The sequence below is a fragment of the Protopterus annectens genome, chromosome 2.part1, assembly GCF_019279795.1.
Source record: "Protopterus annectens isolate FY-2018-M chromosome 2.part1, PAN1.0, whole genome shotgun sequence".
NCBI lineage: Eukaryota > Metazoa > Chordata > Ceratodontiformes > Protopteridae > Protopterus > Protopterus annectens.
The window spans coordinates 695,946,533-696,234,890 of NC_056729.1; the positions used below are offsets into that span (position 1 = coordinate 695,946,533).

The following is a 288,358-nucleotide window of genomic DNA, read 5'->3' on the forward strand; positions in this document are numbered from 1 at the left end:
AGGCAGATGCAGGTCCTCTCACCTGATCTTTTTCAGTTGTCTGGGCAGCATTAGCAGCCATTAGAGGGATTCTGGCTTTAAAAATGAGTACACTGTATGCAGTAGTCAGTTGTTTCACATCTCCTAAAGGGAACTGTTTTTTAGTTCGTATCCATCAGTTTATTTTTTGTTCTATTCTTAGTTAAGTCCTTATTTTATGTTGTCTAGAAATACATTGTTATTTCTGCTGTTTCTAGTGATGTCCTAAGAAGAAAATTAACTAGTGTTACTATTCATATGAAATTACTGTGAGAGACCTTTACCCCTGTTTGTTCCCCAGGGAGAGAATCATGTCACTTAATAGTTTAGAGGCATTTTGCTATTTTTTTAAGAATACCTTAGCCTGTAAAGCTAGAAATGTAAGTAGCAAGTACTTGTAGCCCAGTAACTGAGTGATACAAGCCCAGAATTAATATAAATCCACAGTAAAACACTTGGCTCAGGAATCACATGTTAAAAAACTTTATTATAACAAAAGTTGTTAAAAAACATTCAACATCTTGTTTTAATAGATTTGTTTGTCGTGTAATTCTTGAGCTGTATGTTTTGCTGTAAAGCTAGAAATTTACAAGCATTTTCAGAACATAGGAAGTTAATGTCTATTATGCAATGATAGCTTGTTAGTGTTCAGAACCATGCATGATGATTTGGTCAGCCCAACCAGCGTGCCTATTGTAAATCAAGCATATACCAGTAGAAAAAAGTCTGGCTGCTAACGTACCATTCATCGGCCAGACTTTTCTGTTGGAATATGCTTTGGAGGGACAGAGCAAAAAAAAAAAAAAACAAAAAGAAGAAAAATCAGTACTTTCTGAAAAATAAAAGGATAGAAACGTACCCGATATTCATTCTTTTTTGCCGTGTCCCTCTGTAAATCTCAGCAGATTTTTGTATCTTTCAACTCTCCAAATCTTCGCAGAACGTCCACATTTTTATCACATAGTAGCAATAAAAATTCTCTTTCTCTGTTCCTAATCTTGATTAAAAAAAAAATAAATAAAAAAAAAAAAGCAACTGTTAGAGATTCTCTTTTCTGTATTACTTTATGATGTACTATGCAAGCATGGGAAAGTAACTCCTTTACCATATGGAGTACATCAAAAAATCCCAGCAGTATGGCAAACAACTCAGAAGAACAGCGGCTGCATTATACAAAGACATTATTTGAGCAAGGTAAACAATTTCTTTCTTAAATAATGTCATTGTATAATAGCAATAACCCCCACAACTGGGTGTGGGTATATCTGGATTTACCCGCGGTTGGTGTGGTTTGATCACGAGTTGTGGGTTATTGCTTTATTATTCCTATTGCTTTTTCTTATGGATAGATCTTAGTATAAAAAAGTGACAAGTATTTATCTAAATGGTCTTCTAACGACAAAAAGAAGCTCAGGGAGTTCATTTCCGGAGCAAACTGTCAAAAGTTAATCTAAAAGAGCCTTCATCAGAAATTCTGCAGGGCATATGTTGATGACTTTAAGAATAAAATATTTTGTATTGGCCAAGTCTTCTTCTTTTGTTGCTGTAAATAATCATTTTTTTACTCACGTCAGGAGAAGTCTGTATACCTTCATTTTGTTCTCCTTATTATCTTATTGCTACAGCAGATGGTTCCAGAAAACGATGATGAATTTAAAGAGCAGACTGTTTCATTGCCAGTAATTCGAGTCAAAATGATGCCGATGGTAATGCTTCCATAGTTCAAAAATAAATAATTTGCTTACCTTAGACACTCAGTTTAATAAACCTCCCATGTTAGATATTGGTTCACATGCTTGTGGTGCTGGACTTGATTCAGGATCAGGCTATGATTTTCTCTTCAGAGACTCCCTGGGTTTCTGACAATTCCTACTTCAGTAGTTCATATAACCAAGGATAAGACACTGATGAGGTAGATTCTCATATCCAACCAACAATTCTACTTTGGTAACATAAGCTTAATACCATCCACCTAATGAGCTTACATGATCCGGTCCATCCCATTCAGCAACAGGACTGTCATCAGACACTACTTGCTCAGCATCTAATAGGCTTTCTCTGGCTCAGACTCCTCCCACTGTACCTATAATGCAATGCACTCTCCTTTTCTTTCTTTTGTTACATATATCTCTAGTATTGACAGGCATTCACAGTTTCTTAATTTTTATATTTAGAGCATGAATTTATGGTGCATCAGACCAAGATCAACATACATAAGGTCGGAGCTTTCTGTATCTGAAGTAGTTTACTTCATTTGTTCTTCAACCTGTGGGATCCCGGATCCGTATCGGACCCGAGCCAGCAATCTTACTAGCATCTGCTCTGAGCTCCAAGCTCCTTCCCTTACCTATAATACACCTCCACTACCTTCCAACCCCCAGATCGCATTTGCCGTGGCTAGCTGAAGCATCGTGTTCTCCAGAGTGCCGAGTAGTAAGTGGGTATTAAAGCTTTTAGAAAGCCTTTTTTTTCTACTAACTTCAGGATAGTGATTAGTGTAGGTTCCCCTTTCCTCCCCTCGCTTGGTACATCGTGTGTTTGATCTTTAGTCTTGTTTAGCGTAATTTAGCATAGTTAGTGAGTGTACTTGCTCCCCTCCCCCCCTCAGTGTGTTCTGTGTGTGAGTGTGATGAGTAGTTTTCAGTGGGAAAATAGTATCTTTTTTTTCTATATACTTGTTTTCCCTCTTGCATAATGGCTGATAAGCCGTAGTTTAAAAGGTGCACTGAGTGTGGCCATAAGCTGTCCTCGGCAGATGGCCACACTCTTTGTGTAATGTGCTTGGGCGTGACCCATCTCAGTACAGACTGCTCCATATGCGCGGGTTTTAACCCGCACGCAATCAAGGACAGGAAGACTGTTGGCCCTGAAAGGCCTTCTTCCCCCTTCTGAGGTGGTTGCCTCATCCTCAGCTTCAGTCACAGTGGCTGCTGTGGCCACCTCTCCTTCTTCTGTTGCCCTTGCTTCTCCTCCCACCCAGTCTGGGGCTCAACCTCCAGCTTCAAAGCCTGTGGAAGCGGAGCAGAAAAGGGGCAGAGAGAAGGAGAGAGAGCCTAAATCTAGGACGGAGAAAAGTAAGAGGTCCCCGGACCTCCCTTCACCTGTTAGGACTCACAGTATCCTTGACTCCCCTCGGCTCTAATCTCCGAGGTTTTCCCCAGGGCCAGAGGAGACACGCTCTACATCTAGGGCCTCAGTGTCCCGACTGGAGGTCCATGCAGTTCTTATCGGAAGTCGACATGGATAAAACGATGAGGAGGTTCATTTGTATTCAGATCCAGATGGGGGTCTTGCCAGCCCCCTCTCCCTCAGGAGGGGGTAGCTCACTTCCTTTTTTTTACACTGATTTCTCCTTCTCTGATCCATCCACCAGGTTTGGAGTACTCGGATCCCAGGATGGATTTAGTCAGGGGGACGGCGCCGACAATACCTGCTTCCTCGATGCTGACAGCTGCCTGGAGCATGTTGGATCCGACCAGCTTGGATCTGAGCCACTATTAGAGCTGGAGCTTGTGTGTCAGATCTGAGGGAGTGGAACTTTTTTCATCGGCTCTGCCTTTGTCAGGCTAAGTTCCTTCCCTTGGAGTTCCGTCCAGTTCGGGCATGGGTCCGATTTTCTCATCGGACCCGGGAGACCAGCTTCCTTATTGGTTCCACAGGAGGTTCGTTCTCCCTCGGCATTCGACGTAGTAGAAAGGGTTCTCTCCGCTGGATTGAGACCCCTGACTATCCCCTCGGACTCCACCCTGACCCCCTCAGCTCCGATTATCTCGTCTGACCCGGGAGACCAGCTTCCTTATTGGTTCCACAGGAGGTTCGTTCTCCCTTGGCGTTCGACGTAGTAGAAAGGGTTCTCTCCGCTAGATCGAGACCCCTGACAATCCCCTTGGACTTTGCCCCGACCTCCTCAGCTCTTTCTGCGAATCCCATCATTTTATCAAAGGAACAGTCCGTGCTCGAGGAGCCCCAGACAGTTCCCCCTGAGGAACAAGTGGCTTGCGAGGTTCCCACCGAAGATGTGCCTCGCAAGCATACATGTAAGAGGAGGCACTTGGACTCCCCCGAGTCCCTCACCGAGGATACGGATTTGGATGATGGGGAAGGTTCCCCCAGGTCACCTCCCGAGGATGTCTCCTTTGGAGACATGATGGAAATCCTTCACCAACGGAGAGGTTGGTCTGCCCCCAAACCTTCTTCTGACGAGTCCATCTTCCTGGAGGCTTTCGGCATGAGCCCATCTACTTCCTGGGTGTCCCCTCCAGCAGATCTCCTGGTGGACCTGGTCACCTCATGGGCCTGGAAGGAGCCGGACACTGTGGAACTAATTCCCAAAAGGCCTGACAAGGTTTTGATTCCACCTTCGGATAGGCCAGCATGGAACAAGGGCTCCCCCATAGATGCTATGGTGGTAGCAGCAACCACAAAGAAGGAGCTAGCCCAGGAGGGTTCCTCGGTTAATGCTCCTGACCAAGATTTGTGGATGATGGACCGCTTAGGGAAGCGGGTTTACACTTCAGCTACCTTTTCTATTAGAGCGTTGAACTATCTGACCCACGTCACGAGACTCCAACGCGACCTGGTCAAGGAGCTGGCAGAGCCTCCCCCTATGTCCATGTTGTAGGAGGACGTTCTCCATGAGGGTTGCCACTTTGAAAGCAGTCTCCAACACATCCATGTGACTCCTTTCACATGCTACTGAAGGATCGGCTAAGGCAGCTGGGTCTGGCGTGTCCATGAGGTGCAACGCCTGGCTCAGACTTTGTCAATTGTCGGAACCTTTGAAGGTGTCCTTTGTCAATGCCCCTTATGACGGCTCTACTATCTTTGATAAGACCATCAAAGAATCTTTAGTCCAGAGCGAAAAGGACGGGAAGACACTGTCTTCTGTCAGAATCTGCTTCTCTAACCCTCAAAGGTTCTTTTCCTGGAATCAGAGAGGGCAAAAGAAGATGTGGTTCCAGAAATCTTAGTATTCCAGGACACTCAGGACTCTTCTTCTTCCCCCAGAGGCAGAGGGGGACAGAATGGACACCGTCCTAGAGGCAGAGGAGGTCTGAGGCATTTTGAGTCTCGAGAACCTTTCTCGGACAGGCCTGTACAGCAACCCTGAGGGATGGCCTGACAGCTCTACTCTGGAGGCAGTCAGGGGATGATTGTCCTTGCACCTGGTGGCAAGGGAGTCCATAAAATCAGACCACTGGGTGCTTTAGATCATATCCAGAGAATACTCTACCCCTTTGTGGGTCCTCACAAATCTCCCAAACACCTCCCGGACGTACCACCCATGCAAAGGGAGGCAGCAGCACAGAAAATTTCCAAGCTGCTAGGAAAATGAGCCATCAAAACCATCCCCCCATATTAGTCCAGATCAGGCTTCTACTCCAGGTTCTTTTTGGCGCCAAAGAAAACGGGGGACTTAAGGCCCATTCTGCACCTATCTACCCTGAACCTGTCAGTTGCCAAAGAAAAATTCTGGATGGTCACACTACAGTCCATTATGCCATACCTGCAAGAAAGCGACTGAATGTGCTCGTTAGACCTCCAGGGTGCTTACTGTCACATAAAGATGCCCAGAAGCTCCAGGAGGTTCCTCTGCTTCCGGCTAGGAGTCAATCATCACTAATTTTGATCCCTACCCTTTGGTCTCACCACAGCCCCCTGGGTGTTCACCAAAGTGATGGCGGTGGTAGCGGCTCATCTGAGGCGTCAGAAGATTCAGGTCCAGCTGTACCTGGACGATTGGCTCCTCACTCCTCCCACTAGGCGTCTCCTCTCTCAAACCAGCAATTATTTCTTAATTCTTGTCCTGCATTTGGGGATCACAATCAACGCATCCAAATCACTCCTAAATCCTGTCCAGGTGATAGACTAGATTGGGGCAAGGATAGATACATTACAGTGCAAAATCTTCCTGACCTCAGAGAGAGTACAAAACCTGAGGATGCATGTCTCTCTAATTTACCATTCTCATCTTCCAGCGGCAGAATCAGTGTTGAGGGCCTTGGGTTTAATGGCAGCGACCATTATGCTTCTCCCCTGTGCCCGGTTACATATGAGAATTCTACACTGGACACTAGCTGTACAATGATCCCTGTTGGAACTTCCATTGTCGTATCCAATACAACTCAGTCGAGTCTGTTGGTCGTCCCTCATATGGTGGATGTGTTCTCCAGACATTTTGGAGGGATGACCCTTTATTCCAGCCCCTGCCCAAGCCACAGTGATCACGGGCACCTCCCAACTCTGATGGGGGGGGCATTGTTCAAGCGGGACAGTCCCAGGAATGTGGTCCCCTGTAAAGACCAGCTTGCACATAAATGTTCTAGAGATGAGGGAGGTCCTTTTAGCGTTGCAGGCCCTTCATGCCTTTCTTCCTCTGGGGGAACCAATGCAATTCAGTCAGACAACATGTCAGTGGTCTGGTATAGCAACAAAAAGGGAGGGACCAGGTCTTACACCCTTTGTTGTGAGGCCATGAGAGTGTGGGAATGGGTGATCTCCACCGGTCATTTTCTCATCGCACCGCACATTCCGGAACGGTCCAACATTCTAGCGGACAGGTTAAGTTGGGCTATTCTGATGCCTTACGAATGGTCCCTGAATCTTTCAGTAGCGGAGCAGATCTTCCTGGAGTGGGGTCAGCCTTGCTGAGATCTCTTCGCATCTCCTTCCAACGTGAAGTGCAGTGAGTTTTTCACTCTGAACCCCCTGCTGGGGGAGCCCCCCAGAGATGCTCTAGTCCATGCTTGGCCTCCTGGTCTTCTGTATGCTTACCATCCAGTACCTCTTATTCCGAGGTTTCTACAGAAAGCTCGTCGACTGGGGAGCAAAGTGATCCTCATTGCCCTGTTTTGGCCTCGCCAGGTATGGTTTCCCTTCCTTTGGTCTCACCTTCTGACTCCGCCCTGGATCTTGGATCCCATTCATGATCTAATTTCACTCCCATCGGGGGTTCCTCATCCGAACCTGGACAGTTTGAAGCTCACAGCTTGGCTGCTCCACTTCCTATGATCACTAGGACTCCGGGATTATCCTCTTCAGTTAGGTCTATTTTGGTGGCTGCTCATAAGTCTTCTACCAGGAAGGTTTATCACAGTAAATGGAAATGACCCCTTCATGCCTCCTATTTCTGCCATTCTTGATTTTCTAGCTGGTATTTTTCAGCACTGAGCTAGTTCTTGCACTGTCAAGGTTCAATTGGCTGCCATTTCTCATTTTCATGTGGGTGAGAATTCGGCCTTTGTAGCCTCCTCCAGACTGTGTAAAGCCTTTATCAAAGGGACTTTTCTGTTACGCCCTCCTGTCAAGGATCCTGTTCCCTCATGGGTCCTTACTATGGTTCTTCAAGCTCTGGTTGCTTCGCCTTTTGAACCCACTGCAACCATAGATCTAAAATTCTTTATCTTGGAAAACAGCATTTCTGGTGGCTGTTACCTCTGCAAAAAGGATTTCAGAACTGCAGGCCTTGTCCGTCAAAGTTCCTTATATGATTTTCCACAAAGATAGGGTTTCCCTTCGGACCAATCCATCCTTTCTTTCCTAGGTGGCATCACCAGTTAATATTAATCAAACCATCAATTTACCAGTTTTCTTTCCTAATTTTGCTAACAAGATGGAATACAAACTTCACTTGCTGGATGTTCATAGACAGTTACGATTCCATTTACACAGGACAAAAAATTTCCGTAAATCTGATCAACTGTTTGTATCCTTCTCTGAACCCTTTTTGGGTAAACCTATCTCCAAGGTCACTATTGCTAGGTGGATTTCTTCATGCATCCTTCAGGTCTATAAGGACAGAGGCATGTCTCCTTCGGGTCAGGTGAAAGCTCATTCCACTAGGTCCATGACTACGTCTGCAGCCTTTTGGTCTAGAGTCTCTTTGGATGATATTTGTTCTCATCTCATACGTTTATTTTTTATTACATATTGGATTTGACTTCCAGAAGGAGAGCATCCTTTGGTTCCGCGCTGCTCCAGAATATCCTTCCATGAGGGCCACCCAGGAGTTTAGTCGCTGGGGACTCTGTCCCACAGGTTGAAGACCAAATGAAGTAAACTACTTCAGATAAAGATGTTATGTACTCACCATAACATTCCATCTGAGTAGTTCTACTTCATTTGTCTTCAACCGTCCCTCCCTCCTTCCCCCGGACCTTATCATGTGAACAGCCTGCAGGCTGCAGTTACAGGTCATAAGTATTTTTTCAGGTCGGGTTATCGGTGTAAGGATCAGCAAACTCGATCTGGGGGTTAGAAGATAGTGGAGGTGTGTTATGGGTAAGGGGAGGCGCTTGGAGCTCGGAGCAGATGCTAGTAAGATTGTCGGCTCAGATCCGATATGGATCTGGGATCCCACAGGTTAATGACAAATGAAGTACAACTACTCAGATGGAATGTCATGGTGAGCACATAACTTCTTTTTTGTCAACTTTGTAGCAGTTGGAGTTTTTAGACATCTGTCTTCCCATGTTTTCTGTCTGGTATGCCATTGATTTTGGTACTTTGTTATTAGTGCTGTTGATGTTTAGCTTTGTTGGTTTTGCTGAATGTGTGCTTCTCTTTGGTGGAACTTGTCAGTGCTGCAGCTTCTGTTGACATTTTGCTGTTTGTTTTGCTGCATGTAGAGTTTATCATTGCTCTTGACATGGATAATGACTGAACGTCAGGCTTTAAGAAATGTATAAGTGCAAACAGAAACTTCCACCAAGGCAAACATACCTTATGTGTGGTTTAGCTGGAGGTGGAATATTTAAATTCAATGTGAAATATGCAAGAAGATTAAGATCCTACAAGACAGGAGAAATAAATTGTTAATGTTTTACTGCCTGCTGAATCATGTGCTAATCCCAAAGCCCAGAAAATGGAAAAAGAAGAAGCAAGAAAAGTGTGGGGCCATGGGAGATGCCTTCTGATCCTCCCCCCAATTTTGCTAAGGTGTAGGTATTCCCCTGTGTCCTGACTGGTATCCCACTGGGTCCAGGGCAGATGCTGTTATGGGTTTCATATTTGTAAGTTCTGCTAATGTTGGACCTTCTAGCAAGAAAGAACTCTTAGTAGTTTCTCACAGTAAAAGATGTTATCAAGCTATTTAGCTTGTAGACCTTCTTCCTGTATATCATTGTTTTCTTCCAGGTCTCTCTGTTGTTTACTTGTTACTATTAATCAGGACTGGGAGAAAAGTATGAAGTCTCTTGTTAAGGTTTGGATTGAAATTCGTATCCTCTCTTCCCAGTTTATCTCCAGGGCAATAAGAGAAGGTCCCAGACATTCCAGCATCCATGTGGCTTGCTCACTGACCCTGTCTCAGCACTGGTCATTTCTGAGCTAATCATTCTCTCCCAGCTCCTGTCTTTGGTGACAGTATGTTTCTTTTTGACACTGACACCATCTGTTTCTTTTTGACACTGACACCATCTGTGTGCCTGTGGCCTCAGTGCTAATGTGCCTTTATTCTAAAGGTCTATAGACCAGGTTCTTAAACCCATGCCTTCGGGACCATTTTTAATATTGTATTGGCATTTGAGACACAGATATCCACAGGGCCTTTCTCTGTGTTGAATGCCTTGACATTTAAGTGGTCAGGACTGAAGTTATCCTGTGTGTTCATGTCGCTGTCAGCATCATGGATTAAAGCTCCAATACCAAAATGATTGTTGCCAATTCCTTCCTGAATCACTGGCTGTTTCATTGCCAGAACCCTCGGCATCAGTTCTGAGCAGTTGGCAGTGGCTCCGAAACAGCCCCTTTTGTCAGTTGATATTCCCCAGGAATGTGCATTTTGTTAGCTCCTTCTCAAAAGACCCTAATTTCTGAGACTTTGCTGTACTCATTTTCTCCCATTGGAGGCATAGGAGCAAAATACTACTGTAGGGGTAGGCATATCTGAAGCATACTCCTCTCCTACTCACTTGGGCTAGTTCTCTTTGCTTGTTATTAGGAAGAGACCATGCAAGAGGACACATCTATCTCCTAACGATTCCCCCAGCCCTGTTAATAATTTGGATAAAAGGGAAAGGTCCCCAGTTTCCTCTCTTGAGGACCTCCATTTCAGGCCAGTTGTCCATTTTCCCATTGAAGAAGATACTCCTGTAGGTTTTCTCTTGCACCCGTCTATTTTTTTGTGGTCTCTCCAGTTAGCAGGATTGTCTGTCTTGCCATGCAGAGGGCTTGTCCGGTAGTAGCTGTGGTAATGCTATGACAGGGAGACCGGACAGCATCCCTCCGCCTTCCAGTGAATGTTTCTCCCTTAGCCAGCTGTATTCAGAAGAAAACCAAGTAATTCACTCACTTAACCAGGAGACTTGAGAAGTGGACCAATTTTAGGAGTGCATTTATGTGTCAGGTACTTTTTCCATTTGACCCTGAATTACGTTATGCACATGATTCGTGTATAGTGGGGCCTAGATGACTAATCATGTAACATGCTGGATAAAATGCAACACAGAGAGCTTCAGAGATGACAGGAGTCACTTTTAGCAATAATATCTGTGCTGTCTAAGCTGTCCATGCTACTCTTACATATTGCATTCAGAGCTACTTACACTGAAGGAGTGGGCTTTGGCACATGGCATGCCAGGTTCAAGCACTACGATTTTGTGGGAAACTTTAAAATGTTTTTTGATGAAGTTAATTGTCTTGCCTTCATGCAACTACATTATGATAAAACTGGATTTTTGTAACCAATTACCCCAAAAACTATATTCATCTTAATGACATATTTCTTTTTGTACATCATGAAATAGTTTGGCTATACTCCTGATTATTGACACTGTATAACATTGTATTGCTACTTAATGCCTTGTAATAATCTTGTAACATTGCTGTTTAATGCTAATTTATAATGAAAATTGTATAATATGTTGGAGCTTTTCTCCCCGGGCCTCCTCTTCTCCTATTCTCTACCAATGGCATGAAGTTTTCCACTTCTCAGAAGCCATATCCTACATCCAGATGAGTGCCTGGGCTCTGTGGTTAAAGAAAAAGGCCAACAACTATCATTTGAGAAGCATTCTGGCAGAAAATAATGCTACCATAATGGTTTTCCAAACAGCATAGGTGATCCACAACATTGCCGACATTTCATTAGTTAATTCCAGAACATGTGACAGCCATTCTGTCCAACAGTATGGCAGTGATTTGGTATATGAACAAGCAGAGTTCTGTCTAGTTGTGACACCTTCTTTTAAGAGAGTTTAAGCACTGAATATATGCATTCTTGGGTCCTATCTGTGAGCCAGATATCTATCCAGTGGGTGACATAGGGGTGTATATATAATTTTGTGAGATTGGTAATGCTCGAGTGGGGTATTGATTGGATTGAAAGCTTTGGCCAGGTCAGGATAGGCAGCATGCTCTATTTTTTCCTTGCCCATTGCTTTGGTGACTTTGAAGAAGTGCAGCACATTGAGTAGGCATGACCTTCCCTTTACAAGACTAGATTGGACTGAATAGGTAGCTGAAAATTCCCTTTCTCATTGTTTATTATTTCCATGATGATTCTCTCCACGGCCTTACATATGAGACTAGTCAGACCTATGGATCTGTAGTTACCCGGGTTTTGTAAATGGCCTGCCCTTGTGCAAAGGAATAACAGTTGCAGTCCTGCATTCACTTGGCACAAAGTCTGTCTGGAGGCTACAGTTATATATTGGTAATAGTAGTCCTCATAGATCATGTTTTGTGCTATTAAGGAGGCATCCTGTGATATTATCAGGGCCCATTGATGCAGTTCTTGGCCTTGGAGAGTGCGAGGACTTGTTCTCTAATGATAGTTGGGGGAGTTATGGTTGAGGGTATTTCCTGAAGGGTGTCTCGTGGAAGTAGGGTAAAATTGGAGCTAAATTTGTTGTCCAGTAGATTTTCTGTATCCTTCATCTCAATATACGTGACCTCATTTACAAATGGTTCATCACATTTCTGTACATTGCTCTTGAGGTTACAGACATAGCTGAAAAAATCCTTGTGATTGTCCCATGGCCTGGGATGCAAGTTTTATCTCAAACTTAGCTTTGGTAAACTTGATTAACCTCCTAAGTTGCTTGTTTAGATTAATGGTGGAGTTTTTACCTTGCTGCGCATTGAACTTCATCATTTTTGCCATGATTTTCTTTCTTTTGTTGTATATCCTATTGATGTTGGGATTCCACCAGTGTCTCTTTTTTGTGTGTGTATGTGTGATTGTCATGTGCTGTTTCTGGGTAGGTACAGTTGCCTCAGTGCAGCTATTAACATGATCATACAGGGTTTTCTGTGAATAATTCCATATAGGCAGCTGCAGTCTCAGGGTTCGGGGGGGCTTGGTAGTTTGCCATGGTGTCACTTAATAGAAAGCTTGCCTTAGAATAATTCCAGAAAATACCATTGTTTGCTAGGTAACATATTTTATTTTTATTTCAAAGGATACAGCCTCATGGTCAGACTATAAAAGTAACAACATTACACGGAGGGGGGGGGGGGTGCAACATTATGCCATGTTTGTGAGGACCAGGTCAAGGATGCTTTTTGCCACTAGTGGACATACAGACTAGCTGGTCCTGTGCGCTTTTGTTAACAAAATCCAGGAGTCTCTGGACTAGCAGTTTTGTGGCTGTGCATAATTCCCAGGTGATAATGGGGTAGCTAAAATCACCCATGAATATGGTGTTGGGTTGAATGAGGAATGTCTCCTGCACATTTGAGTAAGAGATATGGGTATCCTGAGTCATTGGAGGGGGGGGCATGTAGCTTGCAAGGATATTGTATGGGACTTTTCTCTATGTTGGACCTGGGTAGCTATAAATCCATTAGTCTCACTAGCCCCATATGTAAAGCTATGGAGTGCATTATCTCAGACTTCATTAATCAGGGCATTTAAAATCTCTCAACCTTGGACTCTATAAGAGGAAGGCCCTACCTCTTTAGCTCCATTAATTTCTTTGAAAAAGTAACTGAAGCAGTGGATAGTGGTTATGCATTACATACAGCACGATTTTTGACACTATTCCCTATGCAAATATGATTGACAGACTTGTAAATCTGAATATAAATACTTCTATTGTGTGATGGATAACTAACTGGTTGTCTGTCGTGGTTAGAGTAGCAGGTGACACTTCTGAAAGCAAAACAGTTACCAGTGGTGTACCACAGGACTCAGTTTTAGTCCCTCTGTTAATATGCATATGTTTCTCAGACCTTCAGGGTAGTACTTCTGGCCTAAGGTTAGCTAAGATTGCAAATGACTTTAAATTGGGTGTTGTTTTTCAGTCTTCAACTGGCTCACAATTGATGCAACATAGCTTAGACCATATTAACAATTGGTGCAAGGACAATGGTCTCAAATTAAATGTGAAAAATGTAGCATAGTTCATTTTGGTTAACCAGACAGTTTCACTTGCCGTATAGGAGCTGTACCCCTCCAGTCAGACACTGTTGTAAGGGATCTGAGTACTCTTGTTGGTAATTCGTTATCATTTGACCATCATGTCTCCAAAGTATTTCAGAAAGCCTTTTATCTGGCCCCTCTAACTTCCAAAGGCATCTCCACTAGATGCAAATAAATCTTAATTCTGGCTCCTTATTGAAATGTCAACACTCGAAATACCAAGTATCAACAAAAATGGAAAAAAAAAAAGAACAAAAACACAGTAGAAGAGTGAATTTCAACCCACCCCCCCAAATGTATATATACCAATTTCAAGATCCCCATACCTCGGAGAAAAAAATGGAAGCTTCCAAGAAATGGTATCTTGGACTTGGTATGTGTAAGCCCAATCTTTCCGCCATTCAGTTTCCATAGTTCGGGACTCGCTGTAGTGGGTCCCAACATTTCAAACAGATACCTTTAATTCCCTTTTACTCATATCGTATCAGACCCATTGTTGAGTATAACGCACCTTTTGGCATGTATTTATATAAGTGTGTCACACAGGTTGAGAGACCTCAGAGCTTCATCAGTGGCCTCAAAAATCTTAGTTATCAGGAGAGACTGGGAGCCCTTTCTCTGTACTGAGTCTCTTACAGACTCCTCCATTGTGATCTGTGTCTAGCCTTTCTTGCTGTGAAAGATCCAACCCTGTTTGATCTCCTTTTGCTTTTCAGAACTAATGGTACACCAAATACTCAGTTAAAGTAAACCTTCATCAGCAGATAAACGTGTGATCAGTTCATATACCAATGCACCCAATGGGAGGGTGGCCTAATGGTTAAGGTGTTTGCCTTACAAACACAAGGTGCAGGGTTTGAGTCTCACAAGGGATAATTGACTAGGCTTAAAATGGCTCACAAGAGCAGTTAGCTTAGTACTAATCTATGAATCTATGAATCTTCTCTGAAACAAACATCTCCTACAAAGAGTGGCAGCTTTGTTACCTTCGAGGTAAACCTGGTTTGTATGGACAGCCGTATATTCTGTCCTGGTCTTTCTTGTTTTGCCCTGCTTGAGGCTAAAGGGAAATTTTAAATAGGGGCTTTGGGCTAGGCTTGAAATGGTGTGCAGATACATTGCCTAGTACTTACCTATCAATCTCTGAGCCTATGGAGGAGCTCAAGTATGTCATACTGTGTGACAAGTCTTGAAGTGTATTTGTTTTTGATGAAAATTGAGACATCTCTACCTTTTGTCCTTTCCTAGGCAGTAACTAGTTAAAATGTTTGGAAGGCATTGTAGTCTGCACTGCCAGGGTGCTCTCCATGGTTCTAAACCACATCTCAGTTACTGCACAGATGCTTACATTTTCCAGGGTGAGAAGATCCTGAAGGGAGTATAGTTTCTTATTTAGACTCCTGGCATTGCACAGTAACATGTACATATTGTCTTGGGCTGGTTTTCCTATGTCAGAAGGTTTAACAGGTATTGGGGTGGACAAGGTTTTAGCCAATATTCAAAAGCCCATGGGGGATAGATGCACACTGTCCCTGGCAAAGCAGTGCCAAACATATCCTCCCAGGATGACATATATTGTACCCCCTTCAAATGATTCCAAATTGTAGACCAATTATTAAAGTCAGTTATTTTCTATTTATCTTGTGGTATCATCCTTGGAGTCGGTAGAATGCTCCTCAATGGTAGGTTTATATCTGGCTGAGATATGTAGTCTGAGCTACATTATATCTCTCCTCATAGATTCCAGGGAGGTCCATCTCCCTTGTCCCAAAATTTCAGCATATTTAGAGCCCCATGCATTTGTTATTTCATGCTGTATCCTTTTTATAAGGTCTGTAGGGTGCCCACAATCTAAAAACATATCACATAGGTTTTTGCTTTCATTGAGGAAGGTTCCGTAATCAGAAATCATATTAGCAAGTCTAACATGCTGTCCTTTCACAAAACTTCTTTTTTTGAAAACATGAGAGGTTATAGCTAACTTCATCATGAGAAATATGGTTTGTGAATGACAAGGAAGGAGAAACAGATTAAATATACCTTAGAATTCATTTAGTGTGTCCATAGTGCCAGAACACAATGTATAATGTCATCCAACAATCTGGAATAGCTAAGCTAGGGATCTGAAAATGGAGTTTTAAAAAATGTGGTTCTTCCAAGTCCATATCACCATGTTGGCATAAAATGGGAGCACACACCAACCCCTGAATTTGTTTGTAAAATTCTACTTGGAAAAGTAGAAAATTGTTGCGCAACACTATTTTCATAAATTGTGTATCAGCCTAATATTGATTAAGAAGATGCAGTAAAGAAAAGCTTCCTTGAGTAGGTTCATGCCTTCATTATGTGGTATTGCTGAGAATAAGTCTACCACTTATGTGGTTAAGAAATTTAAGTCTTCCCTATACCAGTCTTAGTTAATACCTCTTAAAAAATCTCAGGACTCTGTTAGCAAATAAGTATGTTTAGTAGTGAAAGATTTCAACTTTCTGTCAGTCAGTACAGCCAAGGGATAGGTTTTTGAACTTTCTACAGCCACTACTGGCCTCAGACGAGGGGCTAGAATGGACTTTGTGTGTTTTTGGTATATATACCAAATATGAAAAGGACTGCAGGTTTGTTGACCTGTAAAAAATCATATAGTTATTTAGTAATAATAATTTAAGAAAAACAGGATCCAGGAGAAAAGGGTCTTTCTCTATTTTGCCTTTCTTTCTTTTTTTTTTTTTTTTTGATCAGTTCACACTTATTGTCAATATGAAAAAAAAACTCATGGTATTTGTTTATATTTGTAAAAAAAAAAATTAAAAGTAAGTCATTTATAATAGTTACTAGCCTTTTAGTTTCCTCAAAATAAATCTCAACTTGTCATTAATTATTTTGTATAATAAACCCCATCAAATCTGTTCCAAAATTGTCATACAAATTAGTAAGCTATGAATGGAATTCAGAACCTTCAGTAACATTAGTAGAGTATTTACACACCTGTAACCCCCAGGAACCCTTTTGTCATCGATAGTCTAAGACGTCATCAGTCTGTAATGAATGATAAGTAGAACTTTTTCTGACTTACCTACTTGCACTGCAAAGGCATCTCCTGTAGCTGTAAAAGCTCACGAAAAAGTATTTTTTTTTCATTCAAACAGTTGTTTATTGTCTTCTGGGGTTTCCATTAGTTCTTGACCATTGAGGAAATTTTGTGGAATAAGACATAGTCATTTGTAAAGCATTAGTATTTAACTCTGCTGTTGGGTGTGGAGATGAAGGTTGACCACTTTTGTTTCGTGTGAAAGGGGCTATCTATTGTTCCCTGAAAAAGGCCCTTGCTAAGTACAGTAGTTGTGGATTGTATATTGCCTTCAACATTATTTTGTCTTCTTAGAATTTGTGAGGCCACTGTTTGAGTAAGTAGTTGACTAGTCTCATTTAGTCTCCTGTTAATGTTCTCAAGTGAGTGGGTTACACATGGTTGTCTTTACAATTTGTGGACGAGTCCAGAGATGACATAGCAACCACCACAAGATAAACCAAGAGCAAAAAAACAAAGCTGAGAGCTCAGCAAGAAAACCAGTAACCAGAGAAATAATGTGTTGAAGTGAACCTGAACACACAGTTGAATTATTTTGTCATTAAAATGTTCAGGACTGCATCAGAACTGTCAACAAACTCATAATCAACCATTAATTACTATTACAATTGGTCATGTATGAAAAGTCACATTAAAAGTTATTGGTGCCTGTATGTATCTAAAACAGTTACAAAAAATGAATAATAAGGTAAACATTATAAAATATATTTTCTCACTTAATTTTTAAACACATCAGCATCTCATAACAATGGAGACATGGGTCACGGAGGTAACATTATCAGGCTATTTGATAGAATTATTTGCAACGCTGGTTAAAGAGCCTGTTCCATCCATGCTTAGATTTCAGAAATTCTTTCACAGCATGAAATTATGGGAAAGAGTAGTACAAGCTAAGTTAAGAAGGGTGATGATTATTGATCAGCAGTATGGTTTCATGCCAGGAAAGAGCACTACAGATGCAGTGTTTGCTCTGAGAGTGTTGATGGAGAAGTACAGAGATAGTCAGAAGGAGTTGCATTGTGTCTTTGTGGATGTAGAGAAAGCATATGACAGGGTGCCTAGAGGAGTTGTGGTACTGAATGAGGAAGTCTGGAGTGGCAGAGAAGTATGTAAGAGTGGTACAGGATATGTACAAGGGTGGTGTGATAGCAGTGAGATCTGTGGTGGGAGTGACAGATGTGTTTAAGGTGGAGGTGGGATTGCATCAAGGATCAGCTCTGAGCCCTTTCTTATTTGCAGTGATGATGGACAGGTTGAGAGACTAGATCAGACAGGAGTCCCCGTGGACTATGATGTTTGCAGATGACATTGTGATATGTAGTGAGTGTAGGGAACAGGTGGAGGAGACCCTTGAGAGGTGGAGATATGCTCTAGAGAGAAGAGGAATGAAGGTCAACAAGACTAAGACAGAATATATGTGTGTGAATGAGAGGGAGGATAGAATGGTGAGGATGCAGGGAGTAGAGTTGGCAAAGGTGGATGAGTTTAAATACTTGGGATCAACAGTTCAGAGTAATGGCAAGTGTGAAAGAAAGGTGAAGAAGAGAGTACAGGCTAGGTGGGGTGCATGGAGAAGAGTGTCAGGAGTGATTTGTGACAGACGAGTACCTGTAAGAGTGAAAGGGGAAGGTCTACAAGAGGGTAGTGAGACCAGCTATGTTATACGGGTTGGAGACAGTGGCATTGACAAAAAGGCAGGAGTCAGAGCTTGATGTGGCAGAGTTAAAGATGTTAAGATTTGCACTGGGTGTGAAGAGGGTAGACAGGATTAGGAATAAGTATATTAGAGGGTCAGCCCAAGTTGGACGGTTTGGAGACAAAGCCAGAGAGGTGAGATTGCGTTGCTTTGGATGTGCTGAGGAGAGATGCTGGGTATATTGGGAGAAGGATGCTAAGGAAGCTGCCAGGTAAGTGGAAGGCCTAAGGTAAGGTTTATGGATGTGGTGAGAGAGGACATGCAGGTGGTTGGTGTGACAGAGCAAGATGCAGAGGACAGGAAGAAATGGAAACAGATGATCCACTGTGGCAACCCCTAATGGGAACAGCCGAAAGAAAAAGAAAGATCTCAGGTTTATCATCTGCCTAACAACTCCTCTATTCTACTGCTACCTGTAGCAGAACAAGGCACTGGGCTATGTTCGGTTGTTCCCAGTTGCAATAAAAGATCAATAGAGGTGCACACTAGGTCTCAGACTTGAACAAATCTATCAAAACAAAAAAAGTGCAAAATGTTGCAACTACAGATTTTACTGCCTTTCTTATATAGTGGGTTTGGCATAATAAGTACAAGATGAAGGGTTTGAATCTGACCTCAGGGTTATTTTCTAGGCTTAAAATGGCCCATCAGGGCAGTTAGCAATTCCCCTATGAACCTATGGGGCTTCCTATCAGAAGTACAAGACCAGCCATGTGAGTCCTGACACTTTTAAAAGGAAATAGCAACTTGAAAAAAAAGCAGTGGCTTATATAACTTGCTGTTATATTTACCAATTTATATATACCAAATCCAAGACTACTGTGTGAAGTAATGAGAATAAGACGAGATACTGCAACCTCAGGCTTAATGCATATTCACCCACATTTGCACTTAGTTTCATTGTTCTGAGGATCACATTACAGTATTTGGATACATATTCACAAATCCCTGACCACAATACTCACTGACAGTTTTTCAGGTTTCATATCTCTGTGTGTGGCGGGGTGGGAGTGCTCCCTTCACAAATGCACCTCTGTCTCCGTGCTGTTAGTTTTTTCTAATGCACCCAGGGTTTTCAGTCGGTGCTTAGTTCCAGTAATTGCTTACTGAAACTGACATTACTCAGTGACCAATTCCCAAAATCTAATTGAAGTGCATAAACCTGCCCGTCCACCAAGCAAACATCTAATCTCCTTCTCTCTAGCACGCCATTAGAATTCCCTCCCACCTCTCATCCGCACTTCCAGCAGCCTCTCTTCATTTAAAACCTTACTTTACACACACCTAACTTCACTATGAGAATGCTCTTGCTCCCACCCCACATAATCTCCGTACACTATAGGTACTCCCTCTAAGCTATAATTCACAATATCCTCCCACTGTTTTATATCCCTAATAAACTCTAGGAATTAGCATAACTCCTAGAATGGTACAATTCAGTAGTCTAGAAATTAACTGCATGAATTAGCATAACTGTTACAAAATTTCAAATGTTTCTGTTATTGCATTGTGCTAATATGTTAAACTGTTAAAAACTTTGACTGTAAATATTACTCTTATTGCATTGTACTAATATGTGCACTCTACTAATGTGTTTTTCTATTTGTTTAATTTTGCTTCATTTGTGCACATTACATTTCTCTAATAACTTACTCTTATGTTATGTCTGTAATTTGTAGTTTTCTGGAGCTTTTCTCCCCAGGACTCCATTGAAAACGGGCTCCTCGTGGCCCAATGGATTATCCTGGCAAACAAACTGTAAATAAATGAAGATATTTCCAAAGTCTGTTGTCTACATGCTTTTTTATGTATATCTGCTTTCTAATGTCAGATTACACTTGAGGATAGGGGATTCTTACCTAAGGAATCTCTGGACTCAGATTACCCGCCATTTGGAATATGCTTTCTCATTCCAGGGATGATGCAGACAGCAGGTGTCATCTACTGATTAATGATTTTATCTGTGTTTCCAGACCACAAGTTCACCACAGTTTCCTCAGATTAAAGTCGGAGAGTACATCTTTAAAGTCTGTAGATGTTTGGCCAATATTTTCCATCCAGCGAGAACAATACCTCAGTCTCTAAGTGGGGTGCAGGTCTTTTTCTACTTTTGACAGTATTCAGGTCAGCCCTGAAAATGGGACCCTTCAGGTATTAAAGACAACATGACTGATTTGGTTTATCAGTTAACATGGAGGGGTTTTATCCCCTTTACAGATAGCTGTGGTAATTTGGAGTGAGGTAGTACAGGTTAACTTAACTCTTCATACTTTGCTGTTATTTAAAGTAAGGAAGATACTCTAGTAAACATACTACGCAGAAAAAATTTTTTTCTTATGAGTGAAATCTGGGCAAGAAAATTTTTTTTTCATGGTAACATAAAAAAAGGACATCCAGAACTAGCATTGTTTGCCTCTCATCTAATTCACCAGCTTCCTCTGTTTTATGCCAGGCTTACTCGCAAGTTGGCTTGAATGACCAAAACCTTTTCCTTAAGCTGGAGTCAGGATTTAATGCATATTTATTTTTATTTTATTTAACATTTGTTAACTGGGAAAGCCCAACTTGGAACATAGCCAATTTTCAGCGGAGGCCTGGGGATAAATGCTCCAGACGTATGTTTTTGAACGTGGGAGGAAACCGAAGCACTCAAAGAAAACCCACAGAAATGCAGGGAGGACATGCAGACTCTGCACAGGAGGCACTCCAGCTGAGAATCAAACTAGAGAACCTCTTGCTGTGAGGCAACAATGCTACAGCTGCACCACTGTGCCATCCAGTATATATTTCTTCAGAAGCCTCTAATCCTAAAGCTGTTTCTAAAGTTAAAAATCTAATTCACTTTTCATAGTTCCCTAATGACCAAGACAACTACTGTTTACTTTTATAACACAGATATTAGTAGCTTTTCACAAGTTGTTAACACAAGCAGAGTTCTCCATCTGAACTTCAATAATCTCAGCCTGACAGCTTCAAAGATCTTATTCTGGTGCCAGAAAACCTTCTTGTTATCTGTTTTATAAGAAGCTAGAAGACGGATTGTCATAAAAATCCTTACCTGCAAAGTCAACCAGATTGAAAGCAGTAGACCCTGCTGTATATTTTTACATCATGTAATGCTGGCTTGACCTACCTTTTCATTAAGGTACATTTGTCTGGTAAATCTTTTTGTATCCCTTTATCTCTACCTGTTATTTCTCAGATTGTTCTGAAAAAGTTCTTGAATGAGATCCTTCGTATGTGGCCTCCAAGGTGCATTCTAGTCTTTGCTTGAAACCTGAACTTCGTAATGGAAAACAGGTTTACTATCTTTTGAGCCTAAATCCCCAGCAGGCTTCTGAAATCTTTCTTAGAAAGTAGATTGTTAGTTGCATGCACTTGAACTAGAAAGGTTACTAAACTGACCACTTTTTATTTATAGAGAGACATATGCTGGTTTTCCCAACAAAACTGTGTCTTTATCAGTAGTGTAGCAAGGGTGGGGTGAAGGGGCAGCAGTGTTAGGAAGTGTGATGAAGATTTCCTGCAATTTTTTTTCATTAGCAGTACCTGAAATACCATAAATACCAATACAAAAAGGCACTTTAGTGCAATGTCTTTTTTTTTGCTCACTTAAAGAAATGAGAGGAATGTGGATCTGGTTGCTGTAGGAAGCTACTGCTACAGTATACTACAGCTCTGGTCTTTAAGAACAAGTTTCTCCTTTATGCTTAATGTGGTCCCTGAAGTGTCTTTGACTCTGTCTAGCCAACTATCTGTCTTCTTTTATAAATGAAAAAAAGGATAAGCTAATTTGGATGTGCACCAACACATCACATGATGCTATATTAATAAGCATAGCTGTCAACCTTTCATAATCAAAATGTGGAGCATTACCTCTCATAATGAGTAACAGGTGGGTAAAATGTTATTATCTACAAATAGGAAACTCACAGCATAGTTAATGTGTATTATCTTAAATTGTATAATGTTCTTTTGATTAATTAATATGATTCAGTACTATTTACCATGGGTATTAGTTTAAAAAAATCATAATAACGAATGTGTGAAAGACCTTTACAATGTGAAACATGGACTTTTTAAGACTAAAATGAGGAATGTTAATAAGGATATACAGGATGTTCTTCTTGTTTCACTGTTGCAGTCATCACATTTGGGTTATCCCTGCCAGGGTAGCCCTCGGCCGTCCCGAATACCAGAGGCTTAGTATTTCTGCATTGGTTGCTGTCGCTTGAGGACTGATGTCAGGTCGTCAGTAGTATAAAGTAAGGCAGCCAACACCATTACATCAGTCTTTCTTGCCTTGGAGCCTGAAGCAGAAGCAGTTCACACCAGTGCTGGTTGGCCGCTACCTGAGTTTTCGATCTCCGAATTGAAGTTGAAGTCTTCTAAAGCTAAGTACCCCATTGGGAATCCTTTTTTCTTGCACTAACCAATGTCAGAAAAAGTTAACAATTGTCCTGCCTGTGGAAAGCAAATACCACACCCAGACTTCCACTCTTACTGTGTCACTTGTTTAGGCCCAGACCACGATGTCCCCCGTCGTCATTTCTGTGCTTTGTTCAACGCCATAAGTATCAGTCATCGGGCCCTTATTGTAGCCAGATATTTTTGTTTACAGTCTTCAAATTGCAATATGGCTTTAGTAAGCCATCCGACAGCAGATCTTCCAAAAAAACATAAAGATAAAGACAGACACAGAGAGTACAGGTCCAAACCTACCGACAACACTTCCATTAAGCTAGTCATCAGTCCTCTTGTAGTCAGTGAGGCACTTTCACAGCCCCTGATGCCTGCTTCAGTTGATTCGCAGGCTGCTACTGAGACCCTTTCGGAGTCCAGTATGCCGCAAATCTCTTCTTCAACTAAGGATCCTACGGTCTTCTCTACCTTGGATCGGTTCAGAGCCACTGAGCAGGCACTGGCTTCCGAGGAACTCCTTTGCACTACCGAATCTCGACACAAAGCGATGTCTGCTTTTGCAAGTGCCATTCTTTCAAAAACGACTGAGTTTCTTAGGCCCAGGGTTCGAACCAGAAGCCGACGACCCACTCTCAGATGCCTGCTACCTTGCCTCAGTCTCAAATGCTTAAAATGGCGAAAGATCTTATCATGCTGATCAAAGGAAGCCAAGCTACCCCCTCAAAAAGGAAAAGAGATATGTCACCTGTAGTTTTGTCTGAACAAGAGTCAGATGAATCTGATGCATCTGACTATGAAGACATGCAACCCCTCTCCACTTATGAGGATTCTGATGCAGAGGACTCCATTCCTTCAGCCTCTCCCCCAGAAGATGTTTCCTTTGGGGAAACCCTGCATACTTTAAGGGAGCATTTCCAATAGGAGAGTCAGGACTACTCTCAGTCTAAAAAGAGACTCCGGGAATTCCTAGATCTTCCGCAACAAAGACCCTTGGCCATGCCCCCAGTCCTGGATGTTGTGGATGATGTTTTCCTTGAATCCAGCTTGACTCCTGACACCCTACCTCCTGCTCCCAGAAAACTAGACAGGTACTATAGAGTCCCTGACTCAGACAAATATCTATTTAAAAATCCAGCAGCTGACCCTGAGGTCATTTCTCAAGGGCCAAAAGGGATTAAAGCAACCTCTGCTAAGAATCCCACACCCTCATACAGGGATTCCCATGCATTGGACAGAGAGGGTAAAAAAGTATACACCTCAGCTACTCTTGCTGTCAGGGCACTAAATTGTCAGTTCCATATGTTGAATTTTCAGCAACATACCTTGGAACTCCTTAAACAAAAAATGTCTCCTGCTTGGGCAGAATCTAAAGATTTACAAGACTTAATGCATTCTGCAAGCCAAGTAACTAAACACACTGCACTGTGGTTTTGACACCCTAGAAACTTCTTTCAGGGCAGCAGTCACTGGATCTGTCATTAGAAGACATGCATGGCTTAAGGAACAACCCCTGCCAGACCATGTCAAATCTAAATTGTTGGATGCCCCCTTGCACAAAGATAACTTGTTTGGCACTAAGGCAAAAGAGGTCTTAAAAAAGATGGATGAAAAAAGCAAAATCTATGCAAACAGTTCTCATTTCGCCCAAGCACCTGGGCCCCCAAAACCAAGGACCAATTGGTTCTGAACATTGTGCCTCAGGGATACAAATTTTCCATCCATACTCTTCCAACCCCAAAAGTGTTCCCAGATCTACCACCAAATCAGTGGGCAGAGGCTCAAAAGCAAATCTTTTCCCTGCTCTCTGTGAGAGCAGTAGAGCACATTCCTGTAGAACAGATAGGCCAAGGCTTCTACTCCAGACCTTTTCTGGTGCCCAGAAAAGAGGGCTTCTGCCTCCCCATCCTCGATCTATCCATTCTAAACACCATCCTGGTGATCCCAAAATTCAAATGCTCACCCTCCAGCTGCTGCTGTTACCCATGCCCTCTAAGGACGCTTAGCTAGCCACCTTAGATCTCAAAGAGGCCTACCTCCACATCCCTATCAAGGAATCATGCAGGAAATACCTCCGCTTCAGGACAGGATCTCAACACTTTCAGATCTCTGCACTTCCCTTTGGCTTATCTACTGCTCCCAGAGTTTTCACAAAATGTCTGACTGTGGCCATTGCCTTTTGCAGACAAAGAAGTATTCACATTTACCCATACCTAGACGACTGCCTTATTCAGGCGACATCCAGGAAAAGCTGCTCAAGCACCTGGCCTTTGTAAAGGCCCTACTAGCCTCCCTAGGGTACACAGTCAATGAAAAGAAATCCAAACAGGTGCCCACCCAAAGGATAATCATCCTGGGAGCAAGTCTGGACACAGCATCCTAGATGGCATTCCTTACACCAGAGAAACAAATTTTCCTGACAGGCTACGTCTCTCAACTAGCCACCAGGCCCTAGCTATCTGCAAGGAAGATCCTCTGAGGTTCATGGCATCTTGCATACCACTTATTCCATGTGCCAAACTGCATATGAGGAAACTTCAGTGGTTCCTAAAGAGACTTTGGTGTCAACACTCTCAAGATCTGGAAACTCTTCTACCTATAATTCCTTGCCTCAGAAAGGAATTTCTTTGGTGGGCAACAGCTTGCTCCCACAACAAGGGACTGCCCTTCTCCCCACCCCCACCACCCAGACCCTCACCACAGATACATCAGACTATGCTTGGGGTGCACACCTGGATGGCAGGTACAGGGCCATTGGAGCCCTTAGGAAATCCATCTACACATCAATCAAAAAGAGATGATGGCTGTGCAGCATGCCTTGATAGCTTTCAAACCCCTTCTCTCTCCCAGGGTTATCCTTATCAAAACAGACAACACCACTGTGATGTGGTACATCAACAAGCAGGGAGGGACGGACTCCTACCCTCTATGCAGGCTGGCCATGACCCTTTGGCTCACAGCCTCTTTCTTGCAGCTACAACTGTTAGCACAATTCCTGCCAGGCTCTCGCAACTCTCTGGCAGACCAATTAAGCAGAAACCTTCTGGACCCACGTGAGTGGAAACTCAACAGAAGTACCTTCATCCTAATAACTCAGAAATGGGGAACCCCAAAGGTCGACCTCTTTCCCTCCCACACTAACCATCAACTCAGCAAGTTCTGCAGCAGGGAGCATCACTGCATGGCTTGGGAAGTGCATGCCCTGTCCTTCCCGTGGGTCAATCTATTGGTCTATGCCTTTCCTATACTACCTTTCATCCCCAGGGTACTGCTCAAAATAAGGGATGAAAAACCAAGGACCATTCTTATAGCTCCAGACAATGCTGGTACCTCTTGCTGTGCATCCTGTCCCCGCTGCCTCCATGGCATCTTCCTCAGATTCCAAACCTCCTGACCTAGAGGGAAGGGGAATTCATGCATCCCAAATTGCAGACACTCAATTTGGCAGCTTGGCTTATTTCCTAACCCTGAACCAATCTGCCATCCTCAATAAACAGGTTCTGGATGTTATCCGTGAGGTCAGACGTCCCAGCACCAGAAAGTCTTATGCACAGCCCTCCATACCTCTCAACCTGGATTACTTAGCTGACCTACTACACAGTGGTCTCTCTTTTTCCTCTATAAAAATTCATGCCTCTGCTATTTCTGCTCATTTTCCCACTGAGCAGCCCCTTTTCTCACACCCTTTGATCATACAGTTCCTCAGAGGGGCTAGCAGCTTAAGGCCCCCCAGTAGGGCACCAACACCAGCTTGGGACCATAACTTTGTCTTGGAAAAGCTCACCCTGCCCCCTTTTGAACCAGCTTCTTCTGCAGAGCTAAAATTTCTCTCCTCGAAGGCAGCTTTCCTTCTAGCCATCACTTAAGTCAGAAGAGTCTCTGAGCTGCAAGCACTCATGGCTATGGAACCCTTCATCATCTTCTATCCAGATAGAGTATCCCTTAGAACTAACCCGTCCTTCATGCCCAAAGTGCTGTCCAGTGTAGCTGTCAACCAATCCATTCATTTGCCCACCTTCTTTCCTAATCCCCAGAACAAGGGGGAAAGTATTCTTCACTCTCTAGATGTGCACAGACAGCTCAGATTCTGTCTGGACAGGACTAAATCCTTTAGAGAGTCTGATCAATTGCTGATTAGCTTTGCTACAGGGACAGAAGGCAACGCCATCTCCAGGCAAACCATTTCCAAATGGATAGCACACGGCATCCATTTCTGCTACAAACAGAATGGAAAGCCTCCCCCCCCTCAAGGGTGTCAGGACACACTCCACCAGAGCAGCCTCCCACCTCTGCAGCTTTCCTCTGAGGAGTCCCCAGCAGGGACGTCCTGGAGGCAGCCACCTGGACATCTGTTCACACTTTTACCAAGCATTACCACCTGTCTCTCTTCTCCAAATCCAGGACAGGGTTTACCTCTGCAGTCTTGCAGGGCATCCTAGCCAGCCCCTAATTTCCTTGATTGCCTCCACCCATTTCCTCAGCTTTGGGAATCAACCCAAATGTGATGACTGCAACAGTGAAACATGCAGAACATAGTACAGTTGTGTACACTTACCATAAATGTAGATGTTCGAGTGTATTCACTGTTGCAGTCCTGGTTTCCCTCCCTCCACCCCCTTTTATTCTCTTTCTTTTCTTACAGGGGAGATATTGGTATTTATTTTCCACTGGTGGGGTTCTTCCACCAGAACCTGGCCTCTTACTTTGGGGGCACCTGACAGGTTAGGGAAAAAAAACTGATGTAATGGCGTTGGCTGCCATACTTTATACTACTGATGAACTGACGTCAGTCCTCAAGTGACAGCAACTGACGGAGAAATACTAAGCCTCTGGTATTCGGGCCGGCCGAGGGCTACCCTGGCAAGGATAACCCAAATGTGATGACTGAAACAGTGAATACACTCGAACAACTACATTTATGGTACGTGTACACAATTGTACTTTTTTTCTAACAACAAACACTCCCTTTTCAGTTGTTCTTTTTTTTATTAATCATGGTGCTTATATCCTAAGCACTTTACGTAAACCAATACAATGCCAGTAATAAACAGCACTTAAAACAGAAAAACTAATATAAAAGACAACTAGAACTTGAATTAATCAGCATACATTAAAAAAGGCTGCATAATAATAGATGTACTAAAATTTCTTCAATAATTTGAATAAACTTTCCAAAAAGAATCCTATAAATGAAGCCTATGTGTTATGTGATTGCATTAGGAGAGGTAGTGAGTTCCATAGAAATACTTCTATGTAGAAAAACGTAGATCTGCATGTTGTCTCCAAGCATGTTCTAGGATCACTCTTACTTAATGATTAGGTGGGGGATTCAGAGTATAGGTTAGCAGTAGATCCTTCAAAAATGGTGGAACTTTTGTCACATAGCATTCAGAATGTTAATACAAGAGTCTTGAAAAATGGAATTTGTCACCACTGCCAGTGAGCAAGGTTGCCTTCAGACGACCCATGTAGAGAATATTATAGTAGCTGGGGCAGGATGAACTAGTACATGCATAACATTACTTGATCTGAAGATCATATTAAGTTTTAATCCTGGTGATATTTCTTAGATGGAAATAAAAGAACTAAACAGCTGTTACATGATCCTTTATTGTATGTTGTCAAGGATTACCACCCCCCCCCCCCCCCGCCAAAAAAAAAAAAAAAGATTTCTTGTCCTCATAAAAAAGTTGATTTAATTCTTACCATAAAAAAAACTCAAGACAGACAGATATGAAGCATGTGACATGCAGACTGTAAATAATCTCAGCATCTGGTCTTCATAGGATTGAGTTTAAGATAACTATTAGTCATTCAGTTCTGGGTAGAATCCAAGCAAGCAAGCAAGTACTTACACTATGCATCAGCTCCCGTGAAAAGAATTACAGCTGGGTCTTACCTGTATACCAGTGAAATCAAACAACTCTACGTTACATGATCTTCCGTGGAGGTGGCATGTATACAGTAAATAATGAAGGAGCCAGTATACAACCCAGAGACATTCTACACAACAGGGGTAGTTGCCAAGAATTAACTCCAGAGATGACCAGCTTAAAACATCTCCACAGGTGAGAGGTGCATCTTAATAACTGTGGATGAAGGACCCCAATGTATACAGAGACAGTCCCTCAGGATCCTATACTTTTCTGTGGTCTATGCTATAAACATCTGCTGAGAGATCATATGTCCATTCCCATTAGACTTTTCAAAGTCTGTAAATGACAATTGCAGAGGTGGACAGTCCTGGATAATCTCATCAGCAGGACCCTCTTCCAGCTACCTGCTCCACAAGTACTGTTCACTATGAATGGTTCTGCCTTGGTTGATCAGAGTACTAAAAATGGCAGATGGTGCAAGGTGTTTGGATGTGCCAATTTAAGTCTAAATATCAACACCATGGAGTTACAAGCAGTCTTTCTCAACTTGTATCCCTTTCATGATTAATTTCCACATTTCCACATGGTGTGATTGCTATTCAGTCTGACAGCATGCTGGCAGTGTGATATATCAACAAGTTAAGAGACTAGCAAATTCTGGTAGTCTCAACACTTCCTGATGGCCAGTAACATTTCAGGGCAAGCTGTAACTTTTGTGAACAAACTGAGGTACTGTCTGTTGATGCTAAACCAATGGTCTTTCATCCATTTGGTGAAGAGCAAATTATTCATTTTATGGGCCAGGCTTTATATCTCCCAGCAGCTCCTATTGCAATATTAACTCCTTATTGATTTCTCATCTGTGATGCTATTATATGAATGTATTCTACTGGTTTACCCTGGACTGCATCATGCTTTCCCATATTTGCACTGATGATGAGGTTCATCCTGAATTCCAGAAACTGCAAGGCAAAAACCCTCCCCATAGTTCCTTATGGCTGGGACAGATGTGGTTCCCCCTTTTATCCTTATCTTCTTTATATTCAAGAGAAGCCCTTATAATGGGACCTCGCCAAAACTCTTCTAATGCATCTCTCTGACAAATTTTACCTAACGCTTTGCTCCCTCAAATTCACAGCTTGGCTTCTTCAGTTCCACTAATTGCCAGTTAGCCATGTTTGCTTAGATGACTCATACAAATCCTGTCTTCTCCACAGTGGCCATCCACCTATAAATATGTAAGAATAAATGGACTGTATTATTGAGAGTAACAAGGCCTCCTGACCTTCTGTAGTACGAGTGATTGGGTAATAGCAGGGGGGATGAGTAATAATCTGATCTTCCAACTCCTCCATTCTTACTGCTGTATAAACCCTGTGTCTTATAAAGGTTCTGCTTGTATTTGTCAGGCTCTGGATTGCATTGCATAAGTGGAAATTCCTTAAGATTCCAAGAGCAGGCTAAGTTATTTCTTACACTTATTTCACTGAACTGCACTTCTGAAACGCTTATAATTGTGCTATACAGTTGATCTACATTTTGCACTCTTATAAAGCTTTTTTTTATTGTTTCACTGCATTTATGTACTGTTTTATACTGTTTTAACATTACTTAACTGTAAACTGCTTTTTCATACAGAGAGTTGTATTTTCTGTTTGTGAGTGCTCTATCCAAGCTTTTCTGTGCATTTTTGTCTGTTTACAGTTAAAAGCATTCTCGAGTCTGCTCCTTGATCTGTTTAAAACTTTCATTTAGTGGCAACAGCTAGGAACTGTAATCCCCCCTCACCCTCCCTAGTGTTGTGTGTTCCTATATTTGGTGGCTTTGCAGTTGCCCGCCCATACTGTATATTTGATCGGTGACACTCCTCCCAGTCTAGTGGCATTAGTTCATTCAATCTAATAGAGAACATTTGTAAAGGCCAACCCACTCAGATTCTTAACGTTGAATTAACTTCTGTTCCAGCTTTCTCCATTTCCACTTTACTGGAAAAAAAATTCTAAGCTTGCTTCCCCCCTTTCCTGTGGCAGGTCAGATATGGATTTGCTGTGTCCAAGACTGTTTGTGAGCTTCTAAGCCCTCCCCCCACTTAACTGGGGTGTTAAACTATTCATGGCGCCATAAAGATTGTTCTTCAACTAGCCAGCTCTTTAGTTTTAGCACTTATCTGTTTCTTTGATCTCAGCACTTGTTCAGAACTCATTGTAAGCACTAAATAAGTTACAAATTACTACAGCACTCAACTTTCCTCACTTGTCTAGAGGAAAACAGTTTTTAGTACTTAATAAATAAGCACCTATTCAGGCATGTCTAAAGGTCAGCTCCCGGTGTTTTCTCCTGTCTACCTGATGAATCTGGGCATCTTGGGACAATGCAGCAATTGCCTCACGTACACAGACAACCCTGTCCTCCTAACACCCAACACTACGACCTGTGAGAGATGCACTTATATAGCCAAACTGGAAGCAAAGCTCTCTTCACCAAAGACTGGCCTAGACAGTCAAGAGGAGAAGGTAAACACTTACACCGCACCACACTCATCACATAGTCCCTCAAAACCTACACCACAAAAACACACACAGAACCACAAAACACACACCTACATTCACAGAGGCTCTCAATACAAATCTGCCCAAACAACAGAGACCTCCAAAGCAGAAATGCAAGCAACCTCCACCCCCCAACACAACCCAAATGACACATAGCCCACATACTCAGTGTGCCACTCAACTACAGCCCATAAGGCATAACATACCGAACACTCTAGTCATAGGTGACTCTATAGTCAGGCACACTGATGTTCCACTCACCAGGCTAAACAAGGAAAAAGTTACTGTCAGTTGCCTGTCAGGTGCCAGGATCCGCCACATAACGCACGCACTCAGGTCACTCCACAACAAGTACAAATATGACTCTGTCATTGTCCATGTTGGTGTGAATGACCTGAGACGTACCTCCCTGGACTACATGAAAAAAGACATGGAGGAGCTCTCCGATCTTGTAGCCCAGGCCGGTATGACCCTAGCCCTGAGTAGCATCCTGCCATCACCCAGAATGACACCACAGTACAAGGACAAAATAATTGACTTTAACAATTGGCTAAGCTTCTGGTGTCATTCTAAGGGAATCCAGTATCTGTCTGCCTGGGTTGACATGATCGACAGACCACGCTGCTTTGCCAGAAATGGCCTGCACCTGTCACCCCTTGGGATTCTGGATACTGGCAAAGGCTCTTGCCACCCCTATAGTGCATTTTTTAGGCAAGGTTCAAATGACAAATTCACCACCGTAACAGGTACAAGCAAGCAAAATCTGAGGGTAATGCTACTCAGTGCTAGAAGTCTAAACCTCAAAATGCACTCACTCGAGGCACTCCTTAAAATGGAGAACATTGACATCTGTGCAGTGACAGAGACCTGGTTCAAAGCTCCAGAGAGCACCCCTGCATTACCAGGCTATAATTCATACCACACCTTTCGGCCACCAAACCCGAACTGAAATACTAAAGGTGGAGGCGTGTCCATATTCATTAAGGATATCCACACCTCCAAGCTAGTTGCTCAGCATAATGCATCCGAGATTATCCAAGTTCAACTAACTCTGGGCAAAACCGCAATCCAGATTGTAGCTTGCTACAGACCCCCCACCATGCCCCAGGATTCCCACTCCTATATTCTTGATACACTGGAAAATATTAAGGTACAACCCAACACTCTAATAATGGGTGATTTCAACTACCCTACCATTAACTGGGAAAACTACTCATGTGCCAACTCTTTTGCTCAATGTTTTCTGGAAATCATCAATTCCAATGCCTTGGATCAACTTATCCACACCCCCACCAGAGGCAGCAGTATCCTAGACCTGGTCATCACCAACATGGGTGACCGGTGTTCCACACCAGAGGTCAGATCCGACCACAAGCTAATCACCCTAGACATCCACATCCCGCTCCCACCCCCCATTAGGAAAACAACCGTAAAAAAATTCTCCAAAGCCAACTTCACGGTTCTTAATACAGAAGTGGCAAACTTCACGACACCCATGCAGATGGACAATAGAGGTACGACTGCCGAATCCTACACAAATGCACTTTATAAGCACTTACACAAGTGCATGGATTGTGCTATCCCTAACAGAACCAAGATGCTATCCTCCAAAAAAAGGAAGCCAATCTGGTGGTCTTCTGCCATAAACAAACTCTAAAACAGAAGAAAGAAACTGTTGCAAAAAAGAGTAAAATCCCACAATTGGAGGAACTCCCTGGTCAGCCTCAGTAAGAAGCTGAGATCCCTCATAAAATCCTCCAAAGCTAATTATGTAAACAAAATTGCCACTGATTCTAAAGACAACCACAAAGCATTCTATAGCTATGTCAAAAATCTCAATGGCAACACTCAGATCTGCTCTGAGTTACAGCACAATGACACTAAATATGCAGAACCAACTGATATTGCCAACATCCTGGCAGATAGGTTCAGTGCTAACTTTACCCCTCTCTCACCCCCTAAAGGGCCCATCTTTATACCGGAAGAATGCAAAGTTCCTGTAATCACGGCTGCACAGGTAAAAACTTCACTCTCCAAAGCCAAGAACACAGCATCCATGAGACCTGACAACATCCCAGGCTGCCTTCTACATTAACTACAGAATGAACTGGCACCCCACATAAGTACCATGTTCAATCATAGCCTCACCTCAGGCTTTGTGCCCATTGAATGGTGCACCATGACAGTTATCTCACTACACAAAGGGGGGGGGCACAACAGACCCCAGGAACTACCGCCCCATTAGCCTGACGAGCCTCATCTGCAAGGCCATGGAACGTATCATCATGGAATTCATAAACAAAGACATTGGAGATCTCCAAACTCTGGACCCCACACAGTTTGGGTTTGTAAAAGGCAGATCATGTCTCCTAAACCTGATAGACTTCTTTGAAGTAGTCACCAAAGCCATAGATGAGGGTATGGTGGTTCACATAGCCTATCTAGATCTCTCCAAGGCGTTCAACACCATCTCCCACTCTGGAATTATAGATAAACTCACTAAACTAGTATAAATCCCTATGTCACAAGATGGGTTGCCAACTGGCTTACTGACAGAACCCACACCGTGAAAGTAGCAGACTCCAAATCAGACTTCAGACCAGTGATAAGTGGAGTACCACAGGGTTCAGTCCTGGGCCCTCTCCTGTTTGGTATCTGCTTCTCTGAAGTACAGGCTAACACAGAAGGTCTTTGGCTAACTAAATTCACAGATGACTGCAAACTAGGAGCCGTAATTGAAACTCCTAACGATGTGGACATTCTACAAAAGGGCCTCACTGAGACAGATGCCTGGTGTCAAAGACATGGTCTCAAGCTCAATGCCAAAAAGTGCATTGTCTTCCCCTTTGGTAAAAACTCTGTACCCATGAACTACCACATAGGCGGTAGTCTACTTAACACCGAAAGTGTGATAAGAGACCTTGGGACACAGGTGGACAGTGGTCTCTCCTTTGATAATCACATCGCCACAGTGGTCAGGAAATCCTTCTACGTGGCACACCTCATCACAAAAGGTTTCTCATCCAGAAAAAAAGAGGTCATTGTTCCCCTCTACTCATCAATCATTAGACCCATTATAGAGTACAACGCCCCTTTTGGTATGTACCTCACAAGACATGTACAACAACTGGAAAGGCCGCAAAAATACCTCACAAAGAGGATTACTGGCCTCAAACAGATGCCTTATGCAGACCGTCTCAAAAAACTCCAGCTTTACTCCGTCGCATATCGCCTACTCAGAGGCGATCTCTGCCTAACATACAAGGCTATGTCAAACCCAGAGCTGTTGGAAATGCTCCACTTAAAGAAATCCCAATCCCTCCGAGCTACAAGCTCTAGGGACCTAAACCTTGTCACCACAATAAACAGAACATGCTGGAGGGATAGATTCCTGTCCCAGAGACTTCCCATACTCTGGAACAGACTACCTATCTTTGTCAAACAGAGCTCCTCATTAACACTATTCAAGAAAAATTTTGATGTTTGGATGGGTAATAGGAAATTCACCCCGGGGATCACTTCTGTGGTTCTGCTTGACAGGGGCACAGGAAAATAATTTTCTTGGGTGCCGAAAGCCAAGGTACCTTTTTGGCTAGGCTTGTATAGGCCCTAGGGCCAATAGCCTAGTACCTACCTATGAACTTCCGACTTGTGACAAGTGGAGTACCAGAGGGTTCAGTTCTGGGTCCTCTCCTGTTTGGTATCTACTTCTCTGAAGTACAGGCTAACACAGAAGGTCTTTAGCTAACTAAATTCGCAGATGACTGCAAACTAGGAGCCATAACTGAAACTCCTAACGATGTGGACATCCTACAAAAGGGCCTCACTGAGACAGATGCCTGGTGTCAAAGCTATGGTCTCAAGCTCAATGCCAAAAAGTGCATTGTCATCACCTTTGGTAAAAACTCTGTACCCATGAACTACCACATAGGTGGTAGTCTACTTAACACCAAAAGTGTGATAAGAGACCTTGGGACACAGGTGAACAGTAATCTCTCCTTTGATAATCACATCACCACAGGGGTCAAGAAATCCTTTTACGTGGCAGACCTCATCACAAATGGTTTCTCATCCAGAAAAAAAGAGGTCATTGTTCCCCTCTACTCATCACTCATTAGACCCATTATAGAGTACAACCCCCCTTTTGGCATGTACCTCACAAGACATCTACAGCAACTGGAAAGGCCGCAGAAATACCTCACAAAGACTGGCCTCAAACAGATGCCCTATGCAGACCGACTCAAAAACTCCAACTTTACTCCGTCGCATATTGCCTACTCAGAGGCGATCTCTGCCTAACATACAAAGCTATGTCAAACCCAGAGCTGTTGGACATGCTTCACTTAAAGAAATCCCACTCCCTCTGAGCTACACGTTCTCGGGACCTAAACCTTGTCACCACAATAAACAGAAAATGCTGGAGGGATAGATTCCTGTCCCAGAGACTTCCCATACTCTGAAACAGACTACCTATCTTTGTCAAACAGAGCTCCTTATTAGCACTCTTCAAGAAAAATCTTGATGACTGGATGGGTAATAGGAAATTCACCCCAGGGATCACTTCTGTGGTTCTGCTTAACAGGGGCACAGGAAAATAATTTTCTTGGGTGGTGAAAGACAGGGTTCCTTTTTGGCTAGGCTTGTATAGGCCCTAGGGCCAATAGCCTAGTACCTACCTATGAACCTATGAACAGGTAGAAGCTTATCCATTTTCAACTTTGTTGCTTTCCATTTTAGACTGTCCTTAGCGATTTGTTTCTGGGCTTGGTTAGCATCTTACAAACATTTTCAGTAAGTGCTCAAAGCCTTTTTGACAGGAGTATTTATCCTTTGACCTCCTCTTCAATATAATCCTGGGATTTTTATTTCATGCTGGAGAACAATAAGTTATGTTCAGTCAATTCAGTTTCTTTAGCAGACTTAAAGTGCCTGTCCTGGAAAATGTTCTTTGCAATAGCAGTTAGAATAATCTCTGAATGGTTCTTCATTTAAAATGCCATATCTTGTCTTTCAGAGAGTTACAGTTACTTGCAGAGTTAATCTCTCATTCATGTTTAATTTGGCCATGAGGAAACAATCTAAGCCAGTCCATCAGGCTACCTTTATTTTTTCGTTTATTCTAACCAGGGTGAATATCTGCTCCATTGCAGGGATGCTCTTAAAGTTTGCATTGATAAAATTTAAGTATACAATAAGATAAACAAGCTCTTTGTTTTTTTTTTTTTACTGAAACAAGACAAGGCCAGGAAGCACCCAAAACGTACATTGTGTAGCTGCTTATAATTTTGCCATATTAAGTGTGGTTGTCCTCTTATGCTAAAGTGTATACATTCCACTAAAGTAGTAGCAATCTCATCAGCTTTTGGATGGCATCTCTGCAGCAGCTGTCTGCTCTTCTCTCAACATTGTTGCAAGAAAGTATAAGCTGGATGTGTTCAGATGAAGGCCTTCCTTTGGAGCTGCTGTAAGCTGGGTTATGCCCCTTAGTATTTCACTCTAAGATTTGCTAGGGACTGTATCCTGATTGTTACATAAGAGAGGCTTGTTTCTTATTCAGTACATTTCCAGACATACCATAATGGTAGAGCTACTGTACGAGGTAGGTCGATCCTCCATAATATATCCCTCCTCCATCTCCTGGTTTTGGTGTAACTGGTCTAGAGCTTCCCTTCCTTCTGTCTAGTTGCTAATTGTTTCATAGCTCTCAGCACTTTTAAAGAAGAAATGGAGTGACAGCAAACCTGCTGTGCATAAAGGGAAAGGGCAGGGTTTCCAGCAAACTAAAAAAAAGAAAAGATGAATCAGGGAGGTGATCATCATTAAAACTTCCATCGAGTAGTTTTTTTTAGCCAACTTTTATTGGTCTAATCTGGATGAAGTTGAAGTAGTTAAGGCATATGTTCACCATCTGCCGTCCTCTTCCCCTTAGATTGGGAAAGTATCTGCTGAAAATAGGGTGAGACTTTATCATGGTAGCTGACCCTATTATAGACAAGATACCAGCAGACAGAATACAGTCTCCAAGGTAACCACATACATTCAAGGCCTTCCTCAGGACCTTTTCTTGCAGGATGCAGATGATCTAACTTTCCACCATCCGCCGTCCTCTTCCCCTTAGATTGGGAAAGTATCTGCTGAAAATAGGGTGAGACTTTATCATGGTAGCTGACCCTATTATAGACAAGATACCAGCAGACAGAATACAGTCTCCAAGGTAACCACATACATTCAAGGCCTTCCTCAGGACCTTTTCTTGCAGGATGCAGATGATCTAACTTTCATTGCGGTGTGGTTGTGCATACTTTGCTCAAGGGGGTGGTATTGTTAATAGACTAGACTACCAGCTTCTCAAGAAAAAGGTAGTGGCTACAGTCCTGGAGACCGAATTCAACCCAGACTCACTTTTGGCCCATAACATGCACACACTAGTATTAAAAGGTGTTGTATATAGGGTACCTAGGCCCCTTCAGCATCCTGATTCAGTGCTATTTAAATGCGAAGCATAACAAGCACTTTCAGGGGTGTAATAAAAAAGATTTTGGGCCTCTGTCAGCCTGGTGGAATTTTCTATAAAAACACCTTGGGAAGTGTTCAAGGCATGTAAGGAATGCTAGTTACAATTTTTGCTACTCAAAGAAATTGGAAAGGGACCTATAAAAAACAGAATTCAAAAAAAAAAAAAAAGTAAAGTCAAAGTAAAGATTTAGGGTGGCAGCTCAGATCCCTTAAATAATAACCAGATGTAATTAGATGTAGTGAGCTTTTCAGGAAATGAGTGAAGAGACAGCTTTTTTCTTTGGCCATGGGTATGTTATCAGCCAAGCTCTTAGCCTCATACCTCATTGAAAGGAAAATTGAGTATTATGCTATGTAATTGCCAGATATTTCCAGCAAGAGTACACCATGATCCTCAAGACTGATCTGATGAAGAAGGGCTACTGTTTCATACAGTACCAGTCATCTTACTCTTCCTCAGGAGAACAAGACTGGCTTTCTGCAGACAATAGTACTTCCTCACATCTCCCAGGATTTCTTGGTTAATCTTAATTGCCCTTCCTTACCTTTTCTGAATAGGTGACTCAGTGTTTGTGTGCAGGGAAGCACCTTGGCCCTAATGAGTTGTTTTTTGATTTTTAAAAGAGCAAAAGGTCTACTCCTGCTGTATCAGGCGGTGATAAATTAAAGGGTATGCTTCTATTTCAGTTTGCTCAGTAGCACTTTTAAAAATACATTTTAGCAGTGTCAGAATCAAATGCCTTTTGTAATGATGATTTTATTTATTTATGTTTACTGTTTTTTGTTCGAAACTGTCATTTAGTTTGAGTGATAGTGCAACTTAATTGTTCGCGTGACAGTGACAACTTAATTGTTCGCTGTGTTTCTGGTGTTTGTGATGTATATGTGTAAATATCTTATCTCTGTGTTTTATTCTATTTTTTATCATAAATACTATCAGTGGAGCAAAGTAAGTAGAACAGAGATTTGACAAAAGAGAAATGTGCCCTTTCTCTTCAACTGTGAAACTGCAGAGTTGGTATATTTAATTAAAGTGAGTGTGGTGGTGCAAGGTCCTTTGACTCCCCTTGAACAAAATAATGTCCTGCATGTGTTTTGTGGAGAAGTTTCATTAAATTGTATTTTCCATTGAATATTGCACTTTCAGTGGCTTTGTTCTATATTTACTGCATTCATTGGTTTGAGATTCAGTAGTATGTCGGAATTCCATCTTGTGTTATTAGTATCACCTTGTTTTTGATGGAAAGCAAGCATACTTACATTATGAAGGTTAGCTTGCTGTTTCAGTCCTCCACTTGAACACCAAGATTTTGGCCAAGGTATAGGCTGTGAGGCCGGAGAAATATTTCTCTACCTTGACGCATCCCAGCTTATTGGGCTTTATTAGAAGACAGAAGGCCCTCCCTTGATAAGGTTGTGGTTAAACATTTTTCAGCTAACCCAAAGAGACAGTCACACAGTGGTTGTTTTCTTCCTTGAATTTTGCAGGCCTTTGACTTTGTAGAGCAGGCATCAGTGTGGGAGACTGTGGAGAAATAAGGGATTAGACATTATTTTGTAAAATGGATATTGCATAAGCCCTTGTTGCACAGTTCCTGGAGGTGCACTTTTATGAAGAATTGTTAGCTTTTGTTACTACTTTTTCCTTTTTGCTTTGGTCAGTTTTATCACTTTATAAGCCTATATGGCACAGTTACCTGGAATTTTATATTTTATCTTTTTCTTTTCCAATTGCTTTATTTTCTTTTTTGATTTAAGTTCTTATGGGGATAGTTGGGTAAAATAGTCTAAAAAACTAAAATAACATAACAGTGTCTCATTGTCATTTTGAGTCTGATTTTTAGCAGTGTGACAGATGTTAATTCATATTCTTTTAAAACTGTGTGTAGTTTATGAAAGACGGTCATAGTTTTATTTTTTGCTTGGAATGCATACCCTACAGCTGTCTTGCTATACAGCAGTGTAGATAGATTACACAGAAGTAACCAGTCTGAAGCTTTACCTACTAATGGTAAAACTGCATTACTGCTATGAATAATAAACAGTTGCAACCTCTAGAAAAGGCTCTCAAATTTGCTGCAGTTACAAGAAGGTGCTGAAGAAGAGTGCAGTTGTGATGCTTTTTTTTTTAAGAAAATGTCTTTTAAAGAAATATGTAACAGGAAAATCTGCTGCTCTTCTGCCTCATATTTGTCATCACAGGCAAAACAAACTACCTGATGGAGGATTTAATAGTACCATACAAACAGTAATGATCACTTATTCAGGCGGTCAGTATCTTATTCAGATAGATGTCCCTGTGTTCTGTAATAATAAACTCATAATTTCCACAGAGTGTAGTTCAGTTCGAGTTAGTTCCATGTGTGCTAAAGTGATAGCCTCATATTTTCCACATAAGAGGTGTATTTATTTAATTGTGTAGCTGCAGTTAAAAGGACATTTATGTTTGAAGATGTCAGTCCTTTCTGTTGATATAAAAATGTAATGTAAGCAAATACTTTTCAAGCAAGTAGATCTGAAACTATTTTTGTCTTGTGAATAACATTTTTATTTGGTCTATGGTGGCACTTTACCAAGATCTGATTAGTGGCGGCTCGTGATATCAGACTGCAGCCCCCCCAGCTGTGAACCACAATGGTACAGTCCTACAAATCCTCCATACAAAGTGAATCCAGACTGCTGCCTTAACAGTCAGGAAAAAGGACGCAGACTGCTGATTCCCCCGAAGTCTGTGCGGTGCTAACCGCATAGACTGGAAGGGGATTGGACTGCAGAGTCAGCAGTGGAAGTGTGCATTCCAGCATGAATGCAGGATTACCATTTGCAGGAGAAAGCTGAAGCTGTGGGTTTACTGCAGGAGAAGGGATGAAGGAGAAAGCTATGGATTGCAGGTACAGGAGACTCAGCTGTGGGTTTACTGCAGGAAAAAGTTGAAGCTGTTATTGACAGATTGCAGGTACGGGAGACTTGGGATGAAGAAGGTGTGTGTGTGTGTGTGAAATACCCCAGTTGGTTTATACTGGTGGCTAGAGAGATTGCTGGTGGTGGTTAGAGAATACCTCAGGCTTGAACCCTGTACCTTGGGTGCAGGTAACAAGAACCTGAATTCCCTACCCACCACCATTTATGAAATTTTTGCAGATTTTTGCCTCATATTTTGTTCTGTTCTGTTCCTCGTAAACTCTGTGATTTTTGAGTTTTTAATTCATTCCTTAAATAGTTGATGGTGTAGTGGTAGCATTGTTGTCTCCCATCTAGAGGTTTTCTGGTTTGATTCTTGGCTGGGGTGCCTTCTGTGTGAAGTCTGCATGTCCTTCCTGTGTTTGTGCGGGTTTGCTCTGGTGTCCTCCCATGTTACAAAGATGTGTCTGCAATATTTCTCCCTGAGCCTCTGCTGAAAATTGGCTTTTGTTCCAAATCAGAATTTTCTGGTTAACAAATGTTAAATAAATAAAATTGACAGGCATTTGAATTTAAGACTTCATATTCTTCAGAAAGTACATAGTAACACAAAACCTTTTATTCTAGCAATTTTCTAAGTTTATAAGATGAATATTTGAAATTTGTCCCTATTTTTGGGACTGTATTCCACCATTATTTGCTTCGTCCAGGTTTTTTTGTGCTAAGGTTGAGAGCTATGGTGAGAACTAAATTCACTGAATATGTTTGAGGGCTATATTCCCCCATTACTGGCTTTGTCCAGGTGTTTTGTGCTAAGAGGTTGACAGCTATGTTGAGAACTGAATTCACTAAATGGTAGCCATTTAAGTTTCACTCTTCCTGTCTTTCATGAAACAGCAGATTTGTCATAGTGGTATGTTGCTCTGACTGTTTTGCACAGGGTCCTGGGTTCAAGTTTTGTCAGTGAAATGCATGGTGGTAACACAGCATTTTATTCTAGCAACTTTCCAAGATTATACAAACAATGTTTAAAATGTGTCCCTGGCTTTTGTCCCTCCCCAATACATTTTGGCTTTTTCCAGATTTCATGTGCTGCAAAGTTGAGAGATACAGCTGAGTGTCAAGTAGATTTTGCAAGGAGCTGAGAGGTGCAGGAGAAGAGAAGTTTAGTGCTGCTTATGCTGAAACTACTTGCATTGTTAATAGCACAACAGGTAGTGTACTTGCTTTTGATGCCGAAGGCTGTGGGTTCTACTCCCACAGTATGTAGATGCAGTGCTGATATTGCACTGTGTTGTAAACGGGGTGGATGCTGCCTTCTTGAGAATGTCCTCTTTGGCGAAGATACCTAGTAACTATGAAGCCGTCCGTTATTTGCCATCCATTCCCTATTGCAATATTACTAGCTTATAATTTTTTTAATGTACTATAGGCAATTTATTCCTCGAGCAACAGGCACTTTATTTGTAGATGAAACAATGACATATAAAGTTGTTTGCTAGCAGCAACCTCTTCATTAGTTTACAGATAATTTTAATGTGGAATTATTTAGTTGACTTTTACTTCTGCAGAGATTGTGCATATTTACTGATCCTGGTGGATTGTGGAAGTTTGACTAGACTTTTATGATGGAAATGTTCTCATTTGGGCAGTATTGTCATTAATGGTGCATGCATTTTGTTTCATTGTTTACTGGAAAAATGTTCAAAACAATAAATGTAAAATACCTTCTAACAACTGTACTGTATTATACAAGGAATATAATTTAATGCAATCAGGAAGGTGCATCACAGAACACATGTATGTTTTGTGTGCAAGGGGCCTATCATTTGAAAATAGTCCAAAGTTAATCTTTATCTGCCACTAGCCAAATGTATTTTTTGAATGTGGGTTTCAATGCTGTTTCAATGAATGTGAGTTTCAAGGGCAGAGAAGTTTTAATGCTAAGTCTGTTTTCATTGTGAGACTGCATTGCTTTGTTTAGCAGATGTCTTAGTGTTTGTGCTGTAAAATGCAAAATAAAACTTTCAAATGAAGTCCAAATTATCATAGAAGTAAAACAGTATGCACATTAGTGTTTATGGCAAATGGAGTGAAATAGCCAAGTAATGGTTCATTGGAATGGCTGCAGGGGGGAGGCTCCATTCGACCATGATTTTGTGAGGGGGAAGGGCGGCAAACTCAAAGACAGCCTTGGCTGAGCTATACCTCTCAACTGTCCAGATTTTCACAAAATTAATAGATTTTTGCTTCTTATTTTTGGTTTGTTCCTTATAAAATTTGTGGTTTTCTGGCTAATCATTTTGGAATTAAGTCACTAAATGACCGACACTGAGTTTCAGACTTCATAACCTACAGAAAAATGCATGCTAAAGCAAGACCTGTTATTCTCTCAACTGTCTCAGTTTATACAAGAGCAATTTTTAGTACTGTTTATATGTTCCCCCAATATATTTGTCCTTGTCCAGATTTTGTGCATTAACAGGTTGAGAGGTATGTGCAAATAAATTGTTTTATAGAATTAGGCATATCCTAACCTCTCAACTGTCCCCGATTTTAGCTCAAAATGTTGCTCTTCCCCTAATAATCCCTCAGCAAAATGGCAATTTTGGAAGAAATCTTGGAGGGGTTGCAATTAATAAATAACTGTAATAATCAGAGTTAGAGATTACTTTTATTTCAGAAATGCATGTAGATTCTTTTATTTTGTCAGCTGCTCAACTTAGCAGTACTAATATTAAAAAAGTGTCCCTTCTTTGACAGGTTCCCAGCTGTATTGTGTGGCTGTTTTATATTTTTGCATCACATTTTTGGTTCAGTTTTCATAAAATTGTGTTTTTTGGCAAATTAGTAGCAAATCGTTAAAGACTGAAGTTAGAAAATAATGGCAGACATTTGAGTTTCAGATTTTATACCCTTCAGAAAATTCATACTAATGCAAGACCTACTATTCTATTATCTTTCTAAGTTTATAAGAGCAATATTTAAAAAATGTCCGTATTTTTGGGCCTTTGTCCCACTTTTATGTATGACTTTGTCCAGATTTCTTGCTCTGAGGTTGAGAGGTATGACACATGTGTCAGGACCATCAGAGTCAGCCAGAGACATTTCAAATTGTGACATACTTGTTGCACCCCACTCCCCCATGTAGTGACTCTGGATGTGTTCAAGCAAGGCAAGGAACAGTAATGCAGTGTAAATGTACAGAGTATCCCCCCATCCAAGGTAGACACAAGTACTACAATAGCATTTCATCTGTCCTTGATTTTGCAGAATGTTTTGGTTTCTGTCATATTTTTATACTGTTGATTTATGCTTATTATTATTCAGAAAGTGCCTGTTGCTCTGTGTTTAAGTAGCAATGCTTTAATGACCATCAGGTAAGCTTGTCTGAGATTGTAAGATGCAAGTAAGCTTTAATAAGCATACTGTTAAAGAACTGCCAACATTGAAAGTCTTTCTGTTGTTGCCATGAAGAGAATGCTTGCATAACTAGATAACGTATAAACCTTGGGTATTGAAATGCATATGACAGTATTTGTAATAAAGGACAGGATTACATTATTTTAAAAAGTTCATAACATTTGTTGGAGACTTGCAGTCATCTTTGCAGGCTTTACCTGTAAACTAAACAGAATGCCAATCTATCACATGTGGTCCATAACCTGTGCAGTAATCCTTTAAGCAGTATATCTTGAGTTTGTTTGCGTTTCATTATTTACTTTGATCTTGTTTTCCCCATGAAACAAGTAGATAGTTGTCAGGCAGCAGGTCTTTTTTGGATAAGAAACATTTTTACAAGTGGGGGTATCACAGAGATTGCTACTTTCAGCATGTTAGTTGGTACTTTAATAAAGCTGAATATAAATTATAATTAAAATTGCAGTGCAAGGAGAAGTGGTTTGAGTTGAGTGCTGCTTGTTTTTCGTATACTTGATTTTGACTGGCATTCCAGTAATGCATTTTAAAAAGTAATTTATTTTTTCATGCCTGACAACCTTTTTGTTTCCATCCAGATATTAAGTAAGCTGTCATGCAGCCAATGCATTGATATATTTTTTCTTCTACACTTCATTTTGTCTTGACTGGACTCTCATAATGGTTTGGCACCCAGGGCAGCGTATTTAATTAAAGTTACAGTTTTTGTGGTTTTGAGCATAGCTCCTCCCCTTTCTAGTTGGCTACACCCCTTCCCATTGACCCCACCCATTCAGCTGTCTCCTGCAGCCCCCCTTTGATTTGACGTCACCAGCTGCCACTGGATCTGATTATACAGATCTGACCGTTATGCCAAGTGGGCACTGGAATTTTCCGAAAATAGGCAGGAACTAATATAAAGGTAGAATTGTCACTTCCCGGGCTGCAAATTCAGTATGTGACACTTTTACTGGCTGTATTTTGGAGGTTTGTGACTTTAGAATGGTAGTCAGTCATTGCATGTTAATATTTTTCCTCAGATAGGTTGCATGCCTTCTAACCTTCAAGTCAAGTATTTCACAAGTAGGGTTACCACCTGTCCCACTTTGCGAGGGACAGTCCCTTTTTTGGGCAGTTATATTCTGCAAAAAACCTGTAAAAATAGCAAATGTTGTGAGATATTAGGGCAAAATTATTTCCTATATTTTATGTAATAGTTGCATAAAACAGTTGTTCTGTATCTGAAACACCTAAATGCTATAAGAAACAGAATAAGCAACTAAAATGCTACAAGAATAAGCTTTTATGTAGGCAAAGACGTGAGGTTATGTCCTTTGTACTGGCCGTGGGTATGCTTCGGCCTGCCAAATCTGACGTTTGTACCAAAAATGTCCCACTTTGGCCATTTGAAAAGTTGGCAACCGTATTTCACAAGGCTTCAATGACTCTTTCTATTGTAATTATTACAATAATCAGACTCGGCTGCATTGTAAATCTGGTTTGTCTTACCTTGTATGTGCAAGGTATCCCCTTGTTGTTAGTTCGCTGTTCTTATTCGAACAGTTCCTTCAGCAAATTGTTATTCGATTTAGGCTGAAAGAAACTTTTTCAACAAGCTGATTTGCAGAAGGTAGTAAGTATACGTGTAGTTTCACCCTAATCATAATGTTAGAATGGTGTCTCCCAGTTCTTAATTACCGTGGTATACAACTCTCTAGGTATTTGGATATGTCCAAAGAAGCATTTATTAGTGAAATAGAATGGTGCCCTTTTTATGGAAACAACCAGGCAGAAACTTCATACATGAAAAACCTTAAAACTCCTTTTCTTAACAAAAATCAAAGCAGTAAACATGATGATTATTCCATCCTTCATCTTCTTGATCAGTAGCTTCATCCATGTGGAAGAAACAATTAACAAGTTACAAAAATGGGTCATATATTTTAATTGAGACTCTTAATGGCTCACTTGTCTGAGAGAAAACTGATAATCCCAGTCTCAAAAATAGGACTGTGTCTTCCAGAATTTATTCTGTATTGTTCCGCCTCTTTCCTAAGTACGTTACTTTATGCTCAACATCCCTACAGGCTAATCTATGTAGAGGCTGTGTTCCTCTGATTGGTATCTTACACCACCTAGTGACACATGAAAAAGAAAAATGTGCTTGATCCAGGTGGAAAAGAGATGAAAAGTTTGGAAGAGTCTCAAGAAGATGCTAAGGGACACGGGAAGGGCTGGGTTTACTCACACTAGGATGTGGTACTTTTCCTCAGTACTACTGGATTCCTGTAGTATTAGATGGGCAGACTGGTTGAGAAAAATGATGTGTAATGTTGTCTACAAAGTACGTGAAGACTTGCAAGGAGAGGGCTGTAGAATGTAGGGGAAGTGGCACTTCTTGCAGTTAAGGTCTATCTTTTTTTCTTTGTGAGACTGAACATATCCTTCTTAAAACAAAGAGCAAAGTAATAGATATATACCCTGTACATTTTGCATGTGGTATATGAGAGTAGCATTAGGTACTGTTTAAGAGGTATTGATGGACAGACAAGCTGCTTCCCTACAAGATACAAGACATGGACAAGACTTTGACATTATTTTTCTTCTCAGATTCCGATAGAATTATTCATTATTTCATTAATTAAGATTTTTCTCCACACCATCTCTTGCATATCTGACCTTCAAAACCTTTCATAAATGGCAAAGGTGTCCAGCAGTTCTCAAAAGATTTTTTTGGTGGGATGTTTGTTGGGGGAGTAAAATAGAAGATACAGGCTACATTATTGTGTTGTGGGACTTCTAGCAGTGTTTAGGTACTGACAAAAGTTATGAGAAGCTACAGTCTGAGCCTTGGAGTCTCTCCTTTCTCCCTGATAGACAGAGCTATGTTTAGACCAGTTGTCTTATTCCCAGCTCCATTGTAGTTTTGTAATGACCAGTCTGTCTTTGTATTTACATACCTAGAAAAACAAGCTCAGTAAAGTATTAACCTGAGTACACTATTGCATATCGTTTATTGATAGAGTAGCATGCATTACAGATACACTATAAAAAAGGGTCTATATCACATAATAGAAAGCTGATAACTCCGAAGCATAAAACCATGAACTGTAAACCTCGAAAACTGACAACATTGATTCCACCAAAAAAAACCCTAATTACCTAAAACAAACAAAAAACGCTCTATGCAGGGGGGCAAGCCCCCCACACCCCCACTACTTAAATATAACAACTCAGAGATCGCACTACAGTGCAGTAAAGGGAAATCTTCCCTTCCCACACTCTATGGCAATCTCCGTTCTACGGTTCGACATTTTTGAACTTCGAGGTTTGAAGTTCAGAGTTTTGTGCTTCGGAGTTATCAATGTTTGAGCTTATGATATAAACCCTATACAAATTACTTATAAGGTAAACATTGCCAGTTAACCTTTCCTTTACACATGCTGTATATATTAATTTCCTATAAATCTATCTTAATATGTGTAAACGTATTTCTGTATACGATGCGTCTATTGCTACTGTATATCATATGTATGGAACTATATTACTGCTTGTTAACTGTATGAATGAATGTTCAGCATGTGACTGTACATAATTTTTTGGGATAGTCTCTTGGTCCTGGTTATGATTGGACCAGTTCACTGCACCAGTTAACCAAACTAACTAGTAAAAGCCGCTTTTCTTATGTCTGATCACTGCAAATGGATGACCTTATTTTGTATTTCTGGAGTAATGTGATTTAAATGTTTGCATATTAATTTTCTCCCTCGTTCTCTGTCACTCTCTGTTGTTATTGCTGTAATTCACAGTGATGTGCACTTATTATGAGCATCTGTGACATAATTTGGGTGCATTGTTTACTGTTTTACACTTGTTCTTAACAATGTGGTTTCCATTTATACATAGAAATTTAAAGCCTTAATCAAGGACCAGACAACCAGAGTTCAATAATTTGCTTGATGCTTGATAGAGATAGCAAGGGAGGAAGGGTAAGCCCATCCTGGGAGAAGGGGAGGACAGAGCAGTGCATATAAAGCCACAATCCCTTTAAGAAAGGGTGCTGGTGTAGTAGCCATCCTAGGGGTGGGCTTATGGCTCAACAAGCCTTGGCCTGGTGGTAGCTCTCCTTAATGATTGCACAGGAGGATGGCATTGTGATACAGGTAAATCGATTCCCCCACCCCACGAGGGGGTGTGGGTCAGGGCCAATACACAGAAATGCTGTCATAGATGGGTTGCCATCCAGAACACATTCTCTGCTGTCTCTAACACATTATCAATCCAGATGGCTGTTACCCTTAAAAAGATTTGAGGAATTCCCACATTAGGGTACAAATGAGCTCAAGTCCCTTAGAGCAAGGGGGAAGAAAGACAGGTAAAATGTATTTCCTTTTATGTACATCATTGATTAGTGTTGAAGTTCTTATTGATGGTATACCATCCATTAAAGCAAGGCTTCTGATTTCATTTTCAGGCAAATTTAGGAAGTTCTGTGGATGTATTTAGTAAGTGGGAGTGATTCAAATTGACAGAGGCGTGACTTTTACTCCCGTGACAAGATATCCCATTTATAGACACCCAGGAGCCTGTATTTCAAATCATTCTAAAGCCTGTAGGAGCTTTTCCCCTATAAGATGTACTGACAGATTTTACTTTAGTTAGAAGTGCAAGGCACAAACAGCAGTGGAAATTCTTATGATAGCATGCTTATCAGTATGTATTAACCCTTCAGTTTAGCACTGCAGGATTTTTTTAAATATATTTCATGTTAGAACTGGAAGTGCTTAAATTACTAAGATCAACAGAGGTGACGAAAGTACAAATTCAGTAAACATGTTGTATTAAGATGATGTTGCATCGTTTAATTTTATTTGTGCATTTTTGTGTATTGATAGATATTTAGGTTCATAGCCAGAGGCTCTGATTTTCCGTTTTTCTCAAAAAAAAAAAAATACCAGTAAATTTCAAATGTGAACTGTCTGTTTGTTAGAAAAACACTGGGTTTTCATGGAATTTGTCATGTAGGCCAGAGTACACATTCACTACAACTTGTGTTTCATGTCATATTTTTTCATAATACTGTCAGTTTGTTTTACTGCATGTTATGTACCTAAAGTCTGTTTTAATTTTGCATATATATGTATATATATATATATATATATATATATATATATATATATATATATATATATATATACATATGTATCTACATATATATATATATATATATATATATATATATATATATATATATATATATATATTGTGTGTGTGTATACGTATTAAGTTTTTGCAGTGCACTGATCTTTTGCTATCATCTTTTAGCAACTGTTTGACTTTTTTACCTGCTTCCATACAGGTATGAACTTCCTGGAATTCATGGATTAAACTTTGTTCTGAGAAAGTCTCTTGGAGGTGGAGGCATTGCATCTCTAAGGAGTGATCCACAAGTAATGATTTATTTATTTATGTTTTTGTGTTTGCCTGTTTGTTTGCCCATGTCTTTTTGTTAATTAAGAGTATGAACTGTAATGCAGTGTCTAGTAACCTTGCATTTTCCATCTGTCTGTCCAATAGAGACAGCTATTCAGAATTGTCAAAAGATGAGTGGCAGAAATTTGGGCAAATTGCACCAGCAACTAATTTAGATGTTACACAGCTTATTATTCTATGTAGTAAAAGCCAAATCTTAGATACAGATTTTTCTTTGTGTGTCAGTGTATACCCTTCTTTACTAACTCTTAACATTCTAATGCAGCCTCTCTCTTATTCCAACAGTGTAATCTTTTTCTTAGGGCAGACTTGTTTAATTGTTGATCGCATAGTATTGATTACTTAGTATTCCAACGTGTCTTCAACTTTTTTGTATTGTATATTATCCTTGCCTTACATTTTTCAGTTTAGATAAAATAAAAGCTGGATAGCTGTGAATTAACTTTTAATCAAGAGCCAGTCCACCCATAAACTATGATGGTCTGAATTCAGAAAGAGGACAAATTTGTTAAGCACATTTCAGCTCTGTTAAACTGTAGCCTAGTGCGTAATCCATAGACAGCAGCAACCACAGAATGGTGGTAAGAAGCTCAAGCAGCTTTATAAACATCCTCTTCTGGCTTTTGACGCCATCTCCTTGACCACTTGCATCTGTCTCGCCTCTTATTAGCACCATAACCAGACAGGAGGAGACCTGTTCCCTCACCAAAGACATATCAGTTTTCCTTAGCAGTGTAGCTTTATGATCAAGAGTATGTAAGCGCAACTGGTGCTCACAGTATTGTAAATCACATTTCTGTTTTCATGCTTGCACCCTTTCAGCATAACGTGTTTCTTAAACAATTTACTCTTCATTGCTTTTCCTTTCTATTGTAAGAGCCCCATAATAATTTGAGTTCGTACCTATATTTACTTTCCAAATGAAAACTGTTTCATATAAGCCAAATCTGCTATCTATTTAACCCACCTTGCTGTCATGCTGTACTACCAACTTTCACTTTTATAGTCATAAAAGAATATTACAAGATATCGGAGCTGTAACCAGTCCAAATTAGTATCACCAGACCACTTACAGAAAGTCCTTTTAAATAGAAATAGTAATTGTCCATGTGATTATTAAGCACTTGCCATGTAAAACGCATAAGTGAGCTCCTTTTCTTAAAAAAATAAAAAAAGCAGCTGCTTAGTTTTCTCATTAATTTTATAGTGAGCTTCATCAATTTCATAGGTTCAAACTAGGCTAACGACCACCAGGGTCTTTGCAGGTCTAGCTGTGAAACCCAACCCAGTTTTGTTCCCAAGTTCTTTGGATGTCTATATGGTAGGGTATGTTAGTAAAGAGGAAGTTGCAGATTCATTTACTTACTTTCACCATCTGTCCATCAGAGACTTGGGGGCCAGACCAGGGGCAAATTTGCAATTTCTCACCCAATGATTAAGATTTCTTTTGAATAGAGTTGGGGATGAACTCTGCTTCACATAGATGGGGAGCTTATTCCATAGCACAGGGATCCTTTTCAACACATATTGGTTCCTCTAGCATCATTTTACTCAGTTATATGTGTGATAAGGGCTGAGTAGAGTGGTGATATAACTTCCTTTGACATGGATTCCATACCCTTGCGTATAAGTTGGGTGACAGAATGATTTTCTTACTACCTTAGCTGTGTGTCAGTCGAACACCAGATTACTGCCTACGTATGTTTTCAGATTTCTAACTATCAGGTCAGCTCTGCGGTGGTGTTTTATTGATAAAGTGATTAGCTTGGATGGATGATTCCCAAAGGATATTGTAATGAATTTTTTGCATTGAGTTTTAATCTGTGGATTTTGCACAAGTCATTTTTTTGTGTTAGACCATCTTGTAGGATGTTAGTGTAATGGGGGAATCTGTGATAGTTCCCAGTTTACAGTCTTCTGCAAACTTGATGAATCAGAGGCCTTTGACATTAGTGTTGAGTTCCCAAGAAGTAGATGCCAAGCAGGAGTGGGCCCAAGATGGAGCCCTGGGGTACTCCGCTGGTGACTGGTCTCTCTTTGGAGGTGGTCTAACTGATCCTGACTTTTTGGGTCCTATCTGTGAGTCAGCTGGCAATCTAGTGAGTTATGTAGGGATTTATGCCTAGTTCTAAGAGTTGTCAGCATTTCCAGAATGGAGTTTATATTGAACACCTTGGCCAGGTCAAGGTATGTAGTATGCACAATTTTCCTCCAATGTAGCCATGGTGACCCTCTCAAAGTCTACTAGGTTAAGTAGGCAAAACCCAAAGCCAAACTTGGATGGGTCCATTGTCTATAGGATGCCAATGTCCTTCTTCATCATTTCCATAATAATTCATTCCATCAGTTTACATATTAGACTTGTTAGGTTGATGGGTCTGCAGTTCCTGGGGGTCATTTGATCGTCTACCCATGTGAAGAGGAATGACTGTTGTGGCCCTCCATTGACCTGGCACATAACCTGTTTTAAGGCTGTTGGGGAAGAGTGCCTCAAATGGCCCTGTAAGGTCATGTTTTAGGCTATTTAGGAGGCAACCGCGAATTTTGCTGGGGCCCAATAAAGCAGTCTTTTTGGCCTTAATGAGCACCTCCAGGAACTGCTTTCCATTGATAGCTGGGGAGATATTCTAGAAGGGATTTCACAGGGAGTATTGATGGATTGGATTTAGTTCTAACTGAAGTTACAACCAAATTTATCAGCCAGTGAATTTGCTCTGTCACCCTGGTCAGTGAAAGTTGTGCTATTTACCACCAGATGTTCATCGTGTTTCACTGTTGCAATCATTACAATTGGGTTATCGTGCTGGCAGGCTACCCGCAGTCGGCCCGAGTTCCAAAGTCTAGGTCCAGCGTCGCTTGTTGTTGCCTCCTCCCTGAAGTCAGTGCGCCAGGGGTATAAAAGATGCAGCCGACGCCATTTTCTTCTGTCTTTCTTGCCGCGCGGTGCACAAAGCAAAAGCAGTTCGGAAGTGCTGGTTGGCCGACTCCTGAGTTTTTCAAATTCGAATTTCAGATCCAAAGTCTTCATTAAAGCTAAGTACCCCATTGGGGAAAGTTTTTTCTTGCTCCAGACCAATGTCAGAAAAAGTTTATAACTGTATTTCTTGTGGGAAGCAAATACCTCATAAGGATTTTCATTCTTACTGTATTCCTTGCCTAGGCCCTGACCATAACGTTGCTAGTTGTCGGTTTTGTGCTAGATTTAACCAACGCACTATTAAGCGTCGGTACGATTTTGCATTCCATTACTTTGGCAGAAGATAAAATTATATAATGCCATCGGATCAGCCGACTACCGGAGTTTACAAAAAACGAAAATAAAAAGAAAAGGACAGGCATCCGAGATCCAAAACCGACGACGAGGCTTCTTCTAGGCCTGTCGCCGGTTCTCAGTGAGGCGCTTTCGCAGCCCCTGACGCCTGCTGCCTCAGAGCCACAGGCCGCTTCTGACTCCCACGTGGAGCTGACTAGGCCTCTGGAAACTCAAGGTATTGGACACTCGGAAACTATTCCCTCAGATGGGTTCAGAGCCGCTGAGCAGGCATCGGCTTCTGAGGGTGTTTTCAGGCCTACACAGTTATATGTGAAACCTACTTCAGCTACAAAGACTAAAGCAGCTCTAAAGACAAAGAAACAAGTACAGCATTCACCTGGACAGGCCTCCATGCCTAAAAAACAGATGCTTAAAATGGCCGAAGATCTTATTACTTTGATCAGGGGTTCCCAACCTCCTCCTGATAAGAGGCCTAGGCAAGAGTTAGAATATGAATCTTCAGGCCAGGTTTCCATTTCCTCTGATTCCTCCTCTGAACAGGATTACTCTATTCCCTATGAGGATTCTGATGCTGAAGAATCTAGCCCTTCAGCCTGTCCTCCTGAGGATTATTCTTTTGGGGAGACACTACATACTATGAGGGAGCATTTCCACTGGGAGAGCCAAGATTACTCAGAATCCAAGAAAAGGCTCAGAGACTTCCTTTTATTGCCCCAGCACAGGCCCCTTGCTATCCTGCCTGTTTTAGACATTGTAGATGATGTGTTTTCAGAGTCCAGTCTTTCTCCAGACTCTTTACCACCAGCCCCTGTTAAGCCAGACAGATACTATAGGGTTCCTGATTCACACAAATATCTCTATAAGAACCCTGCAGCTGACCTAGAAACCATCTCTCAGGGTCCCAAAGGGGGTCAAGGCTTCTACTGCAAAAAACCCTATCCCCTCTGATAGGGATTCTAGGGCCCTAGACAGATGGGGAAAAAAGATTTATACATCTGCTACCTTGGCTGCAAGAGCATTAAATTGCCAATTTCATATGCTTAAGTATCAGCAATATCTTATGTCTTTGCTTAAACAGAAAATGTCAGCAAATACAGAATGTGCAGACAATAAAGAAATGCAGGATTTGTTGCATGCAGCTAAACAAGTTGGAAAGCATACTTTGCAATGTGGTTTTGATTCTCTTGAGGCCTCCTGCAGGGCCACTGTTACAGGTTCTGTCATTAGGAGGCATGCTTGGTTAAAAGAACAAAATCTGCCTGACCATGTTAAAGCAAAACTATTAGACACTCCTTTACAGCATGATACTTTGTTTGGTGTTAAAGCAGAAGAGGTGTTGAAGAAAATGAAGGACAAAGCTAAATCTATGCAGACAGTCAAGGATTTCTTGCAGGTACAGCCTCCCAGATTTAGCAGGAACTGGCCTACAAAGAATTGGTCATTTCCAATGTCAGATAGACCACAAAGGGGCAGATACAGAGGCCCCAGAGGCAGATCACAGCCCCAAGGCTCATACAGGCCTAAACAATGGGGTGCTTCTACCTCCAAGAGTGGAGAGGTAAAATCACAGCCATACAGGAAATAGTCTCAATGACTTTCCACTTCCAGCACCAAGCACTTATCTTTTGGCAGCCCCTTTGGGGGGAAAACTAGCACTTTTTTCACAAAATTGACACATGATCACCCAGGACAAATGGGTTCTAAATATAGTTTCACAAGGCTACAGGTTCCACTTTCACACCCTGCCAAGGCTAAACAGTATGCCAGACCTGCCATGCAATCAATGGGCAGAGGCACAAAAACAAGTTTCATCCCTCATGGACATGAGGGCCATTCAACAAGTACCAGAGCAAGAGCATGGGCAAGGATTCTATTCGAGACTGTTCTTGCTACCCAGAAAGGACAAAGCCTGGAGACCAATACTGGACCTATCCCTTCTTAACACATATCTGGATATTCCAAAATTCAAAATGTTGACTCTACAGCAGCTTCTGCCCATGTTGGGCAAGAAGGCTTGGCTTGTGACTTTAGATATAAAAGAGGCATACCTGCATGTCCCAACCAGACAAACATGCAGAAGATACCTCAGATTCAAAGCGGGCTCAATGCACTACCAATTCTCTGCACTGCCCTTTGGCTTATCTACTGCACCCAGGGTCTTCACAAAGTGCCTGGCACCAGTAATTACATTTTGCAGACAAAGAGGAATACAGATATATCCTTACTTGAACGACTGCCTTATTCAAGCGGAGAACAAGGACATTCTACTACAGCATCTGACATTTGTAAAAAGATTACTAACAAGTCTAGGGTACACAGTAAACGAGAAGAAATCAAAACTCGTACCCTCTCAAGAGATAATATTCCTGGGTGGAAGCTTAAATACAACTGCCCAGATGGCTTATCTCATGCCAGACAAACACAGACAACTGACTACTTATTTCAAAATGTTGGCAACAAAGACCCAGTTATCTGCAAGAAAAATTCTGCAGGCCTTGGGTTGTATGGCATCCTGCATTCTGCTAATTCCATATGCAAGACTGCATATGAGGAAACTTTAGTGGTATCTAAAAAGTGATTGGACTCAACATTGCCACAGCCTGGAAACAATAATTACCCTCATTCCCTGCCTGCAACAGGAGTTTTGATGGTGGGCAACAGCCTGTCACCACAACACGGGACAACTATTCACCTTACCCACAGCCAGGCAGACATTGACAACAGATGCATCAGATTACACCTGGGGGGCCCATATGGCAGGAAGATGTATTCAGGGCACATGGTCCACAAGTCAAATGCATCTACATATCAATCAAAAAGAGATGCTAGCTGTTCAGAATGCCCTGACAGCCTTCAAGGATCTACTTCATCCAGGACAACTACTAATAAAGACAGACAATACTACAGTCATGTGGTACATAAACAAGCAGGGAGGCACACATTCCTACCCCCTCTGCAGGCTAGCCATGAACTTGTGGGACACAGCATTGACTTACCAAGTACATCTGCAAGCACAATTCCTGCCAGGAAGGACAAATACTCTGTAGATGAACTAAGCAGAAACCTAATGGATCCCCATGAGTGGAAATTGGATCCACAAGTCTTCAGCATGATAACAAGGACCTGGGGATGCCCGGACATAGACCTATTTGCTTCCCCTCACAACTACCAACTACAGAGATTCTGCACAAGGACTTATCACAAGCAAGCATGGAAAGTGGATGCTCTATCTTTCAGGTGGAAAATTCTAACAGTATATGCCTTTCCTCCTCTGCCTCTCCTTCCCAAGGTACTCCTCAAGGTCAGACAAGAGAAATCAAAAATGATACTGATTGCCCCAGACTGGCCCCGCCAGCACTGGTATCCAATCCTAAAGAGCTTGTCTCAATGCCCAGCTTGGACATTACCTCAAATTCCTCACTTATTGACCCAACAAGACAGTCAGATACTGCACAGCCAACTCAAGACCTTAAACCTGGCAGCATGGCAAATAATGTAGCCTCTCAAGACACACCTCTCTCTAAAGCAGTGATGGATGTTATTTTGGAGGCCAGGAGGCCTAGCACCAGAAAATCTTATGCAGAAAAATGGAAGAGATTCTGTGCTTGGAACCAGGCACAAGGTATTGACACGATTGTTCCAAATATTCCTCAGATTTTGCAATACTTAACTGAGATGCTGGATAAAGGCCTTTCCTTTTCATCAATTAAAATTCATGCCTCTGCCATTTCAGTTCATTACAATACAGAACCACCTATTTTTTCTCATCCGTTACTAAGGCAGTACCTTAGAGGGGCCAAAAACATAAGACCTCCAAGGAGAGCACCAATACCTGCATGGGACCTCAACTATGTCTTGGAAAAACTCACACTGCCTCCATTTGAGCCAACTTCTACAGCTGATATGAAATTCTTATCCTGGAAAACAGCTCTGCTCCAAGCAATAACCTCCACTAGACAAGTCTCAGAGTTACAGGCACTCATGGCAGTGGAACTTTTTATCATTTTCCATCCTGACAGGGTTTCTCTGTGGACAAACCCTACATTTATGCCTAAGGTAGTGTCCAGTGTGGCCCTTAACCAAGTAATTAATTTGCCTACCTTTTATCCAAACCCACAGAATAAGGGTGAGAGAATTCTGCATTCTTTGGACATTCACAGACAGCTATGCTTCTACTTGGACAGAACCAAAGCTTTCAGAAACACTGAACAACTTCTAGTGGCATATGCTGCAGCATCACAAGGCAAGCCTATCTCAAAACGGACTATTTCAAAGCGGATAGGCCACTGCATTCGTTTCTGCTATTCACAGCATGGCAAATCAGTGCCTAAGGGCATTAGACCACATTCAACCAGAGCAGCAGTCACTTCAGCAGCCTTCCTCAGAGGAGTACCAACCAAAGACATCTTAGAGGCTGCAACTTAGAGTTCAGTGCATACTTTTACAAAGCACTATCACTTACCTCTCTACTCTAAATCCAGGGCAGGCTTTGCCACAGCAGTTTTGCAGGGCCTGATAGCCTCACCTAATCCTATTTAGCACCAGCCTCCCAACCTTAGCTTTGGGATTCAACCCAATTGTAATGACTGCAACAGTGAAACATGATGAACATAGTACAGTTGTGTACCTACCATAAATGTAGATGTTCGAGTGTATTCACTGTTGTAGTCCAGGTTACCCTCCCACCATCCCCCTTTTGTCTTTGCTGGGACTTATCTGTACTTCTCTATTCTATACAACCTATGTGGTGTATTTGCTTGTAGATAAAGGAAAAGTTGTTTTTTGTGCATGCATGTTTATTGGCATAATTTAGCCTACCATTTTAGGGGTACCTGACATCTGGGGCAAGAAAAACTGAAGAAAATGCTGCCGGCTACATCTTTTATACCCCTGGCACACTGATGTCAGGGAGGAGGTGACAGCAACCGACGCCGGACCTAGACTTTGGAACTCGGGCCGACTGCGGGTAGCCTGCCAGCAGGATAACCCAGTTGTAATGACTGCAACAGTGAATACATTCGAACATCTACTTTTATGGTAGGTACACAACTGTACTTTCTGCACACAGCCGAGTATTACCTTTAAGGTTCCTGACATAGCTGAAGAAGGCCTAGTGATTGTCCTTACCCTGAGAGCCTATCCTGACATCATAATTGGCTTTTTTGAACTTTTATTAGACCTCTTAGCTTCTTGTTTACTTGAATCAGAGAGCTCTTCTATGAGAGTTGCTCTTTCTAATTTTGGCTATTGCTTTGCTCCTTTGTTGTATATCCTGTTTAGGTAAGGATTTCACAAGTGTGGTTTGTTTTTGGTGTTTGATCTTGGTTTACTTCTAGCAGGTATGGCAGCCTCAGTATAGCCATGTACATATTTGTACAGGGTTTCTGTAGTAAATTTACATAAATATCTATCTTCTCAGGGTTTGGGAGAGCTGTGAATTCTGAAAAGCAGTTGCTTAATGGGATGTAGATTGATTTAGAATAGTTCCTAACCATTTGTTACAGGTTTAGTTGGGTTTTCTAGGTTGATCTTTATTTAGAGGGTGACCTACTGTAGTCCTGACTTCACAAATGAGGATATGACAGGGGGGGGTGCAGCACTCTCTGATGTTTGTGAGTAAAAAGTCCAATATTTTTGATCTTCTAGTTGGAGAGAGCACTTATCTGATCCAGGGTGTTTGTGTTGATGAAGTGCATTAAACGGTGTACCCTTTGAGTTACATGCAGTGTACATTTCCCTGTCTGTAGAGGGGTAGTTAGTTTCCAATAAATAGAGCCTTTGGTTGGATGGTGAGCACCTGTAGTAGGTCTAGTAAGATCTGGTAACTTAATGGGTGCAAGACGGAAACCTGTAGCTGGCCAGGACATGGTAAAGAAACTTGTCTATGGAGACTTGAAAGTGGATGAACACCTGGGCATTATCCTGTTCAGCCAGCCTAGAGTTGTATTTGCTGTTATCATAGATTAAGACACTTTCACCTTTAGTCCCTGTCTGTGGTGTTGTTGGTTTAAATGCACTATAGTATATCATTGATATTATTTTATATACAATTTTTTTTATTTGCATCTTTAGTCATTAGTTGGTAGAAACTTGAAAACCTACAGTAGTATATTGTGCAGATGCTATGAAATCAATAAATCAAAAACATTAATAGAAGTGGTAATTGTAAACATACTGCTTTATATATTCTTTTGTTTCACCAGAATCTCAGTTATTTAATAATGCTTCTTAAATTCAGTTACCCTGTAGTCCCAACATCTAATAAAACAAGGAAGATAAGAAATTTAACATACATTCCAACTTCAAATGAAATGTCAGACCTTTACACTCAAACATTTTGATAAAAATTAAATTTGTATCATAACTAATGGTTCAGTCTTCAATAAGTATTTACGTATTGCTCCAGCTTTTTAAAAGTGTTTCTCCTACATTCCACTTTTTAATATATTCACATACTCATTCCAACCTGCCCAGCCATCTTGTTCATGAACAGGTGTACGGGATCAATGATGTCTTTTCCACAGAATACATTTTTCCTCCACGTCATCCTCAGTCTCTAATGATATAGCCTTGCATTTCCATGGTATTCTTATCTTTCTGTTCCACACATATCTTGGTTAAGCATGTTGGCCATTTCTTAATTTGCTGGAGAACCTTCCTTTGGTTATCAGAAGTCATATTTTACCATTCAGATATACAATTTAAAATTCCCATTTCTCTTTTTACACTGTCAAATGCAGCCTTAGAAGTGTATGTTATATTGTGGTGTCACTTCCATACACTCGTGGTCTGCAAACAAAAGTTAATGTGTAGCAAAAGGAGTATATGCAGAAAGTCAAACCCTCTAAATGTCAACACCCCAAATATCAATGCCAGAAGGCTGAGCCCCATATCAAAAAAAAAAATATATATATATATATATATATATATATATATATATATATATTTTTTTTTTTTTTACCATATGTAGCAAGCAACTCAAGAAGGCAACCTTCTTCCAGAAGCAAGCGTGTTTTGATGCCATATCCTCAAGGTACACTTAAAAATTAGTGGTTAACTGCTAGTATGTCTTTACTGGTGAATTTTCTAAAATTATTTGTAAATTGATGCCACAGCCATTTAAAAAGAAAACTTGACAAAAATATAATCACCACATATGTGAATGCAAAATCTGATTTTTGTAAGACTACATTAGTCATACATTTTAATGGTTACTATAGGAAAATTAAGTACATGAAGAACTGGTTATGTTGCTGATATTTTAAAAAAACAGTTGTATAAAGGTGCCTTACAGGTAAGTTACATTTATAATTGGTGAACGGCTATCTTATAGAAATTAGATCTGGCAAAAAAAAAAAAGATTACTGACAAATCCAATGAAAATATATTCAGATAAACAACACCCTGTTCCCTAACTTAATAGAATGTCCTGTGAGGTCATACCACATAGGTAAAGTGTACAATGGTATGGTCTTGATACCCAGAAGATTTTGCAAAACAGCTTTGGAAAATTCTGCCCAGTCAAATCTGATACTGAGCAATCTTTGTGATCACTCTAAATGCTGTTCTTGCATGCTGTGAAAGCAAGAATGAGGTTACTGTTGACATTCCTTCTTGTGGTTCAGCAGTTGTCAGTTGGTTGATTTATTTGGTCATATATATAGCTATTTGAAGATAGCTGGTCAACCTGTATTGTTTGTGATCTGAACTTCCTCCTTAAGTTAATCACCCATTTGCCAGAATATTTTCCAATACATTTGCTTTGTTACTTAAGACTTTCTTTTATGAGAGCCCTGGTAAATCTGCAAAATTGTATTTATATAGCCATCATTTGTTGACTCAGTTAATCCTTCTAGGCTGTTTGCCTTTTTTCAGGGGGAAACCCAAAGTGGTATTTATACTACTAGGGAAAATTTGTCCAGGGCATCAGGGAACTTCCCCTACTCTTTCACATATGGGGACTCTCTTCATTGTGGCACTTCCTGTCTCCCATTTCAGACACGAAGGCAGCCCAGAAAAGCAGGAAACTACCATTAGCAAAAATGTAGAGTGTAGAGCTGAACTAGAAAGTAAATCTTGATTGTGGTGCTGTTATTCGAACAGCAGAATTTTTTATTTTGTCCGGGAAGGAGTCAGTAGCCAAGAATAGTTGTAGAGAGGAGTATGGTTTGTCAGAGATGGAGAAAAAGGCAGTTGAGCTTTTTTCAAAGTAGTAGGAAGGCAGTAGATGCAGTAGAGATAGATTCAGAAGAGGTTTTCCAGCAGAAGCATTTTGAATTTGAGGATGTAACACAGGACTGTATAATTACAGATGATATATTGTTGGAGGTGGTGGAGAAAAGTGAACTGGAAGATGGAAATGATTTATTTTAGGGAGAAATGATGGAGAGAATACAGAAGGAAGAAGGGCATCAGAGTGAGGAGATGCAAATAGAGAATAAATCGTATGCTGAGATGGTGAGAGAAGGAATACATGGTAGAAGAAATAAAAGTTAGAAGAAAAAGACTGCTTAAGGTTAGAGTTGAAATGAAGGAAGATGTCCCAGTGGATAGATAGAAGGTATGGGACAACGTTGTTAATGCACTCGAGATTAAAACAAATGAGGCAAGAGAGGTTATACATATTAATAAACAGTATTTTTGTGACATTGTTTTCAAGACTGGGTAGATAATGGAAAAGTTTATAGAGGAATATGATAAAAGGAAAAACTGATCACCATGGAACTTACATGTACTTAAGCCCTCTTTTAGCAAAACTAAGAAAAAAATTAATATTCAATTCCAAGCTGAGGTTGAGAGACTTTAAAAAAGCATTTATTAAATCTATGCAATGATATGTTGAATTTATCAAAAGTATATGATAATAGAGGTTTATGGACTGGGACATGGGATTGCAATGTGATACTGAAACTGAAAAATGATTGTATTTTACATATTCCAAGTGTTATTAATATTGAAGGAGATAATGGTTTGGTGAGATATTGGGGACAGTCAAAGACGCACCATTTCTGTGGAAAAATTGATCATTTAATTAAATGTGAAAAAAGAAAATGTTTTATATGTGGGAGTTTAGGACATGTTGCAAAGTATTGTGAACCTAAATGTTATAAATGTAAAAAATTGGGACATTGGGGGGAGGGATGTGAAAAAAAAAAGAAAATGAAGTAGTATCAGATATAACAGAGAATGTAATGGAATTAGGTAGTAAGGCTAAAGCTATGGAAAAAGATGTAGAAGAGAAAAAATGGAGGAAAAAAGGTAGTAGTAGTAGTAGTACTGAGATGGAAAAAGTAACTCAAAAAAATAAAGTGAAAGATGATTTAAATGCAGTAAATGTTGAAGAAGAGGAGTCAAGTTTAAGTGAGAATGATGATGCTGAATGGAATATAGTTAGACAAAAAAAGAAATTCAGTTGGAAACAAGAGTGAGAGAAAGAAAAGGAAAAATATAGAAAATCAAAAAAAAAAAAGGAAAGAATGAATATGATTAAAGCAGAGTTGTGTGTAAAGTTTTGTCAGTGAATGTGAATAGTTTTAAAAAGTTGGAAAGAAGGATAGGGATTTTGTAGTGTAAAAAGTTAGATAGCGATGTTATCATACTAGAAGAGATTAGATTTTTGTCAAAATCAGAAGTGTGATGGGGAAAAAACTCAATATGGAATTTTGGGAAATAGACCTGTTCAGGAATAAAGATACAATTAAAGTGTTAGATGTTACACTTGCTGTTACAACTGGTAGAATTACTGTTATTGATATAAATGGAGTGAACATATTATAAGAATTATTGCATTATATGCTTATGTTATACAAAAGGAGAGGGAAGGAATTTTTAGAAAGGTAGTACAATATGTAGCAGTTAATATGGAGATAATTGTAGTAGGGGACTTTAATTGTAATTTAAGACAGCCTAACAAAAAGGCTTATGATGTTGAAGTAGTAAAGGGCATTATAAAATATGGACAGTTAAAAATTTGGAATTTAGAGACTTGGACGTACAGAAGAAGGGAGAAAAGAACATAAATTGATTATTTCTCATTATCAGAAAGTGTAGTAGCATTTGAACAAGGAGTATTACTGACAGGGTTTTCAGATCATAGGACAATATGTATTATGGTAAAATGAAAGATGTTTATATAAAAATAGGGAAAGGCATAAAAAAATTAATGAAGTAAAATGAGGTGGTAAAGGAAGAAAAGATGCCAGGAGATTATGGCAAGATCATGTAGAAATGAGAAAATTTTACCAAAATTTGTCAGAATGGTGATTAAATTTTAAACTAAAATATAAAAAATATTTTATGACCTGGGGAAAAGAGGAATTATAAGAACTTCAGTAATGACATGATTTAGTGTACAGAGAAGAATGATGATAATTTATTTAGTAAAGAACAGAAAATATATTGAATGAATAAAAAAACAATAAGAGCATTCATTGTATAAAAAATGATACTTTTGAAAGGAGGAAAAGATGAAATTGCACCTTATTTAAGTAAAATAATCAAAGAGAATAGCATAATGAGGGAAATGAAAAGAGGAGACTGTGAATATAGTAAAATAATATATTAGGATATTATTTAAAGAACAGAGATGTAAGGCATGGAAGAAATGAAAGGTATGCACTTTTTCAGATATGGAGAATAAGGATTTAGAAAAAGTGGTAAAAATAGAAGAATTAGAACAGGTAATAAAAGGAATGAATTTAGATTTTGCAGCAGGAGCAGATGGAACAGAAGATGTATAAAATCTGACTTTGGAGCAAAAGAAAATGGTTCATAAAAGTATTAAGTGAATGGTTGGAGAAAGCTTTTGTGTAAAGAGTTGTGTAAGGGTATCATCAGATTTGCATTGAAAAAAGGAGAGAAAGAAGAAATTCAAAATTGGAGACCTATTGTATTGAATAATATGGATTATAAGATTTTTATGAAAATATTACACAAAAGGATGGAAGGAAAAGCAGGTAAGGCTGTAAATGATTACGTGTTTGGTATAAAAAGTAAAAAGTTCAAGACATATTAATAATTAGGGTATTAGATGATATAGTAGTTAGAAATGCTCATGCAAAAGTGATAGTAGGAGACTAAAGCATTTGATTTGAGCCATCTAGTATTATGGGATATATTTGATATGTAGAATACAAGTCAGAAGATTAAAAATGTGTGTATGTCAGTATACAAATATAGTATAGTAAATATGATAAATAGATGGTTGAGTGATGCTATAAAGTTAGAGAACGGTATCAGGCAGGAATGCCCATTGAGTACTACATGATTCACACTAGTAATGAATGTAACATCTGTGTACATGAATAAGGAGATGGATGCTAATAGTTATATTTTTAAGGAAGGGATAAAAATGTGTATATTGTTGAATTATGCAGATGACAGTATTATTGCAACTAAAAATGAAATTAGCCTGAATGTAGTAATAAAGCAGTTACAAGAAAATATTAAGATGTTTGGGCTAGTATTAAATAAAGATAAAAGTCAAGGCATAGATTTTGAAGGAAAGATTGGTGGAGTTGAATTTAATAAAGAAAAAAATTAAGATCCTTGGAATAAACTTTGGGAAGCAAGAAATTATAAATTCTGTATGGAAAGAGAAAACAGAGGAATTTAAAAAAGTGTGTGTTTTGGAAGTCCTTTAGGCTTTCCTTTAAAAAAAGGTATATTTAATAAATTCAGTTCTATTAACAAAGATTACTTATTTAACTAGTGGATTCAGGGTTCCTTTAAATTTAAGGAATGATGTATACACTGTAATAATTGCCTTTGTGTGGGGATCAAGGTTAAACCTTGTAAAAAGAGGGGTGTTATATATACATAAAGAAAAAGGAGGTTTAGGGTTAATAAAACCTATATTGTACGTCATCCTTAAATTGATACATAGCAATGAAGCATTTAAAAGATAATGAGGATACGTTAATAACAAAAATATTAAGTGTAAAGTATAAAATGGAATGTTTGACTTTTTTAGTTCTTAAAAAAGGAAGAGAGAGTTGTTGTAATAAAGAAATGAAAAAGTACCAATATAAGATTATCCTGTGGAAAATTAATGTGAAAGAAATTGAAAATGATAGAAAAAATGGTATGAAAAGATTATGGAGAAGTATTATGGGATGTATCCTTTGAAGGAATTAAACAATGAGAGAAGGAATGCTATTGCTGCAAGGATGAAGAGATGTAAAACACATATAGAAGGTTAAGATTTTCTATGGAGCTTGTCTATACAAAAGCTACCAGTGAAGGCGAATATTTATTTATTTTATTTATTTTATTTTACATTTGTTGACCGGGAATATCCGTCTGGATACATGTCCATTTTCAGCGGAGGCCCGGGGAGAAAAGCTCCACATAGACAGTAATTTACATTCATATAAACAGAGTATATAATACTTCATTTGATAATTAATACATAAGGTACAGAGACACGCGATTGTTTACTATTAAGATTTAGAAGGAAAAAATGTCAGAGTAATGCTAGATGCAGAGAAGAGCCTTGAGGAATTCCTATGGAGAAGTAGAGGTTGCGGAGGGTAATGGGTTTAGTCTGGTTTGGAACATTGACAGAGCCACTGGTTTTTAAAGTGAAGGGATAGATTTTTCTTGAATTTGGATAGAGAGGTGATAGTGGTGAGTTGAGGCGGAAGGGAATTCCATATTTTACCAATGGAATTTGCAAACAGCGAGTCACCTCCAAAATTACAGGATTTGACTGTTTGAGCAAGTAGCCTATTTGCTGAGCGCAGACTAGTTAGGTTTAAGTATGGGGTGATTAAATTACACAGCGCAGGAATGGAGTCAGGTTGAGTGAGAATTTTAAAAGCTACTGTTAGTTGGGTCTGTTGGAGTAGGTTTGGTAGTTCAACCCAGCCAAGGTTATGCAGGTTGATACAGTGATGGGTTTTGTAAGGCATGCCAGTAACAAATCTAGCAATGTGATTATAGCAACCTGAGAGCTTATTTAGGTCTGATTTGTACAGGTTGGTGAGTATGGGGGAGGCATAAAGGAGGGAGGAGAGGAGATGAGACCGGGCTGTGGCCTCTCTTGCCTTGGGAGTTAGAAAGGATCTTATTCTATAAAGAGACCCCAGTTTTTTATTAACTGTTTTAATAGTTTGGTTAATGTGAAGGTCGAATCTGAGTTTGTTGTCTATGGTAACACCTAGTAATTTGGAGTTTGAGTCTGGGGATATAGTAGTGCCATTTTTGGATTGAACAGAAAAGAGTATAGGGGAAGGTTTACGGGTAGGATGGAAGAGTAATAGTTTGTTTTTTTTAGGGTTAAGGACCAAATGGCGACCTAACAACCAGTCTTCAACTGCAGTCAGACAGTCTTGGGTTTTGGATAGTAGCTTAGCTGGTGACCTGTCCGAGTTTATTAGTGTTGAGTCGTCCGCGTATTGAATGCAGGAGGTCTTGGGGATGACTGTGTGGAGGTCATTAATAAAAATAGAAAAGAGTAGAGGTCCCAGGATGGAGCCTTGGGGAACCCCTGTGGAGTTAGGTAATAGGGGCGAGAGCTTGTTTTGCCAGAGTACGGCTTGATTTCTATCGGAGAGATAGGCATGAAACCAATTAAGTGTTGTGTTGTCTAGATCGAAGGTTTTTAGAGTGTTGTGAAGTAGTTGATGGTTGACCATATCAAAGGCCTTTGATAGGTCCAGAAAGAGAGCGGATGACATGTTTTTGTTGTTCTTGTTATGGTTTATAGTGTCGGTGAAAGACAGGAGGGCAGTAGTAGTGCTGTGTTTGGGCCTGAAACCATGTTGTGAGGTAGTTAGAAGCTTGCTCTGGGTTAGGTAGTGTACAAGTTGTTTGTGTATACATTTTTCCATGATTTTAGCAAGTGGTGACAATATGGCTATTGGCCTGTAGTTGGATAGATCAGTAGATGTCCCGCCTTTGTGGAGAGGGATGACGTGGGAGATTTTCCAAATTGAGGGGATAGTAGATTCCGTTATGGTGCGGTTGATTAGGATGGAGATGGGGTAGGCTATGACCTCTGCAGCTTTTTGTAGATAATCAGCTGGTAGAAGGTCGGCAGCAATGGTAGTAGGTTTTAGTTTCTTCAGTAGGGATCTAATGAAGGAAGTGGAAACAGGTTGTAGGTGGAAGGAGGGCTCTGACTTCAGGGTCAAACTTGTGGTAGAGGGGCTGGTGGGAGGTTGTTGTGCAGCTAAGGATTTGATAACATTGATAAAGAAAGAGTTAAAGGTATTGGCCACTTCTTCAGGACTTTTATCATTTAGGTCAGCTGGAGTTGGAGTAGTGGTCTTGCCTGGATGGAGAAGGTTGTTAATACCTTCCCAAAACTTTTGGGGATTATGTTGGTGTTTATCTTGCAGTTGATGGTAATAGTTCTTTTTGTCTAGTAAAATAGATTTTTTTGTCACGTTTCTAAGTTGTTGGAAGTAAATTCGGTCTAGGGGAGCTTTGGAGGCACGCCATTTGTCCCAGGCTTTGTTTCTAAGTTTGATTTTGGATTTAGAGTCTTTTGTTAGCCATGGAGCAGTCTGGTTTTTGACCTTGGTTGAACGTATGGGGGCATGGGAATTGAGTATGTTTGTAAAGGTGGAGTTAAAGGTTGTTACAGCTTCATTGAGAGGGAGGTATTTAAGATTAGACCAGTTACAAGACTGTAGCTCTAGTTGGAATTTAGAGAGGTCAAATTGTTTAGTTTTCCTGATCGATTTATACACTGGTAGTTTGCATCTCCCTACCTTTTTTTTCTCTATGTAGGTTATGAGATGATCACTGAGTTATGCCATATAAAAGTATAAAAGTCAGAGATCGTCTACATCGTGGTGAATTTAAATTTGTGAACATGTTTTTATACAATGTAAAAGTGTAAACATGTTATGGGAAAAGATTATAGAGAGAAAGTGTGTGAATGATTTTAAAGATGTAAGCAATTTAAATACGGTCATGATTGAATTTGTCTGCTGTAGATATAAAAGTAAAACAAAGGTAGAAAATTTCAGTAAAAATGTTTGCCATATTATGGTTAATCTGGAAACAGGGTTAAGGAAATCATGTTCATTAAAAATGGGACTTGGCAATGATGTTGAAAAAAGTTTTGGTTGTAGAAATTGTAGTGGGGGTCAAAAAAGTACTAAGTATTATACATGATAAGGTAAAATGACAAAGGGAGATGTGATTTGTAAAAAAAAAATATATATATATATATATATATATATATATGTGTGTGTGTGTGTGTGTGTGTGTACACATACATGCATACACATATACATACATACACTTATTTACATTCTTTATGCATATTTTCAACTATATATATATATATATATATATATATATATATATATATATAGTTGAAAATATGCATATAGAATGTAAATAAGTACTAATGTAAATAATTTATGTGATTGTGTAAAATACTTGTGGATTATGTAAATAAAGAACCCTTGTTCTTTTCGATAGGTGCTGTGGAATTTTTTACATCAACCTGAGTTGCCACTTGGGAACTTAGTTTAATGTCTTATCTGCCGGACAACACATTCAGGAGTGGAGGACCCTCCCACATGCTGCACTGTAGTGTCAGCAATTGATCTACCTGGTGTGGAAATAGAAGCCACAGCCTTCTGCAACAAAGGCGAATGTGCTACCTGTTGTGCCACTGAGACTTTAGAATTATCAACAACCGATTAGGAGATTGGTATTGGATTCTAGTTATAGTCTGTCCCATGCAGCCACTACCTAAAACCCTGAGTATGAGTCTTCAGTTGAACATTTGGTCAAGATCCAGTAACTCTGCCATCTCTATTCTTAAGACATATCTTTAGTATTTTTTATCATTCCTTATTAAAGAATAAGCATTGTCTTACTCTCACGTCTACAGTAAAACTGTGTAGCATTACTTTGTGTAATAATGAACAGCACCAGAGAGAAAAAATAACACATATGAAAGCTGATTAGACCTACAGGAGTGTCTTTCCCATGAAACTGGTCCAGTGATGGACCAAAGGGGTTGCAAATTGTTTATTAACTATTGAGGGATTGTTCTGATGTTTATTGTCACTGATGATAAAACAAATATGAGAAGTGCAGCTCTGGCAAATGGGTTATGAAGGTACATTCTGGGCGTATTCGCATTGATATTTCCAAGTTTGAACTTCAGTATCTTGACTACATAAAGCCATCTCAGTAGACTTGATCACATGATCCTTTAGTGAAGGCTCAGTGGTTGAACTCACAGTTGAGGATCTTAATTCACTGACTGAGCAAGATTCATTTGCTAGGTTTGAGGAAATTCTCATGTGTCATTCTTGCACCGGTTGGACTCATGGAAATAGCCCAAACATTGGATTGTTCACTTTTTTTTGGCATCTAATAGTCTTTGTCCCCACAGGTACAGGAAAGTATCCCTAAGGTGTAGTGTTTGATGCCTTCTTCCTGATGCGCTCTCTCCAACAAGACTCCTCCTTTTGTGGCGATTGTCTGGTTATTGATGCCAACTTTGTAACGTCTCATGAGAAATGCTTAAAACTGTATGGAAAAGAAGGATGAAGAAACTTGGATCATCTCTCCTATGGTACTTGTCCAGAAGGATGCCAGTCTTATAGCCTGGAAACATCCAAATTCAACATCATCTTTTCCCACGAGGATGGATGCTCTGCACAAACCCTCGGCCAAATAGAGTGACATCCTGACCAGCCATTACAGGGCTGATGTAGTATGGGGACAATACCACAATTCCAGCTTACTGCCTAATTAGAAGTCCAAGGCTTTGGATATGGTAAGCAAGAAGTGCATAGATGTATACTAGGCTAATGACCACCAGAGCTTTTATAAGCCTAGCTGTGCAGTCCAACCCAACTGTGTCCTAATGTATCATGGGCATGTATTAGCAGCGGTATTGTTTTCTCAGAGGTTATATAGCAAGAATGTTATTTTGTGCATTACTATCTGCCTTTGTTTATCAGAGACAAGGTAGCTCAACCTGGGGTGAATTTCCAATTTCAAATCCATTGGTCAAGGTTACAGTTCAATAGAATTAGTGATGGACTCTGCTTCACATGGATGGGAGCCTGTTCAAGAACATGTGGATCCTCTGAGACACATATCTGTCTCACCAACGTGTCTTATTTATGTCACAAGCAAAATTTAAATCCTTGGAGCTAGTGTTTCTGATACTGTTAATTTTGCAGCTGTGCAAAAGTTCCATCAGAGCTGGATATAAGGATGCCTTGTATGCCAGGCATAGATTGCCTCTTAATAAACTCTAGGAGGCACAGTATAGAGACAGAGGTTTAAGAAGATACCCACAGGACAATGTGTTAATACCTTGGACTCTCCCAGTAAGGAATCTTTGTGGGTGTTTCAGCTGCTGTCAATGGCTGGACAGGTATATGCTGAAGGGGGCATTGTACATCATGATGGGTCTGATAAGGGCTGAATAAAGTGGCATTGTGACTTTCTTCGACCTGGATGCCATGCCCTTATGTATAAGTTGGGTTACATAGAATGTTTTTCCTACTAGCTTGGCCGCATGCCATACATCTTTCCATACCTCCCAGTCACCACTGGTGTACCACAAGTTCTGTCCTTTGTCCCCTCTTCTTCAACATTCTTACCAACACCCTGTACACATCTGCAAAACAGGCCTCCCTAATACAGTAGACAGATGGCTCCACACTCATTTGCACCTCTGACAATACAACACACTTCCAAAAAACTACTCCGGAATCTTTAATAACAACTGAAAGATGGCTTTGTAACTCGCAACTCATGCTCAACCTTAAAAAAAAAAAATACTACTTCTTTTTCCCCAATCCCTCTCCCGTGAATAATGCAACAATTGAAGTCACCTCTTATAGCAAATTATTAGGGATGATAGTGGATGAGCTTAAATTCAACTGGCCTATAAACATTGCATAACAAAAAATGGAGATAATTTATAGAGCCAAAAACTTTCTCACCAATGCAACTAAAACTAATCTTACCAGTAATCAGCTCCTCCCCACACTTCTTTATGGTGGTCCCATCCTTGCTAACCTTCAGGCATTAGAAAAATCAAAACTTGAAGAATGCCATAACAAAGTTGCTAAATTTTCAGCAAATACCCCTTTCAGCATCCAGCATTGTATAGCTCTAAAATGCCTACATTGGTTAGAACTGCTCAATCAACTAACTTACTTTTCTCACTTGCTTAAAGAAAAACAGCTCTTGTACTCACTTTCCTCACTTATCTAGAGGAAAACAGTTTTTTTACTCAGGCATGTCCAAGGGTCAGCTCCCAGTGTTCTCTCTGTCTATCTGATGAATCTGGGCATCTTGAGGCAATGTAGAAATTGCCTTATGTACACAGACAACCCTCTCCTCCTACCACCCAACACTACAACCTGTGAGAGATGCACTTATCTAGCCAAACTGGAGGTACAGCTCTCTCCAACCAAGACTGAACTTGACAGTCATGAGGATAAGGTAAACATTTGCACCACCAAAATCCACATATAGTATCACAAAAACATTTGCGGAGGCTCTCAATAATAATCTGTCTAAGCAACAGAGACCTCCATATCAGAAACGCAAGCAACCTCCATCCCCCAACACAACCCAAATGACACATAGCCCACAGACTCAGTGTGCCACTCAACCACAGCCAATAAGGCAAAACAACGTACCCAACACACTAGTCATAGGTGACTCTATAGTCAGGCACACTGATGTCCCACTCACTAGGCTAAACAAGGAGAAGGTTAATGTCAGCTGCCTGTCGGGTGCCAGGATCCGCCACATAACCCACGCACTCAGGTCACTCCAACCCAAGTACAAATATGACTGTCATTGTCCATGTTGGTGTGAATGACCTGAGATGTACCTCCCTGGACTACATGAAAAGAGACATGGAAAGCTCTCCGATCTTGTAGCCCAGGCAGGTATGACCCTAGCCCTGAGTAGCATTCTGCCATCTCCCAGAATGATACCACAGTACAAGGACAAAATGATTGACTTCAACAATTGGCTAAGCTTCTGGTGTCATTCTAAGGTGATCCAGTATCTGTCTGCTTGGGATGACATGGTCGACAGACCACGATGCTTTGCCACAGAAGGCCTGCGCCTGTCGCCCCTTGGGATTCCGGATACTGGCTAAGGTTCTTGCTGCCCCTATAGTGTATTTTTTTAGGCAGGGTTCAAATAACAAATTCACCACCATAACAGGAACAGGCAAGCAAAAACTGAGGGTAATGCTACTCAATGCTAGAAGTCTAAATCTCAAATGCACTCATTCAATGCACTCCTTAAAATGGAGAACATCGATATCTATGCAGTGACTGAGACCTGGTTCAAGGCTCCAGAGAGCACCCGTGCACTACCAAGCTATAACTCATACCACACTTTTCGGCCATGTAACCTAGACCGAAATACCAAAGGCGGAGGTGTGTCCATATTCATTAAGGATATCCACACCTCCAGGCTAGTTGCTCAGCATAATGCATCTGAGATTATCCAAGTGAAACTAACTCTGGGCAAAACTGCAATCCAAATTGTAGCTTGCTACAGATCCCCCACCATGCCCCAGGATTCCCACTCCTCTTTTCTTGATGTACTGGAAAATATTAAGGTTCAACCAAACACCCTAATAATGGGCGACTTCAACTACTCCACCTCCACAACTGGGAAAACTACTTGTGTACCAACTCCTTAGCTCAAAGCTTTCTGAAATTCATAAACTCCAATGCCCTAGATCAACTTATCCACACCCCCACCAGGGACAACAATATCCTAGACCTAGTCATTACCGACATGAGTGACCGGTGTTCCACACCTGAAGTCAACTCCTCGTTGGTCCAATGCGACCATAAGCTTATCACCCTTGATATCCACATCCCACCCCCACCCCCCATTAAGGAAACCACAGTAAAAAATTTCTCCAAAGCCAACTTCATGCTTCTTAAGACAGAAGTGGTAAACTTCATGACACCCATGCAGATGGACAATACAGTTACGACTGCTGAATCCTACACAAATGCACTCTATAAGCACTTACACGAGTGCATAGATCATGCTATCCCAAACAGAACCAAGATGCTATCCTCCAAAAAAAGGAAGCCAATCTGGTGGACCCCTGCCATAAACAAACTGTACAACAGAAGGAAGAAACTGTTGCAAAAGAGAGTAAAATCCCATGAGTGGAGGAGCTTCCTGGTCAGCCTCAGTAAGAAGCTGAGATCCCTTATAAGATCTTCCAAAGCTAGCTAGGAAAACAATATTGCCACTAAATCCAAGGACAACCACAAAGTATCTAGATGGCAACACCCAGATCTGCTCTGAGTTACAGCACAAAGGCACGAAAATTACAGAACCAACTGATATTGCCAACATCCTGGCAGATAGGTTCAGTGCTAACTTTACCCCCCTTTCACCCCCTAAAGGGCCATATCTATACAGGAAGAATGCAGAGTCCCTGTAATCACAACTACGCAGATAAAAGCTGCACTCTCTAAAGCCAAAAACACAGCATCCATGGGACAGGACAACATCCCAGGCTGCCTTTTACACGAACTTCAGAACAAACTGGCTCCCCACTTAAGCACCATGTTTAATAATAGCCTCGCATCATCATTTGTGCCCACTGAATGGTGCACAGCAACAGTTATCCCACTCCACAAAGGGGGAGCCACCACTGATCCTGGGAACTATCGACCTATTAGCCTAACGAGCCTGGTCTGCAAGGCCATGGAACGTATCATCATGGAACTCATAAACAAAGACATTGATAACCTCCAAACTCTGGATCCCACCCAATTCGGGTATGTGAAAGGCAGATCATGCCTCCTGAACCTGATCGACTTCTTTGAGGCAGTCACCAAAGCCGTGGATGAGGGTAAGGTGGTTAACACAGCCTATTTTGACCTCGCCAAGGCTTTCGACACCATCCCCCATTCTTGAATTATAGCTAAACTCACTAATCTAGGTATAAATCCCTACGTCACAAGATGGGTTGCCAACTGGCTCACTGACAGAACCCACACTGTAAAAGTTGCAGACTCCAAATCTGACCTCAAAGCAGTGACAAGTGGAGTACCACAGGGTTCCGTCCTGGGACCTCTCCTGTTTGGTATCTACTTCTCTGAAGTACAGATAACACAGAAGGCCTCTGGCTAACGAAGTTCGCAGATGACTGCAAACTAGGAGCCATAGTCAAGTCCCCAAATGATGTGGACATCCTACAAAAGGGCCTCACTGAGACAGATGCCTGTTGTCAGAGCCATGGCCTCAAGCTCAGTACCAAAAAGTGCAGTGTCATCCCCTTTGGTAAAAACTCTGTACCCATGAACTACCACATAGGCAGCAATCTACTTAACACTGAATGCAAGATAAGAGACCTTGGGACCCAGGTGGACAGTAGTCTCTACTTTGATAGTCACGTCGCCAAAGTAGTCAGGAAGCCCTTCTACGTGGCACACCTCATCATAAAAGGGTTCTCATCCAGGACAAAAGAGGTAATTGTTCCCCTCTACTCGTCACTCATTAGACCCATTATAGAGTAATAAGCCCCTTTTGGAATGTACCTCACAAGACATCTGCAGCAGCTGGAAAGGCCACAGAAGTACCTCACAAAGAGGATTACTGGCCTCAAACAAATGTCCTACACTGACCGCCTCAAAAAACTCCAGCTTTACTCCATAGCATATCGCCTACTCCGAGGTGATCTTTGCCTAGCATATAAAGCTATGTCAAACCCAGAGCTGTTTGGACATGCTACACCTAAAGAAATCCCAATCCCTCCGAGCTACACGCTCTAGGGACCTAAACCTTGTCATCACAATAAACAGGACATGCTGGAGGGATAGATTCCTGTCCCAGAGACTTCCTATACTCTGGAACAAGCTACCCATTTATGTCAAGCAAAGTTCTTCATTAGCACTCTTCAAGAAAACTCTTGATGAGTGGATGGGAAATAGGAAATACACCTCAGGGATCACTTCTGTGTCTCTGCTGGACAGTGGCACAGGAAAATAACTTTCTTGGGTGGCGTAAGCTATGGAACCTTGCTGGCTAGGCTTACGTAGGCCCTTGGGCCGATAGCCTAGTACCTACCTATGTACACTTCTTACTACCTGTAAAATTATTCAGAATCCATCTGTTGTTTGAGCAGTAAATAGTTTTCTACACAACTGTGTTCCCAGTCGGTCTGTATGATCCAGTGACCAAACACTCCTGTCTGCCAGAAGTCTATCAGATTTGCTCACCATTGTCTGTTTTCTACCATGTTGCTAAGGCCTGTAACTCCGTATCTCTATCCATACGGTCAGTACCTTCACCCCTATCCTTCAAAACCATTCTGAAAGATTTCCTAGCCAAAAGCTGGCTCTATTCTTGCTCATCATTAGGATACCTGTTCATACCTTACATCTCCTTACTCTTCCTTCTTCATTCACTTCCTTACTTCTATCAATTTGTCTTCCCTGGCTTTCTGTCTAAATATACCTTAAGCATGCTTTTCTCTCACTATGTATTGCAATTTCTATTTGTATTTCATTAATTTACCTTTAATTTCTATAAACTGGCTGAAATTTCTTTAACTGTTAAATCATTGTCATATAACTTGTATCTATTCTAAACCAATCTTTTCATATTATGTCTAATTTATTGTAATTATTTAAACTATAGTTGTTTTTTGTATTATTTCTAAACACAGTACAATTATTATTCTTTAAATGTTTTGTTATACTTTGGAGCTTTTTTCCTTGGGCCAACTCTGAAAATGGACTCTTACCCAGGCGGATGTTCCCAGTAATCAAATGTCAATAAATAAAATATTTACATAAAAAATAAATGTTGGTTAAATGTCAGATTACTGATGAAATATGTTTCCAGATCCATGACTCCTGGGTCTACTCTTTCATATCAATGGTGTAATTAGCTTGGGTGTCAGTTTTTCCAAAAGGCACTATAATGTATTTGTTGGTATTGAGTTTTAATCCATGACTTAAGTACCAATCATTTGAATCTGTTAAACACCGTTGTAAGATGTTTGGGTCATGGGGAATCTATAATAGCTCACAATTTGCAGTCATGTGCAAACTTGGTTAGCCAAAGGCCCTTGATATTAGCTTTTACCTCTGAGATGTAGATGTCAAATAGGAGCAGTCCCAGCATAGAGGCTTGAGGCACCCCACTAATGACTGGTCATATAGTGGAGATAGCATTACCAGTCCTGACTTCCTAGGTCCTGTCTATGAGCCAGCTGACAATCCAATGAGTTATGTGGGGGGTTATGCCCAGTTTGGTGAGTTTGTCAATTATACCCAAGTGGGGTATGGTATCTAATGCCTTACCCCTGTCCAGGTAGGTGGTATGGACCATTTTTCCCTCACCCATTGCCTTGGTGACCTTCTCAAAAAAGTCCACAAAGTTTAGTAGGTGTGGCCTTACCTTGACAAAGCCAGATGGCTTGGGTCCAGTGTCTGAAGGTTACCTATCTCTTCGTTGATCCTTTCCATGATAATTCATTCCATGGCTACATGGAAGACCTTTACAGATGATGCTGTCATCCCTCTATCGCTTTCTGATTTGCTCCCTTATTATCTGTCTCATCTGTCCCAGTTCACATCTTTCATTGCAGACCAGGCTTTAGAAAAATGGCTAAACCTGTCCATTTCTGGTGTCAAAGACTTAAGGCAATGAGCCATTACAACAGCATCTGTAGTGGTTTTCCATGTAGCCCCACTGTAATTTTGATTGTGCTGTTCCTGTGGCAGGGAAGGAGACTTAAGAATATATCTGTACTGAATCCCTCTGGAGGTGCAGAGGGATAAAGCCTTTACTGCAGCCCAGCCGACCTGGGTTTGATTAGTGGCTTGGGTGATTGATGGAGAGGTGGAGAAGGGATGGGCATGCCCATCCCAGGTGGGAGAACACATGTTAATATGCTCCCTAAGTGTGGTGTGGTCCAAAAAAGGAAGTTGCCCTTGGATGTAAGAAATGAGTGGGTGGGTGAAGAAAGGAAAGTGAGTAGGTCATACAAAAAATATATACTACTGCACCCGCACACAGAATCACAAATGAGCTGTCCCCCCAGGACACCCTCAGGATCTCTCAGCCACCAAAAAAAATAGAGCAAGTCTGGGGGTGGGGGGCTGGTGAGTAGTTGGTACTCCTGTTGTGGACATTGGGTACTGGGGGCTGGACTGGTAACAGTCAGATCTGAGGGGACATGCCTGTACTAGATTATGTGGGGTGGGCGGAGAAAGGGAAGTTAGTATGTCATTAAAAAAAAGAAATTCTCCACCCCTCCACACAGAAGCACAGACAAGCAGATTCCCCAGGACACCCTCAGGATCTACGACCTGCCAAGAAAAATGGAACAAGTGCGGAGGGGGGTTGTAGAGTAGTTGGTAGACCTGTTTTGAATGTTGGATACTGGGGCTGGACTGGTAACAGTGAGGTCTGAGGGGACATGCCTCTTCTAGATTATGTGGTTAAAGCTCCTCACTCTTCTCCTTAAAGGGTGAGCTTAGGCAGCCTTTTCTGGATTTCCCCTGCAGGGTGAAGTCCTCTTTAAGTATGCTTTCCAGGATTTTGTTAGAAACCTCCAAAAGATAATACAAGCAACCCCCACACAAAGGATGGGTTAGCATAATGTTCATGGTGTTTTCCTCACAAGCAAGAGATACAAGGTTTAATTCTCACCAAAGGAAATTGGCTAGGCTTAAAATGGTCCACAAGGGCAGTTAGCCTAGTACTTAACTATGAACCTATCAAGAAAGGACTGTTCAGCCCCCTGACTGAGAACTTCCTCTTCTGTGAGGCCCCTCTTCAGTTTAGATAGGGTTATCTCTACTGGTCATGTCATAGAAAGGTGACTACCACAGGTGCAGCAGTCATTGCCCTCACTACCTTGCAGGAGCAACTTGGAGAACCATTAACTTGGACCACTGGCATCCAGATGTAATCACAAAGGGACATGTCTTAGAGCTGTTAGGTTGTCACCAAAAAATAATTTTACTCTGGAATCAGCTGGACTCTGCAGAGCTCCTGGAAGATTCCTACAGGGGCTGTAACAACTGATCTGATATTGTTAATCCTCGTTCATTCCTTACACATGGGTATCGGTTCCATTTTCCAAGCTCGCGTCAGCTTCAAACTCTTGAGCTAAACTCTTACCCACTATCCCCCTCTCCCTCTTACCTCAGATTTCGTTTGCCGTGTTGCCATTTGGTCGTGTCAAGCTGCTTCTCTTGAACTAAGTACAGTTATTTGTTGCTTAATAGCCATTTATATTACTTTTCTGTCAGAAAAGTTTCTATTTCATTGTCTCTTACCCTCTCGCATCTAGCGACAATATTTTCTTCAGGTTTTTCTTCTCTTTTCTCTACCTTTTTACCGCAAGGTATTCTCCCCTTACCATCATTGGTAATCCTTCCCTTTTTCTCAAACCTTCAGGTATTCTTTTGTACCATTGCTGGTACCCTTTTCTGCTTTCTAATTTTGCTATCATGGCAGATAAGAAAGGTAGTCCAAGGTTTAAATGGTGTTCTGATTGTGGACACAAACTACCTACTTCTGATGTGCACTCTTTGTGCGTTTATTGTTTGGGGGTGTCCCACTTATCTGTTGACCCCCCCCCCTGTACTATTTGTGAAAACTTTTCAAATAGAACTTTGTTGGAAAGGAAAAACAAGCTATTACTGAAGGGACTTCTTAAATCTCCCTTTTCAGAGGCTATTTCTGGGTCGGAGGCCTCAACCCTACCTAGAGCCCATAAGAAAATCTTGGATGATCCTACCAAGGCTAAATCTTTGCCTTCATCCCTGGCAGGGGACTCCCGCCAACCAGAACCTAAAAAGGCTAAAGTTTCGGCTCTGAAGCTCACTCAATCAGCCCCAGTGCTTTTGGTACCTAGACCTTCGGCACCGAGGCCTTCAGCTCCATTAGTGATCTTGGCTCCGTCTTCTCCTACAGCCTTCACTATATCGGCACCGAGGGGCTCCTCGGTACAGGTTATTACCACTGTATCGGCACCGACCGTTCAAGTTGGTGCAGACCTTGACCACATCGGCTCCATCTTACTCAGAACCGATTCCGTTATTGTTGACTCCGGTTTTGTCGGTTCCGGCTTTGGCACTGATCCCTGTGTTGGTGCAGACCATGACCTCGGCACCGATGACTTCTTCGGTGCAGACACCCGTAGTCCAGTCTGTCTCTGCACCATTGTTCTCAGTGCGGACTGATCAGATGGGCACCGAGTTTGCCTCTTCTGCGGACAGGCCTGTTTCTCCCTCAGTCTCCATGAAGTCCACTAGAAGTCTTTCCGAACACAATGTGTAGCGTCTTGTGGATCAGGTGCTCCTGGCCAGAGGTATCCCACCCCCCAGGAACTATTCTTCCTTGGGAGGTGATCACCCCTCTCCAAAGACCCCTTCTTATTCTCTTCCTTCATTGCCTTTGAAGTTCATGGATATAGCACAGTCTTCCCCTTCTGCGGTTCCTTTATGGATCTGACTAAGGAACTGCAGTTGCCTTCATGGCAGGAAAGTTTTGCTACGACACAGGATGTCAATTGTGACATGCATAGTTTGCTGCTCCACAGCCATTCCAGGGACTCTGGGTCGGCAGGCTGAGCCACTTAGGGAGGGTGACCCCTGTCCTAGACATTCACTCCTCTTCAGGTGGACCAGCCTTCCAAATGATGGAGAAGGCTTTCGCTGCTGCTGGTGATACTGGACTGTCTATCCCTCCGCCCTTCTCTGGTACACTGGTTTCACAAGTCGCTCTGAGCGGACACTGGGTGCAAGGGCCTCAGGACATATTCCCACAGGAAACCCCTTTTCCGCTGTCTTACCCAGCTTCTCCCGCTGAGGAAGTCCACTGGAAAAGTGTGTGTAAGAGGAAGCACATGGACTCCACAGAGGAGTCCCTCACTGAAGACACAGATTTTGATGAGGGGGAAGGATCCCCTCGGTCACCCTCTGAGGTATATCCTGGAATCAGCTGGACTCTGCAGAGCTCCTGGAAGATTCCTACAGGGGCTGTAACAACTGATCTGATATTGTTAATCCTCGTTCATTCCTTACACATGGGTATCGGTTCCATTTTCCAAGCTCGCGTCAGCTTCAAACTCTTGAGCTAAACTCTTACCCACTATCCCCCTCTCCCTCTTACCTCAGATTTCGTTTGCCGTGTTGCCATTTGGTCGTGTCAAGCTGCTTCTCTTGAACTAAGTACAGTTATTTGTTGCTTAATAGCCATTTATATTACTTTTCTGTCAGAAAAGTTTCTATTTCATTGTCTCTTACCCTCTCGCATCTAGCGACAATATTTTCTTCAGGTTTTTCTTCTCTTTTCTCTACCTTTTTACCGCAAGGTATTCTCCCCTTACCATCATTGGTAATCTTTTCCTTTTCTCATACCTTCAGGTACTCTTTTGTACCATTGCTGGTACCCTTTTCTGCTTTCTAATTTTGCTATCATGGCAGATAAGAAAGGTAGTCCAAGGTTTAAATGGTGTTCTGATTGTGGACACAAACTACCTACTTCTGATGTGCACTCTTTGTGCGTTTATTGTTTGGGGGTGTCCCACTTATCTGTTGACCCCCCCCCGTACTATTTGTGAAAACTTTTCAAATAGAACTTTGTTGGAAAGGAAAAACAAGCTATTACTGAAGGGACTTCTTAAATCTCCCTTTTCAGAGGCTATTTCTGGGTCGGAGGCCTCAACCCCTCCTAGAGCCCATAAGAAAATCTTGGATGATCCTACCAAGGCTAAATCTTTGCCTTCATCCCTGGCAGGGGACTCCCGCCAACCAGAACCTAAAAAGGCTAAAGTTTCGGCTCTGAAGCTCACTCAATCAGCCCCAGTGCTTTTGGTACCTAGACCTTCGGCACCGAGGCCTTCAGCTCCATTAGTGATCTTGGCTCCGTCTTCTCCTACAGCCTTCACTATATCGGCACCGAGGGGCTCCTCGGTACAGGTTATTACCACTGTATCGGCACCGACCGTTCAAGTTGGTGCAGACCTTGACCACATCGGCTCCATCTTACTCAGAACCGATTCCGTTATTGTTGACTCCGGTTTTGTCGGTTACAGCTTTGGCACTGATCCCTGTGTTGGTGCAGACCATGACCTCGGCACCAATGACTTCTTCGGTGCAGACACCCGTAGTCCAGTCTGTCTCTGCACCATTGTTCTCAGTGCGGACTGATCAGATGGGCACCGAGTTTGCCTCTTCTGCGGACAGGCCTGTTTCTCCCTCAGTCTCCATGAAGTCCACTAGAAGTCTTTCCGAACACAATGTGTAGCGTCTTGTGGATCAGGTGCTCCTGGCCAGAGGTATCCCACCCCCCAAGAACTATTCTTCCTTGGGAGGTGATCACCCCTCTCCAAAGACCCCTTCTTATTCTCTTCCTTCATTGCCTTTGAAGTTCATGGATATAGCACAGTCTTCCCCTTCTGCGGTTCCTTTATGGATCTGACTAAGGAACTGCAGTTGCCTTCATGGCAGGAAAGTTTTGCTATGACACAGGATGTCAATTGTGACATGCATAGTTTGCTGCTCCACAGCCATTCCAGGGACTCTGGGTCGGCAGGCTGAGCCACTTAGGGGAGGGGTGACCCCTGTCCTAGACATTCACTCCTCTTCAGGTGGACCAGCCTTCCAAATGATGGAGAAGGCTTTCGCTGCTGCTGGTGATACTGGACTGTCTATCCCTCCGCCCTTCTCTGGTACACTGGTTTCACAAGTCGCTCTGAGCGGACACTGGGTGCAAGGGCCTCAGGACATATTCCCACAGGAAACCCCTTTTCCGCTGTCTTACCCAGCTTCTCCCGCTGAGGAAGTCCACTGGAAAAGTGTGTGTAAGAGGAAGCACATGGACTCCACAGAGGAGTCCCTCACTGAAGACACAGATTTTGATGAGGGGGAAGGATCCCCTCGGTCACCCTCTGAGGTATATCCTTGAAATCCTGAAACAGAGAGGTGACTGGCAGTTCTGTGTTCCTGCAGGCCTTTCGCACCCGGCCCCCTACCTCCTGGATTACTCCACCTGCCGATGAACTTGTCCGGCTTATCGTGCAGCATGCTTGGAAGGCTCCTGACACTGTCTAAGCTATTCCCCGGAGGCCAGATAAGATTTTGTCCCCTCCTGCTATTGATCCCCATTGGTCTAAAGGTCTTCGTGTGGATGCCTTGGTGGTGGCGGCCGCAACAAAAAAGGATCTGGCAGAAGAAGAAAGCCAGACTGTCCATCTGCCTAACAAAGTGTCCCGGGCCCTGGACAGGATAGGGAAGTGCACCTTTGCATCAGTGACCTTTACTATCAGGTCCCTGAATTATATGGCACACTTTACCAGGCTTCACAGGGATCTGATTTCTGAGCTTTCTGAAACCTTGGCCGGTGCCGTGTCTGATGAGGTCCATGACAAAGTGGCCTCTCAGCTGGCCACCATTGAGTCAGTATCTAACTCCTCTATGCAACTGATATCTCACACATCAGAAGGAGCAGCTAGAGCAGCGGGTTCAGCTGCGGTCTTGAGATGACACACCTGGATGCTCTTGTGCAATTTCGCGGAACCCTTTAAGGCTTCCTTAATGCTCCCATTGAGACCTCCTCATTGTTTGGACCCAAAGTTAAAAGCACACTGGTCAGATGTGAACAGGACGGTAAGACTTTTTCTGCCATAGGTGTCTGTTATTCTTCCCCTCAACATGCTTTCTCCTGAAACCAAAAGAGTGGGAAGATATGGTTCAAGAAATCTCAGGGTCCTTTCCATGACACACAGGCCGAGTTCTCCCCTAGAGGCAGAGGGGGAATCTCACAGGGAAGACGCTCCTTTCGGGGCAGAGGGGATCTGCGCAATAAGGGTTCCAGGGATTCTTATCCTGGCCAGTCCAACCAGCACTCCTGAAGAGCGGCCCAACTCCTTTCCTCTGGAGGTGGTTGGGGGACTTTTCTCCTTGTACCCTTCTGCCTGGCTAATCATCACCACCGATTCTTGGGTACAAAGGATTATAACCAGAGGTTATCATATCCCCTTCGATCTTTGTCCTGTCCCTTCAAAAAACCTTCCCGACATTCCAGCCAGTCAAAGGGAAGAAGCAGCACTAGAGATAGAAAAGCTACTAAGAAAGATAGTCATCCAAGTAGTCCCTCCAGACCAGGTAGGATCTGGATTCTACTCAAGACTATTTTTGGTGCCAAAGAAAACCGGTTACTGGAGACCAGTTTTGGATCTCAGTGTATTAAACAAGTTTATGAGAGTACAAAATTCCGAATGGTCACAATATAGTCTATCCTCCCGCTTTTGGAAAAAGATGATTGGATGTGCTCGATAGATCTTCAAGATGTGTACTACCACATAAAAGTGGACAGGCCATCAAGAAGATTTCTGCGCTTCCACGCAGGAGCCAGTCACTACCAGTTCAGCATACTGCCCTTCGGACTCTCTACAGCCTCCAGAATGTTCACAAAGTGCATGGCAGTTGTCACAGCTCACTTGCGACTTCAAGGATTCCAGGTGTTTTCATACCTAGACGACTGTCTCATTTCCGCCCCCACTAGACATGTACTGGAAGAAGCCCTGGCATACTCTCTTCTCGCTGCACAAAGGCTAGGCATAACCATAAACTGGCAAAAATCCAATCTCACCTTATCTCAGTCAACAGAATTCATAGGGGTTATCTTGGACACAAAGAACTGCAGAGCTGCTATTCCAGAGCACAGAATTTTAAGGATAAAGCAACAGCTGGTTCCAATCCTTTCAAGGGAGAAATCCACAGCTCACTTGGTTTTACAGCTGTTGGGTTCCATGGCAGCCTCCATCACCATTGTCCCCCTGGCCAGGTCTCATATGAGGCTTCTACAATGGGTACTGCTCACCCAATGGTATCCCTTTCAGCATCCTCTTTCAGCCGTGATTCGAGTAACCCACAGGTGCAAACAGGATTTAAATTGGTGGATGACACACAATCTGTCACAATGGTCTCGCCCCTTCTCCCCCCAGCAACCCAAGGCCACAGTGACCACGGACGCCTCCCTGATGGGGTGGGGGGGCTATGTCAGGGACAGACAGTCCAAGGGACTTGGTCCGAACTGGCGGCCCATCTGCATATAAATGTTCTAGAGCTGAGGGCGGTGCTTCTGGCGTTGCAAGCATTCTATCCCCTGCTGCCATCTGGGACAATTGCAATTCAATCAGACAACATGGTGGTGGTCTGGTACATCAACAAGCAAGGTGGAACCAAATCTTACCCCCTTTGTCGAGAGGCCATGAGGATATGGCAATGGACGATGGCTACCAACCGTTTTCTTCTAGCAACGCACATTCCCGGGAGTTCCAACGTGATAGCAGACAGACTCAGTGGGTGCCTTCTACAACCTCACGAGTGGTCCCTGAATCCCTTGATAGCGACGGAGATCTTCCACCGCTGGGGCCATCCTTGCTGCCACCTCTTTTCATCCCCGACCAACTACAAATGCAGCAATTACTTCGCCCTGAGTCCCCCTCCGGGACAGTCACCCAGGGACGCTGTAGTCCACGATTGGCCCTCAGGTCTTCTTTACGCATTCCCACCCTTTCCACTCGTATGTCCCACAAATTGTGCAAGACCTTCATAAAAGGTGTGAATCATCTGAAGCCACCTTTTAGAGAACCTATTCAACCATGGGATTTATCATTAGTTTTACAAGCTCTGACAATGCCACCTTTTGAACCAGCTTCTTCTTGCGACCTCAAGCATTTGTCATGGAAAACCTTGTTTTTGGTCACCATTACTTCTGCCAGACGTATTTTTGAGCTTCAAGCTTTATGTATCAAGAGTCCATACTTGATTTTTCATAGAGATAAAGTGTCTCTGAGAACTAATCCATCATTTCTGCCAAAAGTGATCTCTGAAATGTCCATTAACCAAACCATTGAATTGCCAGTTTTCTTTCCCAGTCATTCAAACAGAGGAGAGTATTGCCTACATACCCTAGATATCCACAGGCAAATCCATTTTTACTTAAACAGGACTAGGTCCTTTCGTAAATCTGACCAGTTATTTTTGGCCTTTTCTGGACCTAAATTAGGATCTGCTGTTGCTAAGGTCACATTAGCTAGATGGTTGAAGGACTGTGTGACCTTCATTTATACACAACGTAATATCTCGTTGCCTACTACCATGAAAGCTCATTCAACAAGGTAGCAGATAACTTCTGCTGCCTACCATGCCAGAGCTTCTTTACATGACATCTGTGCAGCTGCAACTGTGGCTATGCCTCATACCTTCATCAATCATTACAAATTGGATTTGGCCTCCAGGAGAAGAGCATCCTTCGGTTCTGTGGTGCTCAGGAATGTTCTTCCGTGACAGCCTCCCAGGAATAGAGGTAGCTGGGGACTCTGTCCCATGCATAAGGAATGAACAAGGATTAACAATATCAGATAAAGAAGTTACGTCTTACCATAATGTTCCATCTGTATTGTTGATCCTTGTTCAGTCATTACGACCCTCCCTCCTTCCCCCTCCTGTGGTTTCTAGCAGACCTCACCATCCAGTTCTCTTCCTTCTTTGACTTGCAAACTCAATCTGAGGTAACAGGGAGAGGGGGATTGTGGGTAAGAGTTTAGCTCGAGAGTTTGAAGCTGACGCAAGCTTGGAAAATGACTGGCTCGGTTCCGAGGTCGGAACCGATACCCATGCATAATGACTGAACGAGGATCAAAAATACAGATGGAACGTTATGGTAAGACATAACTTCTTTTTTTTCTTTCAGAGAAAAGCAAAAGATTCTACTTCTTCCCTTTTTTTCTACTGGGGACAGGAGGCTTCCATCCAGTCCTGGAGTCAGCATCTTGTATGTCTTGTACCTTGAATTATGGTCTGTGACGATCAAGGAGGCAGTCATTCCTTTGGTACAGCGAGTGCTTAGAAGGCTCTTGGCACACCCTCCTCAGGGTTCCACACAAACCATTGGCTGAGATCAAGTATGATAACATTCCTTCATCTTGCTTTGGATGAGTCTCTCTTTGATCACAAGATCTTGCTTTTAAGTGCATAGGTAGATACAAGACCATTGGTCATCATACTATTAACAGCCTAGACCAGAACAACCAATATCATGAGTTACCTCCTGCCTCAAGGAGGGTTACATAGGTTAGACCTGAGGAGAAATTTTTGAGTTCCCATCCAATTGTCTAGGTTAGTCTTGACTATAGTTATGGTACTACATTGGTTAATGTGCAGAGGTAGTTTATTCCATAGGTGGGAAATACTCTGGGATTAAAAAGAAAACTGTAGTACCAATGGTTCTATTAATTTGTTGATAGGGATTGATTGTTATGATAAAACGTCAGAAGAAAAGGTAGAGGAAATAGTTTATATAGAAAAAAGTATCACTAAGGGATTGGGAAGATTTCAAAAAAAGAACATAAAGAAGCTGGTGGTACAAAAGGCAGGGAAAATGTGAACTTGGAGAACATAAGCAGTACAGAAGGTAAAAATACTGCAAAAGAATGTCAGAAAAGGTGTTGCAGAAGATGTGAGAAACAACTGAGAGAGGCAGAAAAGATAATGGTAGATCATTTAGATACTATAAATGCTTACAGCACTAGAGTTTTGAAATGAACATTTTTGAGAAAAGCTGTAGAACAACAAAGTATCTAGGACAAAGGCTAAAGCAACAAACAATGGAAAAGGCAGTTATAAAAATAAGAAACCAGGATATGGGAGGGTTAAAGATGCACCAAAATAAATATTAACAACAATGGTGACATATTACTTTAAATTGTATAAACAAGATGAGGAAGCAGAGATTGACATAAGCAGAATGAGGAGCTAGCTGGGAGGGCTAAATGTGCATAAATTAGAGATGAATGAAAGAGAGAAATATTGATAGCCACCATAAGGGTAGAGAAAAGAAGGAAAGCTGTCAGTGCACAAAAGACTGAGAAAGTGGCTGGGCTATACAACTATACAACTCTGGAAAAAGAAAATAGAATTGGTGATAAAAAATGGAGGAAATTGTTTAATGACACTGACTTTCAGAACTCACCACTGTATAGCAGTAAAACACCTAACTTGGTTAGAACCCTATCAAGTAATATATACACATCTTCTTACCACCTATGACATTTTCTAGCAACCATTACAGTCTGATGACCAAAAAACTCTTCTCTATCCCCAAACCTGTGAAATTTGCTGGGCATGGTCTGTACTCAAACTAGTTGGTAAGGCCTGGAACTCCTTACCTGTTCCTTCAGGTCAATACCCTCCCTCCATTCACTTTAAAACCATTCTATATACGTCCTAGCCAAAATATCTCTCTGTTCTTTCTGAACTCCAGGATGAACTGTATGTCTAAATGTGAACAAGTACCTGTTCATACTTTACACCTCCTTACTCTACTGTAAATTATTATATGTCATTTGTGAATAGCAACATGTTTTATATAAGATGCATGTGTTACAGAGGTAGTAGAACTGTATATCAAGCTGCTCGTACAGAAGTGTATATTGAAAAGGTTTCTGTAAAGTGCTTGTACTTAAATGTGCTTGTGGATTAGAACAGAAATGTATGTGCACTGTTGTAACTATTTAAATGTATATATTTTAGCAGTGGAAACTGGAATACAGGAGATTAACTTCAGAAAAATAACTGAAATTAAATGACTTTATGGCTGCGCCATAAAAGATGGTATCTTTCAGTTTCAGTGCAGCTAGAGACAGAGTCTGTGCTGAGAAGTTTCCTGTATTGTCTTCAGAGTGAACTAATTACTAGTTTTGGAATGTGAAGGAATGCAATTGTTTTATGACTTCCAGCATCTGGCAAAGATCTGAGGTGTATGTATTTTCACAGGTGGATGCTAAATACTGCCAGATTCCAGCAGTTGTGGGTTCACCTGGGATAGAGTCAGATGACAAGAAATGATGTCATTCTGCCAGCTATCCCAGCAATAATATTTGAGATATTAAGCTGAGAACTCTCTTAGAGAGGGTATTCTGTATTCTGTCTTGGACTTGACAAGATCCATTCACCACACATCTGCCTTGCTCTGATTAAGTAAATTAATTAGGGTATAGTAATTCTGTTAGATTCATTTAGGAATATAGTGAAGCTTAGTTTAGATATTTTTCTTTGTTTGAGGCTGTCCTGCAAAGTTGTTTTAAATATTTCCTGTGGTTTTGAACTCTGATGTCACTGTTAATATATACTGAGTATTTTCTTTTTCTTTTATTATTTATTATTAAATATATTTAAACCTTGATCTGTCTAGAGATATTTAACTTTTGAGAGTACTTGAATATTTATTTGGTGACATTGTGTGGGCTACTCCTAATAGCCTTGCTCTTGGTCAAACTACCATGTGTATTAATATTAATACTACACAGTAAGATTGGACACCCTTTGTTAAGGGCCTTAAAGTAGCTGATAAGGAGATGTCTGGTGGCAGCAATAACTACCTTATAGTCTGGGCAAAAGGGGGCAAAGCTAGTACACCTGTGCCAGCCTTTCCCCAGGTGTGTGTGTGTGTGTGTGTGTGTGTGTGTGTGTGTGTGTGTGTGTGTGTGTGTGTGTGTGTAAATCAAACCTCAAAGCGTTTGTGTCGGTCAGTTACTTGGTCAGTGACATGATGCACTAGTTGGACAGATAGGTTGCTGGAGGTCTTGGTTTGGCCACTCATCTGAGATCTCAACTCTATAGCTGTGCCAGTGGGGAGTTTTATTGGGGATCTGGAGAAAGAGAGAGAAACCAGCTCTGGACTGACTGTGGTCTCTGTGTACTCATAAGGGAAATTACACTTCATGCAGTGAGCTGCATCTGGAAATACTGTGTGTGTACCTGATATCCTCCCAGGGTGCATCACCCACTGGTGCCAGTGGTGAAAATTGAGGCTGTTTGATTACTGGTCCAGTGGTGGGTCATCACAACTTCTATCAGTTTCTCTCCCTTGACTCTCTTTCTGAATATCCAAGTACAAGGCATGACATGAAACACTCACAAATATAAAAAAGATGTTTAATTTAAGTGCTTTTGGCAAGAACAAATATCAGCCTTCCTCAGAAAAATTCAAAATTCAAATGCAGTCATATGACATCCTTTTAAATACCCTCTAACATAGGCAATCAGGTTAAAGGCACAGTACCATCTAACAAGATAAAATAATGTAAAAATCATTTGCAATTAAAATCACAATAACAACAGTTACAATCCTGTGGTTATCTATTAAAGTTCTTAATTTTAACACACTTGATATAGATACCATGTCATTTAGACCTGGAAATACTGATGAATTTAAAAATAAAATTCACCACAATTCACGTTCTAATAATAAATTCCAAGGGCCTCCCCTAGGATTTTCTAATAACTGTTCCAATACCAAAAAAAAAAAAAAACTATGATTAGAGTTCACTTTTATATGCTTAACTAAAACACCAGTTTCCTTACCTATACAAACATCATTATTATGTTTATAAATACGCTGCTTGAGATTTCGCTCAGTTTACTACTCCTTTTGTGTAACAGGAAAAACAAACTGTAATATAAATATTTTTAATGCCCAAAACTACATTTTCACATTCCAAAATAGATGTACACTGTGTACACATACCACATTTTCACATTTTTTGCAGCACATGTGCATTATGTTGTGACAAACCATCACACCAGTCTTTGAAGTTACCCCCCCCCCGCCTATACACAAATTTGGGGGTATCTCCTAACTTCTTTTCTAATAATTTATCTTGTCTAATCATAGACCAATTTTTGTTCAAAATGTCTATCATATGTTTACTATCAATACTATGTGTAAAAATAAATGCATTGTGTGCATTCTGCTTGTCATGTTGTTCTAACATGGTCACTTCAGATGACTGGGATTCTCCCATCAATTCCACATCATTCACCTGTACTACAATGGATTGTTCCCTAATATTAGGCCCCATCCCAATGATAGTACTATCTAATAGTATAGGACAATATTGCCCAGAGAGCCTCTTCCTAATAACTTCAGATTTTCATTATCAAACTTATAACTTCCTCTATCAAATGGTTCAGGTACCCCCCTATTTTTTAACACATTACCAATAAAATGTCACACTTCAAAAAATGCCACTGTATCAGTAGCCGTTTTGGCCCCTCTCACCATCTATCCTTTTATTACTCCATTTTTGACATGATAAGGATGATTGCTAGAGAAATGTAGATATTTTTGGAATAGGCCAGCTTTTAAAAATGTTGCTGATTTAATTAACAACACATCTAAATATGCAATGGAAGTAGTCCCAATATGACAAGTAAATTGCAAAACCTCTGTGCTAGCATTCATATATTCTAAAAAAAACAGGAATAACTTCAGCTGGCCCAGTCCATGCAATAAGTAAATCATTTAAGAAACAGGCATATAATTTTACATGTCTAAAAAAACCACTAGGGAACAGGTTTGATTTTTGTGGTGTCAAGAATAGCTAATTTATCCAGGTTACTGATTGATTAGCTTTTCTTCTTTTTTTTCCTCAAAAATTTGTTTATTTTTCAAATACAGTTCAGTAAATTCCATAATATTTGTATGTAACATCTTAAATAACTATGTACACTATTTACATCAGCCTGACACTATAACATAGCTCAATATATACAGTTACTTTATAGGTATAACAATCCAGTTATCAGAGTGAATCGGTTCAGTTATTGTAAAGTGTCAATCAACGATAAGACTTTTTTCCATGGATTGTTAATAAATGGCTTAGGATGAATCCTTAATTCTTTAATTTTAATTTCCAACAATGCTGTAGTCTTCAGTAGGCTGTAGAAGTCTTCCAAAGTCAGCATTGTATTTGTATTCTATCTTCTTGTTATACACTTCCTTGAGATTGCAAGTATTGTCCATACTAGATACATATTTGACTCATTCAAATGAGGACCTTCATACACATTTAATAATACTAGAGCTTTAGGTAAGTTAAATGATTCCTTAAATAAAGGTTGTAAAAAGTTTTTAATACCATTCCAAAATGGCGTAATTTTAACACAGTCAAAAAAAATGTGATTCCAGTCTGCATTGTGTATTTGCTTACACCTCCAATATATTCCCTTTGTGGAAGAATGAATTTTAGTAATTCTGTCAGGAGTTAAGAATGCTCTGTGGAAGCATTTCCAGTTAAAAACTTTCCAGTATTGTGTAAAGGATGTGTGTTTTATTGTTAATAAAATATTTGATTTAATTTCTTCAGTTAGCTGTAATGAGTGTCCTTTTGTTATATAATTCCAGTATGAGGATTTGAGTGTTGTGTTATAATTTATCAATATCTTGTAAAATTTCGAAATACTATTTCCCATGTCATAATCATTACATATGATTTCATGTAGATATTTCATAAGTTTGGGTATTTCTTTAAATGAAGAATTGCTAATTATTCTGCATAAATCTTGCAAATATGTCAGAATGCTTTGCATAGTTAGCCAGTCTTGTTGTTAAATTTTGTATGTTGTTTCTATTGTTTGCATATCCAGAACTTTTAGTTCTTTGATACATTGAAACCAACAAACAAATCCTTTCTGTTCCCAGGAATTGATTATTTCTATGTATATTTTATGTGGATAGCTCTTTCTAACGATGAATGGTGTTAAAAGATCAAACCAGATTTTTAAATCTATATTTGCATTAATAATTTTCCTAAATGAGTCAATGCAATAATTAATCATATGAGTTTTAATGGGCTTAGTTATGTTATATTGCATACTAATACATGTGTGCCATGGCAAATTGTTTTATCTGTTATTTGAATTTTTTTTTGTAAATCAAATTCATTTATTGATATTACAGTTAGTAATTCCTTCTAATTTGCAGAATAGTTTGGATTTATCCAATCTGAGATTGTTTTAGACATTAATGTTTTTATATATGTTTCTATATCAGGAAAGTTTAATCCTCCCTGTTTCCATGGTTTGATATGATGTATTAAAGCTATTCTGTTTCTTATGGGAAACCATAAAAAGTTTATTAGGCATGAGTTTATTTCTTTGAGTATATTCCTTTCTGGTAACAGTTGTATTGCCAAAGCTATATGTAGAATCTTGGGTAGTAAAACCATTTTTATTAAATGTAGTCTACCTTCAAATGTTAATATTATTTTGTTCCACTTTTCCACAGAGATTTTAATTGTATTGATGATATTATTGTAGTTTTTTTAGACTAATTTATTATTATCCTTGCATAACTCAATTCCTAGATATGCTAAAGTAGATTATTGTTTCCCTATAATGTGATTCCCCTTCGTCTGCAATTCTTTTTTTTTATTTAAAAATAAAAAAATTGATTTTGATTTACTGAAATGGAGTCCTGAAGTCCTGTAAAATGTGTCAATTAAAATATCTAATTCTTCTAATGTCTCTTTTGTATTAGACAATGTTAATAATATGTCCTCAGCAAAGAGTATTACTTTAGAATTGTATTGTTCATAAACATCTATGCCTTTGATTTTTGTATTGTTACGTATTGAATCTGCCAATATTTAAATAGCCAAAGCAAATAGAATCGGTGACATGGGACATCCTTGTTTAGTACCCTTTGTTATATGTATAGAGTCAGAGGTGAAAGGACCTAACTTAACATACGCTAAATTATTTTTATATATATATATATATATATATATATATATATATTCTTTAGTAGATGAACAAAGGAAGGAGACAATTCATATAACACCAGAATTTTGAATAAGTAGTCCCAATTTAGGGAATCAAAGGTTTTCTCTATATCTAAGCCAATTATGAGTGTTTATTTTCTTTATTAACGTAATCTATAAGAGAAATTATCCTTTTAATATTGTCATATGTGTGTCTATGATATATAAATCCAGTTTGATCATTATTTATTGTTTTGGATAATGGTATTTTCATTCTGTTAGTTAATATCGTCATAAATATCTTATAGTCATTATTTAATAATGATATAGGTCTATATGAGGTACAGAGGTTTGGGAATTTGTTTTCCATTAGGATTGGTTTGATTAAGGAATATCTCCAAGAGGGTGGTATTAAAGCTTGTGACTGAATTTCTAATAGAGTTTTATGGAAGAGGGATAGTATCTTTGAAGGAAAAAGTTTACATATTTCCATAATTATGTCATATATGCCATATATACCCTGTTTTATTGTATCTGTAATTTCTTTGTAGGATATGGGTGCTTGCAGATCTAGTTTTTTATATTAGAACATTTTTCATCTAGATTTAATTGATCGATATGTATATGTTCTTTTTGGAAATGTTCCATGTAGTGATTTCTGCAGGCATCAAGAATGTCACCTATATCCGAGACATTTTTCCCTTTCTCTTCATGGAAGATGCTTTTAATGTTATTAGCTTTTGATTGTATTTTGATTCTTGTGGATAAATTCTGTAGATATTTGGGAGAAGTGGCCAAGGTATTAATTTTTAGTTTTTCTAAGGCTAAACTAGTTTTATGTGTGAGAATTTCGTTGTATGTATTGTTTAATACTTCTACTTTTTTTTTCATCTCCAAATGATTTTGATTTTTTTTCAGCTTTTACTGACAAAAGTTTGGATTGTAGATCTAATAATTCAGAATGCCATTCTCTGATTTTTTTTTATACCAAGTTAGGGTTTTACCATTTATGTAAGCTTTTAATGAGTCCCATATCATTATTTTATTTATCTATGTTGTGTAATTAATATATAAGAAGAACTGTAGTTCAGATAATAACTAGGAATTGAACTCTTTAATTTTAGTTATATATGCTGGAATTCTGGAGTTAAAGATTAATGGTTTGTACCCATTTTGAAGTTTTGGTATCAATGAACTGTGGTCTGAATAGGGGCAGGGAGTGATTGAGAAATTAATGATTTTAGAGTGTGAGAAATTAATGAATTTAGTGTGTAAGTCATGGGCAACAAATATTTTATCTATTCTAGTTTGGGTACCAAATTTGTGATCTTGATGGAAAAACAACAAAGATTTATCTTCTTTAAATTTGAAAGTATCTACAAGATGAAATTATTCTACCCACTTGTTTAAAGCTTTTGATACAGCAGATGTACACAGCGGACTTTTATTTGTAGTTTCAGAAATACCAAATATGCAGTTAAAATCTCCTCCAAATATTAAGTTGCCTTTATAATTATTGGAATTTAAATCCAAGTGTTTTTTAACAGTTCCTGATCCAATGCCTGGGAACCAGTATAGATTGGCTATGGTCCATATTCTGTTATTATATTTAACTATTACTAATGCCATAAGGCCTTCTTTATCTTCATACTTATAAATGAGTTCTGGATTAATCACATTTGTTTTCCATAAAATTGTTACCCCTTTTTTCTTTGTCTTATAAGTGGATTGTGCCAGTATCGTAGATTCCTTAGGATTCCGTTTATAATTGTCATTTGTTTTGAAATGAGTTTCTTGAAGGAAGACAATGTGTGCTTTGTTCAGTTTTAAATATTTCAGTAGATTTGATCTCTTGATAGGCTTGTTTAAGCCATTGGTATTTAAAGGTAATAAAGTAAAATCTTAGGTTATTTAGACTATGTATTTTTTTTGTTGTTTTATTTTGATTATTAAACATTTTCCACTGATGACTATAAATTATATGTTTGAGCTTTTAAAGAAAATTATCACTTTTATACTTTGAATGTTTACCAATAAAGTAATATTTTGGTCAGGCATACTAAAAATGTGTTTGTGAAATAAATTTAAATTAATAAATGTTAACAAGACTAAGATCCGCACTAGCCATGGAATGAAAATCATTCTTAATCTGATGGATAAACCTAAGTCCATCAGATTATCACTCATACCTTGACAATCCAGAACATCTGAGCTCCGTAAATTGAATTATAATATGGAGAATATTTGTAGTAGGAATATGCGATATTTATATTATTTTGAGCAGATATAGTACTATTGTAGATTAGACAGAATTCTGATACAATATAAATGTCTATTTATTGTATAAGCAGTTAATATTTACATGAAAGATAGATGACAAGCAATTCAATCATACTAAAGTAGGACGTATCATATATAAAACCTCAGTAAAAGATTATAGCACACAGTTATTTAACATATTCAACCTTTTTGATGAAGTCTTTCAAAATGTATTACTTAATATATAGATGGTAATAATATTTATACCTAATGTTTATAATACAGTGTATTTTACTGGATATATCAGAAGATCTGAAGTACTTAACTTCATTTGATCAGCAACCTGTGTGTATCGTATCCGTCCTCGGATCCGAGCCGGCAGCTTTCCAAGCTAAAAGATCCGAGCTCTCAGCTCCTCCCCCTTACCCGTAATGCCCTGCCACCTCCCTCCAGTCCTCAGATCTTGTTTGCCGCAGCTTCTGATAGCTTCTAGTGATGGGCTCTTGGTGTTGGGTGTAAGTTTAAAGAAACTTTAAAACTTTTTTTTTTTGTGTGTTGAGTGAGTGTAGTAGGCCCTTAGTTTCTGTCTATATACCTCTTCTTTTTTTCTTGTGGTAATTTAGTGTTTAAATTTAACTTTTTCCCTCCCATTTACTGTGTGTGTGTGTGCGTGTGTGGTCGTGCAATGGCTGAAGGGCCTAAGGCCATTTTTTCAAAATGCGCTGAGTGTGGCCATAAGCTGACCCCAGCGGATGGCCACACTCAGTGCGTTCTCTGCCTAGGGGTAGGCCACTTGTCTTCTGGCTGCCAAGTATGTGCGGCCTTCAACCCCCGGGCTTTGAGGGATAGGAGGAATAAGTTAATCCTGGCAGGGCTTTTGCCTGCAGATTCTTTTTCCTCCTCTCCCTCTAACACACCAGCCATGGCTGCCGCTGTCCTGCCTTCAGTTCCCCCTCCCCTGACTGGGACTCAACCTCCCTCTGTGTCTCAGGGAGAGGGGGACTCTTCTTCTAGAGTGAAGAGGCACAAGGATAGGGAGCAGCATAAAAGTCATAAGAGGCGGGCAGGATCTCATTCCTCTGCTCCCCCAGCTAAGGTAGCTAGCCCTCCCAGGAGGGCTTCCGGGTCTCCATGCTCTCGGCTCTGTTCCCCCCGCTTTTCCCAGAGCCGGAGGAGGAGTACCGGTCTTCCTCTAGGTCTTCGAGGTGGCCTTCCTGGCCTGCTTCGGTGACCTCTTCGAGGTCCACCAGAAGCATGTCTGACGCTGATTTGGACCGGATGATGCGTCGATTCTTGCAGGCCAGATGCAGATGGGGGGGGCTCCTGCCTCCCCCCCCCCTCCAGGGGGGGAGCTCGGCCCTTTTCTTTGTCCCAATTGCTCCTTCTCCGATTCACTATTGGGTTTCGGAGTCTTTGGATCCGAGCCTTCTCGGACCCGGGGAGTCGTTGGTGCCGACAGTGGTGGCTACTTCGCCGACAGTACCCTCGAGCGTGTCGGATCCGAGCTCTCAGGGCCGAGAGCCGAGCCTCGGAGCCGCAGGGGTGAGTGCTTCTTCGGCTCCATTTCAGTTGGAGCTCACTCCCCTTTCTGGTCCGATCGCATCGGCTCTGACACTGGTCCTTGCATCAGAGCCAAGGGGGCTGCTCTCGGAGCCAGGGGAGAGTGGTTCATCCTCGGGTTTTGACGTAGTGGAGAGGGTTCTGTCGAGGAGTTCCAGGTCCCCGGTCCGGGCTATGGATCCACCCGTCACTCCCGCGCATTTGGGCCTATCTTCCATCATCCGGCCCCAGGGACAGCCTGCGTCAGCGCTCCAGTTGTTTCCCATAGGGGAACAGGACCCCATTGGTGAGCCCTCCTCAGACAGTCCCTCCGAGGAGGTGCCTCACAAACGAAAGTGCAAAAGGAGGCACATGGACTCCCCTGAGTCCCTCATGGAGGACACAGACTTAGAGGAAGGGGAAGGTTCCCCAAGGCCACCCCCTGAAGATGTCTCCTTTGGAGACATTTTGGAAATGCTGTGTATCGGGGGGGGGGGTCTTCCCAAAAACCTTCCTCCGATGAGTCAGTGTTTCTGGAAGCGTTTGATGCAGGCCCGTCTACCTCTTGGGTGTCCCCCCCCGGCTGATCCCCTGGTAGACTTGATTACTACCAGAGCTTGAAAGGAGCCAGACTCCGTGGAGCCAATCCCTAAAAGACCAGACAAAATACTCAGCCCCCCTTCTGACAGACAGGCATGGAATAAAGGGTCCCCAGTAGATGCCATGGTGGTGGCAGCTGCCACTAAGTAGGAACTAGCACAGGAAAGTTCCTCTGTCCATCCTTCTGATGTGGAATCTTGGATGATGGACCGTATTAAAAAGCAGATGTTTGCTTCAGCTACTTTTTCCATAAGGGCGCTGAATTACCTGGCACATGTCATCAGGCTCCAGCGGGACTTGATAAAGGAATACGCTGGAGCTCCCCCAGAGTCCATGGCGGCCGAGGACAAACGGACCTTTTCGGCTTGCATGGCCACTCTAAAGTCAATTTCTAACACTTCCATGCGGCTCCTCTCCCATGCCACGGAGGGAGCGGCTAGAGCTAGCGGAGCAGGGGTCGCCTTATGGCGCCGCGCCTGGCTTTGCCTTTGTGACTTTTTGGAACCCTTCAAGGCGTCCTTCGCGAATGCTCCCTTTGACGGTTCTACGCTATTCGGCAAAACCGTCCACGACACGCTGCTCCAGAGTGAGAAAGATGGGAAGACGCTGTCTGCCGTCGGGATCCGCTTTTCTAATCCTCAAAGGTCCTTCTTAAGGAACCAGAGTGGACAGAAGAAGACGTGGTTCCGGAAGTCCCAGCAGTCCCGTTCCGCTCCGGACCCCTCGTCCTTCAGAGGCAGAGGAGGACAAGGTGGACGCCGGCCCAGAGGCAGAGGGGGGGCTGAAGAATTTCGGGTCCAGAGAGCCTTTCTCAGACTGACCCGCGCAACAGCCCTGAGGGCTTGCCTGGCTGTCCCTCTCTGGAGGCAGTCGGGGGATGTTTTTCGGAGCACCTACAAAGTTGGGAGTCCATTATTACAGATCGGTGGGTGCTCCAAATAATATTCAGAGGTTACACTATTCCCTTTCTGCATCTTCCCCCTTTAACGAAGCGCCTTCCCGATGTCCCACCCGATCAAAGGGAGGCGGTGGCTTCAGAAATTTCGAAGTTGCTAGAAAAATGGGCCATCCAGCATATCCCCCAAAAGCAGTCCAGATTAGGCAATTACTCCAGGTTCTTTTTGGTGCCAAAAAAGACGGGGGACTTAAAGCCAATTCTAAACCTGTCATCTCTAAACATGTTCATTGCCAAAGAGAAATTCCGGATGGTCACTCTGCAATCTATTCTCCCTGTTTTACAGGAGAACGACTGGATGTGCTCCATAGACCTCAAGGATGCGTACTACCATATTCTTATGGTCAGACGGTCCAGGAGGTTTCTTCGCTTTTGGCTAGGAGCCAATCACTTTCAGTTCAGGGTTTTTCCGTTCGGCCTCACCACAGCCCCCAGGGTGTTCACCAAGGTCATGGCAGTTGTAGCAGCCCACCTGAGACTTCAGGGAATTCAGGTATTTCCATACCTGGATGATTGGCTCCTCACCGCCCCCACCATGCATCTGCTTTGCTCCACCAGGGATTACTTCCTAGCCATGGCCCAGCGTCTAGGCATTACTATAAATCTTCAGAAGTCATCTCTCTGCATCCTGTGCAAGTTCTGGATTTTATAGGGACCAGGATAAATACGCGCCAAGCCAAAGCTTTCCTAACCACGGACAGGTTGCACAACTTGTCACTACACATAGTGGCGCTCCTGCAGTCTCCAGCCCCACCTGCAGAGTTGGTCCTGAGAGCCCTGGGCTCCATGGCGGCAGCCATAAGCCTGTCACCTTTAGCAAGATTACATACGAGAATTCTACAGTGGACTCTTCAGGTTCAGTGGTCACTCCTACTCCATCCATTGGAGTTGCCAATTCCCCTGAGCAGGGTTTGCAGGAACTCCCTTCTTTGGTGGCTCCATTCCTGAGAGCTGCGGGAGGGGAGACCGTTTGTGATGCTTCAGCCCCAAGCCACGTTGACCACGGACGCTTCTTGCCTCGGGTGGGGGGGCATTCTATGGGCAGAACCGTCCAAGGCATGTGGACTTCCTTAGAGACTGTTCTGCATATCAATGTCCTGGAGATGAGGGTGGTGCTTCTAGCGTTGCAAGCCCTTCAAAACCTTCTTCCTCTGGGGACTATTGCAATTCAGTCAGACAACATGGCGGTAGTCTGGTATATCAACAAACAGGGAGGCACCAGATCTTACCCTGTTGAGAGGCTATGAGAGTTTGGGAATGGGCGATTTCCACCGACCGCTTTCTGATAGCAACGCACATTCCGGGTCGGTCCAACATTTTAGCGGACAAGCTGAGTCGCTCGATCCTCATACCTTACGAGTGGTCTCTAAACCCATCAGTAGCGAATCAGATCTAACTCAGATGGGGTCAACCTTGCTGCGATCTTTTTGCTACTCCTTCAAACACAAAATGCAGCGAGATTTTCGCTCTGATTCCCCCTATGGGGGAGAGCCCTAGAGATGCCCTGGTGCATGCTTGGCCCCCCCGGTCTCCTGTATGCCTATCCTCCTCTTCCGCTGATGACAAAAGTTCTGCAGAAAGCTCATTGGTTGGGGAGCAAAATAATCCTCATAGCCTCATTCTGGCCTCGCCAGATCTGGTTCCCTTACCTGTGGTTTCACAGTGTAGTTCCTCCTTGGATCTTAGATCCCATTTCAGATCTGATCTCTCATCCTGCGGGATTACAGCCCCCAAACCTGGGCGACCTCAAGCTCATAGCTTGGTTGATCCAGTTCCACTAATTGCAAGGACTCCCAGTATCTCATCTCTCGTAAAATCTATTCTGGTAGCGGTGCATAAACCTTCTACTAGAAAGATCTACAGAAGTAAATGGAAGCGTTTTTCCATATGGGCAAAACATAGAGACTTAGATCCTTTTTCCTGCTCCCATCCCAACGGTTCTTGACTTCTTGTCCCATATCTTTGACCAAGGAGCTAGTGCTTCTACAGTCAAGGTTCAAATGGCAGCTATTTCCCATTTCCACATTGGGGATAACCTTGGCCCCTTAGCTTCCGCTAAGATATGCAAAACCTTTTTGAAGGGCACCTTTCTGTTGAAACCTCCTGTCAAGAATGCGGTTCCACCTTGGGACTTAACCTTGGTTCTTCAGTCCTTGACTGGCCCACCCTTTGAACCGGCGGCTTCGGTTGAATTAAAATTTTTATCTTGGAAAACGGTCTTCCTGATTGCAATTACTTCAGCCAGGAGAGTATCTGAGCTTCAAGCCCTTTGCATGATATCTGGTCTTCCATAAGGACAGAGTGTCTCTCAGGGCTAACCCTTCTTTTTTGCCCAAGGTAGCTTCTGAATCCAATATCAACCAATCCATTAATTTGCCTGTGTTTTTCCCCAACTTTCAGAACAAAGGGGAATACAGATTGCACTTATTGGATTTACACAGACAATTGTGTTTCTACTTGCACAGGACGGCTACTACTAGGAAATCAGATCAACTGTTTGTTTCTTTCGCTAAACCATCTTTGGGTAAGCCTATTACGAAAGTTATCTTGGCCAGATGGATATCCCAATGCATCAGGCATGCTTATTTAGACTTCAGACAGCCTGGACCCTTGGGAGTCCATGCCCATTCTACCAGGTCTATGGCTACTTCTTTAGCATTCTGGTTGAGAGTACCTCTAGACGACATCTGCTCAGCAGCTACTTGGTCCTCTTCTCATACCTTCATTTCTCATTATAAATTGGATCTGATATCCAGGAGTAGGGCATCATTTGGCTCTGTAGTGCTCCGGAATATCCTTCCTTGAGGTCCGCCCAAGGATTTAGGTAGCTGGGGACCCTGTCCCACAGGTTGCTGATCAAATGAAGTTAACTACTTCAGATAAAGAAGTTATGTACTCACATAACGTTCCATCTGAGTAGGTAACTTCATTTGTCTGCAACCGACCCCCCCCCTCCTTCCCCCTAACCTGTTTTATGGTTATTCCATCACGCAGGGTTTCACCTGGTCTTGCATTTGGTTAGGGTTCCTCTTTCGAGGGTCGTAGTCTGTTTTTGTTTGGCAAACTCGATCTGAGGACTGGAGGGAGGTGGCAGGGCATTATGGGTAAAGGGGAGGAGCTGAGAGCTTGGATCTTTTAGCTTGGAAAGCTGCCAGCTCGGATCCGAGGACGGATCTGATACCCACAGGTTGCAGACAAATGAAGTTACCTACTCAGATGGAACGTTATGGTGAGTACATAACTTCTTTTTATATTTCATTGTTTGTCAGCATTTAAGTAATCACTTTGTTGCTAACTTACTTAAAGCATCAAGTTTGTTTTATGTGAACATTGATGAAAGTTAGTGCATTTTAATTATCAGTGCATCCCTCTTCCCCCCATTTCCTACACATAAGGATTTTCATATCTGTCATTTCTTATTATAAAATGAGTGAAATTATAGGTTCAAAACAACAAATTCAGTTATTGTGATTAATGATTACAGGTTCCTTTTCTATATTCATAAATTGCCATTTTATGGCATATACTGAAAGTTTTTAGATTTAAATGGCAACATTCTATTTTGTGTAATCAACAAAGGTTAAATTGAGTGATTATTGTCAATTTAATACTATTTGTTCAGAATGTGATTGTTACATTCTCTGACATTCCTAGTTCAGTCTTCTATTGTTTCCCTTGAAAAACCTGTCAGCTTGATGTCATGTATAAAACATTAGTTACCTTGGTAACAGCTTAAGTATTATGTATGGTCAAGATGTGTTACAAAACCACAATTCAAGTTAAAGCTAATATGGCAGTTAAGAACTAATGCTCATGTTCCACCAGGACTAAATGAATATAGTTCAATTAAATGTATTCTTAAGTTAAAATCATTGGATAGGTAATATATGGTATTTTATATATATATTTATTTAGGCTGTTCTATAATGATGCAAATTGGTTTAAGCTGTACTGTTTCTTATATACACATATATTAACAAAGTGATTTAGCTTTTTAGCCTAGCACTTTAATAGGAAGGGGAAGCTGTTTTTATGTGCACATAACAACACAATACATACATTATATTATATGTTTTTTTTGTTTGGCTGTTTTTTATAACAATCTATAACAGCTATTTTTATATGCTTATTAGTATATTTTAAATTCATTTTTGTAATTTTGCAACATATTTATAATGTATAATAGATTAGTTTAAAATGGTCTTGTTAATTAATAGATTAACTAATTAAGGGTCTTATATAAGGCATGGAATGTTGGATATTTGTTGTCTGAAGAAGTTCAGTGTGTAGTGTTTGTGAATGAAAGCGCTTACAATAAACAACTGGGATTTTTTAGTATTCCTTTGCCATCTTTTTATTGTTACAGTCTGTGACATTTCAAGTTCAGGCTTCTTAGTTACCTTGGTAACCGCTAAAGTATTATATATGGTCAAGATGGATTACAAAAACTACAATTCATTTAAAGCAATTACATGACTTGTGACCGGCGGTAGTGTTGTCGCCTCACAGCAAGACGTTGTCCCATTTGATTCTCAGCTAGAGCGTCTTCTGTGTGGAGGCATACGTGAATGGGCGTGCCTTCGTTGAAGGTTGTGAATCAGGGCTGGTAACTCGGCACGTAAAAATCCACTACCAAACATTAGCGGACCGGAGTTCTGCTGTGGCGATATATATATGTTTATATATATATATATATATATATATATATATATATATATATATATATATATATATAAACATAACGTCATTGCCGAGAGTCATCTCGGAGGCTTCTCAGAGCCGTTAAGCATTATCGTCACTCTGTTTCCATTACCATAGCAACCTGGGAGCGTCTGTTTCTGTTAGTGTGTGTATTGCATACCAGAGGCTTGCAATGCACCCGAAGCAAAGCTTCACTTCGCTGCAACTTCAAGCCTAAATTCCCTCCCTTCCAGCGAGGCAGCTGCCAGGAAAAGAACAGAGCACAAACAGATAAAAAAAAACCTCCCGACAAGCCGCCACAACAAGAGACAACACACTCCTCCAGCCCTCCCACCTCTCACTCAGCAGACGTACAAACAGACCATTCTCTGCCAAAATATCTCAAATCACAGTTCTATCCACCCCCTTCCCCAGGATCCTACACAAGCATTAGTAAACCTCAATCACAAGCCGCAACCCACAGATTCCCAGAGACAAAATCGGTAATATATAGCAGCTGCCAGACACAGCTACATCCACATACACCATGTCAGGCTTAATCAAACAGCACTCAAAGCTATGATACCTGCCATAATTGATATTAATTATGGTTAGACAGAATGATAATGACATTTGTACTAGCTGCCAGATGCAGCTGCATTCATGCACACCATATCAGGATTGCTCAAACAGCACTCGAAGCTATGATACATGCCATAATTGATATTAACTATGTTTAGACAAAATAATAATGACATTTGTACTAGCTGCCAGACGCAGCTAAATTCACACACACCATATCAGGATTGATCAAACGGCACTCGTAGCTGTGATAGCTGCCATAATTGATATTAACTATATGTAGAATAATGATGACATTTGTACTAAGAGCTTGCTACTATTATTTAACCAGGATATGCATGAAATTTCCAAGTCATACTTTAACTGAAGAAGGCATTCGTCTCCATGACAGCATTTTTTTTTCAAAACACTCTACTGTTACTGCTATTATATATGATGTTAATTTGTTACATTTGAGTCTGAACTGATGAATGGTACCTTGTTGAATTAGTTAATTAATTACTTAAATTATTATAAGTAAAATCAATGAAAAATGAACAAGATAAGTATTCATTGAGTTCAAGTAGGGGAATAGCAACTTCTATGTTTGTATTATATTTTGCTTTGTTTGGCTTATATATAATGTAAATAGTAACCCATCTTGACCTACCTTTGTTTGTGAAGAATTATTGGACTCTTTGAACATTCTGAATAAATCATTACTTTTTCTCAGTTATTTAAGAATCTCTCCTTTTTTTTAAATAAAAACAGATGACAAGTGATGTACCATAGCAGTTGATACTTTGAGAGATGTAGTTGTAAGAGTTATTTTTTTTTTGGGACAGCTGTCTTGGAATCAGTTCTTTCTAGCATCAGTCCAAGGATTTGTTTATTTTATTCTTTTAAGAGTAGGGGCCATCCATTCCATTTCTTCTGGGATAGACACTATTTTGTTGTTTTTGATGCATATAGTAGCTTCTTCTAAGTCATTAAAGGTTCTCATCTCATTGGCAAAAAGTATTTTTTCTTGGCTGGAAAGGCCAGCTGTGCTTTAATGTTGTTTTGTTTCAACAGCTTTATTATTGGACAGACTTTTTTTCCCTTTGTTCTAGTATACTGGAAGAATAGTCATTGTCAAACCTTATCAGGCTTTGATTGTATTTTAAGGGTGATTTTCTCCAAGCAGATTTTAATATTAGTTCCTTGTCCAGAAATGAAAGAAATTTTATAACTATGGATCAAGGTGGAGTATTTGTTGAGTTAGAAGCAGGTTTCCTCAGTGCTCTATGCGCCCTTTCAGTCCCAGATGAAAGTCCATCTTTCAAGTCTAAAAATTCAGGAATCCAGGTTGTTAAGAATGAAATAATGTCTTCTTCTTCAGTGGTTTCAGGCAGGCAAAGATCCTTATGTTGTTTCTCCTTTCCCTGTTTTCTAAGTCATCTATTTTGTTAAGCAGCCATGTATTCTGTTTTAAGCAGGAATTCTTTTTGGAATTCTTCCTCTTTGAGTCTCCCCTCAATGTCATTTAGAGAAGTCTCTATAGTTGTTATTTTTGTATGGTGTTGCTGTAATAGTTCCTTAAGAGTATCAGTCTGTTTTTGAGAATTTAATTTGAGGTTTCCTAAGTCATTTTAAAGCCATCCATCTTCAAAGATAGTTCCTGTAAGGTAGATGTCATCAATTGCAGTTCTTTTTTCAAAGCAGCATCTGGATGAAAATTCCTTGATTTGTTTATATTCAGTGACTCAGAATATCTCCAAGTTACTTGACAGGAAAATGTTTGTATATCTCCACCAAAATTGATATTTATTTAGTTTAGTAGTTATCTATAGATTTCTGATGTTTTAAACTTGAAAATAACATTTTCCTATATTATTATAATAGTTTATGGAGCTTTTAAAATTCACTGCTCTCAGTTGGCCATCTAGGCTCCGCCCCAGTCACCTGATTAGTTTTTCTTGACACCACAAAAGTCAAACTTTTGCTAAATAACTCAGCATGGTCTTGGGTTACATTGTAACTACTACAGTAGTCAAACCTTTGCTAAATAACTCAGCATGGTCTTGGAGTACATTGTAAATGCTACAGGTGTATATCACTGTAGTAGTTACAATATAACCCAAGGCCATGCTAAGTTATTTAGCAAAGGTTTGACTTTTGTGGTGTCAAGAAAAGCTAGTTTACCCAGGTTACTGATTGATTTAAAGCTTTATATTAGAAAATTGAACTTGGCGCTTTTGTTTAATGAGTCAGTGCCTTTTATAAATAATAATTTAAAGATTCCTAGTATCTTTAATCCTGACCTTCACCCCACCTTAAAAAAGTTTGAGAAATTTTGTGAATTGAATTTAAGAGCTGCCTTATCTGGTCGGATGTCAACTTATCCATCGAATTTGTCTAGAAAACAGTGTCAGCTAATGGAAGATATCAAAAAAAGCTGGGACTTTGAGACTGTTGCAACCTGACAAAGGTTGGGGTTTGATTATTATGGACGAGGCTGATTATAATCAAGGATGTTACAACTTTTATACGATGGCTCTTATACAGAGGCATCAGTTAATGAAGTAAGTTTATCTTACTATAAAACTGATTATTTTTTGAATATGTTGACTCAGGGCCAGTTGTCATTGCAGGAATTTAACTTTGTAAATAATGGCGCACCAAAATTGTCGACTGTTTATGGTGAGCCAAAATTACACAAATATATTTATAAACCCCCCCCTTTCAACCAATTGTGGATGGAACATGCTCTAAGACATACTTTATAAGTAAATTTACTGATAAACAGTTAAAGGGCTATTTGGACAAGGTTGAACATGTATGTCAAGATTCTTGGGATTTCCTTCATAAATGTAATCAGCTGGGTCCAGTTGATGATGGGATATTAATGACAGTTGATGTAAAAGATCTTTTTACATGTATTCTACATGATATTGGCCTGTAGTGGTTCACAGACTATTTTACTGACCATATCCATATACAATAAGATTGTATTAATACATTGTCCCATCTGATGGAATTGGTGTTGTGTAATAATTTTTTATACTATGAGGATCAGTATTTTAAGCAAATAACAGGTGTTGCTGTGACCCATTGTATGCTAATGTGGTAATGTCAATGTGGGAACTTCATCCCCTTTCCCTAGTGAATTTTTTAAACATGTAAAATTATATGCCCGTTTCTTAGATGATATGTTTATTGCATAGACTGGGCCAGCTGAAGTTATTCCTGTTTTTTTGGAATATATGAATGTTAGCACAGACTTTTTGCAATTTATTTGTCATATTGGGACTACGTCCATTGCTTATTTAGATGTGTTGTTAACTAAATCAGCAACAGGTTTAAAAGCTAGCATTTTTCGTAAAAAAAAAAAACTATTTCAACATATATCTGCATTTCTCTACCAGTCATCCTTATCTTGTCAAAAAAGAGCAGTAAAAGGACAGATAGTGAGGGCGGCCAAAATGGTTACTGATATGGTGGAATTTTTTGAAGAGTGCCTTTTTATTGTTAATATGTTAAAAAATAGGGGGTACCCAAACCATATGATAGATGATATTAAATATGAAGTTATTAGGAAGAGACTCTCTGGGCCATATTGTTCTATACCATTAGATAGTACTATCATTGGGATGGGGCCCAATATTAGGGAACAATTCATTATAGTATGAGCGAATTATGTGGAATTGATAGAAGAGGCCCAGTCATCTGAAGTGACGATGTTAAAGCAACATGACAAGCAGAATGCACATAATGCATTTATTTTTGCACATAGTATTGATAGTAAGCATATTATAGATATTTTGAACAAAAATTGGTCTATGATTAGACAAGACAAATTATTAAAAAGAAGTTAGATACCCCCAAATTTGTATATAGGTGGGGGGGGGGTAACTTCAAAGATTAGTGTTACTGGTCTGTCACATCATAATGCACATGTGCCACAAAAATGTGGTATGTGTACACAGTGTACGTCTATTTGGAATGTGAAAATGTAGTTTTGGGTATTAAAAATATTTATATTATAAGTTGTTTTTCCTGCTACATGAAAGGAGTAGTATACGCTGCAACGTTCTGCCAGTGTGCAGCCTGTTATATAGGAAAAACTGAGGGAAAGCTCAAGCAGCGTATTTATGAACATAATAATGATGTTCATATAGGTAGGGAAACTAGTGCTGTAGTTAAGCATCATCATCATTCTCTTTCGGCTTTTCCCGTTAGGGGTCGCCACAGCGGATCATCTCTTTCCATTTCTTCCTATCCTCTGCATCTTGCTCTGTCACACCAACCGCCTGCATGTCCTCTCTCACCACGTCCATAAACCTTATCTTAGGCCTTCCTCTATTCCTCTTACCTGGCAGCTCCATCCTTAGCATCTTTTTCCCAATATACCCATCATCCCTCCTCAGCACATGTCCAAACCAACGCAATCTCGTCTCTCTTGCTTTGTCTCCAAACTGTCCAACATGAGCTGACCCTCTAATATACCGATTCCTAATCCTATCCATCCTAGTCACACCGATTGCAAATCTTAACATCTTTAACTCTGCCACATCCAGCTCTGACTCCTGCCTTTTTGTCAATGCCACTGTCTCCAACCCATATAACATAGCTGGTCTCACTACACTCTTGTAGACCTTCCCTTTCACTCTTACGGATACCCGTCTGTCACAAATCACTCCTGACACTCTTCTCCACCCATTCCACCCTGCCTGTACTCTCTTCTTCACCTCTCTTCCACATTCACCATTACTCTGAACTGTTGAAGTGCTGTAGTTAAGCATATAAAGGAGAATTCTAATCATAGTTTTAAGTTTTTTGGTATTGGAACAGTTATTAGAAAATCCTAGGGGAGAACAACGTGAATTGTGGTGGATTTTATTTTTAAATTCATCAGTATTTCCAGGTCTAAATGACATGGTATCTATATCAAGTGTGTTAAAATTAAAAACTTTTGATAGATAACCACAGGATTGTAACTGTGGTTATCGTGATTTTAATTCTAAATGATTTTTACATTATTTTATCTTGTTATATAGTACTGTACCTTTAACTTGATTGCCTATGTTAGAGGGTATTTAAAAGGATGTCATGTGACTGCATTTAAATTTTGAATCTTTCTGAGGAAGGCTGGTATTCTTTCTTGCCGAAAGCACTTAAAGTAAACATATTTTGTATATTTGCAAGTGGTTCCTATCGTCTCTTTCTGAATATGCCATAACCCTGTTTTTTTTCCTCTGTTTTCCTATTGCATTTCTTGTTTGGTATTATATTAATTTACCTTTAACTTCTCTAAACTGACTAAAACTTCTCCAAATACTACATCATTGTCATGTAAATTGTATCTGTTTTTAACCAATGTTTAAACATTATGTCTGATTTGGTATAATTATTTAAATTGTAGATGCTTTTGTATTATTTTTAAGGATTGTAGAATTACTGTTCTTAAAATGTTTTGCTGATACTTTGCATCTTTCCTTCCCATGCCTCCACTGAAAGTGGCCATCTACCCATTGAACTTTCTTGGTAATCAAATGTCAGTCAGTAAATAAGTAATGATATTCTAAAAGGAGGTGAAATTTCTCCATTTTGGCAGCAGGTAGTACTGGTGCTTATCCCAAAGAAAGGTAAGGACTTGACAGGTCTTGAACCACATAGGTCCAGTTCAATCCTAAATCACAATTACAAGGTATTTATGACCTCTAGCCAAGAGATTAACTAAAATAAAAGAGTAATAAAAACAGACCGGTGTGAGTTTACAGAGGCCAGATAAGCATTTGATAACATCAGTAGAACTCTGATGATTCAAAGTGATTCTGAAATTAGGGAAAAGATGCTAATGCTGAAAAAGATTTTGACAGGGCTAGATGGACATTTTAGAGGCGATATCAAGGTTCCCAGAAATATGTGTAACGTTGATCTTAAAAATCTGTAAAGGATTTACAGCCTTTATGAAGTGTGGAGATGAGTTTTTAAAACTCAGATCTGTTAAGAAGAGCGAGGTTGGGTTACCCACTCTCACCACTACTATGTGCATGTTATCTGGAACCCTTGGCAAGAAGTATTAGGTTAACGAGCATATCACGGTACACTTGGAAGACTGTTCAAGAAAAGATAGCCATGTAGGCAGAGGACATCATACTTTAGCTGAGCCTGAGAGAGATTTAGAGGTTTTATTTGGGGAAACTAAACCTATATTATAAGTTGGTAGGCTATATAGTAAACAAGGTGAAAACAAAAGCAGTAGTTTTGAACTGTACAGCGACACATAATTTGGTACGGAAATATCCATATCTGGGGCTATTAGAGCATGATGATCTATTTGAGAATATTTCTGAAAAAAGCAGACAGCTAAGGGCATGTGGAAGGGAGGAACAATACTGAAAATAATAAGCAAGATAAGGAAATGGAGGCTGCAGTTCATACATGTGAAGAGCAAAATACAGACAGTCAAGATGTTCTTGGTCCCTTTAATGCTATATCTAAGTCAAGCATACTTTATCAACAGGAGGAGCAAACTTGGCAAAAACTTAAGAGTTAAAGGAACTATTTTTGGGAAAGGGAAAATGGTTCTCTCTAATGAAATGTGGGTTGGGCTTTCCTGATCTTGAGAATTATTATATGGCTACTCAGATTCCATAAATAAAATTAAGTGCAAGACTGTGCAGTGGAAGGAGAACAATGGGAGACTAGGAAGGTTGTATGGAAGATAGTGGAAAACAGCAACAGGGAAGGATATGCATAAAACTATGTTGGGAATTGTTGTGAGTTGGTACTGACTGTCAAAAAATGTGAAGGGATGGGAACAGTTTATAACCTCAAAAAAGAAAGGATGAGGCATGGTGAGAGAAGAAGCTTCCAACATTTAGAGACAAAGGCACAGAGAGCCTAGGTCCTGGGAACAGTTAACGCAGGCATGGGAAGAAATAAAATTGCTGTACAACCTACTGGGATATGATCAACTGGGAACTTAAGGAAATATTATTGCTCCCTGTGATATTTCAGAAAAAGATCTGATAATGAAGGTTTTATTGATAGGTGCTATAAAAAAGGAGAATTGTAAGCAGAGGCTGTAGAATATTAATAGATTTGAATGAACAAAATGCCACAAAAATACAAAAGTGGTGGGAAAGCAGACATGAAAGATCACTAGAAGAGGGGAGATGGAAGGAAGTGTGCTAGGCTCCTCAATATGGTACTAAATCAAGAATGTTTAGAATTTTTACCTAGAATTATCTACACAGGTATTTATGTATGCCAGAGAAACTGAACAGGATGTTCCCACACTCAAGTGATACTTAGTAAAGAAGATACGGGTATATGGAAACACATGTTCTGGGGGTGTGGGGATTTAAAAGCAAGATCTTAGCAGGATTATAGCAAAAATAAGTAGTGAGAAGCGAAACCTTACTAAAAGCTTATCTTTGTGGGGGGGGGGTGAAATGATAAAGTGGACCCATATCAAAGTGCTAATCTCTCTGCGTAAAACAGTGATTAAAAAAAAGTCAGTACTAGAAAGCAGAAAACTAAGGAGAAACCAGAAGTGGGAGAAGTCAAGGAAATGGCAGAAATAGAGAACTTTCAACTTGAAGGAAAGGACAGTAAAGAAGTAAAGCATCTGTTTAGGAAAATGAGTGTATGGGAAGTTATTTATTTATTTGCATTTGTTTACTAGGGTAGTCCACTTGGCCATGGATCCCATTTTCAGTGGAGGTGTGGGTAAAAAGGCTGCAAGAATGACAAGTACATATATAATATAAAATAGCTACAGCAAGCACAAAGAAACAACTCATGAGTATATATATATATATATATATATATATATATATATATATATATATATATATATATAAAGTTTACACACCCCTGTTAAAATGCCAGGTTTTTGTGATATAAAAAATGAGACCACAATAAATTGTTTCAAAACTTTTCCCACATTTAGTGTGACCTATAACTTGTATAATTCAATTGAAAAATCTGTTGGGGGAAAAAATATCAAAGATAAAAAAGGTACAATACTCTGGTTGCATAAGTGTGCACACCCTTAAACTAAAACTTTGTTGTGTGTGCACACCCTTAAAGTAATACTTTGTTGAAGCACCTTTTGATTTAATTACAGCATTCAGTCTTCTTGGGTACACACCTGCCATCAATTAAAGAGACTCTGATTAACCCCAAATAAAGTTCAGCTGTCCTAGTAGAATTTTCCTGACATTTCCTCATTTGCCTACTACAGCAAAAGCCATGGTTCTCAGAGAGCTTACAAAGCATCAAAGGAATCTCATTGTTGAAAGGTATCAGTCAGGAGAAGGGTGCAAAAAATGTCCACAGCATTGGATATACCATGGAACACAGTGAAGACAGTCATCAAAAACTGGAGAAAATATGGGACAACAGTGATGTTGCAAAGAACTGGACATCCCTACAAAACTGATGAAAAGACAAGACAAAAACTGGTCAGGGAGGCTGCCAAGCAACCTACAGCAACACTGAAGGAGCTGCAGGAATTTCTGGCAGGAGCTGGTTGCGTACTACATGTGACAATAATCTCCCGTATTCTCCATATGTCTGGACTGTGGGGTAGGGTTGCAAGACAGAAGCCATTTCTTACATAGAAAAACATCCAGACTCAGCTAAAATTTGCAAAACAATACATCGTGTGCCAAAAGCATGTGGGAAAATGTGTTATGGTCTGATGAGACCAAGGTTGAACTTTTTGGCCACAATTCCAAAAGGTAAGTTTGGCACAAAAACAACACTTTGCATCACCAAACGAACACCATACCCACGCTGAAGCATGGTGGTGGCAGTATCATGCTTTGGGGTTGCTTTTCTTCAGCTGGAACTGGGGCTTTAGTCAAGGTGGAGAGAATTATGAACAGTTCCAAATACCAGTCACTTTTGGCCCAAAACCTTCAAGCATCTGCTAGAAAGCTGAAGATGAAGAGGAATTTCACCTTTCAACATGACAATGACCCCAAGCATGCATCCAAATCAACAAAGGAATGGCTTCACCAGAAGAAAATTTAAATTTTGAATGGCCCAGCCATAGCCCAGACCTAAATCCAATAGAATATCTGTGGGGTGACCTGAAGAGGGCTGTGCACAAGAGATGGCCTCGCAATCTGACAGATTTGGAGCTCTTTTGCAAGGAAGAGTGGGCAAATATTGCCACGTCAAGATGTGCCAGGCTGAAAGACTCCTACCCAAGAAGACTGAATGCTGTAATTAAAGGTGGGAAAAGTTTTAAAAAGATTTATTGTGGTCTCATTTTTTATATCACAAAAACCTGGCATTTAACAGGGGTGGACAAGGGGTTTAAAAAGTCCATCACCTGTAAGTATAAACTGCTGTCACAGGATTCAAACCTTAAATGTGTTTATTACTTGAGTCTGGAGCATTTAGACTCTGGTTGTTCTGTCTGCAAGAACTTTGCCTCTCATACCCTTAATGAGTGCTAGGCCAAGCTCATACTTAAGGGGCATTTGCCATCCACTTCCTCTCTTTTTTCTAAGGCCTCTTCCCTGGATCCCAAGACTGGATCTGAGAAGCAGCGGCCACCAGACTTCAAGCACTCCAGGACAAAGTGCAAGAGGTCTTCCTTGAATTCCACCTTGGACTGACTCCTTTGGGTTCAAAAGGTCTAAACATCCCTCTGCTTTTGGCCTCAAAGGGTACTTCATCTCTGGCTTTGGTTCTGATCATCTTTGTTGCCAAAAGCTGCTTGGAAAGCTTATTCCATCCTGGGCATACCCACTCCTTTTCTGGTAAAAGGGACAACTTTGGGCAGGACAGCATTCCCCTTTTCTCTGGTATTCTTCCTGCTTGTTCAACCAAAATCCTCCCCATTTCTACAGAGATTCAGAGCTTCTCCGGCTTGGATATGACTTGTGGGGGTCATCTTCATGTAGACCCTAGAAGATGTCTTCAGTGGCCTCATCTGTCCAGTCATCATGGTCAGTGAGCAGTATCAAAAGGTCAGGAATGCAGCAGCTGATGTAGTCCTTTTTACAGGCATTGATGCAATTAGTCCTTATCCCTGCTGGTCCAACACAAACTCTGGAACCCTCGGCTCCATCTTTCAGATTTCCTCCCTTGGCCCCTTCGGATATGAGGTCTTTGGGGTCGGTGGACTTTCCACCCACTGGATTGGATCTGACAGCCTGGCAGTCATCAGATACATCATGTTCCTTGGTAGTTTCACCCTGACTTGCTCAGGGCACTTGGCACCTCAGAGCCATGATGTTGAGTCTGGAGATTTGAGGTCAGAGTCAACATTTCCAGTCTTGGGATTGTCAATCCCTCTGGGGAGCTCAGCTCAGATCTCAACATCAAGTCTCGGCATGGTCTCTTTGGTTTCCGGGTTTGTCTTCAATGTCATTGGATCTGAGACCCTCATATCCAAGGGGCACACTTCACTCTCAGCCTTCAGTGTTTTGGAGAGGATGTTCTCAGTTAAAAAGAAGGGTGAGATGTCTCCAACCAGCACCCACTTAAATTTTCTATCTGCTCCTCTGCCTAGTCATTGAGCTGCTCCTAGGCAACCTGCATCATCTGGCCTCCAGATTTTTCCCTTGTAGGGGTTACCACATTCTTCCCCCTCTTCTTCCAAAGCCTCCTTTAAAGACCTCATCAGGCAACATCTCAAGCAAAGTTGGCAGTGCCATGATTGCTCCCCAGGCTAGTGAAAGCGGATAACATATGCATACTAAATCTAGAGCACTTGATAATAGTTTTCAATCTTACTCACAAACACTGGCTAATCTACAATGTATGTACTGTACCTGTGTACTATGTATGTATTATTCCTATGTTCCAAATTTCAGCTGTACACCACACATCTATTAATTACCTTTATTTTTAAAATTAATATTTTTTTGTTTGTTCTCTCCACTGTAACTGTTTATGTGCTGCATACCACTGTAAAAACATGTCTCTTGTAATTTGTGTGTATACTGATCATGTCTAAATAACTAAATGTGTCTGTAATTTTTCTTTGTGGAGCTTTTCTCCCTGGGCCTCAGCTGAAAAAGGGCCTTTTTGGCTCAGTCAGACACCCCCGGTTAACAAATGTAAAAATAAATAAATAAATAAATCTTAGTGGGATATTTCAGGGAAGAGAAGGTGCAAAAGGAAGCACTTGGTTTCTCCAGAGGAATCCCTCACCAAAAATACAGACCTTGAGGAAAGAGAGGGGTTCCCCCAAGTCCCTGCATGATGATGCCACTTTTGGCAATTTTTTGGAGCTGCTTTGCCAGTTCAGTGGCTGGATAACTGAAGCTCCCTGTCTGGGGGATTCATTTTTCTAGAGGCCTTTGGCATAGGCCCATCCATATCCTGAGTAATGCTCCCTCTGGATGCCCTCATAGACCTGGTGTCCTGGACGGCATGGAAGGAGCATGACACAGTAGAACCAATCCCCTAGAAACTGGACGAAATTCTTGCCCCCCAAAGGCAGGCCTCATTGGAGCAAAGGTCCAGCAATCAGTTCCACTGTGGTAGGAGATTTCTGAAAGAGCTCCTCAATTCACCCCATTGAACCCAGAGTCTCAAGTGCTAGATCAGTTAAGGTAGTGATCCTATGCCTCCTCCATCTTTACTCTAAGGGCTCTTAATTACTTATTGCACTTGACAAGCCTTAGAGGTATCAAGGAGCCTCAAGACACTGCAGTCTCTGGATACCCAGAAGAACCTGGAAACTTTTTTGTCCACCTTGACTTCCTTCATCAACTTTTATATGTGACTCATTACAAATGCAGCTGATGGAGCATCCAGAGTGTCAGGTTCATATGTTATGTTGAGGCGCCATGCCTGTTTCTGGCTTTACAACTTTGAGGACTGCTTCAAAGCGTCCTCCTTCAGTGTCCCTTTTGGCAGGTCCTCCTTGTTTGGACCCAAGGTTAAGGAAATGTTGACAAGGAGTGAACAAGATGGGAAGACACTGTCTGCCATTGGGGTTCACTTTTCCACCCCCCCCCCCCGGAGATCATTTTCTAGGGATAAGAAAGGGGATAAGTGACTCTTCTTTAAGAAGTTGCATTTCTCTTCTCAAGGTGCTCCTCTGGAAGTTTCCTTCTGAGGGCAGGGGGGAATCATAACGGGTGCCACCCTGGGGACGGAGGTGATCTTCAAAATCAGGGCTTCAGCAGGGCTTTTTCTGGTGGACATTTTCACCAATCCTGAAGGTTTGCCTAACTGCTTGCCTCCATAGGTGTGCAGGAGTCTTCTAGCTCTCCACCCCAAAGCTTGGGAGGCCATCACCTCAGATACCTGGGTGTTGAGAGTCATATCCAGAGATTGTTATCCCCTTTATAGAATTTCCAAAAGATCTCCCAAAATGTCTCCCTGATGTTCCACCCCATCAGAGACTTCACAGCAGCAGATATCCAAAAGCTGCTTGCAAACTGAGTAATCTAAGATGTCCCACCAGACCAGAGAGGATCTGGGGGCTATTCCAGGTTCTTTTTAGTACCAAGGAAGACAAAGGATGTCAGACCAGTCTTGGACATCAGCAAGCTGAACCAGGTCATTTAAAAGACCAAATTCCAAATGGTCATGGTGCAGTCCATGTTGGACACGCTCAATAGACCGCAAGGACACCTGCCATCACATAAAGATAGATTGGCATTCTTGAAGGTTCCTTCACTTCCGGCTAGGAATCAGTCACTATCAGTTCACGGCCCTGCCGTTTGGTCTCACTACAGCCACCTGGGTGTTTACTAAGTGCATGGCAATGGTTGCAGCCTGACTCCAGCTGCAGGGATTTCATGTCTTCCCATACCTGGACAATTGGCTCCTCACCTCCTCCAGAAAGACATCGTTGATCTTGGCCAGGAATTCCTTGCTGTAACTCTGCAACAATTTAGGCATCACAGTCAATTACCCCAAATCGAGCCGTCAACCTGTACAAGTTTTAGAGTTCATAGGGTGTCATCTGCACATGGTCCATCAAATTGCCAGGTATCCAAGCTCTAGAATTTTCAGTCTTTGAGCTCAAGCCCTGTCAGTGCTTGCAGTTCCAGACCTCTGGCTCATGGACTTCTAAAGCTTTTGGGTCATGTGCCGGCATCGATAGGACAGGTCCCTCTGGCTAAATATTACTTGATGGCCCTGCACTGGACAGTGAGTGTGCAGTGGTCTCTTCTTATGTATCCATTGGATTTCCCACTATGACTGGTGAGAGTTGTCATGAGCAGATTCAGTAGTGGTAACAGTTTCCATTAGTACTACAAGGGAGACCATTTGTAATTCCTTCTCTTTCGGCCACGGTCACCACGGACACTGTCCCTTCTGGGGTTGAGGGAACATTTTGAAGGGAGGACTGTTCAGATGTCTTTGTTCTAGACAGGGGCTCACATTCACATCAATGTTCCTAAGATGAGACCGGCCCTCCTAGCATTGTAGGCTTTTCAGGATGTCCTCCCCAGAGGTGTGATTGCAGTACAGATGGACAATGTATCAGTTTTCTGGTATGTCAACAAATGGGGGGACACATTCTTACCCTGTTTGTCAGGAGGCCATGAGGGTCTAGCAATGGATGATCTTCTCTCAACAGTCTGGTGGCAGTACATATCCTGGGGAAGTCCAACATTCTGGCTGACAGCCTCAGCACCACGAATGGTTCCTAAATCCGGCAGTGGCAGCTCACATTTTTCAGTGCTGGGGTACTCTGTGTTGCATCCTGTTTGTGTACTAGTCCAACACCAAATGTGATCACTGTTATGCCCTTTTTCCCCCTCCGGGACAGGTACCCTGGGATGCTCTGACATTTGCTTGGCCTCTGGGTCTCCTTTATACTTATCCCCCAGTTTCCCCTCATAGTGAAGTTTCTTCAGAAATTATTCTGTTGCAGATCCTCTGTGATCCTCATCACCCCCTTTTGGCCTCACCAGGTATGGTTCCCCACTTTGTTGTCTGATCCTATTCCTGATCTTATCTCTCATCCAGCCGGGCTGGGTCCCCCCAGTCTTCAGTCCCTCAAGATGACTGCATAGTTCCTCCAGTTCCTTTGATGGCCAGGAATCTCAAGATGACTGCATAGTTCCTCCATTTCCCTTGATGGCCAGGACTCCCAAGCCTTCACAGGTGGTGGTCCATATACGGCCATCTTCCTAGAAGGAATCAACTAGAAAAGTGTATATGAGTAAATGGAAGAGAATTGTTTTATGGGCCGAGGCTTCGGGACTTGAACCCTTCTCCACCCCCTTACATTACAGTCAGGTTTGGATTTCCTAGCTGAGCTGTTTGGTTCAGGCTCTAGCTTCTTTTTTATCAAGGTTTAGTAAATGCCATTTCCAACTTTCATATTGATAGGGATAATATGTCCTTGGCTTCTCTCAAGATTTCCAAGGCTTTTCTGAAAGGTACTTTTCTTCTTCATTCTCCAGTATGGAGTCCGGTACCTCCCTGGGATCTGCCCTTTTGCCCTTTGTTCTTCAGGTTTTGACTGCCCCCCCTTCAACCTTCGGTCTCCTTAGATTTTAAGTTTTTGTCTCAGAAAACTTTGTTTTGGTGGAGATTACCTCAGCCATGAGGGTTTTGGAATTGCAAGCACTTGATTCTTCTTCTTCACTTCCTTATTTACTTTTCCATAAGGACAAGATTTATCTTTGTACAAACCATTCATTTTACCTGAGGTAGCTTCTGAGAATGACCTTTGCAGCACCATACAGTGTTACTTCCCAATTTTTCCAACAAAGGTGAATACGTTCTGCATTGTTTGGACAAGCATAGGTAACTACAATTTTATCTTGACTGTACCAAGTCCTTCAGAAAATCTAGCCAGTTGTTTGTCTCCTCCTCAAATTCCAGGTGGGCTGGCTTTTATCTAAAGTAACTTTATCGTAGCGGCTGTCAGATTGTATTTTGCTTGCATATTCTCTGAGAGACAAGACTCTTCCACAAAAACCTAAAGGCCATTCAACTAGTGCTGTAGTTGCTTTTATAGCTTTTCTTTTGAGAGTACTCCTGGATATCTGCACTGCTGCTAGTTGGTTGGGTCATTCTACCTTTGTGTCACATTATAAACTGGATACTTGATCCAGGTCCTCGGTTTCCTTCAGTTCTGCTATGTTGCTTAATATCCTTCCTTAGTTCCACCTTAGGCATTGTCATGGCAGGGGGCTCTGTCCCACAGGTTGAAAAAAAGAGAGAGCAGATAACATTGGATATGAAACTCATGTACTCACCATAACAATAGATGTCCTTCAATTCTAATATTGTGGTATTCTTTTACATAAGGGAGATTCTTCTCCCTGGACTATCCAATGTCCGGCCAGTATACAGGAGCTTTTAAGTGCTGCTAGTAGATGAGATGTCACACGAATGGCTTAGGAGTGTGTAGGCCATAAAAGTGACATCTGCACGTACAATCCTCAAAACTTCTCTGCCACAGTCCAAATACCATGTTAACCTGAGTCATTTGCTGCTGGTCTACGTTTCAGATAAGTGCCCTGTTTTTTTGTTTTTTTTTCCTCTTGTTCCTGCTTTCTGTTGTGTGGGTTTCATGTCATCCAGGAAAGGCAAGTGCCAATGTGGGAGACATATTCCACACAAGGATAGCCATGACCTGCGTCTCTTTTGTTTGGGCCATACGCATAACTGTACTTCTTGCTCTGGATAGCCATGATCTGTGTCTATTTGGTTTAGGGCCTACACACGACAGTACTTCTTGCTCTGTTTGCTAGGCCTTTGTCCATAAGACCCTATGCAGCCATCTTTCATCCCTTAAGATTTGTTTAGAAAATCAGTGACTAAAGTGGTTAGCTAGGGACATTATGGAGGGCACATCTAGGACGTCTGTCAAGCCTGTTTTGAAGAGGAAGGCCACGAAGCCGGGGCCTGAATGTTCACCTGTGCCTTCTACCTATGATGTCTTTCTCGTGGTGGATGAATATCTGGAGGTCCATTCAGAGGTTGGCTTGAGTTCTTCAATAGGTACCACATTGGACACCTTTAATGAAACCGCCTTAGGCATGTAATTGGAGGTCATGCAGATGTCCGCATCAGATGGTCAGAGGAACCAAGGCTCATTCTTTTTGAAGGCCCTAGGGATATCCCTCAGATACTAGTCAGGGAGGATATTCCCACTAATACTGAGTGCAGGCCTACGTCGGCTCCATCTACTTTCCATCAGGCCGATGTCAGGTTTAAAAAGAAGCAGAAAACCAAGCACATTTCTGCACCTAAGACTCCACAATCAGACCGGGAAACTTTTTCCTCAAGACTTGCTTAATGCACCCATGGCTCTTAAGCCTTTTTCAACTGATCCTGTTCTCCTTTAACTTCTTCCCCACTCAAGAGAGTTAGAGTGCTGGAAATCATTTGAGGATGAGGGTTCTTCTGAGGATGAATCTTTGGCTTATTCCACTCAAATTCCATCCCCCTTTGAATATGCTTCTTCTGAGGAAGAGTCTAATGGCACAGATTCACCAGTGGAAGAGATCACATTGGGGAAACCTTAGCTTAAATGAGTGAATTCTTTAAGTGGGCTTGCTCTCGGGTTTCTGATGTGCAGAAAAGATATTATAATCTTTTAAAATGGATTCTTCTTCCCCTTCTGCTGTACCTCCAGTCTTACCAGCCTTTTCGATGTTTTTTCTTCAGCATCTAAGACCCCAGACCCTTAAGCCCCTGCCCCTAAAAGGCCTGATTGGTAGGTGCCAGAAGACTGTAAATTTCTTTGCAGATGTCCTTCAGCAGATCCTGCCGTGGTTTCCATTGCTTCTGACAAAGCTTTCAGACTGTCACCATCCACCAAGCTTCTCCCTTCTGACAAGGAGAGCAAGACTATGGAAAGAATAGGGAAAAAAGTTTATACTTCTGCCACCTTAGCTTTCCGTGCTATAAATTACAAAACCCATATATGACTAGATATGTATTGGCTCTTCTTTTTCTAGCCTCTCAAGCAGTTTCACACCTACCAGACTCTGATGCTAAAACTCAGCTGATGTCTGTGTTAGGAGCTTCTTCTCAGGTAGCTTGACACTCTGTTAAATGCAGCCGTGATGCAGCAGAAGCATCTTCTGAGGCAGCTGCATCAGGCTGTGTTCTTAGGAGGTATTCATAGCTGAGGCTTCAACCACTTCCAGATGATATCAAAGCAAAATTAATGGATGTTCCTTTAGATAACAGTGCTTTGTTTGGGTCTGCAGCTGCAGATTGGTTTAAATCATTGCAGTTGAAAGGCAAGGAACTACAGGACTTAAATCATATCTTTGTTTCACCTGTTCCCAAAGTTCAGACGAATTATTCCTCAGACACTTCCCTTGTTAGAAAACTAACTTGCCTGCCCTCTTCAAAAAGCAAAAAAGGAGATAGGAGTGCTCCTCAGTCTAAGCTCTCTCAGTCATTTCCTGCCCTGAAGCAGCCCTTTCCAGACAAGCCAAGTAGTCTGTGACTACCACACTCATCTCATCCTTCTCACTGTCTTTCCCTGTCTCTTCCAGTTTGGGAAACTATTATTCAAGACTCATGGGTTCTTTCCATTATCAAACAAAGGTACTTCATTGTCTGGAAATCTCTTCCTCATTCTTGGGCATTCCACAGCCACCTCAAGACCGACTGCATCTATTTCCACAGGTGCTTCAGGAGTTACTACATCAGGGAACAATTCAAGAAGTTCCTGCGCTCCTCAGGGGAGGAGGGTTTTAATCCAGGATGTTTCTCGTACCCAGAAAAGATGGCCTGTGAAGACCCATTCTGGATCTTTCTCACCTCAGTACTTTTCTGAAAGTTCGTACCTTTTACATGCTGTCCTTGCAAACTTTGTTCCTCTTATTCTTCCTCAGGCTTACATGGCCTCTCTGGACATCAAGGCTGCTTATCTTCACATTCATATTCATCCCCTTTACAGGAAATGTTTACGTTTCTCCATTGCTTCCTTGCACTTTCAGTTCTCACCTTTGCCCTTTGGCCTTTCCACTGTTCCAAGGGTATTCACAAAATGCCTCGCTCCTGTCATTGCTTACTGCAGACTTCAGGGCATCCAGGTTTATCCTTACCTGGATAATCTACTTTTTCATTCTTGTTCAGAGACCCTGGAACAAAATCTACAGTTCACTATTTCTCTTTTGCAAAGGTTGGGGTTCACAATAAATTTCAAAAATTCCTTTCTTTCCCTCTCCCAGGACCACATCTTCCTGGGGTTCAGGTTACAGTCAGATATCATGCTGGCATCTTGGCCTCCTCCAAAAGTTCACTCTCTCATTTCTTTCTTCCTGAGTCTTCTCCCTCTTCCTTCTTTTACAGCCAGGGAGTTTCTCAGGCACCTGGGTTTCATGGCATCCACCATTTCCATGCTACCTCGGGCCAAACTTCGCATGAGAAGTTTCAGTGGTACTGGAAATCAGTATGGATGCAGCATGCATATCCACTGGAATTTGTGTTTCCTGTTCTCCCTTGTCTCAGAAAGGAACTCCTTTTGTGGATTCAGCGGATTTCCCTGAACCCAGGCCTTCCTTTGCATCCTCCTCTTCCCACTCAAGAGCTGTTTACAGATGCCTTCGACCTAGGATGGAGAGCAACCTTTGCGTCCATGAAGGTACAGGGCCTTTGATTTCCTTCTCAAAAAGAAGACCATGTCAGCATCAAAGAGATAAGAGCACTCATTTTAGCTGTTCAAGTTTTCCATCCTCTTTTCTGTCAGGACTTCTAAAACAGAAAAGAGGGGGAAAAGTTGTACTTCCTGTGCAGGTTGGCTTTCATGGCTTGGGAAATGGCAGTTCAGTACCAGGTGACTCTTCGGGAAGTTTATATCTCCTCCAGTCAGAATTCTGTGGCAGACAGTCTAGGCAAGTCCATGACACAATCCCACAAATGGATGATTCACCGGGATATGTTTCTGGACATTGTCCACCTTTGGAGTACTCCTCAAGTAGATCTGTTTGCCTCCGCTATGAACAGACAACCTCCTCTTTTTTGTGCCAGAGTCCCAGGTCATCTGCTTTGAAAGGTGGATGCCTTTTTCCTTTATGCATTTTCTCCCTTTCCTCTCATTCAGAAAGTCCTGTTCAAGGTTCAGCAGGACATACCAAAAATCTTGCTGATGATTCCCTTTTGGCCAAGAAAGCATTGATTCCCTCCTCTTTTGCATTTAACAAAGGACAATCATCACAAGTTTACAATCAGGGTGGACCTTTTCACACAGGAATAAGGATCTCTTATCCATCCATATCTATTGGCTCTGCATCTGATCCCATGTGTGATAGGCTTCTGATTCCTTTTGTACCCCTTTTTCTGAGGATGTGCTTAGGGTACTGCAGGAGGCCAGAAATTCCAGTACTAGAAATTCATACTTATCTAAATGGAAGAGATTTTCTGTTTGCTGTCATTCACACAGCCTGGATCCACTGTTTGTGGAAGTTTCATTGGTTGTTTAATACTAGTGTATGTTGCTCAGTGATGGTTTGGCTTACTCCTCGGTGAAGGTTCATTTGTCACCCATTTCTACCTGTCTGCCTTTGTCTCCCCCTTTGGCTCCCAGGTTAGAGGTTAAACTCTTTTTCAAAGGTGTCCTTCACAATAGACCTCCCAGGAAACCTGTTCCTCCTCCTTGGGATTTGAACTTTGTTTTGGAGAAACTGACTGTGTCGCCATTTCAGCCGGCAGCTATAATTTCCTTGCAACACCGTACTTGGAAAACTGTTCTGTTACTAGCTTTGACTTTTGCCAGAAGTGTATCTGAGCCTCAAGCCTTAATGGCTTCCCCAACTTTTCTGATTTCCATAAGGATAGGGTCTGTTTGCGTACTAACACTTCCTTTATGCCCACGGTTGTGAATTAATCTATTCATTTGCCCACCTTTTTTACTACTCCGCAATCCTCCAGTCAGAGGATTTTGCACACCTTGGATGTGCATAGACAACTCAGATTTTATTTAAATAAAACTAAGGGTATCATAAAATCCGATCGGCTTTTTGTTTATTTTCATTCCAGGGCTCTGGGGTTGCCTGTTTCCAAGCAGACTATTTCATCTTGGATTTCAAGATGGGGTTCCTCCTGTGTGTGGCATTCAGTTCTGAGGAGTGTACATGTGGACTTCCCTTTTATGGCCAATGTACTCTTAAGCCATTCGTGCAATGTCTCACATACTAGCAGTACTTAAAAGCTGTTGTATACTGGCCGGATGTCAGTTTTTTTTGTTATGTTTTCCATGGGAAGAACCTCCCTTTTCCTCTTGAGGCTTATTCTGCTAGGGCTGTGGCTTATTCAGGTGCTTTCTTTAAGGGTTTAGATACTAATTCCATTTTAGAAACAGCTACTTGGACTTCTGTACATACCTTCACCAAGCATTACAAATTGGATGGCATCTCCTGATCTAGAGCTGGTTTTGCTAGAACCATTCTTCATGGTTTTCAAGAGAGCTCTTCTGGTCCTTCCTCCTCCCAAGTTTCCTCCTAAGCTTTGGTACTGTCCCTCATGCAAAGAATACTGCATCATTAGAATAGAAGGACATATAATAGTTGTGTAAAAACCTTAACATAACCATAGATGTCCTTTTCTTCTATGTTGCAGTATTCTGTCCCTCCCTCCTTCCCCCTGGTGTTTACTTTTGTTGTGGATATCTGATAACCTTCTTGTTTCCTTAGGCTGGGGTTCCTCCTGTGGCATTCAGTTCTGAGGAGTGTACATGTGGACTTCCCTTTTATGGCCAATGTACTCTAAAGCCATTCATGCAATGTCTCACATACTAGCAGTACTTAAAAGCTGTTGTATACTGGCCGGATGTCAGGTCACCCAAGACAGAGGATCTCCCTCATGTAAAGAATACTACAACGTAGAAGAGGGTGACATTTATGGTTATGGTAAGATTTTACAAGACTATTCTATTTGTGTTGGCTGTCTGGTTCAACCTTCACACCCTTCTGCCCCCAACCTTCTTGTTTATTTGGCAAGTCTTCCCTCGGTGATGACCGGACTGCAAGGATCTTTCATTCCTCTCAACTAAAGTCTTGCATTCCCCCTGGGTGTTTTTTCTTGATATTTGTGGAAGAAGTGGGGACTACTTGGAGAGGTTGTATCATTATATTCTTTCTCATGGGCCAAACTCGATCTGAGCAGTTGTAGGAGTGGGGAGTTATGGGTAAGGGAAGTGGAGCCAAGGCAAGTTAAAAGCTTTAGAATAGTCTAGTGTCTGATCCAAATCAGATATGAAATCCCACAGGTTGAACCAGATGGAGATAGACAACACGGAGCTATAATTATGGTGAGTACATATCTTTTGTTTTGCTGACTTTCAAAAATATTACTTGGATTGTATGTTCTAGCTTTGGGCTGTGTCACCTGTATTAGTATGAAGTAGGCGTGTTATAAGTAATTGGGATATTGCAGGCAGCCACAAGAGGAAGTTTATGTAGTACACCATGCCTGAAGTCTGCACATATTTTGCAAGTTAAGGGAAGAACTTAGCATTGCTTGTTGAAAAAAGATTTGAATTGCAAACATTGGTTAGTGACCTTGCAGTTGGTTCCAGTAACAGTAGAGGATTAAAAGGAGAAGGGAAATAAAACATCAACACCCATCAAGAGAAATTCACCAAACCAGAAAGGAGATTCTGCTGATAGGGATGACTGCAATTAGGGGTAAAGAGAATAGGCATGAGGGGGCTAGAATTTACTAGAGAAAAATGGCAAAGGAACCAGGGTACTGGCACCAAATAATCAGAGAGGGAAAGGTAATATAATGGGAATACATTTGGAGCGCAGGCTAGAGATTGCCTTCAAGGACTGATATCAGAGTATAGGCAAAGAGAAAGGAATATAGGTATCGTAAGTAAAGGATCAGCACTGGTAGAGTTTTAGTAGAATCTAGAACAGAAGCTGTTGTTATAAAAGGGTTAATTAGTAGGACATATGAAATATTACATGATAACTATAGGAATCAATCAGAGGAGGTTAGAAAGAATTGGGAAGAGAGACTGGATAAGCAATTCACAAAAAATAATGGGTGTATGTATGTTTGGCTCCCAAATTTTCAACAAAGTCTAGAAGATGTAGGATTTTTGCTTGGAAGTGTTTGCATAGGTATTTTGTACCCCAAGCAGACTACATAGAATTTTTCTTCAGGTAGTTTGCAAATGTTGGACGTGTTATGGAGAAGAAAAAGTAACTGAAAACATATTTTTGGGAGCATGAGTTGCAGACTTTTAAAATTCCTTGCAGGCTACTGTGTCAGAAATACTGGGTGAGCAAATTGGTGTAACTAAAGAAATTATATTTTGAGCTGTGATATGGAACCAAAACTTCCTAGACATAGTAAGGCCTTGCTTAGTTTAATTCTTGTGGCTGCCAAAAAGGCAATTACTAGAAAATGGAAATCAAAGTCTAAACCAAGTGTACTAGAAATAGTGACTATAGTAGCAGCGATAAAATAAATGGAAGGGCAATCTTTAGAGAAGGGTAGATGCAAATTGCAGCGTTCCTCCATAACCCAATTAAGTGCAACTTGGACAATTGGATGGGGAACCGGACATTCATCCCTGGTTTGGCACCTATGTCTCTAATGGAATCAGGTAAACTATAATGGTTCATCTCCGAAGCCCATGCTTGCACTTATTAAAGGTATCAGAACTTGTCAGAGATTTGAGATGCATGATTAGGCTTGAAAAGGCCCTTGTGGTCATTAGCCTAGTAAACACCTATGAACATAGAAAAAAAAATTGGAGTTGTGGAAACAGGACATGCCGAATAATGTTTTAGAGGAGGAATGAGGTTTAAAGGAAGGCAGGAATTGAATGAGCTATGTAATGTTTGATTGACAGTGAGTGTATAGAAGCTTGTGTGATGTATAATGTTTGCAACTGAAAATATGTTGGTATGGTTTGTTTTCGTTTAAATAAGTGTAATGATTGCCTGTCATAAGTGACAATTAAATAAAGATATTTCTTGTCAAAAAAAAAAAATCCACCAGACCATCTTCCTTTACATTGTCTCCCATCCTCCTGAGATCGAAGAATATATCATCTGTCCAACCACCACCAGTGTGCTACCTCCTGAAGTAGTTTGTCCAGTATAATCCATAAAGCACAGAGTCCTGTGCTTGTGTAGGAAATGTCTTGGCTTACTTTTGCTTTGTCATACAGATAGTCATTTTATTGCTGAAACTATCTTGTATAACAAAAAAAGAAAAACAGAATCTTTGTTTCTCCACATCTTATATCCCCAGCTTGTAGAACCAAGAGGTAACTATTATACTCTGACTAATGATAGGGCTGAGCAAACACTAACCTTTTTCTTGACACAAGCATTACTTGGAATTCAATTATCTGTGTATCTAAAAATTTGCAACTGAGAGAGGAGTGTTTCTATAAATCTATACTGCATAAATAATACCCTCATAGTCTGTTATGTTTTACCATTATGTCAACAATCATACAGTAAATTTAAGTATGTTCTTGTTATCCTGAGCTTCATATCATCTAAGTACCTCACTTCTCTTCAGGTGTTCCCTGCTCATATTTCTGATTTGCGTAATGCTTATTATTCATTGCTTCTCTCTCTCTCTCATGATGTGTAAATGGGGCCTGTACCCCAAAACAGTGCACTGTTCCTTCTGTTATCTACTTATTCATTCATCCCTTCTGAGTGTACTTTGTTTGCTATACTCTCTTACTTCCCTTTACTCTCATTTTCTTCCCCTTTCAAGGGATCAGTAGGTTCCCAGCTGATTGGACACCACACCCATATGTGTTCACAATGTACTATACTTTTTTGCAATGTGTGCTTTGTGACAATCTGTTACTGTATGAGCCATATCTTAAAAACTATTGCTGCTTTGTTGTGCCGTTTGATTGAGATTTGTTCTGTCAGCTCGTGCTTCTTCTTTTATGTGATCAGTCACACAGTGTATCCCCATTTTTGGTCATTCAAGTACTTTTTTACTACTATGCTGTGCAGCCCTTTCTGAAGCACGCAACACATTTATGTGAATCCAGACCAGCATTAGTTGTCAGTTGTATGATACATTTTTTAAGCTTCTATAAAGGAACCTTCCTTCATCTAATTATGTGCAACTTGTAAAGATAAGCAGATGTCTTTAGATGTACAAGATGGCTGTAGAAAGTCTGAGCAAAGGTAGAGTCTGACTTTTGTGCAGGTACTCTAACTGTGCACCCTGTTTGCTCCACATTTACTGGCACCAGGTGTAAACACGTTAACTTGAGTTCTTGCCATACTGTGCTGTTCCGCACTCCATGCGATTTTCTTTCCCTGCCCTTGCTTTTTCTCTTTCTGTGCAGTTCACTCTATTTTCATTTGTTGCATGACAGTTCAACTGTCTGCTCTCAGGATTTTCCACTTTGACACTAATGGGGGCTGCTTGTTCAAAACGTATTTACCATTTCTGTCCTTACTAAAGAAAGATTAATTTAGTTGGATTCCTCATGGACATTTTAATCCCTTCTTTGTAGCAGGTTCAATAATGGCTGAAATTCCTTCTTCTGAGTAGACATCAGACTGTATTGCATGGTGGTTATGTAGCAGGTTACCTTGACCCTTGCGGCCTTTATAATGCTTCATTGGTACAGACGACATCACTCAGAATGGTGGAGGATGGGGGCTGTATGAGTAGACAAGCACAAAGCTGGCACTTTATAATGCTTCTTTGGTACAGACGACATCACCCAGAATGCTGGAGGATGGGGGCTGTAGGAGTAGACAAGCACAAAGCTGGCACTGGGTGGACCCTTTTAGTATGCAGTTGTTGATGAGAGCCCCAGCCCACCATTTTAAGGAATTCACTGTTGCAAGAAGGTGACAAGAATCATGCCCTTTCCTCCTTGCAGTAAATCAAAACCATGGAGGCTATTTTTTTTTTAATTTCATCTGCTTTATTGCAGTATATAAAACAACCATTTAGCTTACAATAAGTCATTTCCCTTTCCATGTATTCCACATAACTCTGACTCAAAAGTAGACAGCCTATTTCTATAACACACTGTGTAGATTTATAATGTGAGGCAACAGTCGCACAGTACTTGAGCTTTTGTTTTGTTTCTAGCACAAGAAGCTTTATATTCTGCTCTATTCTAAACATGTTCGGAGAACGTTTTGTTCCTAGATATTCACATTCTTTGACCAGGAAGAAGGATAATATGTTGTCTTTATGCAGTACATTATGTATTAATGGTAAGAGGGAAAAAATCTCAGTAATATAAAGACCAAACTTCCAGACAATTCCTGTTATCCCTATTTGAGCAATATACTGTCTGCTGTTTTACTTTTAATTAAACAAGTATCTGCAAATCATGAGTTGGTTGGTATTAGGGAATTATATCCCACAATGTAAATATGTTTTCTTTAAATGCAAATATAGCAAGAAATTCACTATAATCAATAATAAAGGAAAGGGTGGACAGCCTTGTTGGGCACCTTTGGTAATATTAATAAGGGGTGACAAAACACCATTATCAAAAATCTGAGATGAGATTCACATATAGCATCTCCTTATAAAACTGCCAAAATCCAGGAGGTGCCATGACCTTCAAGACAAATCCCCACACTGTCATATCATGATTTCTTGAAATCTACTAAAATGGCATCTGTTTGAAGACTCTTGCTTTGGATAAACTTCTGACTGATAATCCACACCTAAAATAAATCAGCCCCCCCCCATGCCATCCCTTTTTAAATGATTATCCAGAATTTTCAAAAGTAGTGCATTTTAAGTGCATTATCCAGTACAGCAGAAACAATTTTAAATTCTAGTTGAAGACGTGAGATGAGCTTATAATTGAAGGGCCTGCCTTACATCCTTTCAGGCTTGGGAAACCTCGTAACTTTTACAATGGTGGAGTTGTGAGAAAACAGCCTTTAGTTTTTAAATGTGTAAAAAAAGCTGAAACAGTGGATAATACAATTGTAACTTAAAAATTTTGAAAAAAATCCAGACTGAGCCTATCTAGACTTGGTGTTTTACTTCATGACAGGCTGCTAATGCAACACAAATCTCTTTTGTATCATCTGGAGCACCTGGAATTGAGAATTCACTGTCAAAACTGTTGGGCAGCAGTCGAGTTGTTACAACGGTATTGTCCACTTTATACTGTGAGACAGAACTTGAGTCAACTGTAGATTGGCATTCCTTAATCATAAAATGATTTGTATGGTGGAGATCGTAAACCACCTGCCCATTATCATCTCTATGTGCCATTATTGCTATCTCTGTACCCCTTTCCTGAAGGTTCTAGTATGACTCGTCATGTAACAACTCAGCAAAGAAGCAACTTACTGAGCACAACTGTTTGGAAAATCAACCCTCCCAAAAAATAAATAAGTAAACCCCCCACACCCTGAACTTGTATGTACCAACTCCACAGTCATGCAAACACAAGGAAGGATGAAATCTCTCAAAAGAGTAGAATATGTTATTGCTGGTGCACATTTCCATACCAGCAGTGATTTACTATGGAAAACAACAGCTGGGGAGTTCAACTTTTGCATTGTTGTATCTGACAAGTTGGTGCACATCTAGTTTGCACTCCACAAGCAATAGGAAAGCCTTTCCTGACATTGCTTAAGAAGTTTCTCTGATGCAAGACTCTTCACAAAAGCATTGCCTAAGAACAGGCAATCTAAAAATATATTAGTTCTATTTATGTATTTGTATTTGTTTACCAGGTAGAGCACTGACTGACCAGAAATGATCAATATCAGGCTCAGCCCTGGTTGCATGGTGTAAGAGCAAACAATGAATACAAAAATAACACATGAAAGACACAAAGATTTCATTATGTACAGATAACTACATCACAGAAATATAAAGTGGACATGTTGTAATAGCTTGAAGTAAGCTAATAAAACTGTTGTAACTAAGCTGAGAAAAATTAGTTGTATTAAGATACATATCTAGACAATGGATTAGTCACATGTTAGGAGTAAAAGTGGAATAATACAATTTTGAAGTTTTCATGAGATGATGTGACCTACATTGTGGCATTTACATGTGCTCTGCTTAAACAGAAATTTTATGAATTGGAGCCTGAACGTATATTTCCTTTTGAAAACAGAGGGTTATGTATTGCATGGGAACATGGCATACAGGACTGCTGTCATAGAGACTTGCTAATAATCTCCTACCAGGGTCTTAACCATGATAGTACATTGAAAGTTAAGTGTTGAAGCTCTCCCAGCTGTCATGCACTAACACATCTGAAGAGATTATGTTTATAATCTTAAACTGTTTCAAGTTTGGTAAAACTACTTTATCAGCACAACCTCTTTGTTTATCATGAGTGAATATGAAATTGCAGACTGCCTTGCTTCAGTGTTACTCTTTCTAAGCATGATGATTACTAAGATGTTAGACTTGATTAAAAAAATCCGGTTCTTTTCTGTATTCTTCCTACATGCCTTGAATCAGGTCTATATTACCTTATCAAAAAATGTCTTTGTCGAACACCCCATCGACCAATAAACAGCAGTCTCCCAAATCTTCGAACAGCCCCTTCAGAGAACTTTTTTCCCAGGGGAAAAAAACGCTTGGCCATCAGGAATTTGCCTTTTCCCCACTGTAGTGCGATCTCGGAGGCATATTTAGTTAGGGGGTGTGGGGGGTACAGCCCCCCATTTTGTATTGTTTGAAAATTTGGTTTTTGGTTGGCCAAGCGATTTATTTTTTTTTTTGCCCTCGGAAAAAAATTGCTGAAATGGCTGTTCAGAGCTTTGTCAGTTTGCTGTTTATTCATCAATGAAGAGGTGTTCAATGAAGATTTATTTATTTTATTTAACATTTGTTTACTGGAAAAGTCCGACTTGGAACAAAGCCAATTTTTATCGGAGGCCCGGGGAGAAATGTTACAGATGCATGTCTTTCTAAAGTGGGAGGAAACCGGAGTACCCGGAGAAAACCCACATGAACGCAGGGAGGACATGCAGACTCCGCACAGAAGGCACTCTAGCCGAGAATCAAACCAGAGAACCTCTTGCTGTGAGGCGACAATGCTACCACTGCGCCGTGTTTTTCAATAAGGTAATACAGACCCCTTGAATCACCCCCCCCCTTAGTATTTCTTAGCCCATGTCGTAATAACACTGACATTTACCAGGCTTTGTTAAAGAAAGAGATCGCATTTCCAGTGACTAGAATGGAGAGTTGTCGGGTTTTCAGAAAAAGCCAAGGAGGGCACACAATGATATGGAAACACATGAGGAATAATTTGGGGGGGGGGGGTTCAGTCTCATTTGATAACATCTTTAATGATTAGCTAAAGTTCAAATTTGCTAGCTACAACTACTATTGAACTGAAAATATAATCAGTGCAGTCAGGATTTAGTATGCACTAGAAGTCTAATAAGTCTTTTTTTCTTTCTTGACGCACTAAATATGAATGTCTATTTAGTATTACTGCGGCCCTATCAATTCATGGGTCTACCAGTGCTTTATAATCCCTCCCGTAGTGTAGCATGCTGTAGGGAATGCCGTCTTCTGTAATGTGGACAGGAAGGACCTAAGAGGGTGCACATCATGCATCTTAGCCTGATAATAATTACCCAAGTCATGGGCTGTTTTGGAGGACTGTACTTTTACAGTATTGCATCTACCTTCATCATCATTTTTTTACTATTAGTAAAGCCCAGTCTAATTATTTAGGGGAAAAATTGCAGATGATTGACTAGTGCCATACTCATTCCAGTTTCTCATAAAATTTGCTTTTTATTTCCTTTTTATCTTAGTTTCTTATAGAAACGTTAGCATATATTACAGCAACTGATTGAGAAAAAACAGCATCCACTTTCATCTTGGAGGTAACACCTTTGACATTACACACTTTTGATTCAACTGTTTTAATGCATAGCCCATGACCAACTGGTCATTATTTAACCAGTGGAAGCTAGGATCCTAACATTTTCCTAATTGAGGTGGTCACGTCAGCTATTTACAGTCTAATCTATAATCAAGTGAAATAGAATTACACTGTACTAAACATTATATTGGCAAATAATTAAATGGCAAAACACTAATGAGATAGGAAAGCAGTTAACAGTAACATCCAAGCACACACACTTGTTACTCCTGTTGGGTCTTACAGTTTTACAGCAACATGTAGCTTTGAAATGATATTTTATGCCATATTAATCCATTAAAGGAACAAGAAACACACATACTGTGTTTCAAGTTAATATATGCATGTCTTGAGATAGACAGGCAAGAAGTATGTCTAAAATTCATGAATGTTTGCACCTTCCTTTAACTGTTCTAGATCCAGAAAGAGAAAATAAAATAAAACAAATGCATTGAACATTGAACTGTCATTAAAAAGTGTTTTAACTTTAGTTAACAGTCACTTTGACAGTTCAGTCATGTAACTTTCAGCTAACCATCTAAGTAAATATGTTGATAACTCTGATAGACTATATCAGACGCTTTGGGACCACTCATATAAATGCCCAAATAAACCATACTGTTGTACTAAGGGTGAGACCTAATGTAGAGGATATTGAGCAGGTACTCGACAATAGCCTGCTTATTATATGTTGGAGACATGGATGCCAAGGTAAGTCTTGGCATCCATGTTGAGAACTCATAATTAAGGGTTATGGTCATGTACTACTGCTTACTGAAAAAAAAGTTCCAAGTGTTTTGCTGGCTTTCCAAACCGTACAGCACTTGCGAAGTCTGTCATAAAGACAGTGTAACTCAATGATGTTCTTCGTGTTTCACTGTTGCAGTCATTACACTTGGGTTATCCTGCTGGCAGGCAACCCTCAGTCGGCCTGAATTCCAAAGTCTAGGTCTGGTGTCAGTTGCTGTCGCCTCTTCCCTGACGTCAGAGGTATAAAAGATGCAGCTGACGCCATTTTCTTCAGTCTTTCTTGCCATGTGGTGCCCGAAGCATAAGCAGTTCGCAAGTGCCGGTCGGCCGACTCCTGAGATTTTCGTGTTCGAATTTCAGATCTGAAGTCGTCTTCAAAAGCTAAGGACCCCGTTGGGGAAACCTTTTTCTTGCTCCAGACCAATGTCAGAAAAAGTTAATAATTTTATTTCTTGTGGGAAGCAAATACCTCATAAGGACTTTCATTCTTACTGTATTCCTTGCCTAGGCCCTGACCACGACGTTGCTAGTTGTCGGTTTTGTGCTAGATTTAACCAACGCACTATTAAGCGTCGGTACGATTTTGCATTACACTATTTTTGCAGAAGGTTTAATTATACGATGTCATCGGATAGCCATCCGACTACCAGAATTCACAAGAAATGCAAAGAAAAGGACAAGCATCCGAGGTCCAAAACCGATGACGAGGCTTCTTCTAAGCCAGTCACCGGTTCTCAGTGAGGCGCCTTCCCAGCCCCTGATGCCTGCTACTTTAGACCCGCAGGCCGCTACTGACTCCCACGTGGAGTCGACTAGGCCACTGGAAGATCAAAGTATTGGACCTTCGGAGACTACTCCCTCATATGGGTCCAGAGCCACTGAGCAGGCATCGGCTTCTGAGGGTGTTTTCAGACCTACTCAATTAAACATTAAAATGACTTCAGCTTCAAAGGCAAAGACTAAAGCACCTTTAAAGACAAAAAAACAAGTACAACAGCCTCATGGACAGGCCTCCATGCCCAAAAAACAGATGCTCAAAATGGCCGAAGACGTAATTACTTTGATCAGGGGTTCCCATCCCCCTCCTGATGAAAGGCCTAGGCAAGAGACAGAATATGAATCTTCAGATCAGGTTTCCATTTCATCTGATTCCTCTTCTGATCCGGAATACTCAATTCCTCCCTATGAGGATTTTGATGCTGAAGAATCTATCCCTTCAGCTTCTCCTCCTGAGGATTACTGTTTTGGGGAAATGTTGCATACCATGAGGGAACATTTTCACTGGGAGAGCCAAGATTTTTCAGAATCTAAGAAAACGCTCAGAGACTTCCTTTTACTACCACAGCACAGGCCCCTAGCTATTCCACCTGTGTTAGACATTGTAGATGATGTATTTTCAGAGTGCAGTTTGACCCCTGACTCCTTACCTCCAGCTCCTGTTAAGCTGGACAGATACTACAGGGTTCCTGACTCTCATAAATTCCTTTTCAAAAACCCTGCTGCTGACCCAGAAACAATCCCTCAGGATCCCAAAGGGGTCAAGGCTTCCGCTGCAAAAAACCCTACCCCCTCAGACAGGGATTCTAGGGCATTAGACATATGGGGATAAAAGATGTACACTTCTGCTACCTTGGCTATAAGAGCTTTAAATTGTCAGTTTCATATGCTCAAATATCAGCAATATATTATGTCACTGCTTAAACAGAAAATGTTGATAAATTCTGAATGTGCAGAAAACAAAGAAATGCTGGATTTATTGCATGCAGCTGAACAAGTTGGAAAGCATACTTTGCAATGTGGTTTTGATTCTTTGGAGGCCTCCTGCAGGGCCGCTGTTATGGGTTTTGTCATCAGGAGGCATGCTTGGTTAAAGGAACAAAATCTGCCTGATCGTGTCAAAGCAAAATTATTACATGCTCCATTACAGCATGATACTTTGTTTGGTGTTAAAGCAGAAGAGGTGTTAAAGAAAATGGAGAACAAAGCTAAATCTATGCAAACGGTTAGGGATTTCTTACAGGTACAGCCACCTAGATTTAGCAGACACTGGCCTACAAAGAATTGGTCCTTTCCAGTGTCAGACAGACCACAAAGGGGCAGATACAGACGTCCAAGAGGCAGATCCCAGCCCCAAGGTTCGTACAGGTCTAAACAATGGGGTGCTTCTACCTCCAAAAGTGGAGAACACAAATCCCAGCCATACAGGAAACAGTCCCAATGACGTCCCCCTACCTGCACCAAGCACTTATCTTCTGGCAGCACCTTTAGGGGGAAAACTAGCACTTTTTTCTCAAAATTGGCATATAATAACCCAGAACAAATGGGTCCTAGACATAGTGTCACAAGGCTACAAGTTTCACTTCCATACCCTGCCAAGGACAAATGGTTGGCCAAACCTGCCAAAACATCAATGGGCAGAGGCACAAAAGCAAGTCTCATCCCTCATGGACATGAGGGCCATTCAACAAGTACCAGAGCAAGAGCAGGGACAAGGATTTTATTCAAGACGTTTCTTGGTCCCAAGAACGGACAAGATCTGGAGACCAGTACTGGATCTATTCTAAACACATTTCTGGATATACCAAAATTCAAAATGTTGACTCTACAGCAACTTCTGCCCATGCTGGGCAAGAAGGCTTGGCTAGAGACTTTAGACCTAAAGGAGGCATACCTGCATGTCCCAATCAGACCAACATGCAGAAGATACCTCAGATTCAAAGCTGGCTCAATGCACTACCAATTCTCTGCACTGCCCTTTGGCTTATCTACTGTGCCCAGGGTTTTCACAAAGTGCCTGGCACCAGTAATTGCATTCTGCAGACAAAGAGGAATACAAATATATCCTTACTTGGACGACTGCCTCATTCAAGCAGAGAACAAGGGCATTCTACTACAGCATCTGGCGTTTGTAAAGAGATTTCTAACTGGCCTAAGGTACACAGTCAACGAAAATAAATCAAAACTAGTGCCCTCTCAAGAGATAATATTCCTGGGGTGCAAGCTTAAATACAGCTGCCCAGATGGCTTATCTCACGCCAGACAAACAAAGACAACTGACTACCTATTTCAACCTGTTAGCAACAAAGACCCAGTTATCTGCAAGAAAAATTCTGCAGGCTTTGGGCTTCATGGTATCCTGCATTCTACTAATTCCATATGCGAGACTGCATATGAGGAAACTTCAGTGGTACCTAAAAAGTGTTTGAACTCAACATTGCCACAGTCTGGAAACAATAATTACCCTCATTCCCTGCCTGCAACAAGAGTTTTGATGGTGAGCTAAGGCTTGTCACCAGAACAAGGGGCAGCCATTCACTTTACCCCCAGCCAGGCAAACATTAACAACGGATACATCAGATTATGCCTGGGGGGCCCACATGGCAGGAAGGTGTATTCAAGGCACATGGTCCGCAAACCAAATGCATCTACATATCAATCAAAAAGAGATGCTAGCTGTTCAGAATGCCCTGACAGCCTTCAAAGACCTACTTCATCCGGGATAACTACTGATAAAGGCAGACAACACCACGGTCATGTGGTATATAAACAAGCAGAGAGGCACTCATTCCTGCCCTCTTTGCAGACTAGCCATGACTTTGTGGGACACAGCATTGACTTACCCAGTACATCTGCAGGCAAAATTCCTGCCAGGAAAGATAAATACTCTGGAAGACGAACTAAGCATAAACCTCATGGATCCCCACGAGTGGAAATTGTATCCACAAGTCTTCAGCATGATAACAAGGAAATGGGAATGCCCAGAGATAGATCTATTTGCCTCTTTTCACAACTGCCAACTAAAAAGATTCTGCACAAGGACTTATCACAGACAAACATGGAAAGTGGACTCCCTATCTTTCAGATGGAAAAACTTAGCAGCATATGCCTTTCCTCCACTGCTTCTCCTCCCCAAGGTACTCCTAAGGGTCAGACAAGAGAAGCCAAAAATGATACTGATTGCCCCAGACTGGCCCCACCAGTACTGGTATCCAGTTCTAAGGAACTTGTCTCATTGCCCGGCTTGGACCTTGCCTCAAATACCTCATCTACTACCCCAACAAGACAATCAGATCCTGCATAGCCAGCTAAAGACCTTAAATCTGCAGCATGGCGGTTAATGTAGTCATACAAAATGCGCCTCTCACTAAAGCTGTGATGGATGTGATGGATGTCATTTTGGAGGCCAGAAGGCCTAGTACCAGAAAATCTTACACTGGAAAATGGAACAGGTTTTGTGCTTGGAACCAGGCACAAGGAATTGACACAGCTGTACCAAATATTCCTCAGATTTTGCAATACTTAACTGAGATGCTGGACAAAGGCCTATCCTTTTCATCAATTAAAATTCATGCCACTGCTATTTCGGCTCATTACAATACAGAGCCACCAATCTTTTCTCATCCTTTGTTAAGGCAGTACCTCAGAGGAGCCAAAAACTTAAGGCCCCCAAGGAGATCACCAATACCTGCATGGGACCTCAATTATGTCTTGGAAAAACTCACCCTGCCTCCTTTTGAGCCAGCCGCTACAGCTGATATAAAGTTTTTATCTTAGAAAACAGCTCTGCTCCTAGCAATAACCTCTGCAAGACGAGTCTCAGAGCTACAGGCACTCATGGCTGTGAAACATTTTATCATTTTTTATCCAGACAGGGTTTCTCTGAGGACAAACCTGACATTCATGCCTAAGGTAGTGTCCAGTGTGGCCCTTAACCAAGCTATTCATCTGCCTACTTTCTATCCAAACCCACAGAATAAGGGGGAGAGAATTCTGCATTCTTTGGACATACACAGACAACTACGCTTCTACTTGAACAGAACCAAAGCTTTCAGAAAGATGGAGCAACTACTAGTGGCATATGCTGCAGGTTCCCAAGGAAAGGCTATTTCAAAGCAGACTATTTCTAAATGGATAGGCCACTGCATTCAGTTCTGCTATTCACAACATGGCAAGCCAGTGCCTAAGGGCATTAAGCCACATTCAACCAGAGCAGCAGCCACTTCATTATCCTTCCTCAGGGGAGTACCAACCAAAGACATTTTAGAGGCTGCTACCTGGAGTTCAGTGCACACCTTTACAAAGCACTATCATTTACCACTCTATTCTAAATCCAGGGCAGGCTTTGCCACTGCAGTTCTGCAGGCCCTCATAGCCTCTCCTAATTCTATATTAGCTCCAGCCTCCCAACCACAGCTTTGGGATTCAACCCAAGTGTAATGACTGCAACAGTGAAACACGAAGAACATAGTACAGTTGTGTACACTTACCATAAATGTAGATGTTTGAGTGTATTCACTGTTGCAGTCCAGGTTACCCACCCACCATCCCCCATTTCTTTGCTGGAACCTATCTGCACTTCTCTAATCTATACAACCTATGTGGTGTATTTGCTTGTAGATGAAGGTATTATATATATTTTGGTGCATGCTTGTTTTATTGGCATATCTTTTTAGCCTACCCTTTTGGGGGCACCTGACATCTGGGGCAAGAAAAACTGAAGAAAATGGCATCGGCTGCATCTTTTATACCCCTGGCGCCCTGACGTCAGGGAAGAGGTGACAGCAACCGACGCCGGACCTAGACTTTGGAATTCAGGCTGACTGAGGGTAGCCTGCCAACAGGATAACCCAAGTGTAATGACTGCAACAGTGACTACACCTGAACATCTACATTTTTGGTAAGTGTACACAACTGTACTATTTCTGTTTGCACTGACCTTCCATGCTTCTCAACTCTTTTGCCTCATCTGTTTGGTCTTTTTTTATTTCTGACAAATCACTCAGAACTGAAGTTACTAAATAATACATTTGACTTTCAGACTTCATATCCTTCAGGAAATGCAGGCAAACACACATCATGTTTGTCTAGTAACTTTCTACGTTTACAAAAGGAAGTCAGTGTGTGACAATATGAGATAATGCCAGTCATGTCAGGGGAAATAGGGCAGTGGATTTGTAACATATGCCAGCACAGTTAGCTGGAATTTTGTAAATAATTATATGTCATTTGTATATCAAACTGATTTGTATAGATGCTTGTGCTGAAAATGTATTTGTGAGGTTTGTTCATGTTAAAATGTATCAACAGTGTGCCCTGCTGGAAGGAAAAGAGATCTACATGCATTATTGCAACAGTATAAATGTATGTATTGTAACAGCGTATACTGGAAGTGAAGAGGTTAATCTTAATCCACCTGACTTTGCAAAATATTCTTGAAATTAAATTACTTTATGGGTTAAGCCATAAAGATGTTATCCCACAGTTTTAAAAGAAGTGAGAGACACAATATCTGTGCTAGAGAATAGGTTGGAGCTCCTGTGGGAAGAAGGGAAGTGTTTCATGGTTTTATGACTTCCAAGAGAACTGAGCAAAGCTCTACCTGTGTATATGGTAACACATAGGTGCTAAAATCCTGTCAGCTTCTAGTGATGGTGAGTATAGGAAACGGAGTAAGATGACAAGATGTGATATAATTGTGTAATCAACTCAGAAATAATATATAGGTATTAGTAGTAGATTGTTGTCAGCATTCTGCATTCTGTGTTGGATCTGACAACAAGAACCACTCACCCACATTATCTTGCCTTGTGCTAGTAAGTAACTTAACTAGGGAACAGTGATTCTTTTAGATTAGTCAAGAAAATATAGTGAGATTAGAAATATTGTTTTCTATAACCATGTGAAACTTTCCATTGGTGTTATTTTTAATATCTCCTGTGACAAACTCTGATGTTGACTGTAAATATATATTCAGTATTTCTTGTCCTTTTATTATTTAGTATTGAATATATTTTAAACTTTTCATTGTGACTGGTTCTTTTAGAGAATATTTAAGCTTTGAGCGTATTTGCTTATATTTATTTGGTGATAACTCTAGCCAGTCCTGAAAGCCAGGCTGTTTGGTCACCATTACCATTTGTATTAGTATTAACTTCACTCACTATAATTGGGTACCCTTTTAAGAGCCTTAGAGTCTGGTGGTGGTGAAACTATCTTATAGTCTGGACAAAGCTGGTAGAACAGGTAATCTGTGTCAGCCTTTCCCAGACATGTGTGTGTGTGTGAGAAAAGTTAAACCTCAAAGAGTGTGTGTGTCAGCTACTTGGGCAGGGACACAAAGCACTGTTTTCACAGCAAGGGTACTGGAGGACTTAGCATGGACACTTAGCTGAGTACCTAATTTGCAGCTGTAATAGTGGGGAGTCTTATTGGGGACCTGGAGGGAGGCAGAGAAACCCACACCCCAGGCTAAACGTGTTCCCTGTGTGCTGTTAAGGGAAATTGTGCTTAATGCAGAGAAGTCTGCATCTGTAAATACTGAGTGTATCCATTTGTATTCCAAGTGAATGCCCCTCTCCAGTGTCAGTGGTGAGGATTCAGGCTCCTTGATTACTGGCCCAGCATGAGGACATCACACAGGGATTCATTACTGGCACAGACAGCAGAGAGACAAAAAATCATTGCTGGTTAATACTGACATTTTTGACTGGTAACTTGAGACTCAACCTTAACAAGTTAAGCAGGGCGTGCTTAACATTTGTTAAGATTGGATGTCATGCTATAGTAGCACTTTAGTGATTTGTATTTTTTCCGGATATCAAAGCGTAATTACTGAGCTCCATGCACTACAAATAGTCAACACCTTCAAGATGAGTCTCTCTGACTTCAATTATTGTTTGGTTGTATGCCATGTTTGTCACCTGAGTCTCTTGAATATGTTATAGTGGTGACAAAGCTGTAGTGAAATCCATTGTTGTTTATAGATCATCTTTATGTATAGGAAGCAATACCAAAGGTTTAGATTTATTTTGAATAGCAATGCCAGGTACAACCAGTTTGTTTTGCTGCAGTATTGCTTGCATGTTTGCTGTCTAGTGATGTTGCATTGTTAACTTCTTTCCCTTTCTTTTGAACTGGGAACTTTGATGGCAAAACTCATGGTGGACTATCACTGTTTTTACTGTCTCTGCCATGAGAATTGTTCATTTTGCATCCCAAAATATATGTGTTAATGTGAAGCTTCCCCTGCTATTAAAATGCCTCTGCATCCACTGGTGCTGAAAAAAGAGAATAAATATGAACCTTGTGCAAGTGTCAGTGTGAGTGTAAGACCTTAACTGTACCTAGTTCTTGGCCTCAACTTAGGAAAGTTGTTAGAGCTTTTCTCATAGTAAAACTGCACCTGGTAATCAGGTGTCATGTTTACTGTTTATCTGTCATTTTCATATCAGTAGATTCTATAGATTTCCTTAATGTGTGTTCTCAATCATTAAAATTGACATACTTGAAAATACAATGTCTGGGAAGTTGCTTCTGTGTTGCTGACAACAGTCCTATGTACACATTCAGTAATCAAAGATGTCTTGACCCCAGAGCTTCGAGTTCCCTCTTAAATTCTAGAGGACCCATCCCTTCCATATGTTTAGATAAAATAATTATTCTTGAATTGTTTCTGCATGCCCACTTCCCTAGATCTTTTCCTTTAAATTTTAACTTTTGGGCACATGCATAGAGTTAGACGATTTTGGAGTTGTATAATCTGAGCCTTCTGCTGCAGCCTTAATCTGCTAAATATATAGGCTGTATTATATATTAGATTCAGTAGTGTTCCCACAACAACCCAGATCACTTTTAAGTCTTCAGTCCCTGAAATTTAGTGCATAGCCCTTTCACTTGCACATGTCTTCACCAGATTACTGTAACCAGAAGAGAACTTCCTGCCATCAGTGTTGCTATCTACAGTAAAATGCAAACCAATGTAACAGATAGGATGTCTGTATTTTCTGTATTCATACAGGATGAAAGAACGTAGCCATAGTTACTATTTAGTGCGGTGGTAGCGTTGTTACCTCACAGCAACAGGTTTTCCCATTCGATTCTTAGATTGTCTTGGGAGTGCCTTCTGTGTGGAGTCTGCATGTCCTCCCCACGGTTGGGTAGCGTTCGAAAGACATGCATGCGTAAATGGGTGTGCTTTCGTTGAAGGTTGGGCATCGAGCTGGCACCTCGGCATTTCGTAAAAACCTACTGCCAATAATTAGCGGACCGGAGTTCCACTGTGGCGATCCCTTACAAGGAAAAAGCCGAAAGACAAACAAACAACTTAAGAATTAAATAATCTCACACAAGCAGAACATGGTCTAGAAGTCCTTTCTCATGCACATTTGCGCTGCCCCCCCCCCCAAAAAAAAATAAAATTGTGGAGATTATTGTCATGAGCACTGTTGTCTTTATCTTCTGTTATTTCACAGCAGCAGCATTGTGCTCTGTTATAATGAACAATTGGTATGACATCTTCTTTTGCTAATCAACAGTCATTATCACTAACCCTGATTTCCATAGTTGTGATTTTTGTTGTATCTTCAGTTAGGACTGCATTTAAGCCAAGTTACTACAGCTGTTTTAAGTTGGGGCTTGAACAGGTAGCTTTTATGTCCATAATTGCCTCCACTAGTGCAGCAATTTCTGTTTCAGTGTCCTCCAACATTCATCCCTTTTACATTGGCTTGGATGTAACTCTGCCACGAGGTCCTCATATTTAGCAGCCAGAAACATCACATAGGTATTTATTTTACTTGTCTGTAACTTAGTAAGGCTAGCCTTAAGCTTTATATTTCTGTTTGACATGGATAACAGGATTCAGTGATTCACACATGGCTAGAAGGAATCAGTCTATGCATAAAACACAGTTACACTGGAGAACAGAGCACTGCAAGGGAATTTGGCTGATTATCAAGCTCTGCATGCCCAGATATCCATTTCATTTCTTTTACCAGGTAGGTGGACTGAGTGGACCATTTTTAGTTGTGATCTGGAGAAATACATGATTATTAAATACATAAACAATAATGTAAGTGTACAGCTGCATTAACTGACTAGTCACCTACCTTTAAGGAAAAAAAAATTTCTTTAACAGACTTCATGCACATTACAATCTATTTGCATTTAATAATGGTCAATTTCTTTATATATCCAGTAACTCAAATTAATGCAACTAAATTTCTCTCTCTCTCCTTCTACCATGTGCTAAGGATTTTCTCTTTATTTATTTTTGTCATAGAGCAACCTCATCCCTTCTTCTCTGGACTTACCTGCAGTGTATTGGTGGATATCAGGTTGTTCATTAACAACATAGCTATAAAAAATAGGCTTTTAGTCTACATGTGGTCCTTAATAAGAGTGAGATTTTTTATTATAAGGAATGCACACCATATAACATGCACATTTCTTGTAGGTGGTCATTAGCATTTAAAGCTTTATACCCTATATTACATCTCCGCGTCTCCAGTCATAATATTGCACGTACATGAATCGCACACTCACCTATGTAGATACAGACAGATATATTTATATAAATATGCATGCATCTGTGTATAATGTGTGTGTTTGTGGGTGTGCGCACATGTGTGTCCGTGTGCTCATGTTTATAATATAATAACATAATATAATAAATAATATAACATTGTCTTGTTCTTCAGACAGTAGATTTAGTCACCATTTCTGTGAGCATTCTTCAGTCACAATGCGTTTAACTCCCCCATTTCTGGATGCATTCTTCAGTCATAGTACATTTATACACCACTTCTGTGTGCATTCTTCAGTTACAGTACATATATCCACCATTTCGGTTCGCATATCTGTATTTCCTGCAATGACCATTCGTATTTATGTGGGTTCATTTTGAAAAATTCTGAGGAATGCAATTTTATTTTTCAGAAAAGTGAGACTGAAAGTGCAAATATGGGATTATGTACCAAGTCTGAGGTTGATATTGGTAGTGTTGATATATATATATGTGTGTGTGTATTTATATATATATATATATATATATATATATATATATATATATATATATATATATATATATATATATATATATATATATATATATATATATATATAAAACGTACACACCAGCAAAGCCATCAACTTAGCTGGGAATTCCGTTTTCTAACTGCATTCCTAAAATATGGAATAAGCTGCCAGCCCAAATAACATCAATCAGCTCTATCGTACAATTCAAAAACCTTAAGTCACACTTAACAGACACGTGGCTATGTTCCCTGGGAAAGACTTCCCTTATTCTTCTAGCCAACTAATGTCCTTCACACAAAAAATATGCCTTCTAGGTCCTTTAAACTGTATTTTACTCATGATGTAAATCTTTGAATGCTTTGAGAAAAACTTTGTTTCCAGTATATACCTGTTATTTGCTATCAGTGTAGTAATGCCCAAATGTTTGTTAACTTATGTTTTGTCTGTAATTACTGCATCTGTATTCTTACTAGATGTTTGTTAAACTCTAATTTGTCTGTATTGGAGCCCTTCTCCAGGGCTTCCACTGAAAATAGACCTCTGTCCAGTCAAACTTTCCCTGTAAACAAATGTAAAATAAAATAAGTAAATATATATATATATATATATATATATATATATATATATATATATATATATATATATATATATATAAATGTGTGTGTGTGTGTGTGTGTATGCATATATATACACACACACACACAACCACATACACACACACATTCATATATGTGTGTATGTATAAGTATTGGGGTGTGGGGGTGCATGTATGTAAAAACCACTGCAAAGCTGCTTTAATAGCATTGAAGTGAATTTCAACATTAGCCATATTTCTTTGGCAGTTGTGCATAGGTTTATAGCTGTGGAAGTCTCCCACTTCTGATAAAGAGTCTATTGCTGTGAAATAGTTTATGAAGGGGATCCTTCATTTAAGGTCTCCAAGACATCCTGCCTCCTCTGTTTGGGACATTAACTTCATCATTGAAAAAGTCTATACCTTTGAGCCTGTTTCTTCAGCAGATTTCAAACACACATTTTGGAAACATGTTTTCTTAATAGTAGTTGTGGCAGTTGGAAGGATTTCTGAATTGCAAGTTTTAATGTGTAAGCAACCATAAGCAGTCTTCTACAAGGACAGAGTTTTGTTGAAACCCAGTCTGTTTTCCAAGCTTGACGTTTCTGTTGCATTTTTTTGAAACAGTCTTTCTAATGTTTATCTTCCTTCCTAGATGAGAAAAAGAGGAGAAATTGCATATAGGTTCATAGGTGTGTACTAGGCTAATGGACCTGGAGCCTTTACAAGCCTAGCCCATACGATTACCATGGCATCGTGCCACCCAACCTTAGTTCCTAGTGCCTCTGTTGAGTAGAGTCACTGGAGTGATTCCCGAGGTGACTTTTCTATTTCCCATCCACTCATCAAGATTTCTCTTAAAGAGGGTCAGTGAGGTGTTCTGCTTAACATGCATGAGAAGTCTATTCCATAGTATGGGCAGTCTCTCAGTTATGAACCTGTCTCTCCAGCATGTTCTGTTGATTGTGGTAGTGAGGTTGAGGTCTCTGGAGCATGTGGTGCGGAGGGATTGTGATTTCTTTAGATGTAGCATTTCTAACAGGGCTGGGTCAGACATGGCTTTGTAAGTCAAGCAGAGATCGCCTCTAAATAGGCGATATGAGACAGTGAATATTATATATATATATATATATATATACATATATACATATATATATATATATATATATATATATATATATATATATATATATATGTATATCTATATGTGTATATATATATATATATATATATATATATATATATATATATATATATATATATATACACATGCATACACATACATACACACTCCTCCAGACACAGCTGCATGAAATCAGATCACAACTCATTGTGATCTCGGATTGTAACAACTCAGAGTAAGTCTCAACGTGGGTAATTTCCTGTACAGTGTTCACCTTCCCTGCCTCAAAAATATGATTAAATATTCCCAGTCCAATATACAATATTAAGAAATTCCTGGTCAGTAAGCCTGTAACAGTTTAACTGCTTATAATGCAAACAGTGCCTACATCCATAGCACAAAAAAGCACTGCATCACTCTTCAGTTTTTTTCCATAATACAGTAACCTTATTTGACGTGATCACAGCCACAACTTACCTTCATACATCTGAGCATACTGTGGGAAACCTGCTGCCCGCAGCCAGTCACATGCGTCCTTGGCTTCGGATTCTTTAAGAGATTACAAAATACCTGGAATGTTCACAAAACAACCTGACTATCACATGGAGGGACAAAGTCATCAGAGGCAGTTTAATCAGTTTATTGTGTAATTTATGAAGAGAAACATTGCCCTGGTTTACTAAAACCACTTTCAAAACATCTGTCAATTTATATTTTTGTGGCAAATACAGAAAGTTCTTGAGTTATCAGAACTCATTCTGACAGAGCTACAGCTTCTGCAGCAGCCTTCTTCGGAATATCTGTTCACAGTGTTTTGAGGCTGCTACTTTTTATTGTCATCCACAGTCTTTTGAAGTAAGACAACTGGATGTCTAAGATGGAGGAAAAAATAATTTGCCTGTTCTACAGGGACTGTTTAACTTTCAGCCCATTAGAACTGGACTTGGAAACAGTTATCCAGATGCAGTATGCATATTTTTGCAGCAGTTGTCCCCACTCAGGGAACGGGCAATTCAGACAATTTGTATGACCACACCAGGGCATGAAATACTATGTGTATGCTACTGCTGATCAAAATTTGGGTAACCACACCAATGATGCATCTTCCTGTTCATGGCACTTGTCATTTACAACAACAAACTTATTGGTTAGTTACTCACCAAGATACTGAATGCCTCTTTTTTAATTAATAATGACTTTCAAAATACATCAGACAACTCAGCATCACTGTGGTAGCCCTTTCACAGCCACATTTGGCTTATTTGTGAGTCATGGGGATGGTTTCGTACACTGTCATTCAGAATTATAATTCCTGTAGCAAAAATTGTTATAATAAACATAGTGCAATTCTCCAGTTATGCTCATTGTAATGACAGGCAATGGAGTCTTTGCTGCAGGACACCCTCCTTCCCCAGTATTGCTTAATTTATTGGTTTAGTGTTTTCTACATATAGATAGTTGTGCATGTGTTAGAAACGTTGTTTACAGTATTTATTATGTTGTGTTAGAAACTTTGAAATATTTATTATATTTATACTTGTTCTACCTCCTTTTCACCATTCTGTGGTAGATACCTTTAATGCTAAGGATTTTGTTGGCACATAATAATAATAATATATTTTACTGTTAAGATATTTAAAGCTTCTTTGATTATTATTATTTGTTTTATTCTGTGCCATTTATGAAGAGCAATTTGCTCAGCTATAGTTTTATCTCTGACCATGGTAGAGGTCCACACAGAAATTTTCGTAGGACATTCACATGATCACATGTGCTCACCATGATGGTGCTACTTATGTGACTAGAGATTTATGAAGGGTCTGAAGTAGGTACAAGTGAAGACCTCCACTGAGGAATATTCTCCCTCCTGACCAGCTGAAGGTTACCGATAACCTTGTATTATTTTAAAGGTTTTGGAGATTGGCATTCCATCTTACTCAACTATTTTTTTCTCCATATGGGAAGAGGACCAGGTATTAGACCTTTCAAGATGAAGGGATGGTTTACTGGGATGGGTAAAGAGGAAGATTTTTCATTTGGAATTAAGGACTAAGATGTACCATGGAGGTACGAAGAAGAGGATGGCATAGTTATTCATGTTCATCCATGTCCTCAGATTGTACAAATAATTAATGAATGTGGGGAAATTATGCTTTTACATCAGCAGAAGAGTAAGAATGAGAGAAATACAGAAGCATTAGAGGAAATCAGAGAATGTTCTTCTATTCTCATGTTGCAGTATTCTCACTTGTCGGATCGTCTGCCTCAAGCGACCTGAATGTCCGTCTCCTATGCAGAAGCTTAAGCCTGGTTGCTGTAAGGTGCATGGGACATCACACACAGGGCCATAAACCATGGGCCATAAATGTGACGTCTGCATGCACGGACCTCAGAATTTCTCTGCCACAGTAAAATATCAGCTTGCTCACTTCACTCCATGCTACAGAAGACATTTTCAGATAAGTACCCCATTGGGAAATTTTCTTACTTTTACTTAGGCTTGGGTTGCTGCTGTTCCTTATATAGCCAATGTTATCTAGAAAGGGGAAATGTAAGTATGGCCGCCAGATTCCACACAGGGATTCCAATGAACTTTGTTCTGTTTAGGCCAATCCCACAACCATAAAACCTATAGTATTTGTCAATCGTTCATCCCGAAAACCATACACAGTCATCTGGCAGCCTCGAAAGTATTTGTGAAGACCAACAACTCAAGCGTTTAACCTTAGGTATGGAACCCAAATCGGCCATTGTGTTGGAGCCACCTAAAAAGAAGGCCATGGTTCCAAAGCCTACTACTACTGCCACTCCGACGTTAGACATCCCACCAGCTACCGGTCTAGGGGTTTAGTGACATCTGGATGAAATGGCAACTTCAGCAGGTAACCTGATGCAAGCTGCCCTTGAATCTCCAGCAGGCACATCCATGGAGGTTACTGTGATGTTAGCTCCAGCTGATGTCAAGGGGGAACCGGGCTTCTCTGGATGGCCGCTTACGGTAACAGAACTAGGCTCCACTTCCACAGGCCTGACAAATGATCCTAGGCCTTCTCCTTCACAAACAGTCACTAAAAACTACTCCTCTAGAAAGGAAACACAAAACATCTATCTTCTACCCTGTCCTTTAAAGCCATAAATTATCAGACTCACATGGTTAAATATGCCTTAAACTTTGTCTCCCAGGCAATTTACTTGCTTTCTTCTTTGCCTAATTCACTTACTAAACCCCAGGTGGTATCTAAGCTCCCGAAGCAGAACAAGTTGCCAGACATTTTATAAAATGCAGCTATGATGCTGTTGAGGCTTCATCTAGATCTGCTGCCTCAGCTTCCATACTGCTCATATATTCCTGGCTCAGATTACAACCATTCCCTCATGATTTTAAAAACAAAATCTTGAAAGCAACCTTCGACAACAAATTTATTTTTGGTAAAGAGTCTGCAGAACTATTTAAAAACCTACAGGAAAAAACCAAGGTACTCCAGGACCTCAAACATTTATTGGTCTCACCAGTTCCAAAGTTCTATAGCCTAGCCTATGTGTGTCAACTTCTTAAATCAGAACTTTCATACTCTTCAGTGAAAGTATACTTATCTGCTATTTCAGCCTGCTTACCTATAAACCCACCACTACTTTACAGGTTAGAAGTCAAACTTTTCCTGAAGGGGCTCCTCCATATCAGACGACCTAGAAAACCAATCCCGCCTTCTTGGGACTTGAACTATGTACTGGAAATAACTTACCACTGCCCCCATTGAACCTGCAGCCTCTGCTTCTTTACTGGTGAGTACCTGGAAGACTGTCTTGTTAGTAGGAAAAAGCAAAATTTCACCAACAAGAAGAGCAAGAATTAGCAGCAAAGGATGAGAACCACAAGTGCAAAATCCAGTAAAATACTGTTTATTGGTAAGCGGAATTCTAATGGATTTTGCACCTGTGGTTCTCATCCTTTGCTGCTAATTTTTGCTTGTCTTGTTAGTAGCCCTTACTTCAGCTAGGAGAGTCTATGAATTGAAAACTCTCCTGGCCTCTCCCCACCCTACACTGTCTTCCACAAAGACAGAGTAACTCTTCATACCAACCCCTCCTTCATGCCCAAAGTGGTCAATGAACTCTCCCTCAACCAGTCTATTCACTTACCCACCTTTTTCCCTTCTCCACAAAATGACAGTGAGAGAGTACTTCACTCCCTTGATATCCACAGGCAACTAAGATTTTATCTGGACAAGACTAATAACATTAGAAGGTCCAATCAGCTCTTTGTGGTTTTCCCCCAGGGCCCTGGGGAAAGCTGTATCCAAACAAATTATATCCTCCTGGATATGCCTTCTGTTACTCTTTCCATGGTAAAGACTTACCGCACTCTGTAAAAGCGATTTCTAATAGAGCAGTGGCCTCTTCTGAGGCTTTCCTCAAGGGCCTGGATATGGCTACCATTCTAGAGACAGCTACATGGTCCACTGTACATACCTTCACCAAGCATTACAAGTTGGACAACATCTCCAGAGCCAGAGAAGGATTTGCAAGGTCCATCTTCCATGTTTTCCTGGAGACTGCTACCTCTTCCTCCACCCTTTCTTTTGCTTGAGCTGCGGTACTCTCCCACAAGTGAGAAAACTGCAACATGAAAATAGAAGGACATAGATTAGTTGTGTAAAATCTTACTATAACCATAGATGTCCTTCTCTTCCATGCTGCAGTATTCCTGCCCTCCCTATTGTCCCCCTTCATGACATTTTCTTTCTCTGGATGGCACCATTCCTGTTCTCTTTAAACTGTTGTCTGACTAGGCAGTCAGTTCTGAGGTCTGTGCATACAGACGTCACATTTATGGCCCTGGTTTATGGCCCTGTGTGTGACATCCCACGGACCTTACAGCAACCAGGCTTAAGTTTTTGCATAGGAGTCGTACGTTTGGGTCGCCTGAGGCAGAGGATCCCACAAGTGAAAATACTACAACATGGAAGAGAAGGACATCTATGGTTATGGTAAGATTTTACACAACTAATCTTTCTTTATTGGTTATTTGCTTTTCACTGCAATACTTGGATGTTGTATTCTATTATTCAAATATTAATATTCCATCATTTATTGAGTACTTCATATTTATATCATTTGATAGCCGAGGAGACTGGGCTAGTCCAGGTCCACATTTTCAGCCCTGACCTAAGTCATAGGCATAGTTAGCATACGGAAAGATGCATGACAAAAAATGCAGTGTAACCAGACACATAATAAGAAATAAAATAAGCTATTTATGCTAGGTCAGCTAAGTCAGTAAAGTGCAAGGCTATGGAAGCATATTGGCTCAGTTTTAACACAGAAGAACTGTAGATTAATGATAGGATAGAGGTAATGCAGAGGATGCCTCACACAGATTTGTAGTCATTACACAATTTACTTTGTCAGACTTCATATCAAACCTATAATAGCAGTAGTCAGGAATGTGTTTTGTTTATTTTGGATGCCCTGCAAGAAGAAATTCTTTGGCAACTAATTAATGAATCTACTTGTAAGTGGCAGCAGTAAACTTGTAGTAACACAAAGTGGTGAGACTGACAAAGCCACACAGAGTGGCTGCTTGCTCATATATTATAATGCAGCTGAATCCGAATACAAGAACAGAGTCACACTTCAGAGAAGGATCTTGGACATTTAAACACCCTGTTATACGTTAAGAGTAAGTAAATTAGTGGAAATCAAAGAACACAGAGTAGTTTATTTATCTGATAATCAGGTAGGTAGGTTGGTCTATGGATCCTTTTCAGTTATGACTCAAATCAAAGTCAGGCATTATGAACACAATAGAGAATTCAGAATATGACAGGTTACAGACAAGTTAAAGCAAAGTAGAAAGGCATTCAAATACAGTGTCATTCAACATTCAGATTAAGATGCCACAGTAGAAAAGAACATGACAGTTGTATTATGAAGACCATGTATGTTGCTATAACATAAAATTGTAACCTAATTTCAAGCAAAAAATCATTGCAGTACTGCATGCTGCAGTTAACTTAGGTTTATGCTAACAGTAATCTAGCAGATTGTGTTACTGCCATCAAAGTTGTCAGGACTTGTCTTACCTTCTGTCTCACTGCAGTTTTACAGATTGTTTTCTTGGTACTTACTCCATTGTGGACCAATGCACTTCATTCAGCCTTGCTACACTTAGGCTTCATTCCACTCCCTTACCCGAGCCCCAGTTCCCACCCACCCCGCTATATCTAAACTTACACCTCACTAACTCTACTCATCTTCCTATCCAGTGCCTAACTACACTATTCAGTCATAGACTGTTCTCATTATACCAACCCCACCCACTTATGTTCCAAATTCCTTCTAAAATCTTATTATGCTCCCTCCCTATCAAAATGTACCCGTTCTCCACGCTATTATTGCTGCTTATTACATTTTACAACACTAACCATGCTGTTTTTCTCCTGTATCACCTTATTCATCCTCCTCCTCTCATGTCTAACATTCCCACTAGTAGTAATAATAAATAAACACACCTCAGCCATTATTTCATCCTCACCTATCAACCATCTTTCTACTAGCTATTCAAAAATCTCTTCAAGCTTATTTTCCATAACTCTGTTCCACTGTTGTAACACCAAAATTCTAAAAAAATGTCATTCCCAGTGTCAAGATAAAACTTCTACCCATCTCTGCTAAAAATGCCGTAATAAAAAAATCTTTCTCCACCTTCTGTGTGGAATCTGCATGTCCTCCCTGCGGTTGGGTGGCCGTTCGAAAGACATGCGTAAATGGGCATGCCTTCGTTGATGGTTGAACGTCGAGCTGGCACCTCGGCGTTCGTGAAAATCTACTGCCAATCTTTAGCGAACCGGAGTTCCGCTGTGGTGACTCCTAACCGGGAAAAGCCGAAAGACAAACAACAACATCAGTGTGGTGATATCCACTGCAATCCATGTCCCAAACCACACCCCCAGACCTTAGAATATATCTTAAAAGTTTAAAAATAGTCAATTTTAACTTTAGAAGCATATGCAACAAAATCACAAATTTTCATGTCTGGGTAACTCAACACAACCCAGATATCCCAGCCACAACAGAGACATGACTAAAATCTGAAGTAAAAGATGCTGAAATGCTGGCACCTGGTTATATTATTACTAGGCTCAGTAGAACACATAATAAAGCAAGTGGAATAGCAATAATCTTCCAAAATATGCTTACAGTAACTCCCTATACAGGTACAATCCCAAATTATGGAAAAACGGAAATCCTAATCTCATTCCTAAAACTTAATAGAGCCAAGAGCATATGCATTGCTGTGCTATATATACCTCCAGGGCTGAACATTCCAATACTTGAAAACATACTATACTGAATAGCAGATACAGTCACAAGAGAAATTACCCTCCTGTTTGATGTAAACATTGACTGGCAGTCTTTATAACTGCCAGCAATTTATCCTGGGCTGGGTTCTGATTGCCAGCCTATCTAAATTTACCTCCTGAGGTAGCCTCCCTGATACACTAAGTGACCACCTGCCAACTATACCCACAGGAGTATTACACAACTAACAAAGGAACATATCCTCAAAATTACCTGTAATCTCTCCAGTTTCCCCAGAGTCTTTCATTCAAGCTCTAAAAGCAATTAAGTGGTCCATCCTAAAACAACTCCCCTTAAATGATGCAGTCAAATACTTAAGTGCAACATTTCTAAATATTCTTAACACTTTAGCCCTATAGTATACAAAAAAGAATTAAAAAGAGACATACCCCATGGCTCAAGAACTAATGTAAACTCCCTGTGAAAGACTGAGACAAAACATAGATTAACTGGCAAAAGAATTAAAATGACAAAAATTGGCAACTATTCAGACAGCTATAAAACCAAGTCAAGAAACAAGTTAATAGAGGTAAAAAGTCTTCTTATACTTGCCTACATGAGAGCCATAAAAACAGCCCTAAACAATTCTGGTCCCTCCATATCTTTCTAATCAACCCATGTACAAAAAAGGATCCCAGCCCATATTCAGGCATTCCTCCTCTTCAAACAGCTACCTAGTTCAATATATACTTTTTCAAGAATACCTAAACAACTTAACAACTTAACCTCAAACTCTCCTAACACACCTCCTTCCATGCAGCTAACTTCCTCTGCCTTAGACCCTAGTATGTGTCTTTCACAAAACACACCTAATTATAACCTCTCTGATATACGTGTAGACACCCCCACCCACCTTATCTTTCAACCAATTTCTATAACTCTCATAAAAGCTTTTACAGAAACTAAAACCTTGTTCCTCCTCAACTGACAACTTTCTCCCTGAATACCTAAATCTAGCTACAGATGCAGTAGCATACCCAATCAGCATTCTTATTAATAGATCATTTATAGAATCCTGTGTCCCTAACTTATGGAAAATGGCTCACATTATCCCCTTACATAAAGGAGGTAATTCCACTGACATTACAAATTTCCATCCAATAGCCATCCTGTCTCCCCTCTCTAAAATCCTCGAAAGACGTATACATCAACAATTTCTCCATTATCTCTTACAAAATAAACTAATCATCAATATGCAATATGAATTTCAGTCAGACCACAACACCTCCACTGCATTACTGTCATTACAGACACTGTCAGTAAAGCTCATATCTGCAGTATTTCTAGATCTTTCAAAAGCCTTTGGCATGGTCTCTCGGACTAAAATTATCAATCAACTTTCCGCCCTGGCTCTATCATCTCTATCTGTTCAGTGGTTTTCTGTTTACTATGCAAACAGGCAGTAATCTGTAAAATGGCAAACGACCATCTCTGCATACCTTCCCACTTCCACAGGAGTCTGACAAGGATACATATTTGGCTCTGTACTATTCAGTATTTTTATCAGTAACTTAAAAAAAGAAATAATCTCCGTGGTATCCCTGAAGTTTCAAACAACCCACTAAATAAGTATAATTGGTCCAAAAACAAAACAGTTTAAGAAACTTCTCTGCGTGGAAGATTTTCAGTCCATATATCTCTAGTTAATCACTGTATATTAATCAGCTCAGACAATAGTAGTAGAAGTAGCAAACTTAAACTCGTCTTAAGTCAAAACAATAATAAAAAATATATAATTTGAAATATTGTACAGAATTACTAAGTATTCAAAAGTAATCCAAGTAAGACAGGCAGTCTGTTTCCAGTCAATATATATTTAGAAAGCTTGTGAGGAAACTTTTACTCTGTTATTTTTATTTAACTTGGATCACTTGTCTGTGTACTTAATAAAGGATTTTCGACTGGAAACAGACTGCCTGCCTTGCTTGGATTACTTTTGAATACTTAGTAATTCTGTACAATATTTCAAATTATATATATATATATATATATATATATATATATATATATATATTTTTTTTACTTAAGACGAGTTTAAGTTCGCTACTTCTACTACTATTGTCTAAGCTGATTAATATACAGTGATTAACTAGAGATATATGGACTGAAAATCTTCCACACAGAGAAGTTTCTTGCACTGTTTTGTTTTATCACTAACTTACATTCTTCTTCTTGTGAAGGCACCTTGATTCACTTTGCAGATCTGCTCTTCAGACACATTAACTCACCTTCACGAAATTACTCAACAAGCTGTCAGCTCCATTGAAACCTGGCCTAAATCTTTCCAGTAAATGACACTGAAATTTAATTAGACCACAGTACAAAACTATTAGGAGTGTTAGTAGATGATAATTTTAAATTTGATCTCCACATCCAAAGAAATACATACATTTTCTGAACACACCCACAAAAAAAAAAAATGACTTTAGCCAAAACCTAGCTTCTGCCCTCCCTACTCTATGGAGCCCCAATTCTAACCAATTTGCAATCATCCATAAAAACAAACTTGAAAGCTGCTACAACAAAATTGCTAATTGTTCTACTAATTTCTCCTCCTTTGCCCATCATTCTAAAGCTCTGCATACTCTTAGCTGGCTGGAATGCCCTCTCCACCTCTTCTACATTCAACTTATAACAATACATAAACTCACACACAAACCATTAACCTGCTCATCTTTTACCCCTTTAATCAACATATATTTCCCTAAACGAACTCTCAGATCAGAAGACAAAAAAAGTCTCACCAGAAATGAACCAAATAAATCCCCAGGACAAAGCCTATACTCATACTCAGTAGCAAAAAAATGGAACTCCCTACATCTAACCACCAGAACTGTTTCTAACCCACCCACCTTTAAATGCTCCATAAAACAATACTTTATAAAGTCATGGACCTGCTCCTATGTCAGTCTTGGCAGAAATTACTCACTATACTTCACTCACCCACGTCAACCTAAGTCACACTTCACAACCCAGCCTCCTACTCCACTATTTTCTTCTGTTTTCCCCACTATCTTACCTTATCCACTTCATCTCTTCAGACATTTCTTCTACCTCTTTCCTCCCTACTCACCCAGCTACCTGAAGACACGCGATCCTGCACTCTTGTTACGATCTCCTTTTCTCTCCATCCTTCTCCTTCTTTAACCATAATATGAACTCCCTCTTTCATGCCAAGCCATCACACAATTTCCCCTCACTGTCTCTAATTATGTAATCTCTAATATCTCTTTTAAACATCTTATTAGATTTGTATCAGGTCTTATTTATCTCAGACAAATATATGTAACAAATAATACGACTAATGAGTTTTTCCTCACATATTATCTCAATCTCATGTTATTGTTTTTCATTGTATTCTACAATGAAACATATGTTCTGTGTTTTTCTCATTACTTCCTTTTTTCACTCCTGTGTTTCGTAGTGTAACATGATACCTTGTGATTTAAAATAGCTATTATTTATTTTTTGAAAGATTGTGATTATGGAGCATTCCTCATCAGGCCTGTGTTAAAATTGGGAAGTTTCTGGCCCATTCAGACTTGAACTTCCTGGTAAACAAATTTTAAATAAATAATGATATAAAGCAATGCTTTCATAGGTTGCATGTATTTAGTAATTGCCCCTAAATAGATGTGTCTGTATTAATCGGTGATAATTACTATCAAATATTTAGGATATTCCTGTTTAGGCTAAGACTGTCTATACTAGTTAGCAATGGTTAGCAATAAAGAAAGCATAACTGCTTTTGACAAGTGTAGGTAGCCATTTCCCTAAAAATAGCAGTAATTGCAGGTACTTCTGATTTATTCTGTTAAGTTTGTGCGATTGGCTTTGCTATTAACCCAGCTAGCTAACTTTGGCAGCCATGCTGAAACATTTTTCACCTAGTGCTAAAGTATAGCCAGATATTTCTGAAGTGAGGGCACTTTGAATCAAAATCTGAGGGAATATGTGCAGAATCTAAAATGATACTTTGTGCGCTGAAGGGGAGCATTAGTCAAGTTGTCGGAATATGACAGTGTGAACGAATGTAGTAGTAGTAGAGAAATAATTGCTGTAACTGGTAGCCATTTACCTTATTTGGAGTGATTCAGACAGTACTACCTAAACACACTTGACAGTGAATTGAACCTACACATTTTGCTGTCAGTGATTGAAGTTGTAGAATGTTGGCTACTATTAGGGCTATTAAAGGGACATCATATTTTAGTTCAGGAATGAGCATATTGCTTGCTAATGCTGTCCTAGTTTCAAAGGTAAGCAAGTTTAACCTTGTTTAAAAAATGCCTTGTGCTGTGCAGCCTCTTTATCAACAGTACATTCTGCGATATTTCAATGGCAGAAAACAGGTTGAGCCATAGTCTAGGTAACCCTCACTCTGTTTCAGTGCTCTGGAATAATATCCCACTCAGTCTAAGACAGATGGGCTCTAGATCTGCTTTCTGCCAACATCTCTGCAACCAAATCCAAAGCAGTAACAAAACAACTGTTGTTGTCCACCAGGTTGATGCATTTTCACTGTGGATCTCTTCTTTCGGTCTGTGAGGTCATCTCTCCATAGCAATATGTCTTGCATAGTAACTTACTTGACAGACTCACATCTGTATATTTCATTGCTTTAGTCAGTGTATATGCTCTTGTTTATCAGTGTATTGTAGCTGCACTCCCGTCACATGTTATCTGCCCAACAACACTGAATTGTAAATTACTCTCTCTTGTTATTTGTCTAGCATTACTGAAAGTGTATAATCTATCAGTTTATAGTAGTCTGTCATCACCAAAAGATTTATATCCAGAGTTGCACGTTATTTCTGTCATGTTGATTGTTAACAGTTTTTGTAATTTTATGGCACTTTTCTCCCCCCTAGCCTCTGCTCATACCACTCAACCTCTTAGCACAAGAAATCTGGACAAAGTCAAAATAATGGGGGGGGGGGGGGGGCAAAGGCTCAAAAATAGAGTCACATTTTAAATATTGTTCTTATAAACTTAGTTAATAGAATAAAATATTTTCTGAAGGATATACATTTTGAAATTGAAATGTCTGTCATTATTTAGTGAAATAAATCCTCAGTGATTTGCCAGAAACCCACACAATTTCTGGGGAATTGATCAAATATATGAGGCAGAAATCTGGACATTCTGCAAAACTCTGGACAGTTGAGAGGTATACCACTGCTGAAAATGGGTCTTCCATGGCCCAGTCTGTGGATCCCATTAAACAAATGCAAATAAATAAATAAAATCAATATATGCCTGTTTTATAGTGATATTAGATGATCTTATAATTGCAGAACTTGTGCTTTTTATTTGAAAGGTTCCAAATAGTATACTGGCAGTTTTGGATTTGATAATGACTATCTTATTGTCCTGTAGTCACTGCTGCTTGTTTTAACTAACTTTTGTTAACTGTTTTTGGATGGATTTGTTAGAAACTGCCAGTTCTGAGTAGCAGAATGTCATCTGATTACTTGGGTGGAAAGGATGGTGAAATGTCTTTGGATAGATCATTTATAACTGAAAAAATGTAAACTAAGCCAGTCTTTCACTGAACCTTAAATTGTCAGCAGCTTTGAAACATGTTTTTAAATCAGTAAAAGTCCTTTTGCAAGGAATTCAGTTTCCAGTATTTTTTTATGTTGTATTTATTTTGGGTGTTTTACAGGCAGAACAAGCCTAGCAATGTTTAGTTCCTTGAATTCTGTTCCTTTGATGTGCTTAGAAGTACATTCTTTATCTATTTTGCCTTGGTTCCCTGTAAAGGTTTTATTTTGTTAACTGAGTTGCTGAGGATGTTGTCTCAGCAATATCGTCAGTGATCTATGGAGATGGCCATTGCATCTCATGCCCAGATAAATGTCCTCTTCTATCCTCAGAGTTATTATTTGCAGAGTTGGAGAAAAGTTGTCAGTGAACATCTCTTCTTGGAAGGTGCTCCAAATTGTGGACCTGTTTGAGCAAAACATTAGCACTGGCAGGAATAATCTGAGTGCTACAGCTTCAAAGTTTAGGAATTGCAGCATTCTTCATCACATGCTGTCCCAAGGAGTGATAGAACAAGTTACTCCTTCCCAGTTGGGGAATGATTTACTCAAGGATGTTTGTAATCCCAAAGAAAGTAAACAGTTGGAGACCAGCTCTGGATCTTTCTTTCCTAAACCTGTTTGTGATAGTGCCCAAATTTAAAATGATGTAATGATGTCACTTCACAACCTGTTGCCTCTTCATCCACTTTCAAGTTTCTTGGTAACACTAGACTTAAAAGAGCATCATGTTCCTAGTCATCTAGACGTCAGGCATTTCTTAAGGTTTTGTGTGTCTCTTTGCCTTACCCTTTGGACTATCCATGGCATCAAGAATATTCACAAAGTGTCTATATCCAGTTATAGCTCATTGCAGTGATATTTGAAATCTCTTTGATCCCAGCATCAACACCATGTATCTTTTCAAATCCCAGTACTGAGGTTTGTCAGCAGAGAAATCACTGGGTGAGACAACAGATATCCTTAAATCAAGGTCTTCACTTCTCCCTCCATGCTCCAAACCAGTCAGTCACCACAGAATCTTCAGATTTTGCTTGGGGAGCAGTTTCAGGAGAGAGAAAAGTGCATGGGGTGTAGAACACCAAGGACAGATACAAACACATTAATATCAAGGAGGTGCTTGTCTTGATCAAGGCACTTAATTCTCTGAACCATTTTTGATCCCCAGGACATCTTCAAGGGGTTACAGGCAATACCACAGTGATGTGGTACATCAACAGGCAAGGGAAACCAGGTCGTACCCCTTTGCAGATTAGCCTTGTTACCTTGGGACATAGCTTCACAGCACAGTCTCACTCTGCAGGCATTGTACATTTTGTTAGAGCAAGATTGTTTGACAGACAAACTGAGAAGGACCAGGGAAGACTTTATGGCAACTAAATCCAGGAGTCTTCCAAGATTTGGTCCATCTGTGGGGAGTTCCTGAAGTAGACCCCTTTGCCTCTTTTCTGAACAATCAACTGGCAAAATTATTTTCCATTACTCCATGCAAGAAGACCTGGAAGACAGATGCCTTTTCTTTTCTTCGGACAGGAATGTTCCTTATGCCTTTCCACTAATATCCAGGGTACTTCTAAAGATTCAGCAGTAATATCTCAAGATCATTGCAGTGACTCCCTACTAAGTGTACTTAGGTAGGGGTTCTAATCTTGCTGCACTGGTGTTTGTATTTGTTAATGTTCACTTGGTTGACATTCAATAGACTGTTCTGGGTTGGGAGGTTGGCATAATGGTTAAGGTGTTTACATTACAGACACAAGTTGCAGGGTTTGATTCTCACATGGAATAGTTGGCTAGGCATAAAATGGCCCACAATGGCAGTTAGCCTAATAGTAATCTATGAACCACAGGCTTCCTCAAAGAGTAGATGTACTCACACAAGAACAAGGATGTTTGATAACAGCCCAACATCAGTCATCTTCATTTGATTGCATGGATGATAGGGTCTTAATTACTTTTTATGTACCTGTTTTCTGAGGACATCAAAGAGATACTAATGGAGGCAAGAACGCTTGCTACTAGAAATTCATATATTTACAAATGGGAAAGGTTTTCTAGTTGGTGCCAGCAGCATAACCAGCACCCATTCATGGCTAGCTGTTCTTGGTTTTAGTTGTGTGAGTTACTATGTTATGGTTTTTCTTATTGCTCTGTTGAAGTCCATCTCTCAGTCCTTATAGGAATGTCTCTCCATGGACCCTCCTTTTCAATTCAGTTTCATGACAAAATGTTCTTGAAAATGATTTTGCATAAGAGGCCTGCAAGTAAATCAGTGGCCACTGCTTGGGATCTTAATTTTGTTGTAGAGAAATTAGCACTTGCTCCATCTGAACCAGCTAATCTGGCTGATTTTATGTTCTTAAAATGAAAAACAGTTTTATTGATTGCTGTGACCTCTGCAAGAAGGGTATCTGCGTTGTAAACTCGTATGGTAAGTCAACCATACTTCATTTTCTAAAAAGACAGGGTTTCTTTGAGAACTATTTTATCCTTTGTGCCTAAAGTAGTTTCCATGTTTACTTTAAGACAAACTGTCCATCTCCCCATTTTCTTTCCTGGAGGGAAAAAGGATACTCAGTACCTTGGATGTCCACAGACAACTGTGGTACTATCTTGACAGAACTAAATCTTTCAGATCTTTAGATCAATTGCTCATTTCTGGTGAATGTAAGAAGGGACAACCAGTGTCAAAACAGACTATTTCCAAATGGTTGTCTAAGGCTATTACCTTTTGTTATACTCACTGTGACGCCCGTGCCCTGGCCCAGCAATCAAGGAGTTTCAGTCTTTACCACTAACACCAGAGAGGGTGGCTCATATATGAGGAGATGATAACAAATACACACAGTAAAGTGCAATTTCCCTTAAGAGCACACAGAGATCACAGTCAGTCCGGGGCTGGTCGCTCCCTTGCTCCCCAGGTACCCAATAGATTCCCCACTGGTACAACTACAGGGACCAGATCTCAGCATAGCTGGGCAAGCTAAAATCTCTAGCACCTTCTCTGTCCAACCAGTGCTTCATGTGCCTTCCCAAGTAGCTGACACACACACACACACACACACACACACACACACTTTGAGATAAGAGTTTATACAACCACACAGACACTTCTGGAGAAGGCTGGCACAGGTTCTCCAGCTGTGCCCCTTTTACCCAGACTATACAGTAGTACCACTTGCCACTACCCAGCTGATATTTATCAGCTACTTAAAGGCCCTTAAAAGGGTGTCCAGTTATCACTGTGCATTATTATTATCAAATTGGTAGTATGACTAATCCGTCAAAGGTTATTTGGAGTGACTTAGATAGTAAACTCTATAAATATGCAATGTACGCGAGCTTAAATTATCTGTACACAAACCAGCCACAGTTAAAAGGTTTTAAAATATTTAATAATAAATAATTAAAACCACAAGACAATACTTTCTACTATACAGTGCTAGTCAAAAGTTCAGAGATCACACAGAAATACTTAAAATAAATCGGTAGTACAGTTCTGACATCACAGAAAAACACTTAGTCTAAACTTTCTAATTTCTAGCTCTCTAAAAGAAAACACAAGTCTAAGGCAACTTACATAAGACAACAGGCAGCGTGCTGATGAGTTGGATATCAAGACAAAAATGCTTAATGCCTTCTGGTTCTCTCTGTTTAAATTGAAACTGCAGTTCTGATAAAACATTACATCATTTCACACTTTCCTGGTGTTCCCAGGCTGACAGAAACTGCATTTACATTCTTTTACACTTAGAGCAAGAAAGGACATTCCACATGTAAATTATGGTCATTAACTTTAGCCTTAAAACAATAGGCAGGAAGTCTTCATCTAGCTGTACTGGAGCCGACTTGCAAAACATCAAAGGCAGTGATGAAATAATTTTAATTTCAAAGGACCAACAAGAAATGCTTGACTTAGCTTTCTTTGCAGCAGATGGCAATGTTGCCACATTGTTTTAAGATCAACATTCATATTTACAAATGATAAAGTTATCTGCAGAATTCTATCTGGCTAGGCTGGCAGCCTTCACCCATCTCTACCAGTCTTCACACTCACTGTGACAAATCTATTCCATGCAGGGTCATGGCCCACTCTACAAGGACCTTGGCGTCTTCTAAGGCTTTTTGGAAAGATCCTCTGTACATACTTTTACAAGGCACTATAAGCTCGATTTCTTCTCAATGTCTAGATCATGCTTTGTTAGGACCATTCTGCAGGGGTTCCTGGACACTTCTCCTTCCACCTCCCAGATATAGTTAGGTAGGGTAATCTACCCATATAGCTAAGGCTACTGCAGCAGTGAGTTTTGTGAAGAACATAGTACAGTTGTGTAATTTGAAATTACCATAACAGTAGTTGTTTGAATGATCACTGCTGCAGTAGCTGCTCCATTTATATAATAAGTGTAATAAGAGTTGTTCAGTAAATGTTGATTGAGACAGTTGTAGGAGTTAGACAGCAAAGGTTGTTTGAAACCGTTGTAAAATCTTTGGTCTTGGGTTATGAGGAGCAGCTGGTGATAAACATTTTACATTGCAAGTAGTCTAAAACAGTTGTACAGTAAACATGGTTTGAAACAGTTGCAGAATGAAGACACTTGAGTATTTACTTTGAGTATTTACAGTAATACTAGAATAGATGTGACAGGTTAATTGTTACGTTAACACATATATGTGAAGCAGCCTTAGCATACTCCTCTATAGCCACTCTGTGGCCAACGCTTGGAGTAAGCTCCCTCTCAGTGTTAGGCGAATTTCTAACCCAATCTTCTTCAAAATTGTACTAAAGGATACCCTCCATTTAACTTGGACTAACTTGGACTTGTTCTTGTAATGATACAACATAGTATCTACCACTACTCTTCCAATGTTATGGTACTAACTTCTTGTATATTGTCCCAGTTTAAAAAATCTTCCTACTGCATGCAGCTTTGACCTCTATAATATTTGAACTTTCAGACTTGTTTCTTGCCTGCTGGCTCATCTTACAACTGCGCATACCACTAATGGTATTTTTCCTAATTATGTATATTGTAGTCTACTGGCATGTTGTCTCATCTCACTATTAGACACACTGTAAATTGTATTTTTCTTAGTATGTATTGTCAATTGTACTTCTCCTAGTTTATGTATAAACCTCTGTACAGTGAATATTTGTTTCTGTTTTCTGATTGTATATTGCCAGTTTGTTTTTATCTTAGCCTATGTATAATCCTACATACAATGTGTAACAGTATTACTGTTATGGAGCTTTTCTCCTTGGGTCTCCAACAAAAAAGGAATACTGGCCCAGTCGGACTAACCCGGTTAATAAATGTCAAATAAATAAATAATGTGCTTTTAACCAGTATCTCTAAAGCAAGAGCATTTAGATCATTTAAGCAGATGTTCTTTCAGCTTTTAATTTGAAGTGTTTTGACAAATTTTCATGACTTTGCTGTTATACTTCCATATAAGAGTTGATGTGCATTTTCACTATATCGGCATTTTTTTATACATAAAAAACCCTTTTTAAAATTAAGCTCCCCATGCCAATGACACCAAGGTTTAACAATGATCTTTAAACCTCAGTGATGTCTGCTGAGGGGAAAACATGAGAGGCATCCATACACTTTAATGAACGAAAGTTGCTCATATGAAAAGAGTCATCCATTAAATTCATTTATTTATTTTTATTTATTTGACATTTGTTGACTGTTAAAGTCCGGCTGGGCCAGAGCCCTTACTCCACAGAGGCCCAGGGAGAAAAGCTCCACATGAGTACAAAGTACATTTTACAAAAATGAAAATACACAGTTTCATACATAATTTTCATTACATTTTCAACATTCAGCTCATACAGTTACTCACGGTGGTGCATTTGATTCTCGGCTGGAGTGCGGGAAGTGCCTTCTGTGGAGTCTGCATGTCCTCCCTGCGGTTGGGTGGGCATTCAAAAGACATGCATTAATGGGCGTGCCTTTGTTGAAGGTTGAACGTCGAGCTGGCACCTCAGCGTTCGTGAAAATCTACTGCCAATCATTAGCGGACCGGAGTTTTGCTGTGGCGACCCCTAACCGGGAAAAGCCGAAAGACAACAACATTGTATACAGCTCATCATCACTACAAGAATTTATTTGGACTGCAGGTTAGAGAATGCCTTCCCTATCAGGGATTGATATCCGAGTATAGGAAAAGAGAAAGAAATAGGGGGGTCATAAATGAAAGACCAGCACTGGTAGAGTTTCTAATAGAATCTACAACAGAAACTGCCAATTAAAAAGGAATAATTAGTAGAGCATATGAAATATTGCATGATAACTATAAGAATCAATCAGAGGAGGTTAGAAAGGATTGGGAAGAGAGATTAGATAAGTAATTCACAAAGAAACAATGGGAGGATATATGTGTGTCTCCCAAATATGCATCAAAATCTAGAGGATTTAGGATTTTTGCCTGGAAATGTTTACATAGATATTTTTATACCCCAAGTAGACTCCCAAGAATTTTTCCTCAGGTAGGCAGTAAGTGTTGGAGATGTGAAGGGGAAGAAAGAGGTAACTGGGAACATATTTCCTGGGAGTGTGGTGAGTTGGCAGACTTTAAGGATTCCCTGTGGGATGCACTGTTGGAAATGCTGGGTGAGCAGATTTGTCTGATGAGGGAGATGATTTTCCTGAGCTATGGTACAGAATTGGAATTGTCTAGACATGGTAAAGTGTTGCTGTGTCTAATAATGATGGCTGCCAAAACAGCAATTAATAGAAAATGGAAATCGAAATCTAAACCAACTATACTGGAAGTAGTGAATATAGTGATAGAGATAAACAACTGGAATTGAGATTTTTAGAAAAGGGTAGGAGCAAACCACATAGGAAAAAATGGAAACTGTGGGAACAATACATACAAGGGAGGAATGAGGCCTAAAAGGCAGCAAGACTTAAATGAGCTATGTAATGTTTGAGTGAGAAAGATTAGATAGATTATAAATGTATAATGTTTGCAACTGTGTGTGTCGGTATGGTTTGTGATGTAAAATGCTTGTGATTAGGATTGTGTTGGTGTGGTTTATTTTCATTTATACAAGTGTTTGATTGTCTGCATAGTAAGTGATGGTTTAATGAAAATATTTCTTCTTTAAAAAAAAAAAAGCAAAAATTGAATAATTTATCTAATATTGCTTAGGTTGTATGATATATAGCAATGTATGTGAAGTATAATGTTTGTCATGTTAATATAGTTTGAATACTTTTATATGAATGTAAATTTGCTTGTGTCACAAGTGCTAATTCAGTAAATGTTTCTGGAAAAAAAGACACATTTGAGGAGGGGAAAAATGCATAGTTTTAAAACAGAGTTTTACATTACGTTTTCAAAAATATGCTGTATACAGAGCTTTTTTTAAGGATACTTTGTTAGTAGGGTTATACTATACTGTACTATACTATATAAGGTAATACTTTGTTGAGTTAGGAGCGTGGCCTAATGGGTAAGTTGTTTGCCTTACAAACACAAGGTGCAGGGTTTGAGTCTCCCAAGGGGTAATTGGCTAGGCTTAAAATGGCTTGCAAGGACAGTTAGCCTAGTACTAATTTATGAATCTAGGAGGGGTTAAATGAGGGAGAGTCTTTGAGAGCAGTAGGTGACAGTAGGAAGAGCAAGAAAAAAGTGTAAGCAGAGGTAAGAAGAGCAACACTGTGGAGTAGAGGTGAGAGGGCTAGTGATAAGTTAGAAGTCTTCAAGGTTAGTATTAACTGTTCAGTAAGATAGTACTACTTAAGGAGGGTTTTTACAATGGCAAGTCCAGGAGTTTTGGAGGTGTTCTTTGAGTGCTTTTTTGAATTCCAGTGTGTGGGGTATTGTGCAAATGGCCAGGGGGAGTTTGTTCCAGTTAGGGGCTGGGGGTGTGACTGTATACATTTTGACCTATAGATCGTTTAGGTTTGTATATTTTTAAAAGTAGTTGCTCGGACTTCCTGAAGTTTCTAGTTGGTGTAAGGAGAGAATGAGAAAGGAGATGTTAGAGCAGGAGGAGGGCTTATTTAGCATGTTTTGAATGACAAGCAGTTGTGTGGATAGAAGTTGGTGTGAGAATTCTAACCAATTTATAGCCGTGAGGGAGTGGCAGTGATGAGAGAGAGAGGTTTGGTTTGTTGCAAACCTGGCAGTTTTGTTGTAAGTGATTTCAGCCTTTCCTAGTAGACCTGTTTGCAAGTTGGTAAGGATTTGTAAGCTATAGAGAACACTGGGTAGGAGGCAGGCATGACCAAGGGCAGTACGAGAATCTTTAGTAAGGAATTTTTTATTTCTGTAGAGAAGGCCTAGTTTTTTATGTTTTTTTTATACAGTGTTGTGTATGTTGGTTAAATTGTAGTTCATCTATTATGGCTCCAAGAAGTTTGGTGTGGGTTTTGATGTTGACAGGAGTGTTGTTAACTGAAGTTCTGTTTGTGGTGGTTGAGTGATCTTGGGAGAAATAGCAAAAGTTTGGTCTTTTAGGGATTGAAAATTAGTTATTGGTAAGCCATTTTTCTACAGATTTGGAGTTTTGGGTGAGAGTCAGAAACGGGTATTGCAGGTAGAGATGATGGTAGAGACATCTGTGTATTGAATGAGGGTAGACTGTGGAAAGAATGTGAAGAGAAGATTTGTGAAAATGTTGAACATTAGTAAACCAAGGATTGAGCCTGGGGGACACCCATCTTGATGGGGAGGAAGGGAGAGAGTGCAGAATGCAATTTGAAGACTATGCACAGCCATCTTAAATTAAATAATGCAAGGAAACGATCAATTCATTTTGGGAATGGCTTTAGTAAAAAAGTTTATGCAGCTTTTTATTAAAAAACTGCCCAAATAAAATTGGATACATTTGTGCAAACTGGATCACATCATGTAATCCACTGGATGCCTCAATGCAGTCCTGTATAGTGACAAAACACTTTAAAGTGTATGCTGTTTTCCAGTGTCAGGAGGGAGGTAATTCCTGGTAGTTGTTCCAAGTCTAAAAGTTGCTTTTTTATATAGGTTCATAGGTAAGTACTAGGCTAGCTACCCTTGTGAGCCATTTTAAGCCTAGCTAATTTCCCTTTCAAAAGTGAGAATCAAATCCTGTACCTTGTGTATGTGATACAAATACTTCAACTATTATGCCAATCCCCAATCCCCCAAAGTAGAAAGAAGACGTGTTCCATTGAGACTTGAACTCAGTCACTGGATTCAGACCCTAGAGTACTAACCATTAGACTGTGGAACCATTTTCCCTTATGTTGTTTTTAAATCTGGGGCTTATTAGTTCTGGGAAGTCTATCTGGTTGTATCTTTGTGAGTAGGGCTGACGTCTGAAATATAGCTTGATTATTAATGGAGGACATTAACTTAAAGATAATTTTGAACACTGACAAACTGAAAAAAAACCATATTGGCTCTGTTTGTACTTGCAACCAATTAAGTCCTTTAAGAATGTCACAGTTCTAAGTGCAGTTATTATCAATGAGTTAGAAAGGCAAACTTAATATTTTGTTTTTTGTATTTTATAGGTGTTTGCTTCAGATTGCCTCCTAAAGCTGGACTTGTGTTGAATTATACATATTCTAGTTGTCATCCCACATAAAAGATGAACATTTGTCTAATAAAATCAAGAGCTACTATTACAGATGCCGATACTCTGTCTGAAAATAATCCACCCTTAATCCATTCTTAGTAAGATGTAGTCCACAGGATGTTGAAATATACTATTATTTAATAAACTACCATCTTGGGCTGGCATTATATCAATACAACAACTACAACTGTAGCAACATATAGTGCCTCTAGTTCTTCCTTCAGGTTGTAAAGTGGACAGATGTGAAAAATCCTTATAATATTAATTTCATCCGCTTATTATAACCCACAGCTGACGTTAAACTTCACAAAAAAGTTATAATATTGATCAACAGGCATACGAAAAGAAGGTAATCATCAACATTTTTACCTTATCAGCACTTTACTTGACTTATCCTGTGCCTACCTCTTCAGAGACTGACTGGGTGGATGCAGCTGCATGGTGACAGGCCTCTTTTCAAAAACTAGAATAGAGAGAGTAAAAGAAAAAAGATCAAGTCATACAATACCAATCTTAATTAATCATAAAAAGAAATTCAGCCAAAGATGACTACTCCGCAAGATTCTATGGAAACTCTAACATCTAAGACCAAACTATCCTCTATAGTTACCTCGGAAAAGGATGTATTAACCAAGAGACAGAAAATCATTAAAACACTGCAGGAATATAATAAAGGAGCCTCCAAAACCAAATGGGGAACCTGCATTTACAGTGGATGACATTAAATTAGCCCTGCAACCTCACCAAGATGATATAAAAAGCATCTCAGACAAGCGTAACTCCTTTGGCTCTAATCTGGATCAAATAATCACAAGACCAAGCCTCACTGAAAATAAAACTGAAGAAAATGTGAAGAAAATACAGGATCTATAAGTAAAAGTAAGCTTAAATAACAAAACTGTCTGTGATTTACAACATAAAATAATAGACTTAGAAGCACGTAGTAGAAGGAATAACATTACAAGAGGTATCCCAGAAAAGTTTGATCAAACTCAAATACCGGTCATATTAACAGAAATCTTCAAAACAATCACTGACAACAAAGCCCTCACTAAAGACGTGGTAATTGAAAGAGCTCACAGAGCATTACGCAGATCACAAGATGAAGCTGTTCCTAGACAGATATATGCCAGGTTACTAAATGCTGCACATACAAATACAATTCCAATGGCTGCAAAAGAGAAAAGCACTACTACATGGAGAGGGCACACAATTACAGTTTCTCAGGACCTTCCACAACCCATCAAAGTTCAAAGGCAAGCTCTAGCTCCTTTCTGTGCATTTTTAATTAAAAAGAAAACACGTTTTCAAATTAAGTATCCATCTACTCTTTCCTTCCACCATAATGACTAGTAATATCTAATACAAACAGTGGATGAAGCAAAAAAAAGCTTTCATGAGAGCATTCAATGAATTACCTGAGAAGAAAATCAGCTGTAAGACAAACAATTAAACCAACTAAATAACAAACTGAACAAACAATCTGCTTTTGTATCTTTAAAAAGCTTTAAGCAATGAATTCCAAAAAAAAAATAATAATAATAATAAGCTCTGACCTATGTGGAACCAAAAAGCTTGCTACAATTGATTTTCCAACCAGGATTAATGTATATGGTTCAAATTGTACAATAAAATGCAATTAACTAAATGGCACTAAAAATCTAAATCACAGTGCATTTTTCGTAACAATTTAAATACTTCCATAACTTGAAGAAATAACAACAAACATCTTTTTTTTGGTCTGCAATCACTTCTAACTGTAAATTGACTTACATGAGTACATCTGGGAGATGTTCTTCGTGTTTTACTGCTGCAGTCCTAACCATTGGGTTATCCATGTTGTGGTAGCCCTCAGTCGTTCCGAATACCAGAGTCAAGGTTTTATGCATCGGTTGCTGTCATTTGCTGGGTGACGTCAGGTCGTCCAAGCTATAAAGGAGAGCAGGTGATGCCATTACCCAGGTCTTTCTTGCTGTGGAGCCTGTAGCAGAAGCAATTCACAACAGTGCCGTTCGGCTGTTTCCAGATTTCGAACTTCAGCTAAAAACATCTAAAGCTTGACTACCCCATTGGGGATCCTTCCTTTTTCTTGCACTAACCAATGTCCGAAAAAGTCAATAAATGTCTCGCCTGTAGAAAGCAAATACCACACCAAAACTTCCATTCTTACTGTGTCGCTTGCTTAGTCCCAGATCATGATGTACCCCGCTGTCAGTTCTGTACCCTCTTTAATGCTAGAACTATTCATCGTAGAGCTGTGCTTGTTGCCAGTTATTTTCGTCTTCCGTCTCTGATTACCGATATGGTGTCCATCAGTCAGCAAACTGCAGATCTTCCGAAAAATGTAAAGATAAGGATAGAGACAGACCGCATAATGCCAAGCCTTCCAATGACACCACCACGAAAAGGGTCATCAGTTCTTCGAAATTCAGTGAGGGGCTTTTGCAGCACCTGATGTCTGACTCCGTTACTTCACAGGCCTCTACTGAGACCCTTTCGGAGTCCTGTATGCCTCAGAAGTCTGCATCATCTAACGAGCCATCGGCTGTCTCTGCCTCGACACTAAGCAGGCACCGGCTTCCGAGGATACAGCTCGCACTTCGGAATTCACTTCAAGGCCTTCACCCTCTCTTCCAACTAACACACTGACAAGACTAAGAGATACTCTTTAGGCCAGACTTAGAGCTTCTCCAAAGAAAACAACAAAAAGTCTCCACTCCTTCCCTTCCTCAAACTAAAAGTCTTAAAATGGCAGAGGATCTCATCCCTTTCATCCGGGGTAATCAGGCCACTCCAGCCCAAAGGAGAAGGGAACCTTCTCCAGACATCCAATCGGATTTAGACTCAGAGGGATCTGACTACTCTGCTTTTGAAGAGGAAAATCCTCTTACTGCCTATGAAGACTCAGATGCAGAAGAATCTATTCCTTCTGCATCACCTTCAGAGGAACTTTTCCTTTGGGGAGACCCTCCACACCCGCAGGGAACACTTCCAATGGGAATCAACGGATTTCCCTCAATCCAAGAAAAGACTAAGAGAGTTTCTGGACCTACCCCAGCATAGGCCTCTGGCCATCCCACCCATTTTGGAGGTGGTAGATGATGTTTACCAAGAATCCAGCCTTACCCCTGACACCCTTCCACCTGCTCCCACAAAAGACTGTAGGGTACCTGACTCACATAAATTCCTCTACAGAAATCCTATAGCAGATCCAGAGGTGATTACTCAGGGACCTAAGGGAGTTAAGGCTACCTCTGCAAAGAATCCTACTCCATCAGACAAAGAATCCAGGGCCCTGGACAGATGGGGTAAAAAAAGTATATAACTCTGCAACTTTATAAGGGCTCCCAGCTGTCAGTTCCATATGTTAAAATATCAACAGCACATTTTGGAACTTTTTGAAACAGAAAATTTCTGCTTTACCAGATTTTGCCAAATATAAAGAGATAGCAGAATTACTGCACTTTTCATCTCGGGTGGCAAAGCACTCCTTGTACTCTGGATTTGATGCCCTAGAAACTTCTAGCAGGGCAGCAGTGACAGGATATGTTATCAGAAGACATGCATGGCTGAAGGAACAACCTCTTCCTGATCATGTCAAAGCTAAAATCATGAATGCACCTCTTGACAAAGACAAAAAACTGAAGAGGTACTTAAAAAGATGGAAGACAAAGCAAAATCGATGCAGACTGTTAAAGATTTTCTTCAAGTACAACCTCCTAGGTTCAGCAGAAATTTTCCCTCTAAACACTGGTCCTTTCCTGCACCAAACAGGCAGGCACAAGGCAAAACCCATAGGGACAGACCCACCAGGACTCAAACTCAGGGCCAGCAAAGAACTAAACAGTGGCCCCCCTCAAACACTAGAGCAGGATATTCTAAAACAACCCTGTATGGGAAAAAAAAAACTCTAAATGACTACCTTTCCCATCTCTGCCTGCCTCCACCACACCAAAAGCTAGGAGGAAGGCTATCTCTATGCAGAGAAAATTGGAACTCTATAACAAAAGATCAATGGGTCTTAAAAATCATTGGTCAGGAGTACAAATTCAATTTCCAAAACTACCACCTCCAAGAAGGTACCCAGACCTACCTCCAAACCAGTGGGCAGAAGCACTAAAACAAGTGCAAAACCTAATATAACTATGGGGCAGTAGAACCTGTACCTCCAGAACAAGTTGCAAAAGGATTCTATTCCAGACTATTCCTTGTTCCCAGGAAAGAGGGGACTTGGCTTCCCATCCTGGACCTATCCTTTCTCAATACCTGCTTGGTAATCCCAAAATTCAGAATGCTTCCTTACAACAGCTTCTACCATTGCTGCCAAGCACAGCTTGGATGGTCACCTTAGATCTAAAGGATGCTTACCTGCACATCCCAATAAGGGAATCATGCAGAAAATGTGTGCTTCAGAGCAGGATCATTACACTTTCAATTCTCTGCTTTGCTCTTTGGCTTATCTACTGCTCCCAGGGTATTCACCAAATGTCTAGCTCCTGCCATTGCCTTTTGCAGGCAAAACAATGTACAGATTTACCCTTACCTGGATGACTGTCTCATCCAGGCAGACTGCAAGGAACTGCTCCTGCAGCACCTCTCATTTGTAAAAACCCTACTCACGTTTCTGGGGTTCACTATCAACGAAAAGAAATCAAAACAGACACCTACCAGGAAAATCATATCTCTGGGAGCCTTACTGGACGCAGAACAGCAAATGGCCTTTCTGACCCCAGAAAAACAAAGTTTCCTACCAAAATACTTCACTACTCTGGCCTCCCAAACCCAGCTTTCTGCCAGGAAATTCCTGCAAGCTCTAGGGTACATGGCCTAATGGCATCCTTCTGGTACCTCTGGCCAGACTACACATGAGGAAAATTCAGTGGTACCTAAAGAACCTATGGTGTCAACACTCACAACCTCTGGACACCTGTGGAAAGCAAATACCTCACAGAGATTTTCATTCTTATTGCATCACCTGTTTAGACCCAGACCACGATGTCCCTCGCTGTCGGTTTTGTGCCTTATTTAATGCCCAAACCATTCGTAGTTAGGCTCTCTTTGTCGCTAAATTCTTTCACTCTCAATCTCCGTATTCTGAGATGGCTTCGGTAAGCCATCCGACTAGTGATATTCTGAAAAAAACGTAAAGATAAAGACAAAGACAGACCGCATAGGTCCAAAACTGCCGACAACGCTTCCGATAAGCTAGTCGCCAGTCTGTCGGTACTCAGTGAGGCACTTTTGCAGCCCCTGATGTCCGCTTCAGTGGATTCTCAGGCCTCTACTGAGACCCATTCGGAGTCCGGTATGCTGTGAGATTCTTTGACTATGGAACCTGAGGATGTCTCTACCTTGGATGGGTCAGCAGGCACCGGCTTCTGAGGCAGTTATTCGCTCAACCGATGTTCAACTCAAACCGACAGCTTCTTTTTTAACCAAAACTACCGAGTTTCTTAGGCCCAGAGTACGCACTATGCCTAGAAAACCGACGACCAAAGCTCATGCACCTGCTCCCATGCTGCAAAAACAAATGCTTAGAATGGCTGAAGACCTTATTATGCTGATTAGGGGAAGTCAGCCTTCCCCTGCTAAGAGACAAAGAATTCAGTCCCCTTCAACTTCTACAGACCAGGAGCCCGATGACTCTGAAATTTCTGATTATGAAGACATGCCCTTATCTGCTTATGAGGATTCAGATGCAGAGGAATCTATTCCCTCTGCCTTCCCTCCAGTGGATTTTTCTTTTGCTGAAAACTTGCATGCCTTACAAGAGCATTTCCACTGGGAATGCCAAGAATATCTTCAGTCCAAAAAGAGACTCAAAGAATTTCTAGAGTTGCCTCAACACAGGCCCATAGCAATATCCCCTGTCCTGGATGTTGTAGATGATGTTTTTATGGAATCCAGTCTTACTCCTGACACTTTACCTCCTGCTCCTAGGAAACCAGACAGGTACTACAGAGTATCTGACACTCACAAATTTATTTTCAAGAATCCTACTGCTGACCCAGAGATCATTTCCCAGGGGCCTAAAGGTATCAAGGCTATTACAGCCAAGAACCCCACCCCTTCGGACAGGGATTCCAGAGCTTTGGACAGATGGGGTAAGAAGGTATATACCTCTGCAACTCTTGCTATTAGGGTATTAAATTGTCAGTTTCACATGCTAAAATACCAGCAACATATTATGGAACTTATTAAACAAAAAGTGGCTACATTTTCAGACTGTGCAGAAAATAAAGAATTGCAGGATCTTATGCACTCTGCAAGCCAAGTCTGCAAGCATACTTTGCAGTGTGGCTTTGATGCCCTAAAAGCATGTTGCTGGGCAGCTGTCACTTGCTCTGTACTGAGAAGACATGCTTGGCTGAAGGAGCAGACCTTGCCAGACCATGTCAAATCAAAGTTACTAGACGCTCCTTTGAATAAGGACTGTTTGTTTGGCACCAAAGCAGAATAGGTTCTTAAAAAGATGGAAGAAAATGCTAAGTCTATGCAGACTGTTAAAGAATTCTTACAAGTGCAAGCCCCTAGATTCTGTAGGCATTGCCCTTCCAAGCACTGGTCCTTTCCAGCCCTCTCCAGGCCTTCTCAAACCAGACCCAGGGGAAACAGACCACCCAAACTACAGTCTCAAGGTTTGCAGAGATCTAAGCAATGGAGTGCCCCCACCATTAAAGCAGGGAGTGGTAGGCCACCTCCTTATGGAAAAAAGCTCACAATGACTTCTTTACTCCACTCCCCAGCCCTGCCCAATTGCTTGTGCCCCTAGGAGGAAAACTTGCCCTTCATGCCAAAAACTGGATGTCCATCACTCAGGACTGGTGGGTCCTCAACATTGTATCCCAGGGGTACAAATTTTATTTCCATTCATTGCCAACCCCAAGCGGGCAGAGGCTCAAAACCAAGTACTTTTCCTACTCAATATCAGAGCTATTCAGCCAGTTCCAGTAGAACAGAGGGGTCAAGGATTCTTCTCCAGACTCCTCCTGGTACCCAGGAAAGAGGGCTCTTGGCACCCAGTCCTGGATCTTTCCATTCTCAACACCTTCCTGGTGGTACCAAAAGTCAAAATGCTTACCCTGCCACAGCTTCTTCCCATGCTAGCCAAGGATGCCTGGTTAGTCACCCTAGACTTAAAAGAAGCCTTTCTGTATATCCCCATAAGGGAATCTTGCAGGAAGTATCTACGTTTCAAGGCAGGGTCTATGCATTATCAGTTCTCTGCACTTCTGTTTGGCTTATGTACTGCACCCAGAGTATTCACAAAATGCCTGGCTCTAGCCATTGCATACTGCAGGCAGAGAAATATCCAAATTTACCTGTACTTGGATAACTGCCTGATTCAGGTGGACAGTCAGGAATTGCTGCTGCAGCATTTGTGAAAAACCTTCTCACTTTCTTGGGGTACATCATCAACAAAAAGAAATCAAAACTGGTACCCAGTCAAAAAATTGTATTCCTGGGAGCAAGCTTGGACACAACTTCCCAGATGGCATTCCTCACCTCAGAAAAACAAGTCTATCTGACAGACTACTTCAAACAAATGGCCACCAGAACCCAGCTATCTGCAAGAAAAATACTGCAAGCCCTAGGGTTCATGGCCTCATGTATACTGCTGATTCCATATGCAAGACTGCATATGAGGAAACTCCAGTGGTACTTAAAAAGTTGCTGGTGCCAACATTCTCAGGACCTGATAACAGTCATTCCTATCATACCCTGTCTAAGGACAGAGTTCCTCTGGTGGGCAGAAACATGCAACCACAACAAGGGACTGCCATTTTCTCAACCCCAGGCCGCCCAAACCCTAACCACAGATGCATCAAACTATACCTGGGGGCACACATGGACAGAAAATGTGTTCAGGACCACTGGAGCCCAAGTCAAATTCATCTGCACATCAACCAAAAAGAGATGCTAGCTGTACAGAATGCCTTGACAGCTTTCAGATCCCTAATCTTTCCAGGACAACTGCTAATAAAAACAGATAACACCACAGTTATGTGGTACATCAACAAGCAGGGGGGAACCCATTCCTACCACTCTGCAGGCTAGCCATGGCCCTGTGGAACACGGCTTTGGACATTCAAGTCCATCTGCAAGCTCAATTCCTGCCAGGCAAACAAAACTTACTGGCAGACGACTTAAGCAGAAGTCTCCTAGACCCACATGAGTGGCAATTGGAGCACAGCACCTTCAACCTTCTGATTCAGAAATGGGGGACCCCAGAGGTGGACCTCTTTGCCTCCCCCTGCAATCACCAGCTCAGCAAATTCTGCACAAGGAATCCTCACAGCAGGGCCTGCAAAGTGGATGCCCTGTCGTTTCAGTGGGTAAATCCCTCAATCTATGCCTTTCGCCCTCTCCCCCTCCTTTCAAGAGTATTACTCAAGGTAAAGCAGGACAGACCAAGGACAATTCTGATTGCCCCAGACTGGCCATGCCAGCATTGGTACCCACTCCTGCACAGCCTGACATCGGTGCCACCCTGGCACCTACACCAGAATCCAACCCTCCTCTCTCAGCAGGAGGGACAGATTCTGCATCCACAACTGCAAACCCTAAATCTTGCAGCCTGGCTTATTCCTTGACTTCTCCCCCAGCAACCTTAAGCAAACAGGTGCTGGACATCATTCATGAATCCAGAAGACCCAGTACAAGAAAATCCTATGCTGACAAGTGGAAAAGGTTCTGCTCATGGATTCAGTCTGAAAGAGAGGACACAACTCTGCCCTCTCTGCCTCTTATCCTGGATTACCTAGCAGATCTACTCCACAAAGGCCTGTCCTTCTCCTCCATTAAGATACATGCCTCAGCCATTTCTACTCATTACAACACTGAGCCACCTCTCTTCTTGCACCCTCTTATCAAACTGTAACACGTAATATGCATTTCTTTGTATGTTATATAAGATAATTTCAGGGAGATTTGTGGTTAGGCACTAGGTTTGTGGTAGAGTACATGGATGCCACTCTACTCAGACTAACTTTTTTACTTAATAGGATAACAACTAACATTATGCTTAATATAACACTCAAGTTTATACAAATTTTACACTTAAATCCTAAAGCATAATGATTAAAGTTAACTCTTGGAATATAAATGGTGTTCTGGAAAAAAAAAAGACATTGATTATGCACCTAATTTACCAGGATAAATCTAACATTTTTCTATCTACAAGAGACATCTGACAAATGACCAATGGGATAATGATAGGAAAAAAACTGGATCAGACATATAATATCACCTGGAAATAGTCTTTCTTCGAAAGGTACTGCCATCTTAATTTAAAAAAAACCTTCCCTGGGTAAATGTTAACCACTAAATTAGACCCTAATTGGTCGGTGGTGTCTATTTTCCTGTTCTTACCCTTGGTTAAACTGCCCTATACTTTTTCTAAACATATATATTCCATGTACAAACCAGCATCTATTTGTTAATGAAATTCACAATCTGTTATTACAATCTACCAATCATTTCTTTATTATAGGTGGTGATTGGAACACTTATTGACCCCTTCAACAACAGCTCAAAGACAGGAAACAACCCCCCCAACTGACTGCATCTATTCATGACCTGATAAATAATTTCAACTTAATTGACCCATTCCTAATATTTTGTCATGATACAACGGCAAACAAATATACCTACTTCTCGGCATCTCATAAAGTCTGGTCTAGAATTGACTTTTTTCCCTAATTTTGGATGTCTTCTCAAATAAAATTAATAATTTTGCCCTTGAGGCAAGACCTATTTCAGATCACTCTAATGTATCTCTGAGTATCAACCCAACACAACACCTTAATGGCTGCAGCAGCAGTCCTTCCTGGACGTTAAATATTAATATCCTTAAAAAAGATGATGTTATAAATGAAATTAACCAATATTTGAAACAGTTTGAGATTGAATACTGTATGTGCTCCATCCCCTTTGATGTTCAATGGGCTGTTGCCAAAGCTGTTATCAGAGGAATACTTATACAAAAAGCATCCTTTTATAAAAAAAAAGGAGCAAAGGTATATCACTGACCTCACTAATGAGTACAAGAAGATCATTTTACAACTTCAAAATAAATACTCTCTGGACCTAGAAAATAAACTACATGAGACTCAAAAAATATATATACTGCTTTCATCAACAAAACCAATCCTCAGCCGAATTAAGACTACTGCATAGATACTCGGAATGGGCACAAACCTCCTCCAGAACACTGGCCAAACTAATTAACATCAAAGATGGCCCAAACTATATATCCAAATTAAAGTATAAAGGAAAAACCCTATACAGTAATTATGACATTATTAATTCCTTCACAGATATCTTTAGTGAAATTCACAACCCCAAAAATTAAACTCAAAAGGACATCTACAAAGAATTCCTTGATAAGCTATCCTTTTCCAAACTAAGTCACACACAACATAACCAATTAGCTAGTCCTATAACACTGAATGAAATACAGTTAGCTATCAAAAAGCTTAAACCCAACAAGGCACCTGGACCAGATGGCTTTGCAGGTGAATTTTACCAAATTCGTAATGATCAACTTATTAGAATTCTTTTTAACCTTTACAACTACATCATCCTTAAGGGGATTACTGATAAATATATGAACAACTCTAAAACAATTCTCATCTTGAAAGCTAATTCTGACAAGCATAACCCTCTTAGTTACAGACCTATTGCTCTCATTAATATAGATATTAAAATTTTGACGTCTGTCCTAACAAGTAGAATGCAGAATGTTCTGACTTCAATTATTTCCTCTGAGCAATTAGGTTTCATGAAACAAAGACAGCTGTTCGACAATACCCTCACCTTAGACATAGCAATGTATTTCTAAAAAAATGATAACCATCCGAGATACGCACTCACACTTGATGCCACTAAAGCTTTTGACAATGTGGACCTAAACTTCCTATATTTAACCATGCAGTACTTCAGCTTCCCTGAATTTATGATTAACACTATAAAAATGCTTTACAACAATGCTACTACCTCCCTGTACATCAGTAAAGCAATGTCACACCCTATTAAAATCACTAATGAAACTAGACAGGGCTGCCTCCTTTCACCATATATTTTTAATATCTTCGACCTCTCCTACTACTTATTAACCAAAAAACCTATCATCATATACCAAGAGTCTTTAACATAGAGATAAAATATTCAGCATTTGCAGATGATTTCAAAATTTATTTCGAACTGCTGAATAGTGAGCTTCATAAAATTCGTAAATCAATAAGTCCTTTTCCACTGCTGCAAATTATAAACTAAATCCTACAAAATCTTCTATTTTCCCATTAAACCCTTGTAAACACCTAGAATCCTACTCCCTGCATTTGACATACCTGTCAAATATTCAGTCAAATATTGAGGAATAAACTTTATGCACACACATCAGAATTTAATGAAAGCAAACTTGTGTAAAGCCTGATAACAAGTAAACAACTACCTATCCAGATGGAAAAATATCAATTTATCCCTTACTATCAAAAACTGCTGTTGTTAAAATGAACATTCTGCCTAGGATATTATTTCATCTAAACTCCATAAACTTAAATATACCCCAAAATTTCTTCTACAAAATGGAAACCACCATCTCAAAATTCCTCTGGTTCCCTAAATCAACCAGAATCTCTTATAAAAACTGATACTTCCAAAAGAAAAAGGTGGATTGAGCCTCCCCGATTTTAATCTCTACTACAATATAATGAGCACAAGCTGTTTAATCCAAATTGTGAACTATGAGCCATCAGTTGATACATGAACCCCAGTCTGGGTCAAAATCTGGTGCAAGTATATACAATCACTCAAATTAAACCCCTCACTTTATCCCATGTTTAATGCTTGACAGTGAATACAAATCTAAAATTCTACCTGCATTAAAAAATAAAATTAACATCTTTCAAGCATTGTTGCGCTCTATTAATCTACAGGACATGCTCCTTGTTCTCCAACCAATTTACCTAAACCCAAATATAAACATCAATAATAACATGATAGACCTATCTAGCCTTCCCGTAATTAAAAATGCCACGTTGTGGCAATTTTACCATCCTAAGAATTTTGCTGCTGTCAAAGGTCTCTTTGGAGCCCCAAGTAGACATGACCCCATGTTAAGACAACATAATTAATTAATAAAACAAAAATTTGCAAACACCAAACTGAGTGAGCAAGATGTAACTCTACCACAATCAATTATCAAAACCCTTTCCATTAGGAACAAAATGCTATCTTATGCCTACAAGCTCTTAATAAGCATCCAATATCAACAATTGCTTCTATACTCCAAATACTGGGATGACATACAAGGTGAAATTTCTACTGAGTCCAAATATGAAGCAGTTCGGAACACCCTAAATCTAACCCCTTTTAAGAATTTAATTTATACCCAGCTTATCAATTATAACTCTTACTATACTCCAGCAGTCCTATTAAAATTTGGGTACAACAAAAATCTAGCATGTCCTTTCTGTTCCCTCCAGCATGCAGATTTGCTCCACATCTTCTGGAGTTGTAAAAACATATCACTTATGGTGCTTCCTTAGAGTTCAGCTGGAAAAATTGGTTACGAGAAGACTACCTTCTCCTGGCAAACCACAATCCAGAATATTATTCCTAAACCTTTAACAGGAGTCTGGAGACACATCCTAATTACTGTGCGTGCTCTTCTCAAATACTTTATAGCTAAGAACTGGGTAAACCCCTCAGTAATCTCTTGGGAGAATTTTAAAACAATGGCAATTAAGTATATATCTGCACATAAACTTTGCTCTAGCGATAAAAAGAAAACACTCTACTTTCAGAATTACTGGTGCAGTCTCTTTGACTTAATTCAAACAAAATAATCATCATACAATATTCATTATTATAAACACAATATAATTTTCTAGTCTTATGACAAATAAATACTGACGATACTCTATTGTTAATCACATGAGTGAGATGTCCCTTTATACACTTGTTAAGGCATCCAAGTAGTAAATAGTTGTAAATCATTGTAAATAGTGTTGTTCTAACAATGTACCCCCTTTCCTCTCTCATTTTACTCATAAATCAGACATGCATGTTTTCCTGTAACCATCATTCATCTCCGGTTAATTAAGGATAATTGTATCTTATCTTATATCTCATTAGTTATTATAAGGGGGTCTCTTTATTACTATCTGTCCCTAAGGTTTATGTTTTGATATAGCAACCCTGGGTGTTTATGATAGTAGTTAATCCTTGTTCTTCTTTTATTTTTATTTTATTTTCCTAGTTATTGCCTTGCTATGGTAGAATATGTATGCATGCTGATATCTGTATATAATGTATTATGTTTTTTTGTTGTGTTTCTGTTTTTTATTTTTATAAATTATGCAAAAAACAATAAAAATTATATTTGAAGAAAACATAATTATTAAGACCTGAGGGCAAAGTGAAGAAAAGGTATGGAAAGTATTGGAGAAGAAAGAAGGGAGGTAAAGTGGGGAAACTGAATGGTGGAAAGTGCTCAACAGTAAAATGAGAGATGCGGAAAACGCATGGGGTAGGAGACTGATTATTAAGACTGTTGCACTGAAGGTATTTCATACTGAAAAGATTATATAAGGAGGGAGGGAAGTATACTCAACATGTGTGAGATCCATGACAGAAGAGATGTGCTTGAAACATGTTCTGGCTGTGTATCTGGGCACAGAAGATCCAGACATGGGGTCCAGGAATGTTGAAATGAATATATTGGAAAGAGGTGCAAAACTCCTGGGAATTTTGCATGTGCGGTATAGGGAATTAAGAAGGGGATGTTGGCAGGAAAAAATAAATGTGGGCAATAAGACTAATTGCAACAGAAGTCAAAAGTGCAGTAGCCAAAACCTAGTAAACAAGGGGTAAGTGCCAGAAAGGGAGCTGGAAAGGTGATCCCTAGACGTTGTAGGGAGATGTATAAAGCAGAAGAAAATGAGGGGGGTGAAAGAAAAAAAGGGAAGAAGTGAAGAATGGAAAGATGTGATGAGCAACTATCAGTCAAAGGTGGGAGGAAGTGAAAGTGAGTAGAATTATATTTTCCTTTGAAGCATTGGAAAAGGTTTCAGTGGCACAAGTCTCTCTGTGGTCTTTATTACCAGAAGAACAAGATATAGAATATCCTGCTGCTTCACAGCTCACTTTTTGTTGGACAAACTTTTGTATTTTCTCCTTAGCGTATACTTCATCAAAAAAAGATGTCCTTCCATAGAAGAATATTTTGAAGACAGCTGGGTACAGCACTTTGAATCTCACCCCTTCTTCACTACATTCCTTGAAAAGTCAAATACATTTACTCCTCTTCTGCCTGGTATACAGTGAGTAATCATTCTCCACAAACACTCTGCCGTCTCCCACTTTTAGTATTTTGTCCTTCTGCCACAGTTTTGTCAGAATTATCTCCTTCTGCTGCTAGGATTGCATATTTACTGTTAAAGGTCTAAGTTGCTTTCTCATAGCCAGGTTTGGAGTATGCCCATGGTGTGCCTTTCAATTAACAACTTCTGCTGTGGAACAACAGAAAAGTTGCTTATTTTTGCTTTCATAAAATTAATACAGTTTGTTCCTCCCAGCTTTTCTGGTACAGCAGAAAATCTCAGATATTCCCTACATGCCCTTGATGGTCCCCATCAATTCAGTGAAAAATCAGTTCACTGAATGGCATTTTCAGTGCAATTACATCGAACATGACATTCTTCGACTGTTCATACTGAGATTGCAGTACAGTGAGGATCAGGAAATTTGCCCCTTCCCCACTGTAGTGCAATCTTGGAGTTGGTATATATAGTTAGTGGGGGGATGCAGCCCCCCCCATCATGAGCAGAATTCTATGAATGGCATTTCCAATGAAATGCTGCTCATTGAAGTGATATAGACCCGCTCTTTCCTCTGTTATTTTTGAAACATCTCTTCTTGTGCAGTCACATATTCAGCCAGCCTTTTCTTCATTTCATACTCTGATGTTTGCAGTTTTATCACCTCATCTGAGTATCTGTTTAAAGTTTCTTCCATTTTGTCCAGCTTTTTGTTGTTTGAGTTGATATACTCCATCAGTGTTTAGTTTATTTTAACCAGGTCTGTGTGCAGTTGTCTTATGCTTTCTTCTAGGTTACTGGAAGTCATGTTGGTGCTTGCACTGCTTTTTTCTGATTAGCTGCAGTGCTTTTCCCAGTCAATATTTTTCCTCATCTTTTGTAGCTGATTTTCCTTTAGGTCCTCTGTATTTCTTTTTTCCTGGCATCCAGGCAGTGCACTTACTAGCCAGTTATTGAAATATACTCAGAAACACAAAAGTACACTGGCCTTCTCTGCTGAGTTTCTGTTTTCATACTGGGAGAGCTAGAATTAAGCAGTTAATTAATGTGCAGCCATCTTGGAAGTTCCCTATGTTTGTTTTGATTGTAACTCAATCAGGAGAAGGACCAGAGCAACAAGGACACCTAGTAGAATTCAAAACTGTGTTTTTGTCTGTAACTTCAGTGACCAAGAAGCCAGTAATAGCATCCTCAGCAATTCTCCATTTCAAGACTCAGCTGCACCACTTGCACAGTTTGAGTTACAAATTACAGTAAAAGTTGACTGCATGCATAGCAGTCATTGTATTCCTTAATGGCAAGTTTGCTATATGAAAAATAGATCATGAAATGTTAACGAAGTCTGATGTATCATGAAAAACAAATGATATGGGTGTAGCTTTTTTCATATTAGCGAGTGGTGAGGGTTAGGCAGGGAACTTTTGAACCTCTAAAACCATATATTCCATAAACCCAGCCATAATATTAAATTAAGTTTTTAGTCTGGTCTCACTGAATGTGTTCCATAACTGTAATCGTAACATTGAGTTTTAAATTGGCATCCTGCATGATGCTGCCCCAACATAAAAAATAAACATCCGTGTGCACACAAGCTTATGCACACAAAGCAGTTTTGTATTATTAAGCTATAATCTATACTCACTTGTTTATTATGGGTTTAGCCTAGCACATGAGAGATTGTGGAGTGTACAACCCTCTTCCACCTCCCAAATACAGAAGTTATTTTTCCCCTTATCAAGGAAATTTATCTTTCTAGGGCTAGGTTAACATGCCATTAGTAGTTATTGTTATCCAGTTACTTGTTGCAAAGTTAAACTGAAGCCGTAGAAATGAAGGCAGCAAGTCTGAATGTATCAAAATGATTGTCAGTGAAACCATACAGATCCATAAATACAGATGTACATCAAATAAAGTATAAAGTGAATGAGTTAAATATTTGACAGATACAGTATATTTCATTAGCAAAAACTATAAGCAAATAATAGCCTTCATGATACAGACCTCAGTTTGATTGCCTCAAATTAATGTTGCTTGCTGTGTGACTCTGAGCAAGTCTCTTAACCAGACAGTACTCACAAGTTGCCCCCCAATAGAGGCAATTGTTTGCTGTTGTCTTACTTAACTAAATATAATAAAAATACTGATAGGAAAATTAACCCTCTTACTTAACTAAGATATCAAGGAGCATTTCTTACATGCTGCATTAGTCACAGAGCAATTTTCTTTGAGGTTTACTTTAAATGTTCAGTATGTAAGTTAAGCATAACTGACCCCTAACAGCAAATTTTCATCTTCAACTTCATCTCATCAGCATCTTTGGTACTTTCTTGCTGCTTCATGAAGAAACAGCTCAGAGGCTTTACAGACATAACAGCTAGCCGTCAACTTCATTTCTGGCAGACAAGTCCCCAGTGAGGAACCCTTCCACAGAGAACTTTGGTCTTATATAAAGAACAGGAAATATTAGCTATGTATTTTAATAGAGCTTTTTAGCAGTAACATCCATTTAAGAAACCTGGTATATTTTTAATATCGGAGTTTCTTATCAGGGACTGCCATTTTTAGCTTTGGCTATTGGGGGGGGGATTTTCACAGGACGATATAGTGCTTGTGTAAACTTTATGGATTTTAGTTAAAGGTTTACTCTCAGGAAGTGTTTTATATGAGCGTGAGCTGTTAAAGGGTATGTTACTGATTTTGTTCTCTGTGTGACAACTTTCATGATTTTTTTTTTGTCAGACTGACTTTTAGGAATAAAGGGTTTCTGTCAGGAATTTAATGTTCTGCTTATGCATTACTGTGTTTAAGGGACTGTTTATGTGAGTGTTAAGTGTACATGTGCTGCTTGTGAACACTATTTGACAACTTACCTTCCAACCGACTCACACCAGAGAAGTCTACTGCATTTGAAGCATCCTCTTCAGTCACAGCATGGACACTTATCCCACTCCTGTGGTCCATCTTCTGCTGTACCGAGAAAGAAGAAACAACTTACCAAAGAACCCTTGCCAACTCTTCAGGCTCAGTCACTGTCTCATCAGATGATGGGTGACTGCATTGGCCATTAATCCTTCTTCAATCCACTCACCTCACTAATTTCCTCTGGTGTAATCGTTTTGGACACCATGAAATGGGAATCAGCAGTGCCGTTTCAGTGTCTTACCCAGGCATTGAAGAATCATTTCTTTTGGGTCAGGGAAACACTCAGTGGAATGCTTCTCAATGTAGCTTAGTGGGGTAGAAGTTCTTTGTCCAATTCTATCAGCTGTACCTATAAAGAAAAAAGAAAAGGTTCAACATTGCTCACCTGAAGACATGGTGTCTGTTATAAAAGATGGTTTTCTTACCTTAGCTAGGAAGTTATTACAGGCTGTTAGTCCTGGTGCTTAGAAATCCTTACCTGGAAAAGATGTCAGCAGAAACATTCCTGAGAAAGGCATGTCAGGAGATTACGTCATTGACAGAGATAGACGTCTTGTCCTATAGATTCCCAAGTCCAGTTTTCTGATTAAGAGGAAACGTGTTCCTCCCAACCTCCTCTGGAGGAATTTTCCTTTTCTCCATCTATAGCCAGAATGATTGAGTTTTTATGGGAACAAATAGATGTTCCCTTTAACCAAGGTGGTATTATATATTACAATTAGGTATGTCTTAGTCCTTTTGTATACCTCAAATAGTGCCAGTCTTGGACAATGTACTTAATGCTGCCTGTGACAATAATGATTCTCAGCCTTCAGTTCCCAAAAAGGCAGATATGCTTTAGAAAGTTTTTCAGACTAACGAGCATTCATTTTCCCATCACAGGGCTAACCCTGTGATCACATTCACATCTTTGTCAGCTGAGAATCCTTCAATCCTTCCCTTGTGGATAAAGAAGGAAAGGTATTGGATAGATCTGGTAAGAGAATATTTTATTCTTCCACTTTGGCATATAGTATTTTTAACTATCAGACTCAAATCTAGAAGTGTGTTCTTTTTTGTATAGATATTCTGAGAGAATTATCTACTATACTTCTCCATGAAGGTAGTGCCTATCTAAATTCCATTGTTTCTGAAATTTCTCAAGTACCAAAACATGCCTTTGAGTGTTACGATTGTGCAGATACAGCATTTAGAGCCACTGCATCAATATTGTGGAGTTATGCTTGGGTACATAATCAGACATTTTCAGATATTGTGAAGTCTGAAATTTTAAATTCAGCTTTAGATATGGATGTTTAGTTTGGCCTATTTGCTACTCAGGTCCTTAAACAATATGATGAGCGATGAAAATGAATGCAGGGAGTTTCCAAGAGTTTCACCCCCCCCCCAGTTCTCCCAGATCCTCGTTTCCATCTAAGAAACAAAACAAACAATCCCTGCTATCACAAGTTACAGGAAACCAAAAAGAGACGATAGGAGGGGGACAACAAGAAAGAAACATCTTTATCCAAAAAGGGTCAGTCTCAGAATGTATATACCAGTATTTTCTTTCAAAATCTGTCCCAGAAACTGGATCTGTACATCCCCTTTTAGCTGCAGATTGTTTCATACTCCTGGGTGTTAAACGTGGTTCAGGAGGGAAACATTTGGCACAGAGTACAAATACCTCCTTTCAGGGGAGTTCTTCCCCACCCTCCAAATCAAACATAGCTTTTCCTTAGCTTCTTAAGCACTTACATACCTTAGGAGTCATAGAAATGATGATGTTAAATCAAATGGGCAAAAGCTTGTGTTTCAGAATGTTTCATGTACCAAATAAAGTGTCTCCTTGAAGACCAGCTCTGTTTTGGTCCTTTCTAAATTTATATGTGAAAGTTATCATTTTCAAGATGTTGTCCCTTCAGAATCTGTAACCTGTCATTCCTCAAGGAAGTTTTATGGTAACATTATATCTAAAAGATCCATGCCTTCACATTCCCATAGCCTAGGTTTCAGGAAATTTCTCTAATTTTCTGTGGTTGGGTCACATCATTAGTTCTCTGCATTACCCTTTGGGATGTCTACAGTTCCAAGGGTGTTTACAGAGTGTCTAGCTCCAGCCATAGTTCATTGCATACTGAATGGTATTCACATATTAACTTATTTAGATGACTTCCTCATATTTGCAGGTGCCAAGACTCATTACATCAGGTTTCTTCTCTTCTGACCAGTCTGAGATTCCAGATAAATGTTCAGAAATTCTCCTTGATCTTGTCACACAGAATTGTCTTTGTTGGTTGTCTTATAGACACCCTGAAGCAAAAGACTTTTTTATACAGGCGGAGGTAAATTTGTATCTGGAAACTTTCCTGAGCTTCTCAAATCAGTCTCAGATTTCAGCCAGAGAGTATCTCAGGACCCTGGGGTTCATGGTCTCTTCGCGGTCTCTATGATTCTCATGATTACTCTTGTCAGGTTGCAGACAGGAAAAATTCAGTAATTTCTAAGAAAACATGTGAACCCAGCATTTGTATCCTGAGGATTTCATATTCCAATGCTGTGCTTTGTAAAAAAAAAAAAAAAAAAAAAAAAACTGCATTGGTGGAGACTACAAACACAAGTAAACCCTGGGCTATAATTTTCTCCTGTACCTCCACACCAGTCTGTAACTACACACATCTCAGATTTCACTTGGGGCAGGGGGGACAGTTTCTGTGGGAGTAAATTTGCAAGACCTGTGGAACTCCTCAGACTAATCAAAGCACATCAGTGTCAAAGAGATGTGGGCTGTGATCTATGTTTTAAAATCTCTTCTTCATCTATCATCCCCGAGGCCTCTTCAAGTGATTACAGACAGTACTGTACTGATGTACATAGACAAGCAAGGGGATGTCTGTGCAAGCTGACTGTGATAGCTTGGTGGGATAGCTCATCAGCATTCCTTAATCCTCCAAGTATCTTATGATCTCTCGGGACAGAGTGGCAGACAAACTGAGCAGGATCAGGACAAGCCCTCATGAATCAAAATTGAATAGGGGGTCTTTCAGGAATCGATTTCGCTGTGGGGAACATTTCAAGTAAATCTATTAGCCTCATTTCAAAACAGACAAATGAACAAATTATGCTCCAGAGTTCCTTGCAAGCACGCCTAGAAAACGGATGCATTTTTATTCCTGTAGATGATAATGTTCCTTTATGCATTTCCACCTTTTCACTGATATCCAGGGTAACTCTAAAAATTCAGAAGGACTTTACAAAAATCATTGTAGTGATTCCTTTTTAGCCTAGACAACATTAGATGTCTTTCCAATATCACTGTTGCAGCATTCTTACTGAGGGGATCTTCCTGCCAAGGATAGTCCAATGTCCAGCCAGTATACCAAAACCTTTAGATCTTGTAGGCCCCATGTATCACACATATGCTCCCCATATCTGGCATAGGACATAAAGGTGATGTACAGATGTAATTACCCAGAACTTCTTTGCTGCCAGTTCTAATGCCATCATTGAACATCAGTCTGAATGATCTTTCTCTGAGCAAATTACCGAACCTTTTCATGTAACTAGCCCATTGGGGTTCCTTCTTTTTTATTTGCTTACTTGGGTTCATGTCATACAAGAAGGAAAAAATGCCAGTATGTGAGGCTAATTCCTCATAAAGACCATCATGACCAGCGTCTTTTTGGCTTAGGTGCTTCCCACGACGATACACGGTGCACTGCCTGTTAAGCATTTGTCCCTAAGACCCTTCACAGTCGCTTATCTCTGACCATATACCTGGAGAACCAGTGTCTTAAAAGTGTTGGCTCAGGGTGCTATGGCCAAATCCTTCCACCCCAAGCGATAGCCATCCTGTATGAAGAAGGTCAAGGCCTGATCCTGTTGCTGTCCCACCTCCACCGGTCATCTCTCTAAAAGCAAGGGATAGCCCTGACGACCATCCAGTGCTTGCATTAGATTCCTCTGCTGTGACCCCTTGAGAAGCCAGCATAGATTTGAGTTCCTGCATGTCCTACAAGACTTTACAGATGTCTGCTCTGGACATTGAGGGGAAACTATGGCTGATTATTTCTGAGGAGCTGAGAGAGATTCCTCAAATTTCAATCCATTAAGAGTTTCCTGGTACTCTATTGAATCTTGCCAAGCATGTGAACTGCCAATGTTTGTTGTGCAGATGCCTCCATTAAGAAAACAAAACAAATGTTGAAACATATCACTCTAGTTACTAAAGATTCTCAGCGTGAATGGCAAGATTTTACCCAGGGCTTGTTCAGTGTCTTGGTGGCCTTGAAGCCTCCCAGAGGGTTTCAGTCCCTGCTACTCCTTGGAATTCCACTCCTGTTAAGAGGGCAAGGAAACCAATTTCCTCAGATGAGGACCTGGATTGTGTAGAGGAAATCCCTACCTTACTCCTTTCATATTTCATCTCCTCTAGATTATGGTTTGGAGGAAGAAAACTCTTTGAGCCCAGATTCCCCTTTTGAAGAATTATCCTTTGGGGATATTGTAGCTTGCACGATGGAATATTTTAAATGGGATTGCTTCCAGGTCTCTGACATCCAAAAATAGATACTATGAGCTTTTACAGATGTAGTCATCTAAGCCATCTGCAGTTTCTTCTGTTTTGGCATCTCTCTTAGACACATTTCTGCTGCTTTGTTAGCTCCAGGCTCTCAGTCTCCTGCCCAACTGCCTTTCTTAGGATAATTTCTACAGATAAGCCCTCTAAACTTTTGCACTCCTTGAAGCTGTTTCCTTCACATAAGGGTAGTAGAGCTATGGAGAGATTGGATAAGAAGATATATGCTGCTGCCACCTTGTCTTTTTGGGTTATTAATTATCAAACCCATATGATGTGAAACATGTTAGTTGTCCATTCTCAGGCATCTAAGGTTATATCTGATCTTTCTGATTCTGAAGGGAAAACTTCCACTGTTTTCCTGCTAGGGTCCACTTCCCAGGTTCCTCGTTATTCTATCAAATGCAGTTGTTATGCTGCTGATGGCTATTCCAGGGCCACTGCCTTTGGTTCTGTTCTGATGCATTATTCTTGGCTTCTTCTTCAGGCCTTGCCTGATGATATTAAAGCCAAGCTTTTGGATGTTCCTCTGGATAACAACAATCATTTTGGGACAGCTGCAGCTGACTTGTTCAAATCTCTCCATGATAAGGAGCAGGCCATGCAAGTAATTAATCAGATTTGTGTCTCTCCTATTCTAAAATTTCAGAAGAATTATCTCTCTAAGTTTGTCTTTGTCTGCAGACAGCCTCATCAGCCTTCCAAAGGTAGGAAGGGGTCAACAAGTATTCCTCCTGCCAAATCTATTCATACTGCAATGTCTCAGAAACCTTATTTTCAGGACAAGCCTGTCCCTATCTGACATTTTGCCATCCCACTGCCTTTCGCTGTCCCTCCCAAATTGGCAACAGATCATCTTAAATGCTTGGGTTCTATCATTCATCAGGGGTATTTCATGCTGTGGAAGCCTCTTCCCCCCATTTTTAGGCATTCTGCAGCCACCTCCAGAACAACTTTCTCATTGCCCAGAGAGGGAGTGGAGGATTAGAGCCCAGTCTTGGAACTTTCTCTTCTCAACAGGTTCCTCAAGGTCCCATTTTTCAGGATGGTGTCTCTACAGACTTTATTTCCTGTCCTCTTTCCTCAGGCCTTCTTGGTCTCTCTCGATCTCATGAATGCCTGTCTTCACATCTCTGTTCACCTTTTGTTCAGGAAATTTTTCTGTTTTTCTATTTCTTCCAATCATTTTCATTTCTGTGCTTTTCCCTTTGGCCTTTCTACTTCCCCAAGTGTATTTACCAAATGCCTTGTTCCTGTCATTGCTTTTTATAGGTTTCAAGGTATACAGATATTCTCTTACCTGGATGACTTGCTTATTCAAGCTTTTTCTCCCAGCAGTCTCCTTCAAGATCTCCGCTTTATCACTGTTCTTTTACAAAGTGTGGAGTTCACCATCAGTCTCAAAAAGCCAGTCCTCACACCCTCCACTGTAGCTTCCTCATATGGAGTTTGGCAAGAGGAAGCATAGGGATGGTGGAGTCCATGTAATCCAGAACTCTAGAAATTCTCTGAATGTGATAGACGACAGAAGATATATAGAATATAGATCGGGTCTATATTACATTGGCGAACGCTTACATGTTCGAATCTCTTTAGAGATTGAACATTTAAGTGTTCGAAAATGTAATAAAACAAATAAAAAAAAAAAAGGTAAACTGAAAGGGTTTTAGCAGGGGGGCAAGCCCCCCTGCACCCCCCACTTAAATATACCAACTTCGAGATGAGATCACACTTCAATGCATGGCAGAGCAGAAATGGGACATTTCCCATTCCCTACAGTGTAGCGCGATGTTGGAGTTGGTATATTTAAGTAGAGGGGGTGTGGGGGGCTTGCCCCCCCTACTTACACCCTTTTTTTTCTGTTTTACTTTACTTTTATTTTATTTTTTTTTAATTTTTAAAGATATTCGAAGACTTAAATGTTTGATCTCTAAAGGTCTACCTTTAGAGATTCGAACATTTAAGCGTTTGTTTATCTAATATAGATCCCCAAGATCAAATTCTTCTTGGTTGCAGGATTCAGGCCATTCCCATGTTGGCTTCTATTCCTGCTGCCAAAGTTTTGTCATTGACAGTCTTCTTCCAGTCTCCTCTTTTTCTGTCGTCTATCACATTCAGAGAATTTCTAGAGTTCTGGATTACATGGACTCCACCATCCCTATGCTTCCTCTTGCCAGACTCCATATGAGGAAGCTACAGTGGTACCTCAAATTAGTGTAACTTTCAACATTGCCAACTCCTGGAGTTACCTGTTCCTCTACTCCCTTGTCTCAAACTCAAGCTCCAGTGGTGGATTCAGAAAATTTCTCTCAATGCAGGACTGCCCTTTCAGGCTCCAGTTCATTCCTAAGAACTGTTCACAAATGTCTCAGACCTGAGGTGGGTGCCTCCTGTGGCCCTCTGAAGGTTTAGGGTCTTTGGCCTTCTCATCAGAGGTCAGACCATATCAGCATAAAAGAGATGAGAGTTCTGCTGCTGGCTTTATAGGAATTTCACCCCCTTTTTCTTCCCATCCCCCTGAAAAACTTTACTGAAAATACCACAGTGATGTGGTATATCAGCAAGCAGGGGGGCATGAATTCTTATCTCCTTTGCAGACTAGCTCTTCAGGCCTGTGTTCTCTTAGTTACTAGGTGACTCTTCAGGTACTTTTCATTCCTTCAGAGCATGATGTAGTCACAGACTCTCTGAGCAGGTCCGGAACCTATGCTTATGAACGGATGCTTCACAGAAATGTGTTTTTGGATATAGTCCATAAGTGAGGTATTCCTCGGATAGATCTTTTTGCCTCACCTCTGAACTGACAACTTTCTCTGTTCTGTTCAAGAGTACAAAGTCCTCTGGCTTGGAAAATGGATGGCCATGTCTTTCCTTGGAAAAGAATGTTTCTGTATGCCTTTCTTCCCCTTTCTCTGTTGCCAAGTGTTCTGCACAAGATCAAGCAGAACTATCCAAAAATCTTTAGTGACTCCCTTTTGGCCAGACAGCACTGGTTCCCCCCTTCTCTTTCATCTCTCCACTTACCACAAATTACCTTACTGAGTGGATCTTTTCACACAAGACTTTATCCATCCTTACTTGCCCACTCTTGAGATGACTTTGTGGGTGATAGGGTTTTGATCCCCTTCAGGCACCTCTTTTCTTAGGGTGTGCTTTGGGTTCTGCAGGAGGCCAGGAAACCCACTACCAGAAAATCATATACATCTAAATGGAAAAGTTTTTCTGTTTCATACCTCTCTTGTCATCAGAATCCCTTTTCACTGGGGATCCCCGTGGTTCTCTCTTATTTGTGTGATCTGCTTCATGGCATCTTCATCACTTAAAACTCACATGTCAGCCTTCTCTGCTTGTCTAGCTTTGAATTCTTCTTTGGTCTTTTGGTTTGTGGTCAAGCAGTGTCTTAAAGAGGGTCCTTTATATTAGGCCCTCAAGAAAACCTTATTCCATCTTCTTGGGACCTCAGTTTTGTACTTTCTGAACTTCTGGCTCTTATGGCTATTCCATTTTTTTTTTTAGAAACAGGGTGTCTCTTTATACTAATTCTTCTTTTATACCCAGTGTGATTAATGAGTTGTCTCCTAATCAGTCTATTCAGCTTCCTTCCTTTTGTCATTCTTAGCAGTTTGACAGTGAGAAGGCTCTTCACAACTTGGACCTTCATAGACAGCTCAGGTATTATTTGGATAAAACAAAGGTTATTTGCAAATCTGAGCAACTTTTTGTTTCCTTTCATCCCAAGACTTTGAGTTTGACTGTTTCCAAGCAAACCATCTCGTCCCGGATTTCTAAGGCCATTTTCTTTTGTTATTACTTTCATGGAAAATGTTTTTCTTCCTCTGTAAAGGTACATTCTGCTCAAGTGGTTGCCTCTTCTAGTGCTTTTTTCAAGGGTTTGGACACTAATTCCATCCTTGAGACTGCTACTTGGTCCTCTGTTCATATTTTCACTAAGCATTATAAATCAGATGTTGTTTCTGGGACTAGGGCAGGTTTTGCCAGGGCTGTTCTGCATGAGTTTGAAGAGGGCTGTTCTCTGCCTTCCTCCTCCCAGCCACCTTCTTAGCTGTTGATATGGAAGGACATAGTATAGTTGTGTAAAATTTTACCGTAACAGTAGATGTCCTCCTCTTCACTGTTGTGGTATTTGATCCCTCCTTCCTTCCCCCTCTTTTTAGCTTATGCCCTGTGTTTTGTTGTCCTCCTGGCTGAGGGGATCTCTCTTCATTTTTCCTTTCTGTGCTTTTTTTTTTTTTTTTGGATGTGCATGCCTCACATTGTCCTTGAGGATGTTCTGTTCCTCCTGGGGCATTTCAGTTCTGGGTAACTGCATTTGTACATCACCTTTATATCCTACATCCAATGTAAAGATCATACATGTGACATATTGCGCCTATAAGATCAAAAGGCTTTGGTATGCTAGCCAGATGTTAGGTTATCCTTGGCAGGTGATCCCTTCAGTGACAAATACTGCAGCAGTGAAGAGAATGATGATCTATCTTTATGGTAAGATTTTACACAACTGTACTTTCTCCCTTCCTATGGAATTGATAAAGGGCAGTTACCATAAGCTTCCTCACAAATAGGATCTACTCTCACACAAGACAGGGAGAGATTAATAATCCACAATCTCAAACATTTTCAATTTACTGCCTGGATGATTCAGTTCTAATTTTGTGTAGGCACCTTTTTCAAAAGGATGTGCAACAGGTCTTATATTGGCAAGTGGAAAAGATTTTCTAGTTGGTGCCTAGCCAATAACCAGGGCCCTGTCAGGGATTATGCACTGCTGGTGCTCAAACATTTATGTGAGTTACTATCCTCTGATCTCTTTTACACTTGAGGCTGCCTCATAAAAAAAGTTTCTCCTTCCTAGGATCTTAACCTTGTGCTGGAAAAAGTAACCATGACTCCATTTGAACCTGCTTATCAAGCAAACTTAAGGTTCAGCTGTGACATCTGCAAGAAGAGTATTTGAGTTGCAAGCTCTCATGGTAAGTAAATATTATCTGGTCTTCCATATAGATAGTATCTTATTAAGAAAAATAATCACTCATTCATGCCCAAGGTTGTTCCAGAGATCACTTTAAATCAAGACATCAGTTTGATAGTGTTTTACTTAGTTCCTGAGAACTGCAATGGACTTGCATAGGCAACTCAGTTACTATCTTGACAGAACTAAGTCTTTTAGAAAAGCTGATCAGCTATTTGTTTCTTATATTAGGAAAAAGAAAGGACAGCCTTTGTCAAAAAAGCTATTTCAATTTGGTTGTCCTTATCTATTGTTTTTTGTTACCCCCACCATGATAAAACAAGTATATGCACTATAAAGGCTCATTCTGTCATAGCCTTATCGTCAATGGCATATTGGAAAGGGGTGGACTCTAGAAGTATTCTAATGGCAGCTACATGTTCCTGTGCACATACCTTTACTAGGCATTACACACTGGATTATTTTTCTAGATCCCTGACAGGCTTTGCTTTGACCATTCTCCAGGGGTTCCTGGATCCATAGCCTTGGTACACCCAGGTTGGATTGGCTTTGGTAATCAGCCCTTATAGCCTAAAGGCTATTACAGCAATTGGAATGATGAACATAGTACAGTTCTATAAGTTGCACTTACCAATAACAGAAGATATTCAAATTCCTCACTGCTGCAGTAGCCACACCCACAATCCACTACCCTAATTTTGTATGTAGTTATTTTTTGGGATATAAAACCATTTGATATTACATGTATTTTTTATTGGTATAGCATGAGTACACGTCTTAACTTTTGGGCATGAAAGTTCTGAAGATGCTTCACTTTAACTGCGGATTTTCAGTCCATGGGGCTGCCCAGTCAGTAGTCAGAGTCTAGGTGCAGGAGGGAGCCAGAGCTTTTGGAAGCTGGTCAATTGTGTCCTGGGCAGGGTATAACCCAATAAAGCCTAAAGGCTACAGCAGCAGTGAAGAATTCAAACATCTGCTGTTATAGGTAAGTGCAACTTAAAAAACTGTACTTTCCATAATCTGCTTTATGATGGACATTTAGTCTCCTGTCACTACTAAGTGATGTGGCTGAGATCGTAGATGATCTCCTTGGCCATAAGCTTACTCAGAACCTATAAACCTAAGAACATGCAAACTATGCACAAAAAGCAACTCAAATAGCATCAGGAACGGGGACCAATGAACCAGTAGTGTAGCTAGGGCGGGGTGAAAAGGGCAACTGTCCCAGATGAAAAGTGTTGGAAGGTGAGATCTGTTCGGCCATCCATCATTCCGATTATTGTTAGTGCATGCAGTACTGGTTTTTAAAAGCCGGGAATGCATTTGCAGTCAGACTTGAGCACTGTACCAGCATGTGTATGGTTTAACTGCTTGCTACAATTTAAAAGTTAACTGTGGAGCATATAAACTGTAGCAAACTTCTTGCTATATTATTAGATTAGTAGCAAACAGTTTCCTACAGTTAAAAAGAGAAAAGTGTTTTTTTTAACTAAAACCTGAGTCTCATACTGTTCCATGCAGGATATACATTGTAACAACTGTTTGCTACAGTTAAAATGTAGAAAAAAAATACTAAAACCTGAGTGCTGTAGTGCTCTGTACAGGATATAAACTAGCAACTGCTTGCTGCATCTGAAGCAAGTAGTTTGCAGCACTTTAAAAGAGAAAATGTATTTTTTTTTGCTCTTCCCTTGAAGAGCTTGGGGGTGATGGCATGGCTTGGGTTGAGTACTATTTGAGCAAAGTTTGTAGAAATTCTATTTTTTCTCATAACATGATGTGCTGAGGGGGTGGGGTGCTAGTTTATGGGACTAGCACAGGGCACTGGTTGAGCCAGTTATGGTTTTGCAATGAACAATGAGGTACTTGCCTTATGTGTGGAAATCACTGCAGTGATGTACTGACCTTAGATCATGGTTATCCAGATGATAGTAGACATGATTTTCTATGCAGTGTTGCTGTGTGTAAGACTGAGTACTGTTTTTTTTTTTTGGTACACTCTGAACTGAAATATCTGTGTGTGTGTGTGTGTGTGTGTGTGTGTGTGTGTGTGTGTGTGTGTGTGTGTGTGTGTGTGTGTGTGTGTGTGTGTGTGTGTGTATACACGGGCACGTGCACTGTCTGTACTTGTTTTAAGTTGTTTTAACAGTTGTGAGACACAATGTGCTCCTGTGTTTAAACTTTATATTTGTTTGACTTTTCTTGCTGTACAGTTTTAATAGGCTGCACTGTTATTTTTATCTCGGTGATGGAACTGGCTATATCTTGTGTTTCTCATTGTCATTATTTGACATTTTGTGGATTTCTGGCAGTCTGAGTAGACTGTCTGTTGGATTAAAGCAAAGGACCTTCATTCCCTGTGTACTCCACCTTAGTTTTGATCACTTCACTTGACTACAATGACTATAGTTTACTTCTGGTTTGACTTATTGGGTGCCTTTTGCTTCATCTCCCTGGATCATCATCAGCTGTTTGGTTTAGGCACTGTGTCTCTTCCTGGCATTTGTCAGTGGTCTCAGTATCTTTGGAGTGACGTTTTTATTGCCAGTTCATCTACTGGAATTTAGTTCTGCTTCATCTGGCTTCTTTGTTGATGACATTGTTAAAGTGCTGTCAAGAACAATTCCCTTTTTCGTGTACTTATTTCAGATTCATTTTACAGCCAGATTGATCAACCTGCCCTTGAAGGCTCATTTCTTCCAAGAATACCTTTACGCAGTACAGCTGCCAATCTGATTTTCACTTGTTTTTCTAAAACTCTTGGCACTTGGACAGGCATGATTGATTGTGTGGTTTGCTACAAGTCATTTTAGAGGACCATTTTTTCAGGCTATGTTTGGGATTCGGAAAAAGTTACCTTGAGCAGAATCCCCACTGCAAATGACCAACCCTTCATAGTAACTCTGTCAGAGATCCCATCACACTGATTTTCCTTAGGCAGAAGCATCCTCTCACAGGGCAGTACTGCCAGCCATTATACAAGTTATTGAGGTAATTCATGGGATCAGTTAATGCTAATTAACCGTATACTGTACTCCCAGAAATGACTGCAGCTACTGATTTTCACTGCTGAGTGATTGAGAATTGGTCAGCTGTATAAATTACAGTAGCCAGAAGAGAAGTTTGACTAGACCAGAAAAAGACTCACCCACTGAAGTCATTGCAGGAAAGTTTAGTAGAGATGTATGGTGGGGGTGTGTATGTGTGCATGTATGCATGCAAGGTTATGAATGGAGTTGGATGACTGTGTTTCTGTTTGTGTGTGTCTACCTGAGTGTTTGCAGTGGGGTGGGTAGTTAGGGAATTGAGAATTTGTGTGTGTGTGTGTGTGTGGGCAAATGGGTCTGTGAGTCTGATCAATTGTGGGGGTGTTTTTGGATGTTGAATGTGTATGTATGTGTGTATATATATATATATATATATATATATATATATATAGATAGATAGATATGTATTTGTACACACACATATATATATATATATGTATGTGTGTGTGTGTGTGGGGGGGTAGGTATGTGTCACACGTCTCCGTGCCATTGCTCAAGAAGTCTGGACAAAGCCGAAAATAAAGGCGGGTTAAACAGCCAGATTCAGGAACAATCTAAATATTTCTTAAATTCACTTAAAAAGTGTGATGTCTGACACTGACTGACGTAATCCACAGTGATTTACCAGAAAATCAAAAGTTTTGCAAGAAACAGAGCAAATATATGTGTTGTTCTCAGATATGTTCTGCAAACTACTCTACAGTGGCGAGATGTGGTGCCTACACCAAGATGCATGGGCCACCAGAGGACACTATCAAAATGCTTTTAACACTAGTGATAAAAAGAAACAATTCAGAGACATGCAAATTAGTAATGATGTCTTCCTCATTCCATTTAAAGATTTCTCTGAATTATTTTTTCCACGATTGAGCAACTTGACCTACCTGTGGTCAGCAGTTTTTGAGACCACAGCCCTCTTTTTCTCTGAATCCCAAGGTATATTTGCAACAAGTACTACACTTAATTAACATATACAACAGGTATTTAATATATCCTTGTTCATTTTTTAGCTCTTTTTTCTGTCACTCTATTATTCTGACAGCTGTCCCAATGCCCAACATCCTTTGCTTGGTCTACTGGTGCTCCAGTTATCCACGGTCCACTGCCCAAATTTAAGCTGGGGCAGTAAATATCTTAAGGTTGTCCAGAGGGTGGGTCATTCTGTCCTACTTTAGGATATTTTTAACTTTTATGACCTTCCCTGTTTCATTTTTTTCTCTCTGTCTGTGTTAATGATAAAAGGAGGGCACGCATTGGGTATCTGTGACATTTTGCCCCACCTCAGCAGCAGCTCAGCTATGCCCCCACCCTAAATCCCTTTAGATCACATCTCCATTAATGACGTACATGACCTACACCAGAGATCATCACTATTGCTGCCCAAGGAACCACCCACCTTCCCAGGCATGGAAACTCCCATGCTTCTTTTCCTGCCCCTGTGTGAGTTGCCTGAGCCGCTGATTGAACCTGGGTTGACTGGGTCCTTGTCAGTGCTTTATTCTACTATGCCACCGGAATGGCGCCTTATACAGTTACTTTTCATTTATGTTAGTTACTTGATTTTATTTTATGTCTTTCTGTTTTGATTTCTTATTAAATTACCTTTTTTAACTATGTTGCGTTTGTTTTTGAGAGTTATTTTTTTTTGTTTTAGTCATTTTATTATTATTACTTTTATGTAAAATGCTTAGTTACAGGCACTCTTAAAAATTGAATGTGAACCCATAATCATATTTTACTGCAAGTTTGCTTATGTTACGGTGCATGGCAATATTTCCATCTTGGCAATCTTACAGACTTTTTTTATTAGTCACAAATTTCTTAACCACCTACTTTTCCAAGTAGCTTTATTTAGTGTGCATCATGTCTGAGTCTTACCCTTAGTCTTTAACAGGCGGTACATAGTAGCTGTTGTTAAATGTTTTGCTACTCACAGGTGAACCTCAAGATGTACATAATGTGATATGTATCTTTAAGCACTTTCTGATCATTGGATTCACAGTGGCTCTTTGGCACTGTGTTTTCTGCCAGGAATACTGCCACTTTAATGGTGGTTTTTCTCATTAATATTTTTGATGACATTCACATTAAAAGTGAACAAAAGCACTAAAATGTTGGTGTTTCATGTGGATTTACAACAGTATATATGTTTATTGGTGGTATTTTACTATTGCACTGCTTTGATTTGTACTGAGATGGTACATGTGACTTTGATTAGTAGTTCTGGCACATGATAGAACTGGTAGGGGATGATGGGAATGCCCACCTTGGAGCAAAAGCCACAGACTACCACAGTGCCTCAGAGGAGGGGCAGCAGTGCAAATGCATGACCTGGAGCAGGTGATTGGCCCACTAGGCCATGGCCTAATGGCAGTCTTTGACAAAGGTGCGCAGCAGCAGGCTTTCTCATGGCAAAAGCACTGTGGGTCTCCAGTGTGATATGACCACATGTCCTCCTACCCAGTGGTGGGGCTAGGTCATTACAAATGCCATTATTTATCAGGATGATCGTGAGGGCATAGAGCAACCTCATGACTTCCTAAATAATGGCCCCTTCTGTACACCTTCTACCCTAATCCTGGGTGAACTTCCCACATATGGGTATGAATGGGCCATATCACATGGGATGGATTGATGGTTAGCAAACACAGGGGTAAAAATAACATAGAGAAAGCATCTTTTGGGGGACAGAAAGGAAAAGTACTAGACATTTACAGTTAGGAAGTATAATAATCGATAATTTAGGTGTTTGGTTTCAGTATGTAGTTTAGCAGCTTAGATTTAATACTGTCACAGTGAATCAGTTGAAAAGAAATGCTGGAACTTTTTTTTTCTAAAAGCCAGTCACTGTTAAGTATTTGAATGGCAAAGCAACTTGAATCATTTTATCAAAGCATTAAAATATTATAGGGACACAAAATCTTGTCCTTGAATGGATGGTCATGGGAATTTGCCATTTTGGGCAACATCTGTTTTGTGGACTTAGAAGTCATATAACCATTTACCAGAGAACTCCTTGTAAGAAGTACTACTGCAGTATTGAATCGCAGGGATGGTGTTGTGTCAGTCTGTCTATATATTTACAGAATGACAGCTGTGTCTGCATTCTCATTAATAAGTCAGATATGTTTGTGAAGGGCCTAGGACTCTGCCAGATATGTGTCTTGTCTCCTCTCTTTTTTGTGATTTTCTTTGGCAGAATATGAAGATGTAGCTGTAGTTCTTAAATTTCCATTTTGGAAGAGTAAGAATTATACCTTTGTTTTTTGCAGATACTGTCCTCCTGGCATCAGTTAACTAATCTCAGGCACACTTTGGAGAAGTACAGTGCTGAGAATGAAGCAGAGGATATTAAAAACTGCACTTCCGTTCAGCATTCAATTCAGCATTCATAGTTTTGTCCTAAACAAGAGTTGAGTTGCATTCTGCAAGTAAAACCAACGTAACTACTTCAGGTGGAATAATTCCTGGGAGCTTGTTCATGTGAGGGTAAAGGGAGCAGAATGACTGAACAGCAGATGGATGCTACACTGGCAATAGTGCATCTCTTGTACCAGACTGTAATGGTGAAGCAGAAACTGAACTGCAGGATGAAGGTCCCACTATACCAGTGATATGCCTCTCCTTCTGCCATGAACTTTAGTGACTGAATGGAAGAATCATGGATACATCTAGTAAAAATGAGGTTCCTTTGCAAAGTTGCTGGACTTTGTCTCCATGATTGAATGAGGAGTTAGGCAGTCTAGGAGACTCTCAGAAAATAGAGCCATTGCTCATTCAGGTTTAGATGAATCATTTGAAGTGTTTTGGACACTTAGTGAGAATGCGTTTGTGGTATATTAGGGCTCTTAGCAAGAATGCCTCCATGGCATCTTCTTCCAGAAGTATACAAGTCATGGTCTGTTGAGGAGGAGCCCCCGATGCACACCAAGGCACATTGAAATTATTTCTGTGCCTGGGCTTGTCCCTTAATGCTCAGGGATTTCACATGATGATATGAGGATATGGAAGTCTTGTCTGCACTAATTAGTTTGCTCCCACTGTGACAAACACCAGGCAGGCTGTTTTGGAAATGAATAGGTTTTGCATAATTAGAACATGTTTTACAATATTCTCTTTAGTATTTTGATGGGGGACATTTGCTGCATTTTTATTCCATTCACCAGTTTCATGAATGGAACTGCACAAAGAGTTTAGCCCCTTCCTAGAAAGGAGTATTAGACTGCAAAAACAAAATATTCTTGGGAAACAGAATTATACAGTACTTCACCAGTGTCTGTACAATAACACTTATATAAACTAGGAAGTAAAAGAAGAAATGTCTTTTGACAGACATTATATCTCATGGCTCAATATACATTTCAGCTTTAAAGTGTGAAGAATATCTACATCTCAGAGTAATTAATGTGTGGAATGTGATCTTATCTGTGGCAGTATGGTGAGAAGTAGATCTGCATTGGCAGTTTCAGATAAGAAATGTTCACCATTTAATGTAGTAGCCTTACCTATATGGTTTGTATCTGCATAGGATGTAACAGCCATCCAGTTTCCAAAGTTTGAGCATCATCCATACATTCAAGCTATTACCAGCTCAAGCAGAACTGAAGAAAAGTAATGGTATTGGTACCAAGCCATTCAAAACTTTCCTCTCAATGAAAGTGTGCTCCTTTTATAAGCTTTCAAGGATCCATGGTCTGCTAACAGTTCTCCATTAGATAAGTTCCCTTTATGGGAAAACAACTTCCATATTTTATTTTTATTACAGAAACTTAACATTTTTGCTAAAACATTTTTTTTAAACTAGGTAAAAAGTGTTTTTATGAACTGTCACATGACTTTTATTAATTTTTAATATGAAGCATGGCTTTTAGCTTTTGTTTTCAGATTCACTGTCTAACAATATACCACTTTCTCAGTTCTTCTTTCTTCCAGCTACTAAAATAAGAACAATTTCAAGTAAACTTTGCCTCTTTTTCAGGATGCAAATTTGCCTCAGCCACAGGTGGCTGACTCTGCTGTAACCATTTCTGGTTTCTCAGACCATCCATCTTTTTCCTTGACTCCCTCTGGTGAACTCCTTTCAGTCACCATGGAATGGGGAATAGACATGTCCTCTGTGGGTGTTGGAGTGCCCTTGGTATGCATGAGAAGGAGCAAGGAATCTTTTTCTGCCAAAATGAAGTGGGATGCCTGTCCCCAGGGATGTTTTGCCTGTCAGGATTCAGCCTGCTTTTATAGAAATTCATGCCAAAAGGAAGCAGAAAATTAAACATGTATCTTCCCTTGTCTCTCTTATTTTGGACAGGAGTGATTTATTTGGCTTAGCTCATGGTTTAGCTCTTGACCATTCTACTTCTAGAGCTGTTGGTAACAGAAAAAAAAAGAATTCTTCACTTTCTGAAGATTTTCAGGGTACTGAACAAGAAAATGATTGTGAGGGGACAATTGTATTTTATCTCCTCAGGTTTCTGATTTTGACTCTGATGAGAGTATTTCTTCTGATAGTCCCTTAGAAGGATTTTCTTTTTCTGAAACCATATCTATAATGAATCCCATTTTTTTCAATTAGAACATAATTTTATTCCACTGTCTAAAGAAATACTATTATTTATTACAATTTGAATTTCTTGAAACAACTCTGATTCCTCTCATTATTCCAGCATTGGAAGATGTTTTTATTAAAGACTGTACCTTACCTGATAGCCAGGCTGCTTCCCCTAAGAAAACAGATAAATTAAGAGCAAAAATACGAGTACAGAGTGCAGTTAGGTGCAGTAAAGTATATGTAAAATAAAATAAAATGAAAACTGCACACAAACCTACAAAGCAGAAACTTTAATATATAATGAAACAAGAACAAAAACGGTAAGCACTTTCACGACTCACAGGCTGCTTCATCAGGCAATGTTAAAACTAAAGACATTTGCTTGTATAGTGCCGTGCATAAGTCAGGTGATGTAATTAAACATTTAAAGGAATAAATACACATAGAAAGCAATTAGAAGAGCACGTAAAGATAAACCTTGTAGAACATTAACTTCTCATCTTTAGTTGCTCTTCTAATTGCTATTATGCGGCCTGTGAGTTGTGAAAGCACTTATCTTTTTGTTCTTGTTTCATTATGTATTAAAGTTTCTGCTTTGTAGGTTTGTGTGCAGTTTTTGTTTTATTTTTTAAAACAGATAAATTGTTTAAAGTTCCTCAATCTTAGGCATTTTTTTTATTTTTTTAACCCTAGATCTGACCCAACAGTGATTTCCCTGGTAAATCCTCCTGCTGCTGAATATCTGGTAAAAGCTAATCCCCACCCATTTTGATAAGGATGGGAAAGCCTTTGAAAGATTTGAAGGAGGAAAGTATATACTTCTGCCAGTTGTCAAGTTCACAGGTTAAAGTTTGTGTGCTCAGTTTGAGAATATGAGGAACGCCATGGCTCCTTTTTCCTTTTCTAGGGGAAATCTTCTGTGTGCAATCTTATTGCTTGTGTCCCAAGTAAGTAAACACTCTTTTAGGCGTGCTTTATGGTTCAGCTAATGCATCCTTTCAGAGCTACTTGCTACTGGAACTGTTATCAGAATGTTTGCTTGGTTGCATATACAACATATGCCTAAGAATGTTAAAGCTGAAATTTTGAATTCTCCTTTAGATACAGAGGTTGTTTTGGGGCCGTCTGCTGCTGAATTCCTGAAAAAATGTGATGAGAGAGGAAAGCTGATTCAGGGAGTTTTTTAGTTTTTTTTAGCCTTCCTTTACCAAGTTTGCTAAGGGTATTACTGCCACCTCTGCATCTTTTTCTGAAAAGCAAAATAAGCAGACACATAAAGCTGATGACAAGTAGATTAAAAATGGCAAGAGAGCTGCAAAAACAAAGGATGGATTCCTACAGAAGCAATAGCAGTTCAAGACTGAGTGACATAATATCCCTCCCCTTTCCCATGCTGCCAAGCCTTTAAATATTCCCCAAAAATGGCTGCCCTTTTCTCTTTGTCAACAAATAGCCTCAATCAAATGGGTTCTGAGAATGATTTTACAGGGATACAGATGGCAGTGGGAAGCCCTCCCTCCATTTTGGGGGATTCACCCCTGCTGTCATTCAGTAACTACTGACTTAGGGGGTGATAGAAACTGTCCCTCCTTATCTGACAGGGAAAGGTTTTTATTCAAGAATGTTTTTGGCACCAAAGAAGAATCTTCACAGAAAACAGTCTTAGCTCTTTTCTTTCTAAACCATCTGGGGAAATTTCCCAAGTTTAAAATGTTATGTCTTCACAATCTGTTACCTTATATTTCCTTTTTAAGTTTTTAGTGATCCTAGATTTAAAAGAGGTTTGTTATCACATTCCTATAGCACCACATTTCAAATTTCTCTTAAGATTTGCTGGGCTTGGATCACGCTTTCTGTTCTCTGCATTACTCTTTGGGTTATCCACTATTTGCAAAGTGTCTAGTTCCAATAATAGTCTACTGTAGATCGCAAGATATTCACATTTTCCCTACTTAGGTAACTTGCTTTTCATTGCAGAATCTTTTACAAAGAATCTCTTCCTCAAAAAAGAGATCTCCTTTTCATACTGTAGTTGCACAAGAACATCTTGCTTGACTCCTCGCAGAATTGTTTTCATAGGGTGTCTCTGGGATTCCTCAGTTCAAAGGGCTTTTCTTCCACATGAAAAAGTAGATCTTTATTTCATATATATGTATATGTATATATATATATATATATATATATATATATATATATATATATATATATATACTGTTTCTCAAAAAGTTAATAAAGCATTCAATTTTGAAAAGTAGATTTGTATATAGATGTATTCTTGAGTTTTTCCTCTCAGACCAAGGACTTAACAGGGGAATTTCTCAGGATACTAAGTTTCATGGCATCCATGATTCTCATGATTCCTCCATCCAGGCTCCACAAGGATAATTCAGTCATACATTAAATCACAATCAAGCTCAGCGTTCCAACCCAGAAAACAGTGTTCCTGCTGAATATAAATCAAAACCAGGAACACTACACAGCGGCTTGCTACTTCCAATACCAGAAGATCCTCTAAAAATCAGCAGTTCAAAGAACAATAACTCCAAATAACTTAGGAACGTTCTTTATTGCACATTCAGTGAGCGCTTTCACCCATAAGGGCTTCTTCAGACTGTACAAAGTGTAACGTAAGGCACAGCCTTAAATAATCAAGACTAATTAAACAATCCACATCCAATTTAAAATTTAAACATTAAATCAGTTTGGTCCCAACATCAACATCACCTGACATTCCAGATTCCTGTGTTGGGGTTTCTAAAAAGGGAATGCATTGCCTTTGGTGGAAAAAAACAGTTTTGTCTGAATCCAGGTCTCCCATTTTCCAGCACAGTTCGTAATTTCAGATGCCTCAGACTTTGTTTGAGCAGCAGTGCCTGTGGGTGTAAGTTTGCAGAGTCTTTGAAACAAAAAAAGGACTGACCAAAACACATAAACATTAAAGAGATTTTGGGGCAGTAATAAATGCTCTCAACTCTTTGTCATCTTTGGTCCCCAGAACCATTACAAGTGGTTACAGACAACACCACAGATATGTGGTAATTAAACAGAGGGGAGCCAGATATTACCCTCTATGCAGACTAGCCATGATAACATGGGATATAGCTTTTCATCACACACTCACTCTATAGGTATCTTACATCCTGTCAGAGCAAAAATTGTTTTCAGGCAAGCAATGCTGGACTAGGATACTCCTCACGAATAGAAACTGAATTAGGAGTCTTCCAGAAATTGATCAAGCTGTGGGGAGCACCTCAGATAGATCTGTATGCATCCATTCACAACAAACAACTAGCAGGGTTCTGCTTCAGTACTCCATGAAAGCAGGCCTGGAAAACAGATACATTTTCATTTCTTGGATAGGAATGTTCCTCTATACTTTTCCACTCCTTTCACTGATATTCAAGTTCATTCTGAATATTCAGAAGGACTCTCCAAAAGTCATTATGGTGACTCCCTTCTGGCCCAGACAGCAGTGACCCTTCCTTTGGAAACGGCCAAGGGCAGTTACCACAAGCTTCCTTATAGACTACATCTACGTACACAAGACAAGGGGGTGTTTGATACACCCCAACTTGAAACAACTTTAGCTAACTCCCTGGGTGATATAGTTTTAGTACTGTTCAGGCATCTTTTTTTCCTGAAGACATGTGGCAAGTGTTAAAAGAAGCAAATAAACTTCCCACTAGGAAATAATAGATTAGCAAATGGAGAGGTACCAAGACAAGAATCAGAACCTTTTTACAGCTGTTATTTTTCTGGTTCTAAAGTATTTGTGCAATTTATCCTCTGGCCTTTCTTACTCTTCAATCAATGCTCATTTGTCAGCCAGTTCAGCAGGTCTGCCCATTGATCCTCCCCTTTCAGTGCATTATCATGTTGAAATTTTTTGAAAGGAGTGTTACATTTCAGACCTCTTAAAAACAGGTGACTCCTCTTGGGAGCTCACCCTTGTTTTGGAAAAAAATAGCTGTTGCTTCACTTGAACTAGCTCTTCAGGCTGATCTTCTTCTTTTGGCTGTTCCCATTAGGGTTCGCCACAGAGGATCATCTATTTCCATGTCTTCCTGTCCTCTGCAACTTGTTGTGTCACACCAACCACCTGCATGTCTTCTCTCATCACATTCATAAACCTGATCTTAGGCCTTCCTCTTTTCCTCTTACCTGGCAGCTCCATCCTTAGCATCCTTTTCCCAATATACCCAGCATTCCTCTTCAGCACATGTCCAAACCAATGCAATCTGGCCTCTCTGGCTTTGTATCCAAACCGCCCAACCTGACCTGATCCTCTAATATACTGATTCCTAATCCTGTACATTCTCGTCACACCCAATGCAAATCTTAACATCTTTAACTCTCCACCTCCAGCTCTGACTCCTGCCTTATTGTCAATGCCTCCGTCTCCAACCCATATAACATATCTGGTCTCACCCTTTCACTCCTACTGGTACCCATCTGTCACAAATCATTCCTGATACTCTTTTCCACCCACTCCACCCTGCCTGTACTCCCTTCTTCACCTCTCTTCTACACTCACCATTACTCTGAACTGTTGATCCCAAGTATTTAAACTCATCCACATTCACCACCTCTACTCCCTGCATCCTCACCATTCCTCTATCCTCCCTCTCATTCACACACATATATTCTCTTAGTCTTGCTGATCTTCATTCCTCTCCTCTGTAGAGCATAACTCCACCTCTCCAGGGTCTGCTCAACCTGTTCCCTACTCTCACTACAGATCACAATATCATCAGCAAGCATCATAGTCCACGGGGACTCCTTTCTGATATTGTCTGTCAACCTGTCCATCACCATTGCAAATAAGAAAGGGCTCAGAGCTGATCCTTGATATAATCCCACCTCTATCTCAAATGCATCTGTCACTCCTACTGCAGACCACACCACTGTCACATTAACCTCATACATATCCTGTATCGCTCTTATGTACTTCTGTGCCACTCCCAACTTCCTCATACAATACCACAACTCCTCTCTAGGCACCCTGTCATATGCTTTCTCCAAGTCGACAAAGACACAGTGCAACTCCTTCTGACCTTCTCTGTACTTCTCCATCAACATCTTCAGAGCAAACATCACATCTGCAGTGCTCTTTCCCGACATAAAACCATACTACTGCTCACTAATCATCACCTCCCTTCTTAACCTAGCTTTCACTACTCTTTCCCATAACTTCATGCTGTGACTGATCAATTTTATCCCTCCATAGTTACTACAGCTTTGCACATTACCCTTATTCTTAAAAATCGGTACCAAAACACTTCCCCACTCCTCAGGCATCCTCTCACTTTCCAAGATTTCATTAAACAGTCTGATTAAAAACTCCACTGCCATCTCTCCTACACACCTCCATGCTTCCACAGTTATGTCATCTGGACCAACAGCCTTTCCATTCTTCATCCTCTTCATCGCTGTCCTTACTTCATCCTTGCTAATCCCCTGCACTTCATTATTCACCATCCCCACATCATCCAACCTTCTCTCTTTCTCATTCTCTTCGTTCATCTGCCCCTCAAAGTACTCTTTCCATCTGCTCAACACACACTCACTTGTGAGTACATTTCCCTCATTTTCTTTTATCACCCTAACCTGCTGCACATCTTTCCCAGCTCAGATCCTCTGTTTAGCCAATCGGTACAGGTTCTTCTCTCCCTCCTTTGTGTGCAACCTTTCATACAACTTTATACACCTTACCTTAGCCTCTCTCTTTGCCATATGCCTCATCTCCTTATACTCCTGTCTACTTTCTTTATCTCTCTGACAATCCCACTTCTTCGCCAACCTCTTTCTCTGTATACTCCTCTGTACTTCCTCATCTTAAAATGGAAAACCATTTGATGACATGGAAAATATTGCTCTGGGATGCAGGCACTTATGGTGGGTTAGCCTTATCTCATTTTACATAAACTTAGGGTTTCATTGAAAATGAATGCTTCTTTTATGCCTAAAGTGGTATCCAAGTTTACTTTGAGACAAGTTATCCATCTCCCTGTCTTCCTTCCAGAACCAAAAAAAAAAAAAAACGAGGAAAAGGATTTTTCATGCTCTAGATGTCCACAGGCTAGTCAGGTATTATTTTGACAGAATTAAAACTTTCAGAAACTCTGATCAGTTAATAATTTCTGATGAGGGTAAGAAAAAAGGACAACCTGTGTCAAAACAGGGTCTATATTAGAACATCAAAGTTTCAAAACTTAGAATGTTCTAATATCGACCCCTATTCGGAGAAAGCTGAAAACATTGAACATACAGAACAGCGAATTTTTTCCTTGGGAAAAAATTTGCTGTTCCAAACACATACACACAACACAAGTACACCAAACAAACAGCAATCCACACACATACACCTAAAAGCTTACACCTAACCCTACACTAAACTATACACACACCACTAACTATCCACTTACCTTAACCCAAACCCTAACACTAAGGTCCGCCACTATCACACACTCACCTCACCCGCGCCCTAACCCTAACTCACCTACCCCACCCTAACTCACCTAACCCGCTTTAACCCTCGCGTCCACACAATCGCACACATACCTAACCTGCACCCTAACCCTAACTAATCTAACCCGCACTCAATCGCACACTTACCTGAACCCGACCCGTAACTTTCCACCACAGCACTGAAAATCCTGAAGCAACAGAAATGGACAACCAAATTCTTTCCCTAGGAAAAAAATTGTTTTTCTGTTGCTTCAATATTTTCAGCTTTCACTGAATAGGGGTCGATATTAGAACATTTGAAGTTTTGAAACTTCGATGTTCTAATGTAGACCCGTCAAAACAGACTATTTCCAAATTGTTACGATCCAAAATAAGGGAATTCCAGGCAGGGTCAAGGCTGATTCAGCCAGGGTTTTGGCTTCATCTGTGGCTTTTTGGAAAGGGTTGGATTCTGGAAGTATTCTGGAAGCATATGAGAGAAAACACTATACCGGGTACCACAATGACGCGTTATTTAACAAAAAGTAAAGGAGGAGAGGTGGCCGCTTCAACGCTGTTTGCTTTTGTCAGAAGTCTGATGAAGCAGCGAAGATTGCTATCGCTACTGTTTAAATAAAAGTTTTAAATAATATTTTATAATCATTTCTCTTCTTTTATATACTTTAGTATTCTGGAAGCAGCTTGGCCTTCTGCACATACCTTTACAAAATACTGTAACATTTTTTTCAGTATTTTTTTTCAGGACACAATTGCCCAAAGAGGGACTGTCCCTCGCAAAGAGGGATGGGTGACAACCCTAATTGTGCAAGTAAACTTACCATAGCAGTAGATGTTCAACTTATTACTGATGAGGGGTCTGCTCCCTCCCTTCTTTCACCTCACTTAATTTGTTTGTTTTGGCTGTTAGTGTGAGGGCTTTCATTTTTAATTACCTAGCATTGAACTGTTTCAGTGCTCTAGCCTCACTGTCTCAGTTGGCAAGAAAGCTCTGAAGGGCTTGCCACCAAAGTCGCTAATTTTCTTCAGCTCTTCTTGGACGGATAATTGTTTGGGAATATGGTATGTGCCCTTAAACCTTTGAAGCTGACCGGCTGTTATATCCTATGCAGGATATAACCCATATACTTAAGGCAGCAGTGATCATTCAAACATCTACTGTTACGCTAAGTTTACTCTACATGGTGATTGGTTTAGATTTTTCCAGTAAAAAGAGGACTGTTTTCTTTATTCCATATTTTTCACATGGGTGTTGTGGAGATGAGGAATTTGATTCCAGTATTCTTATTTTTGAGGTATGGCCCTTTCTGCTGTGATGGAAAACATGTTAACAAAATATTTTTTTCTTTATTGAAGTTGCACAAGATAAGAGTGGAATGATTTTCTGTATTGTAGGCATATAACACTTGGGGTCATGGTATCTGTGTTGTTACCTTTATGGGAAACTGAAGATGATGAGCAGATGACATAAAGAGGGTTGCAGACTTCTTTTTTTAATATCTAAAGAACCAGTGAGCATGTAGCTAGGGGAGGAGGGACTTTATCCACAAAGCCACAAGCTTTTTTATTTGATTTTATACAAATGGATTAAATACACAGCACACCCATTAAAGCAGTCCGGTTCTTTTAAGTGCATCCAGCAGTGAAGGCCACAATCTTTAGTGGTTTGTAAGTGATGGCTTTCTTCCACCTCTTTGTTCTGTAACACCCATGAATTGCTAGCAGAACCATGGCAATGAAGTGACAGTGTATTTATGGACTGTTTTTTTTTTTTTTTTGGGGGGGGGGGTTCCACTAACAGTAGATTCAGCAGTGTATTTTGAACAAGAGCAATTAGACTACCTGTTAAGGTTCTTGATGTATGTGCTGGGTGTTCTGTCACTTTCTGGTGATTGCTTTGTTTTGCAGGTTCAGTATTTGTTGAACGTGAAATGGTATTTGTGAATAATTTTTTATGTTTATTTGTTTTTACAGGGCAAGGCATTTGGTCAGATGCTTTTGGATGTTGTTGTAAAAGATGTCCCAGACCTGAAGTCTCTGATTGAGTAAAAACTGACATTTGAAACCTGTTTAAGGAGCATCAGCTGAAGTTTACCACTATGAAGTTTAAAGCTAGTTGGAAAGTCCTGCACTTTTATGGACTCCTTTCATCTGATACATGAGGCATGATTAGAGATGAAATTATGTAAAAGAAGTGCAATGCTGTAATGTGTGTTTTTTAACTTTTTACCAAAAATACTAACTACACATGTTTTGTCTGATAATAATTATGCAGATCTCATGAAATTGCTATCTGATGACTTTTTATCAATTAGCAGATTAACATTGTGTCATAAATGTGTTATAAAACTGTGGTACAACAAGACTTCTTTAACCAGTGGCCTTATAATGCCTTACATGTCACCATGCCTGTTGACATAACAGTTTACTTTTTCACTTCACACTACCACGGCTTCTTTTTTATGAGGGTCCATATAGAATCACAGTTTATCTTTACAGAGAAGTGGGTTTGATCGACCACACAACAGATGTATCATTTAGTCCTCATGCGATTAAACTGCATTCATAAACATATCATACTATGTATGCTTTTCCTTGTTTTACAGTTATTTTGCCACATTATGCCCCTTCTAGTTACCCTTCAGCATGGTGCTCTTAACTTCCTTCAGTGAATGTCGAAGTCTGCCCCTGAACTGGGACACAAAACATTTCCCGCCAGTTGATGGACATTTTGAGATTTGAGAGAAGTAGCTTAACTAGTCACTGAGTTATGTCTGGGAAGCATCAAAAGAGGCCCCCCTGGATTTTGTCCCCCTGAGAGTTTCTAGGAACATTCAGTGATGCTTAGAATCTGTTCATATGAGACAGTCTCAGTGCCATTGCATGGGTGATATGATGAGCATTTCCTAAAGGTTACTGTTGGCTGGATGTAACTCCTCCCTCTGCCTAAGAAATTAGGCATGTAGGTGTATGCTGTGTCCTGTACTTAAACACTGCATGATAACCCCTGTACATTTGTGAACTCAGCTCACCAGCTTTTCTATCTGATATTTAATGCAGCCATGTTACATGTATCACAGTTAGCTAACTATAGGTTTTGTGTAGACAATAAGATCATATCATTTCATATGTACTAATGGCGCTGCTTAAAGTTGTCTCACTTTCTGAGTGTGGGGGGAATGAATTTATTTTCAGGAAAAGCATTTTTGTTGATCCAAACAATATATATTTGTTAATATTAGTCTCTGCACACATATACACACACACACACACACACACACACACACACACACACACACACACACACACACATAACTGTAAAAGCAGTTGCATTTCTGCACACTTGTATAGTGGTGTGACATTGTAGTATTTTAACCCATCGTGAGTGTGTTTTGCAGAGAAAAATATTTACATGTTTGCACGTTCCATGGAGTATCACTGCCCATGCTCTTTATGCAGAGCTATTTAATGTTCTGTATATATTTTCAATTGAATTTACTTTTCTTACTACAAATCAGAGGCATATCTCACCATGAAGCTGATAGGATATGGTGACTAAAAATCTACAGATGTGAACATTAGTCATCATTATTTTAATTATTTAAATCATTTAAATAATACTTTCACAAAAGAAGGTATCATAATAGCTGCTAGCAGTGAACAAATTAATTGATGTTCATCATTAGATCACTTTTGCAGTAGCTTTTAGCTGTGTGGGAATTATACTGACAAGGATAGACATCCAGCCAAGTCTATAAAAGCTTTCAGCATCTTCTTCATACGCCGTGCATCTACCCAAAAAGCGAGTGTGTTGATATAAGGAGGTATTGGCATGCCAAAATTCAGAACTTTCTTGCTGTTGGTATACTTAATGAAATGTGTCATCAACTTGACAGCTTCAGTATTTACATTCGGCTTTCATCTGTAGTTTTTGGGCTGATAATTGCTCTCTTAGGGGGCCTTCCTTTTTTTCTATAGAAAAGTTATTTCAACTGCTCCATGTATCTCTAAGGAAAGACAAATGTGTATGTTTTAAGCAACTAACTTATAAAGACAACTACACGGCCTGCATTTTCTGAGCAGGGGGAACAGTGTCAGGGCTTGTGATGTTCTTTACACCTAGAATAGCAATAACTTGGCTGAATTCTCTGAGACTTTTTTTTTTTTTTGAGAGCTGATGTCTTAAAGATTTGACTTTCATAATTATGGCTTCTGACTCTTCTTCAAAGGATCTCACACCTTCATGTAAAGAAAAAGAAAAAAATTATCAAATGAGGTTTCTGAAAATACTCATTCATCTGTCCCTTTTAAGCTCTCTGGGACAGACAGTTCCACTGAGGTAATTTCATAACCCCAGGACCATCAGTCTAATTTACCTGGCCCCTCTGATGATTCTACATAGGAAGCCGCTAATGCCCAATAACAGTGCAGGTCTAGTCAGATTGGACTTCAGGCACTCTTATCCTAGAATGGAAGGGAGAACCTCACTTTATTCTTACTGAGAGAGGAAGGAATCCACCAGTCCTTATGAGAAAAGATGTCACCAAGTCATTCATGGAAATCCAGATGTCTGAGTCCTCTAAAACAATCAGGCAAGAGACCCTTAAGAAAAATGTCTGAGAAAATTAAACATTTGTTGCCCTCCCCCGTTTGTACACCTTCCAGTCTGAAGGGCTCCCAAGGTAATATGTAGAACCACTGAAAAAAATCATAAGTAAACATGCTGCAAGATTTCAGTTAGTATTTCAGTAAGAAGAGTACCTACCTGTACAATGTCATAACATCATGTAGTATAATGTTGCTCTAGCGAAAATAATATAGAAACAACAATGTATTTGCAGTACATACTATTGACGGACATGGAGGAGATGAGAAGAAGAATAAAAAAGAAGGCTGGGTGGGAGAAACAAGGGGGAAGTGGACAGTTATCACCTCCCCAAGTTCAGGAGACCTGGGCAGTACTACAGGAGTTTGAGAGCATGTCATTGGTAAGCTAGGTTGCACCCACCTGATGAAGCACCATGTAGACAAGGACCCAGCGGCCTATCAAATAAGCTCCTTATAGTGTGCCTAAACAAGTTAAGCAGATATCAAGAGTGAAACTAGAGGAAATGTTGGATCTGAGGGTAATCCAGCAGTCCAGTAGTTTACTTCTGTTTTAACATGTCTTGTGACAAAATATAAGCATAGACTGCTGAGAGGCAATCTATGGCTGGCTTACAAAGCATCCTCTGACCCTGCTGTGATGGACCTGTTGCATCTGCAAAACAGATAGCATCAGAATTAGAAATAACAACTGAAGCACATTCTAAACATGCTTAGAAGCACATGTTTAATAAAATAGACTTAGTGTCTCAGCCAAGAAGCCTTCCAAGAGTAAAAAAGCAGTGACACTGAATCATTTAAATATTAAATCTAACCCAATTAAACACTGAATTAAATAATTAATTAAATAACATATTTCCAGTTGCACTTCTTGTTGAGACCATATGGTTCCAAAGTATTATATTTTAGAATAAATAGAGTTTCTTTTTGTAATAGCTTAGTCTTAACATCAGCACATTCACCTAAAACAAAGTTAACTTTTTCCAACACACATCTCTTCAAGCAATCTGGCTTAGTATCATCAAAGTCTGCAAAATGTGCACGCAATGGGCTACCTAATTTTTTATTTTTAAAGTCTCTAATATGTTCTTGAAACCATATTTTAAAAGGTCGACCTGTTTCATTAATATAAAATAACCCACAAGCACATTTAAGTGCATATATAACTTCTACAGTATTACATGTACATTTACCATTCAGATAAAATTTAATACCATTTATATCAGGAAAGTACCTTATAACATGTTTACAAATAGAACAATTATTACAAGCAAAAGTGCCCATTTTTTAAATACAATTTTATTGATTTTGATTATAACGAACATATAAGCAGTCACATAGAAGTGTATAAGATAATATCAGTTACAAATTTAAGAATTAATAAACATTTATCACATTTAAATATGAATATAAAATTAACAAAATCATATAAACTAAAGTATATACAAAGACATCTAGTATTTGTACTTTAGAATACACTGTAATCCTCAGTTTGTAGCTTATTTCACAGATGAAAAGAGGAAAGTCAATTGCATTTATGAAGGAGGTTCATTCTTTTCCAACATGTTTTGCACATTAACTCACAAATGATGTTCATATGTTCTACTAGTTCTAGAAATTGTAGTTTTTATCTGTAGATGACATACATTGTTTAATGTATTAGTAAACTCAGAAAATGTAGGAGGATTAAAAAGTACCCATTTTTAAGGGAACATTGTCAGGTAAAGTGGGTTCTGATGGTAAGAAATGATTATGTACCACCATATTAGCTAGATTCCTACATCTTTTATATGATATATTTACATGATTCTGAAGTATTCTTGCTAACCCTTTATCCCTAAATAACATAGGCCAATGATATTTCACTTCCTTGATTACTTGCTCAGTCAAAACATTATATGATGTGACAAAATACATTTCTTTCCTATTACTACTATTTTTATGCTGATTCCTTATAACATTTACCTCTAAAGGCAAATAATAGATATTTTTACTAGAGGTAGGTGTACCAAAATGTTTTTCAAAAACTTTTAGCCTAGAGTTCAGTACTACCTCCCTGTCATATCCTCTTCTAATGAACATATCAGACATATACTGTATTTCAGTCTCAAAATTACTGTCTAGACTACATCATTTATTAATACAAAAAAATTCATTATACAGTAACATAGACAAATGTGAAGGATGGGAGCTCGTCCATAAAGAAACAGATTACCACTATTCTGTTTTATATGTATAGTTGTACATATACTTTAGCTTTTAAATCAATATGTAAGAAAGTAACCTGCCTTCCTATATGTATCCCATCAAACTCTAGGTCAAAGTTATTTATCTGTATATCTTGTCTAAAAGGTCAAGCCTCATCAATGTTGCCATCGCATAGAAAAATTAAGTCATCAATGTATCTAAAATACTTAACTACCTGTGTTTGAAAAAAGAATGATTATGTATGTAGTCAGTCTCAAACTTGGCCATTACAATATTGACATACATGGGGCAAAAGCTGGCCCTGTAATTGATGATACATTTCTCCATTGAATACAAAATAATTGTTCTTGAGACAAAAAAACAAAAAGTTCTATAAAATAGTATGACACAGGAGTGTCACCCAAGAAATAGAACAAAGCTTGTATTCCTACATCAGGTTTGATATTAGTGTAAAGGCTTTTTACATCTAAGCTCAACCAATACATCGTATCTTTCCAAACAATGCTCTTAATGTTATCTAAAAATCCTGACTATCCCTAATATAAGAAGGAATCTTAAACACATATGGTTTTAAAAATTCATGTAAAAATGCACATATTCTTTAAAAAGTATTTTTGTGCAGCAACAGTAGGTCAGCCACTTATATTATCAACAACCTTGTGTGTCTTAGGCAAACAATAAAACAATGCAATGCATGTATTAGCAGTACTACATTTTTTATCTACATCAAATTTAGAAAAATATCCTAAACATAAACCTTTTTTAAGCAAAACCAGATATCTTTCCATAGCTGCATAATACCTATTCACATCACATTTTTTATAAACATCAAAATTATTTAGATGTGAGTAGCACATCCCAGCATACTGTACATGATTCATAATCACAATCTGATTTCCTTTATCAGCTGGTTTACCACTACTCTCCTATCTTCACATAATTTTATAAAGGCACACCATTGTTCTATATCTAAATTATACTGTATGTTTGATTTGTTTCTCAAGAACACATCGAACAAACTTTCTACATGATAATTTAAAACAGAAACAAAACTTTGAATCTTTTCATTTACATATGGTGATATGAACATTGTCACATTTAATTTTGCTGTTATCAAAACTACTTATTGCATTATTTAATTCATCCACCAAACATTCCTCATCTGACACGCAAGAATAAAAAGATATTTCAATACTATCATCAACCTCTATTATCACATCATTATTATTTTGAAATAGTCCAAAAGATGTAGTTTCCTGCCAAGACGAAACAGTTCACATTTAAGAACATGTAGTCGTGGTAATACTGTTGGGATGAATTTCAAACCCAAATTCAGCACTGAAATAACTACTTCTGAGATGTCTGTGGTCAACAAATTAAGTACTAAAGAATCAGTTGAAGACAAAGTTTGTTTACAATTACTAAAACCATCTAGCCTTTTTTTTGTGCTTTTTTCCAGACCGATTTCTATCAGAATTTTTCTTATTCTGTCCCTAGTCATTTTTACCCCTTTTCTTACCTGATGTGAATATCCTGAGGAAATTTCATTCCGAAACCATTTGTTGTGTTCCACTGGGTTCTGGGCTGCAGGCAGTGGTGGCTAGCCCTCCGTTTCACTATCTCCTTCTGTAATTGTCTCCATTTCATCAGACGTTTCAAAAGAAACAGAAGCAGTCTTATGACCTTTGTTTCCCAAACGTGATGACATCATTACATTAGATTTGCATTTCCATAGAAGAACTCTGTCGAAGTATACTCTTTCAAGTCTCTATTTATCTTGTTCTTTTTTGTATCCACCAGTTCCATTTCATAGTCTTGCAATTTGTTGTTAATCGCTGTTAACAGCCCATCCACTTGTGAAGCATTTAATTGTTTGTGCAATTCAGCACTAATGGCAAGCACTTCTTCCTTAATCCATTTATGTTTCAATAGGTTTCTTTCAACCAATATACACATCCATGGAGCACTGGTGTTTTGCTGTTACCCATCGCTTTTTAAATTTATCCTCCTCATTATGTGGGTCAAAAGGGGTAGTAGGGGTTTTAAATGCTCTCAGTCCACGAGAAGTAATGTTAAGTTCCAAAAATGTTCAAGTGGACATTAGTTTCTTTGAACAACAGGCTTTCCAATTTATCATATAATTCCTGTAATTCACCAGGATGCATCACAGTACCTATTGAACCCATGGAGATGAATGGATTATCAAAACGTTGATTCCCTTCTGATATGTATTTCTCCCAAACATTAGTCAAAGCATCTGTTGTTCTTGAAGCTCATTCATTCACTTGAAATATATACTGTTCCATTGAGAGTTGAGTGCCATCTACATTATCCTCTCAAAAAATTCAAGGTATGTTGTTAGATGGGTCTGTAGCCATAAAAACCGTAAATAAAAAAAACCACAGAAAAGAGATAAAATAAAAATAACAACTGGCAATGGACTTAGAAACACAGAATCATCAGAATTACCCCATCTAGGGACCTAAACCTTGTGTGCAACATAAGTAGAACATGTTGACAGGATAGGTATGCGTCTCAGAGACCACTCCTTCTGTGAAACAGGCTTCCTTTCCATGTAAAGCAGAGTTCTTCTCTATTTTCAGGTGTAACTTGGACCATGAATGGGAAATGGGAAATTTAACCCTTGTCTAACCACCCTTGCCCAAGCCTACATATACCCCTTAAAATAATCCTAGACTAGACTTAAAATGGTCCCCTGAGTTTATTATCCAAATAATCACATATGAACCTATATTATTTTATTTTTTAAGACAAAGTAGTAGTATGTATTCCCAATACCTAATATGAATAAGTCTTAAGTCCAGTAAGCCAGCAGGTAGGGAGGGAGGAAGACATGGAGTGATAGGTGGGAATTCCGCTGAGGGTCCCCTTTAAAATGGTGAAATTAGGCATTCTGCAAATGAAGAAATATTTTTCTCTGGTATAATTTCTATGATGAAAGAGTTCTTTAAGTTGGAAGGAAGGAGAATTTGAGCCTCAAAAAAAATATTATGAGTTGCTCAATATGGACTTCCCAAAGCCCTTAACTATCCCTCCAGTTCTGGAAGCTTTGGAAGATGCTTTCAGTGTTACTACTTATTCTCTTAATTCACACCCCATTGCTTAAGGAAACTAGAGATACTTTATAAGGGCCAAACTCTCATAAATTTATTTTAAGAAACTCTTTTGCTGACCCAGATGTTATTTCTGTGGATAGGGACAGTGGTTCAAAACCCTTTTCTTCATCTAACCCTTTCCCTAATGAAAAAGATATCAGGGTCGTACACTGGTATGGGAAGATGGTTTATGCATATTCCATGTTGGCTTTTGGAGCTATTAACTGGAAGAGACAAATGGCAAAATATTTGCTTTCTATCTTTGCTGCGTTGTAGCAGTCTTCTATTAATAGCCTGCATACTTCAAATACTAAATCCAGTTTGTTAAATATGATTAGTTCTGCACCTAAGTTACCAAGTACTCTCTAAAATGTGTATATGATGCTGTGGATGCTGTTTCCAGAGCTCCTGTTACAGGAATCGTGATGCACAGGAATGCCTAATCAGATGCAAGAATTTCCAAAATCTGTTAAGACCTGTATTTTAAATGCCTTCGGAAGAAAAACTAACTTTTTGGGAATGTTTCCGCTGAAGTACGTAAAAAGATAGAGGAGAGAAGAAAACAGATGTGTGGTGTCAATAACTCTTTATGTCCCTTGCCTCTAAGTACCAAAGGAATTAACCTTCCAGTCTTGGCCTTTCTTTTGTAAACCCCTGCCTTTACAAGAATTGAGGCAGTGATTTGACCCAATCATTTTTGTGAATACCCTTTGTAAATAGGTTTGTATTTTTTTCTCTCTCTCCCTTTTTGTTTATTTCTTCGATGCTCATATCTCTTTTTCTCCAATCCTAAGTTAAACATCAGTCCAAATGCATTTATTACTAATTTATTTAATGTATTGTGATTTTAATTAATACTTCACCCATCAATATTATTAGTTATGTTTTTTCTTTCAGTCTTTTTATGTATTTGTACATTGTAATCCATGGTTTTGTATAATCTTCTTAAGATATTGTACAATGTTTCTTTTTTTTTTGGAAATTTTCTACTTGGACCTTCACTGAATAGGGTCTTGCAAGGCCAGTCAAATGCAATAATTGACATATAAATAAAAATAAAAACAGAAAACGTCTACACCTTCTTTCACAAAAACTTTTCTTTCATAAGAAAAATGCTAACTACCTTGAACCTCTTCCCTCCCCACCTCAGCCACCAGGTAATATTTCCCACTTTTTACATTTCTGGAGAGAAATGACATCAGATACTTAGCTACTGAAAATAATTCAACACCCCTGTGATTTTCAGTGGTTAGCTCTTCTACTTCAGTCAGGGATTCCTCTGCCCCAAATAACCAAACTCGCTTTTCCCCAAGTTCTAATAGATGTGTTGTCCCAAGAAGCAGTCAAACTTATTCCTCCTTCCTAATAGGGAAAAGGCTTCTATTCAAGGAGTTTTCTAGAACCCAAGAATGAAGGCAGCTGGACAATTTTAGACTTTTCAGTCTTAAATACCTTTCTCCTAGTCCCAAAGTTCAAAATGTTAAATCTGCAGACTGTTTTTCCTCTTACCCCTGCCCCCCTGACCTACTTTGCCACTCTGGACCTAAAGGGTGCTTGTCTTCACATCCCAGTTGACAAAGACCACAGATGTTATCTAAGATACGATGCTTTGAGGTTGCACTTTCAGTTTATATCAGTTTGCATCTTCGCCCTTTGGTCTCCCTAATGCTCCAAGGATATTCACAGAATGATTGGCTGAACTCATTGCCTCAGTTCCTAAATCTAGCTCACTTGAGCAGTTTCTTAGCTAGAGCATTCCTCAGTATTCTTGGTCATGTAGCTTTATACAGCCTTATGCTTCCTTTAGCCAGATTTCACGTGAGGAAAATTCAGTGGTTTCTCAAATCTTTTGGGATCCAGTACCAACATTCTTTGTCTTTCTCCATTCCTAGGCTTCATCAAGTCCAAAAGAATCCATGTCTCCCTCTTTCTCACCTCTTTCCTATTCAGTCAGTCATAACAGAACCTTGTATTTTGCATAGGAGGGTGCATTTGTCAAGCTATAAAAATCCGGGACATGCAGGAGCTTCATTTCAGCATAAACAAATAAACATCAGAGAAATTATAGCCCTGATAAAGCTAATCAAAGCAATGCATCAGCTGTGGATACCAGGACCACTGTTAGTTATAAGAGACATCACAACATTTTATGTGGTACATAAACAAACAAGGAGGAACAAGGTCCTTCTCCCTGTGCAGACTAGCCATGATAGTCTGGAAGTGGGCATCTCACTGCAGTCTCTCTCTACAAGCAACTTATATTCTGTCAGACCAGAACACAGTAGCAAACTCACTGAGCAGATCCAGGACAGACCCTCATTAGGGGATTTTACACCTAGAGATCTTCCAACAGATTTTACACCTATAGGGAATGCCCCAAGTAGATCTGTTTGCTTGATATCACAGCAGACAGTTAAAATAGGCCTGGAAAACAGATGCCTTTTCTTTCCCATGCACTTATATGTTCCTTTATGCCTTCCCCCTTTCGTCTGATACCCCAGTCATACTAAAGATAAAGAAGGAGTTTCCAAAGATACTTCTTGTGAACCCCTTTTGATCCTGGCATTGATCCTGGCAACTTTTTTCTCCCTTCTCATGCCCTTAGCCAGGGCCAACAACCAAAACATTCCTCACAGAGTGGAACTCACACAGGACAAGGGATCCCTCATACACTCTAACATTCTCAACCTCAATCCAACTGTATGAATTGTAGGTTTTTGATCCACTTTTGACACCTCCTGTCAGTGACCATTCAGCAGGTTTTAAAAAGTAACAGGAAATCATATATAGTCATATGGAAGAGATTTTCTAGTTGGTGCCTTGATAGAGACCAGGCTCCAACCCATGTAGGGGCTCTGGGTGGTTCTCCAGTACCTTCGTGAATTGCTCAAATCAGCCCTGTCTTACTATTTAATCAAAGTGCATCTTTCAGCCATTTCTGCTTGTCTGCCTTTGGAGCTGAAACCCCTTTGCTCTCCATTCCAAGTCAAACATTTCTTATAGGTTCATAGCTAGATACTAGGTCATCAGTCTGCAGAATATTTACAAGTTTAGACAATAAACAGAATCAAACCCTGTACCTTGTATCTATGAGGTAAAGACCGTGACCATTATGCAAACCACTACACCTTGAAAGGGGGTTTGCATATTAGACCATCTAAAAACAGAGATCTATTTCCTGGGATCTTAATTTTGGGTTGGAGAAGCTTACCCTGTCACCCTTTGAACCAGACTGCTTCATTTATTTCTCGGATTTCAAGCAGATGAGTATCTGAGATGTAAGCCCTGATGTCTTGTCAACTCTTGGATTTTCCATATGGACAGCATGAATCTTAAAACCAGTCCTACCTTCATTGCCAAAGTTTTTTCTGAGTTTACCTTGAACCAAGCTATTCATATCTCTGTGTTCGTCCCTGAGCTTAAAAGCAGTGGAGAGAGAGAGAGAGAGAATTCTTTATACCTTATATGTCTGCATGCAACTCAGATATTACCAGGACAAGACTACAGATTTCAGAATGTTGAACCAACTTTTTATTTCCTTTGATGGTGAGGATAAAGGGACAGCCCATTTCCAAACAAAAGGTCCCTCTTAGAATTTTAAGGCTCACTCTACCAAATTTATAACTAATTCTGGGTCATTTGGAATGGGGTGGACTCTATTCTAGAGGCAGCTACTTGGTCATCAGTACATACTTTCTCTAAACACTCTAAAACTGTCTTGTTTCCCAGACCTGAAATAAGTTTTTACTAAAGATATTCTCCATGATTTGCTGGAATCTGACCCGTTTCCTCCTCCATTGCTTCCTAAACTTTGGCAATCGTCCCTTATAGCTAGAAGCTACTGCATCTGTGAGCTAATGATGAACATAGTACAGTTGTGAAAGCTAACTTGCTGTAAGAGTACATGTCTGAAAAAGCAACTGTTGCTATTCCCTTGGCCAGGGTAGGGTCCATGTCACATTTTCCTACTTCACTTATTTATCTAGAGCGTTAGGCCTCAGGCTGGCTCTGAATTGTTGGTGTTTCTATATTTCCTTCTGAAATCAACATGCTCATGTGCTCTGGGTAGAAGCACAGTAGGAAAACATGGCATCCCAAGCTTTTGTAGACTGGTTGGACTTCATCTTTGGCAGGATATATCTCCTATAGCTAAATGCTGAGGCAATGGTCATCTGTTTAAAGATTTGCTGCCATGGGAAGTTAACTTACACAACTATACTTTCCTCAACATCCGTATGTTTTGTATGTGTATAAGGTTAGTCAATACACATGTAATTTATCTTCACTGCCCTTGATTTTTGCAATAATTATGCATAATGCATCAAGTATTGTAAGTGAATATGCACAGAATTCATTCAGATCATAGTTTTTTGACAATATAACACAATTTGTATATGGTTATTACAACATTTTGGTACGATTATTACTAATAAAATGTTTATTTTACTCAGAATACAACTTTATTAGCTTTCTCTTTTTTTCTAAGATACAGACAAGCACTTCTGGGCTTGGAATGTCAACTGCAGGTACTGTTTGTATGTAAATCTAGGACCATTTTTTTCAAGAATGAAATTCAAAATTAGGCAGTCAGGAAGACTGTCTACCAGTACTTCTGAAATGTGCTTTGTATGCTTTTTATTTTGTTTTCATACTTTGTTTCCACAGTTAGCAACCAAGAAATCATTTAAAAAAGTGCACACTCATGCAATACCTTATGGTTTACTACTACCCATCATACAAATAAAAGCCAGACGCCCATATAGAATACATTGACAACGTGCAACACCTTATGGTGCACTACTACCCATCATACAAATAAAAGCCAGTATCCCATATATAATACATTGACAATTTGTTTTGATGTTTTGTAAATGCACTGATTACCAGCATCTAATATTTGTCATTTGATTTCCCCTACAATTTCTCACTAGTGGACATCAACAGTAAAGAGACACTTACACCCCACAAGATTCTCTCTTATCCCAGTCTTCCAGAAACTATCTCTAATTGATCAGCTTAGAAACTTTGACCTCAAAACCTGCTTAAATGTACTGCCACTGCTCCCTATTTCCCTGTGTGTGTAGTTGGTCCTGCATTTTCCACTACTAGCTTTTGCCTTATCCCTCCCTACTTTACTGAAAGCACAAACTTTTCCTAAATCATACTGCAAGAATCAAACCTTTCCTTTAACTTATAACTCAACACAGGAGGCAGGACAACCCATATGTTATGACTGCAGATGCGTACCTATCCGACATCTACATTTTTTATGGGTACAAACAAAACTTTTTCTCCAGCAGTTATAAAAAATGTTTCCCTCAGGGCACAGTTACTTCTGGCCTCCTCTCCTTTTCATTTAAATGTAGTACTGCTTTTGATTATCAAAGTTGTCATGGTTACCACTTTGATTTCCTGTTATGAAAAGGCAGGACTACCTAACTACTACCTCCACTGCTGGTTTCATAAAGATTTTCTCCATTTCCAAGTCTCCCTCCACATGCCGCTTGCCTCTTACATCCCCAACACTTCTCATCTTTTCTTCCTTATTCCAAATTCTCCAGCACTTAACCCTTTGATTTCTGTTCCTGTTTCTTCAGTCCAATAAGTATTAAAAAACATCTGTGGAAGATGCATGCATTAGATCCAGTAGATTGTGCTGGCTTATGAGTTCTGTACATCATTTCAAACTCCTCTTCTACTGAGCATCATCTGTTTGTAATCAGTCTGCTGTTTACCACTTCTGTTTTTTTTTGTAATATTTTATTAAAATTGATTTGATACACATATGCTTAAAGCTGAAAACAACCTTAACAACAATTTTATCCAGTTCACTGTCATTAAGGGTAGGTCCTGCTTGCTTAACCTGCTTCTTTGAAAAAGTTACTGAAGCAATTCATGAGGGCAGAACAGTGCACACTGCATATGTATACCTCACAAAGTTAACACCATCCCACGCTTGGATAGCATTGATGCACTCTCCAAGCTAAATGTCAATACCTTTGTAATTCATTATATAATAAATTGGCTCACAAATAGAACCTAGAAGGTTATGCTTGGTGACTATACCTCCTCCAAAACACCTGTCAGTACAGGTGTACCCCAGGGTTCAGTCCTTGGGCCACTCCTCTTTGACATTTACGTCTTGGAAGTCAAAGCTGATGTTAAAAATTTGTGATGACCAAGTTAGAAATGACTGCAAACTTTGTGTCATTATAAACTCCTCAGAGGACACCAAGATCATCCAAGAGTACCTGTCGTGAACAAATAGCTGGGGTCAAAACCATGGACTAAAACTAAATGCCAGGAAGTATATAATCATATCCTCTGTCAAGCTTGACTCCCCTTGCAACTATCACATCAACAGTACAGCTCTGAAAATTGTTCCCGTAGTTAGGGATCTGGGAACCATTGTCAACAGTGAACAGTTTGATCACCATGTATCCACTATTGCAAGGAAGTCCTTTTTTAATCATAAAGTTGATATCTAAAGGTATTACGTCCATATTCAGGGATGTAATCATTCCATTGTACTGTGCACTCAGGCTGATAATTGAGTACAATGCTCCTTTTCAGTATGTATCTGTCCATACACTTGTCAAAACCAGAATGACCACAATGGTTTCTCACTAAAAAAATCAAAGCCTAACTCACAAAACCTATGCAGACCATCTCAAAGCCTTGTCCATCTTCTGAGTATCATACTGGGTACTGAGTGACAACCTGTGCATCGGTTCTTAGAGAGCTTCAGCAAGCCATTTCTGTCAGACCTATACACATTCAGAAGACCAATTATATCATAAATACCCTTTAACTCATTCGCTCCAGTACAGCACTTTTTAATATGTACTTTAACTCCCAGTGGGTGTTGCTTGAGCCTTTAAAAAATGAAGTTATCACCTTACAGTTCTAATAAATATTCACTGACAGAGGTCAAATATCAGTACAGTTGTATTTGCCATCATGTATGCTTCAAGATAAAATATTATGTTACCTTGTATGTAGCACAGTTTTGGAATTATTAATGCAAATATGAACAAATAATATTTGTCGCCTAGAGGCACAGTAGGAGGTAACTGCAGAAACGCCTAGAGGCGCACTCATCTCTAATGAGTCTTAAGACATCTCACTCTCTTTTGCAAAATAAGTAGAACATGTTGGAAGGATAGATTTGTGTCACAGGGAGAACTGCTTCTGTGGGACCATCTTCCCGTCCAAAGCAAACTACTTGTCTTGTTCTATTCAAATGTAATGAGAATGAATGGATGGGTAACCACAAATTTACCCGCAGTTAAGCATCTCTGTCCCTCGTGAAGTAAAAACTACCATAAGAAAGTAAGGCTAGGCTTACTAAGATCTTCATAGATCAATAGCTTAGTAAGTACCTTTGAACCTAGCCTGTTTGCATGCAAACACAAAACAAGTAAAATGGTTCTAATTAAAATACCGAGTATTATGCTTGGGTACCCGATTATTATGGCCAGCTTGTTATGTGTTTGAGACATAGATTTAAAAAACAATTAGCTCAAGAGCTAGGCAAAGCAAAGCTTCATTGGTGAATCATGACATCTACTACTAGTGGTTATGACAGGTGGAACCTAGTCATAATTCTTTGTAGCACAAGGAGCTTTGGCTGGCACAATGTACTACTAATTACAGAAAAAAAAGTGTAGGAATGCAGTGTTTTACAATTTTGAAAGTCATAAAACAGCACTGCCACACAGCCAGCCAAAAGGTGTGTGTCCCTCTTGAAAGTTTTTAAAAACTGTTTGCCACTTCATTTTCCTGTATTGTTTTTTTTTTGTGTGTGTGTCTGTGTGTGTGTGTGTGTGTGTGTGTGTGTGTGTGTGTTTGTGGTAGAGCAAATGTTTTACAGTTTTAAAGGTGTTTTAGATTCCTAACACATCTCTAGTAGCTGGCACTTCCCACTGTTTACACTGTACTAAAGTTTAGCAGTGCCAAAAAGTGCTATCAGAACTTAATTAGATAATTTCCTTGTGCCAGAAAGATGCTTAAAGTTGTCTTTTTTTTAAGTTAGAAGCGTAGTTGTGGTACTTCATGCACTACATTAATGTAGTATGATAATATCAAATCAAGGTCAAGTGTGTTACTATGACAATTTGAACTGCATGAATTTTAAACATTGGACAGAAAGAAAAAGAATACAGGCAAGCAATCAGAAGATTTCATTAAAATAGCAAAAACAAGTTAAACACATTCATGTTTACAGAGCACATTCTACTAATGTAAACTATGCAAAGAAAACTGATGTGAACTATGAAAATCTAGTAATCTACTGATTATGTAATCAGTCAAATTATAAGCTAGAATATCATCATATTTTTTCCCAATAAAATAAGTAGTTTAAGCCAGACTTTATAATTCTCTATACTACTGTTAGATCTTGGGTAAATGGTGCTGATTTATTTTTTATGTGTTACAGTAGTCCTACTAATAAAAGCAGGAGAGAGGCTCCCAATTCTTTTTGTAACAGCTGAATAAGACTTTTGCTTCTTCTTTCTACAGTGCCCATATAGGCAGACCCCAACTCCCTTTGTTAATCTGGGACCATTTAGTCCAAGAGGCTGTAGTATGTCCACTCCTTAAGAGGTTCATCTCCCTAATCTTATTCAGCTCACACACAACTGTAAATAATTCCATTTCTCCCCCTCTTCCAACCGTCTTGTTTCTCTGACACTGAAAAGATCTAAATCTCACCATTCAGGTATCTCAGCCCTCATTTAAGTGTTATTCATGAATTTGCTGACATCCTTACCATGGGACAGCTGCTCTCTACTCTGTATGCTTTCTTCCTTGAGACTACATCATGATCTGGAGTCCCACATTTTATTTCCACCAGTCCACCAATGCATAACTCTGCTTGAAGTTGCTTTTAAAAAAGCAGCCTGTCTAATATTGTCACACCTTGTTCAGTAATCCCTTCTTCACTTCTTACCATCTCCTCCAACACTACCAGTCCTGATATAGTGAGCAAAACTGAATGCTAGGTCATAAAGTTCCAGATAGGAGAGGCCCCATCTCTCTCATGTTGTGTCAATGTGTACAGCCTCTGATTGGCTAGTCCATGTTTCTTTCCTCTGTGGCCCACTTTATTATATCCAAATCAAACTTAACCCACTTTTTATATCCAGATCAATCCCTTTTATCTGAGGTCTTCTAGGCCTCCTTTTTTTGATGAATTTAATAGTGCAGCCAACACCAAAACAAGAGATCAGAATTTACATCAGGAAATAAATAAAATGAAATGGAGAAAGAGAAGTTCATCACCCAGTGCCTGCCCCTACTCTGGAATATACTCCCCTTGCATGCCAAGCAGTATGATTTCCTGTCTGCCTTTAAACATAGCTTAAAGAATTGGATGGATACCTTAAAATAGACTATAGCACTTAACAGGAATTGCCATCTGTAAAAAAAATTGATACAGCCTGAGGGTGGTTATTGATAAGGCACACATGGCGTTGGTCTTATAGTCTTGTATTTCCTATGATTAAATGCAGAATCACATGTAATGCAGCTACAGCAGCCACGAGTTTCACTGCATTCACCCTTCCTAGCAAGTTGTTAACATCTTTCTCTCCCCTTTATGCAACTTGTCCTGGATTTTTTTTTAACCTAGGCATGTCCCCCAAAATCTTGTCTTAAACAGAGGTCCCTATTTGTAGTCCTAAATACTTGTCTTTCCATCTCCTTTACTCCTATTAATGTATATTTTCATTTACTAATTTCCACTAATAGAAACACCGTTTTATTTCTGTTACATTCCACACACAAAACTGTAAATCTACTACCACCATGAAGAGATTCAGATTCTCCATAATGAGAATATATTTGTCAGTGAATTAATAAATCAGAAAATCAGAACCATGCCTTAACCTGATTTTACTACTCTGCAAGCAGCTTACAGACATTCCTTTTACTAGTATGTTGTTTTTCAATATTGGCATAATGCATTTTTCATTCTGTTGTGATATCCTGTCAGCCACAGATATATATGCATGCACACACACACAAAATTAGAATTAAATATAAAATATTTAATTAAATATAATAAAATATATAGTATGTATATGCAAATTATATACAATCATAATACATGTTTGCATGTCATGCTAATATACAAAGTAATTGATTTGTTATATGCCTGAGAGTGTTTAGTACCAACAAAAAGCTGTAATAAGTGTGTAACAAAAAAATCATCTTAGCAGTAATTAGTATCATTGCCTCACAGTGCTTGGTTCTCCTATTTGGTTCATGGCAGGGTTCCTTTATTGTAAGGAGTCTGTATGTCCTCTCAGTACCTGCCCTTGCTTTTGCCAGATGATCCTGTTTCTTCAAACATCTTAAAGACCGTAGGTGAATTAACAGTCTTTCATTTTGCCTGTAAGTGTGTGTGTGTGTGTGTGTGTGTGTGTGTGTGTGTGTGTGTGTGTGTATGCACACAAGAACATGCCTTCTGTAATAGGTTGACATCCAGTCAAGGATTAGTTGCTCTTCCATGCACCCACTTATTGTCAGTATAGGCCTTTGATTCCCCTTGGCCCTGATTTGTGTAAACAAATCTTGGAAAATGATTACCTGAATAAATAAAAGGTATGCATAAAACTGTAGGAAGCATTAATTCTACTTGCAACAGTCTGCTAGAATAAATTGTGCAATACACTCTGTGTACAGTCTTCATTTATACACATATTTTATAAAGGCAACATTATGACTTCAAACTGGCTGGACAGCAGAGAATATAAACTTCCATGCAGTCTAGCATATAGTTTCTGACTTTGAAAAATTATTTACAGGGGACTTGAGTTTATAATATATAAATTTATTTATGTTATTCTCTTCTGTTAGTCAGACATCAGATATTTTAGTAGCATAGATTAGAAATTTCATGCCTTCAGATTACTGTAACATTAAATCATAGCATGTGAGTTTATTCACGTTTTGTTCCCCTAGTCCCAGCTGAATTTCTTCAGCTATACCTATTAGTTCAGCTGTCTGTGTTGTGCTGAAGTGTGATATGCTCTTCTAAATGCTTCCAAATTATGAAATGCTGTACTGCAAGTTGCATTAAATATATACCGTGTTACCAGCTAGTACATCTCCTGTGATTGCTGCTGTAATGTTAGACAATATTCCATTATGCTTCTTACCTTATGTATTCAACTATTACTTTTTAAGGAAGCATATGTGCATGTTATGCATACATGTTCAGTTGTATACTGCGTATTTGTATCATACACATACATTTCTTAAGCTGTATGTTGTATAATGGTTGGTTGTTCCTTTTTGTTTTTTCTTTTTTCCCCCAGGGCTCTGCTACAGCTTGCCAGTAAACAAGCATAAGCTGTCTGTATTTTTTCTTGTGCGTACCAGTACTGCCATTGTGACTGTGAAGGTACTGATGCAAGAGGTATGAAACTTCTATATGTATAAGTGTTATCATACCCTGCATTTAGTTCTTTTCTTCTATTATGTCTGGATGAAAGTATTATTGCTAGAAACAGAAACATCACTCAGTTTTGTGCCAGATAAATGTGCCTGCTCAATGGCTTGAGTTTTGCAACCACTGGCCATTTTCCAACAAAAATTCATATAGATAAAATTCTTCTGGTCGTTGAAGGAAATGAGGATTTTATATGAGTGGGTCCATCCTGCTTAACATCTGGATTGATTAGGCATTAGGTAGCTTTGAATCTCAAACCTTTCCAGACTACTTGCTTTTTTTACTCGCAGTAGCTTTCTCTCCAGATATCTTTACCACGTGTTGAAGCAGAAATATGAGATAAGTGGCCTGAGGCTTGGTTTAAAAAATGTGCATGTTTTCTAACAAAAATGTGTGTATGCTTACTCATTTTCAGCTTCTTCTGTTTCTGTTCAACTTTCAAGTCAGACCACACCAACTTTTTTGTACTGTTCTGAACAGCCCTTCCCAAGACCCATTCTATGGTACAGTTCTTACTGCTATGTTACTCCGTTGTTGTTTGCGTCTTTTCCAGGTGGCTTTTATCACTATTCATTTTTTTTCTGCTGTTAAAACTGTTTAGATGTGTTTATTTGAAATGGAGAAGTTGAGAGTAGGGCTTTTAAAATTTATCTTCAGGCACAAAATTATTTACCTATATGAACATTCTCCATGTTATTCTTGCTTATTTGATGAGCATTTTAAGCTACTAGTGATTAGAGCTAGAAAGAACAAAGTTGTTTAGAATGACAGAAGGTTGTGTACTCCTATTGCTGAAGATTCAAACTTAAACCCTACTGTGAGATCAACTCCCTTGACTTCAAGGCCCAAGCCTTTTGATGTTGGGAATGATTCTCAGAAAGAAAAGGGCAAGTACACTATGTACAACATAAGACTTGACAAACTTAGGAGTCCTCTTCATTTCCTCAACCTAAGACACCTTGTACTGAAGACAAAATTGACTTCCACACATTCTTCTGCTAATCTAAGTTGCCAGTAAAGTTAATAATGGATAGGTCTCTTGTTAAATTTATTATGACTGAAGGTATGACTTTGAGTCTCTGAAGTGTGCAAAATGTTATGTTTAAGACTATCATCAAGCAAAGTCAATGCCTCAGCTGGTAGTATATTCACCTTTGATGCCGGAATTTTACCCACTAGGTACTTGGATTTGTTTGCCAGTACTGACTGGGCAGTGCAGCATAAAGGAGAATGCTGCATTCCCGAATATGCCATCCTGTGGAGGAGATGTTAAACTGATCTAATGGCAGCTCAGGTGAATGTACAAATTGCAAATAACTGCACAATAATTATTGAGGAAAACATATGGGTACAATTCTAGACATACATTTGTTTTCAATAAGTCACTTATTCATCAACATTTTGCTATTTAGTACCATAAATGGCTTATATTTTTGGATTCAGTGCATACCCATCAGATACATTTCTTTCTTTCTTCAATATGCTTTTCACTTTCCTACTTTAATTGTAAGTAATTTCTATGCCTTTCCCTTTCTGTAATACCCATACAGGTAACACAACTGTCTTGTCAGTGTGTTTTCACTTTCATCATATTAAGGGTCTGTAAATTCAGAAGACCACACAGTTGAACTAAGCTATGTCAGAAGCATTTAAACCAGTTGGGTTAAAAAAACGATATGACTGTTGGTTTCTTTAACCTCATAACCCAAATATTAACACTTCTATTCTTCTTTATATTTCATCTCCACTTTGCCAGGTATTTTTCAATGAGAAAACCTACAAAAAAATCTTGCATTCCTTATTGATAGGTTATCTTGTTAGCCCTACATAGAATGCTTTTACTTATTCAGATTTCTGTATTACCAAACGTTGGTGACATAGAGGTGTAAAGTGCTGAGTATGGCCAAGGTAGCCCAAGTTCAGGTAGTGGCTTGGGTGCTTGGTGGTACTCACAGGAAAGGTTGAGCATGCTTGTCTTGGGAGGACAGGGGAGAGCAGGACTAATCTTGCCACTTGTCCACCAGAGGAGGGGGACAGTGACTAAATGTCCTGGGGGCAGACAATCATCTCACCAAGCTGCAGTCTGCTGGTGCTTATCACTGAGTGTACATATGTTTGCACTCAAAAGAGGAGTGCACTGTGGGGCCCTGCAGAGATGTGGGTAGTTCTTCTACTTGCCCAGGGAGTGGGGTTTGGACATTCAAATATCCTCACTGACAGACTGCTGGTGAGGACATAACCCTCCTGGCTACCCAACTGAAAACTCGTACAGACAGCTGTCACCTCTATGTTTCTGGGGATTTCCCACCATGTAGGAATGAATGTGTCTGAGTGCTATTGGGGGACACTTGATGCTTAGCAACATGGGGTCAAAAAGTACACAGATAAAAACGTGAATAATTTTACTATGTCATGTTTGTCTTCTACTGTAATCTTTTTTAAACTCCTCCTCCTTCCTTAAGCTATATTTTGTGCTGTACTCATACTGAAAATATTGTTCAGTCCCATTTGTGTTCCTTCCATTTAATTTGTCAGTATATGCTTTGTAATTTCTCTTCAACAGTTTATGAATTATTCCTTCTCCCTCCCCAAAATTATTTTAACTACCATCTTCAAGTGCAAAGAGCTCAAAAGCAGTTATTGGCCGTATCATGTTTAACCCTTCCTCCTTCCTCTTTAATTTTTAATGTTCCCCTGTTTATATGGTTTGATCCCCAACTTATCAAAAAGATGCTACCCATAAATTCTGCTTCTTTTTTTTCTGGCACTATCATGTTCAACCCTTCTTCTTTCTCTTTAATTTATAATTTCCCCCTTTTTTATAGGATTTAGTCACAGCCATGACACTGAAATTATAAAAAGATGCTATCCATAAATTATGTTTCATTTGCTGTAGCAACTAATGCACTGACCCAAAAGAGCCCTACATCATTAATATAACTCATTTAATCATATAACCATTATTTCTGTAAGACATGCTCTGTGCCTTCCTCATATTACCAACTCTTTTAACTTTGCATAACTTCTCTTTCTATTCTTCCCAAACTAATTTTGATTCAAAACTTGATACCTAAAACTTCAGTTTATTGCCGCATGCTCAAAAAGTCATACTTTTTATTTATCTTTAATCATACCATATGCAGCATCTTTTTTGAAACATTCCATTATCTGTTTTATTTATCCATCACCCTTTTAAAAAGAAACTGTGTTATGTGTGTAGGAAAAACAAATAGGTCTTTTACTTTATTCTCTAGTCCCAACCCTGCCTTACATGACAATTCTGCCAATTTAGCAATTGCAACACTCATAGCTAAATCAAATGAAAGAAGGCTAATGAAACATTTTAGTTTTAATCCGTTAGATAGCACTGTCCCAAATTTTCATTTACTCATTGCACCATTTTATCATTTTTATAGATTCCTTCTAGTGAACCTAAAAAGTTCCTTCCAAAGCCATATTCTTTCATGGTGTCTTGGCCAAATGTCCCTTAGTCAGTATGAATATAACCCAGGTCTTTCCTGCAAATGGGTACCAAGCATAGTATGACTAACCTAGTCAACAAAACACAAATAAATAATAAAAATTAAATCATTGGCAAGGTCATTTAGATGATATTCTATGCAATTCAAGACCTCCTTCCAGAAGCTGAATATGAAATGTTGATGAGGACCGTTTTGAAGGTCCAGCAAAAGACCCCTCTTCCCACCTCCATCTCCGATAACAGCACACATCAAGACACTTCATCAGTACCTTCACATTCCACAAAATCTTACTGGGTTTTGTAACTCATCCCTACTCCCATCCCACAGTAGCCGGAGATGAACTGCTTGACACTGATGTTGATGCTGGAGTATTTATTGATATCAGTTGTGGACTTTGTCTTAGGAACCACATGTTTCAAGGTTGAATCCTAAGATATTGACTCTACCATCAGAATTGATAGCCTTGAAGGCAATGCTGTTCATGACTCAAGGTTGTTTGGCTTCATGGTCAGATATCAGCCTACTGGGTTCAAGCCTGACAGCACATTTTGATGACTGAATCAAAAGGGTCAGCTTTCTGATCTTCAGGGTCAAGGCTGTAGATGTTGGGCTAGGGTCAGTGGGTGTTTTGGGTCCATTGTTGGGGTTTGAGACTCAACTCCATCTTGGTTACTGTCAATCTTGGCTGATTTTGACCTTTGGCGGTAGGGGATCCTTATCTTCAGTCTTGTATGCTGCTTAGATATTGATAGAGACTGTTATGCATATACCATTCTCAGAGCCAGAACCTTTGCTTTGACCTAAAATGGTAGGAAATTCCTTGCATGTGAAGCATACATGTAAGAGGAAGCTTGTGGACACTCCTCCATAATTCCCATCCCAGATGTGTAGGGTGAAGAGGCCATAGATTCCCCACCATCTTCCATAGATAACATCAAATTTAGGAGAGGACTTAAAATTGGAAGACAGGGAGGATCAGGCAAGGAGTTTTCAAGACCTACTATCTTTTTTCCTGGATGGTCTATCCTGTAGTTAGAGTGGTTCAACTTGCTCTTAAGTCTACATGGGACAACTTGTGGCATTGTAGCACCTATCCCAATGAGACTGAATAAAATGCTTCAGCTCCCAAGGATTGGACCTGCTGTACTGAGAGTCCCTAGCTTGACTACATTGTTATGGTTGACCTTAAAAATGCTTTATTACTACATAATGCTGCTATCCAACTCATGGATAAGGAATTAACACCCACATACAGATTTGGGAAGTGTGTTTTTGGACTATCAACATTTACCCTAAAGATGATAAACTATCTGTCCAAGAGCTGAAGAAATGAGTTAGTCACTGGAATAATTGCTGGATTGGTAGCTTAAACATTATTGGTAGTCACAGATGGCATCCATTTCAACTATTGCGAATCTCACCATGAGGCTTGTAGATGATGGAGTGGCTAGTGCAGCATGTACCAGGAACACTTATCATCATGCCTGGCTGCATCAGACTGACTTTAACAACAAATCAAGGTGGCCATTATCAATGCCCTCATCAGGGAATCTGCTCTTTTAGGCCCAAGTGTAATAGCTTACCAAGACAACATGGAAAACAAAAACAAAACTCTTTCATCAATGTTGTCAAGTTTCAGACTCTGCAGTGTACCTTTTGTAGGATGCAAATTCACCTATATCACCTGTGCTTTTTTCATGGCCAGCAGTAGAAAACATAGAGTTTTGGAAGGAACCAGATGGACTGTTGTAACTTTCTGAAGGATCACCAGCCAGAGATATGAATAGTCTCCAACAGAAATGGTACCACAGTTATACCTGGGGTGGGGGCAGCAGGGTAATCCTTGAGAACTTGCTTTACTGTACCACTGTTGAGGCAGTCAGTTGTCATCCATCCCACTACTTACAGGCACAGATGGCCATTGTACAAGACAAGTAGATCAGGATGGTAACATTCTGAGGCTTTACAATTCTCTCCAGTCCTGCTCTCTCACCTCCTTTCACAACATCCTATACCCAAAAAGACTGTGGCAGAAAAAGAGGCTTTAAACCTCATGAGGAAAAAAAGAGCCTTCTAAGAGGTTCCACTAGACCATAAGGATTAGGTTATTACCCCAGCTGTTTTTACAGCCACAATGACAAAGAACCACAAGGCCATATTAGACTTCAGCAGCCTAAGGGTGTTTATCAAACACAAAAATAACTTTGACCAAATGTCTTCCAATGAAATTGAAAGCTTTCATTTCACTGTTGTTAGAGACATCTTCAGAATACTAACACTAAGTTCTTTACAATCCCTTAAATAGCCATATGAAGCAGATGATATGTCATATGACCAATAAATTATGTGACTGAACATCTAAAGGTGCATACAAAATAAAATATACATAAACACCTAAAATAGGCAGCAATATATATATATATATATATATATATATATATATATATATATATATATATTTTATGATTTTACAGCCTTCATTTTTAAAACACAATTAATAGATATGTCATCATTTAAACCCATAAATACCCAGAAGTTGAATCTCAACTGTCGCAACAACTCCCTGTGTTCAATCATATCTTCCTAGTTTCCACCTCACGCTGGACAAGAAACTTGTTCAAATATGAAAAATATGATGTTTTGAAACTGGTACATTGTTGTACATGTTTACTGTTTACTAAGGGCATTAGCTGAATCTTTGGTTTTAATACTGTAATTTTTTTCATAGACTCTTAGTCTATCTTTTTGACTTTTAGGACAAAACCTTAGGTCAGGTAGTGTGTTTAACCACAAAGATACTTTTCATATTGTCATAGTGCACACCATCTTTCCCTCCCTTTCAGAAGGAGAGTCTGGATTTGCTGTTTTAATCTCCAGGATGCCTGTCTACTTGTGAAGATTGCCAAGGAGTCCAAGAATGTTTTGTGTTTCGAGGTGGCTGCCAGCCAATACCAATTCTGGAGTCTTTCCTTCAGTCTAACCTTAGCCTGCAAACTTATCACTGTTTGTGTGCTGGTAGTTGCAGTGAATACTTCAAGGGTGAAGGTACTTCCTTACCTGGACATATAGCTTCTAGCTTATCCAACAAGAAATAAATTGATTTCTACCTGTGAATTTCTTTTGAGTCTTTTCGGTAAGCAGCTGTTTATTTTGCTTTTGTTTACTGGGTTTGGCCAACTGGGTTAGTCAAAAAACCCTTTTCATCTGAGACACAGGAAGAAAAGCTCCAACATATTTCAAATATTTTTGAACAAACATTCAATAATTGCATGAACAGACATTAATTAATATACATTGGCAGTTATACATTTGCTAATTAGATTACATTCATATGAAAGAAAAGCAACTATTACAGTAAAAAAACTACTTATGCACATGTTGAACATTGACAATTTGAAGAGGTATATTAGTGAGGTTGTCAAATAGATAATAGATCTTGTGATTAGCTCTTAGAATTTTAAAGAAATGGAAATGAAGAAAGGATCTTGATAGGAAAGAAAATGTTGATATCTCTGTTGAGTTGGGATATTAAGCAGCTTTATAGACAATTATATATGGCTGTCATGAGGTTTATATTAGAAGTATAAAGGTGTGATGGCAAGCAATGTCACAAGACTGTATATAGGTTCATGGGTAGGTTCATAGAGAGGTACGAGGCTATCGGCCCAAGGGCCTAAGTAAGCCTAGCCAACAAGGTTCCCTGGCTTAAGCCACCCAAGAAAGTTATTTTCCTGTGCCTCTGTCGAGCAGAGCCACAGAAGTGATCCCCGGGGTGTATTTCCTATTTCCCATTCACTTATCAAGATTTTTCTTGAAGAGTGCTAATGAGGAACTTTGCTTGACATAGATGGGTAGCTTGTTCCAGAGAATGGGAAGTCTGTGGGACAAGAATCTATCCCTCCAACATGCCCTGTTTATTGTGGTGACAAGGCTTAGGTCCCTGGAGCATGTAGCTCGGAGGGATTGGGATTTCTTTAGGTGTAGCATATCCAACAGCTCTGGGTTTGACATATCTTTATACGTTAGGCAGAGATCACCTCAGAGTAGGCGATATTCTATCGAGTAAAGCTGGAGTTTTTTGAGATGGTCAGTGTAGGGTATCTGTTTGAGGCCAGTAATCCTCTTTGTGAGGTACTTCTGTGGCGTTTCCAGCTGCTGCAGATGTCTTGTAAGGTATATTCCAAAAGGGGTGTTGTACTCTATAATGGGTCTAATGAGTGCTGAGTAGAGGGGAACAATGACCTCTTTTTTCCTAGATGAGAACCCTTTTATGATGAGGTGTGCCACATAGAAGGATTTCCTGACTACTGTGGCGATGTGATTATCAAAGGAGAGACTACTGTCTACCTGGGTCCCCAAGTCTCTTATCACACATTCAGTGTTAAGTAGACTGCCATCATTTGGTAGTTCATAGGTACAGAGTTTTTACCAAAGGGGATGACAATTCACTTTTTGGCATCGAGCTTGAGGCCGTGGCTCTGACACCAGGCATCTGTCTCATTGAGGCCATTCTGTAGGATGTCCACATCATTTGGGGACTCAGCTGTGGCTCCTAGTTTGCAGTCATCTGTGAACTTCATTAGCCAAAGGCCTTGTGTGTAAGCCTGTACTTCACAGAAGTAGATACCAAACAGGAGAGGTCCCAGGGCTGAGCCCTGTGGTACTCCACTTGTCACTGGTTTGAAGTCAGATTTGAAGTCTGCAACTTTTTCAGTGTGAGTTCTGTCAGTGAGCCAATTGGCAACCCATCTTGTGACATAGGGATTTATACCTAGTTTAGTGAGTTTAGCTATAATTCCAGAATGGGGGATGGTATTGAAAGCCTTTGCGAGGTCAAGATAGGCTGTGTGAACCACCTTATCCTCGTCTACAGCTTTGGTGACTGTCACAAAGAAGTCGGTCAGGTTCAGGAGGCATGATCTGCCTTTCACAAACCCAAACTGGGTAGGGTCCAGAGTTTGGAGGTTACCAATGTCTTTGAGTTCCATGATGATACATTCCATGGCCTTACAGACTAGGCCCATCAGGCTAATAGAGAGAGAGTTTCCGGGATCAGTGGTGGCTCCCCCATTGTGGAGTTGGATAACTGTTGCTGTGCACCATTCAGTGGGCACAAAGCCTGATGTGAAACTATGATTGAACATGGTGCTTAGGTGGGGAGCCAGTTCGTTCTGAAGTTCGTGTAAAATGCAGCCTGGGATGTTGTCTTGTCCCATGGATGCTATGATGTTAAGTTGTCAATCTCGCCTTCATTCTTGCTGGATGGGTTCGGAGCCGATCCTCGGCTCCGACTCGGCACTTGCTAAGCTCGAGAGCTAATTTTACCAGCTCGAGGCAACCCTATATCCCATGATGCAAGGCGGAGACTACCCAGATCTCGTTTGCTGCTTCGCTAACGAGGTGCCTTTTTTTTACCAGCTCCAGGTAAGTTACTAAATACAAGACTTTAGTCTACCCCCTTTAAATTTTCATATCTATAGTTGTTTTTTTTTTACCTTAACGTTTACTTTAACCCTATTCCCATTAGTGTTCCCCTTTTTTAGAGTTATTTATCCCCTTTCTCTAGCTTAGGCCTTAGGCCTTCCCCTTCCTAAATATTTTCCTGTCAGGGATTGTTTGTGTATGACTGTGTGTTATCCCTGTCCAGTTTAAATTGTTGGATTGTGTGTTTTTTGTGTGTGTGTGTTAGTGTTTTGTGTTTCACAACTTGTGTTTCCTCGACACAGTTATGTCGAAGGACACGAAGGTCTCAGGCTTCAAGAAGTGTGACTCGTGCTGTCAGAAGATGTCTCTGACAGACGGTCACACTTCTTGTGTTTATTGCCTGGGACCTCTGCACCTGCAGGACTCTTGTGCTATCTGTCATGCCTTCAGCCCAAGAGTCCTGCAGGAGCGCAGAAATAAGTTGATATTAAGGGGCTTTTTAAAGCCCGAGAGCTCCCCGACTAAGTCGGCGCCGGGGAAGCCCTCGAAACCTGTTAAGCCTTGGGCTGAAAGTTCTAAGCCGTCAGCTTCTGGTTTACCTTCACCAGGGTCGAGATCGGCTCTGGCTGGAGCCGATCCTTCCACCATAGCAGTCACAGTATCGGCTCCATCCGGCGCCGATACTGCCCAATCTAGACATTCAGTGTCAGCTCCGGCTGGAGCTGACGTATCCTCGGCTCCGTTGGCTCCATCGATCTCTAAAAAGAGATCTCAATCCCCTTCATTAGAGTCGATACATTCGGCTCCGAGATCACCCCCGCTCTCGGAGCGGAGCCATCAGAGCCATTCTTCTCGGTCGTCCAGGCTGTCTAATCACGACCTCGAGATAGTGGTGAGTATACTATTAGTCTCAGGCATTGGCCCAAATACTCCATAGCCCGTCTCAACGGACGGTAGCTATTTCACATCCACCAAACATTCCTCCTTCGACTCTCTTACAGAGCGCGGAGCCGGAGCTCCTCGGAACCGCCACCATTGTAGCTTCGGAGCCGATACCACCCCTTTCGGCTCCGTCGTCCTCTGCTCCGATCTCCTCCTTGAGGCCTTCATTGGAGGGATCCGGGCGTCTGGTCTCTCTCGTCGGCTCCGAGGGGGAGAGTGGAATTGGACCCTTGTCTGACCCCGTTTTCCCTCTCTGGGCTTCGGCGTTGGTGAGCTCAGCCCCGACATCTGCCTCGGAGCCTTCCCTCTCTGTGAGGCCTGGGGTTCCTATCTCTTCGGAGCGGGATCTTTCTGGTCTCTCTGACGGGGGAGCCTTCGAGGTGATGAGGAGTGTACTAGCCCCTGGGCTTAGTCAACGGACAGTTCCATCAGCTCCTCCCACTACAGTGCCTGCTGACGTCTCTTCCCACTCTCTTGCTCCTGGACCCAGAGATCCAACGCCTCAGGTTTCCCCATTGGGAATATCTTCCTCTTCCGAGGCTTCTCCTGATCTGTCAGGTGAACCTCCACGTAAGAGGACATGTAAGAGGAAACATCTAGACTCCCCCGAGTCTATTACATCTGATACTGACCTGGATGAGTTGGAGGGATCCCCAAGGTCCTCCTCTGAGGATGTCTCATTCTCAGACATCCTTGAACTCCTTAAGCAGAGGGGGAACTGGCCCTCCCTTAATCCTTCCGAGGATGAGTCAGTATACCTGGAGGCGTTCGGATCTCGACCCTCCACCTCCTGGGTGTCTCCGCCTTTCGACCCTCTTATGGAGGTAGTGGCTCGGAAGGCATGGATGGCTCCGGATTCGGTGGAACCTATCCGTAGGAGGCCTTCAAAATTCATTACGGCCCCACCAGATAGACAATATTTGACAAAGGGTGTCCCAGTTGATGCCATGGTGGTGGCTGCTGCCACCAAGAAGGAACTAGCTGATCCTTCAGTACCTGTCCATCCTCCTAACAAGGATTCTAGGACTATGGACAGGTACGGCAAGCGGATTTTTTCTTCAGCGACTTTTGCCATGAGATCGCTGAACTACTTGTGCCACTTCACCCACCTTCAAAGAGATGTTCTTAAAGAGTTGGGAGAAGTTTTACAGGATCCGTCAGCTGCTGGGTCTCAGGATAAGATTAGCTCACAGCTAGGAATCCTTAACTCCATTGTTAACTCCTCTATGCGGCTCATTTCTTATGCAGCCGATGGAGCGAGTAGGGCCGCAGGCACAGGAGTGGCTTTAAGGCGTCAGTCCTGGATGCGGCTTTGTAATTTTGCAGACCCCTTCAAGGCATCCTTCACAAACTCCCCCTTTGATGGTTCGACCTTGTTCAGACCTCAAGTGAAAGACACTTTGACTAGATGCGAACAAGATGGCAAGACTCTTTCTGCCGTAGGAGTCCGTTTCTCCACCCCTTCAAGACCTTACCCCAAAGGACAGAAGGGAGGGAAAATGTGGTTCCGCAAATCTCAAGGAGTCACGCCTGACACACAAAGTCAGTTTACCCCCAGAGGCAGAGGGGGTAACAATAATAGACGCCCTAGGGGCAGAGGGGGTCCGCAGAATCAGGGTAGCAGAGAGCCTCTTTCTGACAAACCCTTCCAGCATCCCTGAGATGTTGCCCGATTGTCCGCCTTCGGAGGCAGTCGGGGGAAAATTATCGCTGTACCCAATAGCCTGGCTTTCCCTTTCTCAAGACAAATGGGTACAGTCGATTATATCCGAGGGTTACAAAATTCCCTTTATTCAAACCCCAATTCAGCAAAAGGGAACCCTTCCAGATGTTCCACCCGGTCTAAGGGAACTAGCAGTACTAGAAATATCAAAACTGCTAGTAAAAAGAGCCATCCAGCCAGTCCCAGTGGACCAAATAGGATCCGGAATCTACTCAAGGTTCTTTTTAGTTCCAAAAAAGACAGGGGACTGGAGACCAATATTAGATCTGAGCAAACTAAACAAGTTTGTAAAGAAATCAAGATTCCGGATGGTCACGCTTCAGTCCTTTCTACCCTTTCTGGGCAAGGACAATTGGATGTGCTCGATAGATCTTCAGGATGCATACTATCACATAAAAATTCACAGACGCTCCAGAAGATTTCTCCGCTTTTGGCTGGGGACCAGTCACTTCCAATTCAGAGCCTTGCCCTTTGGACTCACTACAGCCCCCAGAGTGTTCACCAAATGTATGGCAGTGGTTACGGCTCACCTGAGATGTCAAGGATTCCAGGTGTTTCCATATCTAGATGACTGGCTCCTCACTGCCACCACCAGGCATCAACTTCTCCAAGCCAGAGATTACACCATTCACATTTCTAGAGGGCTAGGGATTTCTGTAAATTTCTAAAAATCTGCCTTGTTGCCTTGTCAATCTATTACTTTTATAGGCGCAAAATTGGACACCATACAACTTTCAGCAAAGTTAACAGACCAAAGGATCTTGGACATTCAAAGACACGTCCAGGTGATTCTTCTCAGCAACAGAATTCAGGCCAGATTTGCTCTGAAGGTATTGGGTCTTATGGCGGCCGCCATAACACTTCTTCCCCTTGCCCGCTTTTACATGCGTCTTCTACAATGGATGCTATTCGCCCAATGGTCTTTTCAACAACTTCCCATGCGTCACGAGATCATAGTAACTCCAACTTGCAAAAGGCATCTGACCTGGTGGATATCGTCCCCTCAAGTCCATCAGGGCAGACCTTTTGTTCCTCCTGCCCCGGTTGCCACGGTTACATCGGACGCCTCCCTGATCGGGTGGGGGGGGGGCATTATCAGGGCAGAATGGTCCATGGCACTTGGCAACCTTTCGAAAACCATCTACACATAAATGTCCTGGAGATGAGAGCGGTGCTTTTAACGTTGCAAGCCCTCAACGACTCTCTTCCCCTGGGAACTATTGCAATCCAAACGGACAATATGTCCGTAGTGTGGTATATCAACAAACAGGGCGGAACCAAATCCTATCCACTGTGTCGAGAGGCTCTCAGACTGTGGCAATGGGCAATCTCTTCTCAGCGGTTTCTGATAGCAACGCATATCCCCGGGAAATCCGACATCATAGCGGACAGATTGAGCAGAGCTATTCTCATGCCTCACGAGTGGTCTCTCAAACAATCAGTGACGGAAGAGGTTTTTCAGAAGTGGGGCCTTCCTTGCTGCGACCTTTTCACTACACCTCAAAACAGCAAATGCCCAGACTTTTTCTCTCTCTTCCCCCTTCCAGGCCATCCCCCCAGAGCCGCTCTAACCCAAGATTGGCCCCGGGGACTTCTTTATGCATTTCCCCCCTTTCCGCTGATACCTCAGCTAATTCAGAAAGCAACCGCCTTGAGAGCCAAGTTGATTCTCATTGCCCCTTATTGGCCTCGACAGATATGGTTTCCGTTCCTACATCGTTATCTCTTGGTACAGCCATGGCATCTGGACCCGGTTCCAGATCTTCTGACCCACCAGTCGGGTCAACTGCACCAATCCATACCTTCTCTCAACCTCACTGCTTGGTTGCTCCACTTCCATCCTTAGCCAGGCTTCCTATGATTTCTAATCCCGTCCAGGATATCATAGTAGCTTCCCTAAAATCTTCTACCAGAAAGATTTACACTAGTAAATGGCGACGTTTCTCTTTCTGGGCAAAAGCTAGGAACATAGACCCCTATACTGCTCCAATTCATTCGGTATTGGACTTCCTAGCTGAGATTTTTCATTCAGGATCCTCTTCTTCCACAGTGAAAGTTCAACTGGCAGCCATTTCAAATTTTCATATAGGCCTTTTGGACCACAACATTATGTCACATAAACTTTGCAAGGCATTCCTTCGAGGTATCTTTTTACTTAAACCTCCGATTAGAGACCCCCCCACCATAGTGGGATCTAAATTTAATTTTAACATCCTTGATTCTTCCCCCTTTCGAACCTGCAGCTGCCTGTTCTTTGAAATTTCTTTCTTGGAAGACACTTTTTTTAGTCGCCATTACTTCTGCCAGGGGAGTATCTGAGCTTCATGCTCTCTGCATTCGTCCTCCCTGTTTAATATTCCACAAAGATAGGGTATCTCTAAGGACTAATCCGTCTTTCTTACCAAAAGTGGCATCGCAGACGAACCTAAATCAATCCATTGATCTTCCAGTGTTTTTCCCGAATTATTCTGATAGAGTGGAACAAAAGTTACATTGTCTTGATGTTCACCGCCAGCTCAGATATTATATGGACAAAACTAAACTTTTTAGGAAATCTGATCAACTGTTTCTATCCTATGCAGAGAACAGGAAAGGCCTTCCAGTTTCCAAGGTAACTTTATCTAGATGGCTGTCTTCTATGATCACTTACATTTATCAGCTCAGAGGCAAAGAGTTGACTTCTAAGCCAAAAGCCCATTCTACCAGAGCTCTAGCTACATCGACAGCTTTTCAAGCTAGACTTCCAATAGACACTATTTGTGCAGCAGCCACATGGGCCTCTCCTCATACCTTTGTTTCACATTACAAATTAGACTTGGCCTCCAGAGACAGAGTGAATTTTGGTTCCACCGTTCTCAAGAGTCTGTTCCACTGAGCCACCCAGGATAGAGGTGCTAGGGACGCGGTCCCATCCAGCAAGAATGAAGGCGAGATTGACAACTTAACATTTAGAAGTTATGTACCTACCATAACGTTCCATGTTAGTTGTCTTCTCGCCTTCTTTCTTCGCCCCGCCTCCATCCCCCTAGCCTGGTCAGACCGAGAAGATTATGCATCTTCTATTAAGAGGTTTTATTCCTTTTTCTAGCTGTTCAGTTTCTAGTGTCACTAGATTAGGTTGATCCTTTCTAGAGGATTATGATGTTATTTAGTATTGTTACTTTTCTTCCTCCTCTTCAGTTGGAAGAAAATATTACTATTTCTTTAGCTACCAAATGAGATCTGGGTAGTCTCCACCTTGCATCATGGGCTATAGGGTTGCCTCGAGCTGGTAAAATTAGCTCTCGAGCTTAGCAAGTGCCGAGTCGGAGCCGAGGATCGGCTCCGAACCCATCCAGCAAGAAAGAAGGCGAGAGAAGACAACTAACATGGAACGTTATGGTAGGTACATAATTTCTAATTTTTGGCTTTAGAAAGTGCAGCTTTTACCTGCATAACTGTGATTACAGGGACTCTGCATTCTTCCTGTATAGTTATGGGCCCTTTATGGGGTGAGAGGGGGGTAAAGTTAGCACTGAACCTATCTGCCAGGATGTTGGCAATATCAATTGGTTCTGTAAACTTCATGCCGTTGTGTTGTAACTCAGAGCAGATCTGGGTGTTGCCATTGAGATAGCTAGCTTTGGAGGATCTTATAAGGGATCTCAGCTTCTTACTGAGGCTGACCAGGGAACTCCTCCACTCATGGGATTTTACTCTCTTTTGCAACAGTTTCTTCCTTCTGGACCAGCAGATTGACTTCCTTTTTTTGGAGGATAGCGTCTTGGTTCTGTTTGGGATAGCATGATCCATGCACTCGTGTAATTGCTTTTATAGAGTGCATCTGTGTAGGATTCAGCAGTCGTAACTATATTGTCCATCCGCATGGGTGTCATGACGTTCGCCACTTCTGTCTTAAGAAGCATGAAGTTGGCTTTGGAGAAATTTTTTACCATGATTTCCTTAATGGGGGGGGGGGGGGGCGGGATGTGGATATCTAGGGTGATTAGCTTATCGTCAGATCTGACCAACGAGGAGTTGACTACAGGTGTCAATCATGTTGGTAATGACTAGGTCTAGGATATTGTTGCCGCTGGTGGGGGTGTGGATAAGTTGATTCAGGACATTGAAATTTATGAATTCCAGAATGCGTTGAGCGAAGGAGTTGGTACATGAGTAGTTTTCCCAGTTAATGGTGGGGTATTTGAAATCTCCCATTATTAGGGTGTTTGGTTGAACCATAATATTTTCCAGTATATCAAGAAAAGAGGAGTGGGAATCCTGGAGCATGGTGGGGGATCTGTAGCAAGCTACAATTTGGATTGTAGTTTTGCCCAGAGTTAGTTGCACTTGGATAACCTCAGATGCACTATGCTGAGCAACTAGCCTGGAGGTGTGGAAATCCTTAATGAATATGGACACACCTCTGCTTTTGGTGTTCCAGTCCAGGTTAGGTGGCCGAAAAGTGTGGTATGAGTTATAGCCTGGTAATGCAGGGGTGCTTTCTGGTGCCTTGAACCAAGTTATAGTCACTGCACAGATATTAATGTTCTCCATTTTAAGAAGTGCCTCAAGTGAGTGCATTTTGAGATTTAGACTTCTAGCATTGAGTAGCATTACCCTCAGTTTTTGCTTGCCTGTTCGTGTTATGGTGGTGATTTTGTCGTTGAACCTTACCTAAAAAAGGCACTATAAGGGCAGCAAGAGCCTTAGCCAGTATCCGTAATCACAGGGCTGATATGTGCAGGCCACCTCTGGCAAAGCATCATGGTCTGTCGACCATGTTGTCCCAGGCAGACAAATACTGGATCCCCTTAAAATGACACCAGAAGCTTAGCCAATTGTTGAAGTCAATCGTTTTGTCCTTGTACTGTGGTATCATTCTGGGCGATGGCAGGATGCTACTCAGGGCTAGGGTCATACCTGCCTGGGCTACAAGATCGGAGAGCTCTTCCATGTCTCTTTTCACGTAGTCCAGGGAGGTACATCTCAGGTCATTCACACCAACACGGACAATGACTGAGTCATATTTGTACTTGTTGTGGAGTGACCTGAGTGTGTGGGTTATGTGGTGGATCCTGGAACCCAGCAGGTAGCTAACAGTAACCTTCTCCTTGTTTAACCTAGTGAGTGGGACAGTGTGCATGACTATAGAGTCACCTATGACTAGTGTGTTGGGTATGTTGTTTTGCCTTATGGAATGTGGTTGAGTAGCACACTGAGTCTGTGGGCTATGTGTCATTTGGGTTGTGTTGGGGGTGGAGGTTGCTTGTGTTTCTGCTTTGGAGGTCTATGCTGGTTGAGCAGATTATTATTGAGAGCCTCCGTGAATGTTTTTGTGCTTCTATATGTGGATTTTGGTGGCCTAGGTTTAGTGGGACTATGTGATGAGTGTGGTGTGGTGCAAGTGTTTACCTTCTCCTCTTGACTGCCAAGTTCAGTCTTGGTTGGAGAGAAATTTATCTCCAGTTTGGCTAGGTAGGTGCATCTCTCACAGGTTTTAGTGGGTGGTAGGAGGAGAGGGTTGTCTGTGTACATGAGGCAATTGCTACATTGCTCCAAGATGCCCAGATTCATCAGATAGACAGGAGAGAACACTGGGAGCTGACCCTTGGACATGCCTAAATAAAAAACTACTTTCCTCTAGACAAGTGAGGAAAGTGAGTATAAGAGCTGTTTTTCTCTAAGCAAGTGAGGGGAAGTAAGTACAAAAACTGGTTTCCTCTAGGTAAAGAGGAAGGTTGAGTGCTATAGTAATTTGTAGCTTATTTAGTGCTAACAACAACTTCTGAACAAGTACTGAGCACGAATAAGCAAATTCAGGTGCTAAAACTAAGAATCTGTACCTGGCTCTTGTGGTAGATATGCTACCTAGTACTTACCACTCCCACTGATAAGCTAGAAAGCTTCCCTTCAACATATAAAGGCTTGGGAGGCTTAGAAGCTTACAAACAGTGCTGGATACAGCAAATCTGTATCTGGACTAGACTAGTTACAGGAAAGGTGGGAAAAAAAGCATAAACACTGGCTTTTAAACCAGAAAGTTGAAAGAGATGGAAAAACTGCCCACACACCCAATAAACTACAATTTCTGAGCCAGAAACCAATCTTGTGGTAGATAGGCTACCTAGTGCTTACCACTCCCACTGATAAGCTAGATGGATTCCCTCCAACACAGAAAGGCTGGAGTGGGGCTCAGAAGCTTACAAGCAGTCCTAGATATAGCAAATCTGTATCTGGACTAGACTAGTTACAGGAAATGTGGGAAGCAACCGCGGGCTTTTAAACCAGAAGGTGGAAAGACATGAAAAAACTGCCCAAATGGCCAATAAGCTACAATTTCTGGGCCAGAATCCACTCTTATGGTAGATACGCTACCTAGTGCTTACCACTCCCACTGATAAGCTAGAAGGCTTCCCTCCAACACAGAAAGGCTTGTGGGCTCAGAAGCTTACAAACAGTCCTAGATATAGCAAATATGTCTCAGAGTTGTTAGTAAAATTATTCAGGCATTGGTTGAGACTGATTGTGGGGCATAGGATTCTGAATAAAGAGAAATAGTTTGATGATATAGCAAACTAAAAGTAACAGAGGCATTTATCCTGGATATATACCGCGGCAGATCCATTGATTTGATTGGTGATGTTTTAGTTGTGTTTTAAATGAGTTTACACTTTGAATGGATTTCATTGGTAATGGAATGTGGTTCCATAGTTTATGTACAAGAGTCCCTTGTAGTGGTAGATGATTTTTCTTTAGTATGGAAAACTCTCTGGGTTGTAGTGTTCTAATTTATTAAGGGCTGGACAAGTTAAATCCTTAGATCCATTCCATTTTGCATATCAGCCAAATCGCTCCACAGAAGATGCTATCTCAGTGGCTCTTCAGGTATCCATGGCCCACCTGGAAAACGGGAATTGTGTGTGAATGTTGTTTATAGACTTTAGCTCTGCCTTCAACACAGTGATTTCCCCAACACCTGTTAAAGAAACATGACCAGCTGGGAATAAACACACCCCTATGCAGTTGGATACTGGACTTCCTCACAGACCTCAGACAGTGAGCATTGGAAATAGCACCTCTGAGAGGATCACTATGAATACGGGGGTTCTTCAGGGCTGTGTACTGAGTCCTCTGTTGTTCACCCTGTTGACTGAAGACTGCAGAGCTATGTTCAACTTGAACCATATCATCAAATTTGCAGATGACATAACTGTTGTAGATCTCATCAGCAACGATTTTGAATCAGCCTATAGAGAGGAAGTTAGTCAACTCATCATCTGGTGTGACAACAACAATCTCTCACAAAATATGAACAAGACCAAAGAGATCTTTATTGACTTTAGAATAAGGCATAAAATACACACTCCACTAACAATCCACAATGAAATAGAGAGAGAGAGGAAAGCACCAAATTCTTGAGGGTACATATCACAGATGACCTAGCATGAAGCATTAATACTGTCATTGTAAAGAAAACACAGCAACACCTTCATTTCCTGCAAAAGATGAGAAACTCAAATCTCCCCTCTCCAGTCCTTACTATCTTTTCCAGAGGTACCATGGAGAGTATACTAACCAACAGTATTGCAACCTGGTACAGTAACTGTGCCACCTTGGACAAAAAGGCCCTTCAAAAAGTGGTTAAGGTAGCAGAGAAAATCATTGGAACCATACTCCCTGCCATCCAAGAAATACATCTGTCATGATGTCTCAGTAGGGCCAACAAGATTATGAGACACATTACCCACCCCGCCCATGGATTGTTCACCTATTTATCTTCCAGTAAATGCTTCCACAGTATGAGGTGCAAAACAGCAAGATACAACAAGAGCTTTTTTTTCCTACAGGCCAGCAGACTACTAAACTCATACAAAATCAACACTATGCTGAACTCTGAATTCTGAAAAGGCTTTTGGAATTTCCACCGGTAGTATCACATATTTTTGTGCAATAACTTTGGTGCAATAATCCCATTGAGATTCTCTTAATTCATATTCTTATGCAATCCTAAGTATGCAATAATAATTACAGCAATCCTAAATGTTGCAATGATTACCACAAAAATTTCCCCTTTCTCTGCAATTTTATGTATAGTTAGTTAAGAGTTTAAGACAATAATGTATATCATGTAAGTTTTAGCTGTTGTAATACTGATTGTCTATGTGTGAAAAACCCTCCACTTTGAGAAGGACTAACAACATTTCATTCAGTGATGCACAAGTTGTATAATCTGAATGACAACAAAGTTTACTTTGACTTTGATTTTCTGGCTTATAGAGAAGTATGTCTACTGTAGTTAGCTGAGAAAAAGCTAGGTAATGTAGTAGTTCTAACAAGTTTAATTCTCTTAGTGCTAGACATTGGGATATTCTGTTGCAATTTACTGCAAATTTGGCTATTTTATTACAATATTGCTTGAGTTTGGACAGTTGAAAGACTTGAAGGTTAGTGAAGATTGGGCAGCACTGAGGAGAGAGATGGCAATCACCATTGGAGTACCCCTGGGTTTGTTGCTGGGATGTCTTCTGTTTGGCATCAACTTTTCTGAAGTAAAAGTCAATACCAAAGGCCTCTAGATGACTAAGTGTGCAGATGTCTGCAAGCTAGGAGCAGTCATTGAATCCGAAAATTACTTAGCCATCCTGCAGCAAAGTTTGTTCCAAACAAATGACTGGTGCCAGAATCATGGGCCTAAATTATTGTATCCTTTGGGAAGTTGTCTACCCTGAGGAACTACCACATTGACAATATGCCCCTACAAGTTGACCCAGTTTGGGATTTAGGAACTTGTGTGGAATTGTCCACTGTTGTGAGAAGGTCCTTCTATATACTGCACAGCATAGGAACAAAATAATTGCTTCTAGTTCAAGAGAAGTCAGTCTCTCCCTTTACTTGCTTCTAGTTCAAGAGATGTCAGTGTATCCCTTTACTCATCCCTCATTATGCTAGTTATTGAGTAAAATCAACAAATTTGACATGTTTCTGTCTAGACGCATGTAACAACTGGAATGCCTGTAGAGGTACCCTATGTACAAAGATCAACTCAAAGCCCTGTCACTATACTAGGTATCCTACAAACTGCTATGAGATCACCTGTGTCTGGCATATAAGGCATCCCCTGACCCAATACTGATGGGTCTACTGTTCACTAGCAAGTCAAGTGGCATAAGAAATTTTTGGTCTAAGAATCTAAACCTCTTTTGCAACACCAACAGAATGGTTTGGAAGGCCAGATATATCTCAAAGAGGATATCACTGCTGTGGAATAGACTCCACATCCATATAAAAAAAAGCTCATCCCTATCCATATTCTAGTGCAACTTGGATCTAAGGATGGGTAATTAAAAATTTACCCTAGAACTGCCCTTGGTACTACTAATGGACAGAGGAAGCTCCTAAATGCTGTATCCCATGCATGGATCCCTTCAAATAATCCGTGGTATGATCTCAGTTATTTTCCCAATGGGTAATATATAATTATTGGCTATTAAAAATAAAAAAAAAGTACCTGAAGCACCTGTAGTACACACAGTTTATTTCTCATTTAGCACTTTCGTCCTTGAAGTATATGGACTTCATTAGAATGATACAAAATGATGGCACAAAGCCAGCTTAAATACAGTTGTATTTAAGTTGGCTTTGTGTCATTTTTTATCATTCTGATGAAGTCTAAATACTTCAAGAATGAAAGGGCTAAATGAGAAATAAACAGTGTGCGTACTATGGGTGCTTCGGGTACTTTCTCTTTTATTTTTTATTTTTATTAGATGGTTCATGTATTTGTTTTCTTGGTTGTATAATTATTGACTATGGGATCAGTAAAGCCAGTCTAAGACTAAATGGGATAGCTTAATTCAAGCACCAAAAGGGAAAATGACTTGGCTTAAAAGAGCCCACAAGCCAGCTAGCCTGGTACTTATGTATGAACCTGTTAACTTAATAAACACATTTTGTAGTAAAAAAAACATAGTGCCTAATATATTACCACACACTGTGTTTGGTTTTTTTAAGGTCTTGGGCTGTTTTCTAAACTGAAAACAGCCCAAGACCTTAAAAAAACCAAACACAGACTATAAGGCTACTAGATTGAAATCATTTAAAGTACTTTCTCCTTACTTTATTAAGAAACTCTTAAAATCTATGGAAATGGAGTCATAGAAAAGAAGCAAGAGTTCTAAATATACAAGAAAAGAAGAAAATGGAGAGCAGCAGTGAAAAAGAGGTGGAGAAAATGGACAAAGAAAGCCCGATAAAAGGGTGAGAAAACTCAGGAGGCAGTGTTAGAATCCAGTAAGAAATGTAAGTCCTCCTCTGGTTCTTCACAGGTGGGTACATCTATTTTAATGGCTCCCAAAAACATAGATAACAAGTCAGTTACCAAAATACCCAGACTCTAGTGCTACAGGTAAAATAGCACATTCATAAGTATCTGTGTTGAAGCAATCTAGACCAATGCTAGTTATACAGGGGATAGCCTTACACACTTTGTAGTCCTTTGCAAATAATGCTGTTTTATCTCTTCCTGCCTTTAATTTCAGTCTCTTGCCTGTGAATATTTTAATATTGTTCAAGAAACGGACAGGCAACAGGATGATCCTACATTGGTCTGTCCACCCACTTAGAGAAAAACAGACCTTCATCTGTTGCAGTGAAGATTCCAAAGAGCAAAAAAAAAGTGTTACAAATGTGGTCTCCCTTATCTTCTAAGGAAGAAGAGAATTTCTACATAGACAAAACTGAGTCAGTATCACATTTTCTTATCATGAAGATATGTCCTCCCATTGTTCTGATCTTCCAGAATGCTGTATTTGTAGGGATTACCAGCTATTTTTGGTTATCAAATGACTCCGTATCCCCTAGAAAATGGTATTTGTAAATGATGAGACTTGCTTGAGTCATAATGGAAGTACCCCCCTTTTTTCCAAACATTTCAAGATGAGATAAAAGCCAGTAGTCACTCTCCAGACATTCATCCACCAGCTTCTAAAAATGTGACAAACATTATAAGGCACCTAGAGAAAAACGAGATCTTTACAATAAAATTTCATAGGTTGGTACTAGGCTGTCAGCCCTAGGGCCTATACAAGCCTAACCATAATAATTCCTTGGCTATTTCTTCCCATAATATTTACTTCCCTGAACCCCTGTCTAGCAGGGCGACTGACATGATCCCCGGGGTGAATTTCTGATCTCCCATCCAATCGTCAAGGTTCCTTTTGAAGAAGGCCAAAGAGGTGCTCTGCTTGACATGTATGGGCAGTCTTTTCCAGAGTCTGGGGAGTCTCTGGGTCAGGAACCTAAACCTCCAGCATGTTTTGTTCATTGTGATGACAAGATTTAGATCACTGGAGCGTGTGGCTCTGAGGGATTGGGATTTCTTTAAGTGTAGCATGTCCAACAGCTCTGGGTTTGACATGGCCTTGTATGTTAAGCAAAGATTACCTCTGAGTAGACGATATGCGACAGAGTATAGCTGGAGTTTTTTTAGACGGTCAGCATAGGGCCTCTGCTTTAAGCCTGTGATTCTTTTAGTGAGGTATTTCTGTGGCCTTTCCAGTTGTTGCAGATGTCTTGAGAGGTACATACGAAACAGGGCATTGTATTCTATAATGGGTCTAATGAGGGATGAATACAGTGGGACAATGACCTCCTTTTTTTCTGGATGAAAAGCCCTTAGTGATGAGGTGTGCCACATAGAAGGATTTCCTCACTGTTAGCAATGTGGTTATCGAAGGTGAGACCACTGTCCACCTGTGTCCCTGAGTCTCTTATCACACTTTCGCTGTTTAGTGTACTGCCACCTATGTGGTAATTCATGGGTACATGTGTTTTCCCAAAGAGGATAACTGTACATTTCTTGTCATTGAGCTTGAGCCCATGGCTCTGGCACCAAGCATCTGTTTCTGTAAGGCCTTTTTGTAGAATATACACATAATTTGGCGATTCAATAATGGCTCCCAGTTTCCAGTCATCTGCAAAGTTTGTTAGCCAGAGTCCCGTAGTGTTGGCCTGTACTTCATAGAAGTAGATGCCAAACAAGAGCAGTCCCAGGACTGAACCCTGAGGTACTCCACTTGTCACTTGTCTGGAGATGGATTTGGAGTCGGCTACTTTTACAGTGTGGGTTCCATCAATAAGCCAGTTGGCAACCCATCGAGTGACGTAGGGATAAATGCCCAGCTTAGTAAGTTTATCTATGATTCCAGAGTGGGGGATGGTGTCAAAGGCCTTGGCGAGGTCCATATAGGCTGTGTGGACCGCCTTACCCTCATCCACAGCTCTGGAGACTGATTTGAAGAAGTCAGTCTGGTTCAGGAGACAAGATTGGCCCATCACAAACCCAAACTGGGTGGGGTCCAGTGTTTGAAGGTTGCCAATGTCTTTGTATATATGTTCCATGATAATACATTCCATGGCCTTGCAAATCAGGCTTGTTAGACTGATGGGGCAGTAGTTCCCAGGTTCCAAGGTGGTTCCCCCCTTTTGGAGTGGGATAACTGTAGCTGTGCACTACACAGTGGGCACGAAGCCTGAGGTGAGGCTATGATTAAACATGACACTTAGGTGAGGTACCAGTTCATTTTGTAGTTCATATAGTACACAGCCCGGGATGTCACCTGGTCCCATGGATGCTGTATTCTTAGCTTTGGAGAGTGCATTTTTTACCTGTGTGGCCATTATTACAGGAATTTGGCAATCTTTCAGTATTAAGATGGGCCCTTTAGGGGGTGAGGGGGGGCAAAGGCACTGAATTAGTCTGCCAGGATATTGGCAATATCCTTGGGATCAGTATATTTAATGCCATTCTGTTGTAGCTCAGAGCAGATCTGAGCATTGCCATTTAGATTCTTGACATAGCTATAAAATGCCTTATGGTTGTCTTTGGCAGTTTTATTTTCGTAACTAGCCGTGGAGGATTTTATGAGGGATCTCAGCTTCTTACTGAGGCTGGTAAGGGAGTTTTTTGCATCCTGGGATTTTCCTCTTTTCTGCAACAGTTTCTTCCTTTTGTTGTAAAGTTTGTTTATGGCAGGGGACCACCAGATTGGCTTCCTTTTTTGGAGGAGAGCCATCTTGGTTCTGTTTGGCATGGCACGATTCATGCACGAGTGGATGTGCTCGTACAGTAACTTAGTGTAGGATTCAGCAGTCAAACTTTCAGTTCCCGTCTGCATGGGTGTCATGAAGTTTGTAACTTCTGACTTCAGTAGCATGAAGTTGGGTTTGGAGAAGTTTTTTATGGAGGTTTCCCTACTGTGAGGTAGGGAGGGATGTGGATATCAAGGGTGATTAGCTTATGGTCAGACTTGACCAACAAGGGGGTGACCATAGGTGTGGTGCATCGATTTGCCCTGTTGGTAATGACCATGTCTATGATATTGAAGCACCTGGCGGGACTATGGATTAGTTGATCCAAGGCATTGGAATTTATGAATTCCAGGAACCGTTGGGCAAAGGTCTTGATACTCGAGTAGTTTTCCTAGTTAATGGCAGGGTAGTTTAAATCACCCAGTTTTAGGGTGTTTGGTTGCATCTTAATATTTTCCAGTATGTTTAGAAAGGTGTAGTGAAAATCTTGGGGTATGGTGGGGGATCTGTAACAGGCTACAATTTGGATTGCAGTCTTACCTAGTGTTAGTTGACCTGGAGAATTTCAGATGCTTTGTGTTGGGCAACTAGCCTGGTGGTGTGAATATCCTTGGTGAATATGGACACTCCTCCACCTTTTGGTGTTTTGGTCCTGGTGTGGTGGCCGAAAAGTGTGGTATGAGTTGTAGCCTGGTATTGCAGGTTTGCTCTCTGGAGCCTTGAACCAGGTCTCAGTTACTGCACAGATATCGATGTTCTCCATTTTTAGGAGTGCCTTAAGAGGGTGCATTTTGAGTAGAAAATCAACACCACTTATCACTTTACCATTCGACAAAGTATTGAGGTTGTTGGACAAGTACTGGCAAAATTATATACATCCAGTAACCTGATTATTAATGCTCTCTGACCAACTTGATTTCCTCTCCCAGCTCTGTCTTGGACTAGATACAGACGTTGTTGCAGAAAATATGTGAATCTGATTATGAAAACCCGGACTGTCTTACTGCTACATCTGATAAGACTGGGAATAATACCCTTAATTGCATATATAATGCAGAGGATTCCTCATCTAGCCTTGTCACTAATTGTAGTGAGCAGCAGTGGCGGCTGGTGAGTTCAAATTGAAGGGGGGCTGCAGGAGACAGCTGAATGGGTGGGGCTAATGGAAAGGGGTGTGGTCAACTAGAAAGGGGAGGGGCTATGCTCAAAACCACAAAACCTGAACTTTAATTAAACACGCTGCCCTGGGTGACAAACCGTCATTATGAGAGTCCAATCAAAGACAATGTGAAGTGTAGAAGAATATTTCAATGCATTAGCTGCATGACAGCTTACTTAATATCTAGATGGAAACAAAAAGGCTGTGAGGCATGAAAAAATAAATTACTTTTTAAATACATTACTGGAATGCCAGTCAAAATCAAGTACAAGAAAAAGAAGCAGCACTCAACTCAAACCACTTCTCCTTGCACTGCAGTTCTAATTATAATTTATATTCAGCTTTATTAAAGTACCAAGTAACATGCTGAAAGTAGCAATCTCTGTGATACCCCACTTGTAAAAATGTTTCTTATCCAAAAAAGACTTGCTGCCTGACAACAACTATCTACTTGTTTCATGGGGAAAACATGATCAAAGTAAAAAATGAAAAGCAAACAAGAAACAAGCTCAAGATACATTGCTTAAAGGATTACTGTACAGGTAATGGACCACACACGATAGATTGGCATTCTGTTTGGTTTACAGATAAAGCCTGCAAAGATGACTGCAAGTCTCCAACAAATGTAATGAGATTCTTAAAATAATAATGTAATCCTGTCCTTTATTACAAATACTGTCATATGCATTTCAATACCCAAGGCTTATACATTATCTAGTTATGCAAGTATTTTCTGCATGGCAACAGAAAGGTTTTCACTGTTGGCAATTCTTTAACAGTATGCTTATTAAAGCTTACTTGCATCTTACAATCTCAGACAGGCTTACCTGATGGTCATTAAAGGATTGCTACTTAAACACAGAGCAACAGGCACTTTCTGAGTAATAATAAGCATAAATCAACAGCATAAAAATATGACAAACCAGAACATTCTGCAAAATCAAGAACAGAATAAAAGTAGTACTTGTGTCTACCTTGGATGGGGGGGATACTCTGCACATTTGCACTGCATAACTGCTCCTTGCCTTGCTTGGACACATCCAGAGTCACACTACATGAGGCAGTGGGGTGCACCAAGTATGTCGCAATTTGAAATGTCTCTGGCTGACTGTGATGGCCCTGACAAATTTGTCATACCTCTCAACCTCAGAGCAAGAAATCTGGACAAAGCCATACCAGGGGCGGCTCGTGCTATTGGACTGCAGGACTGCAGCCCTCCCAGCTATAAAATAAGAGAAATTAAACAAAATATATTATAAAAATAAATAATAAAATAACCGCAAGTCCTGGAACATCTCACATGCGCACTTGTGGCATTTCCGATATTCAGACTGCTGGTGAACCAGTCTGGAGCATGCGCACAAAATCCAGACTGTCTCCACCAGCAGTCTGGATTTCAAAGACAACATGCACGTCTGCAACTTCTCGTGGGACAGATAAGACAAGCCTTAGGTGCTCTTTCAGGAAGGGCTAGCCTATGATGGTGCAGGAATGGAATGTACAGCTTGGAGCTTGACAGACTTTGTAGGTAAGAGAGATATGTGTGTGTGTGAGTGAAATACCCCAGTCACTACATGGTGGTGGGTAGAGAATAAGGCTTGAACCCTGTACCTTGGACCCAAATGGCAAGAGCCCAAATTCCCTACCCACCACCATTTGTAAAAAAAAAATGCAGATTTTTGCCTCATATTTGTGCTGTTCCTCATAAAATCTGTGGTTTCTGTATTTTTGTTTCTCAGTGCAGACAGTGGTGCAGTGGTACCATTGTTGCCTAACAGCTACAGGCTGTCTGGTTTGATTCTTGGCTGGGTTGCCTTCTATGTGGAGTCTGCATGTTCTCCCTGTGTTTGTGTGGGTTTGCTCTGGTGTCCTCTCATCTTAGAAAGACATGTGTGGAGTGTTTCTTCCTCTGCCAAAAATTGGCTTTTGTTTCAAATCAGACTTTCCTGGTTAACAAATGTTAAATAAATATAAGTAACAAGCACTGGAATTTCAGACTTCATATTCTTCAGAAAATACATGGTAACACACAACCTATTATTATAGCAAGTTTCTAAGTTTATAAGATGGATATTTGAAATTTGTCCCTATTTTTGGGACTGTATTCCCCCATTATTGGCTTCGTCCAGGTTTTTTGTGCCACGTTTGAGAGCTATGGTGATAACTGAACTCACTGAATATGTTTGGGGGCTGTATTCCCCCATTATTGGCTTTGTTCAGGTGTTTTGTGCTAAGATGTTGACAGCTATGGTGAGAACTAAATTCACTGAATGTAGCCATTTAAGTTTCAGTCTTCCTCTTTCACAAAATTGTTGATTGATTTGGCATAGTGGTATGTTGCTCTGACTGTTTTGCACAGGGTCCTGGGTTCAATGCTTGGCAGTGAAATATATGGTGGTAACACAGCATTTTATTCCAGCAACTTTCCAACATTATACAAGTTATGTTTAAAATGTGTCCCTGTTTTTGGTCTTTTGCCCCCCCCCCCACTAAATTTTGGCTCTTCCCAGATTTCTTGTGCTGCAAAGTTCAGAGATACAACTGACTATCAAGTAGATTTTACAAGAAGCTGACAGCTGCAGGGAAACAAAAGTTTACTGATGCTTTTGCTATGTCTGCTTGAATTGGTAATAGCACAACAGGTAGTGTACTTGCTTTTGATGCAGAAGGCTGTGGGTTCTACTCCCACAGTATATAGATGCATTGCTGATATTGTACTGTATTGTAAAGGGGGTGGATGCTGCAGTCCTTTTTGGTGAAGATACCTAGTAACTCTGAACCTGTTATTAATTTGCCATCCATTCCCTATTACAATATTACTAACTTATCATTTTTTAATGAAACATAGGTAGTTTGTTCCTCAAGGGCAACAGACACTTTATTTGTAGATGAAACAATGGCATAAAAAGTTGTTTGCTAGCAGTAACCTCTTTATTAGTTACAGATTTCTTTAATGTGGAATTATTTAGATGACTTTTACTTCTTCCGAGATTGTGCATATTTACTGATACTGGTGAGCTTATTGGTGCATGCATTTTTTCATTGTTTACTGGAAAAATGTTCTGAATTGGGCAGTTTTGTCATTATCGGTGCATGCATTTTGTTTCATTGTTTACTGGAAAAATGTTCAAAACAAATGTAAAACACCCTCTACAGCTGTACTATATTGTACAAGGAATATAATTTAATAAAATCAGAAAGGTGTATCAAAGACCACGTGTATGTTTCATGTGCAAGCGGCCTATAATTTGAAAACAGCCCAAAGTTAATCTTTATCTGTCACTGGCAAAATGTATTTTCTTTGCATGTGGGTTTCAATGCTATTTCAATGAATGTGAGTTTCAAGGGCAGAGAAGTTTTAATGCCAAGTCTGTTTTCATTGTGAGATTGCATTGCTTTGTATAGTAGATGTCTTAGTGTTTGTGCTGTAAATTGCAAAATAAAACTTTCAAATGAAGTCCAAATCATTGTAGAAGTAAAGCAGTATGCACATTAGTGTTTATGGTAAATGGGGTGAAATAGCCAAGTAATGATTCATTGGAATAGCTGAAGGGGGGAGGCTCCATTCAACCATGATTTTGTGAGGGGGAAGGGCGGCAAACTCAAAGACAGCCCCGGCTGAACTATACCTCTCAACTGTCCAGATTTTCACAGAATGAGTAGATTTTTGCTTCTTATTTTTGGTTTGTTCCCCATTAAATGTGTGGTTTTCTGGCAAATAATTTAGGAATTAAGTCACTAAATAATGACAGACACTGAGTTTCAGACTATATAACCTTCAGAAAAATGCATGCTAAAGCAAGACCTGTTATTCTATCAACTGTCTCAGTTTATACAACAATTTTTTGTACTGTTTATAAGTATATTTGGCCTTGTCCAGATTTCCTGCATTAATAGGTTAAGAGGTATATGCAAATAAATTGCTTTAAAGAATTAGGCATATCCAAACCTCTGAACTGCCCCCAATTTTGGCTCAAAATGTTGCTCTTCCTCTAATAATCTCACGGCAAAATGGCAATTTTGGAAGAAAACGTGGGGGGTTTACAATTAGGAAATAACTGTAATAATCAGAGTTATAGATTACTTTTATTTCAGAAATGCATGCAGATTCTTTTATTTTGTCAGCTGCTCATGTTAGCAGTACTAATATTAAAAAAGTGTCCCTTCTTTGACAGGTTCCCAGCTGTATTGTGTGGCTATTTTATATTTTTGCATCACATTTTTGGTCCATTTTTCATAAACTTGTGGGGTTTTTTGGCAAATTAGTAGCAAGTCATTAAAGACTGAAGTTAGGAAATAATGACAGACATTTGTGTTTCAGATTTCATACCCTTCAGAAATTCATACTAATGCAAGACCTACTACTCTATTACCTTTCTAAGTTTATAAGAGCAATATTTAAAATTGTCCTTATTTTTGGGCCTTGTCCCACTTCTATGTATGGCTTTGTCCAGATTTCTTGCTCTGAGGTTGAGAGGTATGACAAATGTGTCAGGGCCATTCCAGTCAGCCAGAGACATTTCAAATTGTGACATACTTGTTGCACCCCACTGCCTCATGTAGTGTGACTCTGGATGTGTCCAAGCAAGGCAAGGAGCAGTTATGCAGTGTAAATGTGCAGAGTATCCCCCATCCAAGGTAGACACAAGTACTACTTTTATTCTGTCCTTGATTTTGCAGAATGTTCTGGTTTGTCATATTTTTATACTGTTGATTTATGGTTATTATTACTCAGAAAGTGCCTGTTGCTCTGTTTTTAAGTAGCAATCCTTTAATGACCATCAGGTAAGCTTGTCTGAGATTGTAAGATGCAAGTAAGCTTTAATAAGCATACTGTTAAAGAATTGCCAACAGTGAAAGCCTTTCTGTTACCATGCAGAGAATACTTGCATAACCAGATAATGTATAAGCCTTGGGTATTGAAATGCACATGACAGTATTTGTAATAAAGGACAGGATTACATTATTATTTTAAGAATCTCATTACATTTGTTGGAGACTTGCAGTCATCTTTGCAGGCTTTACGTGTAAACCAAACAGAATGCCAATCTATCGTGTGTGGTCCATTACCTATACAGTAATCCTTTAAGCAGTGTATCTTGAGCTTGTTTCTTGTTTGCTTTTCATTTTTTACTTTGATCATGTTTTCCCCATGAAACAAGTAGATAGTTGTTGTCAGGCAGCAGGTCTTTTTGGATAAGAAACATTTTTACAAGTGGGGTATCACAGAGATTGCTACTTTCAGCATGTTACTTGGTACTTTAATAAAGCTGAATATAAATTATAATTAGAACTGCAGTGCAAGGAGAAGTGGTTTGAGTTGAGTGCTGCTTGTTTTTCTTGTACTTGATTTTGACTGGCATTCCAGTAATGTATTTAAAAAGTAATTTATTTTTTCATGCCTCACAGCCTTTTTGTTTCCATCTAGATATTAAGTAAGCTGTCATGCAGCTAATGCATTGAAATATTCTTCTACACTTCACATTGTCTTTGATTGGACTCTCATAATGACGGTTTGGCACCCAGGGCAGCGTGTTTAATTAAAGTTCCAGGTTTTGTGGTTTTGAGCATAGCTCCTCCCCTTTCTAGTTGACCACGCCCTTCCAATTGGCCCCGCCCATTCAGCTGTCTCCTGCAGCCCAACTTCGATTTGAACTCACCAGCTGTCACTGAGCCATACATAGAAGTGGGACAAGACCCAAAAATAAGGACAATTTTAAATATTGCTCTTATAAACTTAGAAAGGTAATAAAGTAGTAGGTCTTGCATTAGTATGAATTTCTGAAGGGTATGAAATCTGAAACACAAATGTCTGTCATTATTTTCTAACTTCAGTCTTTAATGATTTGCTAGTAATTTGCCAAAAAAAACACAAGTTTATGAAAAATGGACCAAAAATGTGATGCAAAAATATAAAATAGCCACACAATACAGCTGGGAACCTGTCAAAGAAGGGGCACTTTTTTAATATTAGTACTGCTAACATGAGCAGCTGACAAAATAAAAGAATCTGCATGCATTTCTGAAATAAAGGTAATCTATAACTTTGATTATTACAGTTATTTCTTAATTGTAAACCCTGCACGTTTTCTTCCAAAATTGCCATTTTGCGGTGGGATTATTAGAGGAAGAGCAACATTTTGAGCCAAAATCAGGGACAGTTCAGAGGTTTGGATATGCCTAATTCTTTAAAGCAATTTATTTGCACATACCTCTTAACCTGTTAATGCAGGAAATCTGGACAAGGCCAAATATACTTACAAACAGTACAAAAAATTGTTGTATAAACTGAGACAGTTGATAGAATAACAGGTCTTGCTTTAGCATGCATTTTTCTGAAGGTTATATAGTCTGAAACTCAGTGTCTGTCATTATTTAGTGACTTAATTCCTAAATTATTTGCCAGAAAACCACACATTTAATGGGGAACAAACCAAAAATAAGAAGCAAAAATCTATTCATTCTGTGAAAATCTGGACAGTTGAGAGGTATAGTTCAGCTGGGGCTGTCTTTGAGTTTGCTGCCCTTCCCCCTCACAGAATCATGGTTGAATGGAGCCTCCCCCCTTCAGCTATTCCGATGAATCATTACTTGGCTATTTCACCCCATTTACCATAAACACTAATGTGCATATTGCTTTACTTCTACAATGATTTAGACTTCATTTGAAAGTTTTATTTTGCATTTTACAGCACAAACACTAAGACATCTACTATACAAAGCAATGCAATCTCACAATGAAAACAGACTTGGCATTAAAACGTCTCTGCCCTTGAAACTCACATTCATTGAAACAGCATTGAAACCCACATTCAAAGAAAATACATTTTGCCAGTGACAGATAAAGATTAACTTTGGGCTGTTTTCAAATTATAGGCTCCTTGCACATCAAACATACACGTGGTCTTTGATACACCTTTCTGATTTTATTAAATTATATTTCTTGTACAATATAGTACAGCTGTAGAGGGCATTTTAAATTTGTTTTGAACATTTTTCCAGTAAACAATGAAACAAAATGCATGCACCAATAATGACAAAACTGCCCAATTTAGAACATGTTTCCAGTAAATAATGAAAAAATGCATGCACCAATAATGACAAAACTGCCCAATTCAGAACATTTCTAATATAAAACTCTACTCAAACTTCTGCAGCTCTCCAGTATCAGTAAATATGTACAATCTCTGAAGAAGTAAAAGTCATCTAAATAATACCACATTAAAGAAATATGTAACTAATGAAGAGGTTACTTCTAGCAAACAACTTTATATGTCATTGTTTCATCTACAAATAAAGTGTCTGTTACCCTTGAGGAATAAATTTCCTATGTTTCATTAAAAAATGATAAGCTAGTAATATTGCAATAGGGAATTGATGGCAAACTGATAACAGGTTCAGAGTTACTAGGTATCTTCACCAAAAATGACTGCAGCATTCACCCCTTTACAATACAGTACAGTATCAGCAATGCATCAGCCTACTGTGGGAGTAGAACCCACAGCCTTCTGCATCAAAAGCAAGTACACTACCTGTTGTGCTTTTAACAATGCAAGAAGGTTTAGCATAAGCATCACTAAACTTTTGTTCCCCTGCAGCTCTCAGCTTCTTGTAAAATCTTCTTGACACTAAGCTGTATCTCTGAACTTTGCAGCACAAGAAATCTGGAAAAAGCCAAAATTTAGGGGGGGGGGGGCAAAAGACCAAAAAACAGGGACACATTTAAAACATTGCTTCTATAATGTTGGAAAGTTGCTAGAATAAAATGCTGTGTTACCACCATACATTTTACTGCCAAGCATTGAATCCAGGACCCTGTGCAAAACAGTCAGAGCAACATACCACTATGCCAAATCAATCATCAATTTTGTGAAAGAGGAAGACTGAAACTTAAATGGCTACATTCAGTGAATTCAGTTCTCACCATAGCTGTCAACATCTTAGCACAAAAGACCTGAACAAAGCCAATAATGGGGAAATACAGCCCCCAAACATATTCAGTGAATTCAGTTCTCACCATAGCTCTCAACCTCTTAGCAAAAACACAGACAAAGCCAGTAATGCGGGAATACAGCCCCCAAACATATTCAGTGAGTTTAGTTATCACCATAGCTCTCAAACGTGGCACAAAAAACCTGGACAAAGCCAATAATGGGGGAATACAGTCCCAAAAATAGGGACAAATTTCAAATATCCATCTTATAAACTTAGAAACTTGCTATAATAATAGGTTTTGTGTTACCATGTACTTTCTGAAGAATATGAAGTCTGTAATTCCAGTGCTTGTTATTTTTATTTATTTAACATTTGTTAACCAGGAAAGTCTGATTTGAAACAAAACCAATTTTTGGCAGAGGAAGAAACACTCCACACATGTCTTTGTAAGATGAGAGGACACCAAAGCAAACCCACACAAACACAGGGAGAACATGCACACTCCACATAGAAGGCACCCCAGCCAAGAATCAAAACCAGACAACCTGTAGCTGTTAGGCAACAATGGTACCAATGCACCACTGTACAACTGTCTGTATTGAGAAACAAAAATACAGAAACCACAGATTTTATGAGGAACAGAACAAATATGAGGCAAAAATCTGCATTTGTTTTTTTTTTACAAATGGTGGTGGGTAGGGAATTCGGGCTCTTGCCATTTGGGCCCAGCCTTATTCTCTACCCACCACCATGTAGTGACTTGGGCATTTCACTCACACACACACCTCTCTTACCTGCAAAGTCTGTCAAGCTCTAAGCTGTACAATCCATTCCTGCACCGTCATAGGCAAGCCCTTCCTGCAAGATCACCTAAGACTCGTCTTATCTGTCCCATGAGAAGTTGTAGATGTGCATGTTGTCTTTGAAATCCAGACTGCTGGTGGAGACAGTCTGGATTCTATGCGCATGCTCCAGACTGGTTTACCAGCAGTCCGAATATTGGTAATGCCACAAGTGCACATGCATGATGTTCCGGGACTTGCGGTTATTTTATTATTTTATTTTTATAATATATTTTGTTTGATTTCTCTTATTTTACAGCTGGGAGAGCTGCAGTCCTGCAGTCCAATAGCACGAGCCGCCCCTGGAGTAGTAGTTATGCATGGCTTAGGTCAGCAGTTTATGCTTAGAATATTAGGGGGAAAACAATCTTTAAAATAAAATCTTGCCATGCCCCATCTCCCCAATTTCAGAGAAATTATCAGCAGGCAAAAAAAAAAAAATTATATATATATATATATATATATATATATATATACATAGCAGAATAGCAGCAGGTATGTATCAGTTACTTCAGGGTCAGCAGGATGTGGGAAATACAAGTAGACATTTTCCAAATGACCGCTTCCTATTCCTCACCCCTCTGTCATCACCATTTCTGTTGTGAGGCAGTTTCCAGTGTCATCAGGCCACTTCGCATGAAATGAAGGAGCACCTTTATACAGAATTTGAATGTAAACATCTCACAATCACTAAGTAAAATGTTATCGCCCAATGTGTTTCAAATCCACAAGCATTTTTTTTTGTAGTAAAAGTGTTAAAATCTCTGTAGTACTATTACAAAACTATTTAGATAAAACTGTACTCCTAGCCAGTGTAACTTAGAAATATAATTGACTTATTTTTATGTGTTCTTAGTTTGTGTTCCTCCTGTTATATAAGTTTACTTATTTTTGTAATTTATTTGTTCCTCTTTGAGTCAAGGTTGTTGTTGAAAAGGGCCCTATTGGCCAATCTACCTTCATCAGCAGTAGGTAAATAAACAAACAATGCAACAGGACATTACAAACAGTATTTTTATGGACATTTAAAAAAATCTTACAGAAGCTACAAGCTTATTCTATCCCGCAGTTGTTGAAGCATTTATTATTAAAGAAGGAAATGCCACCTCCCCCCTTTCACAGAGCTCAAGGCTTTTCTGTTTCAGGCTGTTTCCTTTAGCTAGAATGTAGGCTCCATGCTAAGAGTTCAGATTTGAATGCATTTATTCAAAGAAAGTCAAGATGGTAGTACTGAATGAATTTATACCGTACACAAGAGTTTTTGTATAACATCACTGGCCATGGGGATGCTTACTTATATGTCCCAAGGCCATTCCACATGAACATTTCAGGATTCATGTGGATCATCATTTTCAGTTTTTCATGTCTGCCACTTGGACTAGCCATGGACCCTGGTTTATTGATCAGATGATTAGCTCCAGTGTTTGTACTTATTGGGAATCAAAATGTAACAACCATTCCTTACATGGTTGCCTATTAGTAGCCTAGTCCTAGGGAATTATATTGCATCATACCAGTCTGACTGTTTTTTTGATGAGTCCTTATGAAGTAGGTAAACTACAGTAAGTCATGTTTGACCCCCTGGGGCTTTGGTGACCTTTCTGGGAGCCATTATAGACTTTTCTTCCCAAGAAGAGGAGTTAGAATTTCAGAATGTGATAATATATTTCTTTCAACGCCAGGCCATTAAAACAAGGTAGTATAAAAAAAATTTGATATTTGCTATCTTGCATTCTTCTGGTTAATTATGCAAGTTTCCAAATGAGATGAACTAACTGGACCCTTAGAAAGATCCAGAACCAATCTTCAGATTCCCTAGAGATGGTAATTCCTCCTCGTCAATCTGAAAAGAGAGAATTTTTGTGTGGTGGATGGATACATATACCTACACAAGAGGATACCTTTATTTTCTCTGACATTAACTTAATAGCTGACAACATACTCTTTGAACTGTGATTGGCAAGCCCACTTTAGCAGTCTTTATGTGGTGTCGACAAGATGTGTCTCTTTAAATCTTCACTAAAGAAGTGACTGCAGTGTGCAGAGTACTGACATCTTTTTTAGGAAAGTTTCCTTCCAGGTTACCTTCAGACTGGTATTGACTGCACCATTGTAATGTGGTACATCATCTTGTAAGGAGAACTTGATCTTTCCAACTTTGCAAAGAGACAGTTTTGATCTGGCTGTGGACTATTCAACAAAATATGCAGCCATCAGGAATTTATCTTTCAAGGATACAGGACCAACTAGCAGACTTGTTTAGCAAGCAAATAAAATTAGCTTGTGAGTGTAAACCAGAAATTTCAGGACACTTTACAGATGTGAGGTATGTCTCAACTGGACCTCTTTGCCACACACCTCAATAGTAAATTCCAATGCGTTTCTCTCCTGATTCCTCACCAGTGTGTTTGGAGAACAGATGTATTTTTTGTTCCCATGGACCCAAACCTTACTTTAAGCCTTCCTTTCATTTCTTCTGTTAACTGTTACAAACAAAGTCTGTAGTGTCATTGTAAGTCCTTGTTGGCAAAGACAGCCATGGCTGGTTCTCTTTTGATGACTCTGTACAATCCTGTTCAATCTGCCTCATGATACTGAAGGTATCAACTTGGAAGAGAGAATTAAATTCCTAATGGTGATTCCTTCTCAAACCAAGTTCTAAGCTTCATTAAGTAAAGTAGATGACCTACTAGAAGTAAATTTCAAATGAATGCAGACAGTGTAATAGAAGGAAATTATACATACATTAGTGGTGATTTGTTTCTTCAACTGCAAGAAGGGCACTGACCCATCACACTGACAGGCTCAGTAGTATTAAACTGTCTAAACCATTTGTTTGAATAAGTGATAGCGTACTTTCCAATGAAAATATAGGATTCAGTTTTTGCTTGTTTACCTATCTTTCCGCAGATAGGCTGTAACACATCATAAGACTTTTTCAGAAAGGTGTCTTGCATTTAAGACCTAATACAATATATACATCTCTTCTCTCTGGACTTTGAATTTAATGGTGGAAATGATGACCTTACCTCCATATGAACCATCTGACACAGTAGGCATTAACTGCCTATCCTAGAAAGCACTTTCTTTAGTTGGTGTGACCTCAGGGAGAATGATTTCAGAGTTGCACCCAGTCATTCGTTATGAAAGTGTATTTGAAGATTAATTTCGCCGTCATGCCTAAGGTGATATTATCTGCATCACCAGTTGGTCTGTTTCAGCTCCCATTTTTTTTATCAAAACTACCAAATGAGGGGAATATCTTGTGATGCCCGAGCACTGGCCCAGCAATCAATCTCACCACTAACACCAATGAGGGTTGCCCACACAGGGGAGGATAACAAATACACACACAGTAAAGTATAATTTCCCTTAAGACCACACAGAGTTCACAGTCACTCTGGAGCTGGTTTCTTCCTTTCTCTCCAGATCCTCAATAAGACTCCCCACTGGCACAGCTATAGGGTCCAGATATCAGCCGAGTGGGCAAGCTAAAACCTCCAGCACCCTCTCTGTCCAACCAGTGCTTCATGTCCCTGCCTAAGTAGCTGACACACACTTTGGGATATGAGTTATATACAAACACACAGACACTCCTGTGGAAGGCTGGCACAGATTCTCCAGCTGTGCTCCCTTTCTACCCAGTCTAAAAGGTAGAAATCACTGCCACCACCCACTAATATTTATCAGGTACTAAAAAGGCCCTTATCAAAGTGTCTCCAATTCAATGGTGCAATATTGTTATTCAAATGGTAAGTGCAACTGAACAGTCAAGACTTATTTGGAGTGACTTGGACAGTATCTCTATATACATGCAATGTACTCTAGAGCTTAAATTATTGCTACACAAAACAGCCACATTTGAAAGGTTTAAAAATATTTAATAATAAATAAAAACACAAGGCAATACTTCTTACTACACAGTGCTAGTCAAGAGTTCAGACACAGGAAATGCATAAAATAATACAGTAGAATAGTTCTGACATCAGTATAGAAAACAACTGTCTAATCTTCCTATGTCCTATCTATTTCTAAAAGAGACACAATGAAGTCTAAGATCCTACTTACAGAACACAGGCAGATACTGGTGAGCTGGATGTTCTCAAGACAAATGCAAAATGCTCTCTGATTCTGTCTCTTTTTAAATTGATGCAGTGCTGCTTCACATTACATAATTCTTAATTTTCTGCTTTCCCAGGCTAACAGAAACTCAGAGGTTAATAGTACTTTTGATCTTGCAGCTGGTCAGGAAGCCAGAGCAATAAAATAAATTCTGCATGTAAATTATACCCATTAACTTTGGCCTCAAAACAATAGGAAGAATTCCTTCATTTAGACATCTCGGCTCTGAGTTTTGACATCAAACAATTACACAATGGTTGACTTATCAGCTTTCCTACAGCAGAGGACACTGCTGTTACATTTTTGCAGTTCCAAATCTAACAGCATTTTCTCCCATTTAAGAGAACAATCCTGTGGCTTATATTAATATTTACAAATGACAGAATTATCTACAAAATTCTAGCTGGGCTAGGCTGGCAGCCTTCACCTATCTTCACACATCTTTTTACCTATGCTGAATGTGCATAGACTGTTAAGATGCAATACAATAGGAGCCTGTGTTTATATGAAAACAGATCAACTTTTAGTCTTACGTAAGAAAGGAAAAGAAGGCATTCATTCCATGCTCTCCTCTGGTAAGAACATGTCATATGAGGGTTGCAGTCACTAGCTTGGGATCACCACTCCCATATCTTACAGCCACTCACATTCTGTAGATCTCCAGCACTTGAGCAGATCAAACAATGGGGGCCACCAAATCTCTTCTCCAGGAAGGGCGACTGTGTAAGCTGTCCATGCCATCTTTCTCTGCCGGACTTTTCCAGTGCCCAAGGCATTAATCAAATTCCCATCATTTGAGTTATAGTCAGGGCTTTATCTCCTGTGTGTAATAAAGCCACACACAGCTTGATTTTTAGCTTAGTAGCATAGGCATTTATCACCTCTTAGGACCTTGTACCTTTGTAAAGAGTAAATGATGAGGAAACAATTTCTTCATTGGCTTGCAGTAATTCCTCATATTCTCTCTCATGCAAGTTATTTAACATTTTCCTGTTCTTGAAAAGTAAAAATGTTAAATATTTCAATGCTTTTTCTCTAGTAAAATGCAGGTGAGTGGCATAATGGACCTTCTGATCCTTCTCCGTTATACTACTCATAATGAGAAATTAATTTTTTTCTTGATCCAGAGATTCCAGTTTTCTGCTAAAATGCCTTGCGTTGAGAATTTCTGATGTAGTATTTGGATATTTGTATGAATCTAGATAATACTAATAAAAACATACGGTCTCCAAAAGAAATATGTTTATTCCCTTCCAACAACACAAGAAAATATTGATGCTCCTTAGGATGCTCAAAAAAACAACGCAGACACTGTGGATGTGTTACCAAATTCCTTTAAGTCTATATTATATCTCCTTCTCGGAAAAAGTACACCACATGACATTAATTTCCTGAGACTATGTAATATATTTAAAGATATAAACTTTCATGTGGTGCAGCATACTCTGAAGGGGATGGGGTGTTTACAAGGTAAGGCAAGCAGATCCAGAGTTGAAGAGAGTAACTAGTTTTAGTCAAAAGACTGACCTGTTTGGTGTGCCTGCATTGGTCTGTGTGAGTGGCAAATGGGCATACCAAAGATAACAGTCACTGGAGGGTTCCTCACTTGACCCGTGAGTAACACTAGACTTTCATCATTAGAGCTTTATTTCAGAGTATTGGTCAAGGCCCAGCCATCCTTGAAGTTTACATTTTGCCAAGTTTTCCAGTCATGCAGAGATAGGTATTTCACCTGGTTAACAGGCACTTGAGCCCATTCCAGTTTCTTGAGATGGATTTGTAACAGAGGGCAGGAAAAGGTGTGCCCCCAACTCTCACATTGAAAGTGATTGAAATTGTGGTTGATTAATACTGCTGGTCCCACATTTGATTGGTTTAGATCTGGGGCTGTCTAGCCTGATATCAGGGACAAGCCCTCTGGTCACTCTATTATGGATCAGTGGAATTTGATGTAGGTGTTTCTTTACCTGGGAACTCCTGCCAGACCTAGTAGGGTTGGTTGGTTGGCCTCCGCTGAATATGGCCCAGGAAGTGTAACTCCACTAGTGTCTATGATTCAGGCATGATAGTAGTGGTTCTTTAGTCACTAGTACAAGATCTCCCCCATATGGAATTTACTTTGTCACCTTTAGACCTAGCCTTAGCCTCTTCTCATTGTAAGCCACCCCTAGCATGTATATGTTCTCAGACAAGTCTTTACTTGCCTGACACTCAGTTTACACCTGTAACATCCTCACACGTAAGTGAGTGTGCATATGAACTCATGTGAAATTGTTGGAGAATGTAGACCTCTGTTACACTTGAGCCTCCTTTGGGAATCAGAAGAGTTTACATCCAGCTTGTCTCCAACATGAGCAGGGGCAGTGTCATATTCTTGTACTTGTGCTCCTGCTTAGATGGTCTCCCAGTTGAAGATTCCCTAATCTGATGAGGAGAATCATGCTTTGAGTTCCATCCTCAACCCTTGGATGCTTCCCAGTGGAAGTAGTTGTTGGCTTCCTCAGTCATTCCCCTTAATGTCAGTGTTTGAAGGTCTAACCTTGGAATCCTGCAGACATGTTAATCATGCTACTATGGTCCCACAAGAAGACTCTCACCCTGTATAAGCCCCCAGCTGACTGGAATGAATTACTTTCAAAGCATTCTTGAGTTAACTCCTTTGTGGTCTCTGCAGAGTGTCAGTGGCCCTAGGGCCCAGAGCTTTAGCACTCCCACCACTTGACAAGGAGACTAGAGCTTTAAATAGGTGTGGCAAGAAGGTGTAGTCATCGATCATCAAATATGTAGCCTGCCTATCCAAATTCTAGTCCTTCCTGCTGTAGTTGAACATGCTGAAGGACCTCATAATGTAAAAACTGACAGAAAACCTCTTTCATACCATGTTACAACTAGTCAATTGGTTTGCAGGTAGCACTGTGTAACTTACATGATGGTTGTGTAGGCATTATGGCTAGGCCTCATGCCTGACATGTACTTCAGCAGTATGGCATGACTGAGTTGGCCTTCTCTTAAGTATGCTCAGTTGCAGTATTCTGGGCTCAATTTAAAGAAGTTCTGGTGGAAGATCTCATGAAGAAGTGTGCCATTTCTTATGTGAAGGGACCATTTCCTGTGTTTTTAGTTATCTTTTCCTGCAATTGACCCAAACGTATGGATGTGTGTCTCATTTCTCCATCCACCATTGGTGGTTATCTATAATATCCCCCCAGACATTTGAGCTCTGGTCTTGGCCTGCACCTGGTAGGTTCTCCTGAGAATCATCCTTTTGGGCCACTGAAATTGGTGTGTGACATCATTCCTATGTTTGTCTGGTTTTCCTATTTTTAAATACTGCTGGTGGTGGTTTTCCACTGTGTTGGAGCACTAAGGAAAGGCCCTCACTTCATGGTTAGGGGTCAGCAGAGATTGTCCCAGTTCTGGGAGAAAGCTGAGGACCTTTGGTCCTGTCACACTTCCTTGCCAAGATGAGATATGTGTTTTCATCTGATTCAAGTCCTTAAGATTCATGATGTACAAGATAGATGGTTGAAGTCTAAAATACCTGCTGTTGCGAGGTTCCTGGATAGTGGGGTGGTCCTTGGGACATACTTTTTATGTGGCATTATATTATGGTTCTAATTCTAGATTCCTCTAGTTTGCTGTGAATGGGAATAATTCTTGGTACAGTATTGCCCTTTGACAGTGTCTCAGACTTTGGACCCTTCTCACTGTTGACCATTATGGAAATGACTGAAAGTATCAAAACATCCATTTGTCCTCTCTTAAGGTGAGTGGCTTCTGGTATGCCAGTAGGAATGCCTCTCTTGGTCATAGTCACAGAATTTCACTGTGTAATTCTTGATGCCTTTCCTGGTTCTTGCTCAGAAGCTTGACCTTGCTAATGTGTGGCTCTGTATTCACCTTTGCTGGTCACTTTACTTGGAGAAGGTCAAGGTGGTCTTGGCTTGGCAACCTAGACAGAGATAAAGCATGAGATCCAAACTCTGACACTGTTGCATCCTTTGGGCAAAAATGCAGCAACATTATTGTTTGTGCTTTGGCATGTACAAGAATATGGCTAAACCTGTAGCAGCAAAACCACCACATGTTTTAGACCTTCTTTTGATGTTGGATCCTTGTGTCTAGGCCCTGAATTGAAAGAGAGTCCCCACCTTAGGTGGGCTTTCCCCTTCCATGGTTTGTCCTGCCACTGTCAACAGATGTTTTGATCTTGAGGGAGGGGGTAGCTCATCTAGATTCCATTTTAGTTCTGTATCTCCAATTCCTTTAATAGCCAGACAACCAATGCTCTCTTTCCCTGTCCGTTCTATACATTTATCTTCCCATAAAACTTCTACTAGGAAACTTTACATGAGTAAATGTAAAAAGTTCATTTATTGGGCAGAGCAAAATCAGATAGACCCCTTCTCAGCTCCAGTTCAATCTGTTCTAGAATTTTTAGTGAGTTTATTTAATGAGGGTGCTAGTTCACCAACTATTAAAGTTCAACTTACAGCAATCTCTAACTTTCATCTGGGATTTCAAAATTCTTCACTGACTTCCTCTTGAGAGGTACTGTCTTGCTAAGACCTCCTTATAAGGACTCCATGCCACCATGGTATTTAAATTTGATACTATAAACCTTAATTCATTATTCCTTTGAACCTGCAGCTAAATGTGATCGAAAATTTTGATCTGGAAAACTATATTTTAGTTGCAATTACATATGCTAAAATAATTTCAGAAATTCAAGCATGATCTCCTAAGCCTCCATATTTAATTTTTCATAAGGATAGGGTAACATTACATACCAATGCTTCCTTCCTAAGGTGGTGTCAGAATCCATCAACCAATCCATTAATTTACCAGTATTCTTTCCAAACTTTACAAATAAAGGGGAATATATGCTGAACTTGTTGGACATTCATAGACAATTACATTTCTGTCTACGTAGAACAAAAGAGATTAGAAAGACAGAACAACTATTTGTTTCTTTTGCACATAATAAATTGGGTAAATCAGTTACAAAGGTAACTCTTATCTTGATGGTTGGCAGATTGCATTTCATTTGTCTATAATAAGTTGAAACATCCCTTACCAAAGCCCTTAACGGCTCACTCAACCAGATCTATGGCACCTTCTGCTGTTTTTCAGTCTAGAGCTTCTGTGGATGATATATGTGTGGTTGCAACTTGGTCAAGTCCTCATACTTTTATCACTCATTACAAAATAGATCTGGTCTCCAGGGGAAGAGCAGCCTTTGACTCAGCCGTACTCAGGAATATCCTTTCTTCATGTCCACCCAGGATGTTCGGTAGCTGGGGACTCTGTCAGATTAGTTGAGGAATGAATGAAAATTGACAACATAAAAAAAATGATGCATTCACCATAACATTCCACCTGTGTTGTCCATTATCATTCTTCCTCAACTCTCCACCCACCAAACCCCACCATTTTTCATGACTGACTTTTGGAGGAATGAGACACTTCAAGGAAACCTCTGTCCTTTGTGTTGAACTCTAGTTATGACATATCATTATAGTCTTCCTCTCAAGCTGCAAACAAAATCTTAGAGATGTTGGGGGTGGTGTATTATGGGTAGGGAAGGAGATCCAGAGTTTGTTGGAGGCCACAAGGTAGTATAAATTCAGAGTCTGTTACACTGATTGGATACAAACCCATTAGTTAAGGAAGAATGAAAATGGACAACATATATGGGACTTATGGTGAGTACATAACTTTGTTTTTTTAGTCTCTAGGTCAGGAAAAGTAAACTGATTAAAATCAGTCCCAGCAATGAGCCCTGCAAGACACCACTGGTCACCCTCTGCCACCCACACCATGTGGGTTCTGTCTTTTAACCAATTACCTACCCTTCTTGCTTCATATGGGTCTGTTTGTAATGCATTTAGTTCATTAATCATGCTAGCATAGGGGGTGGTGTCAAATGCCTTGGCCAAATCAAGATAGGCCATGTGTACAGTGTGACTACTGTCAACAGCTCATGCTACCTTTACCAGGTTAATTAGACAGCTCTAACTTGTATAAAAGAAAATTGATGTGGATCTAGCCTGCTGAGATTTTTAATGTCTATGTTAATCAAGTTTTTATAATGTGTCCTTGGCCTTACAAATGAGACTCATCAGGCTGATCAGCCTGTGTCTTCTGGGGTCGGTAGGAGGGCATCTTTATGAAGTGACATCACCATTGCTGTATGGCATACCTGTGAGATTGAATTCGTAGTTAGGCTCAAGTTAAATAACTTATGGCAAGTTTCCACTAGGGCATATTTAGTAGTATTTAACAAACAGCCCAGTATGTTTTCAGGTCCCATGCAGGAAGTGTTCTTAGTCTTCCACAGCACTTTCAGTCCATGTTTTTTGGTGAGGATGTGGGACTTGAGAGATAGAAGGATTTCAGGGCTTTGGGTAGACATCTCAGGACTGGAATTTACACTAACTTTATTTGCGAGTATATTGGCAAGGTCTACTGGCTCCGTGGAGGTTTTGTCATTTCATATGCATTCTTGTCCTTGACTTCAATGTCAGCCTTAGTTTATTGGTTGCTTTAGTAGCTCTAATAGTCTTTTTTTTTTTTTAGTCAAATTCTTAATATTTTTCTTGACTTGTGGATTTTTAAATCTGTTGTAAAGTCTAACAGGTATTTTCTTTTATTGTAGATTGTATTTATTTCATTGGACCACAAGCGTGGTTTTAAATTTCCCATAGTATTTGTATTTAGATTGGAGTAACAGTTCTATACACTTATTTATATGGGTACAAAACTTGTTTGTAAATCTATCTGCTGAAGCAATGTCCAGGGTGATGTTATAAATGAATTTTGAAGATTTCATTGTGAAATTTAAGATTGTGTGCTTGAAGTCTTTGGCTTTTTGATACATTGGTTGCAGGGGTTTAGATAGTTTGAGAGAAATGGTTAATAGCTTATGGTCTGGCTTAACTGGAGAAGTAGTTTGTAAAGCTGTTTCTCTAAACAAACATCATAAATTACTTCCATATTAAAGTGAACCAGTCTTCACCTGCATATTTTTCACTCCAAGGTATCATTTTATTACAAAAGTTATATTGATCCTTATAATGATCCTTGTCCCCATCCCTCACAAACATGTCTATATCTTCATACATTCATCCAAATGCTATACGCCTCCTTTTCTCTATCCTGCTTCTCCCTACATCACCAAATGACCTCACATGAAATACTTACTGATGTCACCTCCTGTGAATGAGAAATGATGATTACAGTCAAAGTAGGCTGTTTTCTTTTCTCAGATTTCCAGTTTCAACCTATATGGATGAAGAAACTCCCAAATGAAAAGTTAAATCAAGATATTTGGTAAACTTGCTGGCCTCCATCATATTGTCAGTAGTTACAATTTTATCCATAATTTTAGACTATGACACCCTAAGAATCATCTGCATTCTGTACAGCCATCTATAGAAATTGTCATGTGTTCAAATCTCCAGGTTGCAAATTAATCACAGTCACCTCCTCTTATCAAGCTTCAGCCCCATGCTTAATTGCTGCACTAACAGCTGTCTTTGCATCATCAGCGCTACCTACTGACAGTGTAGATGAATTTTCCTGGTGCCTGACCAAATTTCTCCTAGTTAGCATGAACACCACCTCAAATCTCCCCTGAAAAGAAGATGCTGGCCTAGTGAGACTAACCCGATCAACAAAAGATGGATGGATAGATAGACAGACCAACAGATAAAGTGTAGTCAAATCCTGACAAAAATGCTCCTAACATTTCTAGAGGACAGTGGATTCCAGGACAGCAAACAGTTTGGTTGCATGGACAGAAGAAGCTGTCAATCAAACCTGATCAAGTTTTATAAATGGTTTGCAGTAGTACTTGACAAGAGTACCTGAAAATGTAGGTTGCCTTGATATCAGCAAAGTTCTTTGACTCAGTCCCACACAATAGGCTGATAGAAAAACTAGAGTGGTTGAGTGTATGGTCAGGACTGAGGAATTACTTAACTGCATGATTGCGTAATGGGACACAGTGGCTTTCAGTGAGAGGGACAATGTCAGAAATTAGGAAGATGACTAGATGAGTATCACAGAGGTCTGTCCTAGGTATATTATTCTTCAGTGTTTTTGTTTTACACATATGCGAGGGATTAGTGAACAAGTGCAGCCATTTTGTTAATAGCATAAGGAGTATGTGCAGTAGTGGAGGGTGGATGAGGAGTCTAGCAAATAAACTGGAATAGTCTAACAAGTAGGCCAAAAGGTGGCAGTTAAAGTTCAAAATATTACTGTCAGCAATAGAAAATAATACATGACAAGTTTCAAGCACTGTTTTAATAAAAAGGCTAAATCTCTGTCACCTTGACGGTGCTTTTTAAAAGAATAAAAACAGAACCACACAAGATGTATATATATATATATATATATATATATATATATATATATATATATATATATATATATATATATATATATATATATATATATATATATATAATACAAAATTATTACTTAATTAAGAAAATGATTTTATATAATTTAAAGAATAATAAATATGTTAAAGAGCACCAGTGATAGACAAGATTTAAACTACCAAATCTTAATATAATTACTCTTTTTTTTATAAGAAACAGTAACACAGTTTTACAATTCCCTCCTTCTGCTTCAAACTGCTCAAGCATAGTGGCCCTAGGGCTGTCAGCCTCATTATTGCAAAACCATTACAAATTGTGCAGCAATGGAATTTTTACATTTTTTGATATCCCTGATGTGTTCATGCAGTCTAACTTTAACATTTCCACTGGTATGCCCGTCATAGATCAAACTACAAAAGCACATCAGAACATAAACAACCCCCATCATGTTGCAAGTAATGCATGCCTTACTATAAACTGTATATACTTCATTTTACCAAAGGCCTTTTCTGTGCAGAACGTCAGACAGCCCCCACAGGAGTACATACCATTGTGTTGGACCACATCCAAAGGTAAATTCTCTTTTGGTCTACAAAAGTAGCCATGTATCAATAAATGCTGTAGATTGTAACCATTCTTATAGGATACCTTCCTTATTTTGGTGTAAAGAAAGAGTTCACCAAAAAGAATATCCAAAGCCTTTTTGACACTGTTTACATCTTCCTCATTTAGAGTATTATCCATTCATCCATCCATCCACCCACAACCCCTTTTTCCCGTTTTTGCACATGGAGTTTGGATGTCACTTCAACAGTCTCAGTCATCTAGAGCCAAGGTTTACACCACCGGGTGGCTACCTCTGCTAATCGCATGATAAAAACCAAATGGTTATCAGTATTATTTTCTTTGTATAATTTTTTATACAATAAAAATTTGTCTCAAAGGTTTGTGTCTATATTTATTATACCTTGAAAATACTTTGATATGACATCCTCGTACTCTTAAACTTTCCATAAAAACAAATGCACAATATCCTTTGCTTCTCTCAAACAGTCACCATAGTCACCATATACTTTCCCTTCCCTGATAAACTCTCCATGTTGTAAAGCTTTCCAGATATGTCCTGGATGGTGACTGTCTAATGTAAAAAGTCACAGAGACAATAGGTTTATTGTATAGTTTAGTGATCATTTTGTGACCCACTATTCCTTTGATCAAAACATCTAAATTTATTTCTACACATTTGGTGTGAAAACAGTAGTCTAAATCTATTATTTTTAAATGTGACAAAAAATGATCAAGGCTGCTTCCTTGACGTACAGAAAAAAAAAACAAATCATCTGTGCATCTGTACTACCATATTACTTGGCACCTGTAAAATGAATATTTAAATAAGCATTCATTTTTTGGAAAGAGACATAGATAAATCAATATGAAATGGCACAAAGGGAGCAGCCAGGAGTATATCTTTAATTTGTTTATACCAAACATTATCAAAAATGAAGAGTTATTCAGCAAACAGAACCAATTCTTGGGATTCTCATTTAATAATTATTCTAAGGCATTCCACGTCAAATTCTAACATTATCCTGGTGTAAAGGCAAGTCATCATTATGATCAGCAGCAGCAACCCCCTTTTTCCCATTTTTCTACCCGGGGTCAGGGTGTTTTGTTAAATGTCACCACCTCTCTTGAGTCAATGCCACTCTCCAACCTTATTTGACAGTTATGCCTGTCTGTCACAGATCTCACACACAATCCATCCATTTCTTGGCTGGATGTCCTTGTTTCCTGTTGCATTCTTCTTGTCTTTCCCAAATTAGTCTTTTGCTTTTCGGCACATGTGACTGAACCAAACATTTAAGCACTGGGTATTTTCCCCTAGCTTCCAACAACAAGGGCATGAGTGCTAGTGACATAGTATTCAACAGTTCAACAATACTCATAAATTTTATTCCTACCTTTAATTCACATCCCATCCTCAAAGCATTATGTAGTCCAAGCTCTTGCTTGAGACCAGATATTCTATGTACACCCTTCCCTTACAACTTTCGTGCATTGATAGTTCTTTCTTTTCTTAGGTTTCACCTTCCTCTTCTAGAGTCCCCATCTTACTATCACCAATGGGCAATAAATGCATCCAATGGTTTATCTGTTTTGCTAAAATATTTTCATATTGCTATTGATATTCAAGGAGGATTAAGTCACTTGCCATAATAAACCAAAGTCGACACTCTGTCAGAATCCTCTATTTGGATAGTAGTCAGACTTGTCAATCTTCCTTTTAGCATCATAGTTTTGTACCAATTAGTATACAGATTACTTTCATTTGAACTATAACTTTCTGTCAATACGAATATAGGACATTAACTCCATTTACATCTCTGGACAGCACCAACGTCTTCCATAACATCAGCGCCTTATCTCTACCCCAGATACAATTTTGCATTATATTTTTTGCTGTGCCTCTGTAGAAGTGTAGTGAGACACATCCTGGGGTATCTCTATAATCTCATCTCCCATCCCCATGTCAAGATTTCTCTTGAAACAAGCCAGGCGCTGCTCTGCCTCACATGTGCAGGATTTTTCCACAGCATAGGGGGTCTTTGGTGATGAATCTATCCTCAGCTATTCCCTATTAATAGCCGTGTCAAGGTTTAAAGTCTCCGCCCTTGTGGCTCTGATGGATCTAGATTTTTTTGATTTTTTGCATATTCATCAAATCTGGGTTTGACATGGCGCATATGTTAGGCAAAGGTCACCTCTGAGCAAGCGGTAGCGACTATGAATAGAGCTGGAGTTCTTTCAGTCGGGCAGCATAGGACAGATTTTAAGACCCTTTATCCTTTTTGTGAGGAACTTTTTGGACCTCCATGGCCTCTCCAGCTGCTGCACCAGGCGAATGGGATATGATTAGATATTGGCATTGGACACATGAGTGATGAGTATGAGAAACCTCCTTGATGACTATGATTCCCCTTCAATGAGAATCCAATCCTTCAGATGAGTCTTCCTAACTACTCTAGCTAACTACTTGTCTACTCTAGCTACATGGGTGACTACCTACAATCAACTCCCAACCTGGACTCTAACTCTCCTGATAACTCTGCATTTGGTACCTATTTTGGTAACTATTTTTTTTGCTTGTAATATAACTTTCAGAAAACTACTTGGTATATCCACCAGAAATACAAAAATGTATGCAACACGAAAGGCAATACAAAAATGTAAAACTTGCACCCTCTGGTTCGGTTCCAGAGTTGTTATCTTCCACTGCTAGAACTCCTCCTGTCTTTTCTTCTGTTTTTTTATAAATCTTATTAACAGATTCCTGGAATAAATTTCCTAGATATTTAATATGGGTGACCTCCAATGGATAGCTACATTTTTGTCTTAATCTTCAGGAATGCTTATAGTTTACTTTTACCACCATGGATTTCATTTTTTTTTTGGTTTTATATACCCAAAATATACAAATCTTTCCAAATATTCAAAAAAAAAAAAAGATACATAAATTTCATTCAGGTATTGTCATGTATATTTATAGGTTCATAGGTTCATACTAGGCTATCTGCCCTAGGGCATTTATAAGCCTAGCCAGAGTGTGTTTGGCTTTCGCCACCCATTTTAAATGAATTTTGTTATGCCCTTTTTCGAGGTTAGTATACTGTGCCTCTGTCTAACAGTGACACAGAAGTGATACCCGGGGTAAACCTATGATCTCCCATCCACTCATCAAGATTCCTCTTGAAGAGAGTCAATGAGGGACTCTGCCTAACCTGGACCGGGATTTTATTCCGGAGTGAAGGGAGCCTCTGGGTTATGAATCTGTCCCTCCAGCATGTCGTATTTATTTCAGTGCTGAGGTTCAAATCTCTCGAGTGCATAGCTCGATGGGATTTGGATTTTCTGAGGTGCAGCATGTCCATTAATTCCGGGTTGGACATGGCTTTATACATCAGGCACAGATCGCCTCTGAGCAGGTGGTATGCCACTGAGTAGAGCTGGAGTTTCTTTAACAGGGCAGCATATGGCATCTGTTTGATCCCTTTGATCCTCTAGGTGAGGTACTTTTGGGGTCTTTCCAGTTGCTGCAGGTGTCTGGTAAGGTACATCCCAAAAGGGGAATTGTACTCAATTATGGGCCTGATGAGGGATGAGTAAAAAGGCACAATGACCTCCCCTGATCTAGATGTGAATCCCTTCATGATTAGGTGGGCTATATAAAATGTTTTTCTAACCACTTTGGCCACGTGGTTTTCAAATGAGAGATTGCTATCAACTTGGGTCCCCAGGTCCCTAATTACTTCTTCCATACTTAATGGATTACCACCTATGTGGTAATTTGTGGACACTTTGTTTTTGCCAAAGGGGATGACTATACACTTTTTGGCGTTTAGCTTGAGGCCATGGCTCTGGCACCAGTTGTCTGTTTCTATGAGGCCCTTTTGTAGGATGCTTGTGTTGGCTGGAGAGTCGATTATGGCACCTAGTTTGCAGTCATCTGTGAACTTGGTCAGCCACAGTCCTTTCATGTTGGCCTGTACCTCCGAGAAATATATACCGAACAAGAGAGGTCCCAGGACTGAGCCTTGTGGGATGCCACTTGTAACTGGTTTGGAGTCTGACATGGCTCCAGCAATTCTAACCATGTGGGTTCTGTCCTTGAGCCAGTTTGCAACCCATCTAGTGACATAGGGGTTTATATTTAAGCTGGTGAGCTTATCTATAATGCCCGAGTGGGGTATTGTATTGAAGGCTTTTGCGAGGTCCAGTTAGGCTGTGTGGACCACCTTCCCCTCGTCAATGGCCTTGGTTACTGTTTCAATGAAATCGACCAGGTTTAAGAGGCAGGATCTGCCCTTAACAAAGCCGAACTGGGTAGGATCCAGGGTCTGTAGGTCGCCAATATCTTTATTTATGAGGTCCATGATGATCCTTTCCATAGCTTTGCAGACCTAAGCTAGTCAGGCTTATGGGGCGATAGTTTCCAGGATCCGTTGAGGCACCACCTTTGTGGAGAGGGACCACTGTTGCTGTACGCCACTCTTTGGGTACATATCCTGTAGTAAGGCTGAGATTGAACAGTAGTTTTATGTTTGGGTTTAGTTCTTCTTGGAGTTCATATAGGACACAGCCCAGGACAACGTCTGGTCCCATTGATGCTGTGTTTTTTGCTTTGGAGAGGGCAGCTCTTACCTGAGCATCTGAGATGTCAGGGGGGCAGCAATCTGCTGGGATAGATATTTGCCCTTTTGGTGGGGAGGGGCGGGAGAAGTTGGCGCTGAGCCTGTCAGCTAGGATGTTGGCAATGTCTGTGGGTTCGGTGTATTTTTTGTCATTTTGGACTAATTCTGAGCATATCTGGGAATTCCCACCCAGGTTCCTAACATAACTAAAGAAAGCCTTGTGATTATCCTTAGTGTCCTGTGCAATTTTTCTCTCGAAGCTGGCCTTAGACGATGTTATGAGTGCCTGTAGTTTTTTGCTAATACTGATCAGAGATGCCTTCCCTTTTTGGGATTTTGCTCTATCATGTAGTAGCTTCCTCCTTCTATTGTATAGTTTGTTTATGGCTGGGGTCCACCAGACAGGACGCCTGCCTTTGGAGGATTGGATCTTGGTTTTATTTGGGATTGCATGATCCATGCATTCCTGAAGATGTTCATAGAATGCGTTTATAAAGGATTCTGCAGTCTGGGCTGTATTTTCCACAGGCCCAGGAGCTTTGAAGGATTCCACCTCGGTTTTGAGGAGTGTGAAATTTGCTTTAGAGAAGTTTTTCACTGTGGTTTTCTGGGCAGGTAGTGGGGTCGGGATGTGAATATCCAGTGAGATTAGTTTATGGTCTGATCTTACCAGTGAGGGATACACGTCTGGTCTGGACCATAGAGCCCCCATGTTGGTGATGATCAGGTTCAGTATGCTTTCCCCTCTTGTGGGAGTGGTAACAAGTTGTTCCATAGCATTTGAGTTTATAAATTCTAGGAACCTTTGGGCTAGGGTGTTGGAGCTAGAGTAATGCTCCCAGTCTATGTTAGGGTAGTTGAAGTTGCCCAATATAATGGTGTTTGGAGAGACCTTCATATTTTCCAGTGTTCTCAGGAAGGCTGAGTGGGGTTCCTGGGTTTGGGAGGGTGGTCTGTAGCAGGCTATAAACTGGAAGGCAGTTTTACCCACTGTTAGTTGCACATGGATAGTCTCTGATGCTTCGTGCTGTGCCACCAACCTGGAGGTGTGGGTATTTTTGACAAATATTGATATTCCCCCTCCTTGGGGGCCGAAAAGCATGGTATGTGGTATAACCTGGTAGTGCTAGGGTGCTCTCGGGAGCCTTTAACCAGGTTTCTGTTACTGCACAGATATCGATGTTCTCCATGCTAAGGAGAGTTTTGAGTGCGTGCATCTTGAGGTTTAGACTTCTGGCATTGAGTAGCATTACTCTTAGTTTCTTATCCCTTGTGATACCTATGGAGGTGGGTTTGTCTTTTGAGCCTTGCCTAAAAAAGGCACTATGGGGGTGGCAAGAGCCTTTGCCAATATCCGAAAGCCCAGGGGTGACAGGTGCAAGCCATCCCTAGTGAAGCATCATGGCTTGTCGAGCATGTCATCCCAGGCTGACAGGCATTGGATCCCCTTTGAATGACACCAATACTTAAGCCAATTGTTGAAATTGATCATCTTGTCTTCATATTGTGGCATCATTCTTGATGAGGGTAAAATGCTACTCAAGGTCAGGGTCATACCGGCCTGGGCTACATGCTCAGAGAGCTCCTCTATGTCTCTTTTCATGTAGTCCAGGGAGGTACGTCTCAGGTCATTCACACCAGCATGGACAATGACTGAGTTATATTTGTACTTGCCTTGGAGTGACCTGAGTGCTTGTGTTATGTGGCGGATCCTAGCACCCGACAGGCAGCTCACCATGACCTTCTCCTTGTTCAGCCTGGTGAGTGGGAAGTCAGTGTGCCTGACGATAGAGTCACCTATTACAAGTGTATCAGGTGTGTTATTTAGCCTTAAGGGCTGTGACTGTTCGGCACACTGGCTTTGTGAGCTATGTGTTGCATGTGTTTTGTTTTGGGGTAGCGGTTGCTTGGGTGTCTGCTTTGGAGGTCCCTGCTGCTTAGGCAGATTTTTATTTAGAGCCTCCGAGTATGTTTTTGTGTGTTTATGTGTTTGGTTTGCTGTCATGGTAGGTCTATGTGAGACTGGAATTGTAGTGAGTGTGGTTTCCTTCTCCTCCTGACTGGTTACACCAGTACTGAGTTGAGAGAGCTTAGCCTCCAGTTTGGCTATATGGTTGCATCTCTCACATGTGTTGGAATTTGTTGGGAGGAGGAGAGGGTTGGCTGTGTACATGAGGTAGTTGTAACATTGCCTCAAGATTCCCAGATTCACCAGCTGGACTGGAGAGGAGATTGACAACTGACCTTTGGACATGCTAGACTAGTATTGGGAATTCCTTTATAATTGAAAAAAGGGCCAATGGGGAACAAGGTACTCAAGGGGAGTTTGTGAGGGTGTACTGCTTTTAATTTTTTAGTGCTGACTTATATAATTGCTTTAGTGAGCAAGAGCCAGGCTTTAGAGTAGGAATCGGGTGCTTATTATGAGAACTAGATCAGTTCTAAGGTAAAAAGTGAAGAGCAGACTTTGTGGAGCCGAGAATGGTTTAAACCCAATTAAGCGGAGCTGCGCGATGCTGCTCTATGCGCAAAATCATGCAAAGCCGTGCCAAAGCGGGTTTTATACAGGGGGACTTGAAAGAGCTAGAAATTGGCCTAAAACCGCCAATAGACTACAGATTCTTGTGCTGGGAACACTGCTCCAGGGATAGATCGGCTGCTCTAAGCTCCCCACTGCCACTGGTAAACAAATAAGCCTCCCTTTATTCAAGAAAGGAAATGGGCAACACAGGAACTTTACAAAAGTCCAGAATACAGCAAAGCCTGTATTTGGACTACTCTAGGTCAGGAAAGATGGGAAACAAGGATAATTTTTTGTTTTTTTTCTTTTTTGCAGCAAACAGCAGGAAAATGCAATAAATATGTAACACAGGCTAGCGCACTTGAGTGTGTAGCCTCAACAAGTAAATGCAACAAACAGGACAAACTTTAAAAGTGCAGGTGCAAAAACAACTTTAAACAGTTTAAAACAGTTCAAGAAGCAGAAATACTTGCAGTTTAGCTAGATCGGACAGTCGCCCGGCAGGAAAAAAAACCACTTTTATCAGGTTAACAGTCACTCTTTTAGCCTCTCTGCTGCTAGCACCACTCTGCAGGACCACGAGGAGCTTGGCTGGGTAGTAACAAGCGCAAAAAACGCACCAAAGCTGGTTTTATACAGGGGGACTTGAAAGAGCTAGAAATTGGCCCAAAACGGCCAATAGACTATCAGATTCTTGTGCTGGGAACACTCCTCCAGGGATAGATAGGCTGCTCTAAGCTCTCCACTGCCACTGGTGAACAAAGAAGCCTCCCTTTATCCAAGAAAGGAAATGGGCAACACAGGAACTTTCCAAAAGTCCAGAATACAGCAAAGCTTGTATTTGGACTACTCTGTTTGTATATCTTCGGAAAATATAGACATTTTTGCTTCCTCCTGTCCCATCTTAACTCAGATTTTGGATTGCTGCAGCTAATGGTTCAAGATACAAATCAAACAAAATTGGTAACAATGGACGACCTTGACATGTTCCCCAAGACGATCAAAAAAGCAAAAACAACCCGGTATCCCAGCATACATTTTACTCTTGCTGAGAATGACACATAAATAAACATGATCAAATCATCAAACATCCTTAGTGGACCCAAATGCTAACAAGATCTGTACTGAGTAATATCATTCGACCTTTTCTTAGCATCTATTCCTGCTAACACTAGCTATCCTTTGTGCTACATATGCCATTTTCATAAACACCCCATTGTTGAAAATGTTATCAAATATCTGTTTCCTACTAACCTACATTGATTATCCACTGTTAATTTAGGTATACAGTAAACTCTCAGTTAACCGGCACCTATAGGGATTGGTAGATGCTGGATAATTGTAGTTACTGGTTGCTTGAGAGTTGCTGTTAAAAATAGGCCTGACTAATACTGTGCGCTATACTATTTGTTTGGTTTGACTTGTTCTTAGGTTGGGGAGAAAGGGAATTTATTCCTGTCTTCCTTTTTAAAACTCTAAAACTCTAAAAACATAAGGTATGTTTCTGCAGGGGGACAGAAAGTGTAACACATGAAAATTGTACTGTATTTCTTTGATTTTTTTTTCTGGTTGCTTGAGTTCCGGTTAACTGAGAGTTTACTGTTTATTGTGCCAGTTAGCCAATGCAGTCAAAAGTAATTTATTATCATCTAAAACTTAAATCATCCCTGTGGGAAAGGCAGGCTAGGATCTATGTCTCTAGTAGATATAACCTCCACCACTTGCTTCCAAGAAAGGGATCTCTTTTTAATTTCTATCACCTCATTAATACACACAAGTGCTCCAGTGCACGTGCGTGCACACACACATACACACACATAAGAAATTGTTTTCCCCTTATTATTTTCCATATCTCTGTAGCTTTACCATCACTACCTGGGGTTCTGTCCTATATCTCACTTCATCTTTGTTTTAGTTTTCATGAAAGTGACTGTTTTATTGTAATATGTAGCAATTATAATCTTCAAAAATAGTCATGAATCTCACTGTCATACTCATCCAAGTTATGGTAGAAATTATAAAATGTCTCTGATTTCACCAGAGTGCCTTTGTTAAAGACAGGTCCAGTCCTAGACTGTGGCCTCTGTCATCTTAACCTAGCTGCCCAAGAGTTATAAAAATAATTATTATTAAGTGATTCACATAGACACACTTAATTTCTCTCCACTGCAGTCACTTGATTTACCCTTTCTGATTCCTCTTCCAAAACAATTTCTTTAAAAAATATTCTGAGAGTCTTCCAGCTTGTTTCTTTTACTCCTTAAATATCTTGGCACTTACAGTATAATTAATCTGTACATCTTTTTAACTCTTTCTGCACTTCTTGTCTGAAGTGATCCCAGTCAGATAGCAAAAGATGCTGATCTTGCCCCAGTCTGTATAATTTATTTATTGACACTTGATTACCAGGAAAGTCCGACTGGGTAGAAGTCCATTTTCAGTGGAGGCCCAGGGAGAAAATCTACAAATCACTACAAAACATTTTAAGAATAATAATTTTACCATCTTCAAAAAAAAATCTGCAGTTTTAATAATAATAATGAGACATAATATAAAAACATTTGTTAAGAATTGATATAAGGTTCATGACAATCATTTAATATTTAGAGAAATTTTAGACAGTTTGTAGAGAAATTAAAGGTAAGTTTAATTTATTTTTCACCATTTGCTTACACCAATGTATAAAAGACTCCAGTGCTTCTCCAAACAAGATAGCACTAAGTGTGGACTACATTCGAAGGGGCCATGATCTGAAATTACAGTTGGAGTTGTTCTCATGTCTCCTCACATAAACATGTTCAGTAGTTATATATACTTTATCTGTTCTCAGTAAGAGCTGTATCTACTAGATGAGTATGTATACTGAGAAATGTCTAATAGAAAAATGTTACTTAAACCAGTAACTTCTGCCTGTTTTCCTAAATGCATTTCTAAATAGGAAATCTAGGCAGTCTTAGGATCTCTCAAACATGAGATAAGCTTGCTACTGTATCCTAGTCATATAATAACATGGTC

The 288,358-nt window shown here is 40.1% G+C and overlaps 1 protein-coding gene across 1 annotated transcript; it reads left to right on the forward strand.

Annotated features, from left to right (window-relative positions):
- Positions 1 to 49,200: 49,200 nt before the first annotated feature.
- LOC122794213 lies at positions 49,201 to 223,533 on the forward strand. The gene is made up of 2 exons (XM_044062434.1): positions 49,201 to 49,293; positions 211,131 to 223,533. Exon 2 carries the CDS (start codon positions 220,673 to 220,675, stop codon positions 221,576 to 221,578), a length of 906 nt encoding a protein of 301 aa, XP_043918369.1. The 5' UTR covers positions 49,201 to 49,293; positions 211,131 to 220,672; the 3' UTR covers positions 221,579 to 223,533.
- The last annotated feature ends 64,825 nt before the right edge of the window (positions 223,534 to 288,358 follow it).

Bases quoted from the DNA above. Each gene is read 5' to 3' on its own strand.
- LOC122794213 (XM_044062434.1), top strand. From the start codon at position 220,673: ATGTTATCTAAGATACGATGCTTTGAGGTTGCACTTTCAGTTTATATC.